This window comes from Artibeus jamaicensis, unplaced genomic scaffold (assembly GCF_021234435.1).
Source record: "Artibeus jamaicensis isolate MK-2021 breed Jamaican fruit bat unplaced genomic scaffold, CSHL_Jam_final contig_332, whole genome shotgun sequence".
Lineage (NCBI taxonomy): Eukaryota > Metazoa > Chordata > Mammalia > Chiroptera > Phyllostomidae > Artibeus > Artibeus jamaicensis.
Window position 1 is genome coordinate 39,127,101 of NW_026521788.1, and position 288,358 is coordinate 39,415,458.

The window sequence follows — 288,358 nt, forward strand, 5'->3', positions numbered from 1 at the left end:
TCTTAGACTCTAGTTTCTTACCTGATCACCTTTAATAATTGTATTTGTTCCTCTACTGCTCACACATGTCATCATTCAGAACTAAATATTCTCACTTTTTCTATAACATCCTTCCTTATAGCTACCTCAATCGATGACTCTGGAAACACAGCATTATATATCCTGGAGTACAGCTCCCTCCTTCTGGGATGCTTCCCTGTCTACATCTGTCTCAGGCCTGCTTCAGGTTAATGAAGCACCACTGTAACTGCTCTCTTACAAGTATTTCATATCTCCTACCTGACTCTCCTTAAGTTTAGTTCCCCTAGCAACATCCCAACCATAGATTTCAAAGATGATACTGGACTGTTCCTTGCTGCTGGCAAAAATTAAACCACTGCTATGTGCCCACCAGAACCATCAGAACCCCATTCTCCACCATGAGTACTTCCAAACTTCCCTCTCCCTCTCAGCAGCTGGCCTCACTGCCTGCTTCACAGATATAATGGAGCCAGGGCAGGAAGCCCAGCATGCTCTCATCTGACTGCGCCTTCCAGGGCCTTGCTATTTGTTGGTCCAGTTTTGTTCCTGGCATCCACATGGTTTACCCTTTTGTTACTGGCTTCCACTTTACTCCTCCTTCTTAAAGAGAAAAGAGCCCCAGCTTCCCCACCCCACTGCAATCACTACTTCAACTCTTTCCCTCATTTTTCTGACCATATTTCTTATCACTTTCCAGCCTCATGCCCAGGCCCTGCCTATGCTAACTGGCTTTCACCCCTTAGTGAACAGCTGTGCTGTGGTAGGAGCTACAGCCCCACCAGCTGTGTGAGTACCTTGTTGTTGAACCCAACCCAAAGGGCACATTTCAGGCTTCAGCTTCTATGCTTTCTTGGCAACACTGGAGCACATTGATCATTTTCTCCTTAGTTTCCACTGTGACATTTCAGTCTTGGGTCCCCCCACCTTTCTCACTTCCTTTTCAGACTCCTTTCTCTTCTAGTAACTTAGATTGTTGGGTCTTCTCTAGCTCTGTCTTTGCTTGTCTTCTCTCCTGCACCTCTCCTCATCCTGAGAGACCTGGTTGCTCTGAGGTCTCCTGTGGTCTGGGAGGGCTGGAGGTAGGTTTTCCCTTTCTAGCACATGGTGGGGCAAGGCCTGTTGATGCTCTCTGCATGGTGGCCAGGCTGGGGGTTTGGTGGCTCTACCAGGAGTGCCATGAAGACTTTGCTATCTAGAGGTCTGAGCAGAGGACCCTCTGGGGAGCAAAGTTAAAATGAGATCTTCTACCCTGCCTCCTGTGCCTCCCAAGGAACAGCAGCATGAATATCACCTGGGAGCTTGTCAGACACACAGAATATCAGCCCCACCCCTGGGTCATGAACCAAATGTGTATGTTGACGAGGCCCCCAGGGAATGTACACATACCACAGCAGAATGTGAGGGACTGCTGGGGACCTAATTCAGGCTGAGCAAGGGAGAGTTAGGAAATTTGATTTCCTAAAATGCTTTTGCCTCCAAATAAAAGCCCAGTTTCCAATAGAAATTTGATGGAAGGATGTGTGTATAGTCTTTTTGATAGAATGGAAACTTATGTTCAGCAAACAAAAGAGAATCTTGTTTGAAAATAACTCTTATCCTCACTTTGTGGGCACCATAGGGAATGAATTAAAGGAAAGCAGCGGCAGTGTAGACATCTGTCTGTGCCAGCACCAGGCAGACCTCAGGGTTGAACTGTTCCCATCCATCATTTGGGGCCAAGCCTGGGCCTGACAACACTCTGGGGGAAGGAGATGAGGAGGATTTTCTTTGAAGGGCTGGATACACCCTTAAATTGCAGCCATGGGCAGAGAATCCAGGGTGCTGCCTCCTCCTCAGCTCTCTTCACTCTGGCCCATAGGGCCAACACTCATATCCTGTACAGCACATGGGTATGTGATGGCTAAAAATGACCAAATTCAACCTTGGCTTTTGAGCTGGCTCCCAAGGCCAAAAACAATAGCTCCTGCTGCACATTAATGGGTGGTTTGGGTTTAGCTGGTAACTCATCCTGTGGCCAGCCTGGCCTCCATATCCAGCACTCCCACTAGGGCAGACAGGGCTGCCACTGTCTGTGAGAGAAAACAGCCTTGCAGTGGGACCTATGTGTTCTGGCCCCACACTCCAAATAAAGGTGATGATGGTGGAGAGGAAGTTAGGTAGGAGAGCCCCAGGCTCTTATGGTTTCAGGCAGAATAGAAAACCCTAAACAAGAAAGCTCCTGGCAGCCTCTGGGATGGCGGGCAGTGTCTGGGTTCCAGAACAGTTTAACAGCCATCAGCCCAAATCCTTCACAGTGACTAACTGCCATCTTCTTATTGGCTCCAATTCTAGAGAGAGGACTGAGAAATAGAACAGATAAGGATCTTGCATGGGATCACACAGCCTGGGGGTCAGGACGTGGTAGAGCAAGGTGGGGCTCTCTGCAGGTGAGGCCTGGGGGACTGTGTGGGCTCTACTTGTACCTCCAATCGCTGTTTGTGCCTTTGCCCCATCTAGCTTGCATTGTCCTGGAGGATTGTCACAAAGGCCCAGGGATCCTGGTATAGATGAGAAGGAATACTTTGGTCTATGGGTCTGCTTCCAATGACACATTCACACTGTCAAGATGACAACCAGGCCTCCCTCCTTACATAGTGCAGGCTTCAAAGTGCTGCTCATAGAGAGCCTCACCAGGTCTGTGTTGCTCTTGTAAGCCCCACCTGCCTGGTTCTCCCAAGGAGGCTGGGGCTGGAGGGTATGGCTATAGACCTTGGCAGCAACAGTGCTGGTCCCATTCTTATGCCCAAGCCGCTAAGGTCTCTTCATGGGTGATATGGGCGCAGGCACCAGTTTGAGTTTGTGCCCTGCACGTGGGTGGTGCCGCTACTCCCTCCACATTTCATGGATTCTGACAGCATCTCTGCAGTCACCCTTTCACAAGTGAAACAATAGACTCTGAAATCCAGTGATTCTCTAAGGTCTCCAGATGGCAAGCAGGCAGGATTTGGACCCAACACATGAAGAGACATGTCTATCCCGTGTCTCTGAGGTTCAGCCCAGAGTCACTCAGGGTTTGAGCATATATCTAAACTATTCTCACCTGGATGAAAAAATGAGTGGCAGGTGGACAATCATCCAAAGAGCCCCCAACTCCATGTGCAGGAAGTTCTGTTCTCCAGCTCCATGCAGATGAACCTTGGCCCACCCATCACTTTCATCCTGGGCATTTTCTCCCTACCACATCTTCATGAGGGGTGTGGGGATAGGGCACAGGAGCACTGTCAATCAACCTTGAAATTAGAGAGACAGCTGGCAACATCAGACGGATTATAGATTAAGAGTTTGAGTCCATGTGGTACATAGACACTTTTGTCCACGTGTGCAGGAGCTGGCTGGAGTCCTGCTGACCTGAATTCGTCACTTGGCCTCCCTGAATCTCTACTTCCTCCTCTGTAAATCAGGAATAATAATGCCTCCTCACAGGGTGGTGGAGAGAATGTGGCACACGCATATATTTTAAAGAGCCCCACACATATTAATTATTACTGTAGTGAGAAGCTGAGAAAGAGCATGGGACTAGCATTCATGTATGGAAAACAAGGGTTTATCTGTGGAGCAGTGGTTTCCAAACATTGGGCCAGGGGTTTCTGGGGTGAGCCCACTCCTCATGCCTTGCCTGCGGCCAAAATCACAGGCAACAGAACATTTGTGGGTCGTGAGAGGTGTGGCTTGGCTCCCATAATACACTGGTGAAGTGCCATATGGATTTGTATTGAGCCTATGAGTGACCATCTCAGGCTGTGAAGCAGATCATGGGCCTTGCCCTGTACGAACCCATATGTACCTTCCTGGGTGGCTTAGGAGAGCCTTGCTTGGAGCAGCACTGGGGCTTGGCAAATGCTATTTGAGAGGCTCCCTGGGGGGGCTCCAGTAAGGAGGCTGGGAGAGGCCCATTGCTAATTTTGCTTTATTGCAACTGACAACAGGCTGTGTGACTAGCTCTGTACAAGTTGATGACAGAGGCTGCTCTCTGGAGGCCTGTAAGTCAACAGAGGCCTGAATGTCTTGTCTGCTATTGGCAAGACTTCCCTGGAGGTGGAAGGCTGGGTCTGGTGTCCTTGACAGCCCCTTCCAGTTTTCTGTTCCTTTTGTGGGGGAGGGCTAGTAGGGCCTCTTCTTTCTGCACTTCTGGGCAGAGAGCCTGGGGAAGCTCACTTTCTACTCCTACTCAGAGCCCTTGGTTTATATCTGAGCAGAGGCCTTCTTAGTGTATTCCACTCCCCCAAGTTTTTGGCTAGGAATGAGGCTCACAGGTGGCTTTCCCTAGTCAGAGGATTAGTCCAACCTGCTGTCCTGTTGGGTCCTATAGGGCTGAGGAGGAAGGGAGCATCAGATGGCCCCACTGGTAGGTTATGGAAGCAGGAAGCCCAGACTATCCTGAGGCCTAGGTTGGCCTTAAAAGTAGAAGCAAAGGCCACACAGAACTGTATATTTGGGCCATGGACCTTCCTGTGGGTAATGGCAAGAATAACATATGTTCCACCCCAGTTACAATGGGGAGAATTAGAGTTCAGCAATCCAGAATCTCTATTTCTCCATGGGCTTTGATGGGGTAAGGCAGGACCTGGATTCTCATTCAGACTATCCAGCTGCATAACTGGCCCTGTAAGTCTTGGTGACCACATCTGCCAAAGAGGTACCATTGCCTCCAAGGGCTGTGTGTGAGCATTCTGTTGGGTCAGACAGAGAAGCCTGGTAGTAAAATTTCTGAGCCTTGCATGTAGAGTCCTGCAGAAGTCATGGGATTATTACTAGTGCCATGGCCCAAATTTTGTATATATTTAATCTCAGCCCTTATGATGAAAGGTAAGGTAGTATGATACCCATTTCACAGGTGGAAAAAGCTAAGGTAGAGAAGACTATAGGCAGAATACATCTAAAATCTCTGGATTAGTAAAAGGTAGAGCTAGGTATGGTACCTTGATTTATTTAACCAGAAGCCTGAGCTTCTATTTACTACCTTTTATAGTATCCCAGGGATTGTGGTTTTATGTTCCTGATACTAAGGATATTGGTAGAATTTGGTTTTTCTAGTGTAAGTCTTAGAGCAACAGTCTTGCTGAGGAAATATTGCCTTACTCCAAACTTCATGTCACAGCACTCCACCCCAAATTGAGGTGGCTTCTAACAAAGATACATTTAGTAATATTATACCACAGAAATAACAAACCAGGTCTAGGGGGAAAATAAGAAAAACTAGAGAGCAAGATTAGGTAATAACACACATATTAATTGTGATGACCAACAGAGATGCTATAGTTGGGTTTTGAGTTTAACTCTAAACTTTAGCATCCAAAGAGAGTCTACTGGTTACCGCATTGTCACAGTCCCAAAGAGAGCCTGCTGGTTGCTCAGAAAACCCAAAGTTTCTATGGTGGAACTTGGCAATGTCCAAGGTGGCATGCACATAGGAGCTTCTAGAAATTTCCAGTCACAAACACAGTAATGGATCTTCTTCAACTTCAACTGCCCCAAAGCTGTTCTCTCCAAGATAATGAGGCCTCCAATTGCACAAGCTTTTTGCATTGCTGCAAAGGGGCAGTCCTGCTGTCCTCTGGCAGAATATGCCAGACAGCTGGTCAACTCTGCCAGTCACCAGACAGGAAAATTTATCTAGTGGGAGACATCTATCAGAAAAGTTATTTGGCTTTGTGAAAGTTAATAAAAGACCTTCAATAAAAATTGAAGTTGGGAGGCCTCCAGAGGAAGTTCATGTCCTAACATTCAACATCAATTATCCCAAGCAGAAAGACATGAATTATGACTCCCACAGGGAGAGACATACCTTGTACTCCCAAACTAGAAGTGCAACTACTTTATTACTCCAGTAGGAGGAAAGATTTTTTTCCTGCCCAGCAACAAGCCCAGCCAATGGAAATGCCACAGCTCAGCCAATGAGAAGCTGGAGTCACCTAAACTCTTACTTTCCTCCAATGAACTTCCATTTTTTCCTTGCTGGTCACTTCCTGGCCCCACCCTCTTTTTCTTTCTTTTTTTTAAAATATATTTTATTGATTATGCCATTACAGTTGTTCTATTTCCCCCCTTCATTCCCCTCCACCTGCACACCCCTGCCCCCACCATTCCCCCCCTTCAGTTTATGACCATGTGTCTCAAGTTCTTTAGATTCTATATTTCCCATACTATTCTTACCCTCCCCCATCTACCATCTATGCTGCCCATCTATATTTTCTACCTACCATCTATGCTACTTATTCTCTGTACCTTCTCCCCCCTTCTCCTCCTCCCACTCCCCTGTTGCTAACCCTCCATGTGATCTTCATTTCTATGGTTCACTTCTGATCTAGCTGTCCTCTTAGTTTGCTTTTGTTTTAGGTGTGGTTGTTAATAACTGTGAGTTTGCTGTCCTTTCACTGTTCATCTTTTTATCTTCTTTTTCTTAGGTAAGTCCCTTTAACATTTCATATAATAAGGGCTTGGTGATGATGAACTCCTTGAATTTGATCTTACCTGAGAAGCACTTTATCTGTCCTTCCATTCTGAATGAAAGCTTTGCTGGATAGGTCAATCTTGGATGTAGGTCTTTGAATTTCATGACTTGGAATACTTCTTTCCAGCCCTTTCCACCCTCTTTTTCTATAAAAGCCTTTGATCTTGGATAACCCCTAGGAGTAGCTCTCTGCTCGAGAGATGAGATGCTGCCCGATTCATGAATTAATAAAGCCAATAACTAAATCTTCAAATTTATTCAGTTAAATTTTGTTTATTAACAGTTTCTGGGCAATGACTGTGTACCTCACGGAGGATTCCATTTTCCAGAGAATTTCTGGTGTCATGGACACTTAGAGCAGTGTCCACACAGAAGGCAGACAAGAGATTCTGATGTTGAACTTGACTGTAAGGAGAAGAGAGATAGGCTTTGGGGTAATGGTTGGGAAGGTGATATGGTTAATGAACCAATTCATCAGCCTTCTTGCTTCACTCAGAACCTTTCAAAGGAAGTTCAAACATTTTCTCAGCAACATGTACTTAACTATGTGCCAGGGAGTGGTTTTACTTGATCTTTCCCTGGGTAAGGACACAGGGATACTTCTCTGAATGCAAGTCTGCTTATCCCAGGCTCCAGAGGGTGCTCCAAATTCAAATGCCCTCTTCCTCTCCCCTCTCCTGCCCTTTTCTAGAGGGACTTCCAGTATAAAACACAGAGAGAGAGTGAGTAGGGGCTGCCCTGGCTCCTTGCCTGAAGGATCCTCCAACTTTCACTCTCAAAATAGAAGTGTGAGTAAGGAGGGAGGGAAGTAATTCCTAAGTACTCATTGTGTACCAGGTGCTTTCAATAAGGTGACCAACTATTCCAGTTGGCCTGAGATGGAGGAGTTTCTGGGATACTAAAACTGGGACAGTTGTTAACTCCCACAGCAGTCCTTTGTGGTGGAGATTGTCACTGAACATTGCAGAGGAGAAAACTGGGACTTGAAGAGGTTATTTGTCCCACCTGAGTCTCCAAGCTCATTTCTTTCCACTATACAGGGTTGTTGCTCCTGAGAGGGTTTGGAGACTTTCAATACCTACTAAGAGGATGAATGTGAACACTCTGGAAACGTCCAGCTTTCCTTAGGTGGTTCCTATATGCTGGTGAAAAGGATCTTCTTTCCTCTGACTCAGAATCCTACCAAGTAACACTCCAGGCCTCACTGTATTCCCGTGGGTGAAGGGGTTTAGTGTGAGAATTACAAAGCTACACTCAGACTTTCCTCCCCCTCTCAGTAGCTGCCTGCCAGGCAGAGAACCCATGTTTTGTGCACTCATGACCACATACGATTAGGGAAAGGAAAATGTCTCTGTGGTAGGTCCATATTGCTGCACACATAAGGCTGTCTTCTCTAATCAACTTTGTCAGTAATAGAGGTGATGTTGGTGTGACTCCTGCGTTTATTTCCCAGTGGGTGTGTGAGAGAAGTGTTTTATTTTGAATTCTCTAAATCCCCCAGAAGTAGGCTTTCTTATCTGTTCTGAGACTGGTATGTGCAAAACTTTACAGTTTGTTCTAGGGACTCACGGGAGTCTACAACCTCCTTCTTTAGAAGACAGAAGTTCAGGATCTGATGTGGATGCTATGGGAAGTAAAAAAAAAATAGACTCGGAGGCAGGCCACTGGGACCCAATCTTGGGTCCCAGAAATAGGAAGCAATCTGAGAGCCCATGGGGTTGTTTAACAATCAAGGGATTCGGATACTTCCTCTCCAGAAATGTAGCATAAGGCTGCAGAAGATCTCTATATGTTTCCTGCCTGAAGACACTTTGCCCCTCTGTTTTCTGGCTGCAGGCAGAAAAAAATCTGCCTTTCTTCCTCCTCCTCACCCCAACCTCCAACCCCACCCCATGATCCTGAAATCAAAGGAGATCTCACACCTGGTTTGCAATTATTTCAACTGGTACCCAGGCTGTCAACCTTCCATTTTCTATTTTCAGAGGGTTTAGGTTAATTTTAAAGGCCTGCTAAAGACCACCCACGTCCATTAAACAAACAGCTCATCTTTTAGCCCAGAGTCCACTTCTCTGCTGGATGTTTGATAGGAATGGTCCCACTGAATGTTGCTAATTAGCTCTAACATCTGTGGTGCTTCACAAATGTCAGAACCAGAAAGCCTGGTTGGTCAAGTCACTTCTAAAAGCCATAATTTGGTCAGTTTCTCTGTTCCTGGGCAATGAAGGTCAAGGCTGAGAAGACATGCAGAGGTGATAAGAACTACAGACTCTTGGTTGGAGAGTAGATGTGCAGAGCCAGAAATATTCCAGACCACAGAGACACACATGAGGATCTCTGCTGTGCTCAAAGATGCTCCTGGGGCAGGGATTACAGGGTGAAGGTCAGAGGAGTTCAGAGTTTGTTTGCAAGTCTTCAACAGCTTCTCCAGTTATTTAAAGAGAAAGTCACCGCCTCGGGCTTGCAATGGTGTGTATTGGGGTGGCTGGATCCACCTGAAGTCAGTTCTCTGTTTCTGTCGCTCTGTTATCTCATCTTTGTTTTCACAGGGAACATGTAGTAATATTCCTAAATTGAGAAAGACCCCTGGGTTTATCTGGGGAGATGGTGGAAAGTGAGGTGTGACACCAAGGACAGAGATAGAACAGGACTTTTCTGTCTTCTAGGAAGAGGATGACCTGTTTAGGATTCAGGCATGAGAACCAGGGGGCCCAGATACAAGTAGGGATATAAAGAACTGTTTCAGTTAAATATTACACTTTCAAACCTAGTGACTTACATTAACAGTTTACTATTATTTCTTCTGGTTCTGTTCTGGATTGACTCGGCTCCACTAGGTGGTTCTCGTTCAGGGTGTCTTGCACAATTGCAGTCTGATGGTGGCTAGGCTGGTAGGTGTGAGGGTTCAGCTAGGCTGTACATCCAAGATGGCTCACTGACACCAGCTGTTGAGGCAGGTCATGGGCTAGGGACTCAGCTGGGATTATTAACACCTACCTGTCATCTCTCACATGGTGTGGAAGTGAGCAGTCAAGAGAGCATTCCAAAAGTGAGTGTTTCAAGATACCTGTAGGGAAGCTGCAAGGCTTCTTTAGGCCCAGCCTCAGAGGTCCTGTAAGAAAATGATACTTCCAATATTAGAGTGGTCAGACAAGTCACTGAAACCAGCCTATTTTTAAGAAAGAGCATTAGACTTCTCCTCTAGACACAAGGAATAGCATGTGCTTACAGGGAGGTAAAGACATGATTCTGTCAATCTGGAATCATATCCTGGACTTGCCAAGCAGAATGTGGAAAGCTGGTATGATAGTTTTCTAAAGGCCCTATTTAATGTTACTGGTGATAATGGTGAGTGTACCACACGTGTATATTTTACAAAGCGTTTTTCATATCCACATGATTTGCCAAAGAATGAGCAAAAGATTAGTAAGAGGCAGAATATTCTTGTGTCTACCTAGAGGAAGAGACAGGCTCAAAGCAGCTCAGTGACTTACCTCACATGATACGGTAAAATCTCAAAGCCCACTCTTCCTGGAAGGAGATACCCTCACTGAAGTCAATGTCCTCTTGTTCCTGGTGGCTTCTCTCTATGCCTCCTGTGTAACAGGGTCACTCCTGGGTTCTGACCTGACTCTCTTGCTCTTTACCAAATGCCCAGCGAACTGGGTTTTTCCCTTACGGCTTAGTTGTCTAACTCCTACTGTGAAATTGGAGTCAGAACTGAAGAGTGTGCAAAAGAGTCTGAGTAAGTAAAACCTCCTTGGGTGGTGCAAAGTGGGCTCTCAGAAGAGGCCAGGAGCACAAAAAGAGGCCATTTACAGCTGGCCCCACTGACACCCTCCTAGGTGTCACTGGGCTTCTCCCTTTCAGGTCACTGGTCCAAGGGGAACACAGATCAGGGGTTAACTTCTGACCATATCCCCAGTCCAGAGAAAACCCTGAGAGTCCAGTTGTGTATGGAGCCTGCAAAACCTGCAAACTACCCCAATATTTAACCAGTTGAAATATGAAGAGTAATTCTGTTTTGCCTAAATATGTGTGTGTGTTTAATGAGTTGGTTGATATTTTAAAACACATTGCATGAATCTCATTTTTACTTTTTCATTTACCATTCTTGTTCAAGCCTCTACCTTACTTCCTCGAGGTTTTAACCAGCTAGGGGTGGTCTGGTTTCAGTTAAATAAGGCTAGTATTTGGGTCAATATAGGGAAGACCATCAGTAATATTGGCTGGAGGCCCCTCTATGTGACAACCAGTCTAGAAAACATGGGTTCCTACACCAACAACATTAATGGCAGACTCTTCAATGTTACATTTAAGTACCTTTCTGGGACACTGGCCTTGCGCCTCTGGAGAACACAGTTGTCACACCCATGAGCAACCACACTGTGCCCATGTTGGAGGAAAGGTGCTTCATCTATGGAATGAGCTAATGTGTCTTCCAAAACAGCCAGGCATAAGAGTAGAAATGGAATTTTCACCCCAAGAAGCAAGCTCTGTTTTGACCCTGGCATAAGGTTTGGAGGAGAAAACTGACAGCATACAAAGAGAATAAACCTCTGAAACATGACTTTCCTTCCTGAAAATACAGTCCAGGAAATGCTTCTCCCTGTTGCCAACATAAAAACGTATGCAAGGCCTGGACCTGGGACTACCAGTAATAAAATATAAAACACACAGAGCCCAAATCAACAGAGAGAGCCAGAGCATGTGATGGGTTCCAGTCTGGACTGTGGGAGTTCTGCTGGGCACTGATTCCTACATCCTCTTCCCTTACTAGATCTTTCTCAGATTCATCCAGTGAGACCTCTCCAAGCCTGGGACAGGCAGCATCAGGGTACTATAGAGCTCTAGAATACAGAAATAAAGACTCAGCCAGGTAACATGTGACACAGTTTTGGGTATTTCCCAAATCATTGTGTGCTACCAGAGAAATCAGCAGCCCAAAGAAGGCAAACCCAATGGGGTCCATGGGCTCTGTGTTCAGAAGAGCTGGTTGGAATATCTCTGGCTCTCCTGTGGCAAGACAGAAATGTGAAGAGGACTAGTATCAATGGGTACTCCACATCCAGAGAAGTTATACCTACTGGGGTACAAAGGTAATGGCTCCCCACTTCCCCCAATCCATGTAAATGATCTGATTGCAGAGTGGCCCTCACATGGCTTTCTGGATTAATGTTTCATTTTTTAAGTTTCTGTATAATAAACCACCCCCAAAATTTAGAGAGTGAAAACATTTTTGTCATGCTCTTTCATGTTTCTGTGTTTTTTTGTTTTTTTGTTTGTTTGTTTGTTTATGTAGTTGCAGTCAGATGTCATCTGGGATGGCAGATGTCCCCTGGGGCTAGAGTTCTCTGAAGCCTAATCTAGGCTAGATATCCAGGATGCCTTTTTCACTCTCATGCCTGGCATGTGGTCCAGGATGGTTGGGACATCTTGGGGCTGGCCGAGACTCTCTTCCTACACATGGTCTCTTTATATGACTGGCTTGGGCTTTATTGTATTATGATGGTTTTAGGATAGCTGGTCTTCTTTCCTCATATCAGCTTTCCTCCAGAGTAAGTATTCCAAGAGACCAAGACAGTAATTGCAAGGCTTCTCATCTCCTAGTGTGAGAAGTCACACTGTATCATTTTTGCTGCATTTCATTTGTTTCATTGGACAAGATAAGCAAAATTCAAAGCAAGAGTGGATTAGAAGAGAGTGTAGATATATGGAGGCATGAAGACAGCTATTGCAGGTAGAAAGAGGGACTAAGATAGGAAAGGTTTAAGAGAGACTAAGATGGGAAAGCTTTCATTCCTTCTTTCACTTACTGTGGAGGCAAAATGGCCAATGAAGGTCATCTGATGCACTACCTTTGACTGACAGGCAAACTTCTGAAGCCCTGGGGGTTCTAGAACCATGTCTGGACAGACTCTATGGTTCTTGGGTCAGTCCGCTATTGCTATGTTCTAAAATGCTTTTCAGGCAATTCTTTCCTATTTCCATGTGTCCCAACATTCTGTTTCCATAGCAACTTCTCAGAGTTGGTCCTTGGCTCTTTATCTTTTGTAGAAATTTTCTCTTTAATCGTTTTGACTGTCTCTAGCTTCTCATTGCTCCAATCCATGCACATGGTTGCCAGGATAATTATTATCAGATGCTACTCTTAGCTCTATATTCCCCTAAAGAGGAAACTGCAGTAGTTCTAAATAAAGAGATTCTCTGGAAGAAGAAAATATATCAATTCTATATGGAGTCAAATGTCACGTATTTGATCCAATAGTACTATAGAGGGCTTAGAGGGTTTTATTGTGTTTTCTGGCTCAATTTACCCTTTATAAAATTTACAATTATACCCTTTAAATTTTATACACTTTAAAAATTTACCATTTGAGATTGTATAATTTGATGTTTCTCAGTATATTCACAAAATTGTGCAACAATTTCTTCTAATTTTAGAATATTTTCATCACACCTCTAAAAAACTCCATACCCATTAGCATTCACTCTATGCTGCCCTTTCCCCCCTAGCCGCTGGCAATAACTAATCCACTTTCCATCTCTATGGATTTGCCTATTCTGAACACTTCTTTTAAGTGGGATCAACATATGGCCTTTTGTTACTAACTTCTTCTACTTGGTATAATTTTTCAAAGTTCATCCATCTTATATAGCAGTACTTCATTCATTTTGTGATTAAATAATAGAAGTACTACATTTCCTTTAATCCATTCATTTATTGATACACACTTGGGTTATTTGCACTTTTTGGCTATCATGAATAATGTTATTATGAACATTCACATGTAAGTTTTATATAAAAATGTTTTTTATTTCTCTTGAGTATACACCTAGAAGTAGAGTTGTAGAGTCATATGGTAACTGTATGTTTAACTTTTTGAAGAACTGCCAAACTGTTTTTCAAAGTGACTGAATCATTTTTATTCCCACCAAAAATCTTTTGAGACTCCAATTTCATCACATACTAATCAACACTTGTTTCTATCTGTCTTTATTTTAGACATTCTAATTGTGTGTGAGCTTTATTGCACTTAAAGAATGGTAATAAGAAGATACAAGCATCAGTTGTTCCAAGGATGAACATCTTTGAGATTATGAGGGCAGAGTTCTGATTAAAACATTCAATGGAGAGGATGTCCTGTCTCTTCTGCAACATCAAGTCTAAAGAAACTTTGTTGACTCTTAACTGAGCATGAAGGCTCATAGTCAGGTCTCACAGACTCCTTTCCAGTCTTTATAGCATTGATTTCCTTCAACACATTCAAAGTCCCAATCCTTTTTAACAAAACCAACTCACCACTGTTCTCATCATCATGGACAGGACCTAGCCATGACCAAAAAGTTGACATTATGTAGGGGTGGAGCTTCACTCGTGCTCTGAAGCTCAACAAACCAAGGCAAGATGAGATATCAATAAGCAGATGTAGAAGGACCATCAAAGTAAGGGCATTGACCTTTAGTAAGTGTTTTGGGTTCACTTGGGCTCATCTCATGTTCAGCTGACCCATCTGACATATGAACTGATGGGATTCTTTTTAAGTATATTTTATTGATTATGCTATTATAGTTGGCCCATTTTTTCTCCCTTTACCTCCCTCTACCCTGTACCCACTTCTCACTAGCATTCCTCTCCCTTAGTTCATGTCCAGAGACTGTACATATAAGTTGTTTGGCTTCTCCATTTTTTATACTATTTTAACCTCTCCCTGTCTATTTTGTACCTATCACTTATACTTCTTATTCCCTGTACTTTTTCCCCATTCTCCCCCTCCCCACTGGTAACCCTCTTTGTGATCTTCATTTCTGTGATTCTATTCCTGTTCTAGTTGTTCATTTAGTTTGTTTTTATTTTGATTTTAGGTTCAGTTTTTGATTGCTGTCAGTTTGTTGTCATTTTACTGTTCATATTTTTTACTTTTTTCTTAGAGCAGTCCCTTTAACATTTCATATAATAATGGCTTGGTGATGATGAACTCCTTTAACTTGACCTTATATGGGAAGCACTTTATCTGCCCTCCCATTCTAAATGATAACTTTGCTAGATAGAGTAATCTTGGATGTAGGTCCTTGCCTTTCATGACTTGAAATACTTCTTTCCAGCCCCTTCTTGCCTGCAAGGTATCCTTTGAGAAATCAGCTGATAGTCCTATGGGAATTTCTTTGTAGGTAACCATATCCTTTTCTCTTGCTGCTTTTAAGGTCCTCTCCTCTTTAATACTGGCTAATGTAATTATGATGTGCCTTGGTGTGTGCTTCTTTGGGTCCAACTTGTTTGGAACTCTCTGAGTCCCAGGACTTCCTGGAAGTCTATTTCCTTTGCTAGATTGGGGAAGTTTTCCTTTATTATTTATTCAAATAAATTCTGAATTTCTTGTTCTTCCTCATATTCTTCTGGCACTCTTTTGATTCAGATGTTGGAACATTTAAAGTTGTCCCAGAAGTTCCTAAGCTTCTCCTCTTTTTTTTTTTTTTGAATTCTTGTTTCTTCATTTTGTTCTGGTTGAATGTTCATTTCTTCCTTCTGGTCCAAACCATTGATTTGAGTCCTGGTGTCCTTCCTGTCACTGTTAGTTCCCTGTATATTTTTCTTTATTTCTCTTTGCATAGCCTTCACTTTTTCCTCTATTTTGTGACCATACTCAACCATTTCTCTGAGCATCTGGATTACCAGTGTTTTGAAATCTGCATCTGATAGGTTAGCTATCTCTTTGTTGTTTAGTTATCTTCTTTCTGGAGCTTCAATCTATTCTTTCATTTGGCCTTTTTTTTTTTTCTTGTCATGCCTGTTAAGTAGTAAGGGATGGAACCTTAGCTGTTCACCAGGGCAGGGCAACCCACATTGCTGTGTTGTGGTGCTGTATATGGGGAAGAGGTCAGAGAGGGAAAAATGTTGCTTGCTTAGCTCTGGGCCAGCTTTCAGTCATTTCCCCTATTCCCCACAAGCAGATTGGGCCCTTCTGGTTCTGATTTCTGGGTGGTTGGGTTCATGTATGTTCTAAGACACTGTGGGTCTCTCCGATAACTCTCCTGTGAGGCTGGAAGTTTCTCTTCCTGCAACAACCCCCACAGGTTTTTATAGCCAGAGGTTTTGAGACTTCCTTTACCCACACTGGAACCCTGGGTTGTATGTTCTGTCTCACTCCTCAGTTGTTCCTACCAGTTTACCCACATGCAAATGTGGGATCCCCAGTCCACCAGCCACCACCTTGCCCACCCAGTCCTCCAGTTGCTTCTTTGCCATATGTTCTCTCCACCCTGGCTGCCCCTTCAGCCTCTTCTACGAGTCTGAATGAATGTTTCTTTAACTCCTTGATTGTCAGACTTCCATATAGTTCAATTTTCTGGCAGTTCTGGTTATTTTTTGTTTTTAAATTTGTTGTTGTCCTTTTTTTGGTTGCAGGAGGAGGCAAAACGTATCTACCTATGCCTCCATCTTGGCCAGAAGTCTTGGGATTCTTGACCTTTAGTTCCCTTCCTACTCTTTGAGTGTGTTACATGCCAAGGAGTCAGCTCCAACTTCTGGCCACCCTGAAACAGCCCAGCTCAGCTTCTGTAGATTTATGTTTATAGCTTCTTTTATGGAGTTGGTTCATCTCATATTTGGTTTTCCTCTTGTCTTGGCACCTTCTATTTTTCCCAGTATTAATGTTTTCCAAAGAGCCTTGTCTTCTCATGATGTGCCAGAAGCAAGACAGCTTCAGTTTTTTTATTTTTGCCTCTAGCAATATTTCAGGTAAATTTGCTCTAGAACCAACTTTTTTGTTTTTCTGACAGTCCACAGCATCTGTAGATTTACTCCAACACCATTTTCAAATAAACCTTTTTTCCTATTAGTTTTCTTTGCTGTCCAACTTTCATATTTGTACATAGTAATTGGGAATATCAGGGCATGGGTGATCTAGCCTTGTGTGAGGATGTGGATGATCTTTGTACTCTACTGCATTTGAAAGAAGAAAATCAGCATTCCCTGCCTGCATTCATGTCCTAGGGCTGCTGTTACAAAGTGCCCCCCCAAAAGTGGCTTAGAACACAGAAATTTATTGTTTCACAGTTTTAGAGACCAGAAGTCCAGAATTAAGGTATCAGCAGGGTCATGCTCTTCCCCTAGCTTTTGGTGGTTTCCAGCAGTTCTTGGTTTTTCTTGACTTGTAGCTTTATAACTTCAGTTTCTGCTTCTGTTTTCACATGGGAGGGTTTTCTTTCTTCTGTCTGTTTGTGTCTTCACATGGTATTTATTCTGTGTGTATCTGTCTCTGTGTGCTTTTCCTCTTCTAAGGGCACTGGTCATATTGGATTAAGGGCCCACCTTACTTCAATATGACCTAATTTTAACTTACATATTAATTATATTTGTAAATACCCTACTTTCAAATAAGGTCATATTCACAGGGTTAGAGTTTAGGACCTCAACATATTATTTTGGGGAGTAATTCAAAACACACACCTAATTTCTTTTATCCTATTCTCTGTGTTGCTTCTTTTACTCCCTATTTCCCCCACCTCCACCAAAATCAACCAAACCTCCTTGGCTCCTCTCGACTCCTGCCATGGTGGTACCTTTTTCAAAACCTAATAGCCATAGTTATAGACTTGCCTTCCACAAGGTAAGTGCTGATTACAATTAGCACTAAGTCTGATGATCTGTTTGAAGTTCGGCAATGTGGGCAGTCTTTGGAAAGTCTCTTACTATCTTCATTTTCAGAAAGTGTGTGCTCCTTCCTTGCACCAAATCTGGTTCTTCAGGAGACACAAAATTCAAAGTTGCCTATAGAAAGGTACACACCTGGTTCTTTGGTTCTCTCTGGACAAGGAGCATCAGCATCCTTTAGGAACTTGCTAATAATACATATTCTCAACCACCACCCCAGATCTACTGAAGCAGAAACTTTTAGGTTGGGCTCAACGTTCTGTGTTCCAATGAGTAATCTACACGATTTGAATGCACACTTAAGTTTGAGAATCATTTGCATAGAGAAGTACTTTAAATCTCATGGAGAGGCTGACAAATCACAAACAGCAAATTAAAAGCAAAGGATGGACTCTTCAAATGATTAATCTAGTTCTCTGGTGTCTGGAGTAAAGCAAGACTAAGGTATGCTATATGCTGGATTGGCAGGAGCCGTGTGTGGGAACTTCCATCTCCTAGGACAAAGGACAAGGCAGGTTTTTATAAAGTTGGAGAATTGATAGCCTGGCACAAGCCATGCTGCCCCAGTGAGACTCAATTCATCATCTCTCCATAAGAATCTGAATTATGAGATGGACTGCATCTATTTTTCCTTATTGTCAGTCTCAGTGTTAGATGATAATATATAGTGTGTTGGAATAATTGTAAATGGTAAGAATATCCAGCCTTTCCCTAAAGACTCTAAAAGGAAACCTTTTGAAAGAACTTACTCGGGATAATCTGTTTTTGTTTGTTTGTTTGTTTGTTTTTTTACCTGAGGTTATGTTAAGTTCTATAGAGTTCATTCCTTTATTCTTTTTCATACCTATCTAAATCCCTTGGTTTAGAGGAATAGTTCTTCTATCTCCTCACTCCCATTTTACTTTCCTTCCGTTAATAAACTGCCTGCTGACTTACCTGCACCTCTGTCAGCTTGGGTACTTCTCTGGTTATAGGGTGTCTGGTTCTTCTAATTGAAATTTGCTCTTCATTCCTTTATAGCAAACCAGGTCCTTTCTTTAAAACCTGAAGCATGAGTAGATAGATGTCTAATTATTGAGAAGGGCTAAGATAATAGAGAAATGAGTCTTCTTTCATCTTCTGAAATCACTTGAAAGCAGTAAGTAGAAATAATAATAAAAAATTACATGTGATGAAACAAGGAAACAGGCACACTTTTGAGCTACAATTGAAGAAAAAGCCCACAGTGTTCCAAAGACAAGTCGCATATCCTGAGGCATCAAACAAATAACCCCTCATTTACCATGACAGTGGTCAAAAATACTGGAAGTGTTTTAGTGCAACATGACATACAAGGGACAGGGAATTCAGGATTTGTGAAAAAACCCATGGAAACATGTAGACATGTGCTCTACAAAAATGTGATGCCAATGCGGAGGCCAAAGTCAGGAAGATTAACAGACTTGCAGTGATTTAACTTGTTCACCAGAGAAAAATATACATGGAAGTATATAGATATCAATGTGGATATAGAAATGGAGATGATAGATAGATAGATAGATGATAGATAGATAGATAGATAGATAGATAGATAGATAGATAGATAGATAGTTACATAACAGCCAAAGGGGGTGAACAATATATTATTACCAAAAGGACTCTCCTTTTTCTCCAGGGGTTCCCCGAACCATACTAGGTTTGCTTTGCCTGCTGCCAAAGGAAAGACATCTCTCAATGCCAGAGATTGGTGAAAAGAAAGGGATTATTTCTTTAAAAGTTATACAGACTTAGAGTAATGACTTAATGTCTTCATTAAAATACTAAAATTCTCTAGAATACCTACAAATGCAAACAGTATTTTCTCTTCCCCTTTGCCCAGTCCAGGGTACCATATCTCAGGAAAAGAAGTAGAAGTCCATGTTTCAGTCTTCCAGCACCATCCGCTGTGTCACTGCCATGATCTACAATTAATGCAAAGCCATGTGGCACATTCTCATGGCCCACCAACAAGAGTCCTATTACCCATTTTCTTCCAGGAGAAGTCTCGAGTGCTGCCTAAGCCATGTGGCAAAAGGGAACACCCCAGAGCCATATGGTCCTAACTCCTCTAAAGCCCCATGGTCCTGACCTGGTGTGGCTGCTGCACCTGAGTTTAAATCCCAGCGTCAATCTTCTTTTGCAGCCCCATCCCACAATCAGTTACACCTGTCAGCATCCCTGTATTCTTCCAGCTTTACTGTGCTGCCATAGTAAGTCTAGGCAGGAGTGGTCCCAATGCATGGAGCCAATCATCTCCAAGCTCTCATGCAGGTGCTGTAACCAGGGGGAGTTGCTTCCCATTTACATCCTGGGTTGAAGTCACTCCCATCTCCCTGGCTCAAAGCTTGGCCACAGCTATTTAACATATCTATGAAACCAGTTAAATGCTATACATGTGTTAAATGACCATGCAAGAGGTTAGCTACAAAGGTGTGGCTATGCAAAACAGCTCTCAGTGGCCCTGCTCCATGTGTACCATCCCCCAGCTCAGATTGGTAGGGATGAGGACGTCATATATACATTTTTCTCTAATATTTCCTGAACACCCTGAGTTCTGGACCACATTACAAATCCCTATTTGGGGGCTCTCCTTGGCTGCACCCTGTTACAAGATGATAGACAGATAGATGATAGATAGATAGATAGATAGATAGATAGATAGATAGATAGAAATTCCATGTGCACAACCATGATGTTAAGAGCTTCTCTCTAAGTCTAGGAAATTCCCTGTCCTAGTGTCATCATATGTTCAAGGAAGAATGTTGGTGAGAATATGTTCACAGACAACAGGCCAAAGCCAAGGCTACTCATTTGCTGTTCTTCAACAACTAGCTGGAACAGGAAAAAAGAACTTTCTTCTAAGATAAGTAATGATCATCAGAAAGCAGCATGATATTAATGCATAGTATTGATGCAAGAAATCTCCATACTGAACTGGACAGCTACGTGCAAAAAAATGAAACTTTATCACCAACTTACACCATACACCAAAATAAATTCAAGGTGGATAAAAGACTTAAATATAAGCCATGACACCATTAAAGTCCTAGAAGAGAACATTGGCAAGAAAATCTCAGATATTCCACGCAGCAACATTTTTACCGATATGTCCCCTAGAGCAAGGAATATAAAGGATAGAATAAACAAATGGGATCTCATCAAAATAAAAAGCTTCTGTGTGGCTAAAGAAAACAGTATTAAATTAAAAAGACAACCAACTGTATGGAAAAACATATTTGCCAATGATACCTCAGACAAAGGTATAATCTCCAAAATATACAAAGAACTTATATGACTCCACTCTAAGAAGACCACCAACCCAATTAAAAAATGGGAAAAGGACTTGAACAGACACTTCTCCAAGGAGGACATACAGAACATCCAGAGACACATGAAGAGATGCTCAATGTCAGTAGCTATCTGAGAGATGCAAATTAAAACCACAATGAGATACCACTTTACACCAGTGAGGATGGCTATCATAAATAAAGCAACAAACAACAAATGTTGGAGAGGTTGTGGGGAAAAGGGGTCCTTAGCTCACTGTTGGTGGGATTGCAGACTGGTACAACCATTATGGAAAACAGTATGGAATTTTCTCAGAAAAATAAAAATCAACCTGCCTTTTGACCCAGCAATTCCACTGCTGGGATTATATCCCCAAAATCCTAAAACATCAGTTTCAAAGAACCTATGCACTGCAATGTTCATAGCAGCACAATTTATAATAGCCAAGAGTTGGAATCAACCTAGGTGCCCATCAGTAAATGAATGGATCAAAAAATTGTGGTACATATACACAATGGAATTCTATGCAGCAGAAAGAAAGAAGGAGCTACTACCCTTTGCAACAACATGGATGGAACTGGAAAACATTATGCTGAGTGAAATAGGCCAGGTGTTGAAAGACGAATACCATATGATCTCACCTTTAACAGGAAGCTAAACAACAAAACAAACAAGCAAACAGAATAAAAACCAAGACACTGAAATAGAGAACAAGTGGGCAGTGACCAGAGGGGAGAGGGAAGGGAATTTAAGGGGGAAAAAGGGGAGGGATTTTGAGGAACAAGTATGAAAGACACAGGGTTGAGGACTATGGGGGCAGGAAATGGGAGGGAGGTGGGGAGCACGGGGTGGGGGGAGGCTGGAATGGGAGCGATAGACAAAAAACTGTACTTGAAAAATAACTAAATAAAATTTTTAAAAAAGAAATCTCCAAACTTGTAGAGAATTTTCATGACTTTATTTGAGCCAAACTGATGACAATTGCTTGGACAGAAACTCTCAATGGATTAAGAGAATGCTCCAAGGAGTGGCAGTTTTGCAGCTTATTTTACACATTAAAATCAAAAGAGGGGATGTAAGGGAGTTACATGAAATTCCTTAGTGGTAGATTAGGAAGGGGAGGGGAAAAAAAAAGCAGAGAAATCTGTGAGATTGAATAAAGAGCAAAACAGACGGACACATACTTCTTTTACACTGGTGGGTATAGGATGGTTAACAACATTTACAGCATATAGAGATAGGATATAAGGAACAAGATAACAATGAGGTCTCATATTCTGATGGGGAGGTTGTACCCTGAGGGTTCTGAAAAGGAGATTACTCTGATATTTCAAAGGTATGTTACCTTAAATGTAAAAAAGTAATAGACGAGCTTACTTAAAGACTGACAGTTATCAAGGAGGCTGTAGGCCTATGATGTGACTACCCACCATGACCCAATTTTAGTTAGGAATTTATATGTTCAGACCATCCTATGTGGTTACTTGTTGTCTGAGTTTGTAAGGCCACTATGCAGGCCTCCTTAGAGCTTGCCAGGCTTAATATGTGTTGCCTTTTTTGTCCACAATAATTTGGGAATTTAAAAAAGAAGAAAAAGACTAAGTAAGTAAGTGAGAAATACACACCTAAAGCATTATGGCACCCAAGCAAATGAATTTAGACCAAAAAATCTATACAATCAATAAAATTAAAGTAAATGTCACCTCTCTGAAGTGCTCACAGATGAGATATGAGGGTTTGAAGAAGAAATAATAAAACAACTAAAGAAGATTAAAATATATAAACCTGTAACAATAAGATTCAAAACTTTATAGAAAGAAGAGTTACATAAAAGTCATTAGAAACAAACTGTATATTGTTGTATATATAAGCAGTGAAAAGGACAGAACTGTGAAAATGAATCAAAATGAAATAAAACAATAAAGTGATAAACCAGATTAGAAGAGATTAAGATTTGACAGATAAATAATGTCTGATATAAAAATAATTTATATTTTTGAAGACAATAGCAGAAGAAATATAATTGAAAAAATACAGATATAGTATAAGAAACTTTCCCAAAAGGAAATGAAATCTAAATTTACTAAAAATTACAGGACCCAGAAAAATCATTGTATAGCAATAAAAAATGAGAGACATCCAGGTTTTAAAATGTAAAGAAAGAACTCAATAGTCATCCAAGTTTTAAAATATCAACTTAATTGCAAGGAGAGAAATTTCCAGTATAATGACTGGCAGTTTTTGTAACAGAGTCATTCAAAATTAGAAGACAATATAGTAATCTTCAGAGTATAAAACAATATTTACAAACTAAACCAAGTTAAGCTGTTATTAAAAGTAAATAATAATGATCACAATTGTCAGTTTTACTGAAGTCCAGAGCCTACATAAGGTCTTGTATATATCATCTCATCTATATCTTAATAATAACATGATATCATTATCAGCCACATTTAAAAAATAAAGTCCCTGAGACTTAGGGAATTAAGTAACTTTCCCAAATTTGCATAGCTTGAAATGCCAGATCCAGGATTTGAATACAGTTGTCTGATGCCAGATCCTGCTTTCCTACATATTATCTTATTTTCAAACTTATAAGAACTCAAGGATATAAAGCCTTGAATATGTAGTGGAAGACAAATGCCTGTGATACAAGAACTGAATGGGAAAACTGTAGTAAAAAAGAGCCGTGATGAGTGTGCCATTCATTTTAATTTAGAATGGGCACAGCACAGATGTGAAGAGAATCTTTATTTAATGAGGTATGTGGTTGGCAGTCTCTAAGATAGTCCAACAAACACTTCTAGATATTCATGCCCTCATGGGAGTCCCTCCCCTTGAGTGTGGGCTGGACCAATAAACTTTTCTGCAGTGAATAAAAACCAGCAAACATAATGAGATGCTACTTTCAAGATTAAGTTACAAAAAGACTGTGGTTTATGTCTCACTCACTTTCTAGTCCTTTCTGTCTTAGAATCTTTGTTTTCCTCTGAAAAAAATAAGCTGCCATGCTGTGAGCTACCTCATGGAGAGGCCCATGTGCCAACAGTCAGTGAGGAACCAAATCCTTCCAAAATCCCAATGAGTGAATCTTCCCCTGCTGAGCCTTGAGACTTGATTGCACCCTTGCGAAACACCTTGAGTCAGAAGCAAAAAAACTGTGCCTGAATTCCAGGGTCACAGAATGGTGTGCTAATAAATGTTTGCTACTTTAAGTCACTAAGCTTGGGGGTAATTCGTTACACGGCAATAGATAACTAATACAAGGTTCAAGCATCATAATCTAATCCCAGTAGCATAAGAACTCTTTCAGATCCATCATTTTACAAAGACTAGCCATGGTCCTGTCAGACTATGCATTTGTGAGTATATTTTTTCCACGGAGAGAAAGAATCAAAACAACACTTACTGTTCCCAATTTACCACCTCAGTCAGAGTAACTTTACATTCATGTTCTGCTTAAAGGCAGTTTGTGCATTTGTGTGTGAATGGAGGAAGGGAGCATATCATTGGACCTACAGTGACAAAAAAAAAAGAGAGAAATGACTACAGTAAATAACTATGGCTCTTTTTAAAGTAATTTTTATTGTTATTCTATTACAGTTGTCCCAATTTTCCCCCTTTGCCCTCTTCTGCCCATCCCACCACAAACTCTTGCAATCAATTCCCACACTATGGTCCATGTCCATGAGTCATTCATACATGTTCTTTGACTAGTCCCCTCCCCATCTTTCCACCATTATCTCCCTCCCCCTTCCTTCTGGTCATTGTCAGTCAGTTCCATATTTCCCTACCTATGGTTCTACTTTATTTGTTAGTTAATTTTGGTCATTAGATTCCTCTTATAGGTGAGATTATATGGTATTTTTCTTTCACTAACTGGCTTATTTCACTTAGCATAATATTCTCCATGTTCTGTCTGTATATGCTGTCACAAATGGTAAGAGTTCCTGCTCCTACCATTTTTTCTGCTGTGTAGTAGTCCATGGCGTAAATGTACCACAGCGTTTTACCCATCATTTATTGTTAAATAAATGTACCCATCATTTATTGATGGGCATTTTGTCTGTTTCAGCCTTGGCTATTGTAATAGCACTACTATGACCATGGAGGTGCTTAAATTCTATGAAATAGTGATTCATGTTTCTTTTTTAAAATATATTTTATTGATTCTACAATTACAGTTGTCTCATTCCTCCCACCCTTGTTCCCTTCTGCCCAACACACTCATACCCACCTGTATTCCCCACCACTTTAATTCATGTCCATGGGTTGTACACATAAGTTCTTTCGCTTCTACATTTCCTATACTATTCTTAATATCACCCTGCCTATTTTCTACCTACCAATAATGCCGCTTATTTCCCATCATTTTCCCCTTTCTCCTGCTCCCTCCCCTGCTGATAACCTTCCATGTGATCTCCATTTCTGTCATTCTGTTCCTATTCTAGTTGTTTGCTTGGTTTGTTTTGTTTTTGTTTTTTAAGTTTTGGTTGTTGATAGTTGTGAGTTTGTTGTCATTTAATGTTTATATTTTTATCTTCTTCTTAGTTAAGTCCCTTTAACATTTCATATAATAAGGTCTTGGTGATGATCAACTCCTTTAACTTGACCTTATCTGGAAAGCACTTTATCTGCCCTTCCATTATAAATGATAGCTTTGCTGGATAGGGTAATCTTGGATGTAGGTCCTTGCCTTTCATGAATTTGAATATGTCTTTTCAGCCCCTTCTTGCCTGTGAGGTTTCTTCTGAGAAATCAGCTGATAGTCTTATGGGAACTCCTTTGTAGGGAACTGTGTCCTTTTCTTTCACTGCTTTTAAGATTCTCTCCTTCTCTTTAATCTTGGGTTATGTAATTATGGTGTGCTTTTGTGTGTGCTTCCTTTGGGTCTAACTTGTTTGGGACTCTCTGAGCTTCCTGGACTTCCTAGAAGTGTATTTCCTTTGCCAGACTGGGAAAGTTCTCCTTCATTATTTGTTCAAATAAAATTTCCATTTCTTCCTCTTCTTCTTCTGGCACCCCTATGATTCAGATGTTGTAATATTTAAAGTTGTCCCAGAAGTTCCTAAGCTTCTCCTCATTTTTTTTTTTGATTTCTTATTTCTTCATTCTGTTCTGGTTGACTTTATTTCTTCCTTCTGGTCCAAACTGTTGATTTGAGTCCCAGTTTCCTTCCTGTCACTGTTGGTTCCATGTATATTTTTCTTTACTTCATTTTGCATAGCCTTCACTTTTTCCTCTATTTTGTGACCATACTCAACCATTTCTCTGAGAATCTGGATTACCAGTGCTTTGAAATCTGCATCTGATAGGTTAGCTATCTCTTTGTTGTTTAGTTGTATTTTTTTCTGGAACTTTGATCTGTTCTTTCATTTGGGCCATTTTTTTTTTTGTCTCAGTATGCCTGTTAAGTAGTAAAGGGTGGAGCCTTAGGTGTTCATCAGGGCAGGACAACCCACATTGCTGCATTGTGGCACTGTATATGGGGAAGAAGTCAGAGAGGGAACAATGTCACTTGTTCAGCTCGTTGCCAGCTTTTAGTTACTTCCCCTATGACTCAAAAGCAGATTGGACCCTTCTGGTTCTGATTCCGAGGTGGATGGTTTTGTGTGCATTCTAGGACCCTGTGGGTATCTCCAATGAACTCTTCTGTGAGGCTAGGAGTTTCTCCCACAGACTAAACCCCCACAGGTTTTTTCAGTCAGAGGTTTTGAGGCTTGATTTCACCACACTGGATCCAAATTTATCTGTACATGAATGTTGCACCACCCCCTCTGCCAGCCTCCACCTAGCCTGGTCCTCCATCCACTGCCTTGCTAGCCGCAGTCCTCCAACTGCCACCTTACTGTGAGACATCTCCACCCAGTTGCCCATCTCCACTGCTCCTATGAGTCTGTTTTTTCTTTAACTCCTTGGTTGTCAGACTTCCACACAGTTCAATTTTCTGTCAGTTATGATTATTTTTTGTTTTTAAATTTGGTTTTGTCTTTCTTTTGGTTGTGCAAGGAGGCACAGTGTGTCTACCTACATCTCCATCATGGCCAGAAGTCTGAGATTTGAAATAAAATTAAAAAAGCAGTGAACCAAAGGGAACAAAATTGCAGAAAAACCACCACAGTGTCAATAAGAAAAACAGTTGAGCAAAGATTAATAAAGGTAGAGAGAGAATAAAAATATTATATGAAAGGCAAAAGAGAATATGAGATGTCTACAGGAAAATGATTTTGAGAGGATAGAGGGAGGAGAAATAAAAAGAGTAAGGAATAAAATACAGGCTAAGAAAGGGAAAGAAATAAAATTCCTAACTCAAATAAGCATGAGCAGGAGGAAGGCAAAAATAGAGTAAGATAGGGGAGAGTAACCTATGAGATATAAATTAAAAAAACAGTGAACAAATAGGAACATAGTTGAAAAAGAACAGCAATAACCATAGTATTCACATCAAACAAGCCAGATTTTTGTAAAGGTGGAAAGAAAGAATATTATAAGAAGGGGAAAAAGAATGATTTTGAGAGGATAGAGGGAGAAGAAATAGTAAGAGTAAGGAATAGAAACAAGGCCTAGCATAGGGGAAAATAACATTTACAACAAAAATAACAAAGGGCAGGAAGAAGGCAAAATGAAGGGAGAAGGGGGGTACCATGTGAGATTTGAAATAAAATAAAATAAAAATCTACATAAAAAGAATAAGAAATTAAAGACAAATAATAGTGAATTTTATTGGAATAAATTAATGTAAAAGAAGAAGTCTCAAAAGGCTATGAGAAAGAAAAAATAAATTCTAAAGAGGAATGAGGTAGAATTTGTCTCAGCAGAGTTTGGTGTTTGCCTTCTGTCTTCTCTTTCGGGGTCCACCTCTGTTTTTTTATCAGCTCAAGATCCTGGGGTGGGTTATCCAAATTCTGGCAGCACCACCTGTATCACCTTCTTCACCTGTCTCTAGAGGGGGCTTCTACTGTGATCAGGAGGGTGGGTCCCCTGCGTCTCCCCTGAGAGGCACTATTCAGTCTTCTGGGAAAGTTGTGCATATGTTCTCCTGGCCGCTGCACCACTCATCTTGGTCTGTCCCAGCTTATTTCCAGTAATGTATAATTTCTGATGAATTAAATGTCTATTTCAAGGTGAGGGCAAATTTGGGTAAGAGTGCCCGCTATTTACTCTTTGGTGCTGATGGCAGCTCTGGGGCTGGGCTGGGCCCTGATTCTTCTTTGCTGCACCAATTTCTGATCTCCCTGCTTTGCTGGCCTCAGTGGAATAGGACCATAGGAACCAGTGTATTTGTCTCCCTGAGATAAGTTCAAAATGGACCCTTTAGGTGCTTCTCTTTCTGTCTTTCTCTTGCAGATATGTACTCTTCAGGGGGTTCTTGTGCTTCTCCTGCTTGGGATCCTACAGGAGGTGGAGGCTAGGTATAGCCTTCCCTTCCCAGAGGTTTGATCTCTACCTAGGAAGGCAGCTCTGTCTGGCTCTAAATGATCTTAGGTGTACTACTTCCCCCCACCCAATTCCTAGCCCACTGCACTTCAGCAGACACAGTCCCAAACTCTTCACTCTGTGCAGCTTCCAGCCTGCTAGCTGCATTGGGCTAGGGCCAAGAATCCCCTTGCTGTGCACCTTTCTGATTTTTATGCCTAGCTGCACTCAGTGGGAGCAAACCGCATACTTAATCCTTTCTCCTTGCTGGCAGGGCAGTTGTACAGAGTGTCCCTAGCCAGCACACCTCAGCTCCCCTTTTAAAAAGTCTCTTCAGGAATTCCCACTACAACACTGAGTCGGTATATGGCTTTCCTCAAACACCCTCTTCAAAAGGCAAAAGCCTCTCACTATCCTGGCTGACCACAGCCAGCCTCCTTCACCGGACCCAGGAGCAGATAGTATCCTATCTCTCTGGCACTCTCCTGGTTGGCATTTGCTGCTGCAACTATGGGTGTGCTGCTCACTGTGTGTGTGAGTGTGTGTGTTTGTGTGTGTAGCCTGGGTCTCTCCAACTTTGTATCCAAGTCACTTCCAGGTCTGAGGGTTCTCTGCCTCGGGAGGCAAGGGAGCAGCAGAGCTGCGATTTCAGACCAGGCTCTCTATGGTCACAGGTGCCTCACCTGAGGTACTTCCCCTTCAAACTATAAAATCTCTCATTTTGAAGCATCCTCTGTACTCCTTGGCTTCCAACCTTCATATTAACTAAGGTTCCTTTGAATAATCAGTTTATTTTTCAGAAGATCAGCCAAGTATCCAACTTGGGGACAAGAGCAAATGGACTCAGCTTCCACCTACTTGGCCACCATCTTCTCTGTACTGTGGCTTCTTTTTAGCAACTTAAATAGAATTAACCTTTCCTTTAAAAAAAAACCTCTTTTATTATAATACTCATTATAGACAATTTAGAAAGTAAGAATATTTTTTGGTTGTACCACAACTCTTACATTATTTTTTTAAATTCTCTTTTTGATGTAGCTTCTTTTATTTTTACATAGTTTCTGCCAAAATAAATATAATTTTTATAGTGCATATTTCACTTAATGTTTTTGTAGCACTAGAATCTTTGATTTCTTATAAATTTCTTTTGTTAATATAATAACAGACTAACATTTCAATATGTTTGCCTATTTGTGGGCATAAAGGTCATTTCTATGTGGTTGTAGGAGAGTTTGGCTTCTGTTTACAACTCATAAATAACACTGCAGTATATCCCCTTGAGCATAAACCTTTAGTGTACAGGCATGCTTCTTAAAGGAAATTCTCATACATGAAAACAATGAGTTGAACTATATACCTGGGCCTGACACAGAGTGCCAAAACAGTTTTTCGAGAGGGTCATACCTGTTTGCACTTTCATCCACTCGGTAGGGAGGACCCCTTCATTACAGAATGCCCATCCTTTGAGTGTTCCTTCAGAGACAGAGATCATTCTTTAAGAGGTTTTCAAATTTTACTTTTTGTTTCATTGATAGCTAATGAGATTAAGCTTTTCCCTTCTTGTTCATTTGCATGTTTTGCAAACAACTATCTGTTTATTTTATGGTCTATGGATCCATTGTCCCTAGCCTTCATGCCAATTTTACTGTTCTCAGGTTTTCAGCTCTCAGATCAGGCATCACGCTCTGTCTTGGACAATTTTCTCAGCACCCTGGGAGACTCCTAGATAAGTTTTGTTCCCACTAAATGAAATATCTGTGAGAGCAGGGAGGGCTATGTTTGTCTCTCTGTGTACCTGCAGTACCAGCACAGTACCAGTGTCTTATCTGAGCTCAGTGTTGAGGGAATGTGTCTTCATTCCCATGATATCTGATGAGACTTCCTTTGAAATGTTCTTTCCATCTTGGCATCCTGTCCTGTCAGGCTCTGATTTTTGAACCAGGGCTGCTGCTAACTTCAGAAGTTACCCAACCCTCTTCCATTTCCTAACAAAGTCAGTCTATCTAGACACCCCCCTACCACCACCACTGCCACCACCACATCACTGTCCAATTAGTCCACTTGGGAAGTCCTTCTGTCTCAGAGAGTTCAGTAACCGAGGTGAACACATTTATCAGTTAAAGGCTTCATTTAGCCCATGTGCTTAGGCATTCACAGAGATGTTTTCTTGGGCAAATTTAATTATTGCATCAGAAGAAAAAACATGTCCCATGTTAGTCTTGGGGAGGGAGCAAAAGTCGGCAAGGCTTCCTGTAATTTTAATTACCAGTAATAATATTTTCCACAATCATTAATTCATTGGGTTATTTTTATTATTTTTACATTCCTTGTCTAAATGGCAACAGAACCTATGAAGGGCAGGCTTGAAAGCAGTTTTCATAAATTCAAGAAATTGTCAGGAATTCTGAAAGGTCACCTAATGCATGTCTCAACCCTCCAGCAGCAGAGTCATGGTTAAATCCTCTGACCACTAGAAACCTCATTGATTTCCAAAGAAATGATTTCCACAGTCTGCCATACAAGGATCCCATCCATGGTCTAGCAACTCTCCCAGTCAGTAAGGCCTCCCCAGGTCTAACAGCCACCCATTAGAATAGCAGCTGCAATGGAAGGGTGGGACACTGAAATCACCGGGGAGTCATTGGTCCTATCGCCTATGTCATACTCAGATTCATTAAATGATTCCTGGGGGTAGAAGAGCCAGAAATCTGTATTTTTTAATGATGTTCATGTGAAGCCAGAGTTGAGGCCCATGGATCTGTCTCTGCTAATTCATCAGTGCTTCAACTGGTGTGGTGGTCTGTAAAGGAGAGGACTTTACAGGATCTTGTTTCCCACCTTGTCTAAACATTAAAATATGATAGAAAGATTAAACAACTTGTCCATGTCTAGCCCAACCCTCATGGGTTCTGACTGAATTAGTCTGGGGCCTGGCTATCCCTTCAGAGATCCCAGAGCTTTCTGTCCAAGACTGAGCACCACCCAGTTGGTCCCTTATGAGCCTTCATTGTCCCCAGGCCTTCAGAAGAACTAAAGAGGGCTCCAAGAAATATTCACATATACAAGAGCACCCATTTTGCAAGGAGCTTTAAGACCCATCTAAAGACACCCCAGTGGGCCATGGAACTTGATTTACTTCCATCAACTTGGTTATTTTTTTTTTACATTTAAACTATATTTCTCTTTAAAATTAATTTATTTTAATTGTTGTTAAAGTAGAGTTTTCTGTCTTTTACTCCCTACCGAGACCACTCCCCCAGTGCTCCCCACCTCCCTCCCATTTCCACCTTAGTTCTTGTCCATGTGCCCTCCACACTTGTTCCTGTAAACCCTTCCCCTTTTCCCTTGAAAGTCCCTCCCCTCCCCACTCTTGTCACTGTCAGCCTGTTCTCTATTTCAGTGTTTTTGCTTATATTTTGCTTGCTTGTTTGTTTTGTTGTTTAGGTTCCTGTTAAAGGTGAGATCATATGGTATTTGTCTTTCAATGCCTGGCTTATTTCACTCAGAATAATTCTTTCTAGTTCCATCCATGCTGTTGCAAAGGGTAGGAGCTCCTTCTTTCTTTCTGCTGCATAGAATTCCACTGTGTAAATGTATCACGATTTTTTGATCCATTCATTTACTGCTGGGCATCGAGGTTGCTTCCAACTCTTGGCTATTGTAAATTGTGCTGCTATGAACATTGTGGTGCATAGGTTCTTTGAAATTGATGTTTTAGGATTCTTAGGATATAATCCTAGCAGTGGAATTGCTGGGTCAAAACACAGGTCAATTTTTATTTTTCTGAGGAAAATTCCCTATTGTTTTTTATAGTGGTTGTACCAGTCTGCATGTCCCATCAATAGTGAACTAGGGTTCCCTTTACCCCACAACCTCCCCAACACTTGTTGTTTGTTGCTTTGTTTATGATGGCCATTCTGACTGGTGTAAAGTAGTATCTCATTGTCATTTTAATTTGCATCTCTCTGATGGCTAGTGATGTTGATCATCTTTTCATGTGTCTCTGGTTCCTCTGTATGTCCTCCTTGGGGAAGTGTCTGTTCATATTCTTTGCCCATTTTTTCATTGGGTTTTTTGTCTACTTACAGTGGAGTTGTGTGAGTTTTTTACATATTTTGCAGGTGAAACTCTTGTCCAAGATATCATTGGCAAATATGTTTCCGCATACAGTTGGTTGTCTTTTTAATTTAATAATGTTTCTTTAGCCATGCAGAAGCTTTTTATTTTGATGAGATCCCATTTGTTTATCTTTCCTTTATGTCCCTTGCTCTAGGGGACATATCAGTTAAAATGTTGCTGCATGAAATATGTGAGATTTTCCTGACTATGTTCTCCTCTAGGACTTTAATGGTGTCACAGCTTATATTTAAGTCTTTTATCTACTTGAATTTATTTTGGTGTATGGTGTAAGTTGTTGCTCAACTTTTATGTTTTTGCACGCAGCTGTCCAGTTCTTCCAACACCATTTGTTGAAGAGGCTATTTTTACTCCATTTTATGTTGCTGCCCCAAATATGGTCGAATATTTATTGACCATAGAGACTTGGGTTTATTTGTGGGCTCTCTGTTCTGTTCCATTGGTCTATGTTCCTGTTTCGATGCCACTATCAGGCTGTTTTGATAATAGTGGCCTTGTAATACAGTTTGGTATCAAGTATTGTGATCCCTCCTATTTTGTTCTTCTTTCTCAAAATTGCAGCAGCTACTCAGGGTCATTTATGGTTCCATATAAATTTTTGAAGTGTTTGTTCTATGTCTGTGAAATATGTCATCGGTACTTTAATAGGTATTGCATTGAATCTGTACATTGCTTTGGTTAGTATAGACATTTCGATGATGTTAATTCTTCCAATCCATGGACATGGTATACGTTTCCATTTGTTTGTGTCTTCCTTGATTTCTTTCTTCACCATTGTGTAGATTTCTGCATACAGATCTTTTACCTCCTTGGTTAGATTTATTCCCAAATATTTTATTTTTCTTTTTGCTATATCGAATGGGAATTTTTTCTTGATTTCTGCTTCTCCTAATTCACTGTTAATATACAAAAATGCTTTTGATTTCTGGATATTGACTTTGTATCCCGATGTTTTGCCAAATTTATTTATTAGGTTGAGCAGTTTTTGGGTAGAGTCTATAAAATTTTCCAGGTACACTATCATGTCATCTGCAAACAGTGACAGTTTTGTTTCCCCCTTTCCGATTTGGATGCTTTTATTTCCTTTTCTTGCCTGATCGCTGTGGCCAAAACTTCCAATACTATTTTAAATAAACGTAGTGAAAGTGGACAACCTTTCTTGTTCCTGATCTTAGTGGAAAATATTTTAGTTTTTGCTCATTCAGCATGATGTCAGCTATGGGTCTCTCATATATGGCCGTTATTATGTTGAGGAATGCTCCTTCTATGCCCAGTTTGCTCAGTGTTTTTCTCATAAATGGGTGTTGTACCTTATCAAATGCTTTTTCTGCATCTATTGACATGGCTTTCCCTTCGTTTATGCAATGTATTACATTTACTGATTTGTGAATATTGAACCATCCTTACATCCCTGGGATGAATTCCACTTGGTCATGGTGTATGATTTTTTTAAATGTATTTTTGGATGTGGTTTGCCAATATTTTGTTGAGGATTTTAGTGTCTATGTTCATCAGTGATATTGGCCTAAAGTCTTCTTTCTTTGTTGTGTCTTTATCTGGGTTTGGAATTAAGATGATGCTGGCTTCATAAAAAGAGTTTGGGAGTCTTCCGTCATTTTGGATTTTTTGGAGTAGTCTGTGAAGAATAGGGTTTAGCTCTTCCTTAAATGCTTTGTAGAATTATCCTGTGAAACCATCTGGTCCAGGTCTTTTGTGTGACAGGAGGTTTTTGATTAGTGCTTCAATTTCATCTGCTGTTATTGGTCTGTTTAGATTTTCTGCTTCTTCTTCATTGAGTTTTAAAAGATTATATTTTTCTAGAAATGTGTCCATTTCCCTTAGGTTCTCAAATTTCTTGGCATACAGTTCTTCATATTAATTTCTTACAATCCCTTCTATTTCTGTGGTATCAGTTGTAATCTCTCCTCTTTCATTTCTGATTGTGTTTATTTGGGTTCTCACTCTTTTTTCCTTGGTCAGCCTGTTTAAAGGCTTGTTGATTTTAATCTTTTCAAAAAATCAGCTCCTGAATTCATTGGTCCTTAGAATTGTGCTTTTAGTCTCTATGTCATTTAATTCTGCTCTTATCTTTATTTCCTTCCTTCTGCTTGCTCTGGGCTGTCTTTGTTGTTGATCCTTGAGTTCTTGTAGGTGTAGGGTTAGGTTGTTTGTTTGAAATGTTATTTAGGTAGGCCTGTATTGCTATGAACTTCCCTCTGAGGACTGCCTTCACTGTGTCCCATAAGTTTTCAGTTGTGGTGAGTTCATTTTTATTTGTTTCCAGAAACTTTTTGATTTCTTCTGTAATTTCATTCTTGACTCATTTATTGTTTAATAAGCATGCTATTCAACCTCCATGATTTGAGGTATTTTGGTTTTTTTCCCTTGGGGTTGGTTTCTAGTTTCAGTCCCTAGCGGTCAGATAAAATGCGTGGAATGATTTCAATTTTCTTGAATTTGTGGAGGCTCATTTTATGGCCTGTCATGTGGTCTATCTTTGAAAATGTTCCATGTGCATTTGAAAAGAATATGTATTTAGCTTCTTTAGGATGAGGATATATATATATATAAAAAAAAAAAAAAAAAAACAAGCACAAAAAAAAAAAAAAACAAAAAAACACAAACAAAAAAAAAATTTTTCTTTTTCTTTCTTTTTCCTCCTCTTTTATTTGGTGGTTTTTTTTTTTCCTCCCATTTTTTTGTTACTCTCTCGCCAACAAAAATCTGTTAAGTCCATTTTATATAGGGCATTGTTCAATGCCACAGTATCTTTGTTAAGTCATATATATATATATATATATATATATATATATATATATATATATATATAACAGATTATATATATATAATCTGTTAAGTCCATTTTATATAGGGCATTGTTCAATGCCACAGTATCTTTGTTGATATTTTGTTTGGAGGACCTGTCCATTTTTGACTTGAGGTGTTAAAATCCCCTACTATAAATGTGTTGCTGTCAATATCTTTCTTGAAGTCCTCCAAGATTTTCTTCATGTATTTGGGTGCTCCTATGCTGGGTTCATATATATTTACAGTGTTTGTGTCTTCTTGGTGGATTCTTCTCTTGAGTATTATGAAGTGACCTTCTGGGTCTTACTTTAGGGCCCTTTTTTTTTTGAAGTTAATTTGGTCTGATATAAGTATTGCTAATCCAGTTTTTTTCTTGTTGATTTGCTTGAAAAATTTGTTTTCAGCCCTTCACTTTTAGTCTGTGTAGGTCTTTTGTCCCGAGGGGCGTCTCTTGTAGGGAGCATATGTGTGGGTCATGCTTTTTTATCCATTCAGCTATTCTATGTCTTTTGATTGGATCATTTAATCCATTTACGTTTAAGGCTATGTTTAATAGGTACTTATTCCTTGCTATTTTTGTACCTTTGTTGCCCTCTGTCTCTCTCTTTTCCTTCCTTTCCTTAGAGCATTCCGTTTAGCATGTCTTGCAGAGCTGGTTTGGTGGAGGTGTATTCTTTTAGACTTCTTTCATCTTGGGAGCTCTTTATTTGGCGTTCTATCTTGATTGAGAGTCTTGCTGGGTAAAGTAGCCTTGGTTGCAGGCCTCTGGTTCTCATTACTTGGAATATTTCTAGCCATTCTCTTCTTGCTTGGAGCATTTCCATTGAGAAGTCAGCAGCTAGCCTTATGGGGGCTCCCTTGTATGTTACATTCTGTTTCTCCCTTGCTGCCTTGAGGATTATCTCTTTGTGTTGGAATTTTGCCATTTTAATAATTCTGTTTCTTGAAGTGGGCCTCTTTGGGTTCCTCTTGATTGGGACTCTGTGATTCCTGGGTTTGTGTGACTTTTTCTCTCATCAAATTAGGGAAGTTTTCCCTCATTACTTTTTCAAATAAGTTTTCTATCTCTTATTCTTTTTCTTCTCTTTCTGATATCCCTATTACTCAGATATTATTACATTTCATATTGTCTTGCATTTCTCTTAATTCCTCTTCATTCTTTCTGAGCCTCTTTTCATTTTCTTGGTCTTTCTGGGGTTTTTTTCTACTTTGTCCTCCAACTCACTGATCCGATCTTCTGCTTCATCGATTCTGCTTTTTATTTCTTCCACTGTGTTCTTCAGTTCTGAAATTGTATTCTTCATTTCTTCTTGTCCCTTGTTGAAAGCTTCTATTTTATTTTTCATGTTACTATAGTTTGCAATGAGTTCATTGTAGTTTCCCTGTAGTTTCTGGTAGGTCATTGTGAGCTCATTGAACTTCCTGATAACCAGTGCTTTTAACTCAATATCTGATAGTGGACTTGCCTCTATTTTCTTTAGCATTCTTTCTGTGGCTTTCTCTTTTTCTTTCAGTTGGGGACTGTTTGTTTGCCTTCCCATTGTTTTTGAGACTCTTCTTGTTAGCTTCAGCTTCTTAAATTGATTTGTTCTGGTTCCCTGGGTTTATGGTGTGAACTTCTATTGTAGAACATCTGTGAGATTCTGAGGTGCTGTCTCCTTGATTTCCTGAGCTCACTAGTCTTGGGCTGTTGTTTAAGTTGGCTCTGTGTTTATCTTTAAGTTTTTATTGTTGTTGGGTCATTCTTTGGTGGGTCCTTCTCACATGCTTTTTAACTGAGGGTCACTCTGTCTACCACCTCTTGTATTTTGTTGTGCTGGGGTGGGCAGGCTGTGTTAAAGCTAATTCTTCTGTGTGTACAAGGTTTTCAGGATTCTTTTTTGTTCTTGTTCAGTTGTTTGTACTGGGTAGGGTTTCTCCACTATTTAGTTGTATTTCCGGATAGTTCTTGGATTGAGGTTTGTTTGGTTTCTACTTCCTCTTTCACCTTTTTCTGTTTTTATCTGTTGGTGGTTTCTTTGTTGTTGGGTTTTCTCTTCCAGTGGGTATCATGGTGTTCACTGCTTCCACCTACTCTTTTTTTGTGTGTGTGATCAATTGGAGGGGGAGGCAAAATGGTTTATGACAAGAGGAGAGTATTTTATATTTACGGTTATAGCCGGTAGAGAAGAGATAGGGGATCCTTTGGCTATGTATAGTGTTAACCGTGATATTCCACTCAACTAGCCACTCTTCAGAAAGGATGGTAATTAGATCAGACTCTTGTTGTGGAGGGAAGGATTGTGAGTTGGATCTCGAAAGCAGTGAGATTTTGGGAGGTCAGATTCTGTGGTAAGGTGAGAGTAAAGGATATTAAATAATGGTGTGTGAGGAAACAGAGTTAACCACTACAGTAATAGTCTTCAAGTAACTGTGAAATGGGCTGAGATTTGGGAGGGGTTTTGTGAAGTATTTACAATTGTATGGAACAGCTGTTATTTACAATAATATTAGAGCAACAATCATATTACAGAATCTCTGTGATGTAGATAAGAAGAATAGGGGGTATAGGACTTTGAGTAATGTGCTAAGGGAACACAAGTGATATGAAGCATAGTAAATTAACAATACGCTGTGAGAGAACAGGGGAAACCCGTCAAATGATACAATATAACCAGCGAGGCAAAGAAGACTAAACAGAAAGAAGAATACAAAAATACTATTAAAATAAAAGATATGAGACTAATGAAAAATAATAATATAAATATGCAGTACTTTGTAGTTTCTCTGCAATAGGAAATTGAAGTTTGTGTCACTGTCTCAACTGTTGGGAGTCCCCTCTTTGTGTCCAACTCTGGTCCTTTTACAGTTCCAGATTTTTTGTCTCATTTGTGGGTACTTAAAATAAATAAAGAAATAAAGCAGGAGAAGGGAGGGAAAAGATAAAATTGGAAAGAAAGGAAGAAGTAATCGAACAAGAAAGAAAGTAAAAAGGTATTTAAGGATAGAACAAAAATGAATTACTATACACAAAGATAACAAACCCACCTCTTGTTGGTTTGAAACTAGCTAAACCAGTTTTTTCTGGTCTTGCTGGCTACAGCAGGCTGAAGGGCAATTGGGATGGCTTTTCTCCCTTCCCAATGTGTACTCAGCCAGTCTTGCATGCACTCTCTCTAGAGCTAGTCTGGCACCTCTCCTCCGTGTCTTTGGTGTGGTATCCAGGTCTTCCGCAGAGGCTCTTTCCTCACAGTTAGTGCTGTAGGCTGGGGTGTGGGGATGTGCATGTGTGTGCACATGCACAAGGCCAGGCTGCCTTGGTCCCCTCCCAATGTTATGGGGGTAGGCAGGGCTTTCCATGTGCAACCTTCCTCACAACTTCAGCATTGCTGCCCAACTGGGAGGGGAGTAGGCTGGGTGGCTATTGCTGGAGAATTCCCCAAACAGTTTTTCTCTTTGAGAAATGTCTCCTACTCAAGCCTGCTGCTTCCTACAGCCCAATTCTCCAGCCAGACTGGTGGCTATCAGGGTCAGTGCACATCACTGTGTGACTCAGCTCTCCCAAGCCGGCGCCCACAAACTCTGCGTATGATCACAGCCCCTGTGTGTTTGCCTCTTCATCCTTATTCCCCTCTCTGAGACTTCAAGCAACCAGGTCTCTCCCAGTGCTGCTTAAACCTTGTTTGGCCAGGGAGGGAGGGAGCAGTTGACCCAGCTCTCTACCAAGGACTTTGTGGCAGGCCCACCACTACCAAGGAGTCTGTGGCAGACCCAGCGCCAGTGCTGCCAGGCCTGGGGCTATAGCTGTCCTGGTCCCCGCACTGGTCCCTGGGACCTCATTGTCCTGAGGCACTCTCCATACTGTCTGGTTTTTCAGTGTCTGCTACAATTTCAGGTCTCTTATTTTCATATATGCTGGGGTACTGTTGGCTGTTTGCTCTGTTCCTCTGTAGATTGGCTAGGTTTTTCTCCCATGTGTAGGGGGAAGTGGAATCTTCTCCCTCCTACTCCATTGCCAACTTCCTTCTCCCCATCAATTTGTTTATAAAACAGAGGGCAAATGCTTAGAGAAGCCCAATGACTGGCCCAGGACTAGAACTTGGTGACAGCAGCATGTCAAGGACCCTGAGTTCTGCTGTCAGCTAGAAGCTCTTCCACAATCCAGCTTTATATGAGTCACCAAGAAAGATAAAGTGTCATTGCCCACTATGGTAGCCCAAGACAGTCCTCAATTACAAACACAAGGGTCTGTGAGAGGGAGGCAGGGAGAAATTTTCACACGCAGAGAAGATGATATAAAATCAGAGCAGAAAGAGATTTGAAGATAGTTTTGGCAATTAGAGTGATGTGACCACAAGCCAAGGAATGTCAGCAGCCATCAGAAAATGAGAGCAGTAAGGAATAAATACTTCCCTTAAGCCTCCAGAAGGAGCAAGGCCCAGAGATACCTTGATTTCAGACTTCCAGCTTCTAGAACTGTGAGAGAAAATATATCTACTGTTTTAAACCACCAAGTTTGTGGTAATTTGTTACAACCATAGGGAACTATGGTTGCTGTATAACAAAAGTTTAGAATTATGAAATAAAATTTGGAATATGTGTCTCTATGATTAGTTCTAACCCAGTGGTCCCCAACCTTTTTGGCATCAGAGACGCTGCCTTGCTCACTCCCCAGATGCTCACATCCCGTTGTGTAGCACAGTTCCTAAAATGCCAAGGACTGGACTGGTCCATGGCCCAGGGGTTGGACTCTGCTGTTCTAACTGATGTTTTCTGGGAGTATCAATTCAGAGAGGTAAAGTTAAAGTGGGTATATGGGGTTTACAGCTTCCCAAAGAGTCCCCCAAAGTTGCATTATAGTCCTCCTGTTGCTTTCTTTAGACTTTCAGAGAGCACCCCTGACAACTTGGAGCACCAGATGTCAGCCTCTTCCAGGTCTATAATAAATGAAAGATGTGTGGGCCACAGCACACACCTTGTCCCTGCACTGCTGCTGAGGGGATGTGAGTTGCTTCTTGTTCTTCCTTAAAGCTGAGTCCAGGCCAAGGGACACTTGGCCAGGCATAGCTAGGAGTAGGAGGTCTTCAAGGGGTCTTCCTCTGCCTCCTATAACTTCCCTCTTTGTAGCCTCAAGCTCACCAGGATCTCTGTCACTGACCAAACACACACATTTGATCTTCCCATTAGAAGCAATTGGAATTTCATCCTTCAGGACTCAGCTCAAACATCCTTTTCTTTGAAACCTTCCTTGACCTCCCAGACTAGGTCGTTGGGTCAGGTTGGTCAGGGTCTTAGCAGGAAACAGAAGGTATATTTAAATTGGGTAATTTGATGAAGGTTTAGTGAAGGGACTACCTATAAAGTATGGTCCAGGGTTAGGGGAAGCTGCAGGGGTGGGGTGTCTTCTGAGTCAATGGGAATAAATTATGGGGAGATCAAGATGTCTACTTCTTTATGCTCATGGAGGTGGGTCAGAAGTGGTTCTCAGAACCTAAATGCAGGCTAGGGAAGACAGAGGAAGGGCCTTCAGCAGGCAGGGAGCCAGGGAAGCCAGTGTACACTTTCCTCCTTTAGCCTCCACTCTTTTGTCTCCCTTGGTGCCCCATCAGGTGAACTCAGCGGGAAGCCACAGGTCCTGCAGGGACTCAGTAATGCATACCTCATAGTTGGGCCTTCTGCATATATCATTATTTGTATTCTCCATGGGAGCCTGGGTCCCTCAAGGAAGGAAACTCACATAGCTTGCTCACTGTGCAGCACCTGGGTATAACTGAAGTTCACTGAACACCTGCTGACTAGCCAATAGATGCTGCAGAAACAAAGGGGTATGGGCCACCCTGGAAGACCATCATTAAGAAACCCAATAAGTGAATTACAACCCCTCATTTCCCCAAATGAGAGTCTTCCCTTCTGTCTTCTCATCTCTTCATGTAATTCTGGAAGCCCCAGATGAGTGGGCAAAGGGGCCACCACTGCCTTGTCTCCCACTCCCATGGTCATAGTGTGCTGATCTCAGGAACTGTGAAGTGAGGGGTCATTGACATGGCTCAGAGTTTCCTCAAACATGTGACTACTCCCCTGAGACACTGTGGTTCTCCCATCTGCTTCTCTTGTTCTCCTGGTTTAACCCCTCCTATATTCCATACTATGGACTGAATGTTTGTGTCCTCCCCAAAACCCACATGTTGAAATCCTAACCTCCCATGTGACTGTATTTGGAGGTGGGGACCTTTGTGGGTAATTAAGTTACAATGAGGTCAGGAGGGTGAAGTCTGAGCTTTTTATCTCTCTTCACCAAGCTAGGACACAGAAAGATGGCAGCCGTGTGTTAACCAGGAAGGGCACTCTCACCAGAACCTGACCATGCTGGCACCCTGATCTTGGACTTCTCAGCCTCCAACTCTGTGAGAGATATATGTTGTTTAGAGTGCCCCATCCATGGTATTTTGTTAAAGCAGTCTGAACTGACTGAGACAGTTCCTGAATATCTCAATCAGGAAATGTGTTCCTGAGTTGCCTCCAGCTACCCTAACCCCTTGGGCCTGGGACTTTGGCAGTGCTCATGAAGTTCTCACTCTGTCCTGTCTGTGTGGCATCTTATTAAGAGGGGCTGGTATCCCTGCCTCATGGTGATAGTGTCTCTGTATGGAAAGGACACTAAATGGTCAGAACAATGGTTCTGGTTTTGCACATTGTAAAAGTTAGCTCTGGAGTGACAAGTGCGTAATGCAGGAGAAAGGCTTCTCCATCCTTGGGGGAAGCTGCTGATTCTGGTCCTCGAAGCTATCTCTTCAGATAGAGAGGAGTCAGGCTCACAAAATGATAAAAGAGAAGCAGCTGTTACTCTGGCTCCCTCCTTGGCCCTGCATTTGCTGAGCCTGTGCTGTGGGAAGGCTTTGACCTTAATGCTGAGGACAAGAGGGTACAACCTCAAGGGGCTCATGTCACCAGACAGAGAACCAAATATCATGCTAATTTTGTGCAGGCTGCAGGGCAGGGATGAAGATGGGGGTGAGACAGGGAGTCAGAAGCAACCTAGGGAGTTTGGAACTTGAGCTGGACCTCAAGAAGATCAGGTCACTTTCCCAGCTCAGGTAAGAGTCTCCTGGAGGCCCTGGAGAGAAGCTGTGCCTGCTAAGACCAACAGACAGGCTCCTTACAGGGTAGACTCAAGGGCAGAGTGACCTTGAGGCCCCAGCCTCAGGTAGGTCTTTGGCATTCTTCAGTTCTCTCCAGCTTACTCCTGTTTGACTCACAGTAATATCTCTAAAGTCTCCCAAAGCCCATGTCCTTGTCCCCAGCTGCCATTAAAATCACACAGGGAACTTGAGGAAAAAATACCAACTCTGGGACCCCTTTCCAGAGATAAGTATTTACTAGACTGTGGTGGGGCTTGGGGAATGGGCAGGTTTTAAACCTACTCCAGGGCACTGATTTGAGTGTACAGCTGAGACAGAACCACCACTAACTAGTCTAAAAAAAATGGGAACTCTGTGTGTTCCAGACATTAGGAGGAATATATTATTCCAAAGTCCATTCTGTTGACCTTGGAAAACAAGGCACCATCTCATAGATTTTATTTTTGCGTTTGTCAAACCAGTGACAATTCCTTTTGAGGAATTGAGAGCTTATGGGCTTGAGGAGGAATCAAAGCAATGGCTTTTCCTCTTCTTGGAGTACCAGCTGGTGGAAGCAGAAGGGGCTTGCATAGGACCACTCAGCTCAGTTTGGGAAAGAGGCTCTGGCTGCACCCATGAGAGCTCTAGGGAAAGGTCACTAGGAGATAGTAAATGTCATCACTTTCAAATTTCCCTGTTTAAATTTATATAATTTGGAATAATTTGAAAAACCCCTGAAGTGATAATCTGAAGACATGTGGATAGAGTATTATGCAAAGATACACACATTGGAAACCCCTGACTTCTTCGGCAAGAAAGAAGGAAGGCTATGCTAGGTGACAGGACTCAGTGGAGAAGAGATTAGGTAACAGGGAGATTAGGTATGATGTGAAGCCAAAGAAATATATAATCCACACATAAAATATCATCTTGACTACATAAAGTTCAAGAAAATAGTCCACAATTTTCAAGTACTTTCATGTATTAGTCTTTCAAGTATTATTTAAATATATTATATATGAATTATTCTTTTTTTCATGTTGTTAGTATTCCCTAGATTTTCTATAACAGGCATGTATCATACTTATAATCAGAAAAGAAATTCTATCTAGAAGTTAGTTGAGTTGCAAGTTGTCTTTCCCTCTGGAGGTAGGAATTCACATTTGGCAAATAAAAAGATAGAACGCTCAGTTGCATTTGAGTTTCAGCTAAATTACAAACTATCCGACATATTGCATGGGCCATACTTAGACTAAAAAAGTACTCATTACATATCTAAAATAAAAATTTAACTAAGCATCCTTTTACTTTATCTGGCAGCCCTGAGAAGTCACAGGCTAGGTGAGGGAATTTCCAACAAGGGCCCGAGAGTTCCCAGGGTACCCAGGACAAGGACTATGCTGGCCTCTCTGCCTGAGATGTTGGACATGCAACAGCATCCCTCTCCCCTAAGTCTTCTCATCAGTAACCTCCTTATTTCCTAGGCTAAAATACAGCAGCTTTTGTGTATACATCTATTTCATATAAATAGTAACCATAATGTTTATTTGTGTTGCGTGTCAAAATTCTTAATGGGTGTCATATTCTTAATCGCAGCTGTGGATTTGTACCCCTGATGGGTCAATCAGCAAGTGTCAGCTCTTTAACACACTTTCCCTAAGATAGGGACTGTTCTTAACCCTATTTTGTGTGTGAGGTAACTGACACTCAGAGAAAAGGGCACAAACTTGCTCAAGTTCAAAGAGCTCGGGGATGACAGAGATCATGGACCTACCTTAGGACTGGCATAAGGAAGCATATCTCTGCACCATGTGCCATCACTTCATCTCTTTATTACTTTAGCCTCTGAAGCAATCTTGTAAGATAACTATTGGGATGGGAATGCTAAAGCCCCCTGAGTTTTGTAGCTATCCTAGTTCAATTCCATTGGTCTCTTCTTATCATTCTTCCTCCTATTCTCTCTCTCCCCTCTTCTACCACTCTCTCCTTTCTTCCTTTTCCTCAGTCCTCTCCTTCTTCCTTCCCTCCTCCCCTTCTCTCCCTCCCTTTCCCTTTCACTCTGCCTCTTTCCATCCCCCACTCAGCTGCAGTGAAGGCTTTTAGAATCTAGATCTGATAGATTTCCCTCACTTGCTCTGGAACCTTAGGCAAATCACTAGAGCTCCTTATTCTTCACTGTTTTCACCTGTAAGACAGGAAACAACAATTCATCAGTATGGGCTTGGCTATCAGTGGAAAAACCTTACCCAATGGGGTTACAGCATTCCCAGGTAGCTTTCAGGTGGTTTCCAGTGAATATTTCTTCAAAACATTTCTTCCCCCTGTGCAGGGCTTAAACAGCTGATTAATGACCCAGATTAAAACAAACAAAACAACTTATGTTATGTTGTTGAATTTATGGCTTGATCTTTCCAATCCTACTTTGTCCAGAAAGAACCAAGATCTAGGCTTTTAAAGAAAACCCCAATATACATTCAATCATATTTATTTGTTAGTGGGATCATTAAACTAATATCTTCTTGCAAAAAATTGCTTTCCATTTTTATTGATTCTCTCAGCCCCTTCAAAGTCTTTCACCAAACCAATCCTTAAACTTTCTTGGAAATCCAGAAAAGTAAATGAAACAAGAACACTGTAGAAACCTAAGAATATATTAAATGGTCTGGCACAAATTAATGAAAACTTTTTGCTTGTAAAAGAAAAATAAAGATTCAGTTCATTCAAACAAGGAAAGCTCTGTGGAGTACGCATAGATTTTCCATTTGACTTCAACACCTCCAACTGTAATGAGCAGTAAATGAGGAGTATGGGCACACATGCCATCTACACATGTGAAATGAGAGAGAAGACACATCCAGCACATGGCTGAATCTTCTCAACAATGGTGAGAGATAGTGTCATTTTTATTTCCCAAATGAGGAAACAGGCACTGAGAAGTCCAGTGACTTTCCCAGAATCATTCTGCAGTAAACTGTGATGTCGTGCCTGACTCCAAGCACTGAGCTTTCCACCACATGACTCTGCCCGCTGGTGGGCCAGTGCCCCCAAAGTTTAATGAAGAATCACTACTTCAAAGGGCATAACTGACCATGAACCTGTGGTTGGCCCTAAACCATCTCCAGTGTCTGCCCTTTGGTCTCACCCTCATCATTCTAGAGAAGCCTCTGAAGATATCTCATCATCTTCATGGTCATTCTTGGGCCCCCTCTCCATTACTACTTGTGTCTCTCAGGACCAATTATAATATCTTTTCCAGTGTTAACATGGAAGAGAATGAAAAGACCATAGATCCTAAGCAACAAATAAACTTTGTTTGAATTCTCTTCCTGAGCTTAGTGATTTGGGGCAAGTTATTTAACCTACAGGACTTAGTCTCCTCATACAGCAAAACGGATATTTTAGTTGTCACTCACAGAGCTACTGTAGAGATTAATTACACATTGATGATGCTGAATAACCTCCTCCTAGTCCATTGAAGAGTCCATCCTCTATCTCCCCTCAGCCTAAAAATGTTCCAGATTAGCTAGAGCCATGAATGAGTGGAGAAAAAAGCATGTGAAGAAAGTTTGCATACAAAGGCCCATAACATTCCTCTGTTGACACAAAGTAATGCATCTCTTATCCTAAAAGTCAGACTTGAATGAAACTATGTCTAGGGTGGAATGATTTGCAGTGATCTTTGGTCTCTCCCTGGGGTCAATGGGAGGCCCAAGTTGTGATATGGAGAAAAATGCTCTTCTCATAATTAGGGATTGGGTCCAAAAACCAGGCCACTGTTGCCTGATGCTTAAATACCCAACAAGAACCTTTTGGGAAAAGTGAAATCCTAGTGGTACCCAGGGATAATGATGTGGCCAGTTCAGGTGAGACTCCTCAAGCTCCTAAAGCTCAGGTGAGACTCCTAAAGCTCCTAAAGCTCTGGGAAGAATGGTAGAAGAATTTAACACTGTTCCCTGGCTCTGACCAGAAGGTAATGCCCATGCCAAGAATGCTGTGCCCAGTGCTCCTGCTGCTGGCCTGTCTCCCCATCCAGTCTTCAGCCCTCTGCCAAAGACTGAAGTCACAGCCACCTTCTCTTCCAAGGCCTTCTCTGTGACTGTGCCAGGAGCTGGGCATTAGCCTCCTTTCACTCCTTTGGAGAGAACGAATTATGGCAGGGTCATGTTAACCAACATTTAGAGATTATTTTTGGAGATGGAAATCTCTTTAGCAGCAGGCATTGGAGGTTGCACAGCAACTATGAGAATGAGACTCTTGGATACTCCAAGCAGACCTGCCAAGGAGAGGTTGTCACTGATGGCACTCTGGGGGTGCTGTTTACAGACTCACTTTTGAAATATGCTGTGGTGAGCATTCTATTGCTCCAGCCAGGATGGGGCCATCTCTGGTAGGGCAGGACACACTCTCATTTATGTTGGGGTGTTGCTCAGGGGCAAATTTAGGGGTGGAAATGAAGCAGGATCCAGAAACATCTACTACCTCACTCAAGTTATCTCATTGCACAAGGAACCTAGTGTCTGGGAGACCACATACTTGGCCCTGAACATTTTTAGAAGTTCGATTCTTTTTTTAACCCTTTGCTGCAAAACACTGTCTGGTTCTTGGACTCTTTCTGCTAGTTCCTTCATGCTTTGTGATTTCTGTCTTCATGATGAGAGTCATAGGTACAGGATTTCAAAGGTCTCGGAGGCACACTGCACACCTTGTTTCTACCCTGTGAGTATTGCACATTAGAGCACACTCCTGGAGGATGCTGATGGGTAATGAAGACTGCCAGGAAGCTTCCTTGCAAACTGAAGAACATGCCTTTACTCTTGTCAACCTCACATGAGTTTTAGAGATAATCTAAGCTAGTAACTAACTTTTTTGAGTGAATCCACCAAATACACTATATTATATGTCTATGTCAGTTTGCTAGGGATGCCATAGCAGGCTATAATGGGAGCTTTAACATCAAGAATTTATTTCTCACAGTTCTAGAGGCCAGGTATCCAGGATCAAAGCGTCAACAGGTTTGCGTTCTCTGAAGCCTCTCTCCTCGGCTTGCAGGCGGCTGCCTTCTCATGGTGACCTTACAGGGTCTTTCCATTGCATGTGTGCCCCGGGGCAACTTTTTGCATCCAAATTTCATCTTCTTATAAAGACACCAGTCAGTGACTATCCTAATGGCCTCATTTAACTTAACTGCTCCTTTAAAGGTCCTATCTCCAAAATATAGTCACATTCTAAGTATTGACTTTTGGGGCTTCAGCACAGGAATTTTGAGGGGACACATTTAGTCCAAAACTCGGTACTTAAAGATGAATAAATGTAAGGTTTATAAGAAACAGAACTTACCCTTACCATGTGGGAGGCAATTTAATATTTGCTATTTTGTTCTATCTAAAAATTTAATTCTATTTTATTAAAAATAATGCTAGCTATGACCCATAAAAGTGATTTCACAACCTGCTAATGGCTTCAACTTGCAGTTTTTCAAACTGTGAACAAGGCCAAAAATGCTAATGGAGCTATTTCAACACCAATCTAGATAAGCAAACACTGATCAGGGCCTAAGCCTTTATCTTAATGATAGGAGAGCTGAAACCCTGAGTGGGTGTGACTGAGGTGTGGTCAGGGGATGTCAATTGTATTGGTGGCCTAGGGTGGGGCAGCAGGAAACCTGGGCTTTCTCCAGAGAGGAGAGTGACAAAGTGAGGTTATGATAGCAAATGACCAGGATCAAAATAGGGCAACCAAATCTATTTTCATTCAAAGAGCAAGTGTAGGGCAGAAAGGATGGGCCCCCAAATGGCTAGACTCTGGGCCAAGGCAGGGATAGAAAGATAAGCCAAGACTGAATACTAAAGAAGGTCAAACCTTGTCTACATTGAGGGGTGGTGTGGGGGTCAGTCCTTCCTGCTGTGGGCTGGTAGAACAAGTACTGTCCTACAAGACTACCTCATCTTATTAGCCTTTTGCTAAAGGACAAGAAGGAGTTCTGTGTGACAGAACATCTCATAACTGAGCAGTGTCCTGACCCCTCACACTGAAAATCTTGGGGAAACTGAAGAGAGAAGGCTTTAACTTCTGGAAAATGATCAAAGTATGTCAAGAGGCATAGAAAGCATTCTTAAATTTCCAAAATGGTCATCCCAGTACTTTCTCAAGTAGCTTCCTAAAACATAGGTATAATATAGTTAACCATTTGCTTGTATATACACCTATTGTTTCTTGATAGAATATACAGCTGTTTCTTTGGAATAGAGTAAAAATTCTTTCCAGCTTTTTCATTTGCCATTTATAGCCCCCACAAAAAATACCATATATTTGTATGCCTAACACTATTGTAACAACACCAGATGTATGGTGCTTTTGTTTAAATAACAAAAGCAATTGCAAATAATATCACATACAAGAGTACATTCTGTTTTTTAATAAAAAATAATTACAAAAATAAGGTAGACATGAAAGAATATCTGTATAGTTGAAACAAAAAAAAATCTACCCAGCTTAAGAAACAAACTCTTACACATGCATTAGAAAGCCTCTGTGTGCCCCTCCTCAACTGCACTTCACCTAGTCTCACCAAGCAATGGTTATCCTGAGTGCTGTCTTCATCCTCTTTTGCTTTTCGGTATAATTTTCAGTGTAGTACCTTTTCAAAATTATGTTTTACAGTTGCATATTGCTGGTGTTTAGTAATGCAATAGATTTGTATATTGATTTTTTTTGTTCCAACAAATGTGGTAAATTTTCTATTTTAATAATATATCTTTAGGTTCTTTTGGGTTTTCTATATAGAAAGTTTTAACATCTACAAATAATGAAAGACTTGATTGTTGCTTTCCAATCTCTTCAACTTTTCTTTCTTTTTTTCTTCTTATTGCACTGCCTAAGCTCTTTAGTACATTACTGAACAGGAAAGGTAAAAGGAGGCATTCTTGACATTTTTCTGATCTTAAAGGTAGATTTTAAACACCTTCACGTAGGGTTTTCTGTAGGCTTTGCTCGTACACTTTATCAGCTTAAAGAAGTTCTTCTCATTCTTTGCTTTTTTACTATTTTGTATAGTTCTGTCTTGTTTTAAGTCATGAATGAATGTTGAATATTATCAAACAGATTTTTGAATCTTTAAACACAGACATTTAGTCTTGCTTCTTTAAGCTGCTGAATTATATTAATTGATTTTAAAAATTAAACCAATTTTGTACTCCTTGGATGAACTTAAAGTAGTCATGATAGATGTTCATTACACATTTGCTTTAAAGCATGTTGAGTTCTTTATAGTATTTTGTTTAGAAATTTTCGTCTCTATTTACAAAGGAAATTGCAATTAGTTTTATTTTATGGAGGTTCCTTGTCTGATCTTAGCATCAGGCATAAGATGACCTCATAAAATGAGTTAGTATGTGCTTCTCATTTTCTATTCTTTAGAATAATATCTGTGAGGTAAAATTATCTGTTCTTTGATGTTTGATAGAAATCAGTTCCAAGGCCATTTAGGTCTGGTATTTTCTTTGTGGAAGAATATTAGCAACTAGTAATGTTTTCTATTTCTTCTTGGACAATTTTAATAAATTGTCATTTTTTAGATATGTCATTATTTATTGTATTTATAAAATTTCTTTGTCATTAATTTCAATATTGTAGTTATATTTCTTTGTATTTAAATTCCTTTCAATTCTCATTTTTTGTGCTTTTTCTCTTGTTTGATTAATGTCACATAATATTTATTTATTTTATTAACATTTTTTAATTGATTTTGTCTATCTTCTTTGTATTTTCATTCATGTCACTAATTTCTGTTTTTATGTTATTTCTTTTTCTTCTGTAATTTTTGCCATCATCTTCTAATTTCATGTTTTAGATTCTTAGCTCATCAACACTGAACTTTCTTTTCCCCAGGAAGCATTTTGGGCTATAAATTTTCCTTTAACTCCTACTAAAGTAATACACAGTAATTTAATTATATTCATTTATAAATATTTTATAATTTTCATTTTTATTTATTCTTTGTCCCATGAATTATTTAGAAATGTCTTTATAATTTTAAAACAAGTTTGAAGTTATCATTGCTATTTATTTATAATTTATCTTTTGACCAGAATATGCACTCTGCACAATACAAACTTTCTGAAATTTGTCAAAGATAGCTTTATGATCAATATGTGGTCAAATTTTATGGTTTTTAACTTTAAAATATTTTATTATTATTGTATTATAATTCTTCCAAGTTTTTCCCCTTTACCCTCCTCCACCCAGCCCACCTCCACTCCCACAGTGATTCCACCATTGTTGATGTCCATGGATCATTATCATTCATACATGTTCCTGGACTAGTCCCTTCCCCTTCTTTCCATCTTGTCCCCCTCCCCTTTCCCCTCTGGTCATTTTCAGTTTGTTCCTTGTTTCCATGCCTCTGGTTCTATTTTGCTCATTTGTTTTGTTGATTCAGTTCCTCTTATACTTGAGATCATATGGTATTTGTCTTTCACTTTCTGGCTTATTTCAATTAGCATAACATTCTCCAGTTCAATCCATGCTGTCATGAAAGGGAGGAGTTTCTTCTTTCTTTCTGCTGTGTAGTATTCCATTGTGTAAATGAACCACAGGGTTTTTTTTTCTGAAAAAATATGAGTTTTTACACATTTTTATTTTTAGCAATTTTATTTATTTGTTTGTTTAATTGTTTTATTGTTGTTCAAGTACAGTTGTCTGCATTTACCTCCCAACACCTCCCCTCAACTACAGCCATCCCCACCTCCTTCCCCTGGTTCCATCCCCCTTGGCTTTGTCCCTGAGTCCTTTATAGTTGTTCCCGAAAACACTTCCTCCCTTTCCCCCAATTATCCCCTCCCAGCTCCCCTCTGTTTACTGTCAGATTATTCTGAATTTCAATGTGTTTGGTTATATTTTGCTTGCTTGTTTGTTTTGTTGATTAGTTTCCACTTAGTGGTGAGATCATATGGTATTTGTCCCTCACCACCTCGCTTATTTCACTCAGCATAATGCTCTCCATTTCCATCCATGCTGTTCCCAGGTCACAACTTGAAGTCTGTATAGCTTTAAATAAACATTTCCTTTCCTTTTCACAAATCTCTGGCATTGAGAGATGTCTTTTTCCCTCTGGCAATGGGCATAGAGAACCTAGTGGGGGGTCCTTTTTGTAATAGTATATTGTACCCCCCCTTGGTCCTGTTCTGTAACAATAAGGCAGATTTATCCATTTATCTTTGTCTTGGCAATTCTTGTTTTATATATATTTGAGGCTGCTCTTGGTAATATTTAAATTTAGATTTTTCCTCAAGTTATTATTTTATAATGTATTTTATTCTATCTTTTGATTCAATTATTCTATGTCTATTATAAACATCATATAGTTGGATTTGTTTTTTCTTTTATTTACACAGACTGATGGTTCATATATTTTAGGGAAGGTTTTTGTCCATTTATATTTATAGCTCATTCTTGAACAACATGGGTTTGAACTGCAAAAGTACACTTCTACACAGATGTTTTTCAAAAATATGCAGCAACACTTCATGCCCCCAGGTTTTACCTCCATGGATTCATTCAACCAAAGATCAATAGTGATATTTTCCATCCATGGTTGGAAGTCCATGGATGCAGAAGGCTGACTGTATACACTGATCTACACCATTTTATACGAAGCACTTGAATTTCTTCAGACTTTGGTAGCATCCCCTATGGATATTCAAGGGACAACTGAAGTTGTGCCAAGGAGTCAAAAATTGTGCCAAGATTTTTGATTACATGTGAGTCCATTCTCCTAAATCTTGTGTTATTTGAAGGTTAACTATAGTGTGATTAGAATTTATGGCTACAATATTACTCTGCAATTTTTATTATCTAATTCTTTCTTTTTTATCTTCTTTTATGGCTTAATTTGGATGAAGTACCTTAAAATCTGATTCTGTTGTCATCCCTTGATTTCTTTTAAAGATATACACCCTATGTCTATTCTATTAATAATTATCTTAGATCTTTCAATATGCATATTTAAGTACATATACAATTTATTAATATCTTTAATGCCATTTCAAAGGACATAGTTGATTTCTAGGTTTACTGCTTTCTAGATGCAGATTTACTGTGAAACTCACAAATGTGAATTCAGGATTCTTCATTTGCATGGGCTTTTTCCCAAGAAGCTGAACCACACTTTGTTTTTAAAGTTTAGTATTCTTTTTCTTAAAGAGTTCCTCTAAATTTTCTAAGTTTAAGATTTCACAAAACCCAGATTGGCCCCTGAAAATTCCAAATCATTCTGTGGATTCCTAACTACTGCACTAGCTCAGCCTTACAATGGAGAAAATGTTTCTTCTATCTGTTGTTTTGTTTTGTCCAGTTGGGAGATTCATTCAAGGGATCTAATTGACCACACTGCTGTAGCAGAGACTAAGACTGTAAACCTTACAGAAAAAGGTCTTCAGTATCTGTGGGCAGATTCAGAATGAGAAAGCTACTCAGCTGCAAACACAAAGGGAAGAGTGTGGAAGACAGCGCATCAAGAGCTTGTGGGAGCAGTGAACTGGGAGACACTTCCCCAAAGAACCAGCCTCTAATTGGACACTGTCTTGACCCCACAGCAGGGTGGCTGCAGGGACCCAGCAGGATCTCAGTGGTTTCAAAGTGCCTTCTTTTCATCCTGTGTTTTGGTGGAAGTGTCTATTTCAGTTACTCTGCCTCTGCCTCATTGTTGTAACTCTTACTTTGCAAGTCCCTGGGCCTGACTTAGACACCAAGACCCAGCACTTTCAAGAGTCTACTTCTATAATGAGATGAAACTTTTGGGATTGGAGGTGAAGACATTTTGCTAGATGCCCCTTCTCTGGACCTGCAGCCTGGTTCTGTTCTCTGGAGTGGCCCTGGAGTTGTTCTCAGGGGCTCCTGGAGCCATTCCTAGTTTGTTTCATAACAAAAGTTAAAGGGTATATAGCTGGAAAGAGAAGGGCACCCTGGGCTTTCCTTTTCTTAACATCAAATAAAATAAATAAAATATTAAATATGAATAAATATAAACATTTATCCACGGTGGTATATCAATTTAAATAACTGAAAAAATATCTTTGAGTGTTTGTGAGTCTATAAAATTATCTATTTAATTTTAAATATCCATGCCCCTTTCAACATAAACAATAAACATCCATGCCCCCCTTCACATGAAGAAATACCCGTGTCCTTCTTCACATAAACACTTATTAATATGGGTTAAAGTACAGGTCAGTGTGAGATAAAAGGGTAGAAGTAATAAAATAAAGCATAGAATGTGCACTTCAAGGTCCCATACATTTTTGAGGAGTATTAAAGTTATTTCTGAAGTCCCAGCAACTCATAGGAAGAAGAAAAATAAGGATCCTGCATATTTACAGGATCCTTACTACAAATAATTCATGACAATTACCCAAAGGGTACACTTCGGTTTCTGCTGCTGAGACTTGACACTCAGGTAGGTGCCTGTGGCCTCCAACCTGGCACTCACTGGGCAGGGATTCGGACAGCAACTGGGCATTTCTCAAGCCATCTCTGGGTCAGTTTTACCATACTTTAACCATGAAGTACTGGTGTGTGAAAGGAATGCCTTGAAAGGAAACTTAAGGAGACTTGTTCTGTTGGTGTCAATAAAGAACCACAGTTCTTGAGTTCAACTGAGAAAGAATTAAGAGCCAAGAACTTTAGAGGAAGAGTTTTCTAGAGAAAGTTTCTTCAGCAAGCAAAGTGAGAAAGTACACTTGAAAGAAAGAATCGAGTGGGCAGGTCAAAGGGCTGCCTCAGGTATTGACAAGGTCTTGTTTTAGCTAAAAGGGCTAACAGTTCCTCCTTTAAGCTGACTTTTCAAGACCTGCCCTGTTGTCTCCTGTCCTTGTATGGAAGTCATATGAGGCTATTCTATGCCCCCTTGTTCCTCCTCTAAGGGGGTCTAACCTGCATGACTAATAACATGCTAGGAGAGAAAAGGCTAAGACCCCGGGAGTAAGATTCTAGCCTATTGTTAGGCATCCAGGACTTTCAGCCCTGGTGACATTCTTTAGCTGGTCTATCATTCTTGCTCTGCTCATGCTTGCCTACTCTTATCAGTTCCATGCTGTTCTGACTTAATCCTTCACCCATTCCTCAAGGAATAATATTTTTCTCCACTTAGTTTTTAAGTGTGGAGTAATGATGCTTTTATGGCTTTACTGTCTGACACCTGAGTGAAGCTAGTCTTTTAGCTGAAGAGTGATACATAAGGACACTTGGCCAGGCTGAAATCCAGATTCCATCCTCTGGAGAGCTGGACAGCTGTTTGGGCATTATAACTACCTGAGGAGTGGGTCATCCTGCTTGTCTCATATCATACCAACTCCCATCCTGTGTGGACTCAGTTGCTACTCTCCCTTATACGCAGGAAGTTTCCTGAGGGTGAGCCCCAAATCTGATCACCAGCTGTATTGGCTTGCTAGGGTGGTTGAAACAAAACACCACAAACTAAGTGGCTGAAACGGAAATATATTCTCTCACAGTTCTGGAGAAGAAAACTCAGAAATCAAGGTGTTAACAGGGTTGGTTTCAGGCCTCTCCTTGCCTTTTAGATGGCTGTCTTCATGTTCACACGGCATTTTTCCCTGTGTGTATGTCTGTCTCCAAATTTTCTTTTGATTAGGACACCAGTCACATTGGATTAAGGCCCATTCTAATGATCTCACCTTATATTAATTATCCCTGTAAATTATCCCTATCTCCAAAAAAGGTCAAATTCTGAGGTACTGGGGATTAGGACATCAGTATGCAAATTTGAGGGGAACACAATTCAACCTATAATGCCATGGTATCTTCATTTCCTGACAGTGTAAGGCACAAAAGCAAAGTAAAAGAATATTTGGACAATTAAGAAATGAAAACATAAATTTATCAGTAGAATGTGTTCAAGACCCAAGATTTTTATATTGTAGCAATAATTCTAAGCTGGAAAATCTAAAATAGGTGTTACTAAATGCTCATGTTAGTCATAAAAGCCTTAGGAAAGCTTAGCAAAGGATGTCTCACTTTAAATTATGTGAGTTTCTGATGAACACTCCAAGATAAACCAGTTATAAAAAGTACCTCCAAGTAAATGAGTTGAACCTACACAGGGTCATTACAAAGAGTAAACCTTCCAAAGTGATGATTTGGGCTTCAATGGCTAGTCTTGATGTGGCACTAATGAGATGCCCGGGTAACAAGCATGCCTATTTGAAAAGAGGACTCAGTTCTCTGCTCTCTATACCATTGAGGCTGGGAGGATAGCAGTGGGAAAGCATTCTTTATTTCCTCTTCCTATCCCTAGAAAAATGGCCATGTTTAATTTTTAATGATTCAAATGGTAAAGCATTGTCAACAAAATGTTCAGCAATTCTGAAAGTTAAAAAAAATCTTCAAAAGTTTTAGAAGTCTATGATGGCAACGATTACAATTAAGTTGTGTATAATTCCACTTTCTACATACATATTTACACTTTAAAAATAATATATATTCTCCAAAATAGAATCATAGAAGACATACTGTTCATTACCTGAATTTTGAACTTTATAAAGCATGACTGTGAACCCAGGCAGAGTTGCTACACCTGTGTGTACCATGTAACTCTCCTAGTGCCTCAGTTCTTTACTGAAGGACACACGGTGTTTCTAGTATTTGGCTACTATGCATGTCATTTAATAAAATCCCCCATGTGTAGACATTTGTCTGATCAATCACTGAATTATCTCTGATGTTAAATACCCAGAAGTAAAATTGCCCAGTCAAAATAAATGCATTTTGTCATAAAGATTTTAAAAAATAATTTTGGAAATGTGTCAATCTTCACTCTCATCATTAGAGCATGAAATTGTGTTTACTCACATCGGAAACATCATTGGACATTATTCTTTTAAAAATTTTCCAATTTGCTACACAAAACTAATGTCACTGTCTCTGTAATTTACATTCTTTTATAACATGATTTGTTTGTTGGCTACTTGCAGTTCTTCCCTTTGAGTTTCTGTTCTAATCCTTACTTGTTAAGCATTTTAAAGTGGTTTCCAGCTTTTTGTTAGTATTATATTAGTATAGTAGTATTATAGAGAGCATTTTCACATATGTAAATTTTCTTGTTTTAGAATTATTTCTGCACATAGGATTTCTGGGTTAATAGAAATTATTTTTCATGTGGTTCTTAATGTCAAATGATCTTCAAAAGAATTAGATAAGTTTATGTTTCAGACTATTTACAAGTGTATTAGCTTTATCACATCTCTAGCTTTAGACATTATGAAGGTGCAAGAAAAAAACAACTGTTTATCTCTGTCCTTGCTAATTTTTTCTCCTAAAATGTGTTCTTTTGCATTATTTCTTTGATAATTTTCTCTCTTTAATCTTTTCCATCATCTCTGTTTACAATTTCAATTCTTTGATTTTGGAGAATGAATATATGTATATATGTATACACACATATATCCATCCTCCTTCCATTTATATATATAACCATAGCCACATATATGGTTTTATATATATATATATTTATATATATATATATAAAACCATAGACATACATATATATTCATATCCTGTGTGATTTCTTTCTCCTTATTTTCTAGAATGACTAATGAATTTGTTATCCTGTCAGTATTTGTAATTTCTAAGAAGTCTTTATTGATCACTTTTTATCTTACCTTCATCTTGCTTTAAGTATATATATATTTTCAATTTTTGCTTTTTCTTATACATTTATCATCTATTTATCTATCTCTCCATCTATCTATCCTTAAATCCTTTATGTTTGGCTCCTGGTGGAACCAACTGAGCTACTATTTGATACTGGGTTACCCATGCCTAAATGGTGCACTATTTGCAGGTTCCATATCCTGCAAATAGTTTTTAAAAAGATGATGGGAGAGAGAAATTGGTAGATCAGTGATTGCTCTATAGTTTCCATGATCCTCTTTTGTTTTTACATTTTTGAAATATTTGTCCATTTTCACAGAATCCATGATTACTGTATTAGTTAAGATTTGTGTTTTGCCACAGATAGAAAGACCCACTCCATAGTATCTGGCATAAATTATTATGGTTTTGCTTGTTTTTTTCCCTTACTCACCCAGTCATGGTTCAGAGACTAAGGACTGTCAGGTGCAAAGTGTCTAAAATTCTTGTGGCCTTTCCTAATTGGAAAGAGACAATCTTGTTTTTTAAGAAAGAGGAGGAAGATGATACCAGGAAGAAGGTGCAGCACTTAGAGTAGGGAAGCCAAACATGCCAGGAAGCCCTTGCAGATGTCTGTTTTCATCTCATTGGCCACTGAAACCAATTTTCTCAGCATCCCCATAGCTACAGGTGATTATCTGACACTATCACTGTGGTAGATGATGTTAGTTTTTTATTTCCCATTCTTCTTTTGTTTTAATTAAGATCTATTATTCATTCTTAACTTCTTATTACTCATAATCCTTAGGTTATTGCTTAGTTTAATATTTTTTATTTCTGATGGACTTTTAGGCCATTAGGAGAAGCTCATGAACTACCTTATTTTGGAAGCCCCCTAGACTTGAGCACACAGAGACTGTTCACAGTTTTTGGAATTTGGTTGGCTGACAGTCAAGAACTTAGCAAAACAAAAATACTACTTCTTGAATACTTACCCTATTCCAAGCACTTTTCCAAATGCTTCACATATATTAACAATTTTTATCCCACAACAGCTTTACAAGGTAGATACTATTATGATACTCATTTAACTGATGAGAAAATTAAAGCACATAGTGAAGTAACTTGCCCAAAGCCACAGAGCTAAAAAGTTGAAAGCAGAGAATTGAGTTTTGAAGGCAGGTAGACTGCTTTCAGGAGTTGTGCTCTACTGAACTAAGTAAATAATAGGTGATTGTCACCATCAAGTCTTAATTATATGATAGGAAGTGATAGCAAGCAAAGAAAATATATAACTATTTTGAACCTATACTTTAAAGAGAAGGTTGACAGTTGATTGAACAAGAGAAGCTAAGGAAATTTTTGTGCTAGAAACTGTGTATCCTTTATTCTCACCAGTGTAGATCAAGTTAAAAACATAACCATCTTCTTCCTCACTCATTCTGTGTTTGTGGAAACGTCACAGTGATCAAAGCTGCTGTGGGGCATAGGGTAAGCCCACTGTAAAATGAGCTTCTGTGAGAAATGCTGCCTTTCCTCTCCAGCCCAGGGCTGTCGACGAGGTGTCTGGGAGTGTTGTTTGATTCTCCTTTAAAGAAATAATCCATTGTGCAACACATTCACCATGCCATGGCCTGGTGAGAAGATAGAAGTCCAAAGGACCATTCTTTAGAGGGAACTAGTTCATAAAATCAGCAGATTCTGCATAAACCCAGATGTGATTTTGTTTGTAGACACAATGGGGTTGGTTTTTCCTCACAAAGGGAAAATCTTTGGTCTTTACACAGAACAAAGGTGGGAATTCCAAAAGCCTAGGTTAACTTCATTTTGTTATCTATACATTAGAGTCTTATTAGTTCCAAAATTTTCATACGAGATATTTCTCGTCGAACAGTTAAGGTGACTTATTCAAGGTCTCAGAGGGAACTTTAGAACTGTACAACACTCCAATGCTGCGTGAATATTTACAGCCTCAGGAAATCTGGCTTCTGACTTTTCCTTTTATTTATCTCTAGTTTATTTCCTATTCCAAACTCACATGCCCTCTGCTCCCAAAGTACATCAGTTAGGGCAGGCTGAATTTGTTCCTGTGACAAATCACCTAAAAATCTCAGTGACTTACCATCAAAAGTCAATTTCTTGTTCTCGTGAAGTATGCTGTAAATACAGGTGACTCTTCAGAACAGCTCATCTCTATATTTAGCAATGCTAATGATTTCCTCCTTTTGACTGCTCCATCTTAACACTTGTCCTTGTTGCAGATGAAAAAAGAGTCAGAAAATCAAGTATCTTCAGTTGATCACATTGGCTCAGAAGTGACATGTTATTTTCATTCATGTATCTCTGTTAAGAACTAGTCATGTGGCCATATGTAACTTTAAGGAATAGACCTCATAATCCTCTGTGTAACTGAAAGTAGAGAATAACTAAATATTGGTGAATATTAATTATATTGACCATATAGAACAAAGTTCTCTTCATTAGATAAAGAGTTCTATCTGGCTAACCTATGGGCTTCTATCTTTGCGTTAGCCAGATTCAGGAGTATGGAATCTTGGTAAGAAAGGAATTTGGAGGCTACTAGTTCAATTTATTCCAAGTCAGAATCCTTGGTTTCAACCTTTAAAAATGACTATCAAGCCCCTTTTTGCCCACTTTCAATGATAGCTTACTACCTCATGAGCCAGAGAACAAATGCCATGTAAGAGCTCAATTGGAAAGGTTTTCGTGGCTCTGAAACTATCTTCTTGGCACAGCCAAATCCCAGGTTTAGTTTTCTACCCTTAAATGAAGCTGGCTTAGTCTACACCCACGCTCCCATGACCCATCAAATTCCACATCAATATGTCTCTTTTCAGTCCAGGTTACATAACCGCAGTTTCCTCAACCACCCCTCATGTGACCTTCAACTTCTCATTGTCCCAATTGCCACTCTGTGTGTCACCTCTTTTCAGTGTGGAGTTCAGAAGCAACCATTATTTTTCTGTCATCTGATCCATTGCCAAATAAAGGTTTATCACTGCACTTTTCTGATCTTTGAACAATTCTAGCAATGCCACCTAAAATAACAGTTTTCCCGGCAGCTACATCACACTCTGGGCTTATATTCCATCTGGACTTACTGGGAATTGAGACCTAAGACTTACCCCTCTTCCCTTCCAGGGTTCTGTCCAATGGTTTTAGACAAAAAGAGAGGAATATAAAAATGAAAAGACGTTATTAATGTTGGGCATGTGTCCCAAGATTGAGAAAATGCAGACATCTTTGATCTAAACCAGAATAGAGAACTCATTTTGGTTCTCCCAAGCTGAATGGTGACCTCAGCTCTCCCCACCCCTCATATATTGAAGATACGGGGAAATAGTGTATACCTGCCTTAACTCACTCATTAGTTGAAAAGTAAAACTAGAACACACAGATATGCACACACACACACGGTAAGATGGCTAGTGTGGCTACATAAGACAAGTTCTGGACCCTGTTCATCTGTAGGCAGACAGGAGAGAAGGAAAAAGAGATTTCAAGGTCCTCTATTGTACTGGCCATGAGGCAAATTGTGAAAAAATGATAAAAGGCAAAATGTTCCTATCTACCAGTTAAAGGCTCTCAGTGAACACACTATTTCATCCCGACTTCAGACCATTTGCCAATCTAACAGGATCGTTAGATCCTTTGAATCCTGATCTAGTGATATACCAGACTAACTAACCCCTGGGTTTTTGTGTTATTTTCTTCTGTGTTTTTAAAAATTTTTATGTATTGATTTTTAGAAAGAGGGGAAAGGAAGGAGAAAGAGAAAGAGAAAAACATCAATGTGTGGGTGCCTCTCACTCACCCCCTACTGGGGACCTGGCTGCAACCCAGGCATACACCCTGATTGAGAGTCCACCCAAAGACCAACCATTTGGTTCACAGGCTGGCGCTCAATCCACTGAGCTACATCAGCCAGGGCTGCTTCTGTGTTTTTTAAGTTATTTTATCAGAAGAGGGACAGTTACAGAGACATGAGATACAAGTGTTAATATTTCCTACCATTTTGATGATTCTTGGGTGTCATTTTAGCTATGAATTAATACATCATTTAAGGCAAGGAAAAAATTGTTTTTGCATATGTTCTGCTAAACTTAATTAATAGAGAAGTGCAGCCTAAGAGGAAGTGAAGTTGGTTTGTCATGTTTACTTCTTGGTGAGCCCATGTTGGCCACCTCCTTTCCCAGGTATGCCATTCATTCCTATTTGACGATTCCACTTAAAAACTCTCTATGGGGCAGTGTTTTGTCCTCCAGAACCTACCATTTTCATCTTTATGAGCACCAGAATATCACTTATCCATCCACCTCTTCACTATGCTAATATATTCTTTAAACTGCTTAGGGCTTTTGTGCAAAGAGAAGAGTAATTATACTTGTACATCTTAGATTTAACAAAAAGCTTATTAATCTTAGTATTTTAACAAGCAATAAATATTTTCACATATTAGCAATTACATTTTTTCTAACTATACATTTCTAATATGCTCTCACAATAATGAATAAAATAATTTTAGATATCCTAATATTTATATATTATTATAAACCCATCTAATCAAAATTTCTGAACAATTTAATTGAAAGCACAGGTCAAACACAGGGAGGGGCAAAAGTAGGTTTGGGGCAAACAGAGTTTATTCTTGTATTATTATTTGATAATTATTGTATTCCTTTATACATAAACAACTAAAATCTACTTATGCCACGCCTTGTATATAAGATTCTATTTAATGTTTTAAGTGCTTTGTGGTGGAGGCTTACCACAGTTTCCCACACCCTTTCCCTGCCTACATATACTGGAAGATTCCCTGCCCCTTGCAATTTGGCATGATCCTTTGGCTGATGCTGGCTAATGGGTTAAGCATAGCAGTTAAATGTGCCTCTTCTGGCCCAAACCCTAAACTGCCAGAACAATACCCTTCAGTGCTCCTTTGCCCTATCTTCGTGTGTTAGTGATCTATATCTATATATTAAATTACCCCCCAAACTTAGTGGCTTAAAAAATAAATACTACTTATGTCACAGTTTCTGTGGCTCTCAAATTCAGAAAAACCTTAGCTGGGTAGTGCTGGCTCAGGGTCTCTCCTGAGGTCACAGTCAAGATGGAACCAGGGCTGCATCATCTGAAGGCTTGACTGAGGCTGAAGGATTTGCTTGTGTGAAGGCTCACTTCCATGGTTGTTGACATGAGGCCTAATTCCTCACTGACTGGAAGGAGACCCCTGTTCTCAGCCATGTGAACCTCTACATAGGACTGTATGAGTGTCCCACAACATGGTAGCTGGCTTCCTCAGAACAAGTTATTCAAGGTAGACTAAGGAAGAAGTTACAATGCCTCTTGTGATCTGATCTCATCTGTTACATATCATTATTCCAGTAACATTCTATTCATTAAAAACAACTTACTAAGCAGCATTTGCACTTAAAGGGAGGGAAATTAGTTTCTACTTTTTGAAGGGAAAGTATAAAAGAATTTGTGGACACATTTTAAAACCCTCACCAGGTGGAATTATGACTTCTCTACATTTGAATGATATTTTTATCCCCTTTATTTTTTTATATCCACATAGGCTTCACTAATTCTATTAGATACTAATAATGTTAGCAGATCTCAAACTACACACATGCATACCATTTCAGAAGCGATCACAGATTCTGATCTAGGACAAGTTTGTATAGTCTAAGGTGATCCAAACCAAATCACTAGCTGAGTTCCTTTTGATAATGAAGTCCTAGTTGTTACATCTGGACTTTTAAGCTCCAGCCTTACAAAATCCAAATTCAAAGATTTAATTTTTTTAAACTTGGTGTCTTTCCCAGAAATGATGTATTTCTAAAAGTTTCTTATGGCTGGAAATACCTAAATGATTGTTCTTGTCATTATGATAAATTGGCCTAGTCTATAAATATTAATGGGAAACTTATGTATGACTTATCAATATTACATTATAATTAGTAGGGTCATCTTAAGGTTCCATCTACCAGGAGATGAGAGATGGAGCGTGTGCACTGGTTGGCTAATTGATCATCAGGGAACTGCTGGATTCTCATGTAATTTTTGCTGTGCACAACTATGAACAATCAACTGTGTGACTTTCCCTCCAACTACTTATTCCATGGTACACTGTCTATGTTTGAGGGATTACTTTGGTTTATTTATAGTTTCCTGTGTTTTTTCTTTCTTATCTACAGAAATAGTGAGAAATACAACTCTATACTTTGTAAATAGATATGTGCCTAATTGAAAAAAATAAACACATTTTCTTCTACTTATCAAAAGCAGTACAATTAAACATATCCTGATTTGTGCATTCTTCTTTTGCACACATCATATTAACTTTCTTCTTTTAAATATTGTTATGAATTCACAGTCTTCTACAAAACCAACTTGTTTCAGGTACCCATTATTATTTTCTTTTTCAAGCTCAATTGGTTGATGATATCTTCAAAATGGTTCCTTTGTCCTTTTAATACTAACCTTATTGTAATTTTTGAAAGCAACTATATATATATATATATATATATATATATATATATATATATATATATAGTTGCAGGTCTTGCAGCTCCCTAGCTAAAACAGTTTCTCACTTTCTTCCTTGGGAGAATACTCATTGCATTCATATGACAATATGTTCAGCTAGATGTAGTCACCATCATAGGCCTTTGCAGCCTAGTCTGGTCTGGGCCACCATCATCTCTTGCCTGGACTATTGCAGGAGACTCCAGTTCCCTTCCTGCTCTCCTAACTTGAGTTTTTCTATGAACATATAGAGCAATTCTCTCACAATGCAAGCCATGTCATATGGCTTTTCTGCCAAAACTCTCCAATGGTCTCTGTCTTACAAAGTCAGAGAGACATGATCAGAGCCCTCACTACCTGTCTGACCTTTTGGCTCATCATCTTTCCTTTTGCTCACTCTCTTCCAGAAGAGTTGTTTTGTATTTTGAATTTTTGGGTTCATTTTGGTTGGGTTGGGTTTGGTTGGGTTTGTTTTTGCTGCTGGACCTTGACAACTCAACATATTCCCGTCGCAGATGTCCTCCGAAGGGAACTGCTGAGGTGCTTTTTTCCAGGCTTTTCTTAGCTGACCATCCTCTGCAAAAAGACCTCCTTCATTCACCCTCATCTCCTTTGCCCTCAGCCTGCTGTGTTTGTCCTTATAAAATATGTCACTGTTTGTTTATTGCTGCTTCCTCCAGGTAAATGTCGAGCCTCAAGATGATGAGGATGTATCTGCTTTGTTCCCTGCCCTGTTCCCGACTATGAGGACAAATAACACAAAACATAAGTAGGTTTTCTACAAATATTTGTTGAATGAATGAATAGATAAGCAGGTTAATAAAGCTGTGGCTCTCAACATTATGTTTGAGGCATGCCTTGAATTTCCAGTGACATGCAGAGTGACTCCCCTCATAAGCAATCCTGGTCATATCACTCTTCTGCCAAGACTGCATTGATCTCCATGTCTACAGAAACAGAGCAACATCCACACAGAGCACCCAACTTTTGAAAGCATGACTGAAGCATAGACAGGAATTAATTGCCTAATTCTGTCCACATATCTACTTCACTGTTCTTCAGCAAAACAGCAGTGTGTAGTGCAAACCTTTCCACATCATGTGGGATTCACACTCCTGAAGCACAGTTCATACAACAAGCACAGCATCAGCTGACTCCTCCAGACCTCACTTCTCACACTCATTACACCCAGTAACTCTCCCTGTGTCTCGTTGTAGACAGTCTTTGTATGCTGTTCTTCAGGCTCTGGCTCCTCAGCTGAGGACCACCCACATTGAGAATGACCCACAGGCAATGCTGTTCCTTCTGCTTTGTTATCTTGGACTCCTATAAAGGTCCTGGGAGCAGAGCCTGAGCAGAGGGTATAAGTATGAATGATCTTAGCTGGGTACTTATTTGTTTTTTTTTCATTTTGTCCCACACTGACTGGAGAGGACTGATATTTCAGCTTAGAATTGAGAAGAGCTGCCCAAAAAAGACTTTTGATGTAATAGATTTTAGGAGGCAGTGAGTTCTTCATCTCAGCAGGTATTCAAGGACAAGCTGAAGGATAAGTTAGCAGGGCTGCAGGAAGAAAGTGTACTGAGAGCAGGCCAGGCTCCTGGATGCCAAGTTTCTCAGACTCCCTTCTTTGGCACTCTATTGGCCAAGTTAAATAGCAATATTGTCCCTTGAGAAAACCCGGAAAAGCCAAGAACCCACCTCAACAACCATGGGCTCATTCATAAATGAGAGATACCCCACATCTTCTGCAGGGCAATTTGCTGACATTGGTGGTACAGAGAGGAGGGAAGCTAAAGAAATGTACCTCTTGATCCCATTACATCAGTATCACAGGGTGCATTAAAGGTTAGACTGCTCTCCAAACCAACAAAAGGAGTTTAATCTTTCCATCGTTTTTCAAGGACTGATATTTAAAAGTCATCTTTGGCATTTGTTGATATACATTTCTTCCAGATGTTACCCTAAGGTCCCAGATCAGTTATATGACATTGAAGGCCCAAATAAATCACATGATTGTGAAAAGAGACTAAACTGGTGGTGAGTCTACCCTGTGTCCTGAACAGGATTTTATTTGCTAAAATCAGCAAAGGCAGTTTTAGTCTGTCCTCAGCTCTTTACTGGCCAAAAATATTATTTGCATTTAATGAAAAATAATCAACGGGTTTTGTTTTGAGGGCTCACATTAATTCTCTCTGTTTAGACTGAGGTCAGTGCAGCCCTGTTTCCAGCTAACATGGACATCCCAAATTCCTGGTTTCACCTTCAGTTTAAAAAGATAAAACCAATTGCATTTTTAATTTCTTTAAAATTGTTCAATAAACAAATGTACATTTCAACATCCAGGATTCCATTTATTCTGAGATATTTTCTCTGTTCCTCCCCTCATATTATATGCTTTTAAGGAAATTATCTCTACCTCCTTTTTAAAAATCTGACATTCATTCCAATTGGATGGGATGGAGATTCTGAGTTGAAAACAGTGCCTCTTTTAGCTTGTACCAATTCCTACAGAAATGAAATGAACAAAGTGAAACCTGGGAGTTCTTGGCTGAAAGGAATTTGTTGATGGAGATTAGGACCTAATGTTCTTTCAGTTTTCAAACTCAGATTAAGAAACAGTTTGATTCTGGAAACTACCCTGTAGAAAGATGGAATAAATTATGTTTTTGTCACAAAGCCTGGGATGTCATGTTTTAAATGTGAACAAAGATATGTGCTTACAAAGGAGTTTCATGTTAGCGCATTTCTGGTGATTGAATGAGTGCAACTGCATAAGACTATTGGCACTTGCCTTCCTCCTTGTGCTGAAAAATCTGACTTTGGCAAGTGAGGGGAAGGGAGAGCTATCCTGCAGAAGAAAATTTCAATTGAGTATTTATATTTTAATTTTTCTGCTATTCATTATGTGGCAGATTGTATTTTCCAAAGAAGTGTGCAGTAGTGTCATCTGTCCTACAAGCTCTTCTAAAATGTGGCTTTGCCACCCTCTCACATGGACAGGTAGGGTTCATGTCTCCTCCTCTTGAATCTGGTGGGCTTATTAAAAAAAGGGAAAGAAAGGGGGAAAACAATGTAGCTTCTTGCTTATCCACTGAACACAAGTGGAAGAAGTCTGACTATTCTGAGGACATCATTTTTCAGTAAACCCAGATGACATGTAGAGACCACATGCAGTTGCTGAGTGAAGGGTCTTTAGATGATTATAGCCACCTGCCATCAAGTCACCCCTACCTGGCCTAGGTTTTAGAGCAGAGGCCATAGATCTCAAGAGAAGAGACAAGCAATCTCACTGCTTTGTGACTAAAGTCCAGACCCACAGCATCCATAAATATAATAAAATGATATATGCTACCCCTTTTGTGATGGTTTGATACCCAGCGAAGATGATCAAAACACCTTGCTTAACTCAGACAAGTGGCATGCCCTGAACACCACCCTGTGCCAGGGTTCATGCTAGACACTGTGGCCATAGAGAATATGGAACAGACCTTGTAGATCTAGCATGCGCCAGACACATGCACAGATGTAGAAGGCAACACTAGACGTAGAGTCCAGTACTGTAAGAGCACAGGACTTAGAGAACAGAGGGAGAAGCAGGCAGGAAATATCTGATGGGGAAAAGTCCAGAAAGCATCTAAAGACAAAAACATTGAGTTGGTTTTGAGTAAGATTTGGTCAGCAGAAGAAAATGAAACAGTTCTAGGTGGAGAGCACATCCCACTCATATGTACTAAACCATGGAAGTCTTAGGGGTGCTCATACTCTCCGCATACATGAGAAGAGGTGAATACACCAGATGTGGCAGCGTTATACGTGACTGGAGACCAGGCTGAGGAGCTGAGACTCAGAAGTGGAGCATTGCAAAGGATGAGGGAAAGAATTGTGTGCCCTGAATTTCCCCATGAGCGCCTAAGTATTGAGAAATAGAGCCCATTTCCCAGCCCATTTTCTGCCTTTGTATGGCCTCAACATGCTGGGAACTTCTGGCCAGGCTCTTGGAAAGAATCCTGTGACCTGGCTTCAGCCACTCTGGCTCTGGGGTCCAGTGGGGGTGGCACTATTTCCTTTACAGCAACATGCACACATCCCCTGCTCACATAGGTCTTCCCAATTGTTTAACTTCCCCAGTGTTACTCGGGGCTAGTGTCTGGGGATGCTTAACAGAAGCCCCCATGAGATTCCTCTCCCCAGCAGCCTGCTGGGGCTCTGTGGCCTTCCACTTCCTGAATGGTGAGCCTGGCCAGCCTCAGGCAAAGATCGCTGCACAGCCTCTTTGAGGAGCTGCAGAGCCTTGGGCCCTCCCTGCCTGTCAATGGAGCCAGGACCTCCTTTGGGGAACAAACCTGCACTGAAGCCAGTCTATGTTGGGGCCCAAGTTCTAGGACAACTAACTCCAAGAGTTGAAAGTGCCATTTACTTAAACCACTAATCCATGCATTCATGTGAGAAATTCAGCATAATTGTTGATTTACATTTATGGAGGGATTGTAAGAAAACTCACATCCACGAGCAACCCCTCTGTGCTCGGTCCTGACCTAAGGTTTTCTCAGCTACAAATCTTGCACTATAAGCCCCAAACCTCAATAAACCTCAGTTCCCTAGAGTTGTTCACTCTAGGGCCTGAGGCTGACATCCAATGGATCATGTAAAGCATTTGGTGTACACCTGACATTGGACAGAAAACAATAAATAATCACATTTTTGTTATCCACATTACCCCAAATCAACCCCACCAACCATTGTTATTTACATTTCATACATTAGCCTGCAAAAGCTGAGAACTTACCTGACACCACAAAGCTCTAAGGGCTGAAGATGGAATTTCAAACCCATGTCTCCTGACCTCAAGGCTGGGCATTTGCCTGTGGCCACCACCTCCATGCAAGTAGTCCTTGTCTTTTGCTTGGGCTCCTGCAGCAGCCACTGGTGAGATCTTTCTCCAGCTGATTTAACTGACTTTCTGTTCTGTAGCTACAGAGACTGGTTGTCTTTGTATGTCACACTTCCTGGCCTGAAACTGCATCCTTTTACCTGGAGCCATCATATCCAGACAGAAAGTGAAGAGTGAAGGTGGCCAGGGCCTGGGAGTGGTGATAGAGAGCTGTTTAATACATGTGCAGTTTCAGTTTGAGATGCTGGGAAAGTTCTGGAGATGGATGGTGAGAATGGTCTCAAAATGATGTGAATGCACTCAATGCTACTTGAAAATGGTTAAAATCATTAGTTTTATCTTATGTATATTTTACCACAAAAAAAGTGTGTGTCCCTTAAAGGAAGTGACCTAAACTCTTTAACTTGGCACATATGAGCTTTACGGAGGTCATGCAGCAGGGTTTCTGCTGCCCCTTCCAGCCTTGTCCATCCATGTATGTCATGTCTGTCAGTCTGTTTGTCTGCCAGTACTGCCAGTGTCCCTGTCCTGCCCTGGAACTGTACTCTCTTGGGCTTCCTCACACACGCACCATAGCACATTGTTTTTCTTGCTTTAAGCTAGCCCAGGCTGTTCCCATTCCTGGGACTCTCACTAACTCTCACTTACCCACCTTCTCCCAGGCTGGACCTGGGCAAGAAAGCCTTTCCCCACCAGGCCTCAGGGTACTACCCACACTCTGGGCTCTGACATGTGTGGGGTCCACCCTGCCAAGAATTGTAATGATCATGTCTTGTCTCTCTCCCACTAAAATGGAATTGTCCCCAAATCCTCCCTGTGGCTCCAGCTACTTGTACCCTGGGCTGGCCTGATGTCCCACAGGCTAAGCCAAGAACCTGAGTGGCAGCCAGCAGAGCAGTGGACCTTGGGTGATGGCCTGGAGTCCTTCCCTGAAAGCAGATGTCTCAGAAGGGTTGGGTCTACTCTGGTGATAATGCTGTCACTCCCTCTTGGCAGTGATATCACGTGAGGGCTGGTGGGCAGACTCCCAAGAGAGAAGAGGCATGAGCGGGCCACAGGAAAGAACTAGAGTTAAGAGCAATGGAGGAAGGTGATGGGGTGTGCCCACTCTTTCCCTGTAAGGGTGAATGGTTGAGGTATGATCTGGACTCAAACTCACTACACTGGTGTCTGTGGGGAAGCAGGTAACTCAGAACTGGGTAATGACTGCCTTGGCAAGTAACCAGCACAGGGTCTGTCTCTCACCATCTTCCCACAGCAAATCTCTCTGGAGCCAATGCAGAGGTGATCAAGAACATGAATTAGGATCCAGCCTGTCCACTTTGGAATTCCAGATCTACCTCTAACTAGCTGTATTATCTTGAGCAGTTCATTTACACTCTCTGTACCTCAACTCCCTCAACAAAAAATCAAAATAATAATAATAATAATAATAATATCTACATCCTGGTGTCAGACCCATAGAAAACACCATGTAATGTAGCTGTTATATTTATGATCCTGTTCGTAGCATCCTCCTAGAGGCTGGTGGGGAGAGTTTTGAAGGACCATTCAATAGATGACTCAGCTGAAGAGGTCATGTGATTTGTCATCTTGAGACAAAGCCAGGGCATTATCTTATTAAGTTAGCACACCTGACTTCCTGAGATGGAGACAGTCTAGATGGTTACACAGAGGGGCCTGGAGCCTAGGCCTCACAGGCAGCTTTCCTGTCCCGTCCAGCACACAGCACCCACTGCACGTTCAAGGCGGGTTTGAGGGTCAGGCCTCGGCAGTGGGCTGTATTTGGGCTGGTTGGCCTGAGGTGTGCTGAGGGAGGCAGACCCCACTTAGAGCCTGAAGATAAACATATTAACTGAACTTTCCATCTGTCATTTCAGAGAGTCATTTACTGCCTAGCTGTGGTTGGAAAAATTAAGTCCTTGTAATTTAGAGTCAACATTTCTCACGGAATTGTGTTAGACGAGTTGGCGGACTATGCAGCCTCTCAGCAGAGCCGCCTGCAATCAAAACAAGTTTGGTGTGGTGTGCTGCCAGCTACCTTGCCTGAGGCCCTGATGGCTGTCCTATGCTGGGCACAGGGTGCTGCCAGCCACACAGTGGGCCTGAGCACACTGGGACATGGGCCACAGGGATAGGGGTTAGGAACTGGCCTCAGAAGGCACTGCAGAGGTAGAGCACCAGCTTCCTGGGGCCTTCCCCTCTCTACCTAATGCAAAATGAATCTTTCCCTGTGGATTGGTGAGCTGGAACTATGATAACAAAGTATCATATACTGTGCAGCTTAAACAACAAACTTATTGTCTCGTAGTCCTAGAGACCAGAATTCCAACATCAAGATGTCAATCAGTTTGGTTTCTTCTGCGGACTTTTTCCTTGTCTAGCAGACGGTCTGTGTGCATCTGTGTCCTAATCTCCTTTTCTTATAAAGAACTAGTAATGTTGAATTAGGGTCTACTCTAGTGACCCTATTTTATCTTAGTTACCTCTTCGAAAGCCTTGTCTCCAAATACAGTTACATGCTGATGTCTTGGGATTAGGGCTTCAACATATGCATTTGGGAGAACACAAATGTGACCATAACATCCTATAAACTGTTTGTTCTAGATTGATTCATTCTGACTTTGCCCAAGAGAAACAGGTTTGTCAGTATAATTTTCCAGAGGACAAAACCAAAGGTTTGGAGATGCAGATGGAGGACCCAGGGGCAGGGTTTCAGGTCCATGGGTTTGGGATCACAACACAGTTGTGTCTGCCTCCAGCCCCAAGAAAGCACATGCCAGGCTCCTCACACTCTCCAAAGGCTGCCATGCAGAATGACCTGAAAGCCGGGGCTTTAGCTTAAGGCAGATTGCCCAACAGAAATGAGGGCTCTGGGCAGCCAGCACTCTATCCCTGGAAGGTCAAACTAAGGCCCCAGCTTGGGCTGGGGTATTATTTTCAGTGATAGACTCTTCAAATACACACTCTATCTTCTCTAGAAAGATTCATCCAGCTTGAAGCTCATCCCAGATATTATCCTGTTTAACTCAGTTTCACTAAGTAAAATTTTGGGGCCTACTATGTACTGGATGGTAGATCATTTATTTCTTTAAAAAGTGGTTAGAATCACAGTAGGCTTCCCCAGAATTAGGGAGGCTCAGCCCTAAATCTCAGATGGCATAATAAATATTTAAGGACCAGACTGACTTCCTCAATTTGAGATAGGGACACTGAGGCCCTGAGTATAGCCCCGACTTATCTGGCCTGTGTCTCAGGCTCTGGGTTTGGCACAACCATGCAGCCAGCTGCTGTTGGAAGCCACCTTCACCAACAGCCAGTAAAGTGGAATCACAGAAACCCAAGGCCCCCAGTTCCAGCCCTAGTACAGTCCCTGGGGCTCAAAGTTACCTTTCAAGTTCTCACATGAGTTTCCACCTGCCAGAGGAGTTGGGGGCAGTGGTGCCACTTCTGAGTGATGGCCCATGCAGCCTTCTGGACAGAGTCCAGAGAGTCTGTTTCCAAAGAAGAGAGGAGTTTTCTACATTGCTTCATGTTGTCAACTGTCAGGCAAGGCCCCACACACATCTGCTGCCACTTCCCCACACCCACTCTCCTCTGCTTCCCTTGACTGGTGAGAAGAAAATACAGTGTGGCTGCCCCAAGGGTATGAGGTCTAGCTGGCCCTCTGTGTGGCATAGCTCTGATCCATGGGCCCTGTTCTTCCTCAGGGCTGCCTTGGCCCTCCTTGCACTTCCTTAGGAAGCCAGATACAGAAAAGAAGGGCAGCACCTGAAAAACTGGAAGTGTGTCTCCTGAGGCTTCCATTCTCTGCTGAGGGATGCAGGGTGCCTTCTGATTGTGGGCCTGGTATAAGAACAAAGAACTCTTGGAATTAAAACATGGCTCTTTGCTGTGTCCACACTGGCTTACTGTGCCCTACTAAAAGGTTCACTTTAGTTGTGCACCACAGCTGATGATTACACAGCAGCAGACCCTGCTGTGGACAGACTTTGGAGACTCTTGTCCCTGGGTGTGCATGCCTTTTATAATTTCCTCCCCTTGAATGTGGGCAGGACCCAGGAATATAATGCCATATTGTGCATATATGACTAAGGTCTCAAACAGGTTGACTTGGATGTATAAAATAAGAGATTACCCTGGGTGGGCCTGGCAATACAAAGTGAGCCTTTAAGGAGACAGAAGGCAGCAGCCCTCCTGCCAGCCTGGGAGAAAGCAAACAGCCATGCCCATGTCAGGGACCATGGTGAGGAACTCTGCAGTCTCTAAGATTGAGAGTGGCCTCTGGTTCACAGCCCTGAAGGAAATGGGAACCCTGGTGTCACAGTGAATGAGCCCCAGACAAGAATGCAACTGAGGGACATCGCAGTTTTAGCCTAGGGACAGCCTGGACAAAGTACCCCATCCGCCTGTGCCTGTATTCTTGACCTGAAAATTGTGAGAGACATTTGTGTTGTTTTAAGCCAGTAAGCTTGTGCAAATTTCTTATGCAGCACTCAGAAACTAATGGATGTTCTTCCAGCCTTCTCCTATTGATAGGGCTCTCAGAGCCTGTGAAGTAGAGTTTGAGCCAAGCCTCAATGGGTAGGCACATTTCTCAGTTTAAACAAATTTGATAGGGAAAAAAAAGTAACCACTACACTTAAAATACAAAGTTGAAACATGGTATGGGACTGAGGTGGGAGCAATGAATGAGAGACAGAGGGAGGCTCCTGTAGCTTTCTCAGACACTGTGCGTTTGCAGTAGCAAACACTGTCATCTTGCTTCTGTTTCACTTATTCACTTATTTTTGAAATGCATTCCCATTCATTCTAATAGTGTCACAGTGAAATGAAACTCAGTGACTTCATCTTCATCACCTCTGATTAGAATGTTTTTTTCCTGGAGAAGGGACCATCCCTGTAACCAGAGAGTTGTCTCTGGAGGGAGAGCAAGCACACTGGGATGAAGACCCATCTGGGCATGGACCCTGTGTCACTCTCTGTCAGCCGGGGACCATGGACTGTGCCATACAAAAATGTTGCCCACTCTGTAAAGTGCCCAAGGATGAAAAATTTTGTAGAAGGTAAATATCTCCATTTTTCTTCTGGGAAAAAAAGTGGGGAGAAAGAAACACTTGCTATGGCTTCCAGGACCGAATGTCTGGTCTTGTCTTTCTTAGGTGGTGGTCAAAATAGAAAGGTTGATGTTGAACCATCAACTCTAGGAAACCTTCTCTAGGGATCTCATGGTGGCATTTGCCTTGTGAAAAGTCCTCGTGGTGACCTGTGGGGCTGCTCAGAGACAGCGGGGTTCCTCTCCTTCCCAGCACACAGAAGGCTGAACTTGCTGTGGGAGAGGGGGCCACATGACTGGTTCTGTGCCATGGGCATGAGTGGAAGTGATGAGACGACTGAGGTGGAATATTTCATTGTGGAGAGCAACCCACACAGTTCCCACCTCTCTACAACCTGCACTGTGGGTAGTGGAGACTGTCAGCCTGCATTCTGAGTGAGGACAGTGAGGGGCAGAGTCCCCAGTTGACCTACTATGGACATGTAACATTGTTTGTTACTGAAGCACAGCCTCACCCTTACTGACTAATGGAGCCTGTCAGGGCTACTTAGTGCACACAGCTAGCTAACCCATTGTCGAGGTGTCTTGCTGACATGTGGAATGACATGACCTGCAGCAGTGCAAACTTATGGGAACTATCTGTGGGGAGAATCTCTGGGATGGGTAAGTTTTCTGGTTAACAGAGGACTATCAAAATTTGGTAGAATTTGGAAGGCGTGGGATTTTACTTTTTCTTATTTCCACACAAATATAAACATACCATATATACATATTCTGTTTTTCACTTTTTCACTAATTTTAAACATTTCTTCATGCTATTATAGAATGGTTCCAATTATTATTTTTAATGGTAGAATAAATATTTCAGAGTGCATTATCAAAGAACTTACTTAATCACCATCCCCTGTGGTGGAACATTTAGATTCATTAAAAATTTTTTTTGCAATTTTACACTGGTGTAAGTATCACCACAGTAAACATCTTTGTGCGTAAAGCTTGTTTTCTGTTTAATAGTATTTACTTTGGCTACATCCCCAGAAGTGAAATACCTGGGCAGAAATGTCATGAAATCTTACCTTTTTCAAACATTCATTTAAAAATTAAAGCATTCATCCACCCTGATGTCACAGGATGGCCAGTCCAATGAAAGTAACACACTCTTTCATTAATGATGAAAATGGAGTCAGGTCTTGGCCACCATCCTGCCTCTTGGTTATCAGTTTCCAGGACCACAGTGATGTGAGCCAAACCCCATATGGCCAAGCCAGCCTAGTGGGTGTGACCCAGGAATGGTGCCCCAACAACCTCAGCTCAGTACTCAGTACTCAGTACTCAGAGTACTGAGAGTACTAGAGCTATCCTGGCTCTAGCCCAAGTTGCAATATTTCTGAGGGCTCACCACCATCTGCTTCAAACATATTCATTCCATCCATGGGCTCCTAGGATGTCTCCTGAGGGAACACTGTAGCCCTCATCTCCTGCCTTAGAGATCCCATGCCCTCCAAAGTCCCAGAGTCAATGTCCCATTTCCAGGCCTCCAGCCCAGCCATTGCTCCTGTTCCCCAAATAGCAGTTCCTACAACTCACTGGAGTATTTCAGGATGAAATTTTGGAGGAATATTGTCTACCCATTCATGCATAGCCCTAAATTGGGCTATATACTAGGGCCCCCGGGGCCCAGCTTTCCCCTACAAGCAATTCCAGACCCTTCCTCTAATCTATACATCTAGGTGATATCCCCAGGGATCTGAGAGACATCTCAGTGACTTTTCACAGTGCTGCACTCAACATTATTTCTTCCCTTCTATCCACAAGCTCAACCCATGCTCCAAGGCAAATTTTGAGAACCCTCCTCTGAGCCCTCTTCCCATTGGTCTTCATTCTTGCCAGGATATGCCCTGTTCTAGTAAAGAATCCTACTGAACAAGTTTATAAAAAATCTCCCACCCTTGATGTCCAATCAAGTTTGTCTTTTCCCAACCTTGATATTCAACCAAGTTTCTCTATGTAATTTTCTATTCTGTCCCTCACCCTGCCCATAGTTTACAAATATCCACTTGTCCCTATTTATGTTTGGATTGAATTCTCTCTCCTTTTGCAATAATCTTGAATAGTCTTCCTTGACTTTTTAAACAAATGCCAGGATAATTTCTCTTTGATGGGGGATATCCCCTTCCATTGAGAAGCCTCTCATGATAAAAGTGAACTGGGAGGGAGGTTTGGCCCTGGGGAATGCCTGCTAGCCCCACACTGATGTATGTTCCTGCCACAAAAGACACCATAATTAGCACAAAGACGATAGCAGCCAGCTCACCATGCTTGCTGCCTTGGTGAGCCCCAGTGCTGGTACTTCAAGCATCATGTAAACACACAGACCTCCCAATGGTTCCAACCATTTTTGACCCATGGAGCCCTTAGTGTAATGCAGGCTGTCTTTGCTGTGAAAGTTCAGTGTCATGCATCTCCAACAGCTTGGGAGTGGGGAACTCTGGAAAAAAAATTATCTGAGTGAAAAACTGAGAGACCCACATACCTCTTCCCTGGCACCCCAGCCTCAGCCTTCACTTCGCGGCTGTTTCTCTAAACCAATTCATTCATTCACTTCATTCCACTCTTTCCATAATTAGATCTTTGCATTTATTTGCTTGCTCTTGTTTGTATCACATTTATTGAGGTGCTCCTATGTCACTTTGTCTTAATTATTGGTGAGGACTTGATATAGTTAGAAATCTTTTCCTTCACTTTCTGTTTTATTACATTTATTCAGCAAAGACTTTAAAGAGCTGAACATTCATGAGGTTCTGGGGAAACCACCATGAGGCATAAGGTGAAATGAGCTTCCAGCCTCAGAGAGCAATCTGCACAGAGCAGAGGCCTCATGCCAGGAGGGATGATACCTGGCCTCATTGCCAAAAACCTTGTCCGACAGCAGAAAGGGAAGCAATTATACAATGGTACCTTTGTGTCTATATAGTATCAAACAAAGTAGATTAGGTAAGATAATTTGCAAGACGTGATAAACAATAAATACTTAGTGTAGTCTCCACTTTGTCCACTTCACACACACACTTCTTTCTCTCCCCATTATCCTCACTCCTTCCCACAATCTTCCCAGAGGTTCTTGAGGCCTTTGACTCCAGTCACTAGAAAACTCCTCTCCCTGGTACACTGACAGGAATGTGGGTCTCCCAGATGTGCCAGCAGAAGTTATTATCTAGAAATTACTATCCAGGAAGCTATTGTCAATCTCCCAGTGTCAATCTCCCAGTGTCAATCTCTCACTGACTTTGAGACTGGTCCCTCCTTACCTACCTATGAAGTTACTCCTCCCCTTCTCCAGTGATGAGGAGACACCTGCCTCACCTCCCTTCCTTGTTCTGGAATCCAGTGATACTGTGGTTGGGGTGTTGAGAGATGTTTCTCCCTTGCCAGTCAGTACCATGTCCAGTCTTCTATTACTTAATAATTTCTTTAAATTGATTCACACATATTGCCTAGTAAGTAAAATATAAAATGAAACTTTTATCACATGCATAAATATAGAATTATTAATACTAGCCGCAATGAAGAGAACTATATTAAAAGACAATGAAAATAAAACAAGTTCGTTAAATTTCTAGCAGGATACTGTTTTGCCAGTTTCTTCAGACTGAAAGTATTCTCTCTTTGTTAAAAAGGGAAATTATCATGTGTTAGAACAGTGTTACAGGCACAATTTTATGGATTGAAAGAGAAATGGAAAGAGAACAACATTCACATTACAAAATCCATTGTTATTTTACTCACTCCTTTATTAAGTAATTTATGGGGTGCCTGAGTGGATGATTGGTAAGTCTAAGAATACAACATAAACTGTAAGATAAATTAGGCATCTTTCTTGTACAGCTTATTGCACAAACAAGAGCAAGCAAATAAATGGAAAGATCTAATTATGGAAAGAGTGGAATGTATATTTTAAGCAGGGACCTATTTTGTGGCAGAGAAGAGGTGATAGATCAGTTATGTTTTAAACACAGTGGGTTTTGGACACTGTGTTTATTTGGACATTAATTCCAAATAAATATTCGAATGTTGATTTAAATGAAGCTAGCATGGAGAGGTTGCAACTGAAACAATCAATGTAGGGGTGTTAATTGCATCAACAATGTTTGAAGCTACAGGCCTGCATGTGATTACCTCAGAGGTGAATGGTTGCTAGATGCCTGAGCCCTTGGTGCCCCACATTAAGGAATAAGAGGAGGCCCAGACAGGGTGATAAAGGAAGGCAGTCCACTTAGCCCTCTGTGGTTCTATAGAAACATAAAGAGGTGAGGTTGTTTACAAAGAATGGCATGATCATTGACAAATGTTGCTGAAAGGTGAAGCCAGGTGAAGACAGAGCATCCACTGCTGGGGTTCACAAGATGGCAGTCACTAAAGTGATTCTGATGGGACAGTGGGAGTAAACACTTGATTGGAGTTTGTTGAAGAAAGGACCCAGAGCAAGGAAGGGGAAGCAGGGAGTAGAGACCACACTAAACTCTTTAAAGGAATTATGCTGGCTCTTAAGGGTTCATGGCACATCTGGAACATCTCATGAATCACCAAAATTCAAGCTGTGACCACACGGTCTGCAGATTTATCCAGACTAAAGGAGCCCCTTCCTTGTCCCCACCCCCGAGGCTGGCAACACTTCAGGGAGGGTGTATTCTAGGTGAACTTGTCCTGGAAAAAATCTCTCCTCTCTGGTGCTTGCATTTTGGTAGGCCTGCACTGCACACAGCACAGACACATGCAGCAGAAGGGCCCATGTGCCAAGGCTGCACAGCCGCCCACAACCAGGGCCCTTATTCCAGAACAGAGAGGCGCCGGGTAAGTCATGCTCCAGCACAGAGATTTATTGATCTTGATTCACACGATCCAAGAAAAGCTTGGCCACAGAGCTTTCAGTCCAATCACAAGGATATGGGGGTTGGGCATGAGCAAGAGAGAAGGAAATGGAATTTTTAAAAATCTGTTCTTAAGAAAATAACTCTTTGTAAACCTGATTTCTGTGAGCCGGACACATGCAATAGTGAAATGCTCTGTTACTCTCTGGAGGAGACAGTGAATAGGGGCTCTGTTAGCAGCTGGCAGGGCCTCCAGAATCAAAACACACCAGGGAGATGAGAGAGCAGCCTTCCTGGAGTCAATTGTGAGCAGAACCCATAAGGAAGTGGGCCTTCCTCCCTGCAAGCCTTCCGCCTAAGTGAGACAGAAAGGCCCTCACATTCATGTGCATTTTTTATTTTGTACTAAGAGAGCAATAATAAAGTTGCACCAAGACCAGATTTGCATTTCTGCCTTGCGCTATTTAAGGAGGTTACCTTACAACTGGTCTCATCTGCATCTGTCTTTGCTTTTGTATATTTGGTCCCCAATACTAAGAAAAGTCTGCACTAACCATAAAAAAAGTTGGTCCAGCTTGACTTTTTTTGTGGAAATGAAAAGATAAAAGCAATGACTAAGATCTTACCATGTGTCTGGTGATTGCATTCTCCTTTAGTATTCTCTGTTTTGCAGACAGGAAACTAAGGCTTAATGAGGCAAATGACTTGCCCAAGACCACGGTATGACTGAGAGACATGCACCCTCTGATAAATGGTTTATTCCCTTGTTTTCCAACTCACCCAACTTATTGCCAGAGGTTACATCCTAGTTTCCCATGGCTGGCCTGCTCTGTTTGTTTCACACAATAAATGCAGTTCTTGCTGCTGGTGGTGGGGCTGTTTGCAATAATGAAGGCAAATGCCTTCAATGAGAGCATGCATGCCCCAGCCCATCCCCCAGTATTCCCACCACTCTATTTCCTCTTATAGGCTGCCCCTTACTCCTTTATCTGTCTGACCCCCCACTCCGGTCATTGGCTTTATGACGCATGCCAAAAGTTCTACCTACTTCTTTTTCTCATTAATCCTTGGGACTGTTCTGGGGCTCCAGTACCATTATCCTCTTTTCTCTAGGTAAAGAACCTGAGTCCCAGAGAGGTTCAGCGACTTTCATCAAGACACAAAGCTAAGACTCTGCCTAGATCTGAAGGCCTTAGCCTTCTACATCCAAGCTCTATCCCTGCTCAGCATGGCTGGGCCATTGTTTGAGCTCTGGAGACCTCTGTCCTTAGTCCTTTCAAATGTGCTAAGGCCCAATGTCTAAGTTGAAGAGTAGAGCCCCTGAGACCTCAGCCAACCAGCTCATAGGACCACAGAACCCTACTTGCCTACTAATGGCAGCTCTGTTGACATATTATTACTGTTTATTAAGCACTTTGAATAATTTCTCACAATTACCACAACAGGATAATATTATCACACCCATTTTACAGGAATAAACAGAGGTGAAGAAATCTGCTCAGGGTGACATGGCTATTAGGTAGGGGATTCAGAATGCAAACCCAGCTCCATCTGGCTGCAAGACCACCAGCTTTGTATGATACTCAGCTGCTGTTCTTCAGGCCCTGTGGCCTAGGTGGAAATAAGAGCAGTTTTTAGCAACATGCATTTTGCTTTGTTGAAGCATGTGTTTTTTTTAATATATAAACACCCTTTGTCAGTTACACAGCCAAGTGGAAGGTCTGGACAGACCCCAAGCAGCACATTTCATTCTATTCCTGAACTGTTCTTCTGGAAGGGGTGTGCATCTTGCTTTACCCTGTTTGGGGCCTAACTGCCCCCCTCCTTCTTCTTTTTTCTAGTTCACAGCTGTCCAAGAAGACCACGTTCCTTCCATTCTTCTCCCTGGCTACTAATGCTAATTTGGAAAGAGCTTTATTCAGATCCCCAGTCATGTTCTTCTGTCCTGAACCTCAACAATTATGAATATTATGTGTTGACAGTTTGGGGACTGATTCAACCTGTTAGCTTTGAGGTTGCACCATTGTACCTCTCTTTTTGTTACCTCAAAGCCAGAGGGTAAAGTCGTCATCAATTCTCTGCCAAAGTTTCATTCTAACCACCCCAAAGATCATCCTTGGCTAATGAGAACCTATTGGCAGTATTCGACTTTATCTCAACACTGCTAAGCACCACAGGGAGCTGCAATGAGTGAGCACAAAACACGAAAAAGCTAAAGATGTAAAGACTTCAATCCCTCTGAGGAAAGTTTCCTCTCTGAAGCTCTGAATCTTGGCACTTTCCTTTAAGCCGAGCTTCCACTCAAGTCTCATGGCTTTAATGTTACAGACCCAATGCAAACCTTGAGAGACGCCAACTTATTTACCCTTGGCAATACCTGACTTTCTCTCTCAATAGAAATTAAAGCATGGAAGGGTTGTAAAGTTATATCCGAAAGCATCATGCATAACTACAAACTCTTAAAATCCAACATTTGGATGAGCTGCATGTAGACAGATCAGAAACACATGGAGTAGATATTCTTTAAATTGCACCATGGGTCTCCAAAGTTAAGGAAAAAGCTTTGCATGGTTCATTTGGGAGTTATGGATCTAAGAGCACTTGAAGCACTAGCAAATGTTCCCCAGGCAGAAGGTCCTTTGGCTGACTTTCCCTGACTCTCGTTTCCCTCCCAGTGGAACCTTTTAAAGCGGGAAAGAAATGAGGAATCAAAGTTGATGTGAGCAGACAAGGAGAAGGTCCTCAGGAAGGTGAACTGTGAACATGGAGGTTATAAAGCCATGTAGACAACTTGAAAAGTTTATAATGACTCTCAAGTAGGTTCTTAAAACCCATGTGTGCACAGAGGTTCTATTGGCCTCTTCCTCAATGATTCAGGCAGTGTTCCTTCTGAGCTGGCCATGGATCTTGCAACTGAGTGCACACATTGCTTAGAAACTAGACACATTCTGGAGTGGCCTGAGAACAGCAAGTGATTGGAACCATTTGGACTATTTTCATGAAGTCTGGTAACATAGGTAATGCTATTACTGGCTGATGTTTGAATGCATGATCTGATATTTTCCCACCTGTTTACTTTTAAAACAAAGTGAATTCTATTTTAGATCAAGTCAACTTTTGACATCCAGCCAAGGTAAGGTCCTTTATATTAAAAGTTAATGACCATCTGGTCTTTAAAAAGTCCAAAAGGACCACAAGATGTGTGGAAAACACATTGAAGACAAGCTCTGACTATCTAAAGCACTTGTAGACCCACCAGCCAGAAGGTAGCTGATGGCTCTCTACCAGGGCCACCATTGCATGATTCATCCTGATTGGCTGCACTCTGTCTACATGTCAGATTCTGTACTGGATGCCCATAAGAATAGTCATTGCTGGGTGGGGAGCATGTGGGTCAGTGGAAAGAACATAGATTTAGGCACCAAAATGGCCTGAGATTTTATTTCAGCTCAGTTTTGTATCTTTGGGGAAGTTCATGGCTCATAGAATTCCTATCTTGCTCTTTGTGGCATGCAGCTCAGGAAGAGCTTCTCAGTTCTGCCACCCTTGGCTCCCAGCCAGAGGTCTGGGTTTACTTACCTTCCCTGAGCTTGTGGGCTTGAAAATCAGAGTTCTCACTCTCTCCTAGCTAAATATTTTCAGCAAGAAGTTTGCTCCAGCTCTAAATGTGTTGCAAAATTCATCTCCTATTGTCTTTTTCCAGGGCCTTATAATAGGAGAGAAAAGATACATAAGCATCTGGGACTGAGAAGCTCAGGCTTTTGGCTTTGGATGTGACCCTGAGAGTGGGGCAGGGGGTGGTCCTCACATCTGCTCATTAGCTCTGCACCACTAACAGGGCTCCCAAGGGATATGAGGCAGCATGCCCCCTACAGGAGCACCTTGCGTGGGATGAGAGAGTTATAAACACAGAATGACTAAAATACAAACCCATTGAGGTGACTGTTAGAGGCCACAACAATTCTCAAACTTATGTGTTTTTCTACTTTCTATTTGATGTAAACATATAGCTCTTTAAGAAAAAAAAAGAAATTAGAGGTTTAAAAAAAGACCTTGGAATACACAAAATGATGAGACCAAAGAAGGAACCCATGTATAGCATTACAGTGGAATGAGGGCTTTAACTGTTTGGTCAGGAGAAGCTTTTGGAAAAAAGAAGGTGGGTGAGTGGGGTGTTGTCATGACATCTGCAGACACACGGACACCACGAGTACAAGTCCCAGCCAGGAGGGAGGACAGCAAGGCCTGGAACCAGGTTCAGCTCATAGTTGCTGAAATTCCTGGGAGGAGAGGTTGGAAATCAGCAAAAAGAGATCAGGGCCTGATGGAGAAGCTCAGGGTGCCACCTGCAATTTTTTATCCCAAAGGGAGTAATAAAAAACCCCCAAGCATGGGCCTGACCCTGGGGCCACATTTGCATTTAAGAGTCTCTTCAGGGTGTGTGGAAAGAGGGCTGGGTCAGGGTACATCTTATCAGGGTTTATTTTTAACCAGAGAATACAGGTCAACAGTAAGACAGCCCCTTTAGTGGCCTGGGTCTGCACCAGTGGTAGTCACCCAGATGGCACCTGCCTGCCTCAGACTCCTTATAACCAACCTCTCTTCTCAATGTGGAGGACTTCAATGAGTCATCAATCATCATTAAGTCAGGCATTATCTTCAAGAGGGTAACCTTGCTTGGAAAGGCTGTTTGCTGGAAGCATTGTGACCCCAAGTTATTTAGAAATAAAGGCGAATTGACTATAGGACAATCAAACAGATACCATCACTGGTGTTTGGGGCATTTCCCAGTTACATATCTGCCTCAGCTCAGCAGTGCAGATGCCTGCTGGCTCACAGACCCTCCCAGCCCATGAAATTACCCAAAATGTGAAGGATGTCTCTTCATGTGGCACTCTCAAACAGCAATAAAGTGGGTGGGAAGACACTGTCAAAGTGGGGCAAAACCTCTGCTCAAGGTTAATAGGCCCTTTGCTGCTGGGCCAGTCAAGGGACACACTGTTCCATCATTTTGAAGACTTTTTCATCATAGAAAAATCCCACTGTGTTAAGGAATTCAAAGGCAGGGCCATACTAGTTATTGCATTGCTTTTGGCTGGACATTTGACAGCATTCAATTTACATAGAAATTGATCACTGACAAGGTGTATTTGCATACACCATTTAGTAAATTTTCACTGGGCTGTGACTGGTGATTCAAGGGTGAAGACTATGCTTCCAAGCAACTCAGAGCCACTGTCAGTATGTGTGTGTGTGTGTGAGCACATGCACACTGAATGCACACCTGTAAGGAGAATCAAACAGCAAGAGTTGCCTGGAAACCCAAGGTTTATGAGGGTAAGCTTGGAGAGGGATGGAGAGCATAGATAGGGTCAGCTAACTAGACCAGGATCCTGTGTTATGAAAAACAAAGACACAGGCTACCCAAGACCACACAGCAAGTTAAAGCAGAAGGAACTGCATCTCTAGGATGTGTGACATCTTGAAGAACATGAGTACTCCAGCCTTGCAAAATTGTCATCAAGTGTTGTCATCAAGAGTAGCCAGTGCAGAATCCAGTGGGCATCTACAGTCAGACATAATTACTATCCTACTCTGGTGCAATGAGGAGATGATTGTTAACCTCCTAGGCTGCTGTTGTTAGTGAGAGTGTTTTGGAGATGAGTGTATGTGACCCCTTACAAAGCCCTGATTTCACATGCTTGGAACAATTTCACAATCTACAGTGGGCCTCTAGCTGTTCAGTCTGCTTTTCCTTATTCATATGTGTTACATAGGATGCTTTTCAAAGCCTGCCTTGACAAGATCACATCTCACTCTACCTGTCTAAGTCTTGTGAGTCCACTGATGAAGTTGAGTCACCTTCCAGGATCCGGCTTGGCTCTTTCATTCCACTAATAACCATTGAACACTTGCTATTTGAACACTATTCTCAGGACTACAGATGGAGCAGAGAGGAAAAAAACTACCTGGGGCAAGTGTTGCTTACAGTGTTGGGGTCAGAGCTGACTCCAAGAAACAGAAAAGGCACTATAGTAACTTGTGGAGTGGCCCTGACATGCCAGGTGCTATACTGAGATTTCTTGTCCTCTCCAGAGCCCCAGGGGCTTTCCCTGTCACTCACTGAAGCAGCAGCTCTCAAGTGTGCTTCAGCATTCCCCGAAGGATTTGAGTGTTGGGTCCTGTCCAGAGTTTCTGATGCAGAGGGTATAGGGTGGAACCTGAGACTGTGCACTTTTAGCAGGTTGTCAGGAATGCTGGTGCTGGTTAGGGCATTCTTGGGGAAGCTCTGGAGCACCTTCTCATTAGAGAAACATCAGAGGGGCTGGGGAGGTAAAGTAGATCTGTGGGTATAGATGTCTTGTGAGAGAGTGAAAGAGGAAAAAACAAAAACCCAAGAAACTGCTGCCACACAGAGACATGGGTCAGGTATGGCTTTCATCCTCAGATATGCAGCCTCTGTTCAGATCCCACTGTGTCTGACCATTCGCCCCCCAAAGGAGACCCTGAACAATTTGGAATTGAATTTACATTTTGCAAGATCCCAAACAACAATAGACTTATAGAGTGTCCTCATTGTGTTAAGGGTGGGGGAGAAGCAAGAAGTGAATCTTTAGGGGCTGGACCCTGCTCCATGCAAAGCGCCTCATGCTTAACACACATTTACTTATTTAATCTTTCCTATAGCCTTGAGACTGGCACTATGGTGCCCATTTTACAGATGAGAAAAGTGAGACTCAGAGAAGTTACAATAAATAATTTGCCTAAACTCACAAAAGTAGTGAAGGGAAAACCTGTATTTTAACAAACACCCATAGCCTTATTGCCACACAGTGATACTCCAACATGAAAAACTAGAGAGAAATCAGGAGAAGCCACTGTTCCCTTTAGAATAGACAGAACTTGGGTTCCATAAGTCACTTTATGGGAGAGGATCTAAAACAAGCTGTTATGGTCTCAAACAGGCTGGTTGTACACTCAGTGAGGTTATACTCAGATCACTGTGGATGGCTAAGATTTTTTTCCACTCTCCTCTATGAATACTGGCTACTGGTCCCATGTGTGTGACTCCTACGGCACTGCAATGGACTGAATTACATCCCCCCAGATTCATCTGAGGAAGCTCTAGCCCTTAATGAACAGTGACTGAAGTTAAATGAGGTCACAAGGCTGGGGACCTAATCCACTAGAATTTGTGTCCTTATAAAAGAGAAAGGACACCAGAGATCTTGTGTGTGTGTCTGTCTCCCTCACTCTTGCTCTCTGTCTCAACCTCACCATATGAGAACACAAAGAAAAAGTAGCTGTCTGCAAGTCAGGAAAAACTGTGAGAAAATAAATTTCTACTGTTTATGCCACTCATGCTATGGTATTTGTTATGACAGCCTAAGCAGACTAACATAGGAACATTCCACTTGGGCAATAGTTCTCAATTTGGCAGGGGTGGGGGGGGTGTGGAAGGAGGATGATTGAACTCCAGGCCCTAAAGTCTTCAGAATACTACAGTGGGCTTTGCTTCTGAAACTGTCATTCACCTTTGTTAACTCTATACAGACATCATCCCACATGGTCTGAGAAAGGGAATCCTGTCTTAAGAAAGACCTCTCCTTTCTACCTGCAAATTTAAATAACTTTATCCAAATTTCATTCTGTTTCTTGGTTGACACATTGTAGGTCAGGGTTTTTCAAGCGAATGTCTTCCATTTGTTGCCAGAGGACTTTACACACAGAGCCTAATGTTCGGTTGTTTGCCATTTGGGGAACATCATATTTAAGCTGCCTTACTGAAGGATTTTACTAACCTTCAATGAACTTTATCTTATTGATGTAATTTGGTTACAGACAAAGCTACCTGAGGTCAACAAAGAGTGCTGTTTTTGAATAATGGACTGAACTTACAGGACATGCAGCATGAGTCAGGAGGAGAACTCATCTCTATCATCATTTGGCAGAAACTTACATTTTTCCAGCACTGACACTAGTTTGCAATTGTAGACATCTATCTATATCTATCTATCTATCTATCTATCTATCTATCTATCTATCTATCTATCTATCTATCATCTATCTATTTATCTATCATCCATCTATCTACATACCACCTATCATCTATTTATCATTTATTCTCTCTCTCTCCTCACCAGATGACAATAAAGGAATACAGAAGGGAAAATTTTCACAACAGAGGTGAGAATAGGAAGAGTATGCAACAGAAGATTAAAATGGCTCTGCCTGGCTCTTTAAGGACAATCACAATTTAGTCATAAATAGGAACAGATAACCACAGGTCACCAGATCTTTGTGAGAACCATTAGCAAATCCAAATACACTGCCAACAACCCCCTGTTGCCATCCTCTCCTTACCTTCACCCCCAGAGGCAGCTGGACCACCAGTTTCTGAGCCCATGTAGGATCCATGGTGGATTAGAAGGCTCAGCCATTTGCCCTTTAAGCCTCTGAGATTCAGGATTTTGCTCAGCCATTTATCAGTTATTGTTCCACCTTCTAGCTATAACATTTTGTTGATATTAACTACTCTCCTGTTTCTTCTTAAAAAATACTGTGCTTTAAATAATCACTTTACTGTCATTTTGGTTATTTTGGAGAGGAAGCAGAGGTAAATAAACATGCTTATTCAGAAAGTGTCTCACAGTATTCCCATATTGGCAAATATACTCTTTTTTCTCACTCTTCGAAGAAAAATTACTTAAGGATATGCTACAAAATAATAAAAAAAGTATTGTAATAAAAAGGAGAAAAGTGTATGTTTTCAGGAAATTAAAGATAAAAACCAGTACTCAATGCTGGGAAAATCTAAGGACAGCAGCTGTGTGTCAGGTTGAACAAATAATTGGTCCAACCAGAGTCCCCAGAACATTTTTTAAAAAGTAGAATTTATAACATAGGAGTTTGGGTTCAGGGCAAGGCAAACTTGTCTTAAAAACTAAATGTATTGGGATGACATTGGTCAATAAAATTATATAGGTTTCAAGTGTACAATTCTGTGAAATATGAAATAGCATCTGTGTATTGCATTGTATGCTCATCACCTAAAATCTTCTGTCGCCATATGTTTGACTCCCTTTACCCTTTACTATTCCCTCACCACCCTCCCCCTGGTAAGCACCATACCATCGTCTGATATATCTATGAGTTTTTGTTTGCTTGCTTTTCTCATTTGTTTATCTGTTGTTTTCAGTTTTATATCTCACATCTGAGTGAAATCATATGGTTCTTGACTTCTGTCTGGCTTACTTGCTTAGCATGATATTCTCAAGATCCAATCATGTTGTTGCAAATGGCAGCATTTCATCTCTTCTTATGGCTGAGTGGTATTCCATTGTAAATATGTACCACATCTTCTTTATTCAATTATCTATTGATGCACACTTGTTATTTCTGTGTCTTGGTCATTATGAATAATGCTACACTGAACATACAAGTGTATGTATCTTTCTGAATAAATATTTTTCAATTTTGGGGGGTAGACACCCAAAAGAGGAGTTTTTGGGTTACTTGGTAACTCTGTTCATAAAGTTTTGAGGACTTCCATACTGTTTTCCATAGGGGCTGTATCAGTTTATATTCTCACCAGCAGTGAATAAAGTTTCCTTTTTCTTCACAATCTCTCCAACATATTATTACTACTCTAGTTAATTATAGCTATTCTGGTCCGACATGCTGTGGCTCAATGGATTGAGTGCTGGCCTGCAAACCAAAGTGTCATAGGTTTAGTTCCCAGTCAGGGCACATAACTGGGTTGTGGGTCAGGTCCCCAGCTGGGGGGTAAATGAGAGACAATCACACATTGATGTTTCTCTCTCTCTTTCTCCCTCCTTTCCCCTCTCTCTAAAAAAATTAAATAAAATAAATAAAACTTGAAAAAAATGACAGCTATTCTAACAGAAGTGAAGTGGTATCTTATTGTAGTTTTGATCTACATTCCTTAATAACTAGTGATGTTAAGAATCTTTTCATATATCAGTTGTCATTTGTATGTCTTCTTGGGAGAAGCATTTGTTCAGATACCCCATCTATTAATTGGATTGTTTGTTTGCTCTTGAGTTGTATGAGATCTGTATGTATTTTGGATATTAACCTACTGTCAAAGCTGCTGTTTGCTAAAACTTTTTTGCTGCCTTTTTTGGTCTTTTGGTGGCTTCTTTTGTTGCGTAGAAGCTTTTTAGTTAGATTTCTTTATTTTTGCCTTTACTTCCCTTGCCTTTGAGCTAATACCATATTAAATTATGAACAACTAAAAACTTTCTATAAGACTGGAAGTGAGACAAGGATGCCCAGGCTCTTGCCACCCTTATTCAACATAGTTCTGGAGGTCCTAGTCAGAGCAATCAGGCAACAGAAAGAAATAAAAGGCATCCAAATTGGGAATGAAGAAGTAAAATCATCACGTTCTGCAAATGACATAATTACTTATATAAAAACTCAAAAGATTCCACCAAGAAAAATTAGAAACAATAAACAATTACAGTAAAGTTGTGCTATACAAAATGTACAAAAATCTATTGCATTCCTACATACTAACAGTAAAATTTCAAAAATATAAGCCGTGACACCATTAAAGTCCTAGAGGAGAACATCGGCAAGAAAATCTCAGATATTCCACGCAGCAACATTTTTACCGATATGTCCCCTAGAGCAAGGAATATACAGGAAAGAATAAACAAATGGGATCTCATCAAAATAAAAAGCTTCTGCATGGCCAAAGAAAAGAGTATTAAATTAAAAAGACAACCAACTGTATAGGAAAACATATTTGCCAATGATACCTCAGACAAAGGTTTAATCTCCAAAATATACAAAGAACTTACACAAATCCACTCTAGGAAGACATCGAACCCAATTAAAAAATGGGGAAAGGACTTGAACAGACACTTCTCCAAAGAGAACATACAGAATATCCAGAGACACATGAAGAGATGCTCAATATTGTTAGCTATCAGAGAGATGCAAATTAAAACCACAATGAGGTAACACTTTACACCAGTGAGGATGGCTATCATAAACAAAGCAACAAACAACAAATGTTGGAGAGGTTGTGGGGGAAAGGGGTCCTTAGTTCACTGTTGGTGGGATTGCAGACTGGTACAACCATTATGGAAAACAGTATGGAATTTTCTCAGAAAAATAAAAATCGACCTGCCTTTTGACCCAGCAATTCCACTGCTAGGATTATATCCCAAGAATCCTAAAACATCAATTTCAAAGAACCTATGCACCACAATGTTCATAGCAGCACAATTTACAATAGCCAAGAGTTGGAAGCAACCTAGGTGCCCATCAGTAAATGAATGGATCAAAAAATTGTGGTACGTATACACAATGGAATTGTTAGGGGGTGAGGAGAAGAGCCGAGATGTTTGCTTAAATTAGATGTTTATTTTTAGACTTAGGCAGAAAACCACACCTGGCCGTGGGCAGATGTTTCAGGGAGTTTAGCCAAGGCCTTGAAATAATCTCTCAGACACCCGTTAGGGGAAAATTTTTACCTCAAGACATGGCCTGAGCTCTACGATCCAATCATCAGTAAGAGCTCGAGCTGCTCACGAACTCCGCGGTCCACTCATTAGAAAGACCACGAGCCCTGACATAGCCCCGAGTCAATTGCTAACCACCACTCTTGCTTCTGTGAACCCACTTGCTTGCCCGCCCCTATAAGAGCCCTAACCTGTGAGCGCTTGGCGCGACTCTCATTTGCAGCCATTTTGGCACTCGTGTGTCTCTAGAGGCACACCAAGAGTTCACCCCTGCGCAGGTAAAACTTTGAAACTTTGGCCAATAAAACACCTCTGACTACCCAGCAGTCTCCGACCCTTCTTGCTCACAAGGATGGGATGTAACAGAATTCTATACAGCAGAGAGAAAGAAGGAGCTACTACCCTTTGCAACAACATGGATGGAACTGGAAAGCATTATGCTGAGTGAAATAGGCCAGGCATTGAAGGACAAATACCATATGATCTCACCTTTAACAGGAAGCTAAATAACAAAATAAACAAGCAAATAGAATAAAAACAAAGACACTAAAATAGAGAATAAGTGGGCAGCGACCAGAGGGGAGAGGGAAGGGAATTTAAGGGGGAAAACGGGGAGGGATTTTGAAGAACAAGTATGAAAGACACAGGGATGAGGACTGGGGAGCGGGGGGAATGGCAGGGAGGTGGGGAGACAGGGCGGGGGGGGGGGAGGCTGGGATGGGAGAAATTGGCAAAAAAAACTGTACTTGAAAAACAACTAAATAAATTTTAAAAAAAGAAAACAATTTATTGCAATTGCAACAAAAAATACCTAGGAATAAACTTAAAGAATGTGAAGGACTATATAATAAAAACTGCAAAGCATTATCAAAGGAGATTAAAAAAGACACAAAGAAATGGGAAGATACTTTGCATCCAAGGATTGGCACAACATTATTAAATGGCTATATTACCCAAAGCACTATAGAAATTTAATACAATCTCCATCAAAATCACAGTGGCTTTAAAAAAAAAAAGTAGAATGAAAACATCATCAGATCTGTAAGGAGCCACAAAGGACTTTGAATAATTCAGCAAAAACAAATCTAAGGGAAAAGAAACAAGTTGGAAGTATCACACTCTCTGACTTCAGATTATTCACAAAGTAATGAAAATCAAAACATCATGCTATTAGCAGAAAAACAGACACATGGATGAATGGAACAAAATTGAGACCCTGAAATAAACCCACATGTATATAGACAAATAATTTCTTACAAAAGGCCCAAAAACATGGAGAAAACAAAGCCTCTTCAATAAGTGGTTCTGGGAAAATTGGAAAGCTACATACAAAAGAATGAAACTAGGCCGTTTGTCCAAACACACAAAAATTAACGTGAAACGAAACAAAGATCTAAATATAAGACATGAAACAATAAATTACATAAAAGAAAACATGGATACTAAACTTGCAAACCTTAGACTTACAGAAAACTTTGTGATTTGACCCCAGCATTAATCTTAGTGTTAAGGTGAGAGCAAGTATTTTTTTTATGGTAAAAGACGTATACAACAGACATTTAAGGAAAGAGATACAGGAAAACCAGATGAAGAAGATTTAAGGTAAAGATAGATAATATGAAAAGAGAATCTTTTGACATAGAACAATTCTATTTGAGTGGCACTGGTTTACTGGCAAAAGGTTTTATTTCTTCCCCAAGGTACTAGTCACTCTACTGGTATATTACATGATATTATTATTAAATAATTTACTTTTATTTTTAGAATTAACCTATAGGAAAAGCATAGGAAACTAACTACCATTCTTCATAAATTCTAATATACACATTTTTTTCAGATTTTGGACTCCTTCAAATTGCTATATAATTTATAATTAGAGTGATATTAACAGCATTTTTTAATTTTAATTGTTGTTCAGGCACAGTTTTCTGCCTTTTACCCCTATCCCAGCCAACCCCCCATCCCTCCCCACCTACCTCCTGTATCCACCTCCCCCCCTTGTTTCTGTCCATGTGTCCTTTACACTAGTTCCTACAAAACCTTCCCCTTTTCCCCTGAAATTCCATCCCATCTCCCCTCTGATCACTGTCAGCCTGTTCTCCATTTCAGTGTCTTCATTTATATTTTGCTTGCTTGTTTGATTAGATTCCTGTTAAAGGTGAGATCATACAGTATTTGTTGTTCACTGCCTGGCTCATTTCCCCTAGCATAATGCTTTCTAGTTCCAACCATGCTGTGGCAAATGGTAGGAGTTCCTTCTTTCCTTCTGCTGCATAGAATTCCATTGTGTAAGTGGACCATAGTTTTTTGATCCATTTATTTACTGATGGGCACTTAGGCTGCTTCCAACACTTGACTATTGTAAATCGTGCTGCTATGAACATTGGAGTACATAGGTTCTTTTGGATTGGTGTTTCAGGGTTCTCAGGATATAATCCTAGCAGTGGAATTGCTGGGTCAAAAGGCAGGTCTTTTTTAGTTTTCTGAGAAAATTCCATACTGTTTCCCATAGTGGTTGTACCAGTGGGCAATCCCACCAACAGTGCACTAGAGTTCCATTTTCTCCACAACCTCTCCAACAGTTGTTTCTTGCTTTGTTTATGATGGCCATTCTGACTTGTGTGAAGTGTATCTCATTGTGGTTTTAATTTGCATCTCTCTGACAGCTAGCAATATTGAACATCTTTTCAGGTGTCTCCGGATCCTCTGTGTGTCCTCCTTGGAGAAGTGTTTGTTCAAGCCCTTTTCCCATTTTTTATTATGTTGCTTATCTTCTTACAGTGGAGTCATGTGAGTTCTTTATATATTTTGGAGATGAAACCCTTGTCCAAGATATCATTGGCAAATATGTTTTTCCATATGGTTGGTTCTCTTTTCATTTTAATACTGTTTTCTTTAGCTGTGTAGAAGCTTTTTATTTTGATGAGATCCCATTTATTTATTCTTTCCTTTATGTCCCTTGCTCTAGGGGGCATATCAGTAAAAATATTGCTGCATGAATTATATGAGATTTTTGCATGTATCTGTCCAGCTCTTCCAACACTATTTGTTGAAGAGGCTATTTTTACTCCATTTTATGTTTCTGCCCTCTTTGCCAAATATTAATTGAACATAGAGACTTGAGTTTATTTCTGGGCTCTCTGTTCTATTCCATTGGTCTGTGTGCCTGTTTTGATGCCAGTACCAGGCTGTTTTGATTACAGTGACCTTGTAATACAGTTGGTATCAGGTATTGTGATCCCTTTTTGTTCTTCTTTCTCAAAATTGTAGCTGCTATTTGGGGTCATTTATGGTTGCATATAAATTTTTGAAGTATTTGTTCTATGTCTGTGAAATATGCCATTGGTACTTTAATAGGTACTGCATTGAATCTATAAATTGCTTTGGGTAGTATGGACATTTTCATGATGTTAATTCTTCCAATCCATTATCATGATATATGCTTCCATTTCTTTGTGTTTTCCTTAATTTCTTTCTTCAGTGTTGTTTAGTTTTCTGAGTATAGGTCTTTTACCTCCTTGGTTAGGTTTATTCCTACATATTTTATTTTTCTTGTTGCTATATGAAATGGGATCTTTTTTCTTGATTTGTTTCTTTTTAAAAATTTTTATTTGATTTTATTGATTATGCAATTACAGTTGTTCTATTCCCCCCTTCATTCCCCTCTACCCTGCACCACCCTGCCCCCACCATTCCCCCCTTTAGTTTATGACCACATGTCTCAAATTCTTTAGATTCTATATTTCCCATACTATTCTTGCCCTCCCCTATCTATTTTCTACCTCCCATCTATGCTACTTATTTTCTGTACCTTCTCCTCCCACTCCCCTGTTGCTAACCCTCCATATGATCTTCACTTCTATGTTTCCATTCCTGATCTAGCTGTCCATTTAGTTTGCTTTTGTTTTAGATGTGGTTGTTAATAACTATGAGTTTACTGTCCTTCCACTGTTCATATTTTTTATCTTCTTTTTCTTAGGTAAGTCCCTTTAACATTTCATATAATAAGGGCTTGGTGATGATGAACTCCTTGAATTTGATCTTATCTGAGAAGCACTTTATCTGTCCTTCCATTCTAAATGAAAGCTTTGCTGGATAGAGCAATCTTGGTTGTAGGTCTTTGGTTTTCATGACTTGGAATACTTCTTTCCAGACCCTTCTTGCCTATAAGGTCTCTTTTGAGAAATCTGCTGACAGTCTGATGGGAACTCCTTTGTAGGTGACTGTCCCCTTATCTTTTGCTGCTTCTAGGATTCTCTCCTTCAATTTAATCTTGGCTAATATAATTATGATGTGCCTTGGTGTGTTCTTTCTTGGGTCCAACTTCTTTGGGACTCTGAGCTTCCTGGATTTCCTGGAAGTCTATTTCCTTTGCCAGATTGGGAAAATTCTTCTTTATTATTTGTTCAAATAAGTTTTCCACTGGTGGCTGTTCCTCTTCCCCTTCTGGTACCTCTATAATTTGGATGTTAGAGCGTTTAAAGATGTCCTGGAGGTTCCTAAGTTTCTTCTCATTTTTTTTTTTGAATTCTTGTTTCTTCATATTTTTTTGTTTGGTCATTTTTTCCTTCCTTCTGGTCCACTTCCTTAATTTGAGTTTCAGTTTCCTTTCCATCACTATTAGTTTCCTGTACAATTCCCTTCATTTCAATTAGTATAGCCTTCATATGTTCCTCTAATTCGTGACTAAAATCAACCAGTTCTGTGAGCATCCTGATCACTAGTGTTTTGAACTGTCCCTCTGTTTTGCTATTTCTTCATCGCTTAGAACTATGGGCCCTGGGGCTTTGAGATCTTCTTGAGCCATTTTTGGTCTGTTCACGCCCGTTAAGTATGAGTGGAGCCTTAGGTGTTCACCAAGGCAGCGCCGCCCAGGTCACTGGTTTGTGACATTGTATGTGGGGGAGGGGTCACAGCGGGGTAATAGTGGCCCCCTCCGCTGCTTCCCACCACTGGGACCTGCTCAGTCTGTCTCACTGCTCACTCTGTCTCACTGCTCACTCCTTGGCAGGTCTATCTGCATGCGAATGTGTGACCATGGTCAGCCTGCCGCCCTGCCCCCTCGCTGGGTCTGCCCATTGCAACCCCATACCTGGGATCCATGCGCCTGAGTCCATCTGACTGAGTTTTCCTGTGCAACCCCACTCCACCAACTGCTGGCTTCGCCCCTCTTACCCGTCCGGCTGAAGAATTTGTTGTTCTCAGACTTCTGAAAAGTTCAATTTTCTGTTGCTAAAATTTTGTTGTCTCTAAACTTGGTCGTGTGAGAAGGCACAGCATCTCCACCTATACCTCCATCTTGGCGGACTCCTTGATTTCTGTTTCTGATGTATCATTGTTGGTATACAAAAATGCCTTTGATTTCAGGATATTGACTTTGTATCCCACTGTTTTGCCAAATTTATTTATTAGGTCAAGTAGTTTTTTGGTGGAATCTGTATGATTTTCTATGTAAACTATCATGTCATCTGCAAACAATGACAGTGTTGTTTCCTCCTTTCCAATTTGTATGCCTTTTACTTCCTTTTCGTAACTGATCACAGTCATAAAAACTTCCAATACTATGTTGAATAGAAGTGGGGAAAGTGGACAACCTTTTCTTGTTCTTCATCTTAGTGACAAAGATATTAGTTTTTGCCTATTGAGTATGATGTTGGCTGTAAGTCTCTCATGTATGGCCTTTACTATATTGAGGAATGCTCCCTCTATTCCCACTTTGCTGAGTGCTTTTATGATAAATTGGTGCTGTACCTTACCAAATGCTTTTTCCAACTTTATTTATATGATCATGTGATTTTTGTCTTTGCTTTTCTATATGTTATGTGTTACATTTATTGATTTGCAAATATTGTACCATCCTTGCATCCCTGGGATGAAGCTGACCAAATCTTGGTGTACGATCTTTCTAATGTATTGTTGGATGCAGTCTGCCAATATTTTTTTGAGGATTTTAGTGTCTAGGTTCATCATCAACATTAGCCTCAAGTTTTATTTCTTTGTTGTGTCATTATCTGGTTTGGGGATTAGGATAATGCTGGCTTCATAAAAGGGGTTTGAGTGTCTTCCATAATTTTGGATTTATTGGAATAGTCTGTGAAGAATAAAGGTTAGCTCTTCCTTAAATGCTTATGGAATTGTCCTGTGAAACCATCTGGTCCAGGGCTTTTGTGTCTTGGGAGTTTTTTTTTTTTTTTGTTACTGCTTCAATTTCATTGGCTGCTATTGGTCTGTTCAGGCTTTCTGCTTCTTCTTCACTGAGATTTGAAAGATTATATTTTTCTAGAAATTTGTCCATTTCACCTAGATTTTCAAATTTTTTTGACATACACGTCTTCATAGTAATTTCTTACAATCTTTTGTATTTCTGTGGTATCCTCTTTCTATAATCTCTCCTCCTTCATTTCTGATTGTGTTTATTTGGGCCCTCTCTCTTTATTTCTTGATGAGCCTCCTTAAAGGCTTGTGGATTTTGTTTATCTTTTCCAAGAACCAGCTCCTGGATTCATCGATCTTTAGAATTGTGCTTTTAGTCCCTATGTCATTTAATTCTGCTCTGATCTTGGTTATTTACTTCCTTCTACTTGCTCTGGGCTGTTTTTTTTTGTTGTTGTTGTTCCTCAAGTTCTTGCAGGCGTAGGGTAAGGTTGTTTGTTTGAAATGTTTCTATCTTCTTTAGGTAGGCCTGTATTGCTATGAACTTCCCTCTCAAGACTGCCTTCTCTGTGTCCCATAAGTTTTTGGTTGTTGTGAGTTCATTTTAGTTTCTTTCCAGAACCTTTTTGATTTTTTTCTCTAATATTATTCTTGACCCCTTCATGGTTTAATAGCATACTATTCAATCTCCATAATTTTAAGTGTTTTGGGTTTTTTTGGAGGGGTGGTTTTTAGTTTCAGTCCCTTGTGGTCAGAGAAAATGCTTAATATGATTTCAATTTTCTTGAAGTTTTTGAGGCTTGTTTGGTGTCCTATCATGTGGTCTATCTTTGAAAATATTCCATGTGCATTTGAAAAGAATGTGTATTTAGCTTGTCTGGGATGAAATGCTCTATATGTATCTTTTAAGTCCATTTCATCTAAGGAATTGTTCAATGTCACAATATCTTTGTTGATATTTTGTTTGGAAGATCTGTTCATTTTTGACAGTGGGGTATTAAAATTTCTTACTATAATTGTGTTGCTGTCAATATCTTTCTTGAAGTGCCCCAGGATTTTCTTTATGTATATGAGAGCTCCTATGCTGGGTACATATATATTTACAATGTTTATGTCTTCTTGGTGGATTCTTCCCTTGAGTATTATGTGACCTTCTGAATCTCTCTCTATGGCCCCCCCTTTTTTTTTAGTCTATTTTGTTTCATATGAGTATTGCTACCCCAGCTTTTTTTCCTATTTGTTTGCTTGGAAAATTTGTTTCCAGCCCTTCATTTTAGTCTGTGTAGGTTTTTTGTCATGAGGTGAGTCTCATGTAGGGAGCATATGTGTGGGTCATGCTTTCTTATCCATTCAGCTATTCTATATCTTTTGATTGGAGCATTTATTCCATTTACATTTAAGGTTACTATTGATAGGTACATATTCATTGCCTTTTTAAAAATATTTCATTTATTTATTCTTTAGAGAGCAATGGAAAGAGAGAGGGAGAAAAATATCAATGTATGATTGCTTCTCATGGGTCCCCTGCTGGGAACTGGCCTGCAGCCCAGGCATGTGCCCTGACTGGGAATCAAACCACAATCCTCTGGTTCACAGGCACATGCTCAATCCACTGAGCTACACCAGCCAGGGCTATTCATTGCCATTTTTGTATCTGTGTTTCTCTCTGTTTCTCTCTCTATCTTTTCCTTCCTTTCCTTAAAACAGACTTTTTCACATCTCTTTCAGAGCTGATATGGAGGAGGTGTATTATTTCAGACTTCTTTTGTCTGGCAAGCTCCTTATTTCACCTTCTATCTTGACTGAGAGCCTTGCTGGGTAAAGTAGCCTTGGTCGCAGTTCTCTGGTTTTCACTACTTGGAATATTTTTTGACATTCTCTTTTGGCTTGGAGTATTTCCATTGAGATGCCTGCTGCTAACCTTATTGGGGCCCTCTTGTATGTTTTTTCCTGTTTCTCTCTTGCTGCTTTTAAAATTCTCTCTTTGTCTTGGAATTTTGCCATTTTAATGATGATGTGTCTTGAAGTGCGCCTCTTTGGGTTACTCTTGATTGGGACTCTCTGTGTTTCTTAAATTTGTGTGACTTTTTCTCTCATCACATTAGGGAAGTTTTCCATCATGACTTTTTTCAAACAGGTTATCTATCCCTTGCTCTTCTTCTTCTTCTTCTTCTTCTTCTTCTTCTTCTTCTTCTTGTACCCCTATTATATGGATATTATTATGTTTTGTATTGTCTTGCATTAGTCTTATTCCCTCCTAATTCTTTCTGAGCCTCTTTTCCTTTTCTTGCTCATTCTGGGTGTTTTTTTCTACTTTGTCTTCCAACTTGCTGATCCAATCTTCTGCTTCATTGATCCTGATTTTGATTTCTTCCACTGTGTTCTTCAGTTCAGAAATTGTATTCTTCGTTTCCTCTTGGCCATTGTTGATAGTTCTATTTCCTTTTTCATGTTGATATAGTTTGCAGTGAGTTCATTGTAGTTTCCCTGTATTTTCTGGTAATTCTCTGTGAGCTCATTGAGCTTCCTGATAACCACTGCTTTGAACTCAATATCTGATAGTCGACTTGCCTCTATTTCATTTAGCATTATTTCTGAGGCTTCCTCCTTTTCTTTCATTGGGGGATTGTTTCTTTGTCTTACCATTGTTTGTGAGACTCTTCTTGTTAGCCTCAGCTTCTTAAATGTTTCTGTTCTGACTCTCTGGGTTTATGGTGTGAACTTCTATGGTAGAATACCTGTGAGTTTCGGTAGTGCCATCTCCTTGATCTCCCAAGCTCACTGGTCTTGGGCTGTCATTTATGTTGGCTCTGTGTTTGCTTTGGGTTTTGATTATTGTTGGGTCATTCTTTGATGAGTCCTTCCCACCAGCTGGTTAATTGAGGGTCACTGTGTCTACCATCTCTTGTATTTTGTTGTGCTGGTATGGGCAGGTTGTGTTGAAGCTGGTTCTTCCATGTGTACAAAGTGTTGAAGATTCTTTCTTTCACTTTTTCAGTTGTTTGTTCTGGGTTATTTCTTCACTATTTAGTTGTATTTCCAGATAGGTCCTGGATTGAGGTTAGTGTGGCTTCACTCCCTCCTTCATCTTCTTCTGTCGTTATCTGTTAGTGGTTCCTTTGTTTTTGGGTTTCTTCTTCCAGTGTGTATCCTGGTGTTCACCACTTCTACCTACTCTGTTTTGTGATCAGATGGAGGGGAAAAGCGAAATAATTTAAGATAGAAAGAGAGTATTCTATGCTATTTACAATAGCAGCCATTTGAGAAGAGATAAGAGAGCCTTTGGCTCTCCAAAAGATATAGTGTTAACTGTGATATACAACTCAACTAGCCACTTTTCAGAAAGGGTAGAAAGAAAATAAGACTCTTGTTGGGGAGGAAAGGATTGTGAGTTGGATCTAGAAAACTGAGCTTGTGGGAGGTCAGATTATGAGTTAAGGTGAGAGTAAAGGGTAGTAAATAGTTGTAGTGTATTAAGAATGGAGTTAACCACTGCAGTAATAGAGTTCTGGAAACCGTGAAGTAGGTACAATCAGGAAGGGGTGTTGTGTAGCATTTACAATTGTATGGAAGAGCTATTATTTATAATAATAATGGAGCAACAATCATATGACAGAATCTATGTGATCTGGATAACAAGAAGAGAAAGTATAGGACCTTGAGTAGTGTGGTAACAGAACACAAGTGAAGTGAAGGATACTTCAATAAATTATGAGTAAATTAACAATACACTATTGGAGAGAGAACAAGGCAAACTTGTGAAGCAATATAATTTAACCAGCCAAGCAATGAAAGCTAAACAGAATGAAGAGGAATACAAAAATACTGTTAAAATAAAATATGTAAGAATAATGAAAAAATATGCAATAACTTGCAGGTTCTCTGTAGTAGCAAAGTGTAATATGTCTCACTGTCTCTGCTGTTGGGATAACTCCTCTTTGGGTGCAACTCTGGTGTTTTCACTGTTCCAGGTTTTTAGGTCTCAGTTGTGGAAATTTAAAAAAATAAGAAAAAAGGAAGAAGAGATAAAATGGGAAAGAAAGGAGGATGGAATAAAACAAGAAAGAAGGGAAAAGAGGGAAAAGGAGCTGAAAGATTAAAATAGTAATAAAAATAAAAGAAATAAATTATTTTTTAAAGCCTCTTGCTGGCTTCAAACTGGCCAAACCAATTTTGCTGTTCTTCCTGGCTGCAGCAGGCTGAGGGGTGATTGGTTTTGCTTTTCTCCTCTGCTGATTTGTAATCAGTCAGCCTTCAGGCTAGCTCTTCGGCAGCCTCTGGTCCCTCAGGTTCCATGGTTTTGGTGCACACTCTCCCCAGGGCTAGCCTAGCCTAGTGTCTCTCCTAGAGGCTTCATGTGTGGTGTTCAGGCCTTCCTCAGGGTGCACTCTTTCTGAGGTTAGTGGTGTGTGACTGGGGCTTTCCGCAGAGCACAATCTCCCCAGGTTGTGGGCATGCACACTCAGCCAGTCTGCCTGCGGTCCCTCAGGCTTGATGTGTACCATTCCCTGAACTATGGGGTTGTGCAGGGTCTTCTGCGCCACCTCAAGAGTGCTGCCCAGCTCAGTGGGGAGGAGGCCGGAGCAGCTGCTGCAGGAGAATTCCCCAAACAGTGTCTCTTTTTTCACATTTTCTTTTTGCGAAATTCCTTCTCCTCAAGCCTGCCTCTCCATACAGAGTCCTGGCCTCTCACACAGCCAAACTCTCCAACCAAACCAGGACTATTGGGGTCAGGGCCTGTCAAAGCCCAACTCTTAACTCTCCCCAGCCAGTGTCCACAGGCTCTGTGGGTTTTCACAGCCCCTGTGTGTTTGCCACTGAGTCCTTATTCCCCTCTCTGGGACTTAAAGCAACCAGGCTTGTCTCTGTGCTGCTCAATCCTTGTTTGGCAAGGGAGGGAGCTGTTGACCTGGCTCTCTCCCAAGAACCATGTGGCAGACCAGGCAGGGGCTGGGCCTGGGGCTGCTGCTGCTGCTTTGGTCCCAGCACTGGTCCCAGGGACCTTATTGTCCTGAAGCACTGTCCTTACCATCTGATTTTTCAATGTCCTGTTTAATTTTTGGTCTCCTATCTTCATATATGCTGGGGTTCTGTTGGCTGTTTGCTCTTTTCCTCTATAGATCAGCTAGGTTTTTCTCCCATGTGTAGGGGGGAGTGGAATCTGCTCCCTCCTATATCGCTGCCATCTTCAGTCTATTAACAGCATTTCTTAAAACTTAATAGAACATAAAACAATGTTGTATCATAGAGTTGATGACAAATTCAATTTGATAAAATGATACATAGAGAAGAGAAAGAAAATATTATAAAGCTTATCAGCTTGAAGTAAGAATAGAAGTGACTGAAAATGAAATAGAGAAGGGAAGGGAAGAGAGGGGATGAAAGAAACTTTAATTTTTTCAGTTCACATGGTGGGTACTCAAAAGGTGCTTTTTAAAGAGAAATCAACAGAAAGCTTAGGTATATCCAATACAGTGGCAGAGTAGGTGGAATAACACTCACCTCTTCCCAGAATCATATCAAAATTAAAAACAAATTATCAGTCAACCTAGATAACCATCAGAAGACTAGCTAAACAGAAGTCTTGTAACTAAGGATATACTGAAGAAGCTGCATTGAGAATGGTAGGAAGGTTGAAGACAGAAAAATGCTGGCCCAGCACCCATGTGTAGCAGTTGAGTATCCAGAGGGTGTCTCAGCTGCAAAGGTTCCCCTGCTCCCGAGGAGTGAGGGGTCTCAAAACTACACTGAGCTTCCCAGGATAAAGCACCAGTGCTAGGAAGAAGAGACAACATAATATTTAGCTGAAAAAATCACTGGGGACTTTATTCCCCTGGGTGAGAGGAAACTGCTCTTAAATCGGGTGTCTTCTTAAAGGGCCAATGGAAAAATTTCACACTGGCACTTATCTTGGGCTTCAGCAAAGGGACAGTAGCTTGAAGGGCAGTGGAGTCATTGAGTTTTGTGACTTTGGGGAGAGGGCTGAAGGAACCCTGCCAATGTCCCTCTGTTGCCCACAGAAGTCATTTTTCCTGGGTCAAGCACTTCCCCTGCCTCACACAGCATTAGCCTAGGAAGATGCACTAGCCCCATACTGCCAATTACCTGAGGCCCCACCCTGGCAAGTTCATACCTTGTGGAAAAATATACTGGCAGCAGCCAGACTGAGCCCACATTGCAGTCTTTCTTGAAAAACTCTACAGGAAATCTGGGTAAATTCAGAAGGTGCTAGAGACATACAGGGAGATACCTAATCGAAAGGCTTTGAGGGGCAGGACTGTTTTACCCATGTTCCTGACTGGTGCCATTGTTCCTGTGTTGGGCCTGCCATCCCCACAGCAGTAGACTGGGCAGGTTAAATAGCCCCACCCTGTCAACTCCCTGAGGCCCTGCTCTGCCAAGCTCACACCCTGTGGAGGGATCCTCTGGTGGCAGCCAGCCTGGGTCCATGTTGTAGTTGTTCTTGAAAAACTCTCCAGGAAGCCTGGGCAAACTTAGGGGGAGCCAAAGACACATAGGAAGAGATTGAGTTTTGTGGCTTTAGGTGAGGGTCATTTTTCCCAGTGCATTCAACAGGTACCACTGTACCTGGGCAGAGCCTACTTACACAAGGCCAAATCTTAATCTATTTTAGCCTAATGAACTCCACTGGATCTACCCTGATGACTCCTTAAGATCCTGACCCACTGCAAAGGTATGTAGAGCCCAGGCTAGTGCGGCTGAAATTGATGTATGCTGAGACTTTTGCTGAGTTACCTCAGACCCAGCAATAGCACCGAATTTGAATCTGTGTTAACCTGGTGGTAAACACCATTTGCCCCTATCCACTGACTCACTGAGAACCTGCCTCATGCAATGCATGGAAAAGCCAAAGCCTCTTTCAGTGGCAAAGTCTAGTAAGCAGCTGGCAGGCGGCAGTGGATCACACAGTAACTTAGGCCTTTTAATGATCTATCTGCCCCACGTGGCAGCAGGCCTTGCTATGCAGCTTGGCCACACCCATGTGCACTCAGTTCTAGGCAGCTACCAACCAGGGATTACTCTGTAGCCTTTAACATGTGGCTCAGGGCCAGTCACAGGCAGCAACTGACATTGATCTGCACTGGAGTCCATCCCAAGAGACCCCAAAACCAACATGCCCAGTGGCTGGCTTCAGACTACATCAGCATATGACCCAATTACAGGCAAAAGTGGTACAACAAAAGTGAGGTCTTGGCAGGCACCAGACCCGATAGTGCAAATGCTACTTAATGGGTTGAGCTCCCACACATCAGTTTGTATATTGTGATTGGGATCAATCATCACAGTCAGCCAGCCTGAGGGTCTACCCTACCCACAAATGAACCAACAGTAATCAAGACTCAACTACAGCAGGAAAATCACATATACTCCTAAAGCACACAGCTCAAGTGATCAGGGAGGGATATTGTATCACCAAGCCCCACAAAACACTACATAAGGCCACCTAACCAAGGCTAGGAGACATGACAAACATAACTAACGTACAAGAACAATTACAGAGGTGCAGCCAAAATAGAGAGACTAAGAAACATGTCCCCCATTAAAAAACAGAAAAAATCTCCAGGAAAAAAAAAAGAAATGTAGGTAAGCAATATACCTGGTAAAGAGTTTTAAGCGATGTTTATAGGAATGCTCAGGGAACTTAGTGAGAACTTCAACAGCATAAGAAAAGATATAGAAACCATTAGAAAGAACTAATCAGAGCTGAAAAATACAATAACTGAAATGAAAAATACACTAGAAGGAATTGGCAGCAGATTAGATGAAGCAAAAAGATTGAATTAGAGATGTGAAAGACAAAATAGCAGAAAGTGCCCAATCAGAGCAGCAGAAAGCACAAACTAGATTAAAACTATAGTATAAAGGACCTCTGGTAGAACATCAGACATAACAATATCCACATCATAGTAATACCAGAACGGAGGAAAGAGAACAAGGTACTGAGACACTATTCAAAGAAATCATTACTGAAAAATTCCCTAATTTGGTGAAGGAAAAACACATACAAGTTCTGGAAGAAGAGAGAATACCAAACAAGATGAACCCAAAGAGTACCACACCAAGACACATCATAATTAAAAAGACAAATTTTATATATGAAGAAAGAAACTTAAAAGCAGCAGGAGAAAGATAATTAGTTACTTAGGAAAAAGCTCCCATAAGGCCCTGATTGCTGTGGTTCCTTTAGTTGGGCCTTGTTCCATAAGGTAAAATGTTACCAGTTTGATTTTTAGTCAGGACACATGACTGGATTATGGGTTCAGTCTCTGGTGGGTGAGTGCAAGAGGCAACCTATCAATGTTTCTCTCCCTCTATTTCTCCCTCCCTTCTCCTCTCTCTAAAAATAAATAAACAAAATATTTAAAATGTCTGTATTTTAAAAAGCTCCCACAACACTGTCAGCTAATTTCTCAATAGATACATTTCATGCCAGAAGAAATTGGCACAAAATATTCAGTGATGAAAAGCAAGGACCTAAAACCAAGACTAATCTACCTATCAAAGTTATCATTCAAAATTGAAGTAGAAATAGTTTCCCAGACAAGAGAAAGCAAAGGGAGTTCATTCATTACCAACAAAACAGTATTACTAGAATTGTTAAAGGGTCTTCTTTAAGAAAAAGAAAGGAATAAAAAAGGAACATAGTTATAAAGGATAAAATGGCAACATATATGTCCCTACTTTAAATGTAAATGGCTTAAATGCTTCAATTAAAAAACATAGAGTAACTAAATGGATAAGAAAACCCATATACCATATTTTGCCTTGTATAATGTGCATCCACATTTTTGGCCCAAACTTTCAGGAAAAAAAACTTTTATTTTTTTAGTTCAGTTTTTATTTATTTATATTTAGATATATGTTTTTATATTATACACAATATAATTTTGCATATGAATATTGTTATTGCTTTCTAGAGTTACACTTTAATACATATGCATATATAAAAGAATTAAAAAATTTGTATAGATATGAAATTAGTATTATCCATGTATAATGCACATCCTTGTGTTTCACTCAAAAATTTGGACAAAAAAGTGCACATTATACACAGTAAAATATGTTATGTGCTACCTACAAGAGACCCACCTCAGACTGAAAGATATATACAGACTGAAATTTCAGGCATGAAAAAAAAAAAACCCTTCATGCATGTTTCCTTCATGCAGAAGGAAACAAACAAAAGAAAAAAGATTTGAGGTAGCAATACTTATATCAGCAAAATAGACTTTAAAACAAAGTCTATGGACTTCCGCCAAGATGGAGGCATAGGTGGATGTGCCGTGCTTCCTCACACAACCAAGTTTAGAGACAACTAAATATTAGCAACAGAAAACACAGCTAGAACACGAAAAATTGAACTTTTCGGAAGTCCGTTAATAACAAATTCTTCAGCCTGACCGGTAAGGGGCGAAACCAGCGGCTGGCGGAGCAGGGTTGCACAGGAGGACTCGGCCAGACACACTCAGGCCCGCGGAATCCAGGCGCAGGGTCAGACCTAGTGAGCGACCCAGCGAGCAACCAGGCGAGCGACCGCGGGGGAGACAGCCGGCCCGGGGCTGCGTGTTGACTGAGGTCGCGCATTTGTGCAAGGGTGGGCAGGTGAGGGAGTGGGCGGTTGGACCAGGCCGGCAGGTCCCCACGGCAAGCGGCCGTGGAGGGCGCCGCCATTTCCCTGCTCTGACCTCACCTCCACATACAGCGTCATAACCCAGCGACTCTGAGTGGCCCGGCCCAGGTGAACCACCTAAGGCACTGCTCCTCCGCACCCAGCTGTGAGAAGCGGCAGAGTGGGTCGCCATTTCCCCGCTTTGGCCACGCCCCCACATACAGCGTCACAACCCAGCGACCTGGGAATCCAAGGCGCCCCTTCTCACACTTAAAGGGCCCAAACAGACCAAGAATGGTGCAGGAGGATCTCAGAGCCCCAGAGCCAATAGATCTAAGCGATGAAGAAATAGCAAAACTCACAGACGCACAGTTTAAAACATTGGTCATCAGGATCCTCACAGAACTGGTTGATTATACCGACAAATTAGACAAATATATGAAGGCGAAACTAATTGAAATGAATGGAATTGCACAGGACACCAATAGCAATGAAAAGGAAACTGGGACTCAAATCAATGGAGTGGACCAGAAGAAAGCAAATAATGGCCAAACAGAAAAGAGTCAAGAAGCAAGAATTCAAAGAAATGAGGAGAGTCTTAGGAACCTCCAGGACATCTTTAAATGCTCCAACATCCGAATTATAGGGGTACCAGAAGGGGGAAAGGCACAGCCACCAGGGGAAAACTTATTTGAACAAATAATAAAGGAGAATTTCCCCAATCTGGCAAAGGAAATAGATTTCCAGGAAATCCAGGAAGCTCAGAGAGTACCAAAGAAGTTGCACCCAAGAAGGAACAAACCAAGGCACATCATAATTCCATTAGCCAAGATTAAAATGAAGGAGAGAATCCTAGAAGCAGCAAGAGCTAAGGGGACAGTCACCTACAAAGGAGTCCCCATCAGACTGTCAGCGGATTTCTCAGAAGAGACCTTCCAGGCAAGAAGGGGCTGGAAAGAGGTATTCCAAGTCATGAAATCTAAAGACCTACAACCAAGATTGCTCTATCCAGCAAAACTTTCATTTAAAATGGAAGGACAGATAAGGTGCTTCTCAGATAAGATCAAATTCAAGGAGTTCATCATCACCAAGCCCTTATTATATGAAATGTTAAAGGGACTTATCTAAGAAAAAGAAGTTAAAGAAACATGAACAGTGAAAGGACAACAAACTCACAGTTATTAACAACCACACCTAGAACGAAAGCAAACTAAAAGGACAGCTAGATCAGGAGTGGAAACATAGAAATGAAGATCTCAAGGAGGGTTAGCAACAGGGGGAGTGGGAGGAGGAGAAGGGGAGAGAAGGTACAGAAAATAAGTAGCATAGACAGTAGATAGAAAATAGAAGGGGGGAGCAAGAATAGCATGGGAAATATAGAATCTAAAGGACTTGAGACACATGGTCATAAACTAAAGGGGGGGTAATGGTGGGGATGAGGGGTAGGGTGGAGGGGAATAAAGGAGGAATAGAACAACTGTAACAGCATAATCAATAAAAAATAAAAAATTTAAAAAATTAAAATAAAATAAAATAAAATAAAAAAAAACAAAGTCTATGAGAGACAAAGAAGGACACAACATAATAATAAAGAAATCAATCCAACAAAAGGATATAACATTCATAAATATTCATGCACCCAATATAGAAGTACCTAAATATATATATGAAAAATTGATGAACACAAAAAGGAGAGAGTAATAGTAATATGGTCATAGTAGGGGACTTTAATGCCCCATTGATCTCAATATATAGAAAACAGAAAATTCAAAAGAAAATAGTGATCTTAAATGACACATTAGACCAGAAGGGTTGAATTGATTCTTTCAAAACATTTCACCCCCAAGAGGCAGAATACACCCTTTTTTTCAATTGCACCTGAAACATTTTCCATTATATATCACGTATTAGGCCACAGAAAAAGTCTAAATAAATTTAAGAAGACTGAAATTATAACAGGCATCTTCTCTGACCACACTGCTATGAAACTAGGTATCAATTAAAAGAAATAAACCAAAAATACACATACATATGAAGCCTAATAAAAAAGTTATTAAACAATAAATAGGTTAATAATGAGACAAAACACCCAATTAAAAATGGGCAAAAGACAAATGATGTTACAAGAGCTGTACAGACACATGCAAAAAAAATGAATCTCGGCCACCAACTGACACCATACACAAAAATAAATTCCAAGTGGATAAAAGATTAAAATAGAAGTCATGACACCATTAAAGTCTCTTCTCCATAGAGGAGAACATATGCAGGAAAATGTTAGATACTTCATGTAGCAATATTTTCACTGATATGTCCCCTAGAGCAAGGGACATAAAGGAAAGAATAAACAAATGGGACTTCATCAAAATAAAAAGCTTCTGCGTGGCTAACGAAAACAGTATTAAAATAAAAAGAGAACCAACCATATGGGAAAACATATTTGCCAATGATACCTCAGACAAGGGTTTCATCTCCAAAATATATAAAGAACTCACATGACTCTGTTACAGAAAACACAGCATCTTTCAGGTGTATGGAGTGGAACTTTATTTACTCATGCAGACCCAGAGTAGGCAGTCTCCAAATTCTGGGTCCCGAGTTCTGGCAGGGGCTTGTTTATATAGTGTGGCATGTGGAAGCAATTTTACTAAGCCTATGTGGCAGAAGCAGGTTTACAGAAGCAAGACAGCAGGGCTGGTGAGAAAGCAGGGCTGCTGATAGAGTCATACAATGTTCCTTTGTTCTTACTTCTTAGTTACTTAGTTGCTCACCCTTCCTTATCTTAGTGGCTCAGCAAATGGACTGTGTCCTTGTGACTTGTCTGGGCTTGTCTAAGCAGGTCTCCTGCTACATCTCCCACCTTTTGATGCTTGACAGTACCATTAACTGGTCTAGCATCACTGCAAGGCTGGCCTGTATATCTTGGGATATCTTCTGATAATGATGCTGCTGGAGGGACAGGATCTTGGCAGTTGTTCTGAAAGTTACTGTAGCTTCTAGATTCTGGACTACAGTCCATAGTATTCAGGGGCTGAAGCTTAAAACTAAGAAAAGTATAATTATTGGCCCAAGGAAGGGTAGTATCTACTGGAGCCAGGCCTGGGGATTTAGTCCCTAAATCCTCTAATTCTAACTCTGTTTCTTTGGTGTGGTGGTTTATATTCTCTCTGATTTCTTTAATTTTCTTTGCTATGATCTCTGACTGATTTACATAGTAGCAACATTTCTCTCCTAGGAATGTACAGGCCCCCCTTTTCCCTGGAATCAGAGCATTAATGAGGTTTCTTTCCTCATCATTTTTCTCCTCCTGTGATTTACTATTAGAGAGGAATTCTGAGATTCCTTTCTCCTTCTGGAATCATATAAAGGACAATGGAGGAAGGTCCTATCTTCTTGTAACTACTTCTGGCTGGACATGGATGTCATCCTACCTACCCTTGGGGTCAGGGGTACCCTGCAAGAGGAGGAAGGGTGCAGCATGGAGGGAGTCCTTCCTGCAAGGGGAAGAACCTTACAGGGTCCTGGTCAGTTGGCTGTCACCAGGAAGTCACAGGCTTGGTTTCCAAAGGCTGGCATCACTGGACTGTTGGCTTTCTGGTCAGGTCATATTCTGAAGGTGACAGATTAGGCAAGAAACTGGAAGCACAATTAAATCATAACTATTAAATGACAAAGGCAGGGACTTCAGTAAAGAATGGCTTATCTGGAGGAAGGTGTACAAGGCATGCTACACCTATTCAAGACTCTCGTGGCCTACTATACTTCACTCGGGCTGAGGGGAATATATTAGGATTTCCCTCCTTTCAGATTTCTGAGCAACCTATGTTGGACAGCAACCTTTCTGTCCAACCTATGAAGACAGAAAGGGAGAATCAATTCTAAATTGAAGCCCACAGACCGCCCCAACCCTTTATCAACCTAACTACTTAGTTCAATCAAACCGTTGAGTCTCAGGGGGCAATAACGAAAATGAGCTCCTTAAGTGAGGCCTATATTGTAACTAATCATCCACAGGCATAGGCAGGTCATAGGCATACACCTTATGAAAACAGAAGAACACATAAGTTAATTTGCACAATAATCCCCAAACCAATCTCTGCACCTTCTAGACTGTCTTTTGGGAAGAAATTCCATTGCAAGGTCCTTCCTGCAATGACATTTAACAGTGGCAATTTGACAGGTCCTTTGCACCTTTAAATTGTACATCTTTGGTGACATCACAAACCTGGTTTTACCTCTTAAATGAAAATAAACTTTCAAGACAGTTAGCTGAGCCATTCTGATGTCCAATACTGAGCACAGTGATTTTCTTGAACCACAGTTTTTCTCCTTAAGATCACCCTTACTGGTTTACAGGGACTACTTTGGGTCCCACTTTTGATTTTGACTGTTCACTTGCATAAACACAACAAGAGCAGCCTGGATCACTTATGATCCTTAAGTCTGCTTTGCTGAAACTTACACAGGGAACCCTTAGATTGACTTCTCAGTTCACCCCTTGGGGCACAGAAGCAGAACCACACATCTGCCATCTGGCTTCGCCTGTACCAGTCATTTCACTCAAATCCTTGAGCCTCCACTGTACCTACAGGTTTCTTCTTAGCCATCTTTCAGGAAAGCAACCTTCATTCCTTCTCTGGAAAGGCTGGCTGGAACTGCACAACCAACCAAAGTACCAGACTTTTCTCGTGGGCTTTTACTAGCTTCACAGATCAATCCCAGTTCCTCTGAGCTCTCTGGTAATGACCAGAACCCATACATGCCTCCTTCAGGTGTGACATTTCAGTCAAAGTCCTGGTTAACAAAACCACTATTAATGACTGGTCTTATTGGTTTTATGCAAAGAAACCTTATGTCATTATTCATTCCTTCAGAATGTGAAATTGTGGAGGGATCAGGTAGGGAGAAAAACACAAAGCTGAAGGAAAATCTTTTTCCTTCTAATACCCATCAAGAGGCATCTCCATGCCTTATACCTATTATTACTAACACCAGATAATTTCTTTCCAAAACTTTCACATTTCCATTTATTTTTATAGCTTCCCACAGATTTTCTGCAATATTCACAAACCTTCTGTAGCCTTTTTTACCTGTCCATATTTATCCATAATTCACTTTTAATCCCTGTTCCTTTCCCACCCTGGGAAGGACTATACTTGAACTCAGTATCTGGCAGCTAAAAGTCCCTAGCACTGTAGGCATCTTCTACTAAAAGTCCCTAGATTTGCAGAGACATTTTGCAACTTTCTGAAGCTTAGACCTTGCAAACCCCCTATAAATCAGATGGTCAGCCTTGGACCTCAGTTCATGACCTTCAAAACTAGAGCCATTCCTATCAGAACCAGTTACACAGAGAACCTGACTGCTGCAGTGTCCACACAGCAGCAGCATACAGCTCATAATCTGAAGAGAAGCCTTATCCAGTTCTAAGATGGCGGCATCAATGCACGCACGGTTGTCCGAGATGGCGACGCCCATGAATGCTCTGTCCTCCATGGTGGAGCACTTATGTGGCTCATCAGTTTTACCCAAAATGGCAGCACCCCAACTCTGGTTCCACCCACCTGCATTGGCAGCCCCGAGGCTCTGGCTCCAGTCTCCAGAGCTAAGGAGGCCCCAGAGGCCCCCAAGGCCACTGGTGTAGCAGATGAGCAGAGCCCACTCACAGAGGCTTCTAATCCTTTTGCGGCCACTTGCAGGGCAGGAGAAGCCATAGTGGGCCTCACCTCCCCAGAAGGCAACATCACCACGGGAGGTCTTGGGACCCCCTTTATCTATTCTGAGGGTGAGAAGAGGTCTCCCAAAGACTAACTCATATGGGGTATAGCCTGAAGGGTTAGGGCCATTCCTAATCCTAAGTAGTGCCAGTGGCAGCAAATCAATCCAAGGTAGTCTGGTCTCCTGGTGGAATTTAGCTAGAGTTTCCTTGAAAGTCCGGTTCATGCTCTCTACTTTTCCCCAGCTCTGGGGTCAGTATGCAGTGTGCAATTTCCATGTGATGTGGAGGAGCCTTGTTACCTCCTGTATTATGTTTGAGATGAAAGCCAGACCATTCTCACTCCCAATAGTCAGGGGCAACCTGTACCTTGGGATAATTTCCCTCATCAGGGCCTGTGTGAGTTCTTGGCTTTTCTCAGTCCTGGTGGGGAAGGCTTCTTCTACCCACCCAGAAAAGGTACAGATGAAGACTAAGAGGTACTTATACCGCCGACTGGGTCTGACTTCAGTAAAGTCTGCTTTCAAGTCCTCAGATGGCTGCCTCCCTGAGTGCTGTATTCCTAGATTTATCCCTGGGTGCCCTGCCGCATTGATCCTGGCACACGAAACACACTGCATCGCCACAGAGGTACAGAGCACAGCCAGGTTAGGGACGTAAAAGTACCTTTTTGACAGGTTTTCTAGGGATGTCTTGCCCATATGAGTGAGGCTGTGGCACTGCCTCAGTAGATTGCTAGCTTGCCCCTGGGGGACATATATTTTCCTGTCTGGCAACTTCCAATTCTCCTCAGCAATTTCCTGTCTTCCAGCTTGTTGTGCCCACTCTGTTCCAATTTGGGCCCCTTCTTTAATGACACCCAGTACCTTGTCTTGGTTAGCAGTTCGAACAGCTGGCAAGGGCCCTCCCAACATCTGTCTCGGGTTGGTGCAGCTGAAAGGAGGTCATCTACACACTGCAGTTACACTGGGTCAGTTTCCTTCTCAGTGACTGATTTTAGATCTCTGGCCAGGGCCTCTCCGAGGGGTGTGGGAGAGTTTCTGAAGCCCTGTGGCAGTCTAGTCTGGGTCTAAGCCAGCTAGGCTAAGGACTGTAGGTGCCTGTAATCCTGATCTTTGTCACCTGGCAGTGGGCTTTTTCTTTTTCCTTGTTTACTTTCCTACAGAGTATGAAGTTTCAACCTTTTCTGGAATACTCAATTTCCTTTTCAGAGCAGATACAGAGCAAAATCCGAAACACAGAGTTCCGAACAAAACACAGGTAGAGGCATTCTCTTGCACCAATGTGTCCACTGGTGCCTCACAGAGACATGCTTCTTCAGGCCAGTCTCATGGCAGAGACGTGCTGCTTTGCCTCAGGCTGAAACACTCATCAGCCCCATTCGACCCTTCCTGGGTCCCGGGTGGCAAAGGCATTCTCCCCAACTGGCTACAGGTGACCTTTCCTAGGTCTTACAATACAGGTTTCTGATCAGAAACAGAACCACATGTGAGAAATTTTCTCTTTCTCCATGAAACCAGAAAATAAGTAGCTGAGGTTTCCTTCACTCCAGGTTTAAAACTTTTACATCCTTTATACAGTCACTCACAGACAAACATCCGAGAGTTTATACAGTCCCACCCAAGTAGAACTGCCAGGTGGGGATACGTTTCCCCTTCCAGATGGCCAGTTGGCCTCCAGAGGACTCACAGCTAATCGCCTGCCTGAGAGGTGATCAGTCTCTCCTTCTACCATAAGGGGTGGCCCTGGTCTCGAGCTCTGGTCCCCGGGTCACTTACTGATTGGTGCCTTCCCAGGTCCGCATAGTTCCAGTCTGTACCCCACCTGCCCAGGTCAAAGAGCAGTCCGGAGGATGACTTCCACAAAGCCCGGGGTGTCTGGGACCCGAAATCATTGGGGCGCACACTTCCCTTCAGCTGCTGGGCTCTCTGTAGGTCACTCCCTCACTGCCTTCACCAGAAGCAAAAAAAGGCCTGCTCACATGAGTCTTTCACAGTCAGGGAACTAAAATGTTACAGAAAATAACTCAGCCGCTTTCAGGTGTACAGAGTGGAACTTTATTTATGCATACGGATCCAGAGTAGGCAGTCTCCAAATTCTGGGTCCCGAGTTCTGGCAGGGGCTTGTTTATATAGTGTGGCATGTGGAAGCAATTTTACTAAGCCTATGTAGCAGAAGCAGGTTTACAGAAGCAAGACAGCAGGGCTGGTGAGAAAGCAGGGCTGCTGATAGAGTCATACAATGTTCCTTTGTTCTTACTTCTTAGTTACTTAGTTGCTCACCCTTCCTTATCTTAGTGGCTCAGCAAATGGACTGTGTCCTTCTGACTTGTCTGGGCTTGTCTAAGCAGGTCCCCTGCTACAACTCCACTGTAAGAAGACAGCTAAACAACAAAACAAACAAGCAAGAAAAATAAAAACAAAGACACTGAAATAGAGAACAGGGGGACAGTGACCAGAGGGGCGAGGGGAGGGAATTTAAAGGAAAAAATGGGAGGGATTTAGAGGAACAAGTATAAAGGATACAGGGACAATAACTAAGGGGGTGGAAATGGGAGGGAGGTGGGGAGCAGGGGGCGGGGTGGGCTGGGATGGGAGAAATAGACAGAAAACTATACTTAAAAAATAATTAAATAAAAAAATGTAAAAAAAGAGAAGACAAGCAACATAATTAAAAAATGGGAAAGGACTTGAACAGACACTTCTCCAAGGAGGACATACAGAGGATCCAGAGACATATGAAAAGATGCTCAACATCACTAGCCATCAGAGAGATGAAAATTAAAATCACAATGAGTTACCACTTTACACCAGTCAGAATGGCCAGCATAAACAAATCAACAAAGTGTTGGACAGGATATGGAGAAAATGGAGCCCTAGTGTACTGTAGGTGGGAATGCATATTGGTGCAGCCACTGTGGAAAACAGTATGGAATTTTCTCAGAAAACTAAAAATGAATTTGCCTTGTAACCCAGCAATCCTACTGCTGGGATTATACCCTAAGAGCCCTGAAACACCAATCCAAAATAATCTATGCACCCCAATGTTCACAGCAGCACAATTTACAATAGCCAAGTGCTGGAAGCAACCTAAATATCCATCAGCAAATGAGTGGATCAAAAAACAACTATGGTACATTTACACAATGGAATTCTGCACAGCAGAAAGAAAGAAAAAGCTCATACTTTTTGTAACAGCATGGATGGAACTGGATAGCATTATGTTAAGAGAAATAAGCCAGGCAGTTAAAGGCAAATACCATGATCTCACCTTTAACTGGAACATAATAAACCAAAGGAAAAAGCAAATGAAATATAACTAGCGACATGGAAATTAAGAACAATCTAACAATAACCAGAGGGGAGAAGGAGGGGACGGTGGGGAGAAGAGGTTTTAGGAACTACTATAAAGGACACATGGATAAAACCAAGGGGGAGGGTGGAAACAAGGGAGGGAAGTGGGTTTGGCTGGGGTGAGGGGAGGAGTGGGGAGAAAATGCAGACAACTGTAATTGAACAACAATAAAGTAATATAAAATAAATAAGTAAATAATTAAAGCTGAAAAATGAGATTAAAGAAGAAATAAAAAATACCTTGAGAAAAATAAAAATGAAAACACAGTTACCTAAAATTTATGGGACATAATGAAAGCAGTCCCAAGGGGGAAATTCATAGCATTACAGGCCTACCTTGAAGGGAAAAAATCTAAAATAAACAATTTAATCCTACACCTAAAAGAGCTAGAAAAATAACAACAAGCAATGCCCAAAGTGAGTAAAAGAAAAAAATAATAAGGATCAGAGCAGAAATAACAGAAATATAGTCTAAAAACCAAAATAACACAAAAGATCAATGAAATCAAGAGCTGGTTCTTTGAAAAAGTAAATAAAATTGATAAACCTTTAACCAGATTCATCAAGATAAAATGTGGAACCAAGTAAAATCAAGAACGAAAGAGAAGTAACAACTGACGCCACAGAAATACAAAGGATTATAAGAAAATACTATGGACAATTATGTACCAATAAATTGGACAATCTGGAAGAAAGGGTTGAATTGCTAGAAACATACCATCTTCCAAGACTGAATTAAAAAGAAACAGAAAATCTGAACAGAAAAATTGCAACCAATGAAGTGAAAGCAGTAATAAAAAAAATTCCTCCAAATAAAAGTCCTAATCCAGATGGCTTCAAAGGTAAATTTTACCAAATACTCAAATAACTAACACCTATTTCTCTCAACTTATTCTAAAGAAATTCAAGAGGATGGTACATTTCCAAACTTATTTAATATAACCACCATTATCCTGACTCCAAAGACATATAAAGACACTACAAAGAAAGAAAATTATTGGTTAATATCCCTGATGAACACTGATGAAAACTCCTCAAAAATATTAGTAAACTGAATTGAGCAATATATATTAAAAAGCTGGTGTGGGGTTTATTTCTGGGATACAAGGATGATTCAATATCTGCAATTCAGTGTCCTATACCACATAAATAAAATGAAGGATAAAAATCTTACAATTATATCAACAGGTGCAGGAAAATAATTTGACTAAATCTAATACCCATTTACAGTAACTCTCAGCATAGTGTGAGAACAGGGAACACATCTCAACACTACAAAGGTTATATGTAGCAAACCCACAGCTAACTACATCTATAACAGAGAAAAACTAAAAGCATTTTCCTTAAGACCAAGAACAAGATAGGGATGTCCACTTTCACCATTGTTATTCAGCATAGTACTAAAAGTTCTAGCCACAGCAATCAGACAAGAAAAATAAATAAATAAATGGTGTCCCAATTGAAAAGGAAGTAGTAAAACTTTCATTATTTATTGATGACATGACACTATATAAAGAGAATCCTGAAGATTCCACCAAAAAAGTGCTGAAAGTGATAGATGAATTTGGTAAACTGACCAGATACAAAGTAAATACTCAGAAATGAGTAACATTTTATACACCAATAATAAACTATTAAAAAGAGAAACTAAAGAAGCAATTCCATTTGCACTTGCATCAAAAAATAAATTATCTAGGAATAAATCTAACCAAGGCAGTTAAAGACCTGTAATTGGAAAATTATAAGACAATAAAGAAAGGAATTGAAGAAGATGCAAATAAATGGAAGCATATATCATGTTCATAGATGAGAAGAATTAATACTGTTGAAATTTTCATACTATCCAAAGCAATCTATAGATTCAGTGTAATTCCTATCAAAATATCAATGGCATTTTTCATAGAACTAGAACAAATAATCCAATAATTTTATGGAACCACAAAAGACCCAGATACAAACAGCAATCTTGAGAAAGAACAAAGTTGGAGGTATTGTGTTGCTTGACATCAAATTGTATTACAAGGCTATTGTAATCAAAATAGCATGGTACCAGATTAAAAATGTAGATCAATGGAACACAATAGAGAGTCTAGAAATAAACCCATGCCTGTATGGTCAATTAATACATGACAAAAGAGGCAAGAATTTACAATGGGGAAAAACAGTTTACTCAATAAATGGTGTTGGGAAAATGAGACAAATATATTCCAAAAAATGAAATTAGACCAACCACTTACAAAAATAAACTCAAAATGAATTAAATACTTCACTGTAAGACTTGAAACCATAAAACCCCCAAACAAAATATAAGCAGTAAAATCTCTGACATTTCTCACAGCACTATTTTTCTGACATACCTCCTCAGACAAGGGAAACAAAACAAAAAAAAAAGAATAAACACCAAAAGACTACACCAAACTAAAAAATGTTTTATTTGTATTTTCATTTTATTTAAATATTATTTATTGTTTAATTAGAATTGTCCCCTTTTCCCTCCACCACACCTACCCCCACCTCCTACATGCAATCCTCCCCCATTGTCTTTTTCCATGTGTCCTTTATCCATGTTTTCACACAGCAAAGGAAACCGTCAACAAAATGAAAAGACAATCTATCCATTAAGATAAGATATTCTCTAATGATGCATTTTATAAGGGATTAATATTTAAAATTTATTTAAAAACTAATAAATCTCAACACCAAAAAACCCCAAACTCCAATTGAAAAGTGGGCAGAGGACTTGAATAGACACTTCTGCAAAGAGGACATACAGATAGCCAATAGACATATGAAAAAATACTCAATGTCACTAATCATCAGAGAAACACAAATTAAGAACACAATTAGATACCAACCACTCCATACCTATCAGAATTGGCTACCATCAACAAATCAACAAATAAATGTGGGTGAGAATGTGGAGAAAAGGGAACCCTCATTCACTGTTGGTGGGAATGTGGATTCATGCTACCACTACAGAAAACAGTATGGAGGTTTTTAAAAAAATTAAAAATGAAACTGCCATATGACTTAGTGATTTCACTCCTGGGTATATACCCAAAGAAACCAAAAACATTAATTTGAAAGAATATATACACCCCTATATTTATTTCATTATCATTTACAATAGCCAAGATATAGAAGCAACCCAAGTCCCTATCAATAGACAAGTGCATTTAAATAGTTCTGGTACACATATACAATGGAATATTACTCAATTATAAAAAAAAAAGAATGAAATCCTACCTCTTGTGACAGTATGGATGGACCTAAAGTACTAGAATCATACTAAGTGGAATAGGTCAACTGGAGAAAGACAAATTTCATATGATTTCACTTATGTGCAATCTAAAGAACAAAATCAATGAACAAACAAAAGATAAACAGACAGAGAGATGAAGAACAGACTGCTGATTACCAGAGGGGCAAGGGCTTGGGGGGGAGCTAGGCAAAAAGGTAAAGGGATTAAGATGAATAAATTGGACTTTCAGCCAAGATAAAGGTGTAAGTAGATACACTTTGCCTCCTTGAATCAGAAGAAGAAGGACAACAACAAATTTAAAAAGAAAAAAAATAACCAGAACTGCCAGAAAATCAAACTGTATGGATAACCAAGGAGCTAAAGAAGAAACATTTATCTGGACTGGTAGGAGGGGAGGAGATGGGAAGCTGGGGTGGAGAGGACTCCCAGTAAGGTGATGGCTGGAAGACCTGGACAGGCAAGGTGGCAACTGATGGACTGGGTGGTCTCACATTTGTGAGCAGATAAACCAGGAGGAGCACTGGAGAGAGAGATAGACCATGCAATCCAGGGTTCTAGTGTGGAAAAAGAAAGCCTCAAAACCTATGACTATAAAAACCTATAGCAGTTATGGTGGTGGAATAAACTCCCAGCCTCACAGGAAAGTTCCTTGGAGAGACCTGCAGGGTCCTAGAATGTACATAAACCCATCCATGGGGGAATCAGCACCAGAAGGGCCCAATTTGCTTGCAGGTAGCTGGGGAAGTGACTGATAGGGGCAAGAGAGCCAAGGAGACAAATGACATTTTCCCCTCTTTGACCCCTCCCCTACAGACAGTACCACAGTGCAGCAATGTGGGTTGCCCTGTCCTGGTGAATACCTAAGGCTCCATCTTTTACAATATAACAGAGACACCAAGACAAAGAAATTATGACCCAAATGAAAGAATAGATCAAAGCTCAAAAAATAGAACTAAATGATGAAGAGATAGACAACCTCTCAGATGCAGAGTTCAAAACACTGGTAATCAGGATGCTCAGAGAAATGGTTGAGTATGGTCAAAAAATAGAGGAAAAAGTGAAGGCCGTGAAAAGTGAAATAAAGGAAAATGTTCAGGGAACCAACAGTGATGGGAAGAAAACTGGACTCCAATCAACAATTTGGACCAGAAGGAAAAAATAAACATTCAGCTACAATAAAATGAAGACAAAAGAATTCAAAACCATGAGAAGAAGCTTAGGAACCTCCGGGACAAGTTTAAATGTTCCAACGTCCAAATCATAGGGTTGCCAGGAGGAGAAGAGGAAGAGCGAGAAATTGAAAACTAATTTGAAAACATAATGAAAGAGAACTTCCCTAATCCGGCAAAGGAAATGGACTTCCAGGAAGTTCAGGGAGCCTAGCGAGTCCCAAAGAAGTTGGACCCAAAGAGAAACACACCAAGGCACACCATCATTAAGTTACCCAAGATTAAAGATAAAGAGAGAATCTTAAAAGCAGCAAAAGGAAAGGACACAGTTACATACAAAGGAATTCCCACTAGACTATCAGCTGATTTCTCAAAAGAAACCTTGCAGGCAAAAAGGGCTGGAAAAAAGTATTTGAAGTTGTGGAAGGCAAGGACCTACATCGTAGATGACTGTATCCAGCAAAGCTATTATTTAGAATGGGAGGGCATATAAAGTACTTCCCAGATAAGGCCAAGTTAAAGGAGTTCATCATCTCCAAGCCCTTATTATATGAAATATTAAAGGAACTTATCTAAGAAAAAAGAGATAAAAACTATGAGTAGTAAAATGACAAAAAAACTCACAACTATCAACAACTGAACCTAAAACAAAACAAAACACAAATAGAAACAAAATAAGCAAACAACTAGACTAGGAACAGAATCACAGAAATGGAGATCACAGGGAGGGTTATCAGTGAGGAGAGGAAGCAGGGATAATGGAGGTAAAGGAACAGAGAATAAAAAGCATAAATGGCAGATACAAAATAGACAGGGGTAGATTAAGACTGGTATGGGAAATGGAGAAGCCAAAGAACTTATATTCATGGTCCATGGACATGAACTAAGGTGGGGGAATGTGGGTGGGAGGGTCATGTAGAGCAGAGGGGAATAGAGAGGAGAAAAAAATGGGACAACTATAACAGCATAATCAATAAAATACATTTAAAAAAGATAGAAAAGATGTACAAATTGGAGTTACAAAATAGTAATGGGAATGTAAAGTACAGGATAGGGAATATAGTCAATAAAATTATAATAACTATGTAAGATGCCAGGTATATACTGGAACTATCAAGGGGAACACTTTGTAAAGGATATAATTGTGTAACCACTATGCTTTACACCTGAAACTAATGCAGAATAATATTGTGTGTAAACTGTAACTGAAAAATAAAAAAGGGGAAGGATTTACAGGAACTAGTATAAAGGACACATGGACAACAACTTAAGGGGGGTGGAAATGGGAGGGAGGTGGGGAGCACTGGGGGGGGTGGGCTGGGATGGAAGTAAAAGACAGAAAACTGTACTTGAACAATAATTAAATAAATAAAAAATAAAATTTAAAGAAGAATTAGCTTCAAGTATATTTTATAATTATATATATACATATATATGTTTATGAATTTGGGTTTAGTAAAATCTGATGTAAGTAATTTAAATTATATATATATATATATTATATATATATATTATATATATATATATTTTTTTTAAATAGAGGGATCCAAGAGGCACTTTTGAGAGCTCACACATTGAGAAATACAACTCTGAACATATTATTTAGAGCATGTAGGTACAACCAGTAAAAGCAAAACCAGAAACATTAAAAAGAGATTACCCTTGGAGAGTAGGTGGGCAGGAAAAGGGAGGGGAGACTGTTGTATATTTGTAGCACTGTTGAGATTTTTTATTTATTTATCTTTACAGGGGAAGAGAAGGAGAGAGGGAGAGAAATATCAGTGTATGGTTGCCTCTCATGTGTCCCCTGCTGGGAACTGGCCTGCAACCCAGGCATGTGCCCTGACTGGGAATCAAACTGCAAGCCTCTGGTTCACAGGCCAGCACTCAATCCACTGACCTACACCAGCCAGGGCAAGATTTTTACTACTAAGTGTATCACTGTTATAAAATTAAAGCATTATAAAAATATATTCTGGTGCTGAAATATATACCTTTCTACTTTTTTTGTTCATTATCTTACCCTATGTCCAGGTAAGTTAAATAGGTAATTGTGTGGTAAAGAACATATGCAATATAAACGCATGCATCCTCTTCAATGCTGCTGATGAGACTTGGTGTCAGTCTATTTGCAGCCCAAACAACTATGCATTACAGCTATATATCACCTGAATGTAGAATCAACTGCTCTAAAATTCAAGTTATAGTTTTGCAGACAATTTTCCAACCTAAATGGTTTATGAATAAGAACTCTTCAATAGACAATTTTCTTCACTAAAAATCTGTTTACTATCCTGAGAAGCAGAATTGTTCAAACCCCAGTTTAGAATGCTCTGTGAAGGTACTTGATTGAGGTGTTTAGCTGATTTCATTGTCTGTAAACATTTTCAACACTAAAACTATTGTGTCCATTTAGACACTATTGTGTCTATTGTGTAGGGCCTCGACACACCCCATCCCATTAAAGTCTTTATTTTCTAGTGGATTCAAAATAATTTTCTACAGAGAATTATGAAATACAGACATATATACTAGTGTATACCTCCCCCCAAGAAAGAACTCAAGCCTGAGTCACCATTGGGCATCTCAGTTTTCCCACGAGGAGGCCACACTTCCTCTGCTAAATGTCTTGCCAAAGCTTGCATTTAATCAGCAATTGAGAGCAGCTGCTCACCCTGTAGCTGTTGGAGAGGACAGTCTTCAATTTGTCTGCCGCTAACAGGAATAATTTCTTAAAAGGTCATTAGCTATGTCATTCTTCCTCATGTTGTGAAATCTACGTCTACATCACATGGACTTAACAAAAAGCTGGGGCCCTGGAGTGCACAGATAATCACTTGTACTAAATTGCTTTGCTGCACAACACTGTTTAGCCAGCCTGAAAGGTGCCCTCTGTAAAAACTGGTGAAATTTCCCTAGGGCTTCATTCACTACCCCACACTGTATTTTCTTTAAAAAGACTTCCAGGTTTAATTTCAGCCTTGTCTTGGTACTGAAAATTATTCAGATTCTTGGTGGGACTTGTTCTGCATCATTGTGTTACTTCCATGAATAGTGGATCACACTGGGTGCTGTTCTCATGTGGCAAGCATTCTTAGAGGTAAAACTGCTCTTCACTCTTTCAAAGTGAAATGCTATCTGGTACCAGTATATGGATTTTTGGCCTTATTCCAGGATTCATGTTCTGTCCTCTGCTTTTCTTCTAGTTTTATGTTTATATCATTTCAGTGTATTTTACTTATCCTTATGTCACCCTAGTTGTTTTGTAACAAAAAAAGGATAATTAAATAACCAAATAACTAAAATAACCTTCATACCAAATCTAAGGTAAATTCCTTGTTCTTACTTCAGAGATAATAAAACTGATTCCAAAGTTCATTCTCTTATTCCCCTTTCCTATCATATAAGAAAGAGCCTCTGTACAGTTCTTAGAAGTACTGTTCCCCAGAGATTGCAAGGAAATTTTTAATGAGTAAATGTTATATCGTGGAGGATATTTGTTTATAAACTATTAAGGCAAAGTTATAAACCTAACTACTATATGTGACCTACATCCAGGCCATAATATTCTCAAGGCTAGTTGCTTGGGTCACAGCTTGATCAAGCTGGGCTGCACTTGCTGCTGAGGGTTCTTATGGGCCAGTCATGGAGCCTGTGCAACTGCCCAAAGATGGGCATGGGCTTTCTACAGACCACATAACACCACTGGACCACTTCAGGCCCTCAGCTGCTTCCTTCCTTCAGCTCCTCACAGCCTCTCTCTGTACTACCTCAGCCTCTGTGTTCTCCCCAAGACTCTGGGCCAGGCACAGAACTGCCTGTGCTGTTGGAGGAGAAAGGAGGATGACTCAGAACACTGCACATTGGTTTACACAAATTGACCTCCCCTTGATTCACAGATGTGAGGATAAGAAAAGAGCATAGGCAACACCTCAGTACCACTAGCCCAAGTGAATATTTGTTCATGGTCAGACTCCACACACTTAGTGTCTCTGTGCCTTGTAAATATAGTCTGTGAAGTATTCTCTGCCTGAGTCAGGACAGATACTTGGCTTACTTCTCTTTCTTGCCCCTAGAGCCCAGAACCTGGCATGTAGTAGGTGCTCAGTAAACACTATTTCATTCCTTTTGTTCAGTCCTGAAGTTGGCCTGGCAGCTATTCCTCTTTAATCCTCCAGGTATGAGTTCTGGGGCCATGTTGGCTCCTCCTTCCTCTCCTGGATTTTGCTCATATACACAATGGACCTGATAAAAGCCCCAGCATGATTTATCAAAAACCCATCTCCTTCAGGCCAAAGGCTCTTGGGAACTTTGAAAGGAAACAGGCTCCATGTGCTTCCAATCGGGCTCCATTTAGCTCATCATATTGTTGTTCTGCTGGAGCTGGGGAATGTGCGGGACACCCTGGAACTGGCCCATGGCTGTGCTTAAAGATGTTTTTCTTAGAAGCAGGAAGTAATGTCCTGCCAAGAAGAAATGAAAATAAAGCCCCCAAAGGTTCGTTGGGTTCAGAGAGCCACACTGAGACATTGCAGTGTGCTTGGTTCCTGTCTGAAGGAAGTTAAGAAGGAGCTCTGTCCAGAGCTCTGAGGAGGATGCAGGCAAGTAAGGGCCCAGCAGGGCACTGTTAGGGTAAGAGAAGATCACATGTTCTCCCTGGCCCAGGGTATCCACAGTGCACAGTGGCCCCTCCTCTTCTCTGATCACCTGCCTGCTCAGCGCAGCAACTGCCCCAGCCTATTTCTCTGAATCCCCGCAGAGGCCAAGGGGCATATGCAAAGGGCTCAGAAGAACCTGGAGCCCCAGTACTGGCTCTCAGCTGATGAAAGTGTATCCTTAAACCAACCTCCTAGCCCCTTTGGGCAGCAGATCTTATGCTGTGAACTCAGGGCTGCTCTTTCTATTGCTCCACACTTCCTTACTCCCTCACCACTGGCTCCTCACCTCCTTGGCCAGGCTCACACAAAGCTACTTACTCAAAGTCACTCACCATGTGAGTGGAGCTGTGTAAACAGCCTGAGAGCATGAAAAGAAAGTCTTCTGGGGCAGGCAAGAGAGAGGAATTCCACTACACTGTGGTTGGTGTGCCCTGGTGCTCCCTGGCAATGGGGAAGGCTATGAGGAGGCTATGTAGATGGAAGACGGGGGGCAGGAATGCAAACAGACCCACCAGAAAGGACCAGGGGAGCAATGACTTTTTATGCCTTTGGGGAAAATTCTTAGCAGACAATACAGAATTCATTTCCACCTTTTACATTCATTCAGTAAATACTGACAGCCTTCCATTTACTCAATGAAGAATAACAAAAAACAAAGAAAAACTAGGGCTTTGGCCTAAAGACCAAACCCATTCTGTCAGGTACTGAGTTTGCCGTCTTGGGGAAACTGTAAATGTCTCAGTTTCCTCAACCGTAGAATGGGGAGAAATATCTCTATCTTATTGGGTTCCCATATATTGATCTATAAAACACTACTTGATATCCTCTGTTCGCTAAGGAAACCTGGACACTTGATCCCCATAGATAGCTCTTTGCACAGACATCCATCAGAGCCCCAGCAATTCGAATATTATACATTTGTCACAGGTGTTTCTGAGCTCCTGGAGTATGTATAGGGGCTTTATTTTATTGCTCTATCTGTCCTCAGACTCTGGAAGAGTCCTCTGCTCAGTTAAGGGTGGGTGCAATAAATAATAAAGTGATTATCTTCTCTGTTATATCCTGAGAAGGTACCATAACAGAGAGGTACCTGAGTTGCAAAGATGGACATGATGAGGTTACCCTGATCTTTGTGACAATGGTGGGATACTGGGGTAATTGAAGTAGATGTCTTTGGTCACCTCCCAGCCAGCAGTAGAGCCAAGGAAATGCTGAGGGTAGACAAGATGTCTAGAGGCAGGTAGTGAGACAATGGAGAGACCCACTCAATTCCAGAGACTGACATCCTGCTGGCATGGGAGAGCTTATCGCATAAGTCAAACTTTGAGGTATCTTGAGATCATTAGTAACTTTTGTACTTGGGCTCTGGAACTGAGAAGTGGGGTGAAAGAGGGCTACAGATTTCAGGTCAACCAAAGAATTTTCAGCAATTGGAATTGCTTGACTATAGAATTAGCTGTCTCAGGAGGTGGTGAGTTTCCCAGCTCTAAGTGTTTTATATAAAGTCTTGAAGGCCATATTTTGGAAATGTCTCATTGGTTAGTAATGAATCATTGAAGATTAGATTACATTCCCCAATGTGTGGTGTCAGCATAATGAATTCCTACAACAGATAAACAATATGGAAGGCTCAGTGCATTGATAGTAGTATTTCCAATTGCTCTCCCAGGTACCTTAGCATCCCTGCCACTTTCACCATGGGGGGAAAGAGTAGAGAAAATAGTCACCATGCATGATTGCTGGTACATGAACTGATTTTACAAAATACAGAGACCAAATTTTAAAAACATGTGTTTTGTTTCTGTTAAATTTAAGTATTTTGGGGGTTATTCTCTATTTATGACAAATACTAACTGGCTTTTATTTATGGAGTAAAGTTTTGTTTTAAAATAAACCAAATATAATACCATTATGATTGCTCAAAAAAATACTTAGGTGTAAATCTAACAAAATATTTAAGAACTTGTATGCTGAAGTCTATAAAATATTTATGAAAGAAATCAAAGAATAAATAATGGAGATATATACCAGATTGAAGACTTAGCATAGTAAAGATGCCAATCTTCCTCAAGTTGACATATAGATTTAATGCAATTTTATCAAAGTTCCATGAAGATGGGGTTTTTTATGTTGTTTTACTTCATTTTGTTTTGTAGATATAAGCAAAGTTATTCTAAAATTTATATGAAAAAGCAAGGAATTTGATATTTAAAACAACTTTTTAAAGGAATAATAAAGAAGGAGAATCTGTGCACTTTACTTCAAGAATTATTACAAAACACCAGTAATTAAAATTGGTGGTATCAGTGGAAGAATACACACTGACAATGATAAGTGGAACAAGATAAAGAACTAAGAAAGAAATCCACACAATATGTCCATCTGAGTTTCTTTTCCCTCACCCGAGGACATGCATATTGACTTTAGAGAGAAGGGAGGAGATGAAGAGAGAGGGGGAGAGAAACATTGATGTAAGGGAGAAATATCAATCGGTTGCCTCTTGTACACACCCTAAACAGGGACCGAACCCAAAACCTAAGCATGTGCCCTGACCAGGAATTGAACCTGTGACCTTTTGGTTTATGGAATGATGTTCCAACCAACTGAGCCACACCAGCAAGGATGCCATCTGATTTTTGACAAAACTGTAAAAGCCACTTAATGGAGGAAAGATAGAATTTTCAGCAAATGATGCTGGAACAATTCACAAGAAAAAAAATCTCAACCTAAGTATTATACCCAGTGTCAGAATTAACTCGAAATAGATCATAAACTTAAATGTAAAAAATGAAACTACAAAGTTAAAATTAATACAAAATAATCTCCAGGAGCTAGAGCTAGACAAAGAGTTCTTAGCCTTGGCACCAAAAACATAATACATAAATAAAGAATTAAGATTAACCAATTAGACTAGATAAATATAAAAACTTTTGCTCTACAAAAGACCTGTTAAGAGGATTAAAAGAGAAGGTACAGACTGGGAGAAAATATTTACAAACCACATATCCAACAAAAAACTAGTATCTAAAAATATATAAATAATGCTCAAAACTTAACAGTACATATCAAACAATCCAGTTAGTAAATGAACAAAAGACCTAAAGTTACAGTTCACCAAAAAGGATGTAAAGATGTAAAATAAGCATGTTAAAAGATGTTCAACATCATTAGCCATTGGAAAAATGCAAATTAAAATTGCAATTATATATCACCATGTACCTATCAGAGGAAAATATACTAAAACTATAATGAGTCCATTTAAAAATATGATAAAATATTGTTAATGAATGGTACATAGATATGACAAAAATTTTTAAAACATTACTTGAATGACTGGAGCATGGGATACAATGGCCCTGATGACCTCCAGATAGGATAATGTTGGATATTTGAAGTCAGAAAGCCTGGCTTGAGTTCTGCCATTAACACTTACTAGCATTATGATGCTGAGCAAGCCAGTTAACTCCTCTGAGATAGGAGTAAAGTGTAAGAGATATAAGAATATGATATATCTTAAGATAAGAATGAAATTATCTTTTATACCTGTTTCACAGTACTTTTATGAGACTTAAGTAAGAAAAAGTAATTATGAAACAGTAGTTATTAATATCAAGGTCCTTTTCCATTTTGAGATTCTATGATTTTATGTTAAATCAAAGAAGTCCTGTCAACACTATTTTAATCATAAGGTCCAAGTAACCTCCCTTCCTCCCTCTCTTCCTTCCTTCAACAAATGTGTATTGAATCTCACTATGTATCTACTCCAGTGATAGAGGAAATGAGCTACACAGCCAAATGATCATATCCAATACTTGGAGATGCTAACATGTTTTCTAGTGGAGGTAATATATGCAAAATTACCACATGGGACAGTAATTTTTATTATACAAGAACCAAAAGGGGAGGTTTCGTTCTTGTCCTGGTAGGTTAGAAAATGTTTCTTGGAGAAAAGGATATATAAAAATATAATATAAAGGATATATATATAAAGGATATATATATAAAGGATATATATATATATATATATATATATATATATATATAGTATGTTGAAGGTGATGAAGGAGGAAGAGAACACAGAAAGAGCAATGGAATGGTAAGGTCTCCCTCCTTAATCATGTAGCAGTAGAGTTCCAAGAGCCACAAGAGGGGAAGAAGCCCTACTACACAGACAAGTTTCTGCTTGTGTCACATTTGTTACTATCCCATTGGCCAAAGCAAGTCGCAAGGCCAGCCCAGATTCAAGGGGTTCGAGAAATTCTCCAGCCCTGGATGGGAGGCGCTGTTAGCACTGTGGCCACTTTGTAATCTACCACAGGAAGTGAGCTTCATAAAAATGTCTACAACTCAAACTCTTATTTGACTGTTCTATACTAGGCTTCTGGACTTCTATGCCCCTTGTGTGCCACCATTATCTCTTTTCTCCACTCAGTATTTACTATTTTTAACTTGACTCAGCGTCTTATCCACTTCTCCACTTTTCATGCTCCTTTCTTTATAAGAGGTCTTCTCCCTTTGCTGGGTTCCTGTCTTCACCAGACACTGGAGACAACTGCATGAGGGTGCAAAAGCCCTTCTTCAGGCTGCTTCTCCTGTTATCCTCACAAGAGGACAGCTTGAAGAAAGGTTGAACAGCCAGGGATACTACTATGAAAAGGCACAGACAGATAATGCCTCTATAAGGATTTAAGGTTGACCACCATTCAAAAAAGTCTTTCCCTGCCCTCCTCCCACTGCAGTCATGAAGGAGGTATTGCCCTGGTGCTCACCCAGTTCTTGGTGGCTGCTGAATTGGGTAAATCTAGTAAATCTCCAACAACAAGTGCCCACCCATCTCCCATGCTCAAGTGCCCATGGGGTACATTCTAGGACCTTCAGCCTGATGGCCACAGGGGCCAGATTGGACTCTGCTGGATCTAGCTACAGCTTCCTCTCAGGCATTTCAACAAAGTGCTGTCTCTTTTAAACCTGTGCCTGTTGTAAACACCTTCAGTGGGTCCCTGAAAGCCACAGATCATGTGAAAGAACATGCCCCAATGCTGAGAATCAGTGTAAGAAATTCCTACAACACAGAAACGATATGGGAGGCCTAGATAGAACATTGACAGTAGTATTTCCAAGTGCTCTTCTAGGTGCCTGATCATCCCTGCTACTTTCTCCATCAGGGGAGGGGTTGCGGAAAACCATCACCTGCCATCCTGTGCATTTTTTCCTATCAATGCCCCTGTTTCTTGTAAAGCCCCTTAGACTGTACTAACTCCTCAATAGAGAGATGGTGTTGGAATTCCTCTTTCCGATACACGCTTTTTGAGATCCTGGCTTCAAACAACACTAACTCACTAGCAACATACTCAGCCAGGGTTGTGGGGCTTCCCAGGGGCCGTTACTTGATTGCTGACATGTGTGATGGCACAAAAACTGCTCTTTCTGTAACTTATTTGGAGAGATGAGGAACAGGTTTAGCCAAAACTCCTATTGATAGCAACTTAAGAAACTGTGGGATAAAGGATCCCGGATGCTCACTGTTTCTATTAGCAGTCTCCCTCGTGGGTACCAAAATGTGATCTGTAGACAAACCGAGACTCATCAGAACTCAGACCTCTCTGCCAGAGAGCATCCTGCAGCCAGCTGGGGCCTAGGGAGTGCTCAGCTGATACAGACCAGATTGCTCTGGGCACCTGAGACATTGTGCAGGGCACCAGCACCAGACAGCACCCCCATACCTAACTAAATTGTGATTTACATAGGTGCCCAGTCAAAGAGCTTCACTTGTCAACCCTCTCACATGAAGGTGATTTTCCTGACCCTGCAGCAAGCAGTTGTCAATTACAAAGATGTTTTGTTACCATGAGGGGCTGTACCTCCGAGAATGGGTGATGAAAAGCAGATGAAGGCAGCAGTCACTAACAGGGCTCCTCCTGGGAAGCCTTCCACTTGGGCAGAGGGGCCTGCCAGGCTGGGGAGGTCTCTGTGTCTCCAGTACCAACTCCAGTTTGGCCAGATTCATAAGAAATGTTCCCTTGTGGCGGGGAATATGCTCAGTGCAGGACAAAGAGTTCTAACATGGGAGCTTGCTGCACAAACTCCCTGACACCCCCGACTGCAGATTTCATGTCAGTCAATATGAGTGACCGCCATTCCTTTCTGGAACCATCTGCAGCCCCAGAAATGCTTCGTCCCACCTACTGGATGGGAGACACTTTCAGAGAAGTGAATAAAGACACATGGCTGCCACCAGCCTGTCAAGGGGTCACTTCTGCTGCTCTTGCCACATATTTCTTAACCTGACAAACTCTTATTCACTTTACAAGGCACTTCCCAGCAGCCACCTCCCCTGGGTAGCCCTCGTTTCTAGCTCTCCAGGCTTTATCACACTGCACAAGTCACATGACATCAACACAGGTGTTTGAGGTGCTTCCTGTCCAACCTGCAGGTAAGTTTGTGTTGATTCTCTCTGAGTCTCCACCACTTAATTATTGTTTCACCACAAAATGGGTGCTAAAATAAGCATGTGCTTGATACATAAATAAATACTTTTCCTTTGGTTTCCTCAAGTTTAATAGTGAAGGTAATTCATGAACTTGGTGTACAAAAATGAAGTTGCATTTCTTCTAATACTTAAATTTTAAAATAGCATGTTTTTACCCTCCTCCTACACTCTCCAAGGAGCGACCTTCCCACTGGGATCCCATCACCAGCTATGAGTATCCTGGGAGGGTGGTTCAGCCCCAGGTCACAATGATTTTTTTTCTTGATTAGCCCTTTGTTGCTCTCCTCTCAGCATTGTTTTTGCTGTTTCACACTGTTTCAGAAATCCTTATGCAGAAAGTTCTGGGCTTGTTGCTCTGGGTGCATGACAGCATTGGGTGGAAGCAAGATGCAGGGGAGGGACACTCATATGCTTGGTGGGCCTGTGTTCAGTGGGCCTGGAATCCCTTGTTTCAGTTACTCTGGTAGCCAGCTGCTTTGACTGACACACATATGCATGCAAGCACACGCACTCACACTCATACCACACTTGTTCCCAAGACATAGTAGGACAGGAGGGATGTCCAGGAATCCTGTGTCCTTTCCTGTCAGCTCTACTCAGCAGGGTTTATTCAATCCACTTGCTAATATTAAATCTCAAAAAGGGAGGATTTGGGATTTCAACTCCTTCCTAGAAACTGTAAGTAATATTGAGAATGACCTTCTCCATGCAAAATAGTAAAAATTTACAAGAGGTGCTTACTTGCTAAGATCAAGTTACCAAAAGGAGCCTCTAAGGGAGTAGGAACAGGCAGAACAAAGAAATTCTGCTCCGTGGTAATTTGATGTCTCTGCTGATGACCAGCGGTTGCTCTCACTGGAATAATGTCAAGTTCTACTCCCTGGATAATGTCCCATATGCACTGATAACACATAATAGAGAATCAAGAGGAAGAGAGGGTATGTACACAAGTGACAGTGTTGTGAAGTTTGCATCACAAAAGTGTCACCTTATTCTGTTCTTGATTATTGACTAAACAAAGTGAAGTTCCAAATGCATGGGTCTCCATTTGCTGCATTACTTATTTCTGTTTGGTTGTAACACAGGTTTAGTAGGAATGTTGTGGACATAATTGTCCCCACCCTGCAAGTTCATATGTTGAAGACCTTAATACAATATGACTATATGGAGAAAGGCCCTTTAAGGAGATAATTGAAGTTAAACTAGGTTATAGGACAGGGCTGTGATTAAATATGATGGTGAACAGTGTCCCTCGATGGAGAGAAACAGCAGAGCTCTCTTGTTTTTGTGCTTTCATTGAGGAAAGGCCATGTGAGGACACAACAAGAAGGCAATCATATGCAAGCCCAGGAGAGAGACCTGTGGAGAAGCCAATCCTGTCAGCACCTTAATCTTGGACTTCCAGCCTCCAGAACTATGAGAAAATACATTTTTCTTGTTTAAGGAACCAAGCATGTGGTATTTTTTTGTGGCAACCCAAGCTAAGATAAGCACAAAATTCTAACCAGCCCATGCCAACTAAGACAAGCACAAAGCCCTGGCTGGCATGGCTCAGTAGACTGAGTGTGGGCCTGTGAACCAAAGGGTTACTGGTATGATGCCAAGTCAGGGCACATACCGGGATTGTGGGCCAGGTCCCCAGTAGGAAGTGAATGAGAGGCAAACACACACTGTTGTTTCTCTCCCTCTCTTTCCCCTTTTCTTCCTTCTCTCTAAAATAAATAAGTAAAAAGATAAGCACAAAAACCTAAACAGCCTAGCCTATTCAAAGGACATGATGCCCAGATGCCCAGTGAAGAAGTAGGAGAAGAGACAATACATGCAAGGGTATTTGTAGGGCTAATATTTGCAGGGGTTAGAGACATTTTCACCCAGCCTTTATGGCTCAGACAATGGCTATGAACCTAAAATGTAGAAAAAAGGAAAAGAGTCAGTCCATAGTTTTTAATTACAAAATCAAGTCATGAAATTCATGGAAGTGAGAATAGGGTAATAAAAACAAGTATTTTAAAAATATTTTTAAAATATTGAGAAGATAGAGCCACATTCATAAATAAGATAAGCATCTCCATAGAGCAGAAATAACATGTGAGCCCACATGATCAGGATGAAGCTGCAGGAATGGATGCTGGCAAGGCAGACTTCCACTGAGAAGAGCAACTGAGGTCACCCACTGCTGGGTTGTCTGGAGACAGGCTCCCTGGGGGAAGCCCATAGGTTGAGCTCCTGAGCACACAGACATGGCACCAAACCTGAAGCTGTCTGTGTTATAGTCAGCAATGAACATTTCCCTTGACATTCTGAGTGTCAAGACAGAATGGAGACAGCCACTCTTCTGGGATCCAAGGCAAGCCATGCCCTGGCTGGGGAATAGAATCAGCAATATACTCTTGGCAAGAGCATTGGAACACCAGTATAAGATCTGCATAGAAGACTGTGGAGCTGGTTGAAGGCAACAGCAATAATGCCAAACAAGAGGAATAAACTCAGGGACAGGAAGAAATAACTAAAACTAGGACATTCACACCACATTGGGAAAACTATCACTAAAACTGTCAGCCAAAACACAAAAAAAATGAAGGATTTACTCCAGAAGAAGTGAAGATAATATAGACAAATCACTGAGCAATCAAATGAATATGTTAGGCAGCTATTCTTTCCTAGGCAGTGTTCTAGGTGCTGGTGATGCATCAAAAAAAAAAAAATCCCTACCCTGCATTGAGGGAGGGAGATAGACAACATAATTTATGTAGTGTATTAGTTATTGGTAAGTGCTATAGAAAAAATGGAACAAAGTAAAATGTATTGAGGATGTGGGGCTGAGGAACAGTAGGTTGCAGTTTAAATTGGTCTTGAAAAATAAAGATATTTAACATTTTCCAACAGATAATGAAAGAAATAAGGAAATATTATTGATCAAAAATAGCAACAGGTATGGCTTTTAAAAATACAGGTGTTTCTAATTATTAGGAATATGCAAATCAAAACCACAGTGAGGGATCACCTGACATCTCTCAGAGTGGTTATTATAAAAGATAAGACACAACCAGTATAGGAGAGGATATGGAGGAAAAAGAGCCCTTGGGCACTCTTGATGGAAATATAAATTAGTGTAGCATCTATAGAAAACAGTATGAAAGCTTTTCAAAAAATTAAGAGCTATCATATAATCCAACAATTTCTCTTCTGTGTATTTAGTGAAAGAATACAAAAACTATCACTGAAAAGGTACATGTACCCCTATATTTACTGCAGCATTTTTTCACAAAAGCCAAGATATGGAAACAGCCTAAATGTCCATCAACAGATGAAAGGCTAAGGAAGGTGTGGTACATGTATACAATGCAATGCTACTCAGGCATAAAAAGATGAAATACTGCCATTTGTGACAACATGGATGTATCTTGATGGTCTTATTATAAATGAAATAAGTCAGATGGAAAAGGACAAGAACCATATCATTTTACTCATATGTAAAATATAAAACAAAAGAGGAACAAATTAAACAAAACAAACTCATAGATACAGACAAAAGATTTATGGTTTATTAGGTCAGGGCAAAATGAGTAAAGAGGGTCATATGTATGATGATGGATAGAAACTAGACTTGTGGTACTGAGCACACAGTACAGAATATAGATTTTATTTTATTTTAAGTACATTTTATTGATTATGCTACTACAGTTTTCCTAATTTCTCCCCCTTTAGTCCCCCTCCTCCCTGCACCCCCAACCCTCCAGCATCTCCCCTCCTTAGTTCATGTCCATGGGTTGTACATATAAGTTCTTTGAGTTCTCTGTTTCCCATATTATACTTAACCTCCCCCTGTTTATTTTGTACCTAGCATTTATGCTTCTTCTTTCCTGTACCTTCTCCTACTATTCCTCCCTTCCCCCTCCCCACTGAAATCTTTCCATGTGGTGTCCATTTCTCTGATTCTGTTCCTGTTCTAGTTGTTTGGTTAGTTTTTATTTTCATTGTTTGTCTTTTCTTTCAGGTTCATTCATTGATAGTTGTGAGTTTGTTGTCAATTTATTGTTCATATTTTTTATCTTCTTTTTCTTAGATCAGTCCCCTCAACATTTCATGTAATAAGGGCTTGGTGATGATGAATTTCTTTAACTTGACCTTATCTGAGAAGCACTTTATCTGCCCTTCCATTCTAAATGAAAGCTGGGCTGGATAGAGCGATCTTGGATGTAGGTCCTTGCCTTTCATGACTTGGAATATTCCTTTCCAGCCCCTTCTTGCCTGCAAGGTTTCTTTTGAGGTATCAGCTTATAGGCTAATGAAAACTCCTTTGTAGGTCACTCTTTTCTTTCCTCTTGCTGCTTTTAAGATTCTCTCTTTATCTTTAATCTTGGGTAACTTAATGATGATGTGCCTTGGTATGTTCCTCTTTGGGTCCAACCATTTTGGGACTATCTGGGCTTCTTGGACTTCCTGGAAGTCTATTTCCCTTGCCAGATTAGGAAAGTTTTCCTTCATTATTTGTTCAAATAAGTTTTCAGTTTCTTGCTGTTCTTCTTCTTCTTCTGGCACCTCTATAATTCAGACATTGGAACGTTTCAGGTTGTCGCAGAGGTTCAAAAGTCTCTCTTCACTTTTTTGAATTCTTGTTGCTTCATTCTGTTCTGGTTGAATGTTTATTTCTTCCTTTTGTTCCAAATCATTGCTTCGAGTCCTGGTTTCCTTCCTGTCACTGTTGGTTCCCTGAATATTTTTCCTTATTTCATTCTGGGTATCTTTCATTTGTTTTTTCATTTTCCAACCAAGCTTAATGGGTTCTGTGAAAATTTTGATTACCAAGGCTTTGAAGTTTCCATCAGATAGGTTGTCTGTCTCCTCATTGCTTCACTCTCTGAAGCTTTGCTCTGTTTTTTCATTTGGGCCATATTTCTTTGTCTTAGTGCACCTGTTGAGTTGTAAGAAGGTAGGGCCTTGGGTTCACCAGGAAGGGCAACCCTCCTTGCTGCACTGCAGCACTGCCTGTGCAGGAGGGGCAAGAGAGGGAAAAATGAATCTCACTTGCTTGGCTCTAGCCTACTTTCCAAGGAACTCTCGTGTGAGACTGGGAGTTTCTCCCACCTTGGCAACTGCCATTGTCCTCCACCTTGCAGTGGTTTCTCTCAGCCAGCCCTGCTTCTGAGGTCTGCTGCCTCACTGTAGGTTGTTACTGGTCTGGTTGGTCTGGTTGACTGTTTTGTTAATTCCTTGGTTGTCAGAGCTCCATGCAGTTTGATTTTATGGCACTTCTGGTTTTTTATTAATTTTAGATTTGTTGTTATCCTCCTTTTGGTTGTGCAAGGAAGCAAATGGTTTCTACCTGCCCCTCCATCTTGGCCAGAACTTAGTATATAGATTTTTTAAAAATATTTTATTTATTTACCTTTAGAGGGGAAGGGAAGGAGAGAGGGAGAGGAAAATCAATGTATGGTTGACTTTCGTGCATCCCCTGCTGGAAATTGACCTGCAGGGAACCGGCCTGCAACCCAGGTATGTGCACTGACTGGAAATCAAATAGATTTTTAAATGACATAGTTATACTCCTAAAACTTATATAGTGTTATTGACCAATATTACCTAAAGAAAAAAACAGACTTTTACAAGTAAAAACAAGTAGCTATGAATCAAAACAAGTAAATATATGAAAGAAAAATAATTAGAAATCCATTAAATGGAAAATATCCTGCCCTGGCTGGTGTGGCTTAGTGGATTGAGTGTGGGCCTGAGTCACCTGTTTGATTCCCAGTCAGGGCACATGCCAAGGCTGCAGGCCAGGTCCCTAGTTGGGGGTGCATGAGAGGCAACCACACATTGATGTTTCTCTCCCTCTCCTTCTCTAAAAATAAAATAAATAAAATCTTTAAAAATATAATCTCTAAAATATAAAAACTTAAATCTCAATAGATGGGATAAAAGCTGGGCACAGTAAAAAATAAAATTAATGAAATGGAAAATAGAGGGCACAGGAAATGTACTCAGATTGCCATTAATAAATAAACAGCAATCAGAAAAAGCTAGAAAAAAATTGAAAGTGGAAAAAAAGCCAAATGCTGGTAGGGCTCAAAGATTTACCTCACACTAAACAACACAGAAAATTTGAAAATAAAGGTGGAAGGAGGGAGAAGGATGGGGTAAAATGAGATAATCCAGGCAAATGCTGACTCTACCATGGTGTTAAAATAATCACAAACTTGTAGAGTACTAACCACATAGCTTCAATATATATTAATCGAACATACATTTATAAACACATAAATACATGTTATACGTATACACAAGAGTTACAATGAGAAATTGAAAAATTAATGGCTACTGTGCGGGATTTTAAGAAACTTTTCTCAAAAAACTGGCCAATGTGAAGAAGAATTCTTCAAAGATTAAGAAGACAAAGCCTCCAGATGGTGGTATGGTGTGCACATAACATTTCAGATGCTTCATAGTTGTCCTCTAGATGTGACTCTGCTTATTAGGCTGGCACATCAGTCATCTGTGGACCCATTAATGTTTATCAAGTAGTCTCTCATTCCCAGGCATCTGACCTCAAGTAGCTCACAGACACTCAAAGAGACAAACATATTATAGTCAAGGATGGTATTCTGTTAGGCATAGATAGAATATTTATGTAGGGAATCCAGGAAAGCTTCCTGGATGAAGAGTCACCTTAGTTAAGCCTTGGATACAGGTAGGAAATAGCTAGTTAAGGAGACAGGTGAGACTGTAGGGCAGAGAGATAGACCTAGGGGTATGAGAAGCATGATATGTCAGTAAACTTGGCTGTGTTTCCTTGAAGAGAGCAGATGGGAGGGGATAGGAAGAGGGCCATAAAAGAGGCAGCAACACTGTCATAAAGAGATGAGTTGCCTTGATGAAAAGTTTGAACTATGCCATAAAGGTAGTGGGCCAAGAGCATGAGATGCAACAAGCACTGGATTTCAGCAAGTCTACTCTCTCATCATTGTGGAGGGGGAGAAAATGGAGGCTGGCTGACAGACTTTTATATGCTGTCATGAGGGCATTGTGTGATTCAAGTAATTTCTCGTTCAGATATTTATTCTTTCTTTCAACCTTTTCTTAGCACCAACATGATGCTAATCCTACTATTGCCACCAGAGAAATGGAGAAAAATAAGACCTTGTCTGTTCTCTATGGGCTAATAGTTTATGCAAGGAGATTGCTGCATAAGTAAGTGGTTGCTGTATAATGCAATGAAAACTGTAACAGAACTAGTGGCAAGATTTCTGGGATGATTAAAAATGAGCTGGTATATCTACCTGGGTAAACCAGGGAGGGTTTCCTTGAAGAATCAGCATCACATATGCTGAATTTTGAAGTATGGAGAGGTGGTGGTGGAACTCAGCTAGCAAAGTGACCTTCATCACAAAGGCACAAATGCATGACTACATGAGGCTATGGGTGGCTTGTAAGAATTAAATGGTGGTGCTTTTATCATCCACATTTTTCACAGGTATGGAAACCAAGAGTTGGATAGGTTATACTGCTTGTTGAAGGTTATACTGCTTGCAACTTGTGAAAGCAGTCATAATCAGAACCAGGACATTCTCACCCCAAGTTCTTGCTTTTTTAACTTCTCCAGCTACATCTTTTTCTTCATTGATGTTTCATTTTATTTAAATAAGTAATAATAAAAAAGTATGGGTTTCTGGAGCCATGCATTTGGGGTGTATGGGTGTGGGTGTAAATGTGTTGCAAATTAGTGTGGTTCTGAGTGCTTAGTAAGCCAGATACCTATTATCCAACCTCTAAAACCATGCCTCTGTGGGTGACAGATGTTTGGATTCAATTATGATGATGGGAAAGTTGCTTTTCCTTCCAAGTAAAGAAAGCATTATTTGAGAGTGAAAGGCAGCCATATATAACATCGGTGATGAATATAGTTCATTGTGGAAACACTCTTTAAAAGTGCCCTATTTAAAAGAGGGCAATACATTCAGAAACTTTTAACCCACTGAATTTAATTGCAACTGAGTGCCAAGATAAACCCCTCATTAACAAACCTCCAGGTTTCTGATGATTTCTCGCACTTACTCCCAGATGGGAGCTGGGAGAATGGAAGTCAGATGCTTGGATTACTTGTAGTGCATATAAAGAATTCACATGTGAGCCTCCAGCTGCTGTACAAACAGGAAAGTGTCCCTTCATGAAAAGGGTGTCTAGGCTGGGGGAGGAGGGAAACCCAGCACCACAGCTTTATCCATTGACCAGCTCTGGTTTCTTGCATGTAATCAAGTCTTAGCTAAATAACTACCAGTTACTGAACTGAATACAAATATTTTGCAGCTCACCTAAGGTTCATTGAGGCTAAATAGTTTTTATTAGGCATCCAGAATGATATTTTTATTAGTGTTGTCCTAGAGGGCTTAACTTCAGTTCCACTTTTATTAAAGTATACTTTGTTCATTTTAACAGATATTCAGATGTGCCAGATATTCTGAGTTGTACAATGCTCTTCCTCAAAGAAAACTGTAGGGGATCAGTACAGAAAAGAATTACTACAAACTCTTGTACTGTAATTATTTTTTTTACCTTTTTTCATTGATGTTCGAATACATTTGTCTCCATTTTCCCACCACCACTTCCTCCTGCCCTACCAATGCTCACATCCCACGATCAATCTTACCCCTTCCAGGCCTCTGTCCACAGGTCCCTCATTCATGTTCATTTACATCCCTTTCCCTTCTTTCCCACATTATTTCCCTCTCCGCTTCCCTCTGGTTACTGTCAGTGTATTGTCAATTTCAATGTCTCTGGCTATATTTTGCTTGCCAGTTTGTTTTGCTAATTAGGTTCCACTTATAGATGAGATCATGTGGTATTAGTCTTTCACCACCTGGTTTACTTCACTTAGGATAACTTCCACCCATGTTGTCAGGAAGGGCAGGAGCTCCTTCTTTCTTTCTGCTATGAGGTATTCCATTGGGTAAGTATACCATAGTTAATTGATCCACTCATTTAATGATGGGCACCTAGGCTGCTTCCAGCACTTGACTATTGTAAATTGTGCTGCTATGAACATTGGGGTGCAGAGATGTTTTTGAATTACTGTTTCGGTATTCTTAAGGTATAAATCCAGTAGTGGAATGGCTGAGTCAAAAGGCAATTCTATTTTTAGTTTCTTGAGGAAACTCTATACTGTTTTCCACAGTGGCTGCACCATTTTGCATTCCCACCAACAGGGCACTAGGGTTCCCTCTTCTCCACAACTCAAACAGCACTTATTGTTTGTTGATTTGTTTATAGTGGCCATTCTGACTGGTATGAAGTGGTATCTCCTTGTGGTTTTAATTTGCATCTCTCAGATGGCTAGTGATGCTGAACACCCTTCCATATGTCTCTGGGCCCTCTGAATGTCCTCCTTGGAGAAGTGTCTGTTCACGTCCTTTGCCCATTTTTAATTGGATTGTTTGTCTTCCTGGAGTGGACTACTGTGAGTTCTTTATATATTTTGGAGATCAAACCCTTGTCCAAGATATCATTGGAAAATATGTTTTCCCATACAGTTGGTTCCCTTTTTGTTTTGCTAATGTTTTCTTTAGCTGTGCAGAAGTTTTCTATTTTGATGAAGTCCTATTTGTTTATTCTCTCATTTATGTCCCTTGCTCTAGGGGACATATCAGTGAAACTATTACTGTGTGAAATATCTGATATTTTCCTGCCTATCTTCTTCTCTAAGACTTTTATGGTATCACAACTGTGTATAAGTCTTTTATCTATCGTAAGTATATTTTTGTGTATGGTGTAAGTTGGTGGTCAAGTTTCACATTTTTGCATGTAGCTGTCCAGCTCTCCCAACACCACTTTTGAAGAGGCTATTTTGATTTCATTTTATGTGTCTGCCCACTTTGTCAAATATTAACTGATCATAGAGGCAAGGGTTTATTTCTGGGCTCTCAGTTTCATTGATCTATGTTTCTGTTCTTATGCCAGTACCAGGCTGATCTGATTAGAGTGGACTTGTAATACAGTTTGATGTCAGGTATGGTGATCCCACCTACTTTGTTCCTCTTTCTCAAAATTGAAGCAGCTATTCAAGCTCATTTGTGGTTCCATATAAGTTTTTGAAGTGTTTGTCCTGTATCTGTGAAATATGTCATTGGTATTTTAATAGGGATTGAATTGTATCTATAAATTGCTTTGGGGATTTTAGGTATTTTGATGATGGTAGTTCTTCCAATCCATGAGCATGGCACAGGCTTCCATTTATTTGTGTCTTCCTTAATTTATTTTTTCAGTGTTGTGTAGTTTTCTGAATGCAGGTCTTTTACCTCCTTGGTTAGGTTTATTCCTAGGTACTTTATTTTTCTTGTTACTATATCAGATGGGATTCTTTCCTGATTTATATTTTAGGTATTTCATTCTTAGTGTACAGAAATGCCTTTGATATCTAAATATTGACTTTGTATCCCACTTCTTTGCCAAATTTACTTTTTAGACCAAGTAGTTTTTTGGTGGAGTATGTATGGTTTTCTATGTACACTATCATGTCATCTGCAAACAGTGACAGTTTTGCTTCCTCCTTTCCAATTTGGATGCCTTTTATTTCTTCTTCTTGTCTGAATACTGTGGCTAGTACTTCCAATACTATGTTGAATAGGAGTGGTAAAAGCAGGCACTCTTGTCTTGTTCCTGATCTTAGTGGAAAGCTTTTAGTTTTTGCCCATTGAGTATGATGTTGGCTATAGGTCTCTTATATATGGCCTTTATTATGTTGAGGAGTGCTCCCACTTTTCCCACTTGGCTGAGCATTTTTATCGTAAGTGGGTGCTGTACTTTATCAAATGCTTTTTCCTCATCTATTGTTATGATCATGTGATTTTTTCTTTCCTTTTGCTTATGTGATGCATTATGTTTATTGATTTGTGAATATTGTACCATTCTTGCATCCCTGGGATGAATGTCACTTGGTCATGGTGTATGATCTTTTTATTGTATTGTTAGATGCAATTTGCCAATATTTTGTTGAGGATATTAGCATTTATGTTCGTCAGTGATATTAGTCTGTAGTCACTCTCTTGGTTGTGTCTTTATCTGGTTTTGGTATTAGGATGATGCTGGCTTCATAAAAAGAGCTTGGGAGTCTTCCCTCTTACTGAATATTTTGGAATAGTCTGTGAAGGATAGGGGTTAGCTTTTCCTTAAATGTTTTGTAAAATTCTCCCATGAAACTGTCTGGCCCAGGGCTTTTGTGTCTTGGGAGTTTTTTTTATTACTGCTTCAATTTTATCATCTCTTATTGGTCTGTTCAGGCTTTCTGCTTCTTCATTGAGTTTTGGAAGATTATATTTTTCTAGAAATGTATCCATTTCACATAGGTTTTCAAAATTCTTGGCATATAGTTCTTCGTAGCGATTTATCAGGATCCTTTGTATTTCTGTGGCATCAGTTGTAATTTCTTCTCTTTCATTTCTAATTGTGTTTATTTGGGTCCTCTCTCTTTTTTTCTTGATGAGCCTGCATAAAGGCTTGTCAGCATTATTTATTTTTTCAAAGAACCAGTTTCTGAATTCGTTTATCTTTAGAATTGTGCTTTTAGTCTCTGTCGTTTAATTCTGCTCTAATCTTGGTTATTTCCTTCCTTCTACTTGCTCTGCACTGTCTTTGTTGTTGTTCCTGCAGTTCTTGTAGATGTAGGATTTGGTTGTTTATTTGAAATGTTTCTCTTCTTTAGGTGGGCCTATATTTCTATGATCTTCCCTGCCAGGATAGCTTTCACTATGTCCCATAAGTTTTGGACTGTTGTGAGTTCATTTTAATTTGTTTCCAGAAAATTTTTGGTTTCTTCCTTGATCTCATTATTAACCCATTCATGTTTAATAGCATGCTATTGAATCACCATGAGTTTGAGTGTTTATGAGTTTCTTCCTTGGTGTTGATTTCTACTTTCAGGCCCTTGTGGTCTGAGAAGATGCTTGATATGATTTCAATTTTCTTAAATTTGTTGAGACTTGTTTTGTGTCCCATCATATGGTCTATCTGAAAATGTTCCATGTGCATTTGAAAAGAATGTGTATTTTGTTTCTTTAGAATGAAAGTTTATATATATATTAGGTGACTCCATTTGATCTAGGACATTGTTCAGTGCCATAATATTCTTGATATTTTGTTTGGAAGATCTATCCAATTTGAACCCTGGGGTGTTGAATTTTTCTTTTATTTTATCAGACATTTATCTTATTTATTTATTTATTTATTTTGTGTGTGTGTTTTCTTTATTTTTTTATTTTTAAAATTTTATTTAGTTATTTTTCAAGTACAGTTTTTTGTCTATTTTTCCCATCCCAGCCTCCCCCACCCCTTGCTCCCTACCTCCCTCCCATTTCCACCCCCCTTAGTTCTCGTCCTTGTGTCCTTCCTATTTGTTCCTCCAAATCCCTCCCCCTTTTTCCCCTTAACTTCCCTTCCTTCTCCCCTCTGGTCACTATCCCCTTGTTCTCTATTTCAGTGTCTTTGTTTTTTTTTTTTATGCTTGCTTGTTTGTTTTGTTGTTTAGCTTCCTGTTAAAGGTGAGATCATATGGTATTTGTCTTTCAGCACCTGGCCTATTTCACTCAGCATAATGCTTTCCAGTTCCATCCATGTTGTTGCAAATGAATTTTCTAGTATAAGTGTATTGCTATTAATATCTTTCTTGAAGTCCTCCAAATTTTTTCTTATCCATTTGGGTGCTCCTATGTTGTATGCATATATGTTTAAATGTTTATGTCTTCTTGATGGATTTTTCCCTTGAGTATTATAAAGTGTCTTTTTGGATCTCTTTTTATTGCCTTTGTTTTGAAGTCTATTTTGTCAGATATAAGTATTGGTACCTTGGATTTTTTTTTCCCTGTTCATTTGCATGAATAATTTGTTTCCAGCCCTTCACTTTCAGTTTGTGTAGGTCTTTTTTTCTGAGGTGGGTCTCTTGTATGCAGCATATGTGTAAGTCATGTTTTCTCATTCATTCACCTACCCTATGTCTTTTAATTAGAGCATTTAATCTATTTACATTTAAGGTTATTATTGATATGTACTTATTCATTGTCATTTTACTCCCTTTGTACCTTTGTTTTTCTCTCTCTCACTGTTTTTCTTCCTTTTCTTAAAGCAGTCCCTTTAGCATATCTTGCAGTGCTGGTTTGATGGAGGTGTATTCTTTGATTTGTCTGGGAAACTCCTTATTTGGCCTTCCAATATAAATGAGGGCCTTTGCTAGATAGAGTAGTCTTCGTTGCAGGACTTGTTTTTCATTACTTGGAATATTTTTTGCCATTCTCTTCTGGCTTGGAGTGTTTCCATTGAGAAGTCAGCTGCTAACCTTATTGAGGCTTCCTTATATGTTACTTCCTGTTTCTCCCTTGTTGCCTTTAATATTGTCTCTTTGTCTTGAAATTTTGCCATTTTAATGATGATGTGTCTTGAAGTGGGCCTCTTTGCGTTCCTCTTGATTGGGACTTTCTGTGTTTCCTGTATTTGTGTGACTGTTTCTCTTATCAAATTAGGGAAGTTTTCCATCATGACTTTTTCAAACAGGTTTTCTCCCTTGCTCTTTTTCTTCTCCTTCTAGTATCCCTATTACATTGATATTATTCATTTCATCTTGTCCTGCATTTCCCTTAACCCCTCTTCATTCATTTTCAGTCTTTTTTCTTTTTCTTGCTCTTTTTGGGAGTTTTTTTCTACTTTGTCCTCCAGCTCAATGATTCTACCCTCTACTTCATCCAGCCTGCTTTTGATTCATTCTACTATGTTCTTTCATTCAGAAATTGTATTCTTCATTTGTTCTTGACCATTGTTAATTGTTTCTATGTTTTTTTTATGCTGATGTAGTTTGCATGACGTTCCTTACAATTTCTCTGTAGTTTTTGGTAATTTTCTCTAACCTCATTGAGCTTCCTGATAACCATTTCTTTAAACTCAATATCTGATAGTTGACCTGCCTCTATTTCATTTAGCATTATTTCTGAGGCTTCCTGCTTTTCCTCTGATTGGAGGTTGTTTCTTTTTCTTCCCATCATTTACGGTGCTCTTCTTGTTTTCTTCTATTTCTGAATTGATCTGTTTTGACTTTCTGTCTTTGTGGTGTGAACTTCTATGATGGGAAGCCTATGTAATACAGTGGTACAGTCTCCTTGATCTCCTGAACTTGATGTTCTCCAGATGTTCTTTTTACCTTTTATGCTGACTTTCTGGATGTAATTGGGTTTTTATTGTTGTTGAGTTATTTTGTTATGGGTCCTTCTCTGCCACTTGTTGACTGAGGGTCACTTTGCTCACCATGTCTGGTGTGCTATTGTGCAGATGTTGCACAACACCCACAGAACCCAAGAAACAAACTCACACCCACAAATATAACTTCCCTCCCACAATCCCACTATCAATAGGAAATAAACCAGTATTAGTAAGGCTGTAATGAGATTAAGAAAAGAGAGTGGACATGAGATGACCTACTGAAAGAGAAATGACTTTGAGAGGGTAGCAGAAAGAGCACTAATAAGAGTTGGGATTTGGAGCAATGAAATGAGAGAAGGTAAAGTTTACCTCATGAATAAAGAAAGAGATTGAAGAGTGTGGAATGGAGTATGCAAAGAAATACATATAATATTAGGTTTAAACAGAAGTTAAAATAGTATAAAATAAAGTGAGACAAAGAAAGAAATAGGAAGGAAAATATTAAATAATTGGTAAAAATGTAGGAGATAAATTGAAGAGAAAGATCCACCAGAGTACTATCAACAACAAACAAGCTAAAATTAATATAGGTAGTATGAGAATAAGAGAGAAAAAAGAAACAAAGAAAAGTCTAAGAGATGTTTAGAGGAATGGGAAGTGATTGTGTAATGATAGAGGGAAAGGGAATACTAAGAGTGAGGAACAAAAACTAGACTAAGTGAGAAAAAAATTAAAATTTGGGGTGTAAAGGAAAAGAAACAAAGGAGAATAAAGAAGAATAAATGGTCAGGATGAAAGAGAAATAGAAGAAAGACAAAAAACAGGGTAAGATGTCATAATTAAAATTTGAGTCAAAAAAGAAGAGTAGGTGAGGGATCCAGTAAAACTTGTTATTTGAAATACAGAATTAGTGAAGCTCTAGAGATAACCTTGAAAAAACAATGCAACAACACCTATCCTACCCACAACCAACTAGCAAAGTTTGGTATAGATGTAGAGAGAACACAGGTATTCTAATAGCTAGGCAAAAGGATGTGAAATGACCCTTGACAAGAAAATTCATTCTGAGTGTCTGGACAGGGGAAAATAGTAATAGTGTGGAATGAAAACAAGTTGTAGCTAGAGAGAAAACCAAATTTGAAATGAGAATATTACAAGGAAAGAGGAAGGTAAGATGGGCTAAGAGAAGATAGGCAAAATATATTAATTGAAATACACTATAGTATAAAATCTAGTGACTTATTAAATACAAATTTGCTGGACAGGAAATGAATGTTATAAAGCTCTGCAGGAAAGAAAATATCATTAATCATGATAACACAGTGGATTTTGTCTCAGTAGCCTCTTGTATTTACCACTGTTACTTCTTCCCTCTGGATCTGCCTCTGGTGATGTCAGACGTTGACCCTGTCTGACCTTAGGCAGCCTGTTCGATACTTCCAGTGATCTGCTGTCTCCTTCAATTGTTAATATTGTCACTCCACACTCAGCAGTCAGATTTAAGCACTATAAAGCAAGGCTGAATCCATCCTGCAGTAGAGGCTATTGTTTCCCCTCAGGTAGCTGCTGCTCAGAGGGCTGTAGTCTGCCTGAGCAGAATGATTGCTGCATATGGGGGTTGGCTCAGCACTGGATCCTGGAGGCTACATTCTAAGTTCTCTCCCCAAAGCCTCCAACCCTAGTCTCTCTTCAAGTCTATCTAGTCCACTCTGTGCCTCATTTGCCAGCAATCTACTGTCTCCGGCTGTCTCCTTTAGTTGTTTATCTGATCACTGACTCAGCAGTCACGCTTAAGCACCAAAGGGTCAAGGCAGAGACCCTCCTGGGGTTGGGGCTATTCTTTCCCCTCAGGCTATTGCCGCTCAGAGGGGAGTGGTCTGCCTAAGCACAAGGGCCACTGAGATCTGAAGTATGACTCAGCACTAGGATGCTGGAGGCTACTCTCTTGGTTCTCTCGGCAAAGCCTCTGTAGCTAGTCTTTCCTCAAGCATCTCTAGTCTACTCTGCCCCTGCCTTTGCCTGAGCCCTGGGTAAGTGGTTGCAAATGGAAAATTTGCGTGTTGGCCCTTTAAATGGCCCTTGTGTCTCCAACCATCTGTCTCTGGCAGAGAGCATCTCTGCTGCTTTTTCCACTGGTTATTATCTGTGTCCTTTTTGGACTCTGGTGTTCTAGACTGGGAATCCTATCTTCAGGTTTAGACCCTAATCTTTTTTAGGGGATCCAACCAGCCATTTAATTATCCCACAGGTGTTGCTGCCCATGGGTGCCCAGCCAGGCTTCTCAAGTCTCTACTGCACTCCCTACCAGACAGATTGTGCCAAAGCTGGTTCTGTCTCTCCAAAGTTATATGCTTCTCTCTGGCTATTACTTAGTTGTTTGTTCTGGTTAATTTCTCCACAATTGAGTTGTAATTCCAGATTGGTCATTGGAGGAGGTCAGTGTGACTTCCACTCACTCCTCCACCATCTTCCCTCTTTTCCTTTCAGAAAAAGAGAAATCATGGAACCTGGAGCCTATGCTAGAATTCCTCACCAACTTCCTTAAAAGAAAAAATATTATTTTCCTGATCAGGACCAAACCCACAGTCCAGGCATGTGCCCTGACTAGGAATCGAACTCTTACTATCAGTCTTGATTAGTTCATTAACTGACAGTTTAAAAACTAAAACTCAATTTAAAAAGTAGAGAAGTGAGGGTATGGGTACACCATCACTGTCCAGACTATGGTCCTCCATGTTCTTTGGCTGCTACAGACACATACTGCTATCTTTAGGATGGCTTTCAACACCCTACCCTCCGTGGTATAATCTCTGGCTCCTTGACCTGCATCATCCTCACTTTCACCTGTGTCATCTTTCAACCTTCCAATGTTCTTGCTCATGACATTGCCTGTACCTAGACTTCCTCAATTTTATCTTCTTAGATGAAACATCCTTCAAGATATACAACAATGTGACCTTAGTCTGTATAGGTTGTTGTTGCCATCCCAGAACCTAGCTTGTATGGAAGCTCAGTACATAACAGTTACAAGAGTGAATGTTCACATTTTATATTCTGTAGACTCTGAGTCCATTACGAATATCCAAAGAGTAAAATCAGCCATAAAGTTTTTACATTCAGAGTCTGCATCTTTAGAACTAAGAAAATGCATGAGAGCAGTAGCACTTATTTACCACATATTCTCTCATTTAATCCTTCTAATGATTGTGTAGAGCAGAGTGGGTGTTTTGTCCCCATCCTACAGGTGAAACTTAAGAAAGTTAACTTGATGAAGATTACCCCACAAAAAATGATGAGGTGGAAAATTCTAGGTCCAGTCCCAGTTCAACCATACCACTCTGGGTCTGCCAAAAGAGGCTCAGATACTGGGTAGTAATCATTACCATGGGTCTCTCTGCCAACTGGGAGGAGAAAGGACCCTCTCTTTTCCCAGTGTTGAGATCACCACTTTGATCGAGGGAGATCACACTATGAGTGAACATGATTCAGTGCACTCGCAGGTATGGCTGAGATGATGTATTTCAGAAGGCCATAGGAAGTGTTTGGCTAAGCGTATGTTTTTAGCCCGTCTCTAGTTTGGGCAGTCACAAGGCAGAAGTCATACTCAGATGCTCTGCTGGCTCTCCTGGGCACCTGAGGCTGCCCTTAGGAGGTCAGCAGTTGAGGAGCTCAAAGTAACCAGATGCGTAAACACCTTGTGTCATCTGCAGTCACTCTCTGTTGGTTCTCTTTCTGCTTCTTTGGCTATTGCTTCTCAACCTCTTTCACTGATTTTTCTTATTCTGCTTGAAGTTTTATTGTTGGTCATCTGAAGGACCCTATGTCCTTAAGTCTATAGGAGATGAGGATACAAAGACAAATTATATAACCTTCCTGCTTTTAAAGAGCTTGTAGTCCTGTAATGAAAGATTGCCTCAAGGACTCTGGAGAGACCCACATGGATTATGGTTAAAACACAGAGGAGAGTGATAACTTGGGCCTAACACCTTTTCTTTACAGCAGGAGAGGGTTGTGGAACTGAGTAATAAGAGTTAAAGTAAGGTTTTACCAGGAGAGGAACACTGGAGGTCAGAGACAGTCTATGCAGGTGGGGGCAGCATAAAGAATTATGGAGATATCGAAATAGTTTGGCAGGTCAGGAGGACTGTGAGTATCTAGGTACCTGAGCACTGGCTTGAAAGTATGGTGTTATGGGTGATTGAATAAGGCTGGAAAGTGAGGCAGCCTCATCTATATCTAGAAGATCCAAAGAGCATCACTTTCTCCTTGAAATCAGTGGAGGCCCACTGAAGGGATTTGTGGGGCCTGCTAGAGAAAACTGATCATATTTGTATTTTTGGAATATTACTTATGATGTAAAGAGTGTGTGCCTACTAGAAGCAGGAAGATCTGTGAGGGGTGTTTTGCTTCAGTCTAGAGCAGGGGTGTCAAACTCATTTTCACAGAACAGGGGGGCTACATCAGCCTTGAGATTGCCTTCAAAGGGCCAAATACAATTTTAGGACTGTATAAATGTAACTGCTCCTTAATTAGGGGTAAGGAGCTTGGCACCACTGCCAGGTAGAAGCAAGGTGCTGGGCCAAATAAAACAAGGTGAGGGGCCGGGTTTTGCCCACAGGACTTGTGTTTGCCACCTGCAGTTCAGAGGAAAAATGAGGACACTTGAGAGGTGACAGCTTGGAAGAGGTGCTCCAGGAGTAGAACCTACAGGACTTCATCTAAAATTGAGTGGATCTGTAAAGTAAATGAGAGAAAGCAGTTTAGCTAACTCCCCAACACCTTTATATCTTCTGTCTTGGGCATCTGAAAGAAGGGTAGTGTGTTTTGAACAAACTTTTAAATTTTAGAATATTTTTTGTATTCACAGAAAAGGTTCAAATATAGTGCAGTTTTTGTTCACATCCAGTTTTCCATATTTGCCAAAACTAATGAACAAAAATTGATGCACTATTTTTCATTAAAGTCAATGCTTTATTCAGGTTTTCTTAGTTTTTCATCTAATGCCTTTTTTTCTGTTCCAATATTCCACCCAGAATATATCACCATTAGCTATCGTGCCTGTTTAGGCTCCTTGTGTCTATGACAGTTCCTCAGACTCCTTGCTTTTGGTGACCTTGACAGTCTTGAAGAATGCTGGCTGGATATCTATTTTTCCTTTCGCTTCCATGATTTTTTGCTTCATATACTATGCTGCTATGTTCTTTTATCTTTACACATTTAGGATTCCTATCTTCTTGAAGGACTGACCAGTTTTATCATTATATAATATTCCTCAATGTCTCTAGAAACTGTCTTAGCTATGAGTGTACTTTATCTGATTTTAATTTATCTAATCCTATTTTCTTTTAATGTTGTATAATATGTATTTTTCCATTCTTTAATTTTCAGCTTGCTTCTATTATTATACTGAAAGTGAGTTTTCTTACAAATTACATACAGTTATGTTTTTTTAATTCACTTTGCCAACATCTGTCTTCTAATTGGTATAATTAGACCCACTTACATTTAATGTAATGATTGATATGTCAGGGCTTTACATCTGCCTTTTTACTTTTTGCTCCTATTCTCTCTGTTTCTCATTTTTCAGTTTTCTTTATCTTGCCTACCTATTGATTGCATAAGCATTCTTATAATTCAATTTTAATTTATCTGTATATTTTAGTGTAACTCTTTGTGTAATATTTTTAGTGGTGGCTGCAGGTATTTCTATTTTCTTGCTGAGAGCTTCATATTTTTAATTACTCTTTGAAGCACTTTTCCAATGACTGTCTTGGAATCTCTGTCAGATAATTCTAATATCCCTGTTGTCTTGGTGTTCACATTTATTGACTCTCCTTTATCATTCAGTTTGAGATCGTCCAGGTTCTTGGTATGACAGTGATTTTTATTGAAACTTGGGCATTATGGGTTTGATGCAATGAGAGTCTGGGTGTTATTTAAACTTTTTGTTTCAGCTGACTTCCTCTGACACTGCTCTGGCAAGCAAAGGAGGGGTGTAGACCCTGTGTTGTTTCTGCAACATAGGGGAGAAGTCCAGGTTTGCCACTGAGCTTGTATTGACACCCAAGGGCAACACATTGTTACTGCTGGTCAGAGGCAGGACTTCTGGGTCTGAGTAGGCTTCCACTGACTCTCCTGGCTTGAAGGAAAGGAGTGCCTCACTACTGTTCCCCAGTTGGCCTTCATTAACCCATGGAAGGGACAGAAGTCCTGGCTCTCTACTCCACCTTCAACAACTCCCCAGGGTGAGGAGGGTGTTGAGGGTCCTCCCTGTTAGAGCCTGAAGAGAGTCTAGGTTAGGCTCCCCACACAATCTTTGCTGCTGTGGGGAGGGGTAGAACCACCAAGTTTTTCTCTTCTGTTTGGCTGGAGCACAATAGTTTTGTCTAAAAATTTTCTGTCTATCCAGGTTGCCCACTTCCTGGATCTTTGGTTAAAATAAGCAGCCTTTTCTTGAATCTTTTACTGTCTTCATCATTGCCATTTTCAGGTTACTGGCTTCTTTAGCTTCAAGTCAGAGATCTATGAGGCAAAAAGAAAAGCCAGGGTACTCACCCTCATGTTTTCCTTTGGATCCTGGAGTCTCTACACGATTTTTCTTTTTTCCCTACGCATTTCAGAGTCTTCTTACATTTGTCTTATATGTAATATCCGGAGTTTTTTAAAGATTTTCTTTATTTATCTTTAGAGGGGAATGGAAGGAGAGAAGGAGAGAAATATCAATGTGTGGTTGCCTCTCATGAGTCCCCTGCTGGGAACTGGCCTGCAACCCAGGCATGTGCCCTGACTGGGAATCGAACCGTGATCTTGTGGTTCAGAAGCCCGCGCTCAATCCACTGAGCTACACCAGCCAGGGCAATATCCGGAGTTTTTAATTGCACTTAGGAATAGGTAAAAGTACATCTATAGTCTTTCTCCTGATGTAAAGTCACTACATTCATCTTCTAGTGTAAATAATATTCCAATGTATGGATACACCATATTTTGTTTATTCTTCATCAGTTCATAGACACAGGGCTTTTTTCCACTTTTTGGCTATTTTGAATAATGCTGCTATAATACTGGCATTCGAGTTTTTTGTGGACACAGGTTTTCACTTCTTTTGAGTATATGCCTAGGAGTAGAATTGCTGTTGACCATTTACATTTAGAGTGATTACTGGTATAGCTGAATTAAAATATACAACTTTAATAATTATTTCAATTTATTGCATTTAGTCTTTTCCTCCCACTTTTCTGCCTTCTTTGATTTTAATTGAACTTCTATATGATTATATTTATCATGTATCTTGGATGATAATTTATACTTAAAAAGTTTTAAAAGTTTCTCTATAGTTTACAATATATATTTAAAATAATCTTAGTCCACCTCTAAATAGTATTGTAACATAACACTTTAAATGTGGTGTAACTACCTTCCTTGCAATGATGTCATTCATTTTACTTATCCATATGCTATAGTAATGATATATCATTACAATCATCATATCATTACACTAGTAATTACATATAAACAGTCCTATTTGGATCATTAAGAATATAAAAATAAATATTTTGCCTTTAATCCTTCTTTGATATTCTCCCATTCTCTATTTAGATCCCTGTTTCTGAGCTGTATGTTTTCCTTCTGCTTGAAGAATGTCTTTAACATGTTTTACAGGGATGACCTACTGATGACAAGTTCTCTCAGGTGTGTTTGCCTGAGTAAGTCTTTGTCCTCCTTTGTTTTTAAAAGATAATTCATCTAGATATAGAATAGTCTAATGGGGTCTTTTTTCTGTCAACACTTTAAATGCCTCATTTCACTCCTTTCTTGCTTACCTAGTTTCTAATGGGAGTTTGCTGTAATCCCTATCCTTGTACCTCCATAGGTAAGGTGAGTGTTGTCTTCCTCTGGATTCTTTCAAGAATTTCTCTGTGTTTTTTGTTTTCTCCCATTTAAATATTATATGTCTCAGTATATTTTCCTGTTGTTTTATTTTTGTCTTTGGTATTTATACTACTTAGTGTTCTCTGAGCCTCCTGGATCTGTTGTTTAGTGTCTGTCATTGATTTTGGAATGTTCTCTGCCATTATTACTTCACATATTTCTTCTGCCTTGTTAGACTCTCTCCTCTTCTTATGATATTTCAGTTGTGTCATTTTACACCTTTTAATAATATCCAACATTTCTGGAACATTGTTTTTTCTTATTCCTTTTTTCTTTGTGCTTTAGTTTAAGAAGTTTCTCCCAACCAATCTTCAAATCCCATGCTTCTTCCCTCAGCTGTGTCAAGTTTAATGATGAGCGCATTAAGAGAATTCTTCTTTCAACTGAGAGAGATGCTTCAGAGACTAGAGGAAAAAATATTACAATAACAGGGTGCCAAGGAGGATTGGTGTACTAGTCAGGGTTCTCCAGATAAATAGAACCAATAGGATATTTATTTACTTAGTTCTTATAAGGAATTGGCTCATGCAATTATGGAATCTAAGTCCCAGGATCTGCATTCTGAAGGCTTGAGAGCAATATAGCTGATGATGTAAGTTCCAATCTAAGTCCAAATGCAGAAGATAGATGGCCTGGTCAGAGAGCAAAGTCTCTTTTGTCCAGCCTTCTGTTTTATTCAAGCCTTCAGTGGATTGGTTGAAGCTCAACCACACTGAGGTAGGCAATCTGCTTTACTCAGTCTACTGATTCAAATGTTAATTTTATCCAGAAACACCCTCACAGACACACTCAGAATAATGTTTGCCAAAGTGTCTGTGGCCTAGTCAAAGTGACACACAAAGTGACACCATGGCTGGATACCACAGAGGGGCATGTAAAACAAAAACTGCACAGGGTGTTTTGGATTAATGAGCCAGTCATTGAAGACTCTTTTCAAAAGAATTTCTGTGGTATTAAAGGGATAAAGAGCTAATTGCTATGACATGAAGATTGAAGAAAGGTATTATTTTCATTTTGTAGCCTAGAAAACTGAGACTTGGGAGGGTTACCTAAGATTACCCTACACAACATATCCAATGCCATTCGGCTCATAAAATGACACAGGAAAATAAATCCAGATCTTCTAAAAGCAAGCTCAAGCTTTGCATCCTGCAGTATAGGAATGGAAGGAAAGAGTATCAGTTATGTGGTAGACCCATTACTAGGGTGGCCATGAGTCCAGAATTCCAGTTTATGCCTGTTATTCTCACATACATATTAACAGTTTTCTTATACATTCAAAAGTATTCCATGCAAAACAACAAATTATATGGTCACACTTTCCATCTCTCATTTCTCAATTTGACCTCCAGCAATGTATTATATGGCTATCCTCATGGTTGTTTCTGTTTTCATTTGCTGCTAACAAACCACAGAAAACTTAGGGGTGTAAAACAAAAGCCAAGTTATTATGTCCACTGATGTGTGGGTCAAGAATGTGGACAAGACTTAAAGGGGTTGGCTTGTCCATGCTGCTTGTTATCTGGGACTCAGCTGGTACTAGAACCATTAGGAAATGTCTTTATTGCTATGTTTGCTGCATAAGCTGAGATGACTGGAAGGCTGGGCTTCCAGATATAAACACATCTCAGCTGTTATAGCTCTTAACTATCTCTCATTTGGGCTTGGACTTCTCTCAACATGGCGTCAGCATTCTGTGGTTACAAGCCTGTTACTGCTCTCAGCCCATATTCACAGTGGAAGGGGGACTGACCTTCTCCTCCATGTGGCAGAGAGGCAATGTATCATTGGAATGAGGAATACTGCCAATGCCGTCTCTGAAAATTGCACTCTGCCATGATGGCCCACTCCTCTCTGCTTCCAAAGCAACTGGAGAAGAAAGTGAAGTGGGAGTCAGTGAGTCTGGTTTGTGTGAGCTGTAAAGAAACCTCAAAAAGACCTCACCATTGTGTTTAAGTTTAAGAGCATCCTGACAACAATTGTTACTGAGCTCCTCAGAAAAGCAGTTATTGAAGAAAACTCAAAACAGGCCACCCAACCTGATTACTCCAAAGCCACTGTTGAATGCTGGAGCACTACAGCACACTATGTCTCAGGGACGACCCTTCTTGGAAGGTGCATTCATTCCCAGGAAAAATCTTTTAAAAGATTATATAGTTATAAAGTGAACTCACAATTTGGTGTACATGGTATAAGTCACCTGACTAAATCTAGAATGGATGAGATGATATCACACACAAGACAGCGTGCAAGCTGCTCATTCACCAACATCACCACAGCCCATTTGATAAGAAAACAGAAACACTGTGATCTGTCCAGGTCACACATGAGGGATGGCAGAACTGGACTGTGGCCTTGGGCCCCTCAGCTTGTAAGTGACAGTCTTCTGGGTAACTTGTGCTGCTTTCCAGAAAAAGTCAGAGCAGCGTGGGCTCAAGAGGGCTGGGTGGGGGGAGGGGGACAACAGTGAGTTTATTGGTGTCTCCAGCCTGTGTGCTAGAGCTTTTTCTCATTTCAAACACCCTGTCACAAAATTGGCACATTCAAGGAGAAAAGGAGTTTGGGGCTGCAGTAGGGACTTCAAAAGAGCTTTATTAAAGTTCTCTTTATTTTGTTTATAGGTCTCTAAGGTTTCATGTGTTTTTAGTTTTTTGGACCAAGTGGTGGAGAATGTTATAAAACATGAACATTAAAATGTCAGGTAGTAATTAGCAAAGAAAAAGAGTTTGTGCTGCCTGCTGGGGGTCCTCCTCCTTTCAGGCAAGGCAGAGTGAGCAGGGCATGTCAGCAGGAGCCAAGACCTCCCAAGGTCTACCACCTCAGACCTCAAGAACAGGCTGTCAGGGTCCATAGTGCTGGGGCCAAAAGATCACCCATATTCCTGGGCCAGGCTGGTTATCACCAAGTGCCTGCTGTATGTCGGGACCTGGGCTAGACCTGGGGACATAGAGGCCCCAGACCTGACACTTGCTCTCAGGGATCCAACTCTACAAGGCCTTAGCAGGCCACACCAACCCCTTACCAGGATGTCAGCAGGCCTCAGCAGGGCCTCACCAGCCTCACTCGTGCTGTCAGGGCCTCATGGCCTCTTCAGCCTCCTCTCCTGCCATCCCTCTGGCACTGTGTGTCTGCCGCTCTGCACTATCTGCTCCTCAAGATGCATGTGCTTTACTTCCTCAGGGGCTTGATCTACACTGTTCCCACTATCTAAATGACCTACCTCACTCTATCTGACCAACTCTTGCTGCTCCAGGCAAGGGTCAGTGCACTTTCCCCTAGAGAGAGTGGCCTGCCCCTTTATCTCCACAGAACTCAGTAGTCTGTGTGAATTTGTCTTGACTTCCATCCATAGCACTGCAGGCACTTCAGGTCAGTGCACACATCATGTGATCCCTGCTGTAGCCCAAGTGTGAGGTCCTAGGGACATGATAGAGAAGGGTTCCACTCCTATTATTGTTCCTGACACAATCCAGGAATCCTCATGTATTCTCTGGACATCCAGAGGTGTATTCAGGAGAGTGTGGCCAACTCCCTGCACATTCCATCTCACTGAGACATAATAGTTATAGTCCATGAAAGCCACTCGTCTAAGATGATGCTTACATAACCCTTCCCCAAAGACCACCACACTCTGTTCAGCCCCTCTTCCTGTGTCGTCCATGGGGCCTCCTGCTCTCATAAAGATCACCCTCTATAGATGGGGAGAAGCAGATGGAGTGTGGAAACTCCATGACAGAGCTGGACTGCTGATGCATGAGCACCAGACACTTCAGGGTGCTTCCTAGTCAAGGAGGCCAAGTATCTGAAGGATGAAATAGAAAACCATGTGCAAAGGAGAGGGGCTGAGGGGTAACAATGGCAACTGTCAAGGCCCTTGGGCAAGGGAGCATGTGGTCACTCAGGAGCAAGGAGGCTTAGCAGGCTGAGAAGGACTGGATAGGGGAAGAAGCTAGAGAGAAGGTGAGGGTAGTGCACAGACAAACTCTGGAAGGGAGAGGAACTGTTTCCATCCCACAGGCAATAATAAACCCAGAAGGGGTTGAGCAGGGAGTAGTGCACTAGGAGTGAGGTGTGACTGTTGCACGGGAATGAAGTGTGAGCCCAAGATGGTAGACACAAGAGTTGATGGGAGGTTTGGAGGTTTTTTTAGGGGGCTACACACTAGCTCTGGGATGGGATAGGCATGGGACAGAGGACCAAGGTGCCAAGCATCATCAGGTCCCTGCCACACTCCTGTTTGTGGGTGGCATTGCCCCAACCAGCCAGTTTTCCCTCAGCAATAAAGACTCTGTAACTCTGACTGAGAAATTTCATCCCATATCCGCTTCCCTCCCTGTTATCTTCTTCTCCAGGACTCCAACCATAGGTATTCTCTTCTTCCCAGAGTGGCCTGTCAGTAATCATTCCACAGGAAAGCATCACTATCCTTGCTTGGAAAATGAAGAAACAGAAGCCCAGTGAGGCTGTGACCTTAACCTGGGCCACCCAGCCAGGCAGAAGTGACTCCAGAGCTACTGTTCCCACTGCACACTGCCCCAAGGAGTTGTACAGAGCCCTAGTGAAAACAGGTTTTTGGACTTTGGACACAGTGCAGACCTTAGCCTGTTGCACAGTGGCCTGGGCTCTTTTGACCTGACTCTGGCAGCTGGAGACAACATACTGGCCCCTAACATTTTTTAGCTTCAGTGAGGAGGGCTGAGGGGGTAGGTTCCCAGGTCCTGAGGCCCAGGCCCGCTTGGGATTCTTGTTGGTCAAGAATTAAAAATGGAAATACCATTTGTTGGATTTTATTTAGAAAATACTCTCTCTTAGGCATTACCAGAGGTCTATGCTATATGGGTCTCTTGTTCTGTGGTACGTCTGCCCCCTTAGTTAACCCTGTCATTCACATCTCAGAATGAAGAAGATAAAACTGTTTGACAAGTGCACATGGACAGCAGCAAACCTCAGGTGGGCCTCCTGAATTTCTGGTGAAGGATACTTTCTGCACTGCATGGTCCTTGCACTGCAGGCAAACATCCCCCCACACTTAACATGCTTTCTCTTCTGTTTTAATGTCAGATTATTCACCTGGGATGGCTTCTGAATAATGTGTATTTCAACCACTCCTGCATCTGGAGAGTGTCAGGAGAGAATTTCAAACATGAAATACTCAGCTCTAAAATTCACCACATCCGCCCACCTCCAAGGCCTCCCACAGTTCATGGCATTCTACCCTGAAAGGTCTTTCCTCACATCTTCCAGGCTGGGCTCTGCTTGGCTCTACCCCCAGACTGCAAGAGAGAAAGAGAGAGGGAGGAAACCACTGGTCAGAGCATGGACTCTGAGTTCAAGTCCTAGTTCCATGGAACCTTGGATGAGCCCACCACTCTGAGCCTCAGTTGTTTCATCTGTAAAATGGAGATTACACTGGTACCTGCCTCACATAAATGTGGTGAGGACACAGGAGTATGTGTGACTCACTAACAACAGAGCTGGGTACATGATAAAACCAAATGCATGCATTAGTTGCTACCTGTTTTCTCAAGCACATTCTAGGTGTTGAGCACTGTGTAATTTATGTGCCACACACATCCTGACAAATCATCCCACAGCCAGTGAGGTGGGTGCTGCTGCTCAGAAGATGCTGATTCGTTCCCTGGTTGCACAGTCGCAGGATGAAGTCAGCATTGCCCCTTGTACAGTTGAGCTGGCCCATTAATCAGCTCTGCAGTGAAGAAAAGCCAGATTTGTTCACGAGTCAAGTGACCTTAGATTGTCACTGAATTTCTCTGGAGCTCAGTTTCCCCATTTGTATAATGAGTAAACCATGAAATAAGAAGCCCAATACCATGCCTGGTGCTTGGGAGCTAGCTCTCTGTGTGGGCTCTGAGAAGGCAAGGCCCCAGTAACTGCAGAGCCCTGAACGGCAGGCCCCTCAGGACTCAGCTGTTTTCATGCATCACCTCTGACCACAGGCAGGGTGAATCAAAGGACGGTGAAAACATCATGCCCAAGTTGTCTACAGCCAGAGGCATATCCATGTACTTTTCCCAGGATCCTTCTTGGGTGGGGTTTCTGTAGCTTCTTGAGTAGCCGGATCAGGAAGTAGTTCAGGCCCTCTGAGTCTTCTGGCTGGAAACTTTGGACTTGTGACCAAACCTGTCTGTACCTCATTTCCCACACTGGACTCACAAGGCTTCTGTGAGGGTGAAGAATATGCCTGGAACATGGTAAGAGCTTGGTAAATAGTGGCCCTTTGTGCTATTCTTCTTGAGGGAGGCCTCGCCATACTAGCTAACTGCCCTCTGCATATTCTGCGAGGTCTATGGGTTGGCCCCTTCTGGTGCTTACTCAGCTCTTGAAGCAGCTTGGGGGTGGGCAAGTCCCCAGGATACCCATAAATTTTATGAGTGTTGGGGGTCAGGAAAAGACTTAAGTCAAGACAGTTCCTGGACTCCATTGCCCCAGAGGGACAAAAAAGGCACTTGCTATCAATTTCACTGAGACTTTAGAGGGGAAAACAAAGGACATGGAAGGACCTGTCACTTTCACCAGACCACATCTGTGTTAGCAGCAGTATGCTGCATATCCCAGGTCTCATTTCCTACTGCTGGCTCTTCCAGCTGCCAACACTGTCCTAATGCCCCATGTCTGCATTCATCAGTGTCCATTCTCTATCATCACTGTGGTTTTCCTTGAAAATGAGGGGATTCTACCAACAGTATAAAAGGGTTCCCCTTTCCCCACATCTTCACCAGCACTTGTTGTTGATGATTTATTGATGATGGCCAATCCTGATAGGTGTGAGATATCTCTTTGTGGTTTTAATTTGCATTTCTCTGATGATTAGTAACATTGAACATCTTTTTATATGCCTACTGGTCATCTATATATCCTCTTTGGAGTAGTGTTTATAAAAGTCCTTTATCCATTTTTAATTAGTTGTTTGTTTTATTGGTGTTGAGTTTTGTAAGTTCTTTATAAATTTTGGATATTAACCCCTTATCATATGTATTGACAAATATGTTTCTCTCATTCTGTGGGCTGTCTTTTTACTTTGTTGATGATTTCCTTTGCTGTGCAAAAATTTTTTAGTTTCATATAGTTCCATTCGTTTATTTTTTCTTTTGTTTCCCTTGCCTGGGGAGATACACCTGATAAATTGGTGCAATCAATGTGGAAAGCAGTATGAAGATACCTGAACATATTAAAAATGAGTCTAAAAAAAAACCCATCCAGGGACTTCCGCCAAGATGGAGGCATAGGTGGATGTGCCGTGCCTTCTCACACAACCAAGTTTAGGGACAACTCAGCCAGAACACGGAAAATTGAACTTTTCGAAAGTCCGTTAACAACAAATTCTTCAGCCTGACCGGTAAGGGGCGAAACCAGCAGCTGGTGAAGCAGGATTGCACAGGAGGTCTTGGTCAGCCGGACTCAGGCGCAGAATCCAGACGCGCGGAATCCAGGCGCAGGGTTGGACCTAGTGAGCGACCGAGCGAGCCACTAGGCGAGCGACCGCGGGGGAAACAGCGGGGGAGCGGTGCTGCGTGTTGACTGTGGTCGCGCATTTGTGCGCGGGTGGACAGGCGAGGGAGTGGGCGGTTGGACCAGGGCCAGCGGGTCCCCGTGGCAAGCGGCAGTGGAGGGTGCCGCCATTTCCCCGCTCTGACCCCACCTCCACATACAGCGTCATAACCCAGCGACTCTGAGTGGCCCGGCCCAGGTGAACCACCTAAGATGCTAATCCTCACCCAGATGTGGGAAACAGCAGAGGGGGTCACCATTTCCCCCGCTCTGACCACGCCCCCACATACAGCATCACAACCCAGCGACCTGGGAGTCCAAGGCACCGCTTCTCACACTTAAAGGGCCAGGACAGACCAAAAATGTTGCAAGAATATCTCAAAGCCCCAGAGCCCATAGATCTAAGCGATGAAGAAATAGCAAAACTCTCAGATGCACAGTTTAAAACGCTGGTCATCAGGATCCTCACAGAACTGGTTGATTATACCGACAAATTAGAAAAATATATGAAGGCGAAACTAATTGAAATGAATGGAATTGCACAGGACACCAATAGCAATGAAAAGGAAACTGGGACTCAAATCAATGGAGTGGACCAGAAGAAAGCAAATAATGGCCAAACAGAAAAGAGTCAAGAAGCAAGAATTCAAAGAAATGAGGAGAGTCTTAGGAACCTCCAGGACATCTTTAAACGCTCCAACATCCGAATTATAGGGGTACCAGAAGGGGGAAAGGCACAGCCACCAGGGGAAAACTTATTTGAACAAATAATAAAGGAGAATTTCCCCAATCTGGCAAAGGAAATAGACTTCCAGGAAATCCAGGAAGCTCAGAGAGTCCCAAACAAGTTGGACCCAACAAGGAACACACGAAGGCACATCATAATTATATTAGCCAAGATTAAAATGAAGGAGAGAATCCTAGAAGCAGCAAGAGCTAAGGGGACAGTCACCTACAAAGGAGTCCCCATCAGACTGTCAGCGGATTTCTCAAAAGAGACCTTACAGGCAAGAAGGGGCTGGAAAGAGGTATTCCAAGTCATGAAATCCAAAGACCTACAACCAAGATTGCTCTATCCAGCAAAACTTTCATTTAGAATGGAAGGACAGATAAAGTGCTTCTCAGATAAGATCAAATTCAAGGAGTTCATTATCACCAAGCCCTTATTATATGAAATGTTAAAGGGACTTATCTAAGAAAAAAGAAGTTAAAGAAACATGAACAGTGAAAGGACAACAAACTCACAGTTATTAACAACCACACCTAAAACGAAAGCAAACTAAAAGGACAGCTAGATCAGGAGTGGAAACATAGAAATGAAGATCTCAAGGAGGGTTAGCAACAGGGAAGTGGGAGAAGGAGAAGGGGGGAGAAGGTACAGAAAATAAGTAGCATAGACAGTAGATAGAAAATAGATGGGGGGCAAGAATAGTATGGGAAATATAGAATCTAAAGGAATTGAGACACATGGTCATAAACTAAAGGGGGGTAATGGTGGGGATGGGGGGTAGGGTGGAGGGGAATGAAGGGGGGAATAGAACAACTGTAACAGCATAATCAATAAAAAAATTTTAAGAAATAAAATAAAAATGAGTCTACTTTTTGACCCAGTGATCCCACTTCTGGGAATATATCTGAAGGAACCCAGAACACCAATTAGAAAGAACATAAGCACCTCTATGTTCATTGCAGCGTTATTTACAGCTGCCAAGATATGGAAGCAGCCCAAGTGTCCATCAATAGATGAGTGGATAAAACAACTATGGGACATTACACAATGAGATACTATTCAGCCATAAAAAAGCAGAAATTTTTATTATTTGTGACAGTGTGGGTGGACCTGGAGAACATTATGATAAGTGAAATATGCCAGTCAGAAAAATACAAATATCATATGATTTCACTCATATGTGGAGTGAAATGAACAAACTGTGCTAACAAGAAACATAGAGACAGACTCATAGATAGAGAGCAGGATGATAGCTAAGTGGGTATAGGGAAGAGGATGGAGGGATTGAGCAAATAGGAAAAAAGGACACATGGAAATGGAGTACAGTGTGGTGATTATGGTGGGAGAGGGGTGTAAGGGAACTAAATTGAGATAAAAAGTATAATGAAAATAAAAAATAAAAATTAGTAATTAATTAAAAAAAAGAAATCAAGGATACTGGAAGGTGTTCAGCCAGCACTGCTGAGAAATCTGGCTGACCAGGGTATAAGCATAGTTGCAAGCTTTCTCTTGAGCTTGGATAAAACATTGCATCTGTAGCCCTGCCTGGGTAGATCAGTCGATTAGAGTGTCATCCTTACACACTAAGGTTGCAAGTTCAATCCCTGGCCAGGGCACATATAAGAATCAACCAATAAATGCACGAATAAGTAGAACAACACATCAATGTTTCTCTCTCCCTTCCTCTCTCTCTTTAAAAAATATTTTAAAAAATAAACAAAGCAACAAGCAACAAGTGTTGGAGAGGTTGTGCGGGAAAGGGGACCCTAGTTCATTGTTGGTGGGATTGAAAACTGGTAAAACCGCTATCAAAAACAGTATGGAATTTTCTAAGAAAACTAAAAATGGAACTGCCTTGTGACCCAGTAATTCCACTGCTGAGATTATATCCTAAGAACCCTGAAACACCAATCCAAAAGAACCTATGCACTCCAATGTTCATAGCAGCACAATTTACAATAGCCAAGTGTTGGAAGCAACCTAGGTACCCATCAGTAAATGAATGGATCCAAAAGCTATGGTACAATTACACAATGGAATTCTATGTAGCAGAAAGAAAGAAGGAGCTACTACCCTATGCAACAGCATGGATGGAACTGGAAAGCATTATGCTGAAAGAAATAAGCCAGTCAGTGAAAAACAAATACCATATGATCTCACCTTTAACAGGTACCTAAACAACAAAACAAACAAGCATGCAAAATATCCAAAGACACTGAACTGGAGAACAAGCTGACAGTGACCAGAGGGAAGAGGGGAGGGAATTTCAGAGGAAAAGGATTTACAGAAACTAGTATGAAGGACACATGGACAAAAACTAAGGGGTAGAAATGGGAAGGAGGTGGGAAGCACTGCAGGGGGTGGGCTGGGATGGGAGTAAAAGACAAAACTGTACTTGAAGAACAATTAAATAAATAAATGTAAAAAACTATAATTACTGCATTTGTATTTTTTCTTTCTCTCTTCTCTATTTTTCCTTTCTTTTCTTTTCTTTTAGCCAAGAATAATAATATGCCAACACAAGATTTCTTTTAAATCACAGAATTACTATATAAACTTCAGTTGTGTGAAGTAAGAGAGGCTGTTGTGTTACTTAAACTTTAACTACACAGAGAAAGAGAAGTACCATAAGGTTTCATTCATATGTAGAATCTAATGAACAAAATAAATTAACAAAGTAGAAACAGGCTCCTAGAGAACAGACAGACTGCTACCAGAAGAAAAGAGGGTTGGGGGACTGGGCAAAAAAGGTGAAGGGATTAAGCCAAAAAAAAAAAAGCAACACACAAACCAAAAACTCTAAAACATACATATGGTGATTACCACAGGGAAAGGGGGGGTGGTAGAAGAGGGTAAAGGGGGGTTAAATGATGATGGAAGGAGACTTGATGTGGGGTGGCAAACACATAATGCAAGAGACAGATAATGTATTATAGAATTGTATACCAGAAACCTATATAATTTTATTAACCAATGTCACCCCAATAAATTCAATAAAAAAGTTAAAAAACTCCCCACATCTTTGATTACAGAATAAGCTTTCTATGAAACAACAGCCGCTCATGGGAGCCGCTTTTTGAGTTGGGTTCTCTGTTGATAGCTTCCTGGCCATGAGCATGCGGCTTGGGGACACAGAGCCCCAGGCTCTTCTGCCCAAAGGAGAGCAGTTTTTTTGGTGAAGGGCATGAAGGAGAGTTATTGAGTGATTGTAGTTGAACTAGCAGGGTAACATTAAGAGGAAATGGGGCCCTATATTTATAAGATGACTACAGTGTACTGGCCTCTACAAGATACCTTCACAAATCATCCTAACAGCTATGACTTTCTCCATTTGACTGAGGCATTAAAGTCTCTTGCCAAATACACCCAGTTAGCAGATGGGAGAACCTGGATTCAAACATAGATTTGATCCCAAGGTTGTGCCCTTGTGAATAAAGATTCATTGGTTGGTGTGGGAATAGGGGAGTTGAGAAAATCATCTTTTCCAGGACAAGTGAGGGAACGGGCTGAAAACCAAGTGGGTCAAAGGGGTTAGGAGCTCTACAAGCTTAAGCCAAAATTCTCTCACCTTCCAAAAGAGACTAGGCTTGAGTAGTGGGGGAAAGGGAAAAGAGGCAATGAGGAAGGAAGGGGGATCAGAGTTACTGTCCTGCTTCCCCATTGGTGCCTGGCAGAGCCCATGTGATAAGTGGTGTCCTGTCCATTCTTCCTGATTCTCCCACCACCAGGAAGATCCTATGAGGGGCTGGAATGAATGTAGGGGTAATGACTTGGATGTCTCCCAGCCAGCCCTCAGTGAGGATGGCAGACCCAGGAAAATGTAGAGCTCCAGCTGAAGAGGCAGGAGGGACTGATTTCTTTGCCTTTCACTTCACATCTTAAAGAATCTCTAAGCCAATGTTCATCCATAGTTAGAGAAGAGGAGCAGTTCACACAGTGGCCACGGAGCTTCCAGAAGTTGCCTAAAATGGTACTTTCCAAGTTGGTCGGCTCCTGTGCTTGCTCCCAGGCTGCTCCCAAAAATCAGAGAGGGCTAGCATCATTTTGAGGCCCAATTTTTCAGACTCTCCCAGGTCTTGGAAGCTCACAGAAATTTAGAAGCAAGCCCTATAGACCTGCCTGCAATTCTCTGCACAGGAATTGTCTGGGACAGATGTATGCCTTCATAGATGCCACTACCAGCCCAAACAATACTCTCAACAGTGCTTGACCCACAGTTGTTGTCCATAGCAATACTAAACATACATGAGTCAAACTCTAAGGCCACAACCCTGCCTTGATTCTTTCTTCTTTGGCATCCCAGAAATAATTTTGAGTTTCCTAAGATTGACTATTTTGAAAGAGATCTTTGTTCCAAGGCTATGAGAGTATTAAAATCATGGAATTAATGGATGGAGAGCTTAAGTATAGACATGTCTATATGTGGCCAGAAACTAAGGAGTCTTGGTGGATAATATAGGGTCTGGCCTCTGCCTAGATTTTGGGGGTTAGCTGGCTCTTTCTGTGAATCCAGAGGTAAAGTTGTCAGGGAATTAGTCTCATTGCCTCATTGTCACAAAGAAAAGCCTGACTGAGAACTGAATGATTTACCTGGGCCAAGAAGTGAGGCCACAGAACAAGACCTCAGGCCCCTGGATGACAGTAGTGAAGAAACATATCAAACAGATAGGTCAATTTCTAGTCCTCTCTTCATATCTGTTAGAGACCTGAGCCATGGGGTAAGAAGGCCTGGAATAGTCAATGACTTAGGAAAACAGTTAACTACAGAGAAACAGGAGAAAACCTCAGTCAGTTTATGTGGCTCTACTCTGCACTACTCTACCCCTGGGAGCAAGAGGCAAGGTAGGCAGGTACTTTTTGGGCAAGGCAGGATCCCTGCCAGCCAAATCCCAGAGGAGGCCCAGTGCAAACAGGCAACCAAGCCAGAGATGCCTGATGGGTGATAATGAGACAGAAGAGAACCAGCCTGGCCTAGAATTTAGTCTCCAGATGGAAAATCAAACAAATCCAGAGTGGATTAAGTTTTTCCCTTGGCTTCTCCTTCTGTCCTACAGTCAGGAAAAAGAAAGGGTTCTTGTGAACTCAGGAAGAAACTAGGGGTCATGGATACTTCTTTTGCCTGACCTCTTCACAAAGGGTCTGTGATAAGAACTTAAAGAGAGCAAAGGTGTCACCTGGGAAATTAGGCCTAGTTCTGGGTGTCCTACTGTGATCACATGACTGGACACAAGACTGCCAGCTATAGACAGGGCTCACATGTTCCTTGGCAGGGCATCTGAAGACATCAAGGGTCTTTAGGCTAGAAAAGGGCAATACAGTGGGAAGGCTAACTTAAAGGCAAGGATAGACTTATTTTTTATGACACCAGAAGTAGAGTTAGAGTCCACATGAGCAAGTTAAATGACACCTGATTCCAGGGTGATTTAAGTATGTCATCAAGATTCACTTAGGGAAGCTGAACCAGTGGGAGGTATATGCTTTGTTGTAGGGAACTGGCCTAACCCAGTCGTGGGAGGGGTTTGGCAGAGCAGCCTCTGTAGGGAAGTGGTCCTTATAGCTGAGGCTGTGGCTCAAGGTCCACAGGACAGCTGTCAGGAAGGGAAGGCCTCAGGCAGGCCTGAACCTTTAAGTGGGAGGCCAGACTGAAACCATGTCCATTCCTGTTGCTTCTGAACTGGTGACAAGGGTGTCCTACAGAAGCTAGGGTCTCCATCATGGGGAGGAGACACACATCTCGCTGGGATTTGGAGGAGCAGGCCTGGCTGTATCTGCATGCCATCAAGTGAATCAGCTATCAGCAACCATAGCGGTCTGCTGCTTCTTGTCCATCAACCTTCCTAGTCTCTCAAGAATCTTCTCATGACCCACCCTAACAAGAAATACGGTTGAAAGTGAATTCTTGGAAGTGTAACTTAGCCCTGCCAAGCTGACACCTTCCAAATGTGGAATGGGTAGCTTCTGAAGCAGGGATCTCCCCTCCCAGTCCAATCTAAGGATAGGTTGCCCAGCCCCTTGATGGGAATGCCAGAGTTTGACTATAGGATCATGAGGGTCCTTTGCAGCTGTGTTTTATGAGTGGGAGTGGAAAGGATTAGGGAACCAGGTGTAGTTACATAGGCTCAGCCCCTAGAAGCCCTAGCACTGCCCTCCGCCCCCATCCTGGAGAAACATCCAGGTTTGCAAGTAAGATACTTGGGTGCCTGGGGCATAACGGGAGAACTTTCCTTTCACCTGCCAGGAACTAATCATGAATTTCACTCCTTAGAATTGACTCACAGTGACATAAAACTAATCTCAAAAATGGTCCCCTGAAGGTGTCTCTGCTGATGATGATAGGGGGGCTCCTGGAGTGAGAGCCAGGTAAAGAGCAGGGGCCCCTCTCACTCTCACCATTAGCATGAGACTGATGGTATGGATAATGCAGCCCCATGTCAAAGCCTCGACGTACAAGTGTGGCAGGAGCTCTGGGCACCCAGCCTGGCAGCCTAGATGGAGACCCCTAGAATCCCAGCTTTCCCACCTTAAGTGTTCCTGGTATACCAGTCAGTACATGAACTGTCTCTGCCCCTTTCTCTCCTCAGTCCCAGCTGACTCTGAGTTCAGTGGGTAGGCCCTGGCCAGTCCTAGGGCCTGAATCCTGGGTAGGATGTACCAGGAAGCCCTCTGCTACTGGAAAAATTCCTCAAAAAGCCCACAGCAGGGAAGGGACTCTTCTGAGGAGGGGTATATTTGCTTATTTGTTCAAGGTAAATGATTGAAATTAATTATGTCTTTCCCCCAAATTCAAATGGAGCACTTGGCTACCTCTGTATACAACAAAAAGGCATTAGCCAGTCTGGCCCAATCTGTCATCCACTCCCAAGCACAAATGATGGGCACCTCTTTAAGCCTCAGTTTTTAAATCTTTTAATGAGGAAAATCAACTAATAGTTAGGGTCCCATACATAGGACTCTCTATATCATCCGTAGCACCCCCAGTGCTACAGATGAAAATGTAGGGCTCCTTGTACAAAGGCTATTAAGCATCTCAGACAGCAAACAGCAGAGTTTTAAACCAAGCATGAAGCTCTTCCAGACCCAGGGCCAGTGGTGAGCAACTTAAGTTCCATGCCCATCTATGTGGCCGGCCCCACCCACGCTTCCAATGCCCATAGCAATGATTCTAAAGCTAATAGAAATATGCTGTCTACTTGAAACAAGGAAAAATAATAAGAGAGTACTTAATGGTATAGTTAATACAGCTATACACATCATACACATAAAAGTATACACAAATACTTGTATATACATATACACATGCATGGTACACATATACATACATGTATTTATATATGTAGATGTTATTGGGGAGATCCAAGTTAGGGGGCTTCCCCTCCTCAGTTTTTGCCTTGCTCATGAGAGAACACAGTACAGAGACAAACACATATGGTTGAAATGAGTTAGCAAGTTTACGAATCACACACAAACTAACTACAAGCAGGCACCCAGCTAGCCTGAATGTCTCATGTGTAGAGGAAATAAAGTTTTTAGTAAGTTTGGTCTATACATTTGAGCACCTGGTTACAAGTGGGCCTTCAGCTAATCTGAGTGCACCAACCATTGGAACTCCAGGAGTTGTACAAAGGCTTTCTTTCCCATGGAAGTAATACACACAGAGTTTCAAAGGGCTCCCCTCCTCCTGTGCTGTCACAGTTCCACTTATGATTCTTGAAATGCCTGGCAGTCTTATCTGACCAGGCTCAGGACTGCTGGGTCAAAAGGTGACATATGACTCTCTCATCCTCTCTGCCTTAGTTTACTACCTATGCTACATAATCGAGAGAGAGAGAAGGGGACACCGACTCTATAAAACTTTTGATTCAGGGGTCCTGGGTAACCAGGGGTTATAGTTTGAGGCACCCCAGTCAGAACCCTGGCTTAAATCTAAATCTTATGCAATAAAAATATCTTCCAAATGAAAACTATAATTACAAAAGATCCTTTAAAAATTTTTAAACATAAGTCCACAGAGTTACTAAATAGTCATAGAATATGCTCTTCTGAAGAAGATATCTGTGAACATACTGGTCTCCATTTACAGCCTTATGAGACCTGGACTCCCTGGGACCCCTGGCCTCTTAACCCTCCATGTCTGCTCCATTCCTACCAAAATATTTGTGTTTCCATGAGGACCACGTGTTGTCTTTTGTCTCTGGGCCTTCTGCACATGCTCTTCTCTCTGCCTGGAAGTCTTCATTCTTCAGTAACACTCAAAACACTGCTATTCTCCTTCACAATTCAACACCCCATAACGTCTTTGAAGAAGATTTTCTAGATCCCTAAAGGTTATTGTTAATTATAATAGTAACAATAATAAATAACATATATTAAGTACTAATCATATATTAGTCACTATTGTAAGTATTTTATATGTGTTAACACACCTCCTCAAAACCCTGAGCCAAATGTACTGTATCATATTCTTTTACTTAATATCAATTCCTATTTTCATGATGTTGAAAACAAGCCCCAGAGAAATAGAGTTTCTCAAGCTCACATCTGATGCAGTCTGGCTAACGAGCCTATGTTCTGACTACTGCTGGAGTCTGCCTCTATGAGCCACTTGCTCTTTAGGACCTCGTAGTTATCACTGTGCACTTATCACACTAGGCTGTGACCATCTGTTTGTCTGGATCTCTTTTATGGGTTCAGGGTTCTGTTCCATACACTATTACTTTCTGTCCAATGCCTACCAAAATGATACTAAAAGTTTCTCAGTAAGTATACACAGAAAGGAAAGAAATTCCACACAAATGTTGACTGTCTACTCCCAATATTCAGACCTGCTGCACACAATGCATGGCAGGCTGCCAACAATCAGCCAGGCTGTCTTGCTTCAGTAGAACCACAGGGTCAGGTTGTGGTCCTCCCACTTCAGACTGGACAAGGCCACCTCCCCTCCCACAGGGTTCTGTTAGACAGGACAAGGGTCTCAAGGTCTGGATCTTTCTTACTAAAGGTTATTCTTGCTGAACATTAAAATGTAGCACAGTATTTTGCAGATGTAGCAATAAACTGATGAGCTTGACAGGAACTCAAGGTATAAATGTAGCCAACTCCCAGGAAGAAATCAATGGGTAATTCACTAAATAGTATACATAAACAGTGGCTAAGGGTTCCTTGGGGGAGATAGCTTTTTGGATGTGAATCCTGTCCCCTTTACTTACTACAAATAAGTAAAACTACCTTGCAACAACCAGGTCTCATTCTTGGGTAGAGAACCCTGGCAACAACCCCCCTGATTTCAGTAACACTTCCACCAGCCTCTAATGACCCCACATTAGGCTTGAGTTAATGCACCCAGCCAGTGAGATAGGCAGGACAGTCACTGACTCTGTGTAAGAGATGGTGTCAGGGAAATTCTGCCTCCAAACATCAGGACATGTATCTACTTTGAAGGTGATCTGGACAAACAATGGCGCTCCCACTCCCCTGCATCTTAGCTTATGAGATCTTCCTGCTTGTCATCTTTGCATACTTCCTTTCCACCCACCTCCTCAGACTGTGGGGCAGTGGTTCTCAGCCCCATGCACATTAGAAACCCTTCAGGAGAGTTATAAATGCTGATGCTCAGGCCACACTGGAGACAAGCTGCACCAGGTTGACATATCACATTACAGCCCCCTGGAAAGGCCAGCACACAGACAGGTCTGAGGACCTCTGTTCTGAAGCAGCCCTTGCTACAACCTCATTAGTGGTGACCAGCCCTGCCTTGTATAGAATTGTTGATGTTGTCTCTAAGCGCACAAAAGAAATGCTCAGTAAACAGGATGGAGATACAGTGATTAGAATTAGGATTATTTGTTTTCTCCTTGCTGATAAATCTTTAACATTTGAGAAGCTTTCATGCATGGAAAATATTACTCCTAGAATTCCTACTTTGTTAATGTCCAATTTATTTACTGTATGAACATGTAAGACAACTAGTTTTCTTTATGTATTAAATAAAGATGCTTTCCAGGGTAACATTCTATGTATATTACTCAACAAATTAAATTATGCTAGGCATTCAAATATGGCAAATGTAAACACTCTTTAATCATTTAATTAAAACCAGAAATCTAATATGATAAAATCTTTTTTTGTAAAGTTCATAAAATATTACAATGATTACAAATTGATCAGTTGCCTTACACAAAGGCAATCAGTTACACAAATCTTAACCCAAAGGTTCAAGTGGGTACTTTTTAATGTCTACTCTCACTATAACTGTTGATTCTTATCCTTGCTGTGTTACAGGGACATGGCCTTCCCTATGTAGCAGGGAGTGCCAGCAGTACACCAGGCTGGGTGGGGTTGCTGACCAGGTGGCTGACTGAGAGTCTGGTTGAGGGGTGGAGGCTGTTGCACAATGATTCTTCCCCACCCTCTCCCGCCTTGCTAAGGTTCTGTCTTTTTAAAGACTTTGTCAATTTCTTTAATGGCTATAGTACTATTCAGATTACATGTTTCATCGCTGTTGGCTTTGGTAATTTGTGGTTTTCAAGCAATTATCTTTATTCTTCAAATTATGGAATTTATGAGAGTAAAGTTACTTATAATATTCCCTTATCCTTTTAAAGGCTGTAGGCTCTTTAATGACATCTCCTATTTCATTCCTGGTACTGGTAATGTGAAAAAATATATATATATATAATCTCTGATAGGGATTCTTTATATATCTATATATATAATATCTTTTTTCTTTTTAGAGGTTTATCATTTCTACTGATTTTTTTTAAGACTCAGGTTTTTGTTTCATTATTTTTTATTGTTTTTCTGTTTTCAATGTCATTGATTTCTGCTCTTTATTTTTTACTTCCTTGTGCTTGCTCTGAGTTTCTTTTCTCGTATCTTAAAGCAAGAACTTATATTATTGACTTGAGATTTTTCTTTTATTCTAGTGTAAGGATTCAGTGCTGTAAGTTTCCCTTTCGTTACTCTTTATCTGTGTCCCCAATATGTTGTCTTTTTATTTTCACCTAGCTTTATGTATTTTTCTCCTTTGAGACTTCTTTGACCATGAAACATTATTTCAATATCTCTGGTTATATTTTGCTTGCTTGTTTGTTTTGTTGATTAGGCTTCACTTATAGGTAATATCATATGGTATTTCTTTTTCACCACCTGGCTTATTTCACTTAGCATAATGCTCTCCATTTCCATCCAAGCTGTCACAATGGGTAGGAGCTCCTTCTTTCTTTCTACTGCATAGTATACCATCCTGTAAATGGAGCATAATTTTTTAAACCCATTCATTTACTGATGGGCACCCAGGTTGCTTCCAGCACTTGGCTAATGTAAGCTGTGCTTCTATGAACATTAGAGTGCATAGGTTCTTTTGGATTGGTGTTTCAGTGTTCTTAGGGTATAATCCCAGCAGTGAAATTGCCAAATCAAAAGGCAGTTTCATTTTTAGTTTTCTGAGGAAATTCCATATGGTTTTCCACTGTGGATGTACCAGTCCACGTTTCCACCAACAGTGCACTAGGGTTCCCTTTTCTCCACAACCTTGCCAGCACTTGTTGTTTTTTGATTTGTTTATGATGGCCATTCTGACCAGTGTGAAGTGGTATCTCATTGTGGTTTTAACTTGCATCTGTGTGATGGCTAGTGATACTGAGCATTCTTTCATATGTCCCTGGGTCTTCTGTATGTCCTCCTTGGAGAAATGTGTGTTTGGGTCTTTTGGCCATTTTTTAAATTGGGTTGTTTGTCTTCCTAGAGTGGAGTCATGAGAGTTCTTTATATATTTGGGAGATCAAACCTTTGTCCAAGGTATCATTTGCAATTATATATGCCCATATGGTTGCCTCCTTCTTCATTTCATTGATGTTTTCTTTAGCTGTCCAGAAGCTTTTTATTTTGATGAAGTCCCATTTGTTTATTCTTTCCTTTATGTCCCTTGCTCTAAGGGACATGTTGGGAAAATATTGCTGCATGGAATATCTGAGATTTTCTTCCAAATGTTCTCCGCTAGGACTTTAATGCTGTGGCATGTTATATTTAAGTCTTTTATCAATCTTTTTTAAAATTTTTATTTAATTATTTTTCAAGTACATTTTTTGTCTATTTCTCCCATCCCAGCCCCCCCCGCCTCCCTCCCATTCCCCCCCCCCCCAGTCCTCATCCCTGTGTCTTTCATACTTGTTCCTCAAAATCCCTCCCCGTTTTTCCCCTTAAATTCCCTTCCCTCTCCCCTCTGGTCACTGCCCACTTGTTCTCTATTTCAGTGTCTTTGTTTTTATTCTGTTTGCTTGTTTGTTTTATTGTTTAGCTTCCTGTCAAAGGTGAGATCATATGGTATTTGTCCTTCAACACCTGGCCTATTTCACTCAGCATAATGCTTTCCAGTTCCATCCATGCTGTTGCAAAAGGTAGTAGCTCCTTCTTTCTCTCTGCTGCATAGAATTCCATTGTGTATATGTACCACAATTTTTTGATCCATTCATTTACTGATGAGCACCTAGGTTGCTTCCAACTCTTGGCTATTGTAAATTGTGCTGCTATGAACATTGTGGTGCATAGGTTCTTTGAAATTGATGTTTTAGGATTCTTGGGATATAATCCTAGCAGTGGAATTGCTGGGTCAAAAGGAAGGTCGATTTTTATTTTTCTGAGAAAATTCCATACTGTTTTCCATCTTTTATCAATCTTGAATTTATTTTTAGTGTGGTGTAAGTTGGTGATCAAGTTTCATTTTTTTGCATGTCCAGTTCTCCCAACACGATTTGTTGAAGAGGCTATTTTGATTCCATTTTATGCTTCTGCCCCCTTTGTCAAATATTAATTGACTATGGAGCCTAGAGTTTATTTCTGGGCTCTCTATTCTGTTCCATTGGTCTATCTGTTGATTCTTATGTCAGTACCATGCTGTTTTGGTTACTCTGTCCTTGTAATATAGTTTGATGTCTGGTATTGTGTGTGATCCCTCCTACTTTGTTCCTCTTTCTCAAAACTGCTGCAGCTATTCAGGATGATTTATGGTTCCATAAACATTTTTGCAATGTTTGTACTGTATCTGTGAAATATGTCATTGTTACTTTAATAGGTACTGCACTGAATCTGTAAATTGCTTTGGGTAGTATGGACATTTTGATGGTGTTAATTCTTCTAATCCATGAACATGATATACGCTTCCATTTCTTTGTGTCTTCCTTAATTTCTTTCTTCAGTGTTGTTTAGTTTTGTGAGTATAAGTCTTTTACCTCCGTGGTTAGGTTTATTCCCAGGTGTTTTGTTTTTCTTTTTGCTATATCTAATGAGATATTTTTTTCTGATTTCCATTTCTGATATTTCATTGTTGGTGTACAAAAATGCCTTCAATTTCTGAATATTGACTTTTCTCACTGTTTTGCCAAATTCACTTATTAGGTTGAGTAGATTTTTGGTGGAGTCTATAGAATTTTCTATGTATACTATCATGTCATCTGCAAACAATGACAGTTTTGCTAGTTTTGTTTCCTTCTTTCCAATATGGATACTTTTTTTTCTTCTTCTTGTCTGATTACTATGTCTAGGACTTCCAATACTATATTGAATAGGAGTGGTGAAAGTGGACAACCTTGTCTTGTTCCTGATCTTAGTGGGAAAGCTTTTAGTGTTTGCCCATTGAGTATGATGTTGGCTGTAGGTCTCTCATATACAGCCTTTATTATGTTGAGGAAAGCTCCCTGTACTCCCACTCTGCTTAGTACTTTTATAATAAATGTATGCTGTACCTCATCAAATGCTTCTTCCACATCTACCAATATCATGTGATTTTTGTCTTTCCTTTTGTTTATGTCATGTATTATGTTTATTAATTTGCAAATATTATACCCTCCTTGCATCTCTGGGATGAATCCCACTTAATCATGGTGTATGATCTTTGTCATGTGTTACTGGATGCAGTTTGCCAATATTTTGTTGAGGACTTTAGCATTTGTGTTCATGGACTGTACTTTTCTTTTTTTGTTGTGTCTTTATCTAGATTTGGGACTAGGATAAAAAGAGTTTGGGAGTCTCTACTTTTTAATTTACATATTTAAATTTTTATACTTAAGGTAATTATTTAAATAATAGAGCTTAAGTCTGCTGTTTCATTGTTTTCTCTATTTCTCTTTCTTTGTCTTCCTGGGGGCTTCTTGAAGATTTTTAACTATTCTGCCTTGATTTATTTACAGTGTTTTCAAGTATATCTTTTTGTATAGTTTTCTTGTGGTAGCTCAGGACATTATGGTACAGAACCCCACCAGTGTTTTTCTGGAATAGATATGAGGTTCAATCGCCTGCCACCAAAAAGTGTAACTCCCAATGCAAGAGTTTGGTGAGAAAGAAAAGGGGTTGTTTAGATAAAGGTTATACAGATTTAGAATAATGGCAGATTTCTACTATTGAGGTCTGCTCCCTTTAAAAACAACCAGAAACAACCGTAGTCCTGTCTCCTTTACCAAACTAGGCCAGTTTCAGAATATATCACTCAGTGATACCGTCTTTCAGAAAAGCAGAAGTCTACAGCTCAGCATTCCTGGTGCCACTTCAGCTCCAAGCATCTTTCACAGTTCTGGGTGACCACGCAGGTCTACCAGCTCTGCCACTGTCTTCTCCAGGCAGACTCTAATGTAGGTGGCTGGGTAGGTCCCCTGTCACACTGCCAGCTCTGGCAACCAGTAAACTGACTTTCAGACCTCCTCTCTCACCCCAGATCTGGTAGGTTCCTCTTCTTTTTTAGCCTGCCTTAATTTAAATGCTCAGCCTGGAACTTCCTGCATGATCTCAAATCCAGCCTTCCTATGCTGTGTTAGTGTCTGCCATCTTTGCCAGTGTCTTCTCTGCCCCTGCAGTGTTTTTTACCCTCTTTTGGCTGCCATCTTTAGTCAGGATGAAAGTTCCCAGTAATGCATGGATATCTGGGGTGAATAGCCCCTTGACTCTCATGCAGGTGCTGTATGAGCTGCCCCTGGCTATGTCATGAGTCCCTGAGCACTATCAGAGTTACTCACACAATTTGCCCTGGGTGATAGCCTTCTTCCCTCCAGGAAAGTATGGCTATTAACCTGCCATTGTTACACAATGTATTTTAAATGCTGTTCCATCCCCTCTTCCCTCAATCAAGGATTGTGGGAGGTTGATCCTCTAATTTCAGGGAACCCACGTCCTGCACCCCATTACAATTACGTATACTTATGTGTCTTATCAAAGCCCATTGGTATTAATATTTTACCACTTTAAATAAAGCATTGAAACCTTACTTGTAATAGATTTCTTTACTTTTCTCCACTTTTAAATACCTCTATCTTGAGTATCAGATGATGTTACAACTTTTATTTCAATAATTAAATATAATTTACAAAATTTATGAGATAATTCAGAGTATATACCTGCATTTAGGCTCTTTCTATTGTTCTACCTTCCTGATGTTCCAAGATCCCTTTCTTTACCATTTATTTTACATTTATAGAATTTCCTTAACCCTTTTAATGTAGATGTGCCAATGACATTTAAGTTTTTCTTTGTATAGAAAATGTTTATTTTTCCTTTACTGCAGAATGATTGTTAACCTAGATATAGAATTCACATTTGATTTGTTTTCTTTCTGCTCTTGAAAACTTGTACCACTTCCTTCTGACTTCCAGGTTTCCAGATGAGAATCCTGCTTTTAATCAAATTGGTAGTTCCCTATAAGTAATATGTAATTTCTTTCTGGCTGATTTCATGTTTGTTTTTTTTTTTTTTTTAGTCTTTAAAAGTTTAGTTATAATGTGTCTTGGCATAGATTTCAATGGGCTTATCTTTTCCTGGGTTTTCTCAGCTTTTTAAATCTGTGTTAGTTTGGAAATCTTGTATTTATTATTTCTTTTAATACTCTTTCAGTACATCTTTCTTTTCTTCTGGGACTTCAAGGACAGCAATATTAAATCTTGTCTCACAAGTCTGTGAGACTCTGTTAACTCATTTTTATAGTCCATTTTATCTCTGATGTTCAAACTGATTAAATTCCAGTCAGCTTTCCTTAAGTTCATTGATTCTATCCTCACCATACTTCCATTGAGTCAATCAACCAAATTTAAAAAAATTGTCATTCTATTTTTCAGTTTCATAACTTTTATTTGGTTCTATTAAGTGAGTCCTATTGCTTTGCTGACATGTTCTGTTATTTCATTTGTTTCAAGAGAATTAGTAATTTTTTGTGGAAGTAGTTTTATAATGGTTGCTTAACAGTCTTTGTCAGACAAATCTCATATTTCATTCTTCTTGGTATTAGGGTCAGTTGATTGTCTTTTATCGTTCAAGATTTAATTTTTTGGGTTCTTGCTGTGATAGATGATTTGGATTGTACCCCGGATTATAACACTCTGGATTTTATTTAAATATTTTATTTTAGCAGGGAGTAACCCTGTTGAAGTTCAGCCCAAAGGCTTGGCTTGCTCTTGTTGTCTGTGGTACCAGTGATGATATCCTTTTCAGGGCATCTGTGACATCATTTTGCTTTACTTAGTTGCTCTCATTTTTCTGGGGCTCCCACTGTTTCCCGCTAGTGGTGCCTGAGGGGCAGAAGGAATTTCCCCGGGTGGGGCTCCCTGGTGCCACTACAATGGTAAAGGAAGTCTCCAGACAACATTTTCATGAGATATTCTTTACACGTAATGAATGGAGAGCTCTTCCTAGATGGGTGCTTTCTGTGGCAGAATTCCTTTGTTGGTACCATCTTTTGACTACGGTATCTCTCACTGGGGGAGAGGAGTCCTGAGACCAAAGGAAAAAGAGGCTTCTGGAGCTGGGAGCATATAGACAGAGATAGTAAATTAAAATGTAATGTGCAAGAAAAATTCAGTTAACTCAAAATTAGACAAAAATCAGGGACATAAGAGTAAACCAAACAGATTTGACAACTAGAAAATAAAATGGTAAGTTTAAATCAAATCTATCAGATTTTTTACCAAAATGTAGGTGTAGGTAGATACATTTTGCCTCCTCCTGTAGTAGGAAACCTGCTTAGACAAGCCCAGACAAGTCAAAAGGACACGGTCTGTTTGCTGAGCCACTAAGATAAGGAGGGGTGAGCAACTAAGTAACTAAGAAGTAAGAACAAAGGAACATTGTATGACCCTATCAGCAGCCCTGCTGTCTTGCTTCTGTAAACCTGCTTCTGTCACATAGGCTTAGTAAAATCACTTCCGCATGCCACACTATAAAAACAAGCCCCTGCCCGAGCTCAGAGACCAGAATTTGGAGATTGCCTTCTCTGGGTCCACTCACGCATAAATAAAGTTCCACTCTGTACACCCGAAAGCGGCTGAGTTGTTTTCTGTAACATTTTTGTTCCCTGACCAGGAACAACTCATGTGAGCAGGCCTTTTTTTGCCTCTAGTGAAGGCAGTGGACAAGTGACCCAGAGAGGGCCCAGCAGCCGAAGGGAAGCGCACACCCCGGTGATTTCGGGTCTCGGATACCCCAGGCTCCCTGGAAGTCATCCTCCGGACTGCTCTTTGACTGGGGCAGGCAGGGTGTGGACTGGAACTATTTGGACCTGAGAAGGCACTGATCAATAAGTGCCCTGGGGACCAGAGTCCTAGACCAGGCCCATCCTTGTGGTAGAAGGAGAGACTGATCACCTCTCAGGCAGGCAATTAGCCATAAAATCCTCTTGAGGCCAATTGGCCATCTAGAAGGGGAAACGTATCCCCACTTGGTTAGGGCTGTCTTACTCAGGTGGGACTGTATAAACTCTTGGATGTTTGTCTGTGTGTTTGTGGGAGTGACTGTGTTTGTGGCTCCACGGGTGAAAAAACCTACGAAACAAGAATGGGCCCCGACCTGTGGTTCCTTGGTCTGTCATACGGTATAACGGCTGGGAGTTTAACCCAGATTCTATGAGGGCAGCCTTAGCTAAGACAGACCCAAGCATCTCAGGAGAGGGGAGGCTAGGCGGGTGAAACGAAAACCCCTTCCCTTTGTTTGTCTGCGCCATTCTGCGACGATCACCATGGACAGAGGACCTTTCACTGTGTTAGACTGCATGCTGCAAAACTCTGACCAATTCCAGGGCCAGGAACCAAGCATGGATGCTGGTCAGTTAGAGGTCTTTTGCATCTCCGAATGGCCAGCATTTGGAGTAGGCTGGTCCCCTGAGGAACACTGAACTTAGGTATAATCAGGGCAGTCCACCTCATAGTAACAGGCAAGCCAGGACACCCCATTCAGTATGTTTATATAGACCACTGGCAGGAATTAGCATAGGACATGCCATCATGGCTCCAGCAGTGTGCAGGTCGGAAGCCTAAGACATTAAGAAAGGCTGGAAATAGGTGAAAATTGGTGCAATCCAGTGTTTTAGATGCCTGGTGAAGAGAAACATGCCACCCCCCACCCCTTTTTCAAAGGAGAGCCAGAGGAAGGTAAGCTTTCTGGGGAGGTGAGGCCCACTATGGCTTCTCCTGCCTTGCAAGTGAGAGAAGTCTCCACCACGGATTTGCAGCCTCTGCAAGTGAGCTCTGCACCTGCTGCACCAGAGGTTGGCAGGGGCCTCTTTGGGTCCGAAAAATGGAGCCACAGGGCCCCCACCTTAACAGGTGGGAGGAGCCTGCTCTCCACCTGCATTGATGACTGCAACCTCAGCGCACCACCCCCAATTGGTGGAGGGCAGCTCTGAGATGCCTTCATGCCCGCAGGTGGAAGGGACTTTGGGAGCCTCCGGGGTCTCCTTAGCTCTGGAGATTGGAGCCAGAGCCTGAGGCTGCCAACGCAGGTGGGCGGAACCTGAGTCGGGGTGCTGTCATTTTGGATAAACTGAATGAGCCACGTGAGTGCCTCACCAAGGAGGACTGAGCATTCATGGGCGTCACCATCTTGGACAACCGTGTGTGCATTGGTGCTGCCATCTTGGAATTGGATAAGGCTTCTTTTCAGATAATGAGCTGTATGGTGCTGCTGTATGGACACTGCAGCAGTCAGGTTCTCTGTGTAACTTATTCTGATAGGAATGGCTCTAGTTTTGAAGGTCATGAACTGAGGTCCAAGGCTGACCATCTGATTTATAGGGTGTTTGCAAGGTCTAAGCTTCAGAAAGTTGCAAAATGTCCCTGCAAATCTAGGGACTTTTAGTGGAAGGTACCTAGAGTGCTAGGGACTTTTAGCTGCCACATACTGAGTTTAAGTATAGTCCTTCCTGTGTGGGAAAGGAACCAAGAGTAAAAAAGAATAATGGGTAAATCTAGATAAGTATAAATATGTATAAAGGATGTGAAAGTTTTAAACCTGGAGTAAAGGAAACCTCAACTACTTGTTTTCTGGTTTTGTGGGAAAAGAGCAAATTTCTCACATGTGGTTCTGTTTCTGATCAGAAACCTGTATTATAAGACCTAGTGAAAGTCACTGTAGCCAGTTGGGGAGATCGCTTTTGCCACCCGGGACCCAGGAAGGGTCATTTGGGGCTGATGAGTGCTTCAGCCTGAGGCAAAGCAGCATGTCTCTGCCATGAGACTTACCTAAAGGAGCATGTCTCTGCAAGGCACCAGTGGATGCACTGGTGCAAGAGAATGCCTCTACCTGTGTATTGTTTCAGAACTCTGTGTTTCAGAATTTGCTCTGTATCTGCTCTGAAAAGGAAATTGAGTATTCCAGAAAAGGTTGAAACTTCATACTCTGTAGGAAAGTGAACTAGGAGAAAGAATTTTCATCATGCTTTGTAGTTTTCTCCTTACCTGATCCCTCCACAATTTCACAGTCTGAAGAAATGAATAATGACATAAGGTTTCTTTGCATAAAACCAATAAGGCCAGTCATTAATAGTAATTTTGTTAACCAGAACTTTGACTGGAATGTCACACCTGAAGGAGGCATGTATGGATTCTGGTCATTAACAGAAAGCCCTGAGGAACTGGGATTGACATGTGAAGCCACCAAAAGCCCACGAGAAAAGCCTGGTACTTTGGTTGGTTGTGCGGTTCCAGCCAGCCTTTCCAGGGAAGGAATGAAGGTTGCTTATCTTAAAGATGGCTAAAAAGGAACCTGTAAGCACAATGGAGGCTCAAGAATCTTAGCGAAATGACTGGTATAGGTGAAGTCAGATGGCAGATGAGTGGCTCTGCTTCTGTGCCCTGAGGGGCAGACTGAGAAGTCAATCTAAGGGTTCCCTGTGTGAGTTCCAACAAAGCAGACTTAAGGATCATAAGTGATCCAGGCTGCTCTTGGTGTGCTTATGCAAGTGAACAGTCAAAATCAAAAGTGGGACCCAAAGTAGTCCCTGTAAACCAGTAAGGGTGATCTTAAGGAGAAAAATTATAGTTCAAGGAAAATCACTATGCTCAGTATTGGACATCAGAATGGCTAAGCTAACTGTCTTGAAAGTTTATTTTCATTAAGAGTTGAAACAAGGTTTGTGATGTCACTGAAGATGTACATTTTACAGGTGAAAATGACCTGTCAAATTGCCACTGTTAAATGTCATTGCAGGAAGGACCTTGCAATGGAATTTCTTCCCAAAAGACAGTCTCGAAGGTGCAGAGACTGGTTTGGGGATTATTGTGTGAATTAACCTATGTGCTCTTCTGTTTTCATAGGGCATATGCCTATGACCTGCTTATGCCTGTGGATGATTAGTTACAATATAGGCCTCACGTAGGGAGCTCATTTTCGTTATTGCCCCCTGAGACTCAACGGTTTGATTGAACTAAGTAGTTAGGTTGATAAAGGGTTGGAACTGTCTGTGGGCTTCACTTTAGAACTGATTTTCCCTTTCTGTCTTGATAGTTTGGACAGAAAAGGCTGAGAAATCTAAAAGGAGGGAAATCCTAATGTATTCCACTCAGCCTGAGTAAAGTATAGTAGGACACAAGAGTCTTGGATAGGTGTAGCATGCCTTGTACACCTTCCTCCAGATAAGCCATTCTTTACTGAAGTCCCTGCCTTTGTCAATTAACAGTTATAATTTAATCGTGCTTCCAATTTCTTGCCTAATCTGTCACCTTCAGAATATGACCTGACCAGAAAACCAACAGTCCAGTAATGCCAGCCTTTGGAAACCAAGCCTGTGACTTCCTGGTGACAGCCAACTGACCAGGACCCTGTAAGGTTCTTCCCCTTGCAGGAAGGACTCCCTCCATGCTGCACCCTTCCTCCTCTTTCAGGGTACCCCTGACCCCAAGGGTAGGTAGGATGACATCCATGTCCAGCCAGAAGTAGTTACAAGAAGATAAGACCTTCCTCCATTGTCCTTTATATGATTCCAGAAGGAGAAAGGAATCTCAGAATTCCTCTCTAATAGTAAATCACAGGAGGAGAAAAATGATGAGGAAAGAAACCTCATTAATGCTCTGATTCCAGGGAAAAGGGGGGCCTGTACATTCCTAGGAGAGAAATGTTGCTACTATGTAAATTAGTCAGAGATCATAGCAAAGAAAATTAAAGAAATCAGAGAGAATATAAACCACCACACCAAAGAAACAAAGTTAGAATTAGAGGATTTAGGGACTAAATCCCCAGGCCTGGCTCCAGTAGATACTACCCTTCCTTGGGCCAATAATCATACTTTTCTTAGGTTTAAGCTTCAGCCCCTGTATACTATGGACTGTAGTCCAGAATCTAGAAGCTACAGTAACTTTCAGAACAACCACCAAGATCCTGTCCCTCCAGCAGCATCATTATCAGAAGATATCTCAAGATATACAGGCCAGCCTTGCAGTGATGCTAGACCAGTTAATGGTACTGTCAAGCATCAAAAGGTGGGAGATGTAGCAGGAGACCTGCTTAGACAAGCCCAGACAAGTCAGAAGGACACAGTCCATTTGCTAAGCCACTAAGATAAGGAAGGGTGAGCAACTAAGTCACTAAGAAGTAAGAACAAAGGAACATTGAATGACCCTATCAGCAGCCCTGCTGTCTTGCTTCTGTAAACCTGCTTCTGCCATGTAGGCTTAGTAAAATCGCTTCTGCATGCCATACTATATAAACAAGGCCCTGCCCAACCTCGGGGCCCAGAATTTGGAGACTGCCTACTCTGTGTCTGCATGTGTAAATAAAGTTCCCCTCTGTACACCCGAAAGTGGCTGAGTTGTGTTCTGTAACACTCCTACAACCAAAAGAAGGACAACAACAAATTTAAAAACAAAAAATTATCAGAACTGCCAGAAAATCTAACTGTATGGAAGTCAGACAACCAAGGAGTTCAAGAAGAAACATTCATCCAGACTGGTAGGAGAAACAGGGATGGGTGGGGAGAACTCCCAGCAAGGTGGGGGCTGAAGGACCTGGAGGGGTGAAGGGGCAGCTGGCAGAGTGGGCTGTTCCACATTTTTGTGCAGATAAAACAGATAAAGTGGCAGGAGCAACTGGAGCAAGACAGAGTGCTCAACTCAAGGTCTCAGGACAGGGCAAATAAAGACAAAAAAATTCTGGTTGTAAAAACCTGTGGGAGTTGCAGCAGCAGATGAAACTCCCAACCTCAGGAGAGTTCATTGGAGAGACCCATAGGGCCCTAGAACATACACAAACCTACACACTCAGGACTCAGCACCAGAAGGGCCCAATTTTCTTGTGGATATTGGAGGAAGGACTGAAAGCCAACCAAGAGTCAAGCAAGTGGCATTGTTCCCTTTTGGACCCCTCCCCCACATACAGTGCTACAGTGCTGCAAAGTGGGTTGCCCCACCCTGGTCAGTACCTAAGACTCCACCCCATACTACATAACAGGCACACTGAGATGAAAAATATGGCCCAAATGAAAAAAAAAAAAGACAGATCAAAGCTCCAAAAATAAAACTAAGTGATGAAGAGATAGCCAACCTCTCAGATGCAGAGTTCAAAACACTGATAATCAGGATGCTCACAGAAATGGTTGAGTATAGTTGTAAAATAGTGGAAAAAGGGAAGGCTATGAAAAGTGAAATGAAGAAAAATGTACAGGGAACCAACAGGAAACTGGAACTCAAATAAAAAAATTGGAACAAAAGGAAGAAATAAACATTCAACCAGAACAGAATAAAGAAACAAGAATTCAAAAAAAATGAGGAGAGGCTTAGGAACCTCCAGGACAACTTTAAATATTCCAACATCTGAATCATAGGGGTGCCAGAAGGAGCAGAAGAAGAGCAAGAAACTGAAAACTTATTTGAAAACATAATAAAGGATAACTTTCTTAAACTGGCAAAGGAAATAGACTTCTAGGAAGTTCAGGATGCCCAGAGAGTTCCAAAGAAGCTGGACCCAAGGAAGCACACACCAAAGCACATCATAATTACATTACCCAAAATTAAAAATAAGCAGAGAATCTCAAAAGCAGCAAGAGAAAAGAACACACTTCGTACAAAGAAGTTCCCATAAGACTATCAGCTGATTTCTCAATAGAAACCTTGCAGGCAAGAAGATCCTAAAAATAAAACTTACAAGTCATGAAAGGCAAGGACCTACATCCATGATTACTCTACCCAGAAAAGCTATCATCTAGAATGGAAGGGCAGATAAAGTGCTTCCCAGATAAGGTCAAGTTAAATGAGTTCATCATCACCAAGACCTTATTATATGAAATTTTAAAAGGACTAATTTAAGAAAAAAAGATCAAAAGTATGAATAGTAAAATGACAAAATACTCACAACTATTAACCACTAAACTTAAAACAAAACAAAAATGGAAACAAACTAAGCAAACAACTAGAACAAGAACAATCACAGAAATGGATATTACAGGGAGGGTTATCAGCCAGGAAGAGAAGGGGGTGAGAATGGGGAAAAGGTACAGGGAATAAGAAGCATAAATAGCACATACAAAATAGACAGGGGTAGGATAAGAATGGTATGGGAAACGGAGAAGCTAAAGAACTTACATGTATGACCCAAGAACATGAACTAAGGTGGGGGAATGCTGGCAGGAGGGGAATGCAGGGCAGAGAGGAATGAAGGGGAGAAAAAAATGAGACAACTGTAATGAGACAACTGTAATATCAATAAAATATATTTTAAAAGATATAAAAAGTAAGTCAAATTTATCAATAATTATATTAAATGTAAATGAACTTAACACTCTAATCAAAACATAAACCTTATCAGAATATAAAGTAAAATAGATTAACTATATGCTGACTATAAGAGATGCACTTAATATACAAATATACAAGAGAGGTTAAAAGTAAAACAGTGAACATATATGCTTAATGCAAATAGGAAACAAAGGCAAGTAGGTATGTCCATATTAAAATCAGAAAAAAGTAGACTTCAAGACAGAAAGTATTTCCAGAGATACAGAGGCACAATTTCATAATATTAAAGTGGTCAACTCATCAATAAAACATAACAATTCCAAAGTTATTTGCATTTATAACAGAGTCAAAATATGTAAAATTGACAAAGGGAAAAAACTGTTCAATTATAGTTGAAGATTTAACACCACTTTCTTTGTAATGAAGCAATACCTAAAAAAACCAGTAAGATGGTTTTGTTGTCATAGAAGTTTAGAAAAAATAATCAATTTAATTGATATTTAAGATTATCTTTTAAAAATTTGTTTATTTATTTATCATTAGAAGGGAAGAGAAAGAGAGAGGGAGAGAAATATCAATGCATGGTTGCCTTTCATGTGTCCCCTGCTGGGAACTGGCCTGCAACCCAGGCATATGCCCTGACTGGAAATCAAACTGCGATCTTTTGGTTCACAGGCCCACGCTCAATCCACTGAGCTATACCAGCCAGGGCTTCAACTTAATTGCTTTTAATAGAACACTACACTGAACAGCTGTACAATATACATTATCTTCAAGTGTACATAGAATATTCAGAAGATACCGATCATATTCTGGGCCATAAAATGCCACAATAAATTTTAAAACATTAAAATATAACAAAGTAAATTCCCTGGATATAGTAAAATTAGAAATCAGTAACAGTATTTTAAAAATCCCAACTATTTGAAATTAAGTAGCATACTTAAAAATAGTCTATCATTAGGGAAGAAAGTCTAGAATTTAGAAAATGTTTTAAATTGAATAATACTTAAAAACACAACATTCTGTATAAATATTTGTTGGATAAAATTAAGCAGCACTAAGGGGAAAATTATACCTTTAAATATATATATTAGACAAAAGGAAAATTTTAAATCAGCAATCTAAGTTTCCAGCTAAATAACTTCAAAAAAGACTGAAAAAAAGGTAGAGGAAACTTTAAATAGATACTTCAGAAAAGGAAGTTCAAAATGGTACATTCACTTTGGAACCTATTTTAAAGTTTCTTCTAAGATTAATTAACAATGATCCAGCAATTGTACTCCTAAATATTTACCCCCCAAAAATAAAAACATGTATTCATAGCAAGACTTGTACGAGCATGTTCATAGTACTTTTACTCAATTTTAGTAAAAAAATCATAAAATTGGAAACAACTCAAATATTCATCAACAGGACAATGTATAAAAATAAAATATTACATAAGTATACAATGAAATTTACTTGAAAAAAGTGACCTACTGATCCACACAAAACCATGAAGACTACATGGCAGACATACTGTTAAACAAATGAAGTTAGGCACAAAAGCATATACACTGCATGATTTCATTTTTCTGATGTTCAAGGATAAAGCAAATTTATAGTGATTGTATTAATCATTTATTGTTGCATAAGAGATTAAGCCAAAACTTATCATCTTAAAAAAGAAAACATAAGCATACATTATCTCAGTTTCTGTGGGTCAGGAGTCCAGAAATGGCTTTCCTAAATGCCTTTGGTTCAGACTCTCTTTCAAGGCTGCTTCAAGGTGTTGGCTAGGGCTGTCGTCATCTGAAGGCTTGATTGGGGAACTTCTGCTCCCAAGCTCACTGGGTGTGGCTATTGACAGGTCTCAGGTAGTTGGTGACTGTTGACTGGAGACAGTTCCTTGCCATGTGGGCCTCTCCTTAAAGGTCTTACCCATGGAAGCTGAAAGCTGTCCGAGCTGTGGTTTCAGGAGAGAGTGAAAGAGATGGTGAGCAAAATACTAGTCCATCTTACTGTAAACTAACCTCAGAAGAGATAGCAAGTCACTCAAGACAACACGTACACTAGTGGAGCAGATGAATACCCAAGTGGGGATAGCCCATCTTAGAAGCTGCCCACCTCAGTGACAGAAATCAGAACAGCAGTTGCTTATGGGTGATGGCAAATCACTGGAAGGAGACACAAATAAACAGTCTGGGGCAATGAAAATATTCTATGACTTGATTGGGTTGTTCATTATATGGGTAATGATTGACAAATCATTACATCATTTGTCAAGACTTCCCAGTTTATACACTTAAGATCTGCACATTTCACTACATGTAAATTCTTCCTCAATTTTAAAATATTATTTAAAGCATGCAATTTAAAAATATTTTAAAGCATGATTTGTCATTTTAGATATTATTCAAATGAATGTAGTCCCTTATACAGCATACCAAATAGATGAAGCCACAGAAAAACATTCATTTCTCAGGCCACACTTCAAGTATATAAACTTTATAAAGGCAAAGGAACACAAATGCTGTATTTTTATGAGGTTCTATTTATTCTCCTTTGGGGATGGTGTTCAAGGTTTTTAGCCAAACCTCTAAGACTTGGTTGGAGATCTAAGTACAACCAGCCACAGCTTCTTTTAAAATACCTGACTCCTTCTCAAAAATGGAGAGAGACAGGCAGTTCTGTTTAGAACCTGAGAGACCTTCCAGGGAAATAAGAGACATGGTGCTGAAACCAGGGCTGGGACTGGGGGTTATTGCCAATCCCCACATTAGGATGCAATGCTTCTATCAGGGGTCTCAAGTATTTGGGGGACAAGAAAAACCACCACTATTTACAAAAGAGTGTTTTGATGAATCAAGTGTAAGTCAGTCAGAAACGGGTGGCTTGAATTTCTCTTAAAATAGACCAAGATTTAAAAGCTAAGAGAAGGCTTGCTTGGCCAAGTACATTTGAAGTTTTCCAGACTTAAAACATTTAAAAAAGCAGTTCCATCTACTTTGAAAACCCAGAGTGAATACAGATCGTCTTCTTCTGGAACTGGTACCACTGAAAATCAATCATGTTGCTCCTTATCCCTTTGCCATACTTACATGGCAATAAAGGTCCATTTTCTTCAGTTAAAGTGTTCCCCTTTAGTCACTGTGTGTCGGGCACCATGCTAGGCATGGGAAAAAACAACTGGGCAGCTCTTCTACTGCATATAATACACTTACCCAAATCTAGAGGTTTGAACCCTCCTCCCCAATGATCTAATTGGCTGAACATGCAGTCAGTTCCCATTGAAGCCTTGAGATCTTTTTTTTGGTGTTGAGGTTTTAGCAGGACAGACTTCATACACTGGCCTGCAGTGCACCAGTGACCCTATGGACTTGTGGCGCCAAGGTAAAATATTTCCAGTGTTTCTGAACCCACTGGATAAAGTAACAGAGAGGAAATGTGCAAAGGCTCATGTGTGTGTTGCTGTCTTCAGCGGGCTCCATCCTCTCCCTGTGAAGCAGTGGGGAGGGCTGCCTGACAGTGATGCAAACTCAAAGTGAAGAGTGGTTTTGGAAAATCACATCTAATAACAGTGTAACACAATCCTTGGCCATTTGAAATCCACAGAGAGTTTTTACTGGAGGATGGTGGCCGTGCTCAATCTTGGTAGTGTTAGAAGGAACTGCAACAATCACAAGTCTCAGTGTAGATGCATAGTCCAGTCTCTGGTGTCCTCTCAGGACTCAGTTACTCCAGCCATGGTAACAGATACGTGGCAATCTGGAGGCAGTAAAACCCCAACTAGTGTATTCTCATCATCCCCTCTCCCCACAACGGTCAAAAAATGTGAGTTGCTATTCTCAGTTGATCCTAGTAATATCTTCAGTGCTAGAATTCAAGGACCCACGTGTTTTCTACAACATTATTTTACAGCTCTTGGTTTCGGCACAGTGTAGCAGAAAAATGCATGGACTTCAGATCCTTCTCCAGTGAATTTCCTTATAAAAGTGATTTATCTGCTCTGAGTCTCAGGAAAGTGGTACTTTCACAAGATGGAAGATAATCAGAATATATCTCAAAATTGAAAATGAGTTTCACAAGAGACATCTCAGTATCCAATCCAGGGATACTGTTGACATTTTATTCCATGTACATGGTGCCTCTGAATTTGTGCAAATTGGTGCTGCTACTGACTGCCATTCATAGGTTCGGGAACTGGACTGCAATTTCCAGAGGGCAAGATCCCTGAGTCTTTCTCCAAGACTTTGTTCTGAGATGCTGACCACAGGAAGCTTGGCTGAATCTGAAAAACAACCATGCAATAAGAAGAGAATTTGGAAAGAAAACTTTAAAAATAGCAACCAAAAATTAAACTTACAGCAATTTGGGCCAGAAAACCAAAAGAATAAAACACTACCAATGACAGACAATTAAATCCAATAAATGGGATACCAACCTCCAGGGAAAATGGAAATTAGAAAAGAAAACTAACCTAAAAGAACTTTGAAATTTGTAAGCTTAAAATTCCCAATGATACAAAGAAGGAGTACATCTATAAAATAAGAACAGGAGGTTGTGAAGTATCAGATTATGAACTATAACAGGAGCATATAAAATTAGAAATATGAAAGTGGAAGTATATTCATTGAAATAAAAACAAATGATGATAGAAGAGATAAACAGGGCATTGAACAGAATCAAGGCAAATTGATGACTAAGAAAACCTAACTGTGCAAAGTCTCTTATAATCTTGTTAGTAAAAACAACAAAGAGCAAAAAAATTACAAAGAGGTTAATAAACATGGAGGGTAGATCAAGACTCTAACCTATAGCTAATAGGAATTGTACAATGAGAGAAAAAAAAGATAATATTTAAAGAGATAATGGCTGATAATATTCCAGAATTGAATTGAAAGAAGACAAATGTCCTCAGATTGAAAAAGCTCACAGAATTTCAAATTAAATATCTCTTTAAATTTATCTGCTACATTTCCAAATGTCAAGGGGGCTATTTTTCTCAGGGGAAAAAATCACTGAACCCACTGACATACCCCAGGAAAGGGTAGCTTCTGCTCTTCATGCAATCACTCCCAAACTACAGACTCCACCCTCCCTCTCTACAGGCACCTATATCATGTACATCTCACACATCTGGCATCAACCATCCTCATCATCTATACTGCACACCATCAGTCCCCTATAGTATATCAGCTTTCACATAACTGCTAGGCCCCCTCAACTGTGCAAACCCATTCAGCCACAAATGCCTTAAGATTGCCCATATGCTGGCTACCTACCTCACTGACCATCACAGACCATCTTTGTCACCACTGTCTTCTCTTCAATTACCAGGTCCTCCATTTCCTTTTGTAACTGTGCAGACTGGGATTTGGCTGCTTGTCACCTTTATATATGACCCAATCACTTGTGTTGAAGAAAACAGGTTTTTATTAACAGGGTTGCAACTTTGTGCACTCCTGCTCTGAGCCCTTCTCTCTCATAATAATACCCAGAACTTCTCTTGCTCTCCAAAAGTTTACAAGCCAAGACCAACCCAGAAGTCTCCCCTTTACTTATCTGTCCATTAGCCAGTCACACAAATGGATCTCCATCTTCTCTGGAATGTGTACTTGTGGGTTTCAGAGTTGCCATCCTCTCTCAACAGCTCTCTCCTTCAGGATCTGGGGTGAGCTGTTCTTAGCCTCCATGTAGCAGTCCAGGAACTGTGTGCCATGCTGCACTGAATGATAATGTCCCAGAACCTGGAGTCCAGGGAGATACATGTTCTAGTGTGAGACCATTCCTATAGGAGTGGGTTCCCATCCATGCAGGGTCTAAGACCCTAGTGGATCTGGCATCTGTCTGGCCCCACAAGTATCTTCATCCATGTGAAGAGCAGGGACAGAGGCCCAGAATGTCTAAAATACCAAAAGCTCAGAGAGACTTTGCACCAAGCTCTAAAGCCCCATTCCAAGAGCCCCTGCACCAAGAGAGCAATTTCTTCATACCAAGTGCTGAATCAAGAGAGCTCGTACTGAGTGAGAGGGAGAGAGCATGAGCACCTTTCTGTTCCTTAACTTTTAAAAGGCCCTCTTGAAATCTCACATGCACAGGAAGCCAGTGGGGGTGTCTAGCTTTTCCTACAGTGTCAGTGCCTGCCATTTTTGTCAACTTCCCAGTGTCTTTTACCCTCTTTCAGCTGCCATTTTGCCAATAAAGGCGAAAGTTCCCCAGCCATGCACAGGCACACAAGCATCTGTTTGTCCAGAGTTGGGCATCTGGCCCCCTGTAGCTCACACTGGCCCTGTATGAGCTAACCCCTGCACTATGTCATGAAGAGCTCTGCCTATGTCAGAGGAGCTCTGCCAGTGCACAAATGTTCTCACAGTAACATTGTCTTTGTTTACAGTTTGCCCTGGGCAGCAGCCTCCTTCTACAGTCCCTCCCATTGGGAAGCCACAGGCTGCATTAATCTGTCTTTGTTATGCAATGCGCCTTAAACACTGTGCCTTCTGCTCTGGGGGCACCCTTCCTGCTGCCCTAGACTTGGGGTCTCTCCTGTATTCCAGGGGCCTCTGGTCCAACCTACCCTGTTACACCTGCATCAACCTCACTTATCCTATGGCTTTTTCTCTCAGAAGTGAATCCATAACCATGAAATTTAGGCAGTAGGAGGAGACATTTTGGAGTCAGAAAATTCCAGGCTTCCCCTTGAAGACCTCTTGCCAGCTAACACCTTTCCACCTGTTTGAGTTCATACAAGCACAGAGTCTCTAGGCCGGCCACCCTCCAGCCGCATGTGCATTTCTTCTCGGCACCCTCAGCAAAGGCGTCCCCAGTCCTAGCTGGAGTGCTTCAATGACAAAGAACAACTAAATTTAGTACTTCTAACTAGTAGGAAGTAAAGCTCCTCAACATGGGAGGCAAATTCTCAGTCTAGAAACAAATTTTACTTAATTTCTGTTTGAAATCCTCATGCTGTAAATGACCTGAAAATTTTAAATTTGGTCATTAGAATCCTCTCTTTTTCCTGTAAGGTTGTGATTATGTTCTGGAGAGCCTGAGGTCAAGGCAGCCCCTGACTTTTTGGACACAGTCTCATTTGCTCCTGATCCTGGGTCTGAATGGGTCTCGGCTGAAGCCCCCTCCTCCTGGTTGCTTTCACTCCTACAGATGCTAAGTGGCTCCAGGCCATCTGTGCCATCACTGGGGGTCCCAGGAATTTGCATGTGTCTCTGAGGAGCATGCTAGGGACAAGAAGCTGGGGATGCTCTCACTGTTGCCACCAAGCACTCGGTTAGTCCCTGGGGCCACACTGCCTCCTTGAGGCCCCACTAGTCTCTGCTCCCAAAATGGGCACCTCCATTCCCACTACGTTTCCTTGTTTCTTCACATGCCCTGCCCCTCTAAGCCCAACTTAGCACCCCAGACTATTTTCTAGCTTCTAGCCAAAGTTCTTTTTCTTAGTAGAAGCAGTTTTTCTATCAGAGGCACAATATATGGTTTTCATAATAGGTTAATGTTTTTAGAAACATAAAAGTCAGAAAAAATCATTTCCTCCTTAGCCCCAAACTTGGAAGCCAGGAGGGAAAGAAGAAAATACTCAAGAAAATAGAGGATGGTGATTAAATGAAGAAACATTTAAACCATACTCATATTGAGTTGAATATGTTTTTGTCAGGTTTCTCAAAAGAAACAGAAATATGGAAGCAAAGAAATAGAAGATATATATTGAGAGAGATTTATTATGAGCGATTGGCCCCTGAGATTAAGACTGAGAACTCTCACCACCTGCCATTTGCAAATGAGAGACTCAGCAAAGCCTGTAGAGTCCAAACAGTTTAAACCTAAAGGCCTGAGAACCAGGAGCATGGACGTCCAAGGGCAGGAGAAGATGAATGTATGAGCTCAAGCAGAGAGAGCAAATTCATCCATCTTCCACTTTGAGTTCTGTTCAGGCCCTCAAATGGCTTCAGTGATGCCCACCCACACTGGTAAGAGTGGATCTTCTTTACTCATTCTGCTGATTCAAAAACTAATCTCTTCTGAAAGCACCCTCACAGACATATACCCAGAAATCATGTTTACCAGCTATCTGGGCACCCTCGGCACAATCAAGTTGACACACATAGTTAGTCATCACAATGTGCCTCCCTTTAGGTCCCTCGCATGGGTGTCAGCTATTCCCCAGGGCACATAGGATCTACCCACCTGGATCTTCCTTTCTTCAGGAAAACATCCCCAGGCCTTTCAACTACATGGCAGCTTTACAGTCCTCCCTATTTGGAAAATCTTCATAAGAAAGTTGAACGACCTTGAACAATTTTCTCAAGCTTTTTGTTTTTTTCCCCTTGGCTTCTTTCTCTGTAATATGGGGGAAAGAATAGCACTTACTTTGTAGGCTGCCATGAGCTCTCCTCATTAGTGTCATATGAAGCTTGGAGGGCCCTTTTTTCCCTGGCTCTGCAACTACAAAAGTGACACATTGACTCACTCAAGCTTTGCAAACACTTTAAGAGGCAGATTATCTGTACCCTCCCCATTTTACAAAAAGAAACAGGCACAATGAGAAGTTGAGCATTTTGACTCAGACAAGTGGAGCAGCGAGGTTCAGATCCAACAGTCAGGTCTGAGGACTGTGGTTTTGCTTACCTTCCCAAAGTGTGTGCCCATAGTCTCAAACTCTTCAACTGTTCTACCAGGGGTGTCAAACTCATTTTCACTAGGGGCAACATCAGCCTGGCCGTTGCCTTCAAAAGGCTGAATGTAATTTTAGGACTGTATAAATGCAACTACTCCTTAACAGTTAAGTGAGAGCTTGGTGCTGCCTGCAGATAGAAACAAGGTGCCAGACTGGATAAAACAAGGTGGAGGGTCGGATTTGGTGTTTGCCACCTTTGTTCTAGATGTTTCACCAGCCCCTTTTCATGTCAAAGTTTCCCAATTTGAGGTATGATGAGGGAGAGAGAGACTTTAGTCAGTGAAAACAGCTCAACTGTGAAACAGCTCACCTGTGGAATGGCATGGCTCTGAGGCAAGCCCGATGCTACAGCTTCAGTCGGGTATTCGGTCTTCAATGCAAACAAAGTGCACTCAGTTTGCATTCCTTGGTAAAGTACATTCCTTGGTAAACACATTTTTCCAAGGAATTAACTCATGCCAGTTAATTTGCTATCTCTTTCTTGTTCATTTCTCTGTGTTGTTTGTGCTTCTTTCTTCCTCCCTTGCTCTAGGAACCAGTGCCTTTGTTTCTTTGTTAACTTTTTAGGTCCTAAAATCATCCTTTGCATTTTCATTAAAATTGACATTTAAAGAAATTACTTTCCCTCTGAGAATGGTTTGGCCTAAATCCACATATTTCATCAGAGTATATACATTTCAATTATTTTCTTAAATGCTTTTACTTACTTTGAATTTCTCCCCTGCCTGGTTGATATTTAGGAAACTATTTTTAGATTCTTTGTGGTTAGTACCTTTTAGCTCCTGGCTTCTCTGTTTATTTCCAATTTTATTGCTTGGGGCTCAGAACATGGTACCTTAGGTTTCTTTACTGCTGGGAGAACTCCTTGGCTGCCTGAAAATTTCCGTGAGCACACTTAATGTGTTGCAGAGTCCACCTATGGCCTTCACTGTGTTGGATGGCAAGAGGCCACTTCACTATGGGTTCATCCCAGTTGTATGAAGCCTTGTGAGGAAGGGGGTAGGACAGCCCCCAGGCAACGTAGGGGAAGTAGCAATGGGAGAGGTAAGGCTGGACACAGGGACCATCTGCAAAGGCAGCCAGGGCACTAGGTCTGGGATTGAAGAGGCCAACCTGTTGTGGCTGCAGCCACAGCACTCTGGATTACTCTGCAAACTGTTGGCAAAAGCACCTGGAAGAAACAGTGATGTGGGAACCATGTCTTTTCACTCTGAGAGACTTCAAATGATAAAACTGGGGGGACACAGCCTACATGGCTTCATGTGGAACAGGTGGACGTGCTTTGAACCACTGAAGATGAACATGAACACAGAGCATTTAGCCTTTGACTAACTCACTCATTCTGTCATTTACTTATGTATGTGTGTACGCACTCTTATCTGCAAACAAGGAATTTGAGTTCTACTACTCAGGGCTCTCATGAGCACTGTCAACCAAGGGTTAATGGTGCTAATTCGATGCCAACAGGAATCCCCAATTTGGGGTGTAGTGAAGGAAACTTTATTCAGTGTTAAACAGCTCAATTTTGATACAGCAGGGCTGTGAAGACAGGAGGGCTGTAAGGTAGCCATAGGGCCAGGTTTCTCTCTAATTAAGACAGCTGTGCTCTTCTCTTCTCCTCAATGATCTGCTTTGCTCTGCTCCAAGCTGATCTGTTTTGCACAGTGCTGTGTCTGCTCTGTGTTGCACTCTGCTCTGCGTTGCACTCTGCTCTGCTGCTACTTCTTCAGTGTTTCATTCAGCTCAGTGAGGGAGACTCAGTCTTTCAAGGAAAGTACAGTCTCTAAGCTGGAGGGGAACTGGCTTATATGGACAAGATCCCTAGCCCTTGGTTTGTCCATTCTCATGCAAATGAAGACTCCATATACTCAAAGTTTGGTTGGTACTGTAGCATCCACCAATGCGAGCAACAAATAGTCGGAAACTTTCAGGAGTTTAAGATGGAACTTTATTGGCCAAAGTTTTACCTGCGCAGGGGCGAACTCTCAAGGTGTCTGGAGACATGGTGCCAAAATGGCTGCAAATGAGAGTTGAGCCTGGCGCTTACAGCCTAGGGTTTTTATTGGGGTGAGCAAGCAAGCAAGCAAGCAAGCAAACAAGCAAATACAGACGCAGACGTAGCTGTTAGCAATTGGCTATCTGGAGAGAACACACATAGCTATGCTCTCTGCTTGCAACAATGGATACTTTTCTGCAAAGACAAGATCATGCACAGACAAGGTCATGCACAGGCGGTTTATCTTGTTCAGCACTCTTTGTACTTTCTGTACTTTTCTATCTTCCTTGCTGAGACAGTCTGGAGCCTGCCTCGGGTTCCTCTTGGCTACTTTTATCTAATTCGGGCCTAACAGTATAACAAATGGCACTGTCCTCATTTGTCAAAAGAAAGCAGCTCTTATTGGTAAAACTGTGCAACTCTGACTGGATGGGAAAAGCCCCATCTCATTGGTTGAAATAGGATTTCTGGAAACCTTTATAAGGACTAGCTGAGATGGTAGAAGCACAGTACAGGCAAGCAGTTCAGTGCAGAGACAGGTAGTTCTGTGCAGGTTTCTCTGTGACGTGCAGTTTTGCCTGAGAGGCCCCTGTGCAGAAATGGATGCTAGGCTCTCTTTTTAAAAATTTGATTTTATTTAGCCCCCAGGAGCCCTTCTCTGTAAATGTTTTTCTCTACTCTTTAGGGTTCATAGCACTAAACTGGGAAAGGCCAAAGATAGCACAATAAAGCACCCACAACACAGGCTTAGTAGTTGTTGTCATAGCAGCAGAAGCCAATAATGATATTTAATCCTAAAACAGCAGGTAACCCACAGTCTGCAGAAAGTGCAAAAGGCAGTCCATGAAACTTCTTGAGAGTACTCTCTCCTTAAAAGGACTTAGTGTGCAAGTAAGAAGTGTAGTCCTTCTGTTTTTTTCTGACTTTCTTCCCAAATAGTCAAGCATGTTAAGTAATATCCACACCCAGGTGAGAAGAGACGATGTGTGCAGGAAAGATGTGCCTGACTTGCCTCTGCCTCTCTCCTCTTCACAACCTAGTCCTGATATCAAATAAAGGAATCCAGACACTCCCAGCTCTTCACCTAGGGCTGAGGGGTCACATCTGCTGCCTGTCCAACTCTAGCCTTGTGTCTCACTTCTGCTAACTAGATTTCTGCCTTGTTCCTAAGTCAGTTCTCAACAGGATCTCAGCTCCTCTTGGGTTATAGGTAATTTCCACTCAAAAGAGTATCCCCTTAAGGATGGAGAATTAGCCCTGAATCTTGTTGGCAGCCTTACTGAAAGTCTGCATATCATCAGCACCTGCCGCCCTATGGGTAACCATTATGTACAAACTAGACTCCTTAATGTCTTTGGATGCCAGGATTGCCCCCCCCCGCATTGTCTATCCTACAATGCCTACACCCACTGTCCCATGCCACTTGGACACATTGTTTTTCCTGTTACAGTAGTTTTCCCCCATCCTCCAGTCTTTTTATTGTCTCCTCCTCTCATTTTGGCAGGTTAAATTACAGATCTAGGACCTTCTTCTCTTAACTGATCCCTCTATATTCAGCCAATAAGGGAATTTTTTCCATCTAAGTTCCAAGGGAAACCTGGAAGTAGGCATTAAACACATTTTTGAGAATTCCAAACATAATAATTCTTTTGCAATTTCTGTAGCTGATTTACAAATGGAGACACGGCTTACAGTGGTCAGAAGACAAGATAGGGAAATTCTGGTACCACACTGGAAAGGAGGAGCTGAAGAGTAAGGAGGCTTATAGGAGGTTTTCTATAAGAAACAAAAATGAAGGGGACTTGAGCATTCATATAATCTTCCTTTTGACAAATATATAACTGCACACCAACCACACTAAACCAAATGCAACAGGAACAATATGGACAGGGCCTCTTCAGGGCCTTCTGGAGCTGGTTTCATCCTCACACCAGAAGAAAGAGGCAGCTCATGTGTGAGGATAAACTAGAACCAAGCCTACAGGCAATTACTTAGAAAACCTGAGGCTCAAGTCAGCAACTTTGAACCACTGTCACCAGGACCTTTGTTGCATTATAGCATTTACCTCTACCTTAGGACACCAGTCCCTGTCCTGGGTAAGCTCCTGTCTTTAGTCTGATTATTTCAAACTAGGCTGTAAATCATATCAGCAACACCAAGACATCTACAAATCTTTGGAGAAAAAGTCAAAGCCATTGCCCAGGCCTGCCCTGACTTCTAGTCCAATTCTAAGCACCCCCAAAATTGGAATTTGCCCAATTTCAGATTTCACTGCAAAAACATCTACGTACCCTAGTTGAACTGTGTTGGTAATTTGGCATTAAAGATGACTTTCTGGAGAAACAACAAATCAATGACTCTTGCCAAATTGTTTCTTCAAAGGGATATGGAATTTAAAAGAATCACAATATAAGTATTAGGCAAAGAAGACATTTTTTGTGTCTGTTGCAAACCTGCTGGATTTGGGGTTCTGGCTCTTTCTCAGACCTTAGGAAAAGAGAGCTTGCTCAGTATAATGCAACTTCCTGTCCTTAGAAAGGAACCATCAGAACATTCAATCACTCTTGAAGTCAGCAACTTGAGTAACATACAGGTAAATGTGTTGGAGATAAATAAGGCTTGCATTTCCTTTGATGTACAATAAAGTTTAAAACTTAAGAGAAAGTCTGCAGGGAGAGGTTTTTGCTTAACCTAATATATTTTCAAAAGAGCTTAAAAAGAGCCATGGGCCCATAGCCGGATGAGCTCAAGCTCTTCATTTTCATATTAAGCAGATCAAGCTTGTTGGTTGTATTAGGTTGTATTTTCCATCTAGACAAGAATCCTCTGGAATCTATAGGAAGGTAAGGGAAGGCCATTTTATGGCCTGCCCTTGAAAACAATAACTGCTCTACAGAATGACTGTGAAGGCATTTGGCTTCCAGTGCCAACCCCGGAGAACCCAGGGGCAGAAAGGGACTTGGGGGATGGCTGACTCCACTGGACACTGGCATGGTGGCAAAGCCACGGTTGGCAGCTCTGATTCCACTTCAGCTGGACCTGCATAACAGAGCCAGGAAGATGTCCAGAACAACATTTGCACCATCTCACTGAGGCTTCCAAGAACTCTTTGCAGTAGGCAGTACTATCCCATTACACAATAAGGAAACCAAGGGCCCAGGATGTAAGCAAGTCTCCAGTCAGTTTTGTTTGTCCTGGAGCTGGACTTACATTTGCTTGTGTCCAAGACAATTTTGTTCATGATGCCCATTTCAAAATGGGTGCTTGGGAGCCATGTCACTCCAGAGGCATTTATTGAACCAGAGCTGTAGCTGGTCCTAGGATTATAGTGAGAGAAATCTGAGGTACTAGTTTAGATTCCTAGCCTTGCCAGCTTCTAGTACATGACTTTTGACACTTATTAGCATCTTTCACCATTTTTCCCCTTCAGTTGACTAAAGAAGATAGGACATGCAGAGTTTGTGGAGATTAAAAGAGTGTCTCTAGGCAGTGTCTAGCAGTGTCCACTCAGAGTGGACAATCAGCCACTCTGAGTGCCATCGCTGCTCTGGTGCCTGTTCAGTATACCTCACACAGGTCTGGTCACCTCTGTCCTGACAGGGGAAATTGGTACCCAGACTTCCCACCTGGTCTAAACACCAGCTGGATCTTTTTTATTTCATTGTTAATGAAACAGGAAGAACAGGTTTCTGCCTAGTGTTAACATACAAGTGGCATTAGCCTTATAAGTACAGTGTGTATAAAACATACAGTTCTCACCATAAATAAGCCCACCTAAATCAGTCCACATATCCTGGACAAAGTGATTTCAAAGGATGTAAGTATGATTGAAAAGTTTACTGGGAATAATCACACTACATAAACAACAAAATCCATGACTCAACCTGCCTCAGAGGGCAGGAGTGGGAAAAAGGTGAAAATCAGAGGTCATATAGTGACCAAACCTAACCTTCTTCAAGGGAACTCAGGTTGGGACAAAGATTGCATTAGAGATCAGGGGTCATCCAGAGGTGAAAGAGAGACTTGGCCTGGACCACTTGTCGGGAAACCTAAAGATCTCACCATCATGCCAAAGGTGGTCACAGGAGGCATAAGGGAGTATGGCATGGGATTTAAGTCTTTGAAAATGTCCTGCTGGGGTTTCGGGAAATATGGCTGCAAGAGAGGCCATTTGGGGCCCAGAAAATTATCTTTATAAGGCCAATTTCAAGAGCAAGTGGAATCCATGAAAATATGTTGGAGCCTCTAGTGTCTGGCTCTGCTGTGCTTTTCAATGTGAAACAGCAGTGTTTTGTGCAAAGCAGAGGAATGTCAGTCCGCACTTCTCAGCTGACAAGTCGTTTCTGTTGGCTCACATGGCCAGCTAGATCTCAGATCAATGGACACCTTGCATTTTCATTTTGAAAGCTTGTCTAGTGAGATATGTACTCCAGATTCCCAAGTTGTGTCCTCTAATCCCCTCCTTAGGCATGTGTCCATGTTTATAGCCCTCTGTTTAGCATCTTGCTACTTCCATCATCTCAAGGACCTTTGAGGGGGTGTCATTGCCTCATTGTTCAATTGGAGAAATCAAGTTCATAGGGGGACAGCCTTCTCCACAGTCACACAGTTGTAAGGGGTTCAGAGATGGACTATTGACTCAGATGTGTCTAGTTTTACAAGTGACTCTCCTAACAATGTCTCAGGTATAACAGGCATGAGAACAATAGGAGGTCAGGCCTCCTGGGTTAGTCCAGGCTTCCTGAACTGAGCGAGTTCAGGGATGGAGTCAGGCTGCCCCAGTTCAGTAGACAGATATATGAAAACTTTGGGAATTTGTGGAGCAGAAAAGACTTCAGGGCCCTAATAGATAGAGGATCTACCCTATCTCTGGCAAACTCTTGCTCCACCTGTAAAATATACACAGAAGCCAAAGAATCAACAGGTTGCCAAAATAGTCCAAAGCATCCATGTCCTCTGCTTGAGTCTATACCTGTTAGGTCCCTGGGACCTAACAGGCTGTGACCTGGGGCCAGCACCATCCCTTTTCCAGCACTTTCTTCTCAGAGGCCTGTATGAGGCTTGTCAGACATGCAGACTTGCAGATCTGCCCAGAGCTGCTTAATTGTATCCCCTAAGAGATTTGTGAACACAATGCCACTTGAGAGGCACTTCTCAGAGATAGACCTGACTCCTTGTCCTTGCTTTTCCAGGCACTGGGTCTATGGACTTGATGTCTGGGATCCTCAGTCTCTTCACCTACAAAAATGCAGCAAAATAATATTCAGGTTATAAATCCTCAGTAAGTCCTCACTGAATGCTCTCAACAGTTTGGTGCATCCTACAAGCTAGGTTTCTAAACTTGGATGATAAAGCAGACACCTGACATTTGCAGAGGCATTATGTAGAACATTCAGTGAATCTCACAATCCAAGAACAGTATTGTAATAAGAATATTTTAAGCCATTCCAAAAAATGGTTATGCATGGCCAGAAGTACTGTATTTTTAAAACTTGAATGTCCAACAGATGGCAGACAATTCTTAATCTTGTCTTTTAATGCCCAAACTTGCCAGAATGTTGGGAGAGCCTTGCTCACTGGAGAAAGCTGCCAGGTAACAGTAAAAACTGGGACTGGTATCTCCTCATATTGGCTATCATCAGCTATGGAATATTGTCATTAACTTATATCTTTCTTCTACATGAGCCTTGTATGAGTTATCTATTGCTGTATAACAAATTGCTCCCAAACGGTAGTGGCTTTAAAATAACAACAGTCCTTTATTTTTCTCACAAATCTATTAAATTGGACAGAGTGACTCATCTCTGCCCCTTGTAGTATAATACTGGGGGCTGGAGGGTCAACTTCCAAAATAATTCACCCACATGGCTGGCAAGTTGGCACTAGTTGTTAGCTGAGCTCATCTGGAGCTGAAGGCTGAGGCCTCTCTGTATCTTCATGTAGGTGTATCCTCTCCATGGGCTCTTTAGGCTTCCTCACACCATAATGGCTCAGTTATAAGAATGAGCATCCCCAAAGAACCTGAAGGAAGTGCACAATGTTATATTGACCTGGCCTCAGATGTCACACAATGCCACTTCATCCATATTCTATTAGTCAAAACAGTCACATACACCTGGTTCAAGAAGAGGTATCATAGATGCCACTTCTTGATGAAGGGGTGACAAGGTTGTAGAAGAGCACATGGGACAGAAGATATTGCTATGTCCATCTTTGCAAAACACAATGTGCCACACATTCTGTCCTCAGCTCAGGTGAGTACTTCCCTAGTTTCAAGGTCAGTCCTCCTCTTTATACTTCTCTCACTTTGCTAAAGGAAGAGCCTATTTCATGGACTTTCTAATACTTTTCTCACTTTGCCAAAGGGATTTGAACAGCTTTCTGGCTTTTTTTCCCAAATTTCATTTTCTGCCAGAAAACTGGAGGACAGCTTCCTGTGTGTATAAATCTACTACAACCTTGACTTTCTCTAATCTTCCTTTTCCCTTGGAGATGACTTTCCATCTGGAGCACCTCTGGGACAGCTCCAGAGCCTCTCCTTCTGCCTGGTAAGGGACTTAAGCTCACCTGAGGAGGGTCTTTTGGCAGAATCTCATGAGCTGCTTCCCAGATATTCCATCAGAACCAAAGCACAGTGCTTCCCATCTTAGCAGCTCCCCCAGGCAAAAAGTCAAGAGCCCCTGCTTCCTTTATTTTCCACTTCCTGACTCCTAACAAACCTCAGTCCTATCCTCATGGGCTGGAGCCAATAGAAGTTGCCAGTCCACAAAACCATTGTGTCTGCAGATATACACATGTCCAGTAAGCTGGTCTTCTCAAATCAATGACAAAAGTACAAGTAAACATGACCAATATGGTGCTATCATTCTTCAGGAAAGGAAACTGTGGCACGAGGAGGCTTAGTGACATATCCATGGTGACACAGCTGGCACATGCCAACTAAAAAAAATTTAATTGAGTCTTATACATTTCATATAATATTACACTTTTGATTTTCTGGAGAAACGTGTAATGCATATATGTCTATAGCATTTATCTATTATATCAAAGTGTGATGTAAGAGTAATTTAAAAATGAACTATAGATATGTGCAACAACATGAATGAAACTTAAAAGCGAATGAAAGAAGCCATACACAAAAAAGACTATGCACTCTTCCATTTATAGAAAACTCTAGATGCAATCTTATGTATGGTGGCAAAAAGCAGATCAATGGTTGGTTACTTGAAGGTAGCAAGGTGGTAGGGTGGGATACTAAAGGGGTGTAAGAAAGCTTTTGGAGGTGGTGGATATGTTCATCATTCTGAGGTGGTGATGACTTCACAGGTGTCTGCAAGTGTCAAAGCTTATCACATTGTACACTTCAAATGTGCATTTTTATATGCCTGTGATACCTCAATAAAGCATTTAAACACAAACAAAAATGATCATGTGAAAGAGTGCCAACATTTTTTATCAGGAAAAAGAATGAAGATTCAGTTGTACAAATCTTTTCCAATGATTTTAATTGGCAAAAGATCTGTAACTATTTCTTAAAGCAGCAAACACACAAATAAATGTCAAAAATAGAAATAAATCATTTTTGCTTAATGGAGAAAACATGCAGAAGCTTGGTTGAACCAAAGAAAGAAAAGTGTCGTGGAAGTTTTGCCCTAAAAAGAAGGGGAAATGTTATCTCATTTCACCCTCAAGATCATCATAGCATGCAGATGTATTTGCTGTTCTGATTTTACAAATAAAGAAATTGAGGCTTAGAAAGTTCTAGGACATTTCCTGGCAAAGGTAGTATTGGATCAAGATGTGTCTGCCTGTCTCTAAAACCCACACTCTCTTATCCATAACACATCAATCCCCTTGTGTGAAGACAAGGAGGGAGGAAGGAACAGCATGGATGAGAAATGGTGTCCTTTTTCCTCCAACTTCACTGGAAGAGAAATTTGGAATACACTAAAATACCATCATTGGAAATCAAGATCTGGGAAGAATCAGGCTATCAATTTCTTAAGAGATGACTCACCTGGTGAGCATTCTTCCCTGCTCTTTCTCTTCTGCAGCTCTTGGGGAGGTTTTCATGGGCCTGGATGTAGCCTTTTGGTGGGAGTGATGACTGAGTCATGACACACTCTCTCTCATTCATCTTTCTTGTCTTGTGGAATGGCATTGTGGTGGTAAGAATAGAGGGGAGTATTTGGAGCCAAGGGATATCTTTTGACTCCAAGGCCCTTTCACTCTGAAGGAGCCAATATATGACCCAAATATAAGAAGCAAGAAAATGACCAGTATCATCTAAAAGGCTACATGGCTATAGAAGCAGAAACTTCAACAGTGGGTTTTCATTTTAGGAAGAGGAAAGCAAGGCATGGCTGCAGACTGAAACCAGATAGGAGCTTAAGGTGACTACTATGAAGACAAGAAGACCAGTAGAGTTCATGGTGACCAACAGGTGTGTGAGTATGAGACCAATAACAATTCCAAGAAGACTGCCCAAGGGGTAGGCGGAGTCCCAGGTATCTCTAGGAAGTGGCTTTGCTTGACCTCATGTACTGTAGCTCCAGATTCAATTTCTGAGAGTTATGAGACTCTTCCTAGACCCTTCTGCCTTTGGGAAAAGGTTCAAAATGTGGGGCTGGAGCAGGAGGAGCAGAGCCTTCAGCGGGGTAGAACCTCTAGGGAACACATCTGCCTTAGGACAGCATCCTCAAACTAGATCCTCACAGCTCTCCTCTCTTGAGCTGCATTGGACAGTCTGCTGAAAAGAATAGGATGTGGTGTGCTCAATATGCATTTTTTGAAAGACCAGGATAAACAGTGTTAAACAAGCTTTCTTCACATTGTAAGTGCCCATAAAAGGCATATTTGATCATTGTGGATGCTGTGATGGACCCCCACCATCACTCTTAGTACTAAAGGACTGATTTTCCAAGCTACTGAGTCAGGCAACTCAGAGTTGTTTCAGCTGAAGAGAATTACCTTAGCCCACATCACACTCCTTTCTGGGAAGCCTGCATCCAATGACTTCTCAAAGCTGGGTATGAAGTCCTGAACCCCATCCAAACCTGCCAACACTATGAGGTCATCCAGTCCCTGAACTCCCTGTGGGGTCAGCAAGGCTTTTGTTCACTGCACTGCAATCCACTTCCCCCCCTTCCCACTCCAGCCTCTGTCCCTTCCACAGATGCTGATCTGAGAGCATTCTACTTAACTTCCTGACATCAATCTCCATCTCATATCCCTCCCTCATTTGGTATACTTACCTGTCTCCCCCTGCTACCCTACACCTTCCTTGATTAAACTTATCAGAGTTGTGCTTACTTTATTTCTTTTTTTAAAATGTTTTAATTGTTGTTCAAGTACAGTTTTCTGTCTTTTACTCCCATCCCTGCCTACCCACCCAGTCCTCCCCAACACTTTATTTCTATTTTGAAAGAGGTAAACTGAGACAAGGATTGACTACTTCATGTGCCCAAGGATGTAGAACAGAGCTTCGCACAGAATGCCCTGGAAAAAACTGCCTGAGTAAATGAATGAAAGAAAAGCTGGGATACCTTCCAGTGGAAATGGGGGTCTTCCTCCATCCTTTTCTTCTTTCCTCCCATTCATCTTTACCTTTTTTGAGAAAGGGTGTTTGCATAGATGCCATTTATTAAATCCTGACCATTCTTCATGCAGATGACTGTGTCTAGACCTGTTTGTTCTGATGCAATACAATAAATCTCCCACAGAACATGAGGCCTATGTTCTTCCTCTATGAGCTACAGCCTGGGAGGCTGGATTTTCTGCAGGTTTACCATGTAAAATGCACAGATGAACCAGCCTGAGGCCTTCATGGACTGAGTTGTGTTGTTTTGTTGTGAGTCTTGAGCCTGGGTTTACCCCACCTTTTGCAGCCTGCAAAAACCCTTGAGGTTCATATGTCCTCCAGTTCAACAAAGGCTGTGTCAATGTCCAGGAGAGCCATCTAGGGTACAGGTTTTGCCTTCTGGATCCCTCCAAGAGCCACTTCCCAAAGAAAAGAGAAAATGGACAAAGCTTGCTGGCACCCATATTAAGAGTGCAGAAGAGGAAAGAAAAAGGAGACACATTCAGGAACACCCTCAGTGTCTTCTTAGGGTGTTGTTAGGAAGGCAAGTGAATACTAGTCAGGAAAATAACACTAAATATATGCTAAGGAATCAAAGGGTCAAAGGTGGTAGCTGGTGTCACAGTGTTCCTGGGGTAGAGGTACATGTGGGACATGCCTGGAAAGAAGAGGAACTACTGGCCTGTCCTGAGTATCATGGGCTATGCTTAAGTATCCCATGTGTGCTCGCAGCCTTAACCCACTTGATCCTTGTGAAAATGTTATCCTTAACCTTATAAGAAATGATGCAGAGATCACCAAGGTAAAGAGGTTTACACACTACATGCTACAATTTATTAACTCAAGAGGATTAGAAAATTATTGAGTGAATGGAAAATGCTCATTATATGAAAAACTCAGAAATGTGTTTTATTAAAAACATTTTATATGCACAAAGCACTGCTTGCATGTAATGAATGTGACAGTCCTGTATAAGAGGCGACAGTTTTTGAATCTAATAAATTATTTCCAGTTATTATGATGGAATTAAATCTACCCATAGTCCATGGTGTCCTGCAAGGAGCCCATGTCTTCCAGGAACTTTGCCACATAAGCTAGTTTGAGAATCACCAGCCAACAGGATCTAGCCTGGACACCTTTGTTAAATATCCAAATCGCCTCCCTATCAGCTCTGCCCTTGTCCAAGAAAAAGGGACAGGTATTCCTGCAAGAGGGCACAACTTGTGCAAAGGAAGGAGGATTGTGGAAGGGCACAGCATGTTTCCAGAATGGAAAGAAGTTTGGTGTCACAGGGTTTGAGCTGTAACATTGGCATGGAAAGGGAGCCCAGGCAAGAGATAAGAGAAAGATGTGAATTGAGCAGTGTAGGGAGAGGTTTGAGGAGAGAGGAAGCAAAGAGCTATTTGGGAGGCAGTCACCAGGATATGGGTTGGTATGGATCTAGAGAGGACACTATGCTGTGGTTCTAGTATGTGTCTGTGATATAGATTTGAAGAAGAAATGGTTCCACTCTGTTTCTATGGGAACTGTAAGGACTCTTCCACCATGGCTACATCATATTTACCTCCATCCTGACCCTACCTCAAATGCACAGGAACAAATGTGACTTTGCTAACAGAAACAGGGATGGGTTACTTTTAATGTTGCGACCTTCCTCCCAGAGCCCTTCTGTCACTCTTGCGTGCACCTGACTCTTGCAGGGCCCTTTCTTCTTGCTTCTTTCAGCACCATGGAGGTGGCACTGGCTGCTGGGCCTTCCTCTGCTGGAAAGTCAATGATTTTTGGACCAGCAGGGGTAGTGGGTCCAGTCTTCCCTGGTAAGTCCCACTGTACGCCTAGTGGCTATGGCCTCACCCCTTCATCTGACTTCTCATCTTCCCTGCTTTTTAATGCCCCCTTCATGATTTAGTGATAGTTCTCTTCCCTCTGCATGGCAGCTCTGGAAGGTCATCATGTCTTCTATGATGGAACTGCTCTGTTTGGCTTCTGAGGAGACCAGCAGCCTTTGAGTGTGTCCAGGGAACCTGCTGGACCTTTTTCTACAGACACAGGTCAGTGAGGGGTTTGGCAAAGGGGTAGTCTGAGCTTAGAACAGAAACCAGGCAACATTCCAACTGCCTGGCCCTTGTAAGAAACGTGTCCAAGTGAGCTTTCCAGGAGACCAAAGACTGACTATGGTACAGTGCCTGTGGAGCTTCTAAACCCTTGAGAAAGGGGCTGGAGCAAGGGGAGGAACCCTGAGTGTGTCTGGTCTAGGTGCATGTGTGTTTGGAACCACAGGAAACAGCAAAGAGCTGGGACAGTGTGAGAGCTGTACTTGTCAGTCACACAAAGGTACAGGGTGGAAAACATATGGGCACAGCATTGGTTCCCCACCGCAGCACAGGTGGCCAAGGCAAGAGGCCAGCGCCAATCAGTTGGCCTGGTGGACATGATACCTGAGAGCATCAGAGGCTACTGTAGGAGAAATGTCAGGATGTGGCAGGTCCTTCTACCCGCTCTGCACACCTAACTCTGCTTCAGAGATATGATCCCTGAAGCATATCTGCCTTCCTCCCTCATCTCTGAGACTCACTCCTGTAGCAGATTTGTGAGCACTCATGTGTATTTCATTTGGATGACAACAGATAGTTCTCCCTGGTCAGGGAGAGTCAACCCCTGAGCAGGCCTGGCAGAGCCTACCAATATTCCAGGAATCACCCCAATAAGTTACCCCAATAGCCTAATCAGTCCCCCGCAATTGGTCAGCCTTGCTTAGGAGACATAGCCAGTGTGCCTTCTCTGGCTTAGGTTTCCCCTTTCCACCACACCCTAACCTAGGTCACCTTCATCCCCACCTAACAGAGGCCCAGCTTTCTGAGCCCACATACAAAACTTTATTTGTCATTTACACCTTGGTGTGAATTAAATCACAAGTCCTGGTTCTTAGAGCATTATTTATTTGATAAATGCAATCTAACTTACCATTTGCACTAGGCACAGTGTTAAGCAAGGAGCCTCTCTCTGCAGAGCGAGAAGAAATGTATAACTGCAGTCAGGCACAAGTCACATTAGAGGAGACCAAAGGGACTGTGATGGGGGAAGTGATGTGGAATAAGGCCTAGGAGGATGGACACACTCCTGTAGGCTGCAGTAGGAGATACCAGGAAATTGGGAAGAGTGTGAGCCAAGTTGGAAGTAGGACAGTGCCAGGCTTTGAGAAATAGCTGGATATCCACTTGGTTAAACACAGGGTAGGTCCATGTAGAGAGAACAGGAAGATGATCTTGAACACCAACTGCAGATGCTCTGGTGTGTAAGTTAAGCTTTGACTTTATTAATCAATAAAGAGAAAAGGGGGGTCAATTTTAGTGAGGCAGGGCAAAGCACAGTGGACTCCTGGGAAGTACCCAGAGCACCGGAGCAAGCTGCTAAGGGTGTGGGTGGCAGGAGGTCACATCAGTGTGGTAAGGAAGTCCAGGGAGGCAGACTAGGAAACAGGTAGTGGGACCTCTTGGCACCCCTGCATCTTAGCACCTCAGTCTCCCTGAAAGCCAAATAGGGAAGGATGAAGTCAGGGAGCAACTAGCATGAAGACTGGGCCAAGAGCTCTGAAGACCACTCTCCCTTCACAGACACATACCCCAACCATCAGTAGCCTAAATTCTTTGTTTCTGCTATATTTCAGGACATCTCTCTTAGGGAAAAGGTGAGCAGGTTTCAGTTTTTATTTGGCCTTGGGTTTTTTTTGGGTTTTGTTTTTGTCTTAATCAACTAAATTCATTGGAAAATGGCCGAGTCTACAGCAAGGATGAAGAAGAAATTCTTGTGTCTTCCAAGCTGATATCCACACACATGGTGGGGTCTGAGGCCCCTCCAGCCTTTGGCATGCCTACCGTGATGCTGTCTGTGCGGTCTCCTTCCAGCCAGGACAGTACGTCTGGCTGAGCAGGCCCAGCCACAGCCCCACCACAGGGAACCCTCTGCTCTTCACGCTCCACTGCAGGTTTTCAATTGACTGTAACTTCCTTTTCAGAAATCCCATTTGGCTTCAAATTTACAGGAGATTGTTCTCCCTGGGGAATACAGATATGTTCAAAGTTTGCCTCCCAGAGATGACCGGAATTTGCTTGAAGTGTTTTTTAAAGAGGCATAATAACACCATTATTGTTCTTGACCCTCAAATGCAAAAATTAAAAATTTTAGACATAAAGCCATCTTAAAAATCTTATGGAAATATATTCTCTTTAGATCTAAGGCCAAAAATTAAAAATTTCCTCTCCAAGTGGGTACTGCTCAGTTTGGAATGAGGGATACAGAAGGGACAGATTATAAAAGAAGATTTTCAAGGTACTGAGACCACTCCAAGTCTTTCAACCCAAAGCTCAAGACCTAACGGACCTTAATATGGGAAAAGAGTGAAACATATAAATAAATAAAATCTGTAATACAATTTCGAGTGAAGAAGAGTGCTATGGAGAATGAATTAAAGAGTAACAAGCTTGAGGGTGTGCTATTGTAAGGGGGGCAGGCAATACCTCCTGTCAGAAGAAATCAGACAGATAGGAATGAGTGAGCACTGTTAAAAAGTGAGGGAAGAGGCTTCTGGGCAGGAGGATGGAATGTGCAATAGACCTGAGGTGGGAGTGAGCTGGGCAGTCTGAGGGGCAGTGTCAGCCCAGTGTGGCTGGAGTAACAGAGTAAGTAGGAGTAAGAGGAGATGAGCCCTGGGGCGAAGCAGAGTCCAGGTCATTTAGGGCAGGAGTCAGCAAACTGTCTTTGTAAAGGGCTAGCTTGTAGATATGAAGCGTTGAGGTCATACAGTCTCTGTCCTATCTACTCATCATTACTGCTGTGTCATGAAAGAAGCCACAGGCAATATGTAAATAAATGGGTGTGGCTGTGTTCCAATAAAACTTTATTAAGAAAGACAGATGTTGGACCAGATTTGGCCAGAGAGCTGTTGTTTACTGATCCTTGTTTTGGAGCCTATAGACCATGGTTGTTAACATGATGGAAACCATTTAGGACTTCAAGGCCAAGAGTAAAGTGATCTGATTTACATTTTAGATCCTTTTGGCTATTACATGGATAAGAAATTATAGGACAAGAACAGAGGCAGGAAACCAGTTTTAGGCTTTTGAAAATTTTTTCATCTGAGGATATGTTTATTGATTTTTTGAGAGAGAGAAAGAGAAAGAGAGAGGCAGAAACATTGATGTGAGAAACATCATTGGTTACCACCGATATGTGACCTGATTGGGGATCAAACCTGCAACCTTTTCGTGTATGGGACAAGCTCCAGCCATCTGGGCCACTTGGCCAGGGCCAGCTTGAGGCTTTTAAAGTTCTTTGTGCAACAGAGAATAGAGACTGGATCTACAGTGACTGTGGAAGTAACACTTGCTTCCAACCTGTGTCTCTAGGTCTACTCTTGGGTCTATGGTAGGATTTCACTTTCTAATCCTGTGAGATTAGGCATAGACATGCAAGCTCTTCAACCAATATAATATGAAAAGTAGAAACCTCTAGAGCTTGAGCACAATTTACCTGTTATTTTTCATACATAACAAATTCTAGAAACTCGGTCAGTCTGGGTCCTTGAGTGTGTCGGCTGGAAGGTTGTCATTGCTAGTTCAGTGCTAACAGGAGTTCCCCAATTTGGGGTATAGTGAGTGAGCAAGAGACTTTATTCAGTGAAAACAGGTCAATTATGAAAGCTCATCTTTGGATGAGCTGAGGCAACCTGTGGATGGCTCTGAGGCAAACTTGATGCTACAGCTTTAGTCAGAGAAATTCAGTCTTAAACAGAAACAAAGATAGAGGTGAAGCTGGCTTATATAGGGAACAGTTTCCACTCTCATCCCTGATTGGTCTGTTCTCATGTAAATGAGAAATCCAAATCCTTACAATTTGGTCCCAAAAGCACTGTTGTGATTTGTTGGAATGAAGCTGCTCTAATTGGTTGGTAAAGATGCAAATCAGGAGAGGCTTAGGAACCTCCAGGACATCTTTAAACATTCCAACATTCAAATTATAGGGGTACCAGAAGGGGAAGAGGAGCAGTCACGAGTGGAAACCTTATTTGAACAAATAATAAAAGAGAACTTCCCCATTCTGGCAAAGGCACTAGACTTCCAGGAAATCCAGGAAGCTCAGAGTCCCAAAGAAGTTGGACCCAAGAAGGAACACACCAAGGCACATCATAATTACATTAGCCAAGATTAAAATGAAGGAAAGAATCCTAGAAGCAACAAGAGATAAGGGGACTGTCACCTACAAAGGAGTTCCCATCAGACTGTCAGTGGATTTCTCAAAAGAGACCTTACAGGCAAGAAGAGGCTGGAAAGAGGTATTCCAAGTCATGAAAACCAAAGACCTACAACCAAGATTGCTCTATCCAGCAAAGCTTTCATTTAGAATGGAAGGACAGATAAAGTGCTTCTCAGGTAAGATCAAGTTCAAAGAGTTCATCATCACCAAGCCCTTATTTATGAAATGTTAAAGGGACTTACCTAAGAAAAAGAAGATAAAAAAGATGAACAGTGAAAGGACTGCAAACTCACAGTTATCAACAACCACACCTAAAACAAAAGCAAATTAAGAGGACAGCTAGATCAGGAGTGAACCATAGAAATGAAGATCACATGGAGGGTTAGCAACAGGGGAGTGGGAGAAGGAGAAGGGGGGAGAAGGTACAGAAAATAAGTAGCATAGACAGTAGATAGAAAATAGATAGGGGGAGGGTAAGAATAGTAGGGGAAATACAGAATCTAATGAACTTGAGACACGTGTTTATGAACTAAAGGGGGATGGTGGGGGAGGGGTGTGCAGGGTGGAGGGTAATGGGGGGGAATAGAACAAATGTAAAGGCATAATCAATAAAAAAGAATGCAAAAAAAAGATGCAAATGAAGTATAGCTGCACGGCTCCAACTGAACAGTGAAAGTTTTGGTTCCATTGATTGAATTTCAATCTGAGGATCTGTCTTATCAGGGTCTACTCAGGTGGCAAGAGCACAGTACAGGAGGTTTGGCAGCTTCATCTGTGGCTTTTCCCTGAAATCAAGCTTGCATGAAGGACCTCTGCAAACAATAGCTGCTAGACTCTAGTTATGAATTTAGTCCAATTAACCACAAGAGGCCCTTTTTGGCACGTATATTTTTCTGGGTGTCAAAAAGTGAGAATAACATGGAACATAACTTGCTCTCATCCCCACTCACTTGCAATGCATGTGTAGCAAGAGAAAGGAATAAATGTTATTTTAAGTCACTGTGAGTTGGGAGTTTGTGACTAAGGCATAACCTAGCTCATTCTAAACTGATACAGTGGTAGGTTGGCAGATAATGCTAAGAGGCCATGTTGAGAACTCTTTAAGACTTAACGTGACTTGCTGATACATAAGTTATAAAATGTTTGAGAACAAGAGAACTAAAGGCTGAACCCCTACAAAATTTGGCCTGAGCATTTGGGTGGATAAAAGCATCACTGCAAAAGAAACAGAAGGCTCAGAGAGGAATGCCGCATCCAGTATAAGATGTCCAGGTTTAAATAATGCTTCACTACTTACTAGCTATTAACCTGGACAAGTAAACTAGCCTTCTCATGGTAAGCTTCTTCACCTATACAATGTGGATAAAAATAGCACCTACTTTACAGATTTTTCAAGAGGATTAGTAGAGATAATTTATGTAAACTCTTTAGCCTAGACCAGTTCCCACTCCAAAATAAATGTTAGGTATTATCATAATCATCATAGCCAATACCATTATTGTTATTATTACCAGTTTATTAAGAATTGTTTGTTTTGAGTCAATCCCTTTTGCTCAGTTAGTTCCAAATATTCTGAGAAGTAAAACTTCTATACCTGCATTGCTGCCTTGTTTTGGCCTGGCCGTCACCTGGCCATTTGTCCAAACAGACACCAACCAACCCTTGCCTGTCTCCCAATTCCTGACTAGGTTTCAAATAGCTTCTCTTTGCTTCTCCCAGCTCCAGATGGCCTGAGCAGACCAGAATCAGAAACTCACTTCCACAATGATCCAGAGTGAGAGAATGATCTTGGCTGGCAGGACTCTGGCACTGTCTTCCCTTTTTCCTGAATTGCATCTGTGTAACAGAAGTTCTAGTAAGTTCTACAACAGCATCACTCCATAGTTGCAGTGACTTGGTCATTAGGAGTTGGGAGATGAGCAGAGCCTTTGCAAATTTGTCCTCACAAGCTGAATTAAATGGGTACTTATCCAGGTAAAAGTGCCACATTTGAGGGGTGTTGTAGTGGAGTCTGTGTTGCACCCAGCAGTGTTGGCTACCCCATCCACTGCTAGGGTCAGCCTCTACTCAATGACTGGTCTGTGCTTGGAAACAAAGGTCTGGGCCCTCACTTATCTGAGGATTATTTCACAGTGCCATGGTACTACTTGCTCTCCATGTGAGTGGCTAAGGCACTTGTTGGAGCTAACTCATAGACTAACTTCTCTCTCTGCTCAAGACTGCATTTATAACTCTTCACGTGTGCTGTTCTGGACAGTACTTCCAATGACTTTCCTGCATGCAAACCTCACACTCAGAGTTTGCTCCCCATAAAATTCTACCCCTGACAGGGTTGTTTCAGACACACATGAGAAAGACTTCAATCAAAGTGGCACACAGTGTCTCTTATCCTTAAGAGCAAACATATGTAGATAAAAAGAGAAAAATCCTTAATGTTGCCCTGCCCACTAACACAATTATTTCCCTGTAGGTGCTGATGTCTTGGGAAAATTCATTGTCTGGGACCACCAGAGAAGACCCTTCCTGGCACTATAGAGAAGTCATAAGCCCCAGGTCTCTTGTGAAGGCCCTGCAAAGTCCCCCTGAAATGTTTCTCCCCCACCCTTTTGTCACCCTAGCAAGAAATACACTTCTCAAATGGTTGCTGTCTCAGGTGAAAGATTTCTTGTTTGTGGATTTCTTTGCTCTCATGTTAGTAGGCACAGATGTATCTGTGCTCCGTTTCTCTAGATGTGCAAAACTTTGATGTTGATTTAGATAGAGCAGTGATTTCAACTGGTGTGCCAGAAGAACTTTTAAATCATGCAATACCTGACTGTTTAGTCAGGGGCACTGACCCTTTTTCCCTTAGGTTGTTAAATTTTAAAAGATGACAACAGCCAACACAACAATAGCTGTCCAGCGTGAATGAATAAGAATTATACCTATTATATTTTTTGGTGTGCTGCATAATTTTAGTAGTTAGTTTATGTGTGCCATGAGATGAAAAATGTTGAAAATCTCTGAGATAGGGTATGTGCGAACCCCTTGAAATTATGTGCAAAATTATAATCCTCTTTTTTAGAGAGATGCTATTCATTTCTTCTATCAGATTTTCAAAGATGTATGACCTCAAAAAAATGAAGACCCATAGGTGCCTAGAGGAAAATACTATGCCAGCTGTTTGGGTGATGGCTGCACCACTGAAAGTTCACCCCAGGTCTGTACAAATCCTTGGACCAAGGTTGTGAGATACCTCCTTAGTCAAGAGGAGCAGAAGCCTTTCTTGGACATAACAGCCTTCCTTGTCTCCATCCTTTGTTCAGCTGGCCAGAGTAAGGGGCCACTTTGGTCAGGGTCCCTTTTCCCCACTGGCCCTGACTGCACACTCTGAGCTTTCCCCCTAACAACTCCTTCTTCTTGTGCTACATTCTCAAAGTGTTTACTTAAGGAAGTAGATGCAACACACAAAAAAATGTTAGGACTAAAACAAGAATTAAGATCCAAGTTGGAGACTTGGGGACAAGGGTGGAGTCAGAGGAATCAGAGTTTGATTCTAACTTGACCACATTTTAATTGGAAACCTCATGACCTCAGCTAAGGGATTTCAACTCCCTGACTCTCAGTTTCCTCTTCTGAAAGTGTCAATAAAGCTGTACTTGCCAAGTGAGGTTGTTAAAAACAATTAAATGTGACTGTGTAAGAGGTTTAGCCCCTTGCCTGGCCAAGAGTTGTAGCAGTCCACAGATCTTAGTTGTAGAACAAATGGACCTGTTTTACTCTCTGTGATAAACTTTGCTTAGAGCAAATATCTTCAACTGATTTGAGATTAAAAATTTAATAGTATCAAGCCCAAGAAACTTAGTCACTTCTATTATAAAGATCTACTTTTGGGGGTAAATAGTTCTTTGATGGAATTTTGAGATTCCTTTCTCTTTCTCCCTGTCCCTTCCCCTTTCCTTTCTGACTCCCAGTAGAGCAGGAACGCTGAAGGATCACTCTCTCATCCCAATGCCCATCTCCAGTGAGGTGAGTTACTCCTTGATCCTGTCTCCTCCTGGGTCCTAGGATGATTCTTTGACATAGTGGCCTGTGGAGTTGCCCATTGTCCATGCAGCTTTCTGAAATGAGCAATCTCAAGAGCATCCAGTAGTAACTGTCCTCACTACAGTGAGGATTGCAGTGTATCCCCTCACCTCATCAGGTAGCCTCTGGACTGGCACCTCAGCCCTGTCTGTCTTCCAGCTAATCTCATGGGACACAGGACTGGCCTTATGGGTGAGTGACAATTAAAGTCCCTCAGGACCCCATGGTCACACAACCCTGCATTTACATTCAATGCATTGTTGTTGTTGATTGCCCTTGAGAAATTCTTCATAATCCTAACTTTTAATGTGTGTTTTACAACTGAAGTCTTATGGACAATGGAGAACACACTGGGGCCTGGCGTCTTGGTTCACATGAGGTCCCAGCTCTTGGAATAGATCCAGGGGTGTCCAATCTCTTGTCGTCTCTAGGCCACACTGGAAGGAGAGTTGTCTTAGGCCACACAATACAACACACAATCACAAAAAAACCTCATAATGTTTTTAGTAAATTTATGATTTTGTGTTGGGCTTCATTCATAGCTATCCTGGGCTGGGCATGGCCCATGGGCTGCAGGGTGGACACCCCTGAAGGCCGTCTAGTCCCCTGCCCCCAGCACCATGGAATCTCCACCAGCTTCCCCCTTTTACCCCCACCCAACAACAGCTGCCACCCTCTGATCCTGGTGAGGCCTAGGAATGGGCATGGGGAGGGTCAGGGTCATGTATATATGCCCCACAGCATCTTGGGGTAGAGTCTGGCAGTGGCCATCCACACCCCAGGGTGGTGACACCACAGCATGTTCAGTGGGTGACTGAGTGGGGCAAGCTTCTCCCTTGCCCCATCCCAGGTACTAGTGTGTCCTGATGCCCTGGAGTCTCCTATGCACTGTGGATTGAGGTGGCAGGGCCACAGGGAGAAAAGATGTCAGGCTCAATATCCCTCCCCCCTCCCCCCATTTGAGTCATAGTGTATCAGGCTATGGGCTAGCAGGAGGAGGAGGAGCACAACCTGGGAGGTCTGCCCTCAGGCCTTGAGTATTCTGGAGTCTGAAGATGCAGGACATTAATATAAATTGAAACCACCTGACAGGTCAAAAGAACCTACAGAAGAAAGAAAATCTTTATTTTTATACCTTTAATGGCATTCCTTCTGCTTTTTTTTAGAGGAATACTTTTTAAATTACTTTATTGTTGTTCAATTACAGTTGTCTGCATTTTCTCCCCACCACTGCCCCACACCCCAGCCAAACCCACCTCCCTCCCTGCTTCCACCCTCCTCCTTGGTTTTGTCCATGTGTCCTTTATAGTAGTAATTGAAGACCTTCCTCCCCACTGTCCCCGCTCCTCTTCCTTCTGACTATTGTTAGATTGTTCTTAATTTCAGTGTCTCTGGTTATATTTTGTTTGTTCTTTTCTTTCGTTCCAGTTAAAGGTGAGATCATATGGTATTTGTCCCTCATCACCTAGCTTATTTCACTTAGCATAATGCTTTTTAAAGAGTTATTATAAAGAGTTTTCTTATGAATTTTTATTTTGCCCTGAGTCCCAAATAGCAGAGCTGGCCCTGTGGTCAACATTTGAATCCCCTCCACTTTCTCCCAGGAACTGTGGAAATTGGAGTGGTGGCAGGGGGATGGGAGGACAAGCATACCTACCTGCGCTCTGCAATTTAGCCATGAAGGCTGCTTCTGCAAGAAGGGCCTTCTCAAAATTCTGCTGATGGAAGCTGGCCCAAGCCCCTTTGTGCTAGATTTCTCTAAGTTAGAAAGATAATGTATTTCTTGGTTCATGCATTCTCTGTCACATTTTTTTATGCTATCAGTCAAAAATCTGTCAGCTGTCTTTGATTTTTAAGGAGGGTAGTCTTAAGAAAATACAGAATCTATTGTAAAATGGCTGTATATTTCAAGTTATTGTTTTGCCCCTCACTAGTATACCACTTAACATGTGGTAATAATATCTATTATTTCTGTATTACTATTATTATTATTTTATGCATGTGACTAAATAAATGAACACAGAGAAATGAAATTTGAATTGGATAAATCTGTGAAAAATCACAAATTTGTCATTGGGTAAGTTTTCTTACACATTCCTTCTAAATATTGCATTATTGAAAAACAGATGTGTAGTTTTTAAATCCAACAGCATCGAAGACCTAAATGTAACAGTTAAAACGATTAGACTCTTAGAAGAAAACATACACGTAAATCTTTGTGACCTTGGATTTGGCCAAAGATTTTTTGATATGATACCAAAAGCATAAGCAACAAAACAAAAAATATATATATTAAAATTCATTAAAATTAAAAACTTTTGTGCTTCAAATAACACCATCAATAAAGTGTAAAACAACATACAGAATAGAAAAAAAAACTTTTGCAAGTCATCGACTATATAAGGGACTTGTATCTATCTAGAGCATGTGAAGAACTATTACAACTTAATAGTAAAAATGCAAATAAACCAATTTAAAAATGGGCAAAGAATCTGTACAGACATTTCTGCAAAAAATATATACAAATGGCTAAGAAGCCTGTGAAAAGATACTTAACATCATTAGCCATGAGGGAAATGTGGATCAAAACATAGTGAGATACTACTTCATATCCACTAGGGTGTCTATAATAAAAAGGTCAGATAATAACAACTGTTGACAAAATTAGGACCCTCATCCATTGCTGGCAGAAATAGCAAATGGTTCAGCTGATGTGGAAAATGACCTGGCAGTTAGTTCCTCTAAAGTTTAATCACAGAATTATCATATGACCCAACAATTTCCCCCCTAGGCATACACTCAAGAAAAATAAAAACTTATGTCCACACAAAAACTTGTGTATAAATGTTAATGACATCATTGTTAAGGATAGCCAGAAGGCATAAAAAAACCAAATGTTCATCAAAAGATGAACAGATTAACAAAATTTGGTATACTTACACAATGGAATATTATTCAGCCATTGAAAGAAAAGCAGTACTATACATGTTACAATATGGATGAACCTTGAAATGCTATGCTAAGTGAAAGAAGCTAGTCTGAAAAGATCACATGTTCTAAGGTTTCATTTATATGAAATATTCAGATTAGACAAATCAATAGAGACAGAAAGTAGTGGTTTCCTACAACTAATGGAATGGAGGAATTACAGCTTAAGGGGTGCAGGGTTTCTTTTTTAGGTGATAAAAATGTTCTAAAATAGATGGTTGTATAACTCTGTAAATATGAGTACATCAAAACTATTGAATTGTACAATTTAAGTGGGTAAATTGTATGGCAGTAAATTATATCTCAATAAAGTTATTTAAAAATATATCTGTGGTTTTCCCTGACTGGTGTGGGTCAGTTGGTTGGGCATCTTCCCACAGAGTGAAAGGTTGCTAGTTCAATTCTTGGTCAGGGCACATGCCTGAGTTCCAGGCCCAGTCCCTGGCTGGGCTATGTGTGAGGGGCAACTGATTGATGTTTCTCTCTCACATTGATGTTTCTTTCCCTCTCTTTCTCCCTCCCTTCCTCTCTCTCTATAAATAAATAAATAAAATCTAAAAAGAAATCTCTGGTTTTACTTTACAAAGTTATTACTTTTATTCGTCGGGCAACTGAGTTAAAGATTTTACGCCCTGTGAACCAGCTGAGTAAAACATTCTGACCTCCCTATGCCTTGAGACCTCCAGCCCTTCCAATCTCCTACAGTATTATTGCTTTTGTATTTATTATCTTTGCTTCCTGGAAACCAAGCCAACCCCACCCCAGGTTGGCAATGGCAGAGTGTGATGAGGTGTGGGTCGATTTAGAGCCTTGCCAGTTGCCCCAGTGTATGTCTGACCTCAAGGTGTGAGAAGAGCCTGTCTGAGGCCCACTTTTCACTGCTACAGCCCATGTGGTCTGGACTTCAAATATGTCCATGCCCAAGATCACATGGCCCTTTGTGCTGGCAAAGCATGGGCAGATGTGCATCTAGCTCTGCAGACAAGTTGCAATTCAAATCATGTGATTCAGGCCTTCCCAGGAGGAAGAATGCCAGGGTCCCATGATGAAGATGCTCCATTATTACCGGGGAAGATCTCAGGGCCGACACTCAGGAGCTACACCCTCCCATCCTGCAGATGTCACAGAGGTTTGCAGAATGCAGAAGAAACAGCGTTTGCTGACTCCAAAGAACCTGGATCCAAACCCTCCCCTCTGGATTGCCAGTGCAGAGCTGGGTTTCCTTTCTCAGGAAGCCTCAGCTTTTCCTTGACCCCACAACTCCAGGTGTCACTTTCAACTATAGATTGAAAGGCACCAATTAGCCAGCTATTCTAAGGGAGCCCATGAGTGTCTAGATAGATCCATACAAGGGCATCATCGAGCAAGTAAGTGAAGGAAAAAAGGGAGATTTATCAGTTATGCACAATTGGATAGTGTGACCCCAAGTTCATGTACTTCCTAGAACTTCAGAATGTGGCCTTATTTGGAAATACGACTGTTTCAGATGTCATAGTTTAGTAAGTGTGCAGTCATATTGAAGTAGAGTGAATCATTTATGCAATATAACTGGTGTCCTTATAAGAAGAGGGACAGATACAGTAGAGACAAGAAAAGAGTGCCAGGTGACAACAGAGGAATATCAAAGATTCCTAGCATCATCATAAATTAAGAGAGAGGCAAGGAAGGATCATATCCGAGAGTTTTCAGAGGAAGCATGGCCCTATTCACACCCTTGATTTCAGATTTCTGGCCTCCAGAGCTAAGAGAGAATACATCTCTGTTGTTTTAGGTCACCCAGTTTATGGTGATTTGTTTTGGCACCCTAGGAAACTTTTGCATCAGTCTTTATTTCTGAAGCAGCAAGATGAGCAACCAATGCTAATCAAACACCTGATGATCAGGCTCTAGGTCTCACACTGAGAACAGCAGTGAACAAAGTACACAGAATTTCTGTCTTGATGCCCACAACTGTGTGGATAAGACAGATAGTAAATAAATAACTACAAATAAACAGGTAATTAAAAAGTGTCCTAAGAACTCTACTTAACTGCATGGGAGAGTACAGTGGGCAATGGGAAGTGGGGGAGCTTCCAGAGGAATTGCCATTTTGCTGAGGCCTGGAGGAAGCGGCGTGGTGGTGATGAGGAGGGAAACAGAGCAGTGCATGTTTGGTGGTTGTGTCATATTGGGGTTTGAACCTTGCCTATGTGTTAAAGGTAATAAAGCGGAAGGAAGAGTTCACCAGGTTAAATACCAGGAAAGAGCACTGTAGGCAGAGTGAATTGTGTGTGTGTGTGTGTGTGTGTGTGTGTGTGTGTGTGTGTGTGTGTGTGTGAATGTCCTAAGTCAAGAAGGAGCTGGGCACAGTGGAGCAACTGAGAAGAGTTTAGCCAGAGGTGGACAACAGACAGGAGACAAACGTGGAAACTACAGTAGTTAGAAGGTCTAATATATCTAATGGAACAGGATTCCCCCCCCTTCACTATAGTAATAGGCTCTGCCCAGGCACTGACCAGTCAGCACAGAAAATGAGCCCTGCTCCCACCCTTGATTCTCAGCTCGGCACACAGCATCAGGGATGAAGGTCGTGGTCCTTGTCACCTACCACATCAGCAGTTTGCGTGTGCTCTGACATGTTGTACCGAGTCTGAAGAGTTCAATGGAGCCATCCCCTTTTACCTAACTCTTCTTTCTACTATTAATTGGTAAATATTGCTTTCTCCAATTCATAAAAGCTAAGAGCGGAGACACTTTTGTTTGTTCTTCATCAGTGCCCAGAATGTACAGCTGCACAAGTCCCCTCATCCCTGTGCCCTGGAATACAACGTGCTTTAACATTAGACATTTACATCCTCCCATCTATTAGTAGCTAAGTAGATTCTACTCTATTCATTCCCTCAGAAGTTAGCACAGGCCTGCTGTGACTATAGGGAAATAGTTTTATAGATCTAGACAGAAGGCTGCTGAAACTTGCTTTCCATCTTAGCATTTACAACAGGCTCCCCCATGTCCTGGAATTGAATGAAGTTAATTGGGTCATCACCTCTCTGCCTTCAGAAAACTTATGGATGCAGACTTTGCTGTGTCCTGTGAGAGACTCCTCATTTGTGGCAGATAAAAACTTTGTCTGAGATTATTTTACATCTAAACTATCAACAGTGACCAGTACATATCCACCAAGACCATGGGCCACAGATATGAATTCATTAAAATAATATCTTCCTGAATCCCATGAATAAATAATGTCATACATCAGTCTTTCCCACAAGTCTCCCCCAGGCTTCTAGGCTATCAAAAGTGACTCTCAGAGAAAACAGCTTGCCATTTTCCTTGACATGGAAAATCAAAACCAAAGCAACACTAATTACTCTCTGAAGAAAACAAAAAATGGTCCACGATTTGAGCTTGCCACTTTCCATGCAAAGGAGATGTGTGACAGCCTCTTCTCCTACATTCCCCTTCATTTCACACTCACTAAACACGTCTGAGGCATGGAAAATTGTATTGCCTGAGTCTCTCCTACTGTTCCTGGAGTTTTTTCTGGTTGTGCCTGGCATGTTTCTTGCAGTGATTGTCATACACAGATGGTATGGCTCAGAGTCTTCGTGCAAGACTGGATCACTTGCTCCAAATGAACCCTTCCCTTGTATACCAGCAATTCCCCAAAAGACCTTCAATGTGCAAACAGGCCATAATGAAAGGAGGCCAGTTCAGAACCCTTACTATGTTGATGTGAGTGATGCTTGTTTAAAGCTTCTAAGCCAGGAGGGCCTGTAACTCTTTTTCCTGGGAAGAATAACGTTCTCTTTTTTCCCTGGCTCTGATTTACATCTCAGAGCAACCCTGAGATTTCCAGAGCCAATACCTGGGTTCAGAAGTCTCCCAAATTCAGACAAACCCATACACACTGGAAAGTCCCAGCCATCACTCTAAGGGAAAAATAGGTATCCTCAAATGTCACAAGTGGGAATATCTAGAGGACAGCGGGTCCAAGTGCTCTCAAGCACCATGCACAAAACAAAACAACATTGATTAAAACTGCAGTAATGGCAGCATTTCAGATTTGGGGAGTTCTCAAGAGTCCTCTCAGGCTGCCCCAGTGTCTTTCCCAGGCCCAGTTCTCTGACCCAGAGACCAGAGACTGGGTTATATGGAGCCCCTCCTTCTACAACATAGATCAAGGCTGCACAGGTCAAATGTCTAGAAGCCCACTCTTGAGCTTCTAGATGCTAAGGTTGTTGTTTTAAATGCAAAGAAGAGATAAAAAGGGTAAGCCTGCAGAACATGGTGCATTGGTTTGCTGGGGCTGCCATAATAAAGCACCACAAAGTTGGTGCCTTACATAACAGAAATGTACTGCCTCATAGTTCTGGAGACTGGAAGTCTGTAATTGAGGTCTCAGCAGATTCTGAAGAGCATGAGAAGTATCTGTTGCCTTTCTTTATACTTCAGGCATTCTGCAGCATGTAGACACTCATGTTCTCCCTCTTTCTTCCCTACGTGCATGTCTGTCATTGTGTCCCTTTTTTTAAATAATTAGGACATCAGTCACTTGGATTAGGGCTCATCCTAACAACTTCATCTCATCCTGATCATCCGTAAAGACCCTATTTTCAAATAAAGCCACTTTCTGGGGTGCTGGGGTTCAGACTTTAACTGGAAATACACAGATGGAAACATGTACTAGAGTGACACTCAGGGACACTGGCCAGTTGTGTGAAAGGTAGCATGTCCTGGCTGTTCCAAGGGTAGGTGTCATAATTGGAACAGGTGAACAAGCAAGCAGTGGTATAGAAACTAGAGCATAAAGAGTTGTTTGCTTGCTTGTTAGTTTATTTTTATCTAATTTTTCTATTAATTTGGATGTGAAGCAGGGAGAAGCAAGATTGGATTAGCATCTAAAGTGAAGCTGAGGGTTGAAGGAAGATGTAAATGGAAGAATATAATCTAGGCATTGGAGGAAATCACAGAAAAGGGAAGATGGAAACTGCACAGGAAAGACAATGGGTTGAGATTCTACTCTATTTCTTTTAGATACACATAAGAGAAGGGGGAATATCTTCTTCAGAGACTAGAGACCAGTAAAGAGACAAAAGATAGAAACCCAGCAAGGTTTGTGATGGAACTAAAGGAATTCTTAAGACTAATTTTAATGGATGTAAAATGTTGACCAGTTGTCATACAGTTATTTGTGGTAGACTCCTTCCATCTTATGTTGAAGTTGTGGTGAACACAGAACACAATATACAGATGTATTATAGAATTGTACACCTGAAACATACATAACTTTATTAAACAGTGTTGCCCCAATAAATTCAACAAAAAAGAAAAACAAAGAAACCACCTCCACAGGAAATATCATAAATGATTGCTATCTTTTAAAATAGTTTCTTCCCTGGCACCATACCTAGTTGTTAACATATTATTGGTATGTGTGGGGGGCACTATGCAAAGGACATTATTGTCTAATCACTATGCTCTCACCTGAAACTAATAAAAATAATATTGAATGTAAACTTTAATTGAAAAAGGATAAAGTTATCCCTCCATTTCTAAAAAAATAGTTTATACAAATTAATAAGTAAAAAGGGAAATTAAAGAGGACATGCAAGACAATTTTAAACAGAAGTCTATGGTTTTAGCTCTAATGTGCAAAGGACTTGGAAATTTATCACTCCCATTCCAAGCTCTGCTTATCTGAAGCAGAAGCCACTGGAGCCATAATAGGTAAGAATGTTCAATTGGGTTTTTTGGACAAATTACTGGAGGCTGAGTGTGGAGTAGAATGAAAGTGAGAAACTCCTGGGGGGCTTCAGTCTCAGAGGATGCAGTCTGAGGAGGACCCATACTTTTATGAGCTTTCCTTCTAGGAACCCCACTAGGCTGTCGTGGTAAAAGCCCAAGCAAAAAAAAAAAAAACCCTCATGGCTCTGGCAGGGGCAAGAAAATGACTTTCTTCCAAAGAGTATAGCATGGAAAGGGAGAAAGAAAAAAAAGGAACTTTACAAAAGAGAAACCTGACAAACACCCCCTCAGCCAGATGATCAAGGTCAACGTCAGCAGTGACCAGTCATGTTGATAGCATGGACCCTTGATGTGATGTGATAAGAATGGCTGGATGTTAACTGCTCTGACCACTAGAGTTTAGGAGAAGTGACACTACGCTAGCTCCAGTCCTAGACTTTAAGGGAACAACAGATTCTACATCTTGTTCTGAGTTGCCATGTGTGAAGTTTGACTACTCTGAGGCCACCATGCTGTAAGGAAGTCCTTGGTTGCCATATGAAGAAGCTGTGGGGAAAGAGAGAGCTGGAGGAGTTGCTGGACTAGCCCTTGACTTTCCACCCCCAGCTTTTTGAGTCATTCTAGCTAAGTTCCCAGACCTCATGGACAACACAAGTCATTGTTGCCATTCTCTATTCCTAATCCTACACTCACAAGATGTAATAATAACATTAATTTTGGCCACTAAATTTAGAGGGTATCTTGTCATGCAGTAATAGCTAACTGAAACAATTTGAGGTGAGGAGAATAAAATTAGGAGAAAGGTGGATGAAGGTGTATATGGGCATGGTAAAAGGAGAGTAGCCATGGTTATAAAAAGGCTGCAGGAGGACTCCTTACACGGATAGAAGTGTACCATATTTTAGCTGTGGTGGTGCATACATGTGATAAAATTGTACACACACACTGAAGTAGAAATAAAGCTAAGGATCAGATCCATAGGTTGCCTCAATATCACTATACTGGCTGTGATACTGGACTGCAGTTTCCCAAGATGTTACTATTGGAGAAAACTAGGTAAAAGACACTCAGGATATGTCTGCATTATTGTTTACAACTGCATATAAATCTGTAGTTATCTCAATAAAAATTTCAACTGAAAATGTTCTAAAATAAAAAAATGGGACCTCATCAAATTAAAAAGCTTCTACATGGCTAAAGAAAAGATCAATAAAATAAAAAGAGAACCAACTGTATGGGAAAACATATTTGCCAATGACACCTTACACAAGGGTCTGATCTCCCAAATATACAAAACACTCACATGACTCTACTCTAGGAATACAAAACAGACCTGAATAGACACGTCTCCAAGGAGGACACACAGAGGGCCCAGAGACATACGAAAAGATTCTCAGCATCACTAGCCATCAGAGAGATGCAAGTTAAAACCACAATGACAATGAGATACCACTTCACACTGGTCAGAATGGCCATCATAAACAAATCAATAAACAGTAAGTGTTGGAGAAGGTGTGGAGAACCAGTGCACTCTTGGTGGGAATGCAGACTGGAGCAGGCACTGTTGAAAACAGTATGGAATTTCCTCAGAAAACTAAAAATGGAACTGCCTTGTGACCCAGTAATTCCACTGCTGGGATTATACCCTAAGAACCCTGAAACACCAATCCAGAAGAACCTATGCACCCCAATGTTCATAGCAGCACAATTTACAATAGCCAAGTGCTGGAAGCAACCTAAGTGTCCATCAGTAAATGAATAGATTAAAAAAAAACTATGCTACATTTACAGAATGGAATACTATGCAGTAGAAAGAAAGAATGAGCTCCTACCCTTTGTGACAGCTTGGATGGAACTGGAGAGCATTATGTTAAGTGAAATAAGTCAGGTGGTGAGGGACAAATATCATATGATCTCACCTTTAAGTGGAACCTAATCAACAAAATAAACAAGCAAGCAAAGTATAACCAGAGACATTGAAATTAAGAACAATCTGACAGTAACTGAAGGGAAGGTGGGAGGGGATAATGGAGGGAAGTGGGGAAGTGTTTTCAGGAACAACTATAAAGGACACATGGACAAAACCTAGGGTGGGTGAAATCAGGGGAAGAAGGTGGGGATGGCTGGAGTAGGGGGGAGTAGTGGGGGGTAAATGCAGACAACTTTAATTGAACAACAATAAAATAATTTTAAAATATTCTAAAATACTATATTGAAATATATATTAAAGTTAAAAAAATCATTTTAGTGGTATTTAAATATCATCATCCATTATGGTAAAACAAAACAGAGTCAAACTCCATATATTTGAATGCATATTTTGATGAGCATACAGACAGATGTGACAGACCTCAAAGTGCCAATGGTGGTCACCGAAGGATGCAACCTAGAAGTGAAAAGAAAGATAGTCAACCTGTTCTCTTGTATATCTCTGTATTGCTACATTAAGGTGTGTTTTTGTAATAAAAAATAAATGTTTAAAAGAGCTGAATGCAGTCAAATGCTCCACCCCTGAGCCATAGCTCCCAATGTATGCCAATTATATCTCAATAAAACTAGGTAAGAATAAAGGAGCTAAATGAAAAAACAAAAAAAAATTGGGGGGAAAATAGATTATTTTTATGGCCTTAGGGTGTGGGTTCCCTCCCCAGGAAGGAAATTCAACACCCAGAAGCAATTAAGGAAACAACTGACAGATTAATCTCAAAAAAATTAAAAACTTCAGTAGATCAAAACACATAATAAAGTTAAAACATAAATAGCATGAGGAATTTTTTTAACAAACAAAGGACTAGTAGCCAATAGCTTTGCACACACACACAAACCCTCCAAGAGAAAAGTGGATAAATAATTTTAACAGGCCACAAAGAGAAGGACAATAAATGTTGAGGCTAATGTGGGACTTTTCCAATGTTAGTTTGGGCTGAAATCCCAAAAGTTCAGGACAATACAGAAGATGCCAACTAGTCCCAAGTGTCTAAATGCTAGACCCCTGGTTTGGCACCTGCTGAAAGAATATCTAATCATTCACCTCCCTGCTGTGTGGTGTGTGAGGCAAGAGACAAAGAGACTGGTCCCAGGCTGGACAGTGGCAGGGGAACAAGTAAAGTAAGGCCAGTGGGCTCTCAGCACTGTTTATCTTTAGTCTTTCCTCAAAGCCTGCTAAAATGACATTAAAAGGGGGGAAATGAAGCAAAATTTTTGATGGACAAAGGAAATAGAGAAGAAACAATGATAACAACATCTTGGAAGTGGAAAAGCAGTAATGTGTGTGATGATGATGTAGCAGGTTTGAGAAAGTAAAGTCTAAGCAGGTGGTGGAGTAAGCATGAAAGCCTGGAAGTATTCCAGGGCCACAGAGAAGGAATGCGATTGGAGGCAACAAGTATTTCTGCTTGTGGGTGAAGCTGAAAGCAAAGGATTGGATAAATATCACTGTGAGGATATTTGGATGCAAGTTCCTTATCTAGGTCTGTACAGGTGAAAATAGAGCTCTACAATCTAGCAAGAGGAACTAGGGGTCTCTAGACTCAGGAACTAGGGCCCAGATGGAGGTAAGGTCAGGAGGCTGACAACAGGGACAAAGTGAAAGTCATACTGAATGCTGGAAACCCACACATAACCCTCCCTCACCCTGAGAACCAGAAGCCAGGCTTATAACCCTTAAACAAGATTTTGCATGTTTTTTTTTTCTGGTGCTACTTGTCAGCCCAATAGAATTTATATAGACACTGGCAGTTCAGAGCCCCTCAATAAAATGTCCCAAAAAAGCTCAACCCAGACACACAGAGCTTCCATGTGTGTTTTAGAGCCTCACTTTTTACATAAAGTCAGAGGCAGGAACTATCAAAGAGTAAAAAAAGAATTTAAAGAAGTTACAGAAAACAGACAATTCAAGGAACAGGGGGGAAATGTATATATATATTTAATACAAGTGTTATCTCCAGAAATTAAGATATTGCAACCATGAAATGAGAACTGGTTGCTTAAAAAACAATAACAAAGTAAATTTTTAAAATATCATTCAGAATTTTAAAAGTATTCTTGAAAATTAAGATGGTAGACATTCAAAACAGTAGCATAAAATAAACTTTAATAAAAAGGTTGAGGCATCTTCCAAAAGATAGAACACAAACAAAAAAATAGAAGATAAAAGAGAAAAACTATAAATATTACAGAAACAGCCCAAGAGGTACATAATTGAAAAAAGATAAATGTTCAAAATAGAGAGCAGAGGAAATAAATATATTGGTGGGGGTAGGCAGAAAATAAATACAAAAGTTACCAGATTGAGAGTAACAATCTTGAGCCTCCAGTTGGAAAGGACTGAGTACCCATGTAAAATGAAACCTGCACCAGAGCATACCAAAAATTAAAAGGGATTTCTGAAATATTTCAGAGAGGAAAATGGTCTCACATGAAGAAACGAGATTGGCACCTGACTTCTCAACAGCAGCTCTGTGACCCAGAAAGCAGTGGGCCTGGGCTACAAAGTCTGAGGACCATGAATCTCTAACCAAGCTGCCAATCAAATGTGAAGGTGGAGTAGCTCATTGTTCCATGTACAGTCTTTCAAAACACTTTTCTGATTTTCTAACACTGAACATTTCTCAGGACACCATTGGATGGGGTGTTTTACCAAACTAGAGAGAAAACCAACACAGGACATTGGAGTCAGCAAACAGAGACCCAACACAGGGAAATCAAAAGGATCCCCAGGACCCCAAGATCACAGTGGGAAGAGTGCAGAGAACAGCCAGGCCCCACCAGAGCAGGTGCCCTGGGAAATTTGTCAACAGGGAAGAGAGGTGAGCCCTCGGTGGGTGTGTCTACATAAACTGTAAGGACAGCCCATTCACCCAAGTGTAGGGATGAATAGTGAGTGAATATCAAACAAAGGAAAGACTTGGCAACCCTTTATTCCAAGCAAAACAAAAAGGTGTACAAAATAGGAAATGTGCACTACATTGTTTGCTGTGAATGATAGGGACATGGTCATAACTCTGTAAATACTGAATATTGATTTGGCCAAAGATACAGTCTAACTGTTACGGGAAGAACTCAGGCCAAACACTGGAGGAAGCGAAGTGGTTTCTTTATTTACCTGTGTGTGGACCCAGAGGAAGCAGTCTCTAAATTCTGGGGCCCGATCAGTGGGGAGCAATTGCTTATATATGGTGAGGGGTGGTCTGTCACTTAGACCATTACTTCTGGTGGGAAAGCAAGAAACAGCTTACAGAAGCGAAATGTTATCTCTAAGCACACCAAGACACAATGTTGTCTCTAGCGCACAAATGTTATCTCTAGCAATTGTTATCTCTGGCACACAGGGACAAACAAGAAACAAAGGGGGGAAAAACCCAAGTAATTCCCTGGGTGCTGTGCTATGTTTTAAAATAACTGCCAATTCCCTCTAACACTACTGTGAAGGGGCAAGGAAAAAAGCATATATGTATGCAGAGGAGAAGGGTGGTTTAGAGAGTTAGGTCCTCCTCTTCCATAGTAGGAATTCACTAAACATTTAAACTGGAAACAAGAAATATCAGCCTGAACTTGTTGTTTTAAAGCAAGGAGGAAAGCACCAGAGGAATCAGCAAGAAGAATTCAAAGTGATGGCCTCTGGGGAGTGAGAATCAGGGTAGGGGAGGGAAATGCTGTTTTTCATTATAAGGTTTGCAGAGCCATTTGACTTTTAAAACTATGTACATGTATGAGTTTGATAAACATAAGTTTAGAAAGAAAAAAATATGAGAGAAACAAGGAAATGATTCAATGGGTGAATTCAGCACATTTCAAACTTTTTAACTAACATATCTCCGATGTGTGAATAAGTAACTGGATATTTGGGACACATATAGACCAAAAGGGGCTGCACTCCAGAAAATTCTTTGAGGTTTTGCTTATTATCTTTAAAATTCATTCACAAGTTTTTATTCTCCCTCCTAATACATTGCTGTTTATTTTTATAGTGCGTAGCAGGTTTTTACTTTTTTTCCCTCTGCCTCCTGTATCAGATACATACCAGGATAAAATGATTGAGAAGGACCTTCTCTTAGTATAACAATGTCCAGTAGGTGTCCACGGAATGGCTGATTGAGGAGGGTCAGATGTCTGATCATCATTTTGTGCTCAGGGCAAATGCTGTCAAGGCACCCTGTCCTGTTTGCTCTACCCTAAGGCCCAGGACCTCTCAGTAGAGGTCCAGGACCTCTGCCTTAAGGCCCTAAGGTACCTCTCAGTAGGGAGCTACTGAAGCCTAAGACTGACCACCAGCAGGAGGCTGGGGTGGTACCATCTAGGTAAAGAGCAGAGAAAGACAGGAAATAAAGTGGGGGGAAGAGAGCTGGGAAGAAGAAGACATCTGGATCTTCGCACTGGGGAGACCAGGACACCCCACAGGTCTAAAACTCATGCTCCATAGCAGTGACAGAAACTGTGAAGGCAAACTTTCCAGAGCAGAGTGGAGAAGTCCATCCCATTCTCATATCCCCTTGTGAATTCTGCAATCAGTGCAATATAACAACTCATAGCGGAAAGCTCATTTCAGGTTCCTCTGTACACAATGGGGATCTTGAAAAATAAGCCATGTTTTCAATTAGTTACCTTTTCTGTTAATTGATATACAAAGTTTATCCTGAGACTCAGCACCCCCTAAGTTCTCTCAAAGACCCAGCACACCAGTTTTGTCTGACAGAACAGCATGGAGATCACAAATAAGAAAGCAATGAAATCAAGGGGGGACATAAAAGCTGGGTTGGCATGATAATTGAGATGTGACTTGCGGTGGCTCTATGTTCCCTCTCCTGTTCTAGACTTGAAGTTGACCTTTGTGCTCCCTCCTTAGTGGGAGGGTTGCAACAGGATAAGAAGCAGATTTAGAAAGGATCCCCATTTCTGGCCTGTGTTCTTCAAAAGCCTAAAGGTGTAATAGTAGGAGGAGAGGAATTATCCGCCAAAGCTGAGAGAGAAAGAGGGGAGATTGCCTGACTAGGAAAAGCCAAAAGTCATGATCTCTAGAGGAGAGAAGGTCCTGCCTACCTTGATATTAACACCAGAAGGAAGTAGAAGAACTTCTGAGGGCAGCAATGTGATGAGGCCCCTCTCAGGCAGGGGGTTTTTCCTCAAAGGCAGGCTTCTGTGACCCTGTGGTGCAGATCAGGCAGGCCACTAGGCTTGAGGAGACTGTGCAGGCTAGCACCTCAGCAAGCCCCCCATAACAAGTGGGCTGGTCCAAGTGTCCTGCTCTCTAGAGGACCTCTGAACCTTCAAACTCAGAATGCAGATGGAGTCTCCAACATTACTAGGATTGAACCTCTTCCTGGCTGGCAGAAGTACCCAAATTAATAAAATAAGGTATCTGCCTGTCATACAAGTTATTCTCATGGTTACTGTGAATACTGCTGACAGGCCTGGCATCAAAGGCAGATAAGAATGCCTCTCCCGTGTTTAGGCTGGGACAGGGAATTCCAAGTGGAGCCCCACTCTCCATTCCCCATACTGACAAATACTCATATGCTTTTGGGGTGTCACCTCTCTGTTCCAGTATCAGATTTCAGAGCCAGCTGTCATAAATGGCACTTACAGTGTAGATGTGTGGCTCTGGGGAGGATTGGCAAATGCAAGAGTTTCTTGGACACAGAGGAGAACTGAGAAGAGAGGAGGTTTTGGAGACAGACATGGTGAATATGTCAGTGGCTCTGATGCTTGGAAAGCTGAGCCATAAACAGACCCACATGGGAAAGTTTCAGACTGGGGCCAGGGTTTACCTCTGGGCAAGACCAGCTGAGGATGCCAGGTCAACCTCACCCACACTGTGGCCATGCCCATGGAGCCCAAATACCACATACAAGGGAGGTGGTCCCCAGGTTCTGATAGCTATGACCCAGAATTCAGAACAGAGATGTGACAGACATAACCTGCTGTGTAGAAAAAGCCACACCTCATGGCTCTGAAAACAATACCTAAAATAGAGAGTTAGGAAGCAGCCAAGGGTTGCTCCTACAAGCCACATCTGTGGACTTGCAGCAGGGGTCAGAGAAAAGCTAGCTTCCTGGGTAAAGAGGGTAAAACCCTTCACATGCCCCCACTGCTTATATATACCCAGGACCCACCCAGAACTCCAGGAGACCAGGGGAGCTGAGATCCCAAGCCCAGCCTTTCAGTTATGAACACCACATATGCCTGATGGCTGGCCTTGAGCAAAGACACCCACATGCAAATTCTTGCTCCACTGATTATTTATTAGCTGTCTCCCTCCTCCTCGAGATTTATATAGTTTTACCCATTGAGGGAAAGAGTCTCAGAATTTATAATTGCTTATCGTTGGAGGTATGGTGGAGGGCAAACCCCTTCTCTCCAGGCTTTATGATGCCATGTTGGGGGGCCTCACCAGAGTGACACTCCTTGCCTTCCTCCCCTACCCCTGGTGGTTTGTCCCCAGTTCTAGTTTTGGGGAGAGTGGAGCCATCAGAAGGAGTACCCCTGCCCCAATACTCATTCCCTCCTGGTCTTCTCTCTGTTCTGGTTAAGCTTGACTTCTCTGATGCCAAAAGGGTATCTCAAGTGGGTTGCCCCAGGTATGGTAGGAAGGATGGCAGCAGGATGTCAGGCAGTGAACAACCCATGTGGACCACAAAGCCAGGGCCTGCTATCCATCAGCAATGCTGTCACTTGTCTTCCAGTGATCTGTCTTCCGCATCTCATCTCCCAGTTAAATGTGAGCTGGGGTTTGGGATAATAGGGTGTGATTTATGAGCCCCTTAAAACCTCCATAGCCATGCGGTAGGCCATGTGCCTGGTATCCTGTAAATGCATCATGTCTCTTGATCCTCACAACCATCAGGAGTGGAAATTGCTACTCTGGTTCCCAGTCCCACCTTCCTTTTTCCAGGTTGGGTATCAGTATACTCCCCTCTTACAGTTTGGTGAGGAATCAAAGGGATATTATTTGGTGGGAGGCCTTTGTCACCTGGAGAGTTTGAGCAAATCATGTGTTCTAGATTTTGTTGTCTATTATGTCATTGCTGATAATCCCAGTGGATTGTCTTGGCTCTATCTCCCAAGGCTACAGATCAGGTGGTGATCCAAGCCCTGCTGCCTGTTCTTCTCAGCCCACACGTTTCCTGTAGATGATTTCATCTGCCTTATGATTCTAATTGCCATCTATCTGCCATAGCCATGATGTATGATAACTGGATGTATGAATGGGTGTAGACTGTGTGAGGAGCTCAAATTGGATGCCCCCCAGGCACATCTCACTCTGCCGGCCCACAGTAACCACTTCATCTTTTTTACCAGGTCTGTTTCTCCTTCAGTGTTCTTTAGCTCAGTCCCTAACACCATATCTCCCTGAAACTGTCCCCTGTCTCTGGGCCTGAGAAGTTGTCTTGGCTCTGGCTACTTGTCTCCATCTACACAGGCCAATGCACCTTCCTGGGTGGGTTACTGCCAAGGCCCCTTAACCCATTTACACTTTTGTCCTCATCAAATCTATCCTGTGGACTAACTAGTATATTTTAAAACACAAATAGGATTATTTCACTTCTTCACTTATAGCCTTTTAAATCTTTCTGATACATTTGGAAAGAAATCCAGGTGTATCCAGGTTCTGTGGAGCTGGTTCTGCATCCCCGCAGGGTACTCTGGACAGTTGTTCCTTTGCAACTTTAGCTCCAGCCACAGACTCCTTTGAGCACCTCGGAGACCCAGCTCCTTCCCACTTGGGCCTCCTCACATGTGTCTTTCCCTGGCTTTTTGTTCCCATTTTGACAACCAACCACCCTTCAGGTCTCTAATGTTTGCCCTCCAGATTTATCTTGAGTTCCCTGACTCATTACTCCTATGAAACACCAGATGACCGAAAATTACGCTCTTACTGCAATTACGCTCTTAATTTATTTGTACCTTGAATGACTATCTTTCCCACAGGATGAGGGCCATGAGTGTAGAAATCTCCCCAGTTTGTTTCTTGACTATGTCCCCAGGGTCTTGCACAGGTCTAGTATATAGCATGGTTAGTAAATATTGACAATAGTAAGAGCGAGTCTTATGAAGATATTGGGAAAATATTTAAATTTGTTGTTGAATTAACTAAAACTAACAATAATGAAAACACAAAAATCATAAATGCCATTACAACATGGACTTAGATGTGAATATCATCATTCAGAAATTATTAAAGAATAATAACTAGAACAATGTCAGCAAGATGGTGGAGGAGTGAGTGGAAACCACACTAACCTCCTCCCAGGACCAATCTGGAATTACAACTAAATTGTGGAGAATTACCCAGAACAAACAACTGAACAGTAGCAAGAGAAAAGCCTTATAATCTCAGACACATAGAAGAATTACCTTCAGCAAAACCTAACTGGTAGAGAGTGCTGTGGAGACTCAGGAGGGCTGGCTGGGTGCCCACAGGTGGGAGCACCAGAGGGATAATTAAGCAACCAGTTGGATCCCACTGAGAAGAATGAAGTCTAAATCCGAAGCTGAGATCCCCAGCCTAGAACACCAGAGCCCTAATAGTACACAGACAACAACCAGTAGTGACAAGTGGCAGGGTGGCTCTCTGCCACAGATGGATGGCTGGAAATGCAAAGAGCCATTTAAAGGGCTAATGCACAAATTTTCATTTGCTGTCGCTTACCCAGGGTTCCAGCAAAGGCAGGGGAGAGTGGGCTGGAAATGTCTGAGAAGAGACTGGGGATGGAAACTTTGGGGGGAGTGCAGAGAGAGTAGCTGCAGGGATCCCAGTGCTAAGTCATACCCCAAATAGCAGCAGCCACCCTGCTCAGGCAGACCATACTCCTCCAAGCAGCTGCAGCCTGAGGGGAAACAACAGCTCCACCCCCAAGAGAGACTGCCCTGGCTCTGTGGAGCTCAAGCTTGACTGCTGAGTACAGAGTGATGAGATTAACAACCAAGGAGATAGACACAGACGTAAATCCCAGGCAAAGGGGGACTAGAGTGGACTAGAGACGCTTGAGAAGAGACTGGGGATGGAGGGTTGGGGAAAAGAAAAGCACTGGGATCCCAGTGCTGAGTCCTCACCCATATTGCAACAGCCACCCTGCTCAGGCAGACCACTCCTATCTGAGCAGCAGCAGCTGAGGGGAAACAATAGCCCCAACCCCAGGAGGAATTCTGCCACACCTTATGGGGCTTAAGCCTGACTGCTGAGTGCACTGTGGCCAGTTTAACAACAGAAGAAGAAAGCCACTGAAGATCCCTGGAAATCTCAGAGCAGAATGCCTAAGGTCAGAAGGGGTCAACATCTGACATCACCAGAGGCAGATACGGAAAGAAAAAAATAGCCGTAAATACTGAAGTCCACTGAGACAAAATCCACTGTGGTCTTCTCCATGATTTGTGATATTTTGTTTCCTGCATAGCTTTTTATTTATTTATTTTTATTTTAATTGTTCTTCAAGTACAGTTTTCTGCCTTTAATCCCCAGCCCAGCACATCCCCAGCCCTCCCCACCTCTCTCCCATTTCCACTTCCTCCCTTGATATCGTCCATATGTCCTGCATAACTTTTTAACATTCATTTCTTGTCCAGCAAGTTTGTGCATATTAAGTCACTAGAATTTATACTATAGTTTATTTCTCTTCTTTCTTATAATAGTACTAATCTCTTTACACCCTGATTAACACTGGTTCATTTGCTATTGATACTGAGATTGCAGGGGGGGAAACATTTTTGTAAATGTGAATTTGTTCTCTGGGATTTATGATTTTCTTATGGCAGCATATACACACCAGCATACAACGTGTAGTGAGCAGAGTAACCCTTAGTAAACCAGCTGGAGGGAAGGACCCACCAATAAACAACACAACAGCAATCAACACACAAATACATCCAGAGAGCCAACAGAAACAGTAACCCAAGAGCAGCACGTTCAGGAGATCGAGGAGACCGCATCACTGAATCTCACAGGTCTCCTACCATAGAAGTTCCCACCACAAACTAAGGGAGTCAGAACAGATCAATTTAAGAAGCAGAGGCTAACAAGAAGAATTTCACAAACAGTGAGATGATAAAGAAACAAACCAGAAATGATAGGAAAAAAGGAAGCCTCAGAAAGAATGCTAAATGAAATAGAAGCAAGTCAACTATCAGATATTAAGTTCAACACAGTGGTTATAAGGAAGCTCAATGAGCTCACTGAGAATTATCAAAAACTATAGGGAAACTATGATGAACTCATTGCAAACTATATCAACATGAAAAAGGAAATAGAAACTACCAACAAGAGACAAAAGGAAAGGAAGAATACAATTTCTGAACTGAAGACCACAATGGAAGGAATAAAAAGCAGTCTCAATAAAGCAGAGGATCAAATCTGTGAGCTGACTGACAAGGTAGAAAAAAAACTCCCAGAAAGAGCAAGAAAAAATCCAAAAAGAAAGAAGAGGTGTTAGATAACTATGGGAAACATGAAACGTAATAATATCTGCATAACAGAAATACAAGAAGTAGAAGAAGAAAACCAAGGGATAGAAATCCTGTTTGAAAAAGATTTGATGGAAAACTTCCCTAATTTGATTGTAGAAAAAAAACATGTAAATCCAGGAAGCACAGAAGTTTCTAATCAAGAGGAACCCAAAGAGGCCCACTTCAAGACACATCATAATTAAAATGGCAAAATTCCAAGACAAAGAGAGAATCTTAAAGGCAGCAAAAGATAAACAGGAAATAACATACAAGGGAGCCCTGATAAGGCTGGCAGCTGACATCTCAATGGAAACACTCCAAGCCAGAAGGGCAAGAAAAACAAGGCCTGCCATTCCCAAGACCAAGACTACTTTATTCACCTAAGGCCCTCATTTAAATTGGAAGGACAAATAAGCAGTTTCCCAGACAAAAGAAGCCTCAAAGAATATTCCACTTCCAAATCAGCTCTGCAAGAGATGCTAAATGATATGCTGTAAGAAAAGGAAGAAAAACAGTGAGAGAGAGAAGAACACAGCTATGAAAGAAAAAAAATGAAAATCAGTAAGTCCCTTTCAACAATAACCTTAAATGTAAATGGATTCAATGCTTCAATCAAAAGACATAGAGTAGCTGAATGGATAAGAAAGCATGACATGTATATATGCTGCCTACAAGAGACCCACCTCAGAAACAAAGACCTACACAGACTGAAAGTTAAAGGTTAAAAAAAAAATCCCAAGCAAATGGACAGGAAAAGAACTCAAGGTAGGGGGATACCTATATGGAACAAAAGATAATTCAAGACAAAAGCCACAAAAAGAGACCCCAAAAGACACTTCATAATACTCAAGGAAGAACCCATAAACATTATAAACATATATGCATCCAACAGGAGCACCCAAATATATAAGGAAAATCTTGGAGGACTTCAAGAAAAATATTGACAGCATTACAATTACAGTAGGGGATATCAAAGCCACTGTCAAAAATAAACAGATCTTCCAAACAAAATATCAACAAAAATATGGTGGCGCTGAACAATGTCCTAGATCAAATGAACTTCATTGATATATATAGAACCTTTGATCCCCAAACAGTAAAATACACATTCTTTTAAACTGCATATGGGACATTTTCAAAGGTAGAACACAGGATAGAACACAAAACAAACCTCAACAAATTCAAGAACATTGAAATCATATTAAGCATTCTCTCTGACCACAAGGGACTGAAACTAGAAATCAGCCTCAAGGAAAAAAACTCAAAAAACTCAAATTCATGGAAATTCAATAGCATTCTATTAAGCAATTAATGGGTTAAGAATTACAGCAAGAAAGAAATCAAAAAGTTTCTGGAAACAAATTAAAATAAACTCACAACAATCCAAAACTTATGAGACACAGCAAAGGTAGTTCTGAGATGGAAGTTCGTAAAGATACAGGCTTACCTTAAAAAGATAGAAACATTCCCAATAAACAACCAAATCTTACATCTACACAAGAACTGGTGGAACAGCAAAGACAGCCCTGAGCAAGTAGAAGGAAGGAAATAACCAAGATCAGAGCAGAACTAAATGACATAGAGACTAAAAGTACAATTCTAAGGATCATTGAATCCAGGAGCAGATTCTTTGAAAAGATCAACAAAATTGACAAGCCTTTAAGCAGACTCATCAAGAAAAAAGAGAGAGAACACAAAATAAACACAATCAGAAATGGAAGAGGAGAGATTACAACTGACACTATAAGACTGTAAGAGAGGACTTCCGCCAAGATGGAGGTATAGGTGGATGTGCCGTGCCTTCTCAAACAACCAAGTTTAGGGACAACTAAATATTAGCATCAGAAAACACAACCAGAACACGGAAAACTGAACTTTTCGGAAGTCCGCTAACAACAAATTCTTCAGCCCGACCGGTAAGGGGCGAAACCGGCGTCTGGTGAGGAGTTGCAAAGGAGGGCTCGGTCGGACCAGGCGCGGAATCCAGGAATCCAGACGCGCGGGTTCCAGACACAGGTTTGGACCTGGTGAGCGACCGAGCGACCCACCAGGTGAGCGACTGCGGAGGAGACAGTGGGGAGGCGGTGCAGCGTGTTGACTGCAGTTGCCTGATTGCGCGCGAGCGAGGGAGTGGACGGGTTGGACCGGCGCGGGGGCCAATAGAGGGCGCCGCCATTTCCCCGCTCTGACCACGCCCCCACATACAGCTTCACAACCCAGTGACCTGGGAGTCCAAGGCGCCGCTTCTCCCACTTAAAGGGCCAGAACAGACCAAAAATGTCACAGGAAGACCTCAAAGCCCCAGAGATAAATCTAAGCTACGAAGAAATAGCAAAACTCTCAGACGCACAGTTTAAAACACTGGTCATCAGCTTCCTCATAGATCTGGTTGATTATAGCCACAAATTAGAGAAACATATGAAGGCTAAATTAAGGGAAATGAATGGAATTCCACAGGAAACCCATAGAGATGAAAAGGAAACTGGGACTCAAATCAATGGAGTGGACCAGAAGAAAGCAAATAATGGCCAACCAGAAAAGAGTCAAGGAGCAAGAATTCAAAGAAATGAGGAGAGTCTTAGGAACCTCCAGGACATCTTTAAACGCTCCAATATCCGAATTATAGGGGTACCAGAAGGGGGAAAGACACAACCACCAGTGGAAAAATTATTTGAACAAATAATAAAAGAAAATTTCCCCAATCTGGCAAAGGAAATAGACTTCCAAGAAATCCAAGAAGCCCAGAGAGTACCAAAAAAGTTGGACTCAAGAAGAAACACACCAAGGCATATCATAATTACATTAGCCAAAATTAAAATGAAGGAGAGAATCCTAGAAGCAGCAAGAGCTAAGGGGACAATCACCTACAAAGGAGTCCCCATCAGACTGTCAGCAGATTTCTCAAAAGAGACCTTACAGGCAAGAAGGGGCTGGAAAGAAATATTCCAAGTCATGAAATCTAAAGACCTGCAACCAAGATTGCTCTATCCAGCAAAACTTTCATTTAGAATGGAAGGACAGATAAGGTGCTTCTCAGATAAGACCAAATTCAAGGAGTTCATCATCACCAAGCCCTTATTATATGAAATGTTAAAGGGACTTATCTAAGGAAAAGAAGTTAAAGAAACATGAACAGTGAAAGAACAACAAGCTCACAGTTATTAACAACCACACCTAAAACGAAAGCAAACTAAAAGAACAGCTAGATCAGGAGTGGAAATATAGAAATGAAGATCTCATGGAGGGTTAGCAACAGGGGAGTGGGAGGAGGAGATGGGGGGAGAAGGTACAGAAAATAAGTAGCATAGACAGTAGATAGAAAATAGATGGGGGGGCAAGAATAGCATGGGAAATATAGAACCTAAAGGACTTGAGACACATGGACATAAACTAAAGGGGGGGTAATGGTGGGGATGGGGGGGCAGGGTGGAGGGGAATGAAGGGGGGAATAGAACAACTGTAACAGCATAATCAATTTAAAAAAATAAAAAAAATAAATGTAAATAAATACTTAAAAAACCCTCAAAAAAAAAGACTGTAAGAAATTACTACAAAGAACCATATGCCAAGAAATTTGAAAACCTAGGTGAAATGGACAAATTTCTAGAAAAATATAATCTTCCAAAACTCAGTGAAGAAGCAGAAAGCCTGCACAGACCAATAACAGCACATGAAATTGAAGCAGCAATAAAAAACCTCCCAACACACAAAAGCCCTGGGCCCGATGCTTTCACAGGAGAATTCTACAAAGCATTAAAGGAAGAGCTATCCCCTATCCTTCACAGACTATTCCCAAAAATCCAAAATGATGGAAGACTCCCAAACTCTTTTTATGAAGCCAGCATCATCCTAATCCCCAAATCAGATAAAGACACAATAAAGAAAGAAAACTTCATGCCAATATCACTGATGACCATAAACACTAAAATCTTCAACAAAATATTGGTAAACCACATGCAATACATCAGAAAGAACATACATCATGACCAAGTGGGATTCATCCAAGGGATGCAAGGATGATACAGTATCCACAAATTAATATACATAATATGTCACATTAACGAAAGTAAAGACAAAAATCATGATCACATCAATAAATGTGGAAAAAACATTTGATCGTTTAGGATAAAAACACTCAGCAAATTGGGAATAGAAGGAGCATTCCTCAAAATAATAAAGGCCACATACAAAGGACCTACAGCCAACATCATATTCAAAGGGAAAAAAATAAAAACTTTCCCACTCAGATGAGGAACAATACAAGGATGTCCATTTTCACCACTCCGATTCAACATAGTATTGGAAGTCCCAGCCACAACAATCAGAAAAAAAAGGAATTAAAAGACATAAAAATTGAAAAAGAGGAAACAAAAGTGTCACTGTTTGCACATGACATGCAGTGTACATAGAAAATCCTATAGACTCCACCAAGAAACCAAACAAATGAATTTGGCAAAACAGCAGGGAATAAAGTCAATATTCAGAAATCAAAATCATTTTTGTAGACCAACAATGAAATAACAGAAATAGAAAACAAAAAAATCCCATTTGATATAGTAAGAAGAAAAATAAAGCACCTAGGAATAAACCTAACCAAAAAGGTGAAAGACCTGTACTCAGGAAACTACACAACACTGAAGAAAGAATCAAGGGAGACACAAACAAATGGAAACATTTACCATATTCATGGATTGGAAGAATTAACATAATCAAAATGTCCATACTGGGAGTGATTAGAAGATGGCAGCAAGGTAGGAGGGAGTGAATTCTACTTCCCCCCTACACATGGGAGACAAACCTAGCTGATCTATGGAGGAACAGAGCAAACAGCCAACAGTACCCCAGCATATATGAAGACAGAAGACCAAAAATTCTAGAGGATATTGAAAAATGAGACAGTAAGGAGAGTGCTTCAGGACAATAAGGTCCCTGGGACCAGTGCTGGGAAAAAGGCAGCTGCAGCCCCAGACCCAGCACCTGCTGGGTCTGCCACAGGATTCTTAGGAAACAGAGACAGCTGGGTCAATGGCTCCCTCCCCTGCCAAACAAGGTTTGAACAGCACAGGAAGAGACCTGGTTGCTTGAAGTCCCAGAGAGGGGAATAAGGATGAAGAGGCAAACACACAGGGGCTGTGAACAACCACGGAGCCTGTGGACACTGGCTGGGGAGAGTTGAGAGTTGAGCCTTGACTGGCCCTGAGCCCAGTAGTCCTGGTCTGGTTGGAGAGTTGGGCTGTGTGAGAGGCCAGGCCTCTGTATGGAGCAGCAGGCTTAAGTAGGAGGAACTTCTCAAAAAGAAAAAGTGAAAAAAGCTACACTGTTTGGGGAATTCTTCTACAGCAGCCACTCCAGCATCATCCACACCCAGCTGGCCAGTGCTCCTGAGGTGATACAGAAAGCCCAGAGCACCCCCATAGTCCTGGGAAGGGTGCATAAGTGAACCTGAGGGACTGAAGGGAGTTGTGCACATGCCTGCAACCCTGGGAGACTGCACTCTGCAGAAGTCCCTGAGCCCACACCCCTAAGCCCAGAGAGTGTGCACTCTGAGGAAGGCCTGGATCCCACCAAGCCCTGGGGGAGAGGCATGTGGCTAACCCTGGGGGGAGTGCCCACCTGAGCTATGAAATCTCGGGGACCAGAGGCTGCTGGAGAGCTAGGCTAGAAACTGATGGACTGGGGATCCGGAAGAGAGAAAAAAAATCACCCCTCAGCCTGCTGCAGCCAGGAACACCAGCAAAACTAGTTTGGCCAAATTAAAGCCAGCAAGAGGCTTTTCTTTTCTTTTTAAGAAATTCTTTATTTATTTTTATTATTTTTTTATCTTTCAACTCCTTTTCCCTCTCTTTCCTGCTTGCTTGTTTTATTCCTTCCTTGCTTTCCCATTTTATCTCTTCTTCCTTCCTGCTTCTTTTTTTAAAATTACCACAAGTGAGAAAAAAAGACTGGAATTGTGAAAAGACCAGAGTGGGACCCAAAGAGGGGTCATCCCAACAACTGAGACAGTGAGAGAAATTTCACTTTGCTATTACAGAGAACCTGCAAGTTATTGCACAATTGTATTATTATTTTCATTATTCTTACATGTTTTATTTTCTTAGTACTTTGTATTCCTCTTCTTTCTGTTTAGTCTTCTTTGCTTGGCTGCTTATATTATATTGTTTGACAGATTTCCCTTGTTCGCTCTCTCATAGTGTATTATTAATTTACTATCCTTCACTTCACTTCACTTCACTGTGTTCCATTACCACACTACTCAAGATCCTATATTTTCTATTCTTGTTATCCAGATCACATAGATTCTCTCATATGATTGTTTCTCCATTATTATCATAAATAATAGCTCTTCCATACAATTGTAAATACTACACAACACCTCTTCCAGATTGTACCTACTTCACGGTTTCCAGAACTCTATTACTGCAGTGGTTAACTCTATTCTTCATACACGACAACTATTTACTATCCTTTACTCTCATCTTACCTCGGAATCTGACCTACTACAAGCTCACTGTTTTCTAGATCCAACTGACAATCTTTGCCTTGGCAACAAGAGTCTTAACTTCTTTCTACCCTTTCTAAAAAGTAGCTAGTTGGGTGGAATATAACAGTTAACACTATACATAGACAAAGGATCTTCTATCTCTTTTCTACCAGCTGCTACTGTAAATATCATAGAATACTCTCTTGCTGTCTTAAACTATTTTGCCTTCCCTCTCCAAATGATCACAAAAAAGAGTAGGTGGAAGCTGTGAACACCAGGATACCTGCTAGAAGAGGAAAACCAACAACAAAGGAACCACCAACAGATAACAACAGAAAAAAGTGAAGGAGGAAGTGGAAGCCACAATAACCTCAATCCAGGACTTATCTGGAAATACAACTAAATAGTGGAGAAAATACCCAGAAAAAACAACTGAAAAGAGCAAGATAGAATCCTCCAAACCTTGTACACATGGAACAACCAGCTTCAACACAACCTGCCTACACCAGCACAACAAAATACAAGAGGTGGGAGACATAGTGACCCTCAATTAACAAACTGGTGGGAAGGACCCACCAAAGAATGACCCAACAACAATCAAAGCCCAAAGACAAACTCAGAGCCAACTTAAATGACAGCCCAAGACCAGTAAGCTCAGGAGATCAAGAAAATTACACCACTGAGTCTCACAGGTATTTTACCATAGAAATTCACAGCATAAACACAGGGAGTCAGAAGAGATAAATTTCAGAAGCTGAGGCTAACAAATGAGTCTCACAAATAATGTCAAGACAAAGAAACAGTCCCCAAATGAAAGGAAAGGAGGAAGCCTCAGAAAGAATGCTAAACAAAATAGAGGCAAATCAGTTACCAGATAATGAGTTCAAAGCAAGGGTTATCAGGAAGCTCAAAGAGTTCACAGAGAATTACCAGAAACTACAGAGAAAGTACAATGAACTCATTACAGACTATATCAACATGAAAAAGGAAATAGAAACTATCAACAAGGACCAAGAAAAAATGAACAATACAATTTCTGAACTGAAGAACACAGTATAAGGAAGCAAAAGCAGGACTGATAAAGCAGAAGGTTGGATCAGTGAATTGGGGGACAAAGTAATATAAACACCCAGAAAGAGCAGAAAAAGAGGCTCAGAAAGAATGAAGAGGTATATGTGCCCATAGAACAATGGAACAGAACAGAGAGCCCAGAAATAAACCCAACTCTCCACAGTCAATTAATATTCAACAAAGGGGGAAGTAATATATAATGGAGTAAAAATAGCCTCTTCAACAAATGATGTTGGGAGAACTGGACTGCTACATGCAAAAAAATGAAACTTGAGCACCAACTTACACCATACACCAAAATAAATTCAAGGTGGATAAAAGACTTAAATATAAGCCGTGACACCATTAAAGTCCTAGAGGAGAACATTGGCAGGAAAATCTCAGATATTTCATGCAGCAACATTTGTGTAACTGTGTTTTGTACCCCTAGAGCAAGGAATATAAAGGAAAGAATAAAGAAATGAGATCTCATCAAAATAAAAAGCTTCTGTGTGGCTAAAGAAAACAGCATTAAAATAAAAAAGACAACCAACAGTATAGAAAAACATATTTGCCAATGATACCTCAGACAAAGCTTTAATGTTCAAAATATACAAAGAACTTGCGCGACTTCACTCTAAGAAGACACAAAACCCAATTAAAAAATGGGGAAAGAACTTGAACAGACAATTCTCAAAGGAGGACATACAGAAGATCCAGAGACACAGGAAAAGATGCTCAGTATCTCTAGCTATCAGAGAGATGCAAATTAAAACCACAATAGGATACCACTTTACACCAGTCAGAATGGCCTTCATAAACAAAGCAACAAACAACAAATTTTGGAGAGGTTGTGGGGAAAAGGGGACCCTACTTCACTGTTGGTGGGATTGCAGGCTGGTACAACCATTATGGAAAACAGTATGGAATTTTCTCAGAAAAATAAAAATGGATCTGCCTTTTGATCCAGGAATTCCACTGCTGGGGTTATATCCTAAGAACCCTAAAACACCAACCCAAAAGAACCCATGCACCCCAATGTTCATAGCAGCACAATTTACAATAGCCAAGAGCTGGAAGCAACCTAGGTGCCTGTCAGTAAATGAATGGATTAAAAAAATATGGTACATATATACAGTGGAATACTGTGCAGCACAAAGAAGGAGCTCCTACCTTTTGAAGCAGCATGGATGGAACTGGAAAGCATTATGCTGAGTGAAATAAGCCAGGTGTTGAAAGAAATATACCATATGATCTCACCTTTAACAGGAACCTAAACAACAAAACAAACAAGCACAAAAAATGAAAACAAAGACACTGAAATAGAGAACAGGGAGACAACGACCAGAGGGGAAAGGAGAGGGGATTTCAGGGGGGAAAAAAGAAGGATTTACAGGAACTAGTATAAAGGACTCATGGAAAACAATTAAGGGGAGTGGAAATGGGAGGGAGGGGGGAGCATGGGGGTGGGCTGGGATGGGAGTAAAGAACAGAAAACTGTACTTGAACAATAATTAAATTTTAAAAAGAATGAATAGCAATTAAGGAAAATGCAGGACAACATGTAATGTAATAATATTTGAATAACAGGAATAACAGAAAAAGAAGAGGAGCAAGGGATAGAAAACCTGTTTGAAAAAGTCATGATGGAAAACCTCCCTAATTTGATGAGAGAAAAAGCCACACAAATACAGGAAACACAGAGAGTCCCAATCAAGAGGAACCCAAAGAGGCCCACTCCAAGACAAATCAAAATTAAAATGGTAAAATTCGAAGACAAAGAGAGAATCTTAAAGGCAACAAAAGAGAAACAGGAAGAAACATACAGGAGGGCACCAATAAGGTTAGCAGCTGATGTCTTAATAGAAATGCTCCAAGCCAGAAGAGAATGTCAAGAAATATTCCAAGTAACGAGAACCAAAGAACTGCAACCAAGGCTACTTTACCCAGCAAGGCTCTCAATCAAGATAGCAGGTGAAATAAGGAGCTTCCCAGACAAAAGAAATCTGAAATAATATACCTCCTCCAGACCAGCTCTACAAAGAGATGTAAAAAAGTCTGTTTTAAGGAAAGGAAGGAAAGGAGAGAGAGAGAAAGAGAGAAACACAGGTACAAAAATGGCAATGAATACATACCTATCAATAATAGCCTTAAATGTAAATGGATTAAATGCTCCAATCAAAAGACAGAATAGCTGAATGAATAAGAGAGCATGACCCACACAAATACTGCCTACAAGAAACCCACCTCAGGACAAATAAACCTACACAGATTAAAAGTGAAGGGTTGAAAACAATTTTTTCAAGAAAATGGACAGGAAAAAAGCCTGGGTAGCAATACTCATATGAGACAACACATACTTCAAAAAATAGCCATAAAGAGAGATTCAGAAGGTCACTTCATAATACTCAAGGGAAGAATCCACCAAGAAGACATAAAAATTGTAAATATATATGAACCCAGCATAGGAGCTCCCATATACATAAAGAAAATCTTGGGGCACTTCAAGAAAGATATTGACAGCAACACAATTATAGTAAGGAATTTTAACACCCCTCTGTCAAAAATGGACAGATCTTCCAAACAAAATATCAACAAAGATATTGCAGCATTGAACAATGCCTTAGATGAAATGGACTTAACAGATACATATAGAGCCCTTCATCCCAAAGAAGCTAAATACACATTCTTTTCAAATGCACATGGAATATTTTCAAAGACAGACCACATGATAGGACACCAAACAAGCCTCAAAAACTTCAAGAAAATTGAAATCATATCAAGCATTTTCTCTTACCACAAGGGACTGAAACTAGAACCCAACGTTAAGGGAAAAAAACCCAAAACACTCAAAATCATGGAGATTGAATGGCATGCTATTAAACAAGAAATGGGTCAAGAGTGATTTAGGGAAGCAATCAAATAGTTTCTAGAAACAAATGAAAATGAACTCACAAAAACCCAAAACTTAGGGAGACAGTGAAAGCAGTTCTGAGAAGGAAGTTCATAGTGATACAGGCCTACCTAAAAAACATAGACACAGTTGAAAGAAACAACCTAACCCTATGCCTAATAGAACTGAAGGAACAACAATAAAGATAGCCCAGAGCAAGCTGGAGGAAGGAAATAACCAAGATCAGAGCAAAATTAAATGACGTAGAGACTAAAAACACAATTCTAATGATTCATGAATCCAGGAGCTGGTACTTTGACAAGATAAACAAAATCGACAAGCCTTTAAGCAGACTCATCAAGAAAAAAAGAGAGATTAACACAATCAGAAATGAAAGAGGAGAGATTACAACTGGTACCTCAGAAATACAAAGGAGTGTAAGAAATTAGTACAAAGAAATGTATGCCAAAAAATTTGAAAGCCTAGGTGAAATGCACAAATTTCTAGAAAAATATATTCCAAAACTCAATGAAGAAGAAGCAGAAAGCTTGCACAGACCAATAACAGCACATAAAATTGAAGCAGCAATAAAAATACTCCCTACACACAAAAGCCCTGGGCCAGATGCTTTCACAGGAGAATTCTACAAAGCATTTAAGGAAGAGCTAACCCTTCCCTTCACAGACTATTGCAAAAAATCCAAAATGATGAAAGACTCCCAAACTCTTTTAATGAAGCCAGCATTATTCTAATCCCCAAACCAGATAAAGGCACATTTACACATTCAAGGAGGACACTTTTTCAAGGAGGACATACAGAGGACCCAGAGACACAGGAAAAGATGCTCAAGATCACTAGCCATCAGAGAGATGCAAATTAATACCACCATGAGATTCCACTTCATACTGGTCAGAATGGCCATCATAAACAAAGCAAAAAAAAAACAACAAATGTTGGTAAGGATGTAGAGAAAAAATAACCCTAGTGCACTGTTGGTGGGATTGCAGACTGCTACAACCATTATGGAAACAGTATGAAATTTTCTCAGGAAACTAAAAATGAATCTGCCTTTTGACCCAGCAATTCCACTGCTAGGATTATATTCTAAGAACCCTGAAACACTGATCCAAAAGAACCTATGCATCCCAATGTTCATAACAGCACAATATACAACAGCCAAGTGCTGGGAGCAACCTAGGTGTCCAACAGTAAATGAATGGATCAAAAAAACATGGTCCATTTACACAATGGAATTTAATTCAGCAGAAAGACAGAAGTAGCTCCTACCATTTGGGACAGCTTGGATAGAACTGGAAAGCATTATGCTGAGCGTAATTAGCCAGGTGGTAAAAGACATATACCATACGATCTCACCTTTAACAGAAATCTAATAAACAAAACAAACAAGTAAAATATAACCAAAGACACTGAAATAGAGAACAGGGGGACAGTGACCAGAGGGGAGAGGGGAGGGAATTTCAGGGAAACCACAAAAGGGTTTGAAGGAACTAGTACAAAGGGCACATGGATAATAACAAGGAAGGTTAGGAGGAGATAGGCTGGGATGGGGGTAAAGGGGAGAAAACTGTACTTGAATGAACAATTAAAGTAAAAAATAGAAATAAAATAATCCTGAATTTGAAGTAAAAACAATGTCCATGCTACCCATAACAATTTATATATTTAATGCAATACCTTTCAAAGTACCAATGACATATTTCACAGCTATAGAACAAACATTTCAAAAATTTATAATGGACCATAAATGACCCCTCATAGAGACACCAATTTTGAGAAAGAAGAACCAAGTAGGAAAGATCACAATACCTGATATCAAACTGTATTAGAAGGCCACTGTAATCAAAACAGTCTGGTACTGGCATTAGAACAGGCATATAGACTAATGGAACAGAATAGAGAGCTCAGAAATTAATCCAAGTCTCTGGGCAATTTGTATTTGATAAAGGGGGAAGAAGCACAAAATGAAGTAAAAATCACCTCTTCAACAAATGGTGTTGGGAGATATGGACAGCTACATGCAAAAAAGTGAAACTCTAGCATCAGCTTACACCATACACAAAATAAGTTCAAGGTAGATGAAATGCTTAAATATAAGTAGTGACACTATAGGAGTCCTACAGGTGAACATAGGCAGGAAAATCTCAGATATTCCACACAGCAATATTTTCACTATGTCCCCTAGACCAAGGGACATAAAGAAAAGAATAAAAAATGGGATCTCATCAAAATAAAAAGCTGCATGGCTAACGAATACACCATAAGATGAAAAGAGAACCAATGGTATGGGAAAACATATTTGCCAATGATATCTTGGAGAAGGGTTTGATCTCCCAAATATATAAAAGAACTCACATGACACCACTCCAGGAAGACAAACAACCCAATTAAAAAAATGGGCAACAGACCTGAATAGACACTTCTCCAAAGAAGATATACAGAGGGCCCAGAGACATATGAAAAAATGCTCAATATCACTAGCCATCAGAGAGATGCAAGCTAAAACCACTATCTCAAAACTGAGATATCACTTCACACCTGTGAGAATAGCCATCATAAACACATCAACAAACAATAAGTGTTGGAGAGGATGCAGAGAAAAGGGAACCTTAGTGCTCTCTTGGTGGGAATGCAGACTGGTGCAGCCACTGTCAAAAACAGTATGAAATTTCCTTAGAAAACTAAAAAATGGATCTGCCTTGTGACCCAACAATTCCACTGCTGGCACTATACCCTAAGAACCTTGAAACACCAATCCAAAAGAATCTATATACCCCAATGTTCATAGCAGCACAATTTACAATAGCCAAGTGCTGGAAGCAACCTAAGTGCCCATCAGTAAATGAATGGATAAAAAAAATTATGCTCCATTTACAGGATGGTATACTATGCAGTAGAAAGAAAGAAGGAGCTCCTACCCTTTGTGACAGCTTGGATGGAAATGGAGAGCATTATGCTAAGTGAAATAAGCCAGGTGGTGAGGGACAAATACCATACAATCTCACCTTTAAGTGGACCTAATCAACAAATTAGAAAACCAAGTAAAGTATAACCAGAGACACTAAAATTAAGAACAAGTGGACAGTAACTAGAGGGAAGGTGGGAGGGGATAATGGAGGGAAATGGGGGAATGTTTTTCAGGAATATCTATAAAGGACACATGTACAAAACCAAGGAGGGTAGGATCAAGGTTGGGAAGTGGGGTTGCCTGGGGTGGAGGGGGATGTTGGGGGTAGATGGAGATAACTGTACTTGAACAACAATAAAAAATTACAAAATTAAAAATAAATAAAAATTAAATAAATATTAAAAAAAGAATAATAGCCATGCAGAAAACTCAAAATGTACTAAAATCTTACAGCACAGATATGACAAAAATCACAATACAGCCCTCGTTGGTGAGGCTCAGTAGGCTGACTTTGGCTTGTTAACCAAACAATGGTTAACAAGTTTGCCAGTCTGATTCCCAGTTAGGGCACATGCCTGGGTTAGAGCTAGATCCCCAGTTGAGGGTGTACCAGGGACAACCAATTAATGTGTCTCTCACACAATGGTGTTTCTCTCCCTGTCTTTCTCCTTCCCTTCCTTGTTCATTAAAAATCAACAAATAAAATCTTTTAAAAAATGATACAAGTGTTCCTAAATTTGATAATACTATAATTTACATGTCATCATCAATGAGTTTTAAAGTTGAAAGTATTTTTTAAAATATGAAAAAGTTCTTTAAATATTTTTGATTAGCCATGTCCTGAGGAAAGACTGAATTATCTTTTATGATGGCTGTAGAAAATTATTGTCATATGAAGAGGAGAACAAAGAATACTCAGCCAAAAATGTAAGGAAGAGATTATAGAAATATGTCTAGAGATTAGTAAAAAGGATATTTTTGCAAGGTTCTGGGATGTTGTTTGTCAGCTTTTCAAAAAATTCCAATTTATTTTGATTTTATCTCACTTTAAATAAATCTTCACTTCTATACCTCATTTTTCATTCAAACATTTGTGTTCTTTTCTTAAGAAGTCCCCCAATCTGAGTAAGAAATATTGGAACCTAGGTCTGCCTTGACTGACATGGGTAACAGAAGGATGGGCTCAGTGCTAGCTCACATGGTGCAAACTCTCCACTGCCTCAGACTTCCCCATCAAGCACATCTAAGTCCACATGACAACCTGCAGAGGGGCCCTGCCAGGGACCTCCTGCTTCAGGTATATGAACTGGCATTGGACTGGCATTGGACTGGCATTTAGACGCTGGATATCTAGGCATCAGGTTAACTTCTGAGTCACTTTCAGTCCTCATTCTTTTTAAAAAACTAATGATGCACATGATTATGTTCCTGGAGAGCAAATATGGTGACTCAACCTTCTGGAAGACAAGTTGGCAATAAATATTCAATGTGTTCACACCTTTCAGCCCAGTGTTTCCCTTTCCAGGAATCTATAAATACAGATGGATAGAAATGCAGACAAATATGTTAAAAAATGAAGTTAATATGGCATTGCAAGGCATCATGATGATAAAAATAGCAACAGCGTTTTAAAAATTCTTGTTACATGTCTTGCACCTAGGTGTCCATAACCCAAAGAAATTCACCAGAATATTTGCTAATGTGCTTCTCAGTAGTACAATTTGGGGTGATTGTTATTTTCTTCCTTATGTACCCATGTGTGAGGAACACAGATGACTTTGATCATCAGAAAAAAATGCCTTTTGTAAACAAACCAGTCATGGAAGAGACTCAGTCAGACACCTAGAGTAGGTGGCTGACACACCTGCTTCCACAGAAATATCTTAGTTCTTATTGGTCTTTCTTTAAAATAAATGGCTTTAGAAGACAAAGAAATGGGCCCCACCTATCACTTTTCTCGAGGATCCCTGGAGCTTTTGCTAAAAAGCTTTGATTTAGTGATGCTCTCAAAAACTCGGAGCAGACATTTGCAAGACCATTGCATTGCTTTTATTATTATTATTTTTAATTATTGTTCAAGTACAGTTATCTCCATCTACCCCCAACATCCCCCTCCACCCCAGGCAACCCCACTTCCCAACCTTGATCCTACCCTCCTTGGTTTTGTACATGTGTCCTTTATAGATATTCCTGAAAAACATTCCCCCATTTCCCTCCATTATCCCCTCCCACCTTCCCTCTAGTTACTGTCCACTTGTTCTTAATTTTAGTGTCTCTGGTTATACTTTACTTGGTTTTCTAATTTGTTGATTAGGTCCACTTAAAGGTGAGATTGTATGGTATTTGTCCCTCACCACCTGGCTTATTTCACTTAGCATAATGCTCTCCATTTCCATCCAAGCTGTCACAAAGGGTAGGAGCTCCTTCTTTCTTTCTACTGCATAGTATACCATCCTGTAAATGGAGCATAATTTTTTTTATCCATTCATTTACTGATGGGCACTTAGGTTGCTTCCAGCACTTGGCTATTGTAAATTGTGCTGCTATGAACATTGGGGTATATAGATTCTTTTGGATTGGTGTTTCAAGGTTCTTAGGGTATAGTGCCAGCAGTGGAATTGTTGGGTCACAAGGCAGATCCATTTTTAGTTTTCTAAGGAAATTTCATACTGTTTTTGACAGTGGCTGCACCAGTCTGCATTCCCACCAAGAGAGCACTAAGGTTCCCTTTTCTCTGCATCCTCTCCAACACTTATTGTTTGTTGATGTGTTTATGATGGCTATTCTCACAGGTGTGAAGTGATATCTCAGTTTTGAGATAGTGGTTTTAGCTTGCATCTCTCTGATGGCTAGTGATATTGAGCATTTTTTCATATGTCTCTGGGCCCTCTGTATATCTTCTTTGGAGAAGTGTCTATTCAGGTCTGTTGCCCATTTTTTTAATTGGGTTGTTTGTCTTCCTGGAGTGGTGTCATGTGAGTTCTTTTATATATTTGGGAGATCAAACCCTTCTCCAAGATATCATTGGCAAATATGTTTTCCCATACCATTGGTTCTCTTTTCATTTTTATGTTGCTTTCTTCTTCAAAAAATCATTTTATTGTTATTCAAGTACAGTTGTCTGCATTTACTCCTAGTACTCCCCTCACCCTAGCCATCCCCATATGTCTCCCCTGCTATAATGCTGTTTTCTTTAACCATGTGGGAGGTTTTTATTTTGATGAGATCCCATTTGTTTAGTCTTTCCTTTTTGTCCCTTGTTCTAGGATACATATCAGTGAAAATACTGCTATATTGAACATGTGAGATTTTTCTTGCTATGTTTTCCTCTAGCACTTTTATGGTATCACAACTTATATTTAAGTCTTTTATTCACCTTGAATTTATTTTGGTGTATGGTGTAAGTTGGTGATCGAGTTTTACTTTTTTGCATGTACCTGTCCATACCTCCAAACACCATTTGTTAAAGAAGCTATTTTTACTACATTTTATGCTTCTTCCCCCTTTATCAAATACTAATTGCCCAAAGACTTGGGTTAATTTCTGGGCTCTCTATTCTGTTTCATTAGTCTATATGTCTGCTCTTATGCCAGTACCAGGCTGTTTTCATTACAGTGGCCTTCTAATACAGTTTGATATCAGGTATTGCAATCTCTCCTACTTAGTTCTTCTTTCTCAAAATTGCTTCAGCTATTTGGGTTGGTTTATGAAGATGGCAGTGAGGTAGGTGGGAGTGGAGCCCACTTTCCCCTGTGCACAGGTGGAACACCTAGCCTATCTTCTGAGGAATACGGTGGACAGCCAATGGAATCCCATCATATATGAAGGTTGAAGGCCAAAATAGATATTACGGAGTTTGCTTTGGGATGGTAAGTTTACTGGGATCAGAGCAGGGACCAGAGCTACTGTAGACCCTGAGCTTATTTGGTCTAATAAGCCTGCCATAGGATCCTTGAATGAGAGGCAAGTCAACAGCTCCCTTCCCTCCTAAACAGGAAGAATAGAGTGGCACTGGGATGGATCTAGATGCTTGAAGTCGCTGGGGGAAATAAAGAGAAGTGGGAGACATCCAGGGCAGTGTTCACCTGCTGAGACTATGGACACTGGCTGGGTCATTACCAGAGAAATTGGGGAGCCAAGTGATGCCTAGAAAAGGAAGAAAAGTTGAGCCCTGACAGACCCTAATCTGGATAGTCTCCCATCTGGTTGGAAAGTTGGGCTGTGTTAGAGGTAGGGAGCTTGTTAGGAGCAGCAAACTCGAACAGGAGAATTTTGTTCAAAAAAAGGCTCCAGGTCACTGTTTAGGGAATTCTCCCACTGTGGCTGCTTCCCCACCCACCACCCTGGCTGTGCCCCCAATCCTTGCATTCTAACATAAAGGCAGCACTTAACCTGAGTGGGTAGGCTGTTATTCAAAGCTCCTTTGGACAGCCAGGCTGTCTCTTTGTATCTCACATTGGCAAGAGCCATGAAAATGCATGGACCAGGATGTCTAAGAGTGGGTAACCTGGAAATGCCCTCCTCCAGCAGGGGAGCTCTTTGTCTAAACAAGGAAACTCAGCTTACTGCTCTATAAAGCAAAGAGACAGGACTGAAACATCCCCAGGAGCTCTGGTTCTGCCCTGGAGCACTTCTGCTGGAGTGGTGCACTAAGAGAGCTATAGGAGGAGGACAGGGATCCCACCCTCCCATGCAATTGTCAATCTTACTCATCCTGAAGGAACCCTGAATTCTAGAGACTAGGACTCTATTTTCCTGGAACACCTTTTGAAATAAGGCGGGATTATGACACACTGTAAGCTAAACATAATGTGCAGGTATAACTTGTTAAACAGAGATGAGGAAGTGAAAAGGAACCAAAAATAATACATACAACTATGCACCTGATTTATACATTGTATTTTCTATGTGTGGAGCAAGACTGGATGGAGCTGGGTCATCACCTCTCAGCTCTGGAAACAGGTGAGCTGACTGGGCCTGCAGCACAGGGATGAAGCTGGTGCCACCACCCAAGACAGTTAGGGTTGCTGTCACAGAAGTCTGTGTGTGATCTGCCCACAAGGAAACTCTTCCTGGGACTCAGTGCCTTAGTAGTCGCCCATTGGATGGAGGAGCCATGAGTCCAAATCCCCGAAAGAGTCCCAGGAAAAGGGAGGGCCAGGAGAGGTTGAGGTGCAAGAGGAAGGACAGTCCTGTGCAAAGTACAGAGGACAGCCTGAAAGTCAGGAGCACAGAGTGGGCACAGGGACACTTCAGAGGCCATCAGCCACAGAGATAGCCCCCTGAACTGGATGCTTGAACACAATGTGTCTCACAGAACCCACCTTCTTTCCCAGAGGCAGGCTCTGCATCCACACACTCTGATATTCCTTATCTGGGCTTTTACACAGAAGGTATTTCTATGTGTTTACCAGCCAGCAACGGCCCCTGACAGGCATGGAAATGATTTGGAAGAGACCCTGCCCAAGGGTCTGTTAATTCTTTTATTCTGTGTGTTGCTCAACCTGGGTCATGATGTAGAGGGACCACCTGACACAGAGGTTTTATCTCCACAAAGCACTGGGTGCTGCCTTCAAGTTTGCTGGGAAGAATATTTGAATCAGAGAAGATGGCCCATGTCTTTGAGAAACTGGGAAGGCTGAGATCTGTGTGGGGATCCCACACAGTGTCCCACTTGGCAATCGCAGACCTGAATGCAGCTTGAAAACCACACTATGAATGACCATGGTTTGGCTTCAGTCACAACTTGCATGGGGCATTTTTCCCAAATATAAGCCTGCTCATGGCCTTCCAAGCTCTCCACTCAATGCTCCTCATCACCAGCCTTTAATGAAACATGCTCAGCTTTCCCAACTATGTCTCCACCTTTGCCCAGCAGCCCCTCAGTCCGGACCTTGGACACTTAGGGGCATGCCACATTGGATTTATAACGCCAGTCTGCTATGAGAGGCTGGAGAGTGGTCTACAAATCTCTGATTTTTATTACTTTCCTAATTTATCATGGCTTAGTCTTCTAATGTGGAAAATAAGGTTTTGATTTTATTGTTGATGTATTCCAAAGCCCCACTTCACGGATCCTCAAGGAGGACAGTCCCCTCATTGTGGGTAAGGCCTGAGGCCCAAAACTGGACTCAGAGAGGGGTCCTGAGAAAGGCGCAGTCCTTACCCTTTTCATTGGCCAATGGCAGAAGCCCACCCAACCATGGTGGTCCTCTCCTAGCACCTACCCAAGCTGGCTGAGCCATTCCTGCTGACATTCCCTGGCAGGAGACAGAGCAGAAGCCATCATAAGAGTGTGTGAGCATCTGGCATGTGACAGCATTGCTAGCGCAGTGTACTTCCCAGCAGGTCATGTGGGGAAAGCCTCAGAAGGGGAGAGGTGGTGAGGGTGGTCATATGTGCAGGGGTGGGGGGAGTCCTCCCAGCTGGTCCCACATCAGACTAGAACTGAGCTAGCTGTATGCATGCATATGGCTGTCTAGCTGCCCTCTCTTGGTCTCTCTTTGTCTCCCTCTACCTCTATGTGGCTTTGGCTCCATCTTTTTCTTTCTGTCTCTCTCCTTCTCTCTGTCTATTTTTGTTTCTACTTCTGTCAGTTTCTGTCTCTCTGTCTGCCTCTGTCTCTGCATCCTTCTTCCTTTTCCTTCTTCTCCTTCTCTTAGTTTGTTTCTCTGTTCATCTCTGTCTGTGTATCAGTCTTTGTCTCTCTCTCTCTCCTCTCCATCCCCATCACCTCCAGGATCATTTTCCCCTGGCAGCAGTTGCTCTGTGGGAGCCTGCCAGACCCCCTCCTGGGGGGGCCTATCCCATTGCCTCTCCTCCTGCCCCACCTCCAGGCTGTGTCCTGCTTCTTCCAGAGTGTGTGCCTGTTCCTGCCCCTGGGAGTTACAGAGATTGCCCTCTAACCTTCCTGTCTCTCTCTTGAGAGACAGGAAGAGAACAGTTGCTCAGATCTATCTGAGCAACTATTAGATAGATCTAATCTATCTATCTAATCTATCTATCTTAGATCTCTAATCCATCTTAGAAGTTTGTGGTCTGTCTGGAATCTTCTAGAAAGCTCCAGCCTCATTTCACCCTTTCCCTTTGTCTCCTCTAAGGTGGATAGAGTTTCTTGTGTCTGTGATGTGGCCCACAAAAATTAGTTCTGGTCTTCTCCCTCCCAGCCTAAGAGAAGCCAGAGGCCACACCATCCACAGCCCCCCTGGGTGCTGTGGTGGTTGCACCTACCAGGTTCCTGGCCAAGATCTCTGAATCTCTGACTCCGGGGTTGGAGCACCCTCCCTCACTGTTCCCCACACTCAGTTCTGACTCTGCTTCCAGTCATTACCTTGGGTGTCTGTTAAGTCCCTCTACAGGCAATTAGGACCATATCCAGATCGAGGGTCATGGGCAGGGATCAAGGGTTCACAGAGAGTATCCTCATCAATGGTGAGGACTATTAACAGAGTGGCCTAGAGAGGTCCAGGCAGGGAACATGAGCAGTGAAGGGGAGCATTAGAGAGAGTGATGGGCTCTGTAGTAACTTTTTCACCACCTAGATTTTCCAATTGCTCTCCTTTCACACAATGTGATCTGACCCTCCAATTTTTCAAGAGAAACTACAAATATGGACTTTTACGTGAAAACTTCAGGACATAATTAAACCTTTATTGAGAAGCACTCTGTAAGCCAAATACAATAGATTGAAAGGACAAATGTGTCCTGCATACCACCTTTATGACCTCTGTTTGGTGTCCCCTAGCATCTGCTCCCTAAGCCCCTATCATCACCACCCCGAGGGCTGGCAGGGTGGCTCCTCCCAGGTCCCATACTTCCCTTATGCCTGCCTGGGTCACATGCTCTTCCTGACCCAGAACCACAGGGGCAGTCAGATGATCCTCATGCAGGGACCTCTGCAGTCTCCAGTCTCCAGGCCAGTGCTCCTGCCCTTAGCCTGCCACCCTGCCCTTCCTGCCTCTCGCTCTGCAAGGATGATCATAAACAAAGCCAAGGCATTCAGATGATCCAAGCTTCAGGGAGTCCCAGGAAGGCCAGGCTGCTATGACAGACTTGCCTGGGTTTCTTCCCCTTCTTTGCTGTTAATGAAGATAATGTTTAAACACAGCTACTTTCTGCCTCCACTCAGGCAACTGGGTCAGAGCACTCAGACAGGGCCAAGCCCCTTTTCCCCAAAGGAGGATCTTGTTTGACCTGCTTGTGAGTTCAGCTGACCTCTGATTCTTCATCCATGAAGTGGGAACACCACCTCATGGTATATAAAGAGGAACAGAATTAGATAACTTACTTTAATTCTGCCAGCTTTCCACCTGCAGATACCCTGAAATAATATTAGTGGCTAATGTTTATTGAATCCTACTGTTAGTGATGCATTTGATAAGGGCTGACAAATACCTTCTCATCTGATCTTCCCAACTGCCCAGTATTTCAACTTTATGAATAGAATGCCCAGCCCCAGACAGGTGGGGCCACTTTTACCTGGAAGAACACAGATTTGAGGGTTTAATTAGTCTAAATGTTGAGTCTAAAAACACCAGCTGACTGCAAAGACCAACCTCCAGCCCCTTTAGCTTTCTTGCCCTGGAATTAACCACTGTACCCAGAGTCTGCCATTGGCCCTATGTTGTAGACCGCTCTGCCTGGTTCTAGAAATTGTATCTCAAACCCTTGTGGCTAAGGGTGAGGAATGACCTCTGGAATGCAAGCCATAGGAGACAAAGCCTCTCTCTGGTAGCAAATGCTGCCTCAGTTTCCTCTCCTTGCCCCCAAAGCTTGGTTGGAAGTCAATGACGGGTAAGACCCCTCACAGCAGGGGGCAACCTAAGCCAGACTCAATCACTTGGGAGACCTTCATGGGAGGACTCGGGGGGCTGTGACAAAGAGCAATGGACTCTCACCCCCAGTTATGACATAGCCCGAGTCCCCATGTTCTCTGGGAGAAGCACTTCCTGGCTCTAATCCTCTTAAGCCTGAATACCTGATGGGGAGAAGTGCAGCTCCTTGCCTTGCTAGAGTGTGTCTTGGGGGAAAATCTGGCATCACAAAGACTTTCTGATAAACTTGTGAAATCTGCTCTGCTAAGAGTGCTTTCGTTCACATGTTAAGGGTTTGAGCAGGAAACCCTCAAACTCTGTTCCTGACAGAATCAGACTCATACTAAGCCCTCAGATTTCTTTGAAATGTTATCTACTGTCTGATCCTTGCTTCCCTGTATTCCTGTGTATTAGAACCCAATAAAAGGCCCTGGAGGAGGGGGCTCAAGGGCTTTTTTTCTCCTCGGCCACTGCTGGCCTAATTTTCCCCTGAGAAACTGGCCACTGGTCACGGCCTTTTTCCTCTGGGAAAATGGCGACTTCTCCTCCCTAAGCAGATCACATCATGTCTCAGTCATATTTACTCTCATCCGTGGCGGACTTTTGAGGAAAGTTGCCCCCACAGCCCTAGACTCTAACATGTGTGGGTACACCTCCCTGACCACCCCACAAAGGCTGGTCTGCCTCAATTTTTGACATGGAACTGTAGGCCTTCTACAACCAGCCCCTACCCATCCCACACCCTGAGTATGTAACAGTACCTACTTGGCCCAACCAACTTCTACTCAGCCTCCAAAACCCACTTCAGATATACCTTTTGTTGGAAGTTGTACCCAGCAACCCCTAGCTACACCCAGGCTAGACTGAACCCCTCCTTTGGGCCACACCCATTTTTGACTCAAGAGAGTGCTCTTTGTATGGTATGAGTTCACTACACAGTGAATGACTTAGCTAAGCAGAGGCAAGGCAGCCCACTCTGGAGCCCTTGCTTTGGCCTGAGGGCCCAGCCGCTGTCCCCAGGACCCCTGTTCTCTGCCTCTAATGCTACCCCAGACCATCGTTCTCCACTCCCAAGCAAGCCACATCCTTCTTGGGCCACAGAACTTGTAAAAATGGAGTCCACAGACTGTGCTGAGTGTCTAGCCCTGGGTCCTGGAAGAAGCCCCCTGGCCTCCACCTTCTACTTGGCTCCCCCTGTGTAGAATGTGACACCTTTTCTTTTTATAGCTTTATTTTCATACCTGGCTTCTAATGCCTTCTCATCAAGGTCTATTGAACCTTTCTCAGAGTTGAGTAGGACTGAGGGGTCCAGGAGCCCCAGGATGTCTCATTTGTGACATCCTGTGCTATTATAAGTATGGAAAGTAATAATGTGAAGACGGTTTTTTTAGCGAGGACCATGGCTAAGTTACCATCTAAGAAATGCCAGAGAGGGGATGAACTCAAAAATGTAAAAATACGTATTGCAGCTGTGGAAAGGGTTCCAGGAGGCAGGTCACTTGGTGGCAGAGTGCCCCCTGCTGGTCATGCTGATATACAGCCTCACTCAGGCATTCTCTGCAGCAGGAACAGAATGCAGGCTACTAGGAGTGAGGGCATGGGAAGAATATGGAACTAGAACACATTCACATGCACCACTTCTCTCTCTGTCTCATACACACTGCACTTCTCTTGAGAACCTCCTCTGACCACCTGAACCACTGACAAAGCAGTCATAGTCAATAAATTCATAAGCACCTTCTGTATGCAGACACTGCCCCACACTCATCTTGTCTAGGTTACCCACCCCCAGGTTTTCACTTTCTATCTTCAATTTGCCTCAGAGTTCTACTGTCTCACCTCCATAGTCCCTCACTTCATGGAACTGGCCCTTGCTCTTTTCCCCTATTGCAGGTCCCTGGCTCCAGGTCCTCATGCCCATACCAGGACAAGTGACCAATAGCCCAACTAGGTGCCTCTGCACCATCCCGAACCTCCCAGTCCAGCCTGCACACCACCATACAGTCCACATGCTTCCACTGCATGCCCACAGCCTCCTGGAGAAAGACAAGACTCCTCACAATGGCAATTAGGGCCTTAGGTACTAAGACCAACATGGACAGTCTTCCTATGCCCTCACACATCTGCCCTCCAAGCAAACCACAGCACCGAGCACAGTTTTATGAAATGACCTTACCCCTCCAGCCTCACAGATACCTCCACAGCTCACCCACGCCTGACAGGTACACCCTGCTTTACACTCCCACACATGGCCCTTGTCCCTCATGCCGGGGGACAGATTCATACCCCATTTGTATTCTCCACACCTATGTCATTTGCCTCCACAAGAGACCCCCACCAAGAGACACCCACTTCCAGATACACTATCATACCCACCCTGGCCCCTGAGCTCAAGTGTTTGCAGGGAAAGGAGCTCACAGCACTCAACACCCAGGTTCCAAGGAGGAAACTCTGAAGGGCATTGCACTCACACAGAGCTCTGGAATATTGTTCATGCCTCATGGCTAGGGCCAGGCAGGTTCTAACCTACAGCCCCTTCCCTATTTAAGGAGGCAGTAGGAAAACAAGGCTTTGTACCTCTTGTACCAGTCCATTTCAGCAGCTCTCCTCAAGCAGAAGTTCCCATGTCATCTTCCAACCAAGGACACTGCACCCAAACTTTCTGCCTCCATAGCAACAGTAGCCTCACTTGGCACTGTCTGGGCCCAGAGCACAGGGGAAGGCTGCAGGGAGGGCCAGGAGAGGGCAGTCATTCAGGCTGGCTGAGATCCTGGATGATGGTGGCCCTTTCTATGAAAATTCTTCCAGCCCTCAGACTATCTCTTTCTACCACCCTGAGACAACATGGCCTTCATGGGGTTTGGGGACCCACCAAGCTAAGTCCACATCACTGACTCCTTCCAAGAAGCTGTGTAGCCCCAGGCAAGTAACAATACCTTTCCCTGCATTGTTTCCTCATTCGCTTTTCTCAAAAACGAGCCTGGAGGATCCACCTGGAGATTAGAGAAAATGTGTCTACAGGCCCAAGAGCTGTGCTGTACCAGTGAGTCCCTTTTGTGGGCCCTTAGAGAAAAAATACCTACTATGAAGGGCTTTTGGTAGCTAACTGGGCTCAAATTAAAAACAAACAAACAAATAATAAACAGAGCTAGCAGCCATTTCTACACAAGGGCCTCTCACACAAACCACACTTCACTGAGAAGCCTGCACTAAGCTGTCTGGCACCTGCACTGAACTGTCTGCCTGCATTGTGTTTCTGCCACCAGAACCAGACCTTATAAACAGTTTTCTGGAGTCCTGTTTCAATGAACAGGATTCAGGCTTCCCTGATTTAACCTGAGCTCCACAGCTACATCCATATAGGAGATCATTCTGCATGATGTGGACCCAGCTCCCACTCGGAAAGGCCAGTGGAAATTGAGGTCTGGTACACAGGACCCATGCCCATGGATAGGTTCTCCTGTGGAGAATCAGGCCTGCACTGTACCTAGGCTGCTATGAGACTTGCTTTTGCTAAAATTCCCTCACCCTGAATTGAGGCAGAAAACATTTACTTCATATCTTTAGATTAACTTCCTAAAATCTATGCTAAACCTTCCAAGGATGAGTGCAACCAGTTGAACCACTTTTCCCTTTACATTTGCAAATATCCTTTTTTTAAATGTAATTAGCAACATCCTCTCCTTTGTTTTCTGTAAAAGGTAACCACCTAAAGCAACCTGTGCATAGTAAATGAGGACCATCCTCAATGTAATATGCCCAGAAAAGCAATAAAAGCTTGTCAAGACAAGGGTTGGCGCACTCTCCTCTTGAGAGTGTGGCCAAGGTGATCTGAGGTGCTCTTCCCTTGAGAGAGTGGCCATGCCATTCCTTTTCTTCCAAGAACTCAGTAGTCTGTATAAATTTATCTCATCTCAGCCACAATGCTACGGACATTGGGAACACTGCAGGATGGTGTCTGCATCATATCCCCATCAACAATTTCACCAACCAATCAGACCAACTCCACTCTGACCAATCAGGATAATGGCCTTTGGACCAATCAAACTGAAAGCATTTGGAGTCTTTGTTTGTAAGTGGACAGACCAATCAGGGACCACAGGTGGGGACTTTTGCCCACATAAGTCAGCTCCCCTCTGAGGGCAAACTTAACCCTTTCTACCAAACAACAAAAGGGCAGAATGGAGCAGAGTAGAGCAGAGTGGAGCAGAGTAGGGCAGAGTAGAGCAGAGTAGAGCATAATACAGCTGTCTAGTCAGAGAGGACCAGGGCCCCAGGGCCATTTCACATTAGAGCACAGGTGGCAAACACAAAGCCCAGAGGCCAAATCCGGCTCTCCATCTTGTTTTATCCAACAAATACCTTGTTTTTACCTGGTGGCTCTGCCAAGATTCTTGCCCCTAGTTAAAGAGTAGTTACATTTATACAGTCCTAAAATTACATTCAATGCTTTGAAGGCAACCTTGAGACTGATGTGGCCCCTGGTGAAAATGAATTTTATACGCCTGCCTTAGAGTCTCCTGAGACCCATGTTGGGCTGCTTCATTACTGAGCTATAACACTTTGGGCTGTTCATAGTCATGCTGTTGTCACAGCCGTGCCGTATCACAATTGAGCCTTTTGCACTAAACAAGGTTTCTTTCCTCACTTCACCCTAAATTAGAGATTCCTGTTATTGTTGAATTGATGCCGATAACCATCAGTTGACACTTTTAACATACTCCCCTAAACTGCCTTCCACCCAAATTTGCCCCAAATTTGAGACCTTCCCCAGGACTCAAACATGCCCCAACTGGGGTGGTCTGATCCCTTCTCTTCCCATAGAAGCACCATTCTGGCTGCATTGGGCCCAGTGTGGTGTGTTCTCTACTCAGCCTGATGCCCACCTTCCCTTGTTCTAAAGGCCTAGTGCTGGTACTACATCTGCTGTACTGAGTGTCCCCACCCTTTGAGTCCTACCTCTCTGTTCCATTCCCCGCCGCCACTCTACTGGACCACCCAGGACATCCTGCCTTATCTGTTCTTCTGACAGGTTCTGCTGAGAGCCCCAGGGTCTCACCTCCTCATACCCAACTCTTTGGAAGGACTGAGGTGACTCAACAGGGGTGTAGCCAAGGGCACATGGGTGGTGTTGAACATGTAGGTGCCCTCTTTGGGAAAAAACACAGAAACCCCACTTGCATTCTGGCTTCTTGTCTTCCAGGCCCCTTTGTAGAGATTCCCATGCCCTGCTCCCTATTCATTCTATAATCTAGCCCCCCAACTGGCTCCTCATGCTCCCTGAACCTGTGTTCAAATGAATATCCTGCCACTTGTATCTCATACCTGCAATAGTTCTTGGCACCTGAGGACAAAGGTGCCAAGAACTTGATGTCACCTGCTATAGTCCCTGCTGAAAGGGACCCTCCTGTCAAGCCTGGACATACAGGTAAATGTGCACATGCATACATGGGCAGAGGCAAGTTCTCAGGAACCCTAAGCTCCATACCTGCCCACAGAGCCCACACCCTCTCCTCCTCACTCCCTGGCCACCATGCTAAGACCTGTCCAAATTTCTTCTGACCTTTGATTCTTCCTCCTTCCTCAAGCTAGTTCTCCCCTGACACTGGACATAGTCCTGGGATTTAAATATAGGCCCTTGACCTTCAACTCAACTAGTACTGTGCCTTGGACTTGGCTCTTTGGTCTTTTCTAGCTAGTACATGCTCAGGTGGGCTGCCCAGAGTCAATTCAGGGCTCTCAGTATCCATTTCCTTTGGTAGTCTACTCTCTGGACAGTGAAATGTTTTAGAAGACAACAGAAGGTGATACATACATCACTCAGTGCCTGGAATGGCAGAATGCTAAGCCTGTTGCCTGACCCTTGGCAGGGCCTGGGACTGGATTTCTTCCCTCTGAAGCCCTGCAGGACTCCCAGTACCTATTCTCCACAGAGGCAAGGGGACCTGACAGAGGGAGGTGGAGCTCACATCCCACATAGCCATGAGGCATATTTGTAGGATCAGACTGTCAGGGAGGACCTGCCCTCACACCTTCATCTGATAAGCAGGTTTGCAATAGAGGGCTAGGCAAAAAGGCCCTGTAAGGAAGCAGTGGGGATGGAAGGATAGTCTAATTGATATAGAAAAGCATCAGTGGGAACAGGAGGAAAAAGAGGGCCAACATGAGATGGAGAATTGAGCAAATTTGAAAAAGAGTCCTGTGCCATGCTGTGGCTATCTCTAGTGGTTGCTATTCCATTAGAGAATAGCAAAACTCCACAGGCCAGCACAACCATGGTAATAAAACATGACTTGAAAGGCAATGTGTGATGGCTCCCAGGGAGATGCTCCCAGGGATGCCTGCTCTCTTGAAGATGCTCTGTGACTTCCTAGGGATGGTTGATAGGCTAAATCCAGAAGCACAGGCCCTGTGAAGAGAAAGTCTTGTCTACTTCAAGGGAAATGTGATCAGTCAGTGGCAGGGGCATTGTTAACAGAGTATGCAAGTTCACTTGGAGAGACAGGACTCTACCTTATCAGGTAATCCATGTTATTCCCTCATCCTCCCAGTCTCCCAGTCTCCCAGACCTCCCCAGCTAAGGATCCTCATATTCTTTCCATGCACCTGCCCACCCCCTGTCCCACCTCCTGCCATGCTCCTGTGAGGCCCTTGTTTGGATATGCTGCAGGAGATCAGAGTGTTTTCTAAACTGTGGTGCCAAAAAACATTCACCTTCTCCTATACCCCTGCTTGGACCATTTCTCCACAGGCACATCGCTCCATATCTCAGTGAGGAGCTCAAGTGAAGAGCCCCAAATATCTGCCTGGCCCTGCTCACCAAATGTTTTCTCCTGGATCTGCAGCTTCAGTTTGAACCTATGACATGGGGCTGTGAAGCTCTGACAACTCTCCCCTCTCTGAACTAGAAGAGAGGTTCATCTAAAGGCATATTCTCATCAGAGGGGATACTCAGGGGCAGCTACTGCACCAGGGATGTCCAGACTCCATGGGGATCATGGGAGAGGTGCATTTAGGCCCGGGGTTCTTCCAATGCAGCATGACCCCAGGATCTGCCCCCAGCACTGCCCAGCATGTGAGGCTGCTCTCTGCCCTGCTTTCTGCGCCTGCACTCCACCAGGCAGGTTTGAGATCAATGCCTCACTCTCAATAAGCCCCGTGGCCAGATCAGAGGGCAAAGGTCAGGTTTTTCAGGGGCCAGCATACATAAGGCAGCCTGCTGGAGTCCCTGGGTCCTAGACCACCCCATGCTCACCCCCTTTCATGCAAAACACAGGGAACTCCAGGCACTAGACATGGAGCCCAGTGTACCTATTCCAATTTCCTCAGGGATATGAAAAGCATTTAACATGGCAGCTTACTTTTCTCCAAGCAAGGTGGAGTGACTTATATGGGGCACTTCCCTGGCACCAAACATCTGAGTCTAACAGTAAGAATGCCTCCATTTGTTTGGTTTGTCCCTAATATCTAGATGTTGGGCACCAGGGAGCTCAAACTTTCATATGATGACTTTGGATTCTGAAGCAGGAAGGGTTCTGGTGGTCATCTGACTGATGGCCACCATTAACAGGTGAGTGTGTATATCTGGACCCAGTTCCATGACATGGGATCGACCAGGCAGAATCAGGGGGTCTGAGGGGAGTTTGGGAAACTGAAAGCTTCCTATGCTCCTTCATGGTTGCCTGTCACCATAATAAGTGCCACCTGTGAGAACCTAGCATGCTGTGGTGCTCAGAAAATGCCAGAAAGTGTCCATTGACTTAAGGTCAATTGGGGGAGTGCAGCCTCCTGGCCAGCCTGACTCCCATCTGTGCTGCACCCACATGTATGCCTGCCTCATCTGCACCAAAAGAATAGCAGCGGGACAACTGGAAGCTTCTCCCATGTCCTCTGCCAAGTGGGCCTGGTGCCAGAGCTGTGGTCCAGGACATTCCTGCCAAGTTTCCAGGCCCTTGTCATGCTCCACTGCTACCCAGGGGGGAAACCCCTGCTCTTTCTCACTTCTTTAGAGACACATCATATTGAAGAGACTTGGCTTGCATCTAAGACTAGCTTATTTTCTCTACACACACTTTTTTGAAGGTGGAACAAATTATTTTTCTTCTTTTCCATGGGATGTTTGGTGATGGGCTCTGGGACAACTGCTCAAGCCACCTGTTGCTAACTTCCAGGGCTGAGTGGAGACAGAGCAAACTAACTGCCACAGTTTTGCAGTTAAAAAGAAAAAAAATGCCACTTGGGTTCTCTAAAGTCCAGAGGCAGCATCTTGCAGGAAATACAAATGTGATGTTAATAGTGCCCTGAATGTCACACAAGGTGAAGACCACAGTGCACATGACAATAATAAGAGGGGAAGAGCTGATCTCAGCTCAGCCAGGAGGGGGCCCTTCTGAGAGGGCCCACAGTCTTACACTCCTGGGAGTTATAATTAGTGTGAAGGGGAGAGGGTTGCCCCAAGTGGGCACAGCCATAGTGGCTGAGCTTCTGAGAACAACCTGGACTGGTTGCAGGTGTCCCAAAAAGAAGAGAAAGTTGAAAGGTGGTCCCAGGGAAGTTGCTTTCATGGCCTGAGGGATTTATGCTGGCCTAGGTGAACCTTCAGTTCATGGGCACTGCAAGAATCCTTTGAAGGTTTTTCAAGGTGTCTTTCAGGGGAAAATCACACAAGAGCCACCCTGAGAGTCTCCTTAATGCACTGGAGCACAAAGCAAGAATCACCACCTGGGTCTGCCTGCAAGGGGCTCCATGTCCGGAGACACTGACCACTCATTGGCCTTGTCATCAGTGAATGAACCCTTGACCCAGACTTAGGGAGAGCCCCTTGACCCAGGCAGGGAGAGCCCCTAAGAGGAGGCTCCCCAGCTGAGATGCCCTGGGTGATGCAAGGAGGGAAAACAATTCCTTTCACACAGAGGTTTCCCTGGAAGAGACATAAAATGATTGTGGGATGCAGGACATGAGTGTGAGCTTCTGCTACTTTTTTAATCTAAAAAGAAGAAAGAAAATGACATAGCTCAGCTTTACAGATCAGAATGTGTTGGCAGAGTCTTACCCTGGCTGGTGTGTTCACTTGGTTGGAGTATCATCTGATAATCAAAGGGTTTCGAGTTCAATTCCCAATTAGGGCACATACCTAGGTTGCAGGTTTGATCCTCAGGCACGTACTATCCTCCATCCAGGGACCCAGGAAGCAAACAATCAATGCTTCTCTCTAGCACTGAGGACTTCTTCGATCTTGCCCTAAGTGACCAGTTAGTCAGTCCACCCTGTCTGGCCTAGGATTGGTGCAGTTAATATTTGGGCCACCGTGTCTCCAAAATATAAGTTATCTAAGGTCAAGGGCTCTGGTCTATTGTCCACACTGGTATATTTCCAGATCTGAAACGACATAAAGGCTTCATAAATATTGGTCAAATTATTGAATTTACATCATCTCCCCGACCTTCTGACATTGGTTTATAACCCCTCAACACACATCCAGGAATCACTGAACACATCCTGAAGTTCATCTGTGAGGGGTCCCCACTGGCTGTGTCAGAGCCCCTGAGGCCTTTGAGGGCAAGGCTCCCACACTGCCAAGTTAAGGTCAAAATGTGACAGCACGGGGCAGCAGCTACATTGCGAGCAAAGTCAGTGGGTCAAGCAGCAAAGTGAAGCATCAGGCTGGAGGCTCTTGCTGCTCCTTCTGCCCTCCCTACACACAGCTCTCTCCACTTTCCTGCACACCCTATAGGTTACAGTCTTCACTGAGGAGATAATAGTTTCTTACTGGAAACTTTGGGGCAGTAGAGGGAGTAAAATGGTTAAAACTGGGGTGTGATCCCACCTCCCCACTTAGAAGCTATGTGATCTTGGGCTAGTGTTCTAACCACTCTGAACCAGATACTTCTGGATATACAGGACTAGGCTCTGGGCCTGTCTGCTCTTCCAAGTTTCTGCCTGAGAAGTATTTTGCTAACACCATGACGTACACATAGGTGGTCATATTCTCTAGGCCTGTGTTCTGGGCCTATTTTGGCCAGGAGGAAAATTCAGCCTCTGTTTCCCTGGATGGTCTTTACATTCAGAGCCCTCCTGCCCACTATCTTCTAGCACCTGTCTGTGGTTCCCTACAGGCCTCAGAACTATCTTTTTTTTATTAATTTAATTGTTGTTTTCTGTCTTTTACTACCATCCAAGCCCACCCCCCCCCAGTGCTCCCCACCTCCCTCCCATTTCCACCCCCCTTAGTTGTTGTCCCTCTGTCCTTTATACTAGTTCCTGTAAATCCTTCCCCTTTTCCCCTGAAATTCCCTCCCCTCTGCCCTCTGGTCACTGTCCCCCTGTTCTCTATTTCAGTGTCTTTGCTTGTATTTTGCTTGCTTATTTGTTTTGTTGTTTAGCTTCCTGTTAAAGGTGAGATCATATGGTATATGTCTTTTACTACCTGGCTTATTTCACTCAACATAATGCTTTCCAGTTCCATCCATGCTGTTGCAAAGGGTAGGAGCTCCTTCTTTCTCTCTGCTGCATAGAATTCCATTGTGGAAATGTAGCATACTTTTTGGATCCATTCATTTACTGCTGGGCACCTAGGTTTCTTCCAGCACTTGGCTATTGTAAATTGTGCTGCTATGAACATTGGGGTACATAGGTTCTTTTGGATTGGTGTTTCAGGGTTCTTAGGATATAATCCTACCAGTGGAATTGCTGGGTCAAAGGGCAGATTCATTTTTAGTTTTCTGAGAAAATTCCATACTGTTTTCCACAGTGGCTGTACCAGTCTGCAATCCCACCAACAATGGATTAGGGTCCCCTTTTCTCCACAACCTCTCCAACACTTGTTGTTTGTTGCTTTGTTTATGATGGCCATTCTGACTGGTGTAAAGAGGTATCTCATTGTGATTTTAATTTGCATCTCTCTGATAGCTAGCTATATTGAGCATCTTTTCATGTGTCTCTGGATCTTCTGTATGTCCTCCTTGGAGAAATATTTGTTCAAGTTCTTTGCCCACTTTTTAATTGTGTTGCTTTTCTTCTTAGAGTGAAGTTGTGTAAGTTCTTTGTATATTTTGGAGATTAAACCCTTGTCTGAGGTATCATTGGCAAATATGTTTTCCCATACAGTTGGTTCTCTTTTTATTTTAATACTGTTTTCTTTAGCCGTGCAAAAGCTTTTAATTTTGATGAGATGCTGTTTGTTTATTCTTTCCTTTATGTCCCTTAATGTTGCTGCATGAAATATCTGAGATTTCCCTGTCAATGTTCTCCTCTAGGTCTTTAATGGTGTCCTGGCTTATATTTAAGTCTTTTGTCCACCTTGAATTTATTTTGTATATCAACAATGAAACAGCAGAAGCAGAAATAAAAAAATCCCATTCATTATAGCAAAAAGAGAAATAAAATACCCAGGAATAAACCTAACCAAGGAGGTAAAAGATCCGTATACAGAAAACTATACAACACTGAAAAAAGAAATCAAAGAAGATACAAACAAATGGAAACATATACCATGTTCATGAATTGAAACAACATCATCAAAATGTCCATACTACCCAAAGCAATTTACAGATCCAATGCAATACCTATTAAAGTACCAATGACAAATTTCACAGACTTAGAACAAACAATTCAAAAATTTATATGGAACCATAAATGACCCCAAATAGCAGCTGCAATTTTGAGAAAGAAGAACAAAGTAGGAGGAGTCACAATGCCTGATACCAAACTGTATTACAAGGCCACTGTAATCAAAACAGCCTGGTACTGGCATTAAAACAGGCATATAGACCAATGGAACAGAACAGAGAGCCAGAAATAAACCTAAGTTTCTATGGTCAATTAATACTCAACAAAGGGGGCAGCAACATAAAATGGAGTAAAAATGGCTTCTTCAACAAGTGGTGTTTGGAGAACTGGACAGCTACATGCAAAAAAAATGAAACTTGAGCACCAACCTACAACATACACCAAAGAAGTATCTTTTTGTAAAGCTCAAGGCCGGCTACAGAAGTGTCTTTGCTTAGCTTCAGTTTCTAAAATCTTACCAGACTTATTAAATTAAGGGGCACCTTTATCAGTAGTTTTCTTATGTCAAAATATTATACATATAGACCCCAATCTGAAGATGTTTTCCAACATAAAAATTCATTTCTATTTTGAAGAGGTTGTTGTGAATCTCTTTTGAAAATTCACAGCAGGTTCTCAGGGGACTTCTGGACTTGACCAGCAGGAGCAAATTCCCTCTTGATAAATAATTTCAGATCTAGATGCTGTCTCAATGAAACAAAAAGAAAAGAAAAGAAAGGAAAAGACAAGACAAGAAAAGAAGAGAAAAGAAAAGAAAAGAAAAGAAGAGAAGAGAAGAGAAGAGAAGAGAAGAGAAGAGAAGAGAAAAGAAAAGAAAAGAAAAGAAAAGAAAAGAAAAGAAAAGAAAAGAAAAGAAAAGAAAAGAAAAGAAAAGAAAAGAAAAGAAAAGAAAAGAAAAGAAAAGACTTCTTCCAACATTGGCTTTTCTAAGGAAACTGGTGCTGGGGACATGATATCCACTTCACTTTGGGAAACCAAAGTCTTTTTATAAGTGGAAATGTTTTTCAGCAAACATCCATGCTTTTGCAAATCTACTTTAAAAAAAACATAGTCGTATCATCTGTTTCAAGTTTGATGGTAACTTTATGCAAAAATAACTTCAAGTTATGTGTCCTCTGGGTACCAGTGAACTCAACATGAATAAGTGTTGGGTTCACAAGTGAGCTTAGGGTTCACAAGTGAGATTTCTAAACATACTTTAATTTGGTAACAAAAAATGAGTTAACTTCTTAAAAGCCAAGTAAATTTCAAAATGTAAACTTAATAAAGATTGGCATAAATAACAGTCCATGCATGGGAAATTTGTAGCTATTTACTAGGGAGGCCTGTGATCTTGCAGAAGCAACCTAGCAACCTTAGTTTCTTGCTCTGCAAATTGGGGATAGTAACACCTACCTGTCAGGGTTGTTTTTATTCATTCAACAAATATTTGTCAGAGCCTCCACAATTTGGGTGAACTCCCAAAGCAAGTGTCTGTGTCCTTAAGCCAGGTCTGTGAGTCCTTACATCACACTCCAAAATATAACACACTGGCACTCCACCTTTGAGGACAGATCTCTTTCCCACTGCTCAGCAGTCCTGTGTTGAGCATCTAGAGTGTACCCAGTAGGGACACTTCTCTAAGATGTGGTGATATCACAGGAAGCAGAGTACCTGTTTCTACATGTTTATGATCTAGAATAAGGAGAAAGATATTAAATATACATACTCACAAGGAAGGTTGAATTAAGACAATAAAAGCCGGGTCAGGAAATATAGTTGAGTCCTAAGTCTTTTCCATCTTTCCTCTTAAAAGAATGCCTTCTGCATGATTCTCTCCTCTTCCATCCTCATGGAGGCTCAGCAGTGGTGCTGACCACACCCACTGGCCTTTCTCCCTTTCCATCTGCCCAGGCAGGACATTCAGAGAGGTCAGGGGGAAATCCCACAGATGTGTTGACTCAGCATCTTGCCAGCCTCCCAGCTTCAGTTGAGGGAGGAATCTGGGCCCAGGGGGAGTGGTCAACATCCAGAGTGGCCTACATCCAGAGTCCATACAGTAAAAGTGGGCTCATCTGAGCAGCACTGCCCCCAGAGAGGTCAGAGTGTCAGGAAAGAAGGTGTGTTAGAGGGGAGGGTCAGGACACAGTTCCATCCATTCCCCTATATGGGTGGAGGCCAGTGGTCAGCATGCCTGTGAAGCAGAACTGGGAGGATGGATCCAGCTTCCAGGAAGCATGTGTACAGTTTCACATGGCCATGGAAAGACTCACTGCAACCTAATAGTGTGACTATTCCAGTGCCAGAGCACAGGCCTGGTCAAAGAGGTTAGGCCTGTGGAGGGCTGAAGGTGGTGCTCACCTGCTGATCAGGATGGGGTTTGGCCCACGACACTGGCCTGATCAGGGTTGTCCCAGCACCAATGAACAGTAGGGCAGGGCTGGGGAGCAGCAGAGTAGATAGGAACGACGAGGACCCAAAGTTGAACCAAGACCCTAGACGGCCTGGTTCATCAACAAAGGTGAGCCCAACTCATCAAAGTGCTTCTTTAGTGCATTTTTGGAACCCATCTACCTTAGGTTCAAATCCACTTTGTCCTATCAGCTGTGTGACATTTGGCACATTTTTTCTGGGCCCAAGAGAAGGCTTTTTAATCAGTCAAACAGAAACAGTGAGAGGTGCCTTGTAAGGGTGTCTAGAGAATTGATGAATGGTGAAATTTAAATCTCCTACCCTAGCAAGTGGTCATATTACTAGCAAGCTGTGGTGGACAGCTGGATCCTCGCCTAGCACCCACCTAGCAGGTGTGGGTGTGGTGCTATGCTGGGTCACACATTCTCATCCTGCCCACCTACCATAGATTGTTTATGTTAATGTCACAGCTCTAACATATTATATCACTGGAGGCCGTGAAATTTTAAAAAGAGCTTCTTTTCCAAAGCCATGTTTCTCTGTCTATAATTAGTGCAAGTTTCTGTGAGCATCTCTAAGAGGTGGGTAGAGCAGCCTGGTGGGCTAGGCTTGTTAGTGTAAAGCATTCCTAGAGCTTCTGTGCAGCCCAGCCTGTGCTCCTGCATCCCTTGCTTCCCTAGCTTCCTGCCCTTGGCCCACACAAGGCCCTCATTAGGGATTAGCAATGTCAGCCCTGTGATGCCTTGACTATGGGTGCAGAACTACTGGGTTCTGTGCTCCGCCTCCTCTGTGCCTTATCAGTGATCCCCAAGTGATGTTTGTGCTGGGAAAATTAAAGCAGAGCTTGGGCGGAAATTATGGACCACTTGTGTCACATGCTAATTAAAGACTTTGGGGTCAGGCATCAGGAAGGGTAATAGACTTCCTCCCTTCTCAGTCCCTCTGCTAATGGGATGTAAGAAAGCACAGCCCAGGCTTCAGGCTGGGGAAGGTCACATTGCCAAGGCCTATGGGAGCACTATAAAAGGGTGAAATGGTCTGCTGTGCCTTAGGGAAGATCTTAAGTAAACAAATACAGAGTGAGGGTCCCAGTGTTCATGTCACAGAGGGTGTGGCTGTCAATGCCTGATTGTGAACATCCAGCAGTCATCCATCTTCAGTGGCCATCTGCCTTCAGTGCAGGAGGGAGAATGGGGACCTGGGGGGATAGTCTCATGTTTATTGAAACACATTTATGACCTAGTAGGTTGTTTAGTACAGTTCTGAGTGTCTATATCTCTGTCATTTAAAAAAAAAGAAATTAAAACGCAAGGATGGTTCTGAATATGAAAAAATGAACATATAGAATAATATCAAAATATAATAATTTTTCTATTGTTCTTTGTTTCCCAGGCTCTCAACCCACTAGACTGTGAGCTCCTAGAAGCCATTATCTCTGTCAGCAAAAACCTTCTCTGCTCCTGTCCCTAACAAGGCAGATGTGAGGTGGAAGCCTGGGGACATCTGAATGATTGAGCTCACATTCTTGCACACGGGGTATGATATCATCCCCAGGTCTCAATCACATTTCCTTCTGCCTCCCACTCTCACTCTATCCCTTCACTTAAGCGGGGGTCTCCGCTGGGGTCTTGCCCTAGCCTTGTCCCAGCTCCCAGCCTTCTCCCCGAGCCTCACTCCAGCTCCTAGTCCTCACTCAGCTCCCAGCCCTTATACCAATCTCCTAGCCCTCTCCCCTAGCCTTGCTCCCAACCCCAGAGAGATGAACCAAAGACTCCTACTACTACTGAGTCCAAAGCAAAGGCTGTAAATATGAGACCATTAAGGTCAAGATCTGATTATTTCAGCCTTGTTGAGAGGGCTTGACATAAATCCCTGCATGGAGAGTCTTCATATGATCAGACTATCTCAAAAGCTTCTTATGGATGAGGAAAGGGGACACATGGGCACAGCCCCACCTGAGCAAGCATGGCCACTGCCAGCCCCAGGTTTCAGGTTCCAGCTCAGAACTCCTGCCCCACCCACTATCAGGACTCCCAATGGTGGCACCTGGGGTGATGATCAGTCATGACCCAAGACTATGGGGCCCCACTCTGTGTGCTCATATGCCAGCCCTATCTAGGACACCCTCCAACATCCCTCTGGATCCTGTAGGAGATAGAATATTCAATCCAGGCCTGCCCACAGCCAGTGGGGTGTGCCAAAGTGGATGCTTTATGGTATAATCCAACTATTCTCTGAGAAGAACTTCTGAGCCCCTCTCTCTTCCTTTTGCCCATTCTTCATGCCCACTTTCATTGACCATATTCTTCAATTTCTTCACCACTCAATCCAGCTTCCTTTGACAGAAAGAACTAAATTTTTTTTGAGCACATACTGTTCTCTAAGACAGGTTTCGTCAACCAAGGCTTGAAGGCTGAAGCCAGCCAGCTGTTTATGTTAATCAGTAAAGTTTTATTGGAACACAACTGTGTCCATTCATTTACACGGTATCTGTGACTGCTTACAGGCTATAGCAGCAGAGCTGAGTATTTGCAACAGACACCTTATGGTCCATTGCCCTTCACAGAGGTTCAACAACCCTTATGCCAGGAGGTTAGCAAAAAACTTTTTTGTGTCCTCATAATCTCTGATTTCCACTTGAGGAGAAGCCATTCAGGTCAGGCAAAGTCAAATAGAACCCACAGGTGGCAAAGGAGGGTGGTGGAAGTCACACCCATGTCTACCTGACTCTGAAGATCATATTTTTCACACTCATCATTTCTTTCACATCTTTGGTAGAACAAGCTGAAGATAAACTTTCACCTTGATCCTGTTGGTAGGACAGCTAGAACTATGGCTTCCAAACAAGCACATGTTTAGTAACGAACTCTAACTTTTCTCCATGGAAATCCAGGTTACAGTGAGAGACAATGACCTCGTATTATTTTCCAAGATCCCCAATATTAATCATACAAACAGCTAACTCCTTCCTTTCTTTCCCCCTGTATTTGTGACATAAAGGTGAATTAATTACCTTTTCCCTCCTCTGTCTGATCCAGGCATTAGGTATTTGGGGCCCTCTAGCCGGGTGGGTAAGGCTAAACCAAATGCCCAAGAGATCCTTTCTGGGACTATCAGAAACCTCCTTCCTGGGCAATGAGGCTTCAGATGAGGAAGTTGACTGTGGTCACAGAGAAGCTGCTGGAGGCAAGACCTGTAATCACTCAGCGAAGTGTGATAGGAACTCAACAGATGAAGTCATTAATCTTGAGCATTCTCCAGAAAGCAAAGTTGGCACTGGGCTGCTTCTTGTTGTCTTTGTTGGCTGCTGAGGCTCTGAATGCCCTTCCAAGCTTAGAGAAATAGACTCAGCATAAATCTTGGGGGACCCAGGGTTCAGTCCCCACTCCAGAAACTGAGCAGAGTAGGCAAGGCTCATTCATCTTCCTGCTGCCTGTGCCCACATGGCCATGCTCCCTAAACTTCATCATCCAGCAGTGAACTTTCACAGAGTTCAAGGGCTAAGGAGGCAGCCCAGGGACTGGTGCCATTGTGCCAGGAGCAGTGGTCTAGGCCCCATCCTCCCACCTGACCACTCCTGCCTTGATTTCTTCCAGTTCTCCAAGTTTGTGTACCAGGCTTCTCTGTCAGTTACATGAACTCTTCCAGTAAATTCTATTTCTACTGAAGTGAAGCCAGGTCTTTGCAAAAAGGAAACTTGGAGAAATTAGATGGTTCATCCAAAGTAACACAAGCAATATAAGGCAGATCAGAGACTCCACCCAGCTCCTCTGGGCCTAGCAGACATGCCTTTCCCACTAGTCTACACTGCCTCTCATGAGTGATACCACTTGTTCTAGAATCTCAGGAATAAGCCACCACCCAGATGCACCATAGAACTGTGCTGACTCCTCCCTCACTTGGTTCCCCAACCAGGGCTGTTCTAATGAATTTTCTCAGGCCCCAGGACAGCCTTTTAAACTAACTTCTGTCTTTTTAGGGAAAATGTTCAAATCCTCAGTATAGAGTGAGTTCCAAAAACAAAAGTAAGGTTTTTAATCATGTGTGGAACAGTGAGGAAGAGAGGGGTGGATGGGGAAGGTGCCTGTCAGCCCATAGATGGGCAGCCTTACCCATAAACACTTGCTGGAATGAGATGGGGGGCCCAGGCATTGGAGGGCCTGAGGCTATGTCAACAACAGAGAAAGTGGTCCTGTGGTGACTTGCCTTCTTCCCAGAACAAGACTAGCAGGTTGTGGCCACCAGGTTGGTGTCACGCAAATGGGCAGCTAAGAGTAGCCTAGGCAGAGGGCCAACTGGGGTAGTGCCCCAGTGCCAGGAGCAGACACCCAAGCAAGACTCCAGACCCCTGCCAATCTGACAGGGATTTGGGGGGTCTCAGAGATTTTTTTAATGCCTGAAGTGTAACTCTCTGAACCTAGGAATGCATGGACAGGGCAAATGTGGACTTTACCTCCTGCCTCTTGATCCTGTGTCACCTCTTCCAGACATGGCCTGGGTGATGGGCCAGACACTTAATAGGGAAATGTCGGGTTCCTAAATTTAGGACTCATGGGTCAAGGCCAGCATCTATGTCCCTTTGCTTTTTTGGGAAGGAGGGGATACTGTGAACTTTACTGATGGTACATGACAAGGCAGGGCTCCCCTAAAGCCCTCCCCTCTTCAGGGGGTCTAGGATGAAAACTGGAGGTCAGGAGATTCTCTTTGTGTTGGGGGAATCAATCTGGGGCAAGGACTTTCCAGAAACGGAGGGTCCCTCTTCCTGCCAGTGGGGCTGGTGGTCCAAGGGGCTCATACTCCTTAGAGGCCATGAGTACCTTAAGGTCCACCACCCTGTTGCTGTAGCCAAATTCATTGTCACACCAGGAAATGAGCTTGACAAAGTGGCCTTTGAAGCCAACGCCAGCCCTGGCATCGAAGGTAGAGGAGTGGGTGTCACTGTTAAAGTCGCAGGAGACAACCTGGTCTTTGGTATAGCCCAAGATGCCTTTGAGGGGGTCCTCTAATGCCTGCTTTACTACCTTCTTGATGTCATCATATTTGGCAGCTTTCTTCAAGTGACAGGTCAGATCCACAACTGACACATTGTGGGTGGGCTATGTCCCTTTGCTTTTAACTGTGTTTACTCAGGGGTTCTCCCTCAGGAGGTAATCTGCTCTCACCTGCTTCATGGAAGCATTTGGTGTAGGGCAAGGGATTTGATTCTGAGGTGTTCACATTTGCACCATGACACTCCTACTCAGTGTTTCACATCCAGAAGTGACATGGATTGTCATGAGTATCAGAAACACATGTTTGTTGGACTTCTGTCTCATTTTAAGTCACAAAAGTAAAAATAAATAGGATTTAAAAATAATTAATTTTACTTGTTTTTGAAGCGAAACTTAAGAAATTAAGTCACATTTTCTCAGGCCTCTAAATTGCCTTCCAATTCCTGCTGAAAACTTAGAAAGGGGACTTGTAGCATCCTTGTGGACTGTCCTTACTAACTCAACATTTATTTAAATCGCACTTAGCACCTGCCTCCAATTACTCAGCTGTGGCAGACAGCAGAGTTCTGATTTGCTCAGCTCTGCTTCATCTTTACCCCACATGAAGGTGCAGCTCACAGGCCATCATCTGTCTTTGTCAAGGCCATCCTCCAAGGACTGACAGGCTGCTCTCGAGGTAGTGGGATGGTTAGAGCTGAGGGGCTGAGATGCTTATGGCTGGCTCTGCAGTGCCCAAAGAGTGATTTGTATTCATTGCTTCCCCCCCCCCAATTACTTTCCTAGGTGACACGAGCTACTAGCAGGCAGGCATGACTGGCTGGCTAGGCAGTGACACCAAGGAGGCAGAGAGGTTAATGATGGCAATGATGCCCGAGACTGATGATGAGATAAGGCTGTGGTTGCGGCTGCTGCTGACGATGAACACTGCCACTTTGGGAGCACATGGCACCAGGTATCATGCCAACTATGTGGCAACCTAACCCTTCCCATGTCACACCCACAATACCTCTACGAGGTTGGTATTCTCAAGTTGCCCCACTTTGTAGCTGAGGAAATAGAGATTGGCTCTTGATCACTCACCCAGAAAAACTCAGCCAGGTCCTTCTGCCTCAAGAACCACCTCCTCAAATACTTGAGAAAATGATTCACCCCTCTTCTTTACCCATCAAGAAATAGTCCCTAGTTCATTGGGGCTGGCTTCCTGTGTCCAGTGTGCTGGGTGACCCTGTGGTCATGAGCTATCACCTCAACAAGGCCATCACTGATGGGCTTCTTCATTCAAACAGGGTTGATTGTTGAATGTATTAAATGTACCTGGGCATGTGTGTGTGTGTGTGTGTGTGTGTGCGCGCATGTGAAGCTGAATTTTAGAACTGGAACATGAGGAGGACCGTAGAATAGGAAAAAAATCACTATTCATGGGGTCAGCAAGAGCTAGGTTAGAGTCACATCTCTACTTTCAACTCTGTAACCTGGGGCAAGTCACTCACTGAATAAAGACAGCTTCAGAGCCACACCCCTGGGATGGAGCCCCAGAACTCACTTTTACCTCTGACAAGGCAAAGGTTCCTAAACTTCCAAGCCAGTGCATTCACATGAAGAGACACTTTCCCCATTCAGCTCCAGAGTGCTGCTAGTCCTCCATACTAACTATCTCTCTGACCACCCTTCCCTCTCCCAACTCATTCCCACTAGCCAAGTTGTAACCTCATCATCACACATCATTCAGGCCACTGCTATGAGAGCAATCTTACTAAAATATATATGGTTCCACTTCCCTGAATAAAATTGGTTAAGGGTTCTTGGCTCCTTTTTGGTAGAGTGAAGTCCCTCAGGAACACATGCAGGTCCCCTTGGCTTGGCCCTTGCATAGCCCCAGCCTTGCCTCACACCACTCCTGGGATCCCGTTTGCTAGCCTAGTCATAATGAACCACTGGAAACTCCTCAAGCCTGCCCAAGGGCCCCACCATCCACTTCCTAACAACATTTGGTCCCCGGACTATAAGTGTCCCCCCTCCTCTTTTTACCCACCAATTATCAGACAGCACCCACAGAGCTATTCTGGGCCCTGTACCTACTTTCTGTGTCCATCCCAATCAGTCCACAACACCAACCCTAACACTGCTTTCCACCTGCTGCTACAAGTGTGCACCTGTCTCTCCTTATTTCCAGGCTACAGATTTCAAGTCATGAACTGTGACACGTGCAGGTCTGCTTATCTGCATAGCACTGCCCCCAGCCAGGGTCCCTGAAACATGTTTGACTTATCCTGGGCCATCCTTGGCACATTTACCCCCCAGTTGAATGAGTAGCTTTGGCATTGTCTGTGCCCACCCCTCTTCATCTTCAAAATAGTCACAGGATGTCCTGCTCCCAGCTTGAGATTTCCTTTTAACATGAGAGCCCTACCAAAACCAGAACCATAACAAAAAGGCAGATGAATGAAAGGAAAATAGAATCAAGTTTGAACCCCCCACCAGCCATGATTCAGGAAGGTTGTCTCAAGGTGTCTGTTGGGAACTACTCTTCCTGGTTTCAGGAGTTGTAACTGCCCCCCATGGCTAAGGCTGAGTTAGTGACCTCTGTAATTTGAACCACTAAGGAGATAAAGCTTGTATCTGGCAGCAATGCTACTTCTGCTTCATCCCCTGCCCCCCAATGCTTGGTCAGTTAGTCAGAGGTGGGTATGACCCCTTAGAGGAGGGGCATCCTAAGCCAGACATGATCACTTGGGACGTCATCAAGGAAGGACTCGGGGGGCTGCAACAAAGAGGGAGTGATGGACCCTCACCCCCCAGCTATTCTGACATAGCCCAAGTCCCCATTTCCATTTAGGAGAAGTGCTTCCTGACTCAAATCCACTTATGCCTAAAACCTATGATGGGGAAGGCTGTGCAGCCCCTTGCCAGCTAGAGCAGGATCCAGAGTGATCGGGCATAAGAAAGAGTTCACAAAGTCCTTTGAAGCCTGCTTTGCTAAGAGTGCTTTCATTCACATGATAAGGGTCCAAGCAGAAAATGAGTATGTTTCCCAAAGTTTTTGCAACCCCCTTACCTGACAGACACTGACTCAAGCTAACCCTCAGATCTCTTTGAAATGTTATCTATTGTTTGATCCTTGCTGTCTGACATTGATTGATGAGCTTTACCTGTATTCCTGTGTATTACCTGTATTCCTGTATTACCTGTATTCCTGTATTCCTCAATAAAAGCCATTGAGGAAGGGGCTCTTGGTCTTTCTCCTATGAGAGATTGACCACCTCTCCTCCCCAAGCAGATCATGTCTTGGTAGTTTCACTTTCATTTGTGGCCGACGGGGAAACTTGCAGTCAAACTTGCCCCCACAGATGTTCTCTCAGTGACGTGATATCCAGTGAGGATAGGCTGCCAGGAAACAATCTGTCTACTCCCTTCACCCTGCTCAGCAGGCAGGGCAATCCTTTCATCCACTACCACAGGATGGGTTCCAGGTCCCTCTCTTTCCCTCTCAGACTTTTCTAGAGACACCACCTTCTTGTGGTCTGAACAGCCTCGTTCAAGACGGTCCACCTCAGTGGAAGCAGGGGTCATGGGGAGTGCCCTTCTGGCAGCTACACCACCCTGACTCATATGGAGCTGTGTCTGCCCCTCAGCTCCCCACCCAGCTGCAGTAGTGGAGCTTCACTCCCTGACTCCAGCACTCGATGTCCCTAATCCTTTTACATCATTGTGCTCAAGCCAGCATTGATTCAGTGAAGTGCAATAATCTCAGGGGCTGTGCTTATATAAAGCCCAGCTGGGGCCCCTAGTCTGCTTCTCCTGATGATCCTCAGAGAGCCCTTCAACCTCCCTCTGCCTCTCTAGCCCCATCTCCTCTGGCACCAGACCTGTATTCCAATCCACAAGTTCAAACTCATCATGTCCCAAACTGAACTCATTATTGATTGCTCCAAACTCACTCACCCTATTCCCTGCTCAAAATAATGACATCACCATCCCCAATCCCCACACCAAAAACCTGGAAGTCATTTGAGATGTCTACCCACCAATTAGTTAGCATTGTGTGTTGTATTTGCAGAATATTGCTCAAATCCAGCCATTCCTGTCTTTTCACCATCCTTTCTCTAATTCACTCCCATCATCTTTGTTCTGGAGTACTATTTCAGTGGCCTCCTGACTGGTCCTTTTAATTTTAACCTCAATTTCTTCCAATCCACCCTCAACACAGTTCTCAAGATGCACTTTCTAAATATATAGTATGATTCCAGCTTTAAATGAATTAATGGTTCCTCATAAACTTCAAAGAAAACAACTGTTTAATATGGCTTATGCCTGCTTCTCACTTCTCTGCTGTACTCTCAATACTTATTTTATTTCCCAATGACCCTTCTATGTGAACTCCTTTGTCCTCCATCCCATGAAACTAAGCATACTTCTAGGCAGTGAGTTTCACACTAGAGGGTGCATCAGAATCACCTCTAGGGGCTTGTTAGAGCACAGAGTGCTGGGACCCCCACCCAGTGAGTCTGGGATGGGGCATTCCCAACCCTAGATTCTTAAGGATGCTGATGCTGCTGGCCTTGTGGCCACACTTTAAGGACAACTGCTACTGGCCTCAGTAAATGACAACTGAACGAATGAATAAATTAGTGGCATACACTCTGACCAACCAAAAATTTTCAGGAAATCATGAAAACAGTTGACCAGATCTCACATGTTTGAACAATCTTGAGTGAAACTTTTGAATAATTTTAAGTTTATTGTTCCTTACCACAATCCAGTGGACCCATCTGAGTTTCTCTCCATGATCAGGACTCACTGCATGCCTGGAGGAATCTGGATCTTTTCCAGGTGCAGAGGTGGTAATTGAAGGGTCTGGGCCTGAGATCTCAGACTGCATTCCTGTTACATCATTTGGATTTTTTTATAGACTGGAGAGCTTACAATATCATCAAAACATATGTTTCTGTGATTTTCCAATAGCTCTGATTCCTGCTACCATGTCCTGTTCTCAGGCCATTGCCAAGCTCAGAGGACAAAAGCCAGGAAGCATCAGAGTTCTCAAATGCACACAGCATGTCCTTTTTCATGGAGGGAGTTTAGGGAATGGAAAACAAAATGTGAAAGACCCAGCAAATACTAGAGAATGTGTAATTGTGGGGCCAGCTCATACTAACCAAGTAGTAATTATGGAGACTTCACACACTCCGGTGTCATAATCAGTATAAAGAAGATCCCAGTGTCTGGCACAGCCATGTTGGCCCCTGTGGTCCCCTTGCTGTAGCCAATGTGAAGCCTGAGCCCCAGGCTTGTCCACTCTGGTCTTTGAAATAGAACTAACTGGAGTGGCATCCATGATCCCATTCCTCAGTTTATGTTAACTATGGCCCTTCTGTGATGATCAGGAACTGACCCAGGGGACAGCTGGTTGTCACCCTGTGGTCACATGACCCTCCACTTTAGACCCACCAGGCTGAAAGGGGGAATTGCTACACTACTTTAAAAGAGAATGCTCCCTGAATCCTTGAGATCCATTTCTGTCTTGAGATGTTCTTGTGGACTGAATGCATCAGCCTCCCTATCCCCAAATTCATGTGTTGAAGTCTTAAACTCCAGTACTTCAGAATGTGACTATATTTGGAAATAAGATCTTTAAAAAGGTAATTGAGTTAAAACAAGATCTGCAGGGTGGGTCCAGGTCAAATATGACTAGTATTCTCAGAAGAAGAAATTTGGGCACAAACATGTGAACACATGAATGAAAAAGACCATGTGGGGACACAGAGAGAAGATGGCCATCCACAAGCCAAGGAGAGAGGCCTCAGAAGAAACCAACCTTGTCCACACCTGCATCTTGGTGCAGCCACCAGGACTGTGAGAAAATAAGTGTCTGTTGTTCAAGCTTCCCAGTTTGGAGTACTTTGCTAGGGCACCCTTAGAAATAAATACAGATGCTCAAGAGCATGGTCAGTGGGTGAAGACTACCACTGAGGATGCACCATGAAGGGCTCTGGGCAAGAGGCCCAGGGGTACTGGACTCCTGAGGGTTGTGCCAATGTGTACACTGTTCTCCCACTATGGAAGACCCCCCAACTCTGATCCCTCTGCACATTTCTGAGCATCATTCGGTGCAGAACTAATTCCCCACAGCTGGTGACTGTTTGAAATTCCAATTGTTCATTAACAAAATTAAGAATGTATGGATTTGAGCCAGGTCTTCTGGGCAACACTCTTGTTCTGAACCCCAAATGTTCAAGTTGTGGCCCTGTCTGACCACCTCAGGCACTACCAGCTCCCCTGGGACTTAGCAGTGGATGTGCAGTGGATGGCTGCTGTACCCATAGCTGCAGGCCCCCTGGGGTGCTATCCACAATCACTGTGAGAGTCCCTCTCCTGGTAAGCACAAGTGCTAAGTCCTTGGGCAAGGAAGACTCCCCAAGGGGACTACATCAGGCCATCCTCTGCCCTCCAGATGATTCTAGGCCTTTGAAGCTCTTTGGCCTCCAGAGGTGTGAGCTGTCCTAGAGGTTCTTGTTTCTTTGCCATGGTTAAGGAGTTCAGCTTGCCTCAGGATGGCACCTGGGACCACAAGCAGTGTCTGGAACATGATCATGGAGGGGAGATTGCAGGACATAAGGCTGAAGAAGGAGGCTGCAGGTCTGTGCCATTCCAACACCAGCACACCAGCTCCTCAATGCCGACTGCATGCCCTGCTCTTCAGTTTGATTCTGACACTAACTGCCCAGAGTTACAGCAGAGCCCACAAGTTGAGGGTCGGTCTCATAGGACACCTCCATTTAAGATGCCAGCCACCAGCCACCCACACTTCTGCTCAGCTGATTGCTCATTCAGGGCTCCCAGCAAACACCCCCACAAGGTTTGATAACTTGCTAGAACAACTCATAGAATTCAGGAAAAGGCTACATTTATTAACATAGCTTATTATGAATAGTCAGATAAAGAGGAACTTGGGACAAAGTCTGGGGTGGGCACTGAGCTGCCACAGCCCTGGCCAGTACATTCATGTAAAACTCATCAAGCTGCCTTGTCTCAAAGTTTTTCATGGAGTTTCATTACATAGAAGAAATGTTTAAATCATTGGACACACAAATGAATTCAGCCTCCAGCCCCCACCTCTCCCAGGAGGTCAGGAATACGTGGGGCCTAGAAATTTCAGATCTCTAATCTCCTTGGTCTTTCTGGTCACCACCCGCACCCTTGAGACCCTAGGAAGGCTCACCATGGTAGGCTTGGGTTTGTGAGACAACAAACTCAAGTATGGTCAAAGGGGCTCTCCATAAATAACAAAAGATACTCCATCTCTCAGGAAATTCCAAGGGTTGTAGGAGTTTTGTACCAAAAATCAAAAATATGTTTTATTATACACCAAGGCCCCTGAGAGAAATATGAGGGAAGCTTTCTTCCTTTCCAGTGTGACCTTTCCAGGGCTCTGATGGATGGAGTTACCTCCCTCTCCATTGGCAAGGACTGTCCTGATACAGAGGGGAAGCTCCACTGTGCTTGCTGCCCAGATACAGGAAGCCTGGGACTCTGGGCCTGGTGAGATCTGGTTAGACACCACCACTCTGCCTTCTAAGTAATGGGAGCCCTGGAAGCAGAAGTGGCACCTGTGAAGAAAGGCTGTTTTGCTATACACAAGAGAATCATTCCCTCTGGGAATACAGTATACAACTTTGGGAAAGGTTATCACTGAATGTTCCTGGAGTCTAGAATCAGGTGGGTAGGGCCTGGAATAGGTGATCCTGGAGGCAGCAGATCAACTGAAGTGAGACTTCACCCCATTCAAGCAGAGCAGTGAGGAGTGAAGGGCAGGGACTCCATGTTCTGAGTTTTTCAGACACAAAACCAGATGTAGCTGGGTGACCGACTGACTGGGATGAGCGGAGGCGGGCACTCTGGGCTTCCCACGTGGGGTTGTGTGAGCAGCCTTTGGAATACAGGAGTTCAGAGGCAAGGAAAGGGTGGCAGTGGCAGCTGTGTTGTGAACAGGCTGAGTATGAGGACATGGGAATTTCCACAGGGACAGGCATGGATAGTGGACCCTCCCACAAGTCCCTGAGCCAGTGCCCTGCTCTCTCCCTCCCTCTGGGCAGGATGCCTAGGCTGGGAGCCCTGTCACCACTTGGCCCTGGGAGGCACCTGCACTGCTCTGCCCATGCTGTTCCTCCTTGGGAGAAAAAGACAGCTCCATCAGAAGATTTCTCAAAGGATTTAGCCAGGCCACTGCTTGAAGCACCTGTCTCAAATGTAGTTGTGAACAGATGTTCCCTTCCCTCCCCACCCTGTGCCATCAGGCGACCTTGGTTTACCTCAGGGAACACAGGGAGAGATGGATTTCCCAATGGGGGGATCATGGGGTAAGCTGATGGGGGGAGCCTGGAAGCCCCAGACATGCCCCATGAATGATCATTGCCACAAACCCCTTCTCCTTAAGGAAGGCAGTGGTCAGCGCTCACTTTGGTGGGTGGGGCAAGGATTAGAGTCTCAGGGTCTTGTCTGTCTGGTCTGGATGATAAAGGCACAAGGATCCTGAGGGGAGAAGTGGGTCTGAGAGGCTAGGCCTAGAGATGAGAAGCAAGAGCAGGTGGGAGCAAGCATCCACCAGCCTCCCCATTAGACAGGGGAGGAGCAAAGCTTCCCCACCCCCATAGCAGAAGTCCCTCCAGGGCACATGAGGAGAGTGGGCTCTGGGGGCCGGCCTGATCTTCCTCCTCCTCCACGCTGTGACCCTGGGGAGTTGCTAAATCTCTCTGGACCTTAGCTTCCTCATTTGACAGGTGGTTGTGAAGACCCAAAGCAGTAATGTGTGTGAAGTGCTCTACATGGGGTAAATGAAGACTTCCCTTCCTCCCTGAAACTATTGAGTGAATCACTGAGAAGGGTAATATTAAGCTGATACTCAAATAGAATTTTGGTCTGATGGCAGTGGTTTCCCACTGAGGCTCACCTGTTGGCCACAAATGTCTGCCCAGATACAGCAGAGGACAGGTTCTGCAACTGAGAGTGGGCCAGTAGGAGTTGGGGGAGCCTGCCTCCCAGAACCCTCCATGGGACACTGATGCGGCAGCTGCACAGGCAGGCAGCGCCACCTAGTGGTTGCAGTGAGCACCCTGAATCAGGATGATGGTTGATGGGGTGGGTGTCTTCTCCTTCTTCCCTTTTCCCTCATCCTGTCTGTCTTTACCTCTGTCTCTGTCTCTCATACACACACACACACACACACACACACACACACACACCCATGAACTCATACCACAGGCCCCTACCCACACCTGACCCACACACAAACATTTCCATCCTCTTCCCCTCTGGTTCCCATCTTTGAGTTAGTTATCAGTAGCCATAAAGTAATGCTTCCTTTCTCTTTCCCAGAGCTGACTTGGTACTGTGTGAGAATAGCCAAATTGTCTGAAAAGAAACAAGGTGTGGTCACATTTCAAGGGCTTTGTATATGCCAGGTTTCAATTGGGAGAAAGATGCCAAGGTCACACAGGAAGGTTAATTTATTCAAGCCCACCCGGCCAGCAAGTGACTCTAAATGCCACACTGCACAGCTGATGACTTTGTCCCTCCAAGCTTCATAAATTATTTCACTTCTTAAAATGGTTGCCATGGATTTTGTAACTGCCTTCTTGAACTAGGATTATATTTGATACTGAATCAATTTGTGCCAGAAATCTATTCTTGGTCATAAGGTGATTTGCTAAATGACACCAGGACCCGAATTCTCAGTAGTCATTGTAATACCTACCCTTTCCTCAGCCTCTGCCCAGCAATGGAGTATGTGTGTGTGTGTGTGGTCTGTGTGTCTACGTGCATATATGTATACGGTGTTATATGTGTGTGCACATGTGTATGGTGGTGTGTTTTGGTGGGTGTGTGCATGTGTGGTGGTATGTGTTTTGGTGTACGAGTATGTGTTTGGTGCTATGTGTGAGTGTGTGAGTGTGTGGTGGTGCTGTGTGAATGTTTACATGTGTGGCGGTGGGTATGAGTGTATGTGTGTGGTGCTGGTGTGTGTGAATGTGTACATGTGTGGTGGTGGGTATGAGTGTACGTGTGTGGTGCTGGTGTGTGTGAATGTGTGTGTGTGTGTGGTGGTTGCCACACAGATTATCCAGTCAGAGTGAAATGGGGTCAAATCCCAGTTTTGGCCCCTGGTATCTTGGGTGTGCCCCCACCTCACTGTGTTCACACTCTTATGTAACCTCACACCTTGAACATGGGCTTGCCTAGTGACTTTTAATGAACAGAATATGACAAAAGTGGTGTGCTGTCATTTCCAAAATTAGGTGACAAAAAGACTCTGGGTTCTGTCCTGTGTGCCCTGTCTTATTTTCTTTCTCACTTGTTCTAATGGAAGCCAACCACCATGTTGTGAGTACCCTATGGTAAGTCTCCCATGGCAAGGAACTGCATGACACAGGCTTCAGCCAACAAGCAGGAGGTGACTGAATGATGCCAAAAATCACTGAGTGTGAAAGCCTCTAGATGAGACTGTAGCCTCAGAAAATACCTGTAGGTAGACTGTGCAAGACCTTAGGCCAGGAGACCCCACTAAGCCAGACCCAGATTCCTAACCCACAGAAAATGGAAGATGGCAAATATATCAAGCCAGTAAATTTGCAGTTTGTTATGAGTGATAAATAACTAATACACTAGACCTTTACTTTGCCCTTCTGACCTCCAGTTTTGCCTTTTCCTGCTGTAAAATAGGGATAGGATTATAAGACATGCTTAACACAGCACCTGGCCCTAAAGAGAAACTCAACAGAAATTTCCTACCTCCTTTTTATACTAAATCCAGGCTTGGCATGTTGCTTTTCCAAACAGCAGGGAGTGATGGGAAACTCTATGTCAGGCTCCATTTTGAGGCTGACAGAGTGCCTACCCCTTTCCAGCCCATGGCTGGAGGATAGCATTCTGCCTCTGGAGAATCAGAACTCAGCATCTGGCTGGGGAGCAGATCTTGTGAAGTCAGCCTGGGCTGACCACCATTGTGGAGTGGCAGGGAGGTGGGGTGCCATGGGCAGTGATCACCTCCAGCTACAGATGCTCCTTGACTTCTGCCCTTCTCATTAAAGGAAACAGGGCCCCCTCTAGGACCAGGAGGGGTCAGGGCCTCAACACTCAGATGGTCTGCTGAATGTTCTCTGGACCAGGTGCAGACAGTCCCAAGGGCGACCTGACTTTGCCTTCCTCATGGTGAACCCAGGAAGACACCCAGCCACTAGCTACAGCTATGGGGAAGTACACCTGCCCTGCTGCACCTACTGTACCCAGACACCTTCAAGTTCCTCTCTCTATCCCCCTGAAAACAGTGGGAGGCAACCCCTAGTTCTCTCCCCTG